This window comes from Rattus norvegicus, chromosome 17, assembly GCF_021556685.1.
Source record: "Rattus norvegicus strain SHRSP/BbbUtx chromosome 17, alternate assembly SHRSP_T2T, whole genome shotgun sequence".
Lineage (NCBI taxonomy): Eukaryota > Metazoa > Chordata > Mammalia > Rodentia > Muridae > Rattus > Rattus norvegicus.
Genome location: NC_141550.1, coordinates 40,157,138 through 40,379,907, shown reverse-complemented (window position 1 = coordinate 40,379,907; position 222,770 = coordinate 40,157,138). Strand labels below are relative to the sequence as shown.

The 222,770-nt window shown below is 43.9% G+C and overlaps 6 protein-coding genes, 1 long non-coding RNA gene and 2 pseudogenes across 70 annotated transcripts; 5 read left to right on the top strand and 4 right to left on the bottom strand.

Moving 5' to 3' along the window:
• Positions 1-1,865: 1,865 nt before the first annotated feature.
• Acot13 (acyl-CoA thioesterase 13) lies at positions 1,866-14,334 on the bottom strand. Its single transcript, NM_001106111.1, is given in 3 exon segments — positions 1,866-2,110; positions 4,257-4,441; positions 14,020-14,334. Coding segments are annotated over 3 exon segments (423 nt in total). The 5' UTR covers positions 14,101-14,334; the 3' UTR covers positions 1,866-1,953.
• Positions 14,335-14,435: 101 nt separating this feature from the next.
• Tdp2 (tyrosyl-DNA phosphodiesterase 2) lies at positions 14,436-25,773 on the top strand. Of its 11 annotated transcripts, XR_015640932.1 has the most exons (9): positions 14,436-14,704; positions 14,784-14,869; positions 19,206-19,376; positions 20,055-20,146; positions 21,111-21,229; positions 22,540-22,603; positions 23,274-23,356; positions 23,546-23,716; positions 24,744-25,773. XR_015640932.1 is itself a non-coding variant. In XM_087591327.1 (8 exons), the coding sequence occupies exons 4-8, from the start codon at positions 19,325-19,327 to the stop codon at positions 25,017-25,019; spliced, it is 690 nt and encodes a 229-aa protein (XP_087447453.1). In that variant the 5' UTR covers positions 14,436-14,704; positions 14,784-14,869; positions 15,267-15,397; positions 19,206-19,324; the 3' UTR covers positions 25,020-25,773.
• Positions 25,774-29,058: 3,285 nt separating this feature from the next.
• On the top strand, positions 29,059-92,246 carry Kiaa0319 (KIAA0319 homolog). Of its 3 annotated transcripts, none has more exon segments than NM_001197023.2 (21): positions 29,059-29,210; positions 39,692-39,838; positions 42,038-42,813; positions 43,346-43,535; positions 47,776-47,874; positions 49,398-49,495; positions 50,528-50,615; positions 52,838-52,930; positions 54,916-55,048; positions 55,662-55,890; positions 57,944-58,067; positions 59,740-59,872; positions 61,662-61,810; positions 62,825-62,976; positions 64,581-64,719; positions 66,370-66,529; positions 70,957-71,099; positions 73,035-73,157; positions 74,887-74,977; positions 76,768-76,859; positions 88,894-92,246. In NM_001197023.2, coding segments are annotated over 20 exon segments (3,246 nt in total). In that variant the 5' UTR covers positions 29,059-29,210; positions 39,692-39,783; the 3' UTR covers positions 89,073-92,246.
• On the bottom strand, positions 86,903-87,267 carry Rpl37-ps1 (ribosomal protein L37, pseudogene 1; annotated as a pseudogene).
• A 1,879-nt stretch (positions 92,247-94,125) lies between the features above and the next one.
• On the top strand, positions 94,126-95,649 carry LOC148000139 (uncharacterized). Its single transcript, XR_015641651.1, has 2 exons — positions 94,126-94,268; positions 94,430-95,649. It is a non-coding gene; the product is annotated as an uncharacterized LOC148000139 (long non-coding RNA).
• A 433-nt stretch (positions 95,650-96,082) lies between these two features.
• On the bottom strand, positions 96,083-122,446 carry Aldh5a1 (aldehyde dehydrogenase 5 family, member A1). Its single transcript, NM_022851.1, is given in 10 exon segments — positions 96,083-100,135; positions 100,943-101,001; positions 102,244-102,413; positions 103,668-103,826; positions 106,199-106,342; positions 107,347-107,490; positions 111,547-111,663; positions 113,068-113,238; positions 114,592-114,675; positions 122,113-122,446. Coding segments are annotated over 10 exon segments (1,572 nt in total). The 5' UTR covers positions 122,431-122,446; the 3' UTR covers positions 96,083-99,929.
• Gpld1 (glycosylphosphatidylinositol specific phospholipase D1) lies at positions 122,120-170,223 on the top strand. 48 transcript variants are annotated; one of them, XM_087590107.1, is made up of 30 exons: positions 122,120-122,465; positions 122,747-122,947; positions 124,232-124,370; positions 124,882-125,038; positions 127,192-127,243; positions 127,638-127,964; positions 132,233-132,288; positions 137,125-137,203; positions 139,504-139,601; positions 140,024-140,134; positions 141,233-141,281; positions 142,412-142,466; positions 146,130-146,237; positions 146,435-146,462; positions 146,546-146,685; positions 150,238-150,303; positions 151,897-152,017; positions 153,560-153,699; positions 157,523-157,709; positions 158,514-158,624; positions 158,942-159,016; positions 159,108-159,264; positions 160,595-160,736; positions 162,161-162,269; positions 162,345-162,438; positions 163,718-163,897; positions 164,396-164,556; positions 166,704-166,730; positions 166,816-166,866; positions 169,492-170,223. In XM_087590107.1, exons 6-30 carry the CDS (start codon positions 127,868-127,870, stop codon positions 169,576-169,578), a joined length of 2,529 nt encoding a protein of 842 aa, XP_087446233.1. In that variant the 5' UTR covers positions 122,120-122,465; positions 122,747-122,947; positions 124,232-124,370; positions 124,882-125,038; positions 127,192-127,243; positions 127,638-127,867; the 3' UTR covers positions 169,579-170,223.
• Mrs2 (magnesium transporter MRS2) lies at positions 167,766-190,792 on the bottom strand. Of its 5 annotated transcripts, none has more exons than XR_015640991.1 (11): positions 190,538-190,792; positions 188,778-188,851; positions 186,873-186,909; positions 185,339-185,451; positions 181,839-182,012; positions 179,536-179,683; positions 177,415-177,531; positions 175,703-175,855; positions 175,124-175,241; positions 174,061-174,174; positions 167,766-173,600 (listed from the first exon to the last, which is right to left on the bottom strand). XR_015640991.1 is itself a non-coding variant. In NM_024001.1 (11 exons), the coding sequence occupies exons 1-11, from the start codon at positions 190,698-190,700 to the stop codon at positions 173,490-173,492; spliced, it is 1,305 nt and encodes a 434-aa protein (NP_076491.1). In that variant the 5' UTR covers positions 190,701-190,774; the 3' UTR covers positions 172,920-173,489. The 5 variants fall into 5 exon arrangements, 2 of the variants coding, with proteins under 2 accessions (NP_076491.1, XP_087447693.1); XR_015640992.1 differs by having other exon boundaries at positions 172,920-173,600; positions 175,703-175,890; XR_015640990.1 differs by having other exon boundaries at positions 172,920-173,600; positions 175,703-175,890; positions 179,536-179,666.
• Positions 190,699-219,909, top strand: LOC148000138 (large ribosomal subunit protein eL32 pseudogene; annotated as a pseudogene).
• Positions 219,910-222,770: the final 2,861 nt, after the last annotated feature.

The window sequence follows — 222,770 nt, the reverse complement described above, 5'->3', positions numbered from 1 at the left end:
TAGTTGATAATCCTGTCTCTTATAAAAGTGGGAAATAATGGCACAGTATTTTATAGCTGAGAAAGACCTAAAATTTCACTAAGGATCGATTATTGCTATGTTGGATGCCTGTGTCTTCTAAACTCTTAGGCCCCAGGTAATGGTTTTTGGAGGTGGAGTCTTCTCTGCTAACTCCCCCTTCCACCACGTGAAGAAGGCTACTATCTGAACCAAGTGGCTCCTCCAAAAAGTATGCTGGGAGCTAACAACCTTTACACCTGCAAGGCATTTCTGAGGTGTGACATCTAGCAGTTTATCTAGTTCAATACCAGACTCGGTTTTAGAGTATCCTCCTAGCTTCTTTACCCGTTCTAAAAACACTGAACACCCCATTCCTCACCACCTCAGGCAGTCAGGAAAGCTGCACACTGGTCATGAGCTTGGGAGCGCTATCCCTGCCTCTCAGAGCTGCAGCACCTTGCCTGGACAGCACAGCAAACCCAACACTGGTTGCAGGGGAGTGGAGGACAAGTGAACCACCCTGAGGGCAAAAGAGGTAGCTGGCCCAGCCACTCATCTGCCATGATGTGACATGTGTAGTGTTGATGCCTTCCCTTTCCCCTCACCTGCAGCAATCCTGGGGTCCTGAAAGTGGGTGAGCTGGCCCTGCTCTTTGCTGCCTGTAGTGCAAGCCTTGCATTTTGTCTGGGCAGCATGGTAGAGCTGTGGGGTGGGGTGGGGGGTGAGCTGTAGTGAGGTTGGGTGAGTGGCCCTAGGGTCATGAGACCTATCCCTGCCCCATTACTGGCTGTAGCACTGGGAGAGCAGGCCCTGCACCTCAACTGGGCAACATAATGGAGCTGGTCCTGATGACAGAGGCTCTGGTGGGCCAGCCCCTCACAGTCTGCAGCATTTGGGTTAGTGGGCCCCACCTCTTGACTGAGCAGCACAGTAGAGCTGGTTCTGGAGGTATGGGTGCAGGTGAGCAGGCCCTGTCTCCTGTAGATGGCGCCATTGAGTGGCCTAGCTGTACTAGATAGAGAGTTTGTGCTGGTGAGAGCTGACCAGCTAAGCCACTGCCTAGGCCCAGATCCAGGACTGAATTGACCCACCCCAAAATTTATACCATCTTCAAATGGTTAGGATGTGTGAAAGGGACAGTCTTGTTGATCCAAAGCTGCAGGATCCCATGACACACTAACAACAGGAGAACTGGGAGGAGTCCAGATGAGGATCCAATATTGATGGTGTCACAGAAGCCAGAGACCTCAAACCAGACCAAGTGATGTGTGGACAGTGGGACACACTGACATACTACAGCTTCCATGTTTTCTATGCTTTGTTGGTTTGTGTGTGTGTTATTTTGGGTGGGAGGCTGCAAGGGTGAAGAGGGGGAGAGCAGGACTGGGGTGTATGATATGGAACTGGAAACGAATAAAAAGTTAAAAACCAAAAAAAGTCTCACTGGACCCAAAACAAACTAGCTAGGCACAAAGGTGGTCCCTACCTATAATCCTAGCACTCAGGAGGCTGAAGCAGAAGACTGAGCTCAAGACCATCCTGGTGCTACAAAGCCAGACTCAAACCACCAAAACCAAAAACACTGAGCCAAGAACTTTATCCAATTATCAGGCACCTCACCTAAACAAGATGCTTTAAAAGAAAAAGATGCACCCACCTCGGTGGTGTAGTGCACCCTTTTAGTTCCAGGACTCAGAGACAGGAAAGCAGAGCTCTGAGTTACAGGCCAGCCTGGTCTTCATAATTCCAGGACAGTCTGAGACTCTGTTTTCAGAAGAAATAAAAGCCCCTCCCAACTTTCATACTGGTTTCATTTTGGTTTCTTAGGGCTCCCCCCCCCCCAAAAAAAAGAAAATACTTCCTTTGCTACTTCTGGTTTTGATCATTTATTTCAGAAAATTGAAATATACTATACTCGGCATTGTTGGGCGTCTTCAGGTCATCCCGATGTTCTCAGTTTCCCAGATGCTTTGTGTGTCTGCCTTGTGCTATTAATTTTCCTGTGGCCTTGTTGGTCAGATCCACTGAGGCAAATGCCAGCGTTCTTCCTTGCTTCAGAATATGTGCTGTGATCACTATTTCTTCTCCGATCTTAGCAGGTGACATGTACCTTGAAAGAAAACAGGTTTAAATACAGTTAATGGCAAGGAACTGTTGAAAGACTGTGACAAACTCCTAGCAGCTTTCCTGTGTAACCTACGAGTAATTTTGGTACCAAATCCAAATGGCTGGGCTGCATGAGATTCTACCTGATCCATCCTTCATTTATCCATGTGGTTTTTTTTTTTTCACATAAAAATGGTATTTCTATGCCTTTAAAAAAGTTTTCTATTTTATATTTATTTGAAACCATTGAACAATACCTCTAGCTTTCATTTAGTCTGCTTAGTTTCCTAAGTGAAGTATCTGGGTGTCTATAGCTCACTGGCATACTTTATTCAACTGCAAAATGACAGTATAAGAGCTACAAGGAGTGGGCTAGAGAGATGGCCCAGCAGTGAAAGGACTGGCTGCTCTAGAAGATCCATGTTCAATTCCCAGCACCCACAGTGGCAGCCCCCAACTCTCTGTAACTCTAGTTCCAGGGGATCTGCTGGACGATTCTTCCAACCTCTGGCTCCTGTATGTATGTGGTATACATGCATGTACTCTGATACATACACATCAAATATGAAGTTTCTAGCCATCAGAAATGGCATATACAGCTGTCCTGTATTCATGAGGATGCTATAGCAAATCTACAAATGCTCAGGCCCCTTATCTAAAACATGCAGGTCAAGATCTACTTCACAAGCAATTGCTATTTTAATTATTACATTTGCATTTATTTTGTGTGTGTTTGTACACATCATGGTGTTTGAGTAAAGGTCAGCATGAAACTTGACGTCAGTTTTCTCCTTCTATGTGAGTTCCGGGGTTCGACCTCATGTTATCAGGTTTGGCTCTTACCCACTAAATCAGCTCTCTGGCCTCACAAGTTGTTTATGATCTTATCCACCAGCTCGTCTTATCTTAATTATGCGTCTACCTGTGTGGATGTGTGCATATAATTGTCCAAGGAGGCCAGAGGTGTCAGTCAGTCTGCTTGATGTGGGTGCTAGGAACCAAATTCAGGTCCTGTACAAGAACGTTAAGCTCTTAACCACTGAACTATCTCTCCACCGCTTCCACCCATTTAAGAGTCCTCAAGCAAACATATCTCCGATTGGGCTCGTTCACTACACAAGGTGAAGTAAGGCGCACTGAACGTGGCTCAGCACAGGCCCTTTGCTGTCCATCTTGTCTTCTATACGCTGTCCTGTGATTTCCTTACTGAACTCTCAGTTTACTCCCAGGCTTAAGAGAAACTGATATGGTTTGAGGTTTTTTTGAAACTGGATCTTGTTTTGTAGCCTAGGCTAACCTTGAACTGAAGGTTCTCTTGCTTCAACCTCCCAAGTGCTGGGATTACAGACATGAGCTGCCAGCCTAGCTTTAGAACTCAAATTTTCCATTTTGGAATAATGGCTTCTACACTATTTCCAATAGTGACAGGCTGAGGTCTAGAGCACACACTACAGTGTCATTTAAACAGTAGTCACAGGAGATATTCAGGATCCCTTCTTGGCACCTGTGCTCACCTTGTTGCAAGACTTTGGTGATACATGGAAACTGGCAAAAACCTTCCTCCAGGTGCCATTCACACTTTTCTTGGGGCTGGGTGTGGATAGGAGTGGGGAACACCGGGTTTCACATAGCGGAGGGATGGCTTTGACCTCCTCTGATCCTCTGTCTCTACCAAGTGTTGGGATTAAAGCACCACATCTTGCTAATTAGTGATACTTCTTTTTCAGTTTCGATGCTTTTAAACCAATCGGCCTGGATAGAACTCAGAGGTTCACCTGTCTCTGCCTCCCAAGTGCTGGCATAAGTGATAGCCTTTTGATTTGTTTTGTTTTTGAGAAAGGATTTCTCTGTGTAGCTTTGGCTCTCCTGGAACTCATTTTGTAGACAAAACTGTCCTTGAACCCAGAGATCTGCCTGTTTCTGCTGGGACCAAAGGAATGTGCTTACAAGTGATACTTTTAAGGACTCTATCAAAGTTATAAATCATGAGTTTAAACAACTGTGGAGAAAACAGTTGACAAAAAGGGACACCTGTCCCCAAAAATGTACAGATTTTTGTCATTATCCTTTAAACAATACAGTGTAAGTTATCTGAAATGAGTATCAGGGTTTTTTTTTTAACTCCTCTGGGATGGCATCTGGGTACATACGTTATGTTCATGTCAATACTGACTCCGGGTGCCCCTCTTTCTGTGCACATTAGAGCCATGGTGGATATGCTGTCCACAAGGGTTGCCGTCAAGCCGCCGTGGAGAGTACCAAACTTATTAGTGTGCTGCTCCTCCACTTTCATTTCACAGATTAGCTTTTCAGGAGCAGCAGAGACAAGTGTCACCTAAGTTATAAATGTAAAAAGAAAAAAAATCGAACATTAATCCTGTTGTATTAGAATAGCTCAAATACAAAGTGCATGGCAAGAATGATCTTGAAGCAGGAAGCTTGGTACAGAGGCACACACCTGCGACTCTAGCATGCATGCCAAGGGAGGAGGACTTGCTGAATCAAGGTGAGGGGGGCTACAACAGTGAGTTCTTTAAAAATAGGTATTTTATTTAAAATTATGCTTCTATGTGTGGGTCTGCAAGCATATGCATATGCATGTAGGTTCCGAGCCCAGAACAGGGTGTCAGACAGTCTGGAGATGGAGTTACAGTTGTAAGCCATACCCAACCTTGGTGCTGGGAACCAAAGTCAGGTCTTCAGCAAGAGTAGCATGTGGTTTAAGCCACAGAGCTGTCTCTCCAGCTCCTTGGTCTTTAACTAAAGTGCGTGTGTGTGTGTGTGTGTGTGTGTGTGTGTGTGTGTGTGTGTGTGTGTATTTTGTTTGCGTGTATGTCCAGCTCTAAGATATTGTCTTTAAAAAGTCATTTGCAGAAACAGAATCTGCCTAAAAAGGTGGGCTCCAAAATCCACTTAACTTGCCAGTTAATGGTAGAAATTAGCATTTGTATAAATAGCTTTTATTTTTGTTTACTTAATTCTTTGGATTAGAACAGCTTATTTTCTAGCTCAACCTCTGACAGAGTCCAACTTTCAGAGTGACCTGTGACAGGAGTGTCACAGATCCCTCACCCTCAGATTCCTGCCTGCTGAGAACTGGACCACTGATTCTGGGTCTGTATGCCAGGAACACAAGTTGGTTTTAGAGAGAAAACCAACGAACAAACAAACCCAAACCAATGTTTTGTTTGTTTGTTTTGAGTTTTTCTTTTTGCTCCTCCTCACTTTGCAGAGTTCAGATCAGTGGGCTGAGAGATAGCCCAGCAGGTAAGAACATTTGATATTCTTGCGGAGGGCCCAAGTTTCATTCTTAGTGCCCACAGAGCAGCTCACGACCGCCTGCGACTGCAGCTTCAGAAGATTCTTCTGGTCTCCACAGGTACCTCCATAGGAAAATGTACACATAAAATAAATATTAAAAAAATCAGTGTTGTGCATACCAGGACCTCCTAATGTATTTTTCAATACTTAAATTTACTATTTTTGTAATTGAATGTCTTGTGTGAGTCTGCATTACGAGTATGCCTGCTGCCCATTTAGTCAGAAAATCCCCAGGTTATAGATGGTGGTGAGTCACTATGTGGGGATGGGAAATGGGAACCATACCCAGGTCCTTTGCAAGAGTGACAAGTGCTCATAACAGCTAAGCCATCCCCCCAACCCCTCCTGATGACTTCTGAATATTTATTTAATATTAATATTGAGACAGAGTCTATGTAGTCCTGGTTAGCTTTAAACTCAATGTCCTCTTGCCCTAGCCTCCTGAATCATGGCATCACAGGCCTGGCTCTTTGAACCTTTTCTATCAACTGACTCCCAGAATCTGTCATCTTATAATTACCCATAAAAAGGTTTAAATTTTTATATAAGCAGGGTAGTTTTCTGCATAAATCAATGAATAGTTGAAAACAACTTAAACACGTTTAGTCATTCATCAGGTTATGAGTGTTAGTAAGCTTAAATCAGAATCCCATTTAAACAGAATGCAGAAGTGAAACAATAGAATTCGGCCAAGTGAAATTCTGCTTGAATTCCGATTTCCAAGGTAGAATGGAGAACACTGTACAAAAGATACAAACATGGAAAGGCAGTGTTCCCTCTGAAGTCCTTTCAGAGGTCTGTCTATGGTGGCAGGCATGGTTTGTTTCCCTCCTCCAGCACCTGCTTCAGAAACTGCAGGTATGTGCCACCATGAACCGGCTTGTTCTCTCCCTCTTCCTTTCCCCACATCACAGATTTGCTTGCAAGCAGGTCATACACTGGGAACATTCCTCTATCAAAATCTTTCGCTATCAAGACCACATTTTTGTTTTTCCCAGACAAATGTATAATGACCTCTAACTTCTTTCTGAGCTTGCCTCTACCTTCTGAGTGCTCGGATTACAGCTGGGCCCACCATGCCCAGTTGCCCGGAGTATACAGTACTGGGGACTAAACCCAGGGTTTTGTGCAGGCCAGGCAGTCTACCACTTGAGCTATAATTCCTCAGTACCCTCATTTTTCTCTTTTTAAGGATTTGCTGAGAGCAGAAAATTTTTCAATCGCTTTACTGTGAATTTTCTTAGAGGTTTTTTTCTACAGTTTTCTTCTTTTATTTCTTCATTTATGTATTCACTGGACTGCAGGACATTTTCGCCTCTAATATCCTGGGACCTCTGTAGTACATGTGGCTTGACAAAAATGTTGACTATGTGATATATAGTTGTTAAACACTATGCGGATAACTTCTATTTTGCTGATATACTCAGTAGTCCATTTCAGGGTCACTTCATATGTGAGATCTGAGATTTGTTCCAGGTATGTCACCTCCACATACCTCCTGTCTTAGGGTTTTACTGCTGTGAACAGACACCATGACCATGGCAAGTCTTATAAAAGACAACTTTAATTGGGGCTGGCTTACAGGTTCAGAGGTTCAGTCCATTATCATCAAGATAGGAGCATGGCGGGGCTGGGGATTTAGCTCAGTGGTAGAGCCCTTACCTAGGAAGCGCAAGGCTCTGGGTTCGGTCCCCAGCTCCGAAAAAAAGAACCAAAAAAAAAAAAAAAAAAAAAAAAAAGATAGGAGCATGGCAGCATCCAGGCAGGCATGGTGCAGGCAGAGCTGAGCATTCTACATCTTCATCTGAACACTGTTGGTGGAAGACTGGCTTCCAGGCAACTATGATGAGGGTCTTAAGCCCATGCCCACAGTGACACACCTACTCCAACAAGGGCACAAATCCTAATAGTGCCATTCCCTGTGCTGAGGATACACACGCCATCACACCTCCTGTCATTAATATTTTAATTTTTGAGACAGTCCAGTCTGACTCTATCTCTCAGAAACCTTTCCCCACACACCCCAGCCTCCACCCTGTGTTGGGCTTATAGGCACACTCTACAATTCCTGAATTCCAATCAATGACTTAAAAATTAAAGGCTACGTAGCTTCTACTAGTTTTTATTCTACAAAGACCATAAAGGGGGGGGGGGAGCCTGAAACAATATAAGCCACCTCAAACAATGCTGTGTTTTATACAACTGGTAATTAAAAAGGAAAAAACTCAGGGTTGCTTGTTTATATTATAGTAAAGGGCCCAGTCACAGGATGTTCTCACAAACCAATACTACATAGCAGGGAGGCCCAGAATGTAGCTCAGGGCCTTATTATATATGCTGACCAGGTATTCTGTCAGTGAGCTATACTCAACACTGAATCTTTAAGTAAAGGATTGGCAGGGCCAAAGGAATGAGTTTCGTTTTTGTTTGGAGATTAAGTCTCAAGGAGTCAGAGATGAGGATGACCTTGAGCTCCTGATCCTCTTGTCTACCTTCCAGATGTGCCACCAGCCCCAACTACGTGATTGAGATTTTGGAGAGCCTGCTTTTGGAGAGCTCAGTCTTAAAGTCAGGCATGTAAAGTCAGCAGTGGGAAGTTACTGTTGACCACATGAATGGAGGTTTGCTTCCCTGCCTCCTCTCTCTTTTCTTTTAGAGGAGGTCTTACTGTGTTGCTCAGGCTGCCTTCAAACTCAAGATCATCTCTTTCAGCCTCCTGATTGTTGAGATCATAGGTGTGTGCCACCATGACTAGTCTGATACAGATTTCTTGGAAGTAGATACGTTTTAAAGTAAAGGAAGCCTTTATTTCCTTGTTTTAATGTACCTCACTTTCAAAGCTGTGTTCTTATGAGGGATTAGGAAAGGCTTATAGGAAAACGATACCTGAAATTCTTATACAGGCCAGTTATCGAAGACAGGAAAAAGCCAGACAGTCATGAAATCTGAGCAGTTCCTGGAGGTTTGTTCTTTAAACGTTGTATTTTACTCATTGGTTTGTATGCATATGTCAGAGTGCCTGTGGACAGGACAACTTGCAGGTTGCTTTTGTCTTTCTAATACATGCCAGCTCTTTAAAAGCTTAGTCCTTAAAAGTTCCCTTTCACCTTTAACTCCAGCACTTTCGAGGTACAGGCAGACAGGTAAGATCTCTGTGAGTTCCAGGCTAGTCTGGTCTACCCAGTGAGTTCCAGGAGAGCCAGGGCTACATAGAGAAAGTGTCTTGAGAAACAAACAACAAACACATTCTCTTTGAGTCTGGAGCGTTGCTTTGGCTAAGATGACAAGAGCAAAGCTGGTGACAGATTTTTCACTCCAGAACTTCGCTGTGTTCACTTTCAGTCAGTGTCTTGCAGTGTTCTTGTTTGTTTATGTATTTATTTAGTGACAGGTTTTCACCATATAGCTCAGGCTTGAGCTGGGCTGGACTTGGAACAAACCTCCTGCCTCTGCTTGGAGCCCAAGTCTGTTCCATTCCCAAAATGCCAGGAGTTGAATGACTTCTGTAGGTTGGCATGAACTAAGTCAACTCTGACACACTGGACTCTTCAGTTTATTAAAAACATCGTTTCAGCTGGGCTATGTTGTGGATACCATTGATCCCAGGAGGCAGAGGCAGGTGGAACTGTGAGTCCACAGTTAGCCTGGGCTACACAGTAAGACCCCTGCTTCAAAAGAAAAAAGAAGCCTTCCACATGCACATGCACACACAATCTTCTGTTTCTTTCTATGTGGCCTTCAGTGTGAAGTCTCTTGCCAGCACCTTATCTACTCATGGGTTAAATATATAGGACTCATGCTGTTACACCATTTTCAAGCTCCACCCACTTCACCATCTAACCTCAAATGCTATTACAGATAGCCATGTTTGAGTGACAAGCATAGTCCTCTTCCTTCATTTATTTTCCCAGTGATCTGCCTAATAACATCGATGCTTGATTCACTGATTTCCAACATGCTGGGCTCGGTAATTCACCTATAATCCTGGCATTTGGAGATGGAGGCAGGCTGATTTCAAGAGTTAGTTCGAGGTCATCCTCAGCTACAGAGCAAGTGAGTTCAAAGCCAGGATGCATGAGACCCTATCTCAAAAATTTCAAGTACAGGGCTGGAGAGATGGCTCAGCTGTTAAGAATGGGCATTGAAGGGGTTGGGGATTTAGCTCAGTGGTAGAGCGCTTGCCTAGCAAGTGCAAGGCCCTGGGTTTGGTCCCCAGCTCCGGAAAAAAAGAAAAAAAAAAAAAAAAAGAATGGGCATTGTTCTTCCAGAAGTCAAGCGTGCAGTTCCCAATACCCAAGGCGTACTTGCCTATAACTCCAGCTCCAGAGGATCCAATACCTTCTGTGGCCTCCATGGAAACTGCTCTCACAAGCACATATTCATACACAGACATACACAAATCCTCACAAAATAAAAACTTCGGAAACCTAAAGTATTGCTTGCCTTAAGTCTCTGGTGTCACATTTACATGACCAGAGGGTCAACCTTCTTTCATAAAATACTAAGATGGTCCATGGTCCAGGAGTGATATGCCAGCTAACGAAAAATAATATACAGAATCAGTTATTTGTTGGTACTGAGCTGAACCCAGGGCCTCGTGTGTGCACTTCCCACTGTGTAACAGCCCCACGTCCTTAGATAGCAACTGGTAACCTGAGATTTAGGGGAAAGGTACAGTCTCTCACGTGCCAATATATGAGGTGTTAGGGTAAGGACACAGCATATATTTAGAAAAGACAGTTTAGCAATGGAACCAGTTTGGACTCAAGGCAAAGTATTTAATTCAGAACAGCCTAAGTCAAGATTCCTCCACCTTAGCTCTGCTGCCACGTGGACTGGGTAATTCTTTGTGACGGGGGCGCTGAGGTGCAAAGTTGTGCACTGTGGGCTATTGATCACCACTTCTAGTCTCTGCCCATTAGATGTCAGAACAGCTCTGTTTCTTATTCCATTAAAACTGTGATTTAAAAAAAAAAGTCTCTAAAGTACAAGTGTCTTCCCCACAGGACAGAGTCAATGTACTCATGAACTCAGCAGTGGTGGGTGTCAGAGTAAGTCCTTCACAGAATCGAGTTGGTTAGCACTGCAGCGTGGAGGAAAGTGGCTCATGAGTCTCCACCCCAGCTGAGGAGTTCTTGAGAGGTGACTACTTCCGAGGGAGGGTAAACTCCAGTTACACTCCAGCAGATGGCCCCACACTCAGGAGTATATGGACAGCATAAAACTGGACTTAATGGTTTTTTGTTTGTTTGTTTTGTTTTTTTTAAAGCTGGTTATGATGCTGCATGCCTTTAATTTCAGCACTTGGGAGACAGAGACAGAAGGATCTCTGAGTTCAATGTCAAGACTACAGCCTAGACTTCTCAGGGGGCTCCAGGACAGCCTTCACTAAAGTTGCAAAAAATAACAAAAAAGGCTGCCAGGCCCAGTAGCAAAAGCCTTTAATCCTAACTCTCAGGAGGCAGGGGCAGGCAGATCTCTGTGAGTTTGTGGCCAGCCTGATCTACAAAGTTGAGTTCCAGGATACCCAAGGCTGTTACACAGAAAGACCCTGAATTGGTAAAACCAATCCAAAACAAAATAAAACAAAAAAGGAGCATCAAATTGAGAGGCAGCAGGAAGTGGATCTGGGAGGAGTTAGGGGAGAACAAGGGAGTGAGTACGATCAAAATACATTCCTTTTGAAGTTCTCAAAAAATAATCGATGAACAAAAATGTTTCAGAAAACATGCTGCTTTATATAATGAAGTAGTGCTCAATTTTAGAATTGAAAAGGCCAACTAGAATCTATGAATTACTGTAAATGTGTCCTTGGATAGGTCTCCAAAGGAGGCAGCCAGAGAAGGCTGATGAAAATATCCAAGCCTCTGGTTGGAATCTAGAAAGTCTCTTGCTTTATTTGCAGAACCTAAAACGTTATAAGCACTAAAGAGAATTCCAGCACTCTTCATACTCAAATGTCCCTATAAAGAGGGTGTTAGAATAAAGTCCACGTTATCTACAACATGGAATAATCTTTCTAAAAGGAAGGCAAGGTCAAGGACTTCTGTCCTGCATCTGGCTGGAAGCTCTTTTGCAGGCTCTGGTTTGAATGCGTTGTGAAGCCCAGGTTTATTCACCAACATGTGGTAGTATGTCTGATTCTACTAACATGGTGTGTAAACTGTATGCCCTTGTGACTGGATTTCCAAAGCCTCCCACTAATTAGATGATTTGGAAAATTTTGAAAGACTCCATTTTTGGAAGCAAACAAAACTTGCAAGAACGGAGGGAAGACAGCTTCCTGCTAGCCGGGTTGCCTCTGCAAGTATGGCACTTCAGAGACACGGCATTATTAAGTCCCACTCAAGGAGGGGTGGGCTTTTCAGTGATCCACTTGCCTCCGAGTGATCTGGACTCTAAAACACTCACTAGTTCACTATGTTAGCAGGCCCATTGTTGGTACCCTACCTGGGGTGAATAGATATTTGTTCATGTTTCCCCAGGGAAGTTACATGGTAGGAAAACATGTTTTATGTAGACATAATTTCTTTTATATTTCTTCTTTTGAGACAAGGCCTCTTATGTAATTCAGGTTGGCCTTGAACTAGGTATGAAGCTGAGGACAATTTTGAACTTCTGACCTTTCTGTCTCTACTTGCCTGTATGCTCCTGGGATTACATGAGTATCCTATCACATCTGATTTTCTGTGACATTAGAGATGTAATCCAGGGGTTTGTACATGTTAGGCAAGCATTCTACTGGCCGAGACACATGAGGACAAAGAATTGGAAAGGGAAGTGTTAGGTATTTTGTTTTGCTTATGAAATCAAGGCAGTTAGACTTGACCAGGATGCCGAAGTCATTGCAAAATTAGCAAGTATAGCAATCTTTTATGGACCTTTGGTAACAGCACATGAGTAGTACCAGCACACCAGGAGACAGAGGCATGGAAGGTCAATACAAGTTCTAGCCCAGTCAGGATCCTGTCTCAAACAAAACAAAGGAAACCACAAAGCCCACACATATACATATACAAACCACTATACAAAAATATATACTTTAGTCTTAGCTTCTCATCCCACATGACCTTTTATCTGTTGTAAATCAAATTATCAACCATTCAATGACTATTTTATTTTATTTTATCAACCCGTGTGGCTTAACAGCCACTAGCTGCTACCTATAAAGACTTGTGCAGTGTGGCCATTCATACTATAAATGCGAAATTTATGCTGATTTTTTAAAAAATAAGTGTTTAAAAATAGCTTTTTTTAAAAAATAATTTATTTTTTGGTGGGGGTAGTAGGGATTTGTTTATGGAACTAGCTTACACACTGGCCTATATCAGCCTCCCTTATCCTGAGATTACAGGCAGGTACCACCAAGCTGGACTTAGGAATGAGAATTTTAACTAGTTACTCAAAGGCAATCAAACCAATGTCAAAATTATCTCACACAAAACAGTCAATCGTGGTGGCACACACCATTTATCCCAGCACCCAAGAGGCCAATGAACCTCTGTGAGATCATATCCACATATCAAGTTCTGGGACAGTTAAGGTTACACAGAGAGACCCTGTTTAAATAGAAAAAAAAAACAAATATTCCAAATATTATACTACCCACAAGGGTGAGGAAAGCTTAAGGAGAAGTAGCTATGGAACCCTACCAATGAAGGACTCCTGCCTGCAAGCTTGCTATTAACTACATCCCAATTCTCAGAAAGATGGTTTTGTTTTGTTTTTCTAAAAAAAAAGAATTAAAATTCCCTCTTTGGTCAATAAAATTCTTTTTAGGTAATATTATCTTTCCAAAAGTCACTGTCAAATGATGCCCTTGTTTTTTAAAAATATTTCCTATTGGCAAACATTAAATACATTTACCTAAGTGTTATTTCCTACTTTTGATACTTTATGAACATACTTAAACAACCCGAGAAGGGGTGTTCAGGAGAAAGATTTCGAATGCCTGTAGTTGACTAATATTTATATTTCACACCCACATTCTTTTTAAATTTCCAAGTATTCTTTCTTAATCAGAAAAATAGACGTACATGCATTAAAACACTTATTAAAAAGTCTCCAAGTTCCCAGGTTAAGTGTCTTTTCAACAATACCACACGCTTGACTTCTGCTACTGATACTTATTAAGGATTGTTTCCTATAAAACACAATGGCTTTCTATAAAGTCTGGAAAATAATAAAGTATATTAGTTCATGTGGAATGACAGGGTGCAGGCACTGGTCCTGGTTAGCTCTGTAGCATTCTAGATCAGCCTACATGAGTTTTCAGACAACCTGTTACACAGAAAGACCAAGAAACACAACACAGGTACAGGTTGTTCCCTCATTCACTTCTGCACCTCAAACGTACTTGGAGCTTATACCTCACAAGAAATAATTCCCATATACTAGTCCTGCAGACTCCAGTGTCTCGTTAATGGTACATACAGACTTTCCTCGGCGCATTCCAACAGTTTGCTGGTTTGAAAAACCAAACAAGCTTATTTACGTTTCGATGAGAATCTACGCACTTCCCCTGCATTTGACAGGCCACTAAGGTGTTTTATTAGGTTCGTCCCCATCACCAGAAGCTTCGCCTTACAATACCTTTTCCAAAACTCTATCAAAACCGGGAACTTTGAACATAACCTTCATTATTTCCCGTAGATTCTGGGTCATGTTGCTCATCGTGGACGCAAAGCAAGAGTCTGGGCTCTGCGAGAATGAACTTTGGAAGAGACGTTTGTGAAAGTACAAGGACGTGGACCGTCAAGTCTGCAAGCCTGGAGGGTTTCGGGTCGCGCTCCGGAGAAAGGTCGCGTGCTCCGGTTGCCTAAGACCTTGAAGAGCAAGTGTTACCTCCACCCTCTAGTGCCTCAGTGCGCACGCGCAGCATTTAGGCCTTCTCCCCCCCCCCTCGCCCCCGTCCCCGGCCCGCTTCTGCGCCTTGCTTGCGGTGGGCGGGGACCTGAGAGGTGCGGCCTGCCCGCCGGAAGGTTGACGCGGAAACACTCGCTCGCAGCGCGCCTGCGCAGGTCTAGGCCTTTGCGATCGGTCGCGCGGAAAGTGGGGTGAAGAGCGGGTATTTTGAGGAGACCCTGCAGCGATGGCGTCTGGCAGCAGTTCCGATGCGGCGGAGTCGGCAGAGCCGGCGGCGGCGCCCGCAGCAGCAGAGACGGAGGAGGATCAGGTGAAGAGGCGGCGGCTTCAGTCCCTGGGATTTGCGTTGGTGACGAGCTGCGACACTACGGTGGCTTCCACTTTCCTGTCGGAGAACAACTGGCAGACGAAAGTAAGTTCGCGGTTCTCGATTCCGCCGCCCTTCCCAGGTGGGCGAGCGCGCCCTGCATCCTTGTGCTTTTACTTTTCAGAAAGCGTTGAGCGCCTTCTTCGAGCAGCCAGAGAACGACCTAGCGCGGCCTCACCAGCCTCCGACATCCTCCAAGTCCGAGGACTAGTAAGCGACCGGGGCAGCTTGCGGTGGGCGGGGAAGGGTCGCCTGCTGGGATGGAAATGTCTGCCGGAGCCCCCGGACTGGGAATAAATGGGAATGCTTCTGAGGAAACCCGGTCACTTCCCAGCGTGACTTGCCTTTGTTGTTTTGGGACGGGGGTCTCACCATGTGAACCAAGCTTGCAGTCCCACCCTTGATCCCTGTCTGGCCTGAGTTGAGTGTGTAGACCAAGTTGGCTTCAAACACAGATCTACCTGCCTCAGAATAGAAAGAGCTGGATATAAAGTGTCCACCACCACACTTGGATGAAGTTTTTGTTTAATGTTACGGTTATTTGTTCTTTTTTGAGACAGAGGCTTGCAATAATCCTGACCTCCAGCTCTTGAATCCCTTGTTCCAGCCTCCCTTTTGCTACCATTACATCTGGTTCTAGCACTCCCCATCTGAAATGTAACATTGTTTGAGACATACATCCAAGGCTGACTTGGAACTCCTGTGTGGCCTTCCACTTGCCCAGTACTGGGACTAAAGGTTTGTGAAACCCTGGCTACTGAAATACACTTACTGACCTGAATTATTTACAAATGGAGATGAGAAAAAGATTGAGGTAGAAATTTTCTACTGAAGAATGGTAACTTGTGTGTGTCTCCTTGTTTCTACATTGATTACCTGCTCTCTTCTTGCCAAAGAATAGTGTTTTTTTCCCTTTGAGTCGGGATCTCACACTTTTGTCTAGTTTGGCACAGGTTTGTGTGTAGTACAGTCTGGCGTTGAGCTCCTAGCAATCCTGCCTCAGCCTTTGGGAATTAGTCATCAAGCCACGTTCAATATTTGTTTTAAGTGTATGCTATTCCTGTTGTTTTAGTGCCCTACCTCAAATTTTTGTTGTGGTTCTTCTACTGTTTGCAGAATAAAACCAAGGTGCTTTACTAGGCCTTTTAGGAATTGGCCACTGTTATTTCCAGAGTCTCTTACATGGGAATTAATTGTCTGTGTCAGTCAGAAGAGATGGGTAATCATCATAAAACAGTTGTGTTGAAATTACTTGGAAAGTTTTTTAAAAAATGTTGGGGCACCACACTCCACAGATTAATAAATACGGGGTGGAGTCCACTTATCCAGTAGTGACTTTTGATTATCCCCCACCTGTGTGTAGGTTAGAAAACAACTCCCATCACCAGAGCTTCCAGGGACTAAGCCACTACCTAAAGACTATACATGGACTGACCCCTGGACTCTGACCTCATAGGTAGCAATGAATATCCTAGTAAGAGCACCAGTGGAAGGGGAAGCCCTGGGTCCTGCCAAGACTTAACTCCCAGTGAACATGATTGTTGGGGGGAGGGCAATAATGGGGGGGAGGATGGGGAGGAGAACACCCATAAAGAAGGGGAGGGGGGGTTAGGGGGATGTTGGCCCGGAAACCAGGAAAGGGAATAACAATCGAAATGTAAATAAGAAATACTCAAGTTAATAAAAAAAATTAAAAAAGAAAAAAAGAAAAGAAAACAACTCCATCTTGATGAAGGCTGGGTTTCTTAAATGACCTGCCAGGCTGTGTGGCTAACATTTTTACCAACTGAGCCTTATTTGAAGGCTGTGTCCTTTCTGTCTCCGAAAAGATCTAAAGGAGCCCAGAGCAAAAGACTTTGTCTTACAGTTTTATTACTTAGAATGTAGACCTTGAGGCAGCAACATTACACCACTTGGGAGTCTGGTAGTCATGCAGACTTATCAAGCTCCATTCCAAACCCACTGAATGAGAGTCTGCTTTTCGTCAAAATCGCAAGTGGCTTAAAGTTAAGGAGAGTGGAACACAGAGGCCAAGGTTATCACTTTAAGGAGTCAATAAATGATGCTCCCAAGATTGACTAGGTCTTTCAGTTACTTTAAGGTTTTTACTTAGCACCGCATTTAAAGACTTTTTTTTCCTTTCTTTTCTTTTTTCTTTTTTCTTTTTTTTTGAATGAAATTTATCTCTCAGGTTTACAGTTTTCCCTTATATTACAATAAGAACAGACAGCACACACGCATATGTATCTTGAAGAGCAGCTTGTGAAAAAAAATGACAAATAAGGAATCTGATCCTGTTAATGGTTTTGTTTTTAAAAGTATGTACAAGCTTGATCTTTATGCAGGTGTCCATAGAGGCCAGAAGAGGGCATCAGAATCCTTGAAACTGGGATTAAATGGTTATGAGCCATCCATGCTGCGCTTCTAGGACTCGGTCTTCTGCAAGACCCAGTGCTCCTAACACTGAGCCGTCTCTTCTGTCTCAAATGTTTTCAGTTAAAAATGAAGGGCTTAACATCTGACAAGGTTCTGAAATTATGTAGCCTTTCCTCTTCAGTAAGGATGCAGAAAAAGTATATTGAATGTTAGGAAAGGGGGTTGGGGATTTAGCTCAGTGGTAGAGCGCTTGCAAGGCCCTAGGTTCAGTCCTCAGCTCCGAGGGAAAAAAAGACCTTCGGAATGTTAGGAAAGAAAGCTTTCTGAGATGTGTGAGGTTCCCAAAGGAACTTGGCATTAGCATAGGTTTTGGTGCTCTTTAAAATTACTTTTATACATACTGGTGCTTTTTAGTCAGACGTGGTGGCTTATGTTACTTGGGAAGCTGAGGTAGGATTGCCAAGGCCTTGAGGCCAGCTTGGGCTACATATTGAGTCCTAGAGCAGTCTGGACATATACTTGCTAAAGTTCCCACTTTATAAGCTTATAAGTTTGAGGTCACCAAGTATACATTTCGAGACCTTGTTTCAAAGAGCGCGTTGCCACTTTATATTTTGCTCTGGAATTGGCATTAAATTATCCTGCATCAAGACCTTGGCCTCTAATCACTAGAGCAGGTGACAGTGAGATAGAAGATGAACTTAGAATAATCTACAGTGCTATAAAGTAAGGGAGTAGCCAGAGAGCGACAGGAACATTCCAGGAAAACATAGGAACCAATGTAAAATTGGAGACAATGAATATGTGGGTATTTCAGAACAGGTTGACTGTACAATAAAATGAATCCATATTTAGGTAAGTACCAGCTGTTGGTGGGACAAGTGTTGAATGTAGGAGAATTTAAATTGCTAAATTTGTAAGGCTTGAGGAATTAGAAAAATCTTCTGAGAACTACTAGAGGATGTTTCAGATAAGGACAGTCAATGGACAGTAAAACCAGGATGAAAGTTGAGTCATAAACAAGACGCTTCCATGTTAAAACCCACAAAATACTAAGTAGAAAGGGAAAGAACAGTACTTTTCAGTGCAGATATTTGGTTAATTCCTTAACCATGCATTGTTAATGCTGTCATCCCTGCTCCAAAGTGCATAACTAGAGTTGTAAGAACATATCAAGCTTAATTGAAGATTGTATAAATCTTCAAAAAATGCCTTGTGAGAAAGACTAAATGTGAGTGTGTGAGTGAATGGAGTTCATGGTTTAGGTCGTATAGTATGTATGTAAGCAAGTCTTTGGAAAAGGGTAGAAGTAAGTGGTTTGGAAAGAGACTAAGGTAGGTAAGTAATTGTTAATTAAATAAGATGTTAGTATTTGGAAGTTTTGGGTACATCGTTGGTTAGGTATTTACTATTTTCGTGTTTTGACAGTAATTGTAAGAATCAAAAGTTACCAAAATGCCTGAAGCTGACTGCTTCAAAGAAAACCATTATTTGTGGGCATGTGGTAGTTATATGGTTAGTGTGCAGGAGGATCACCTTGTAAAACAAGGAGGCAGAGTTTTTGAAGCAAATCTAGGAGAAAAGTGTTCCCTTTAAGGGCAGACACACATGCCAGTATGTGGAGACAGGACAGTGTGCAGCTCTCTTTACCATATGGGCTCTGGAGATAGAACTCAGGCCATCAGGTTTGGCAGCAAGCCCCTTGACGCACCAAGCTCTCTCCAGCCCAGCCTCTTTTCTATAGAGTCTTAGGATTCTTCAAAGAAAGTTATTTATAGGATATGTATCTGTTATCCGAAATGCTTGGAACCAAAATTATTTCAGTTTCATTGACAATTTAGGAGATAAATTTTCTGATGAGGAGCGATTTATTTACATCTTCAAGTTGAGGGCAAACATGTACAGTAATACAGTCTGTACATCTGTTTGGAAACCAGAAGTAGTAGTTCTTGATTTTTCAGACAGTCCCTCACTGGGACCATGCACTCAATGTTTAGGGTAAATCAGGCCTCAGGTGTTTATTGATCTCAGCCTCCCAGTGTTGAGATTACAAGTGTGCCACAGCTTCCAGTGTTTAATGTGGGGTTCTTGCCTCCATAGCCCCCAAATACAACAATTCATAATTTGTTTTTTTTGTTTGTTTGTTTGTTTCTGTTTTTGATCTTGCCAGTGTTGATCTAACCAATGAGGATGCAAATGATACCACCATTTTAGAAACCAGTCCATCTGGAACTCCTCTAGAAGATAGCAGCACTATCTCTTTCATTACCTGGAATATTGATGGATTAGATGGATGCAATCTCCCAGAGAGGGCTCGAGGGGTGTGTTCCTGCCTTGCTTTGTAAGCCTTCTCATTTCCGTGGTAGGAACTCTGATAAGTGTTTTAATGGTTCTACAAAGCAAAAGTTCAAATTGTGTACTTGAAAATTTGACTTTAAGGTCAGCCTTAGAGTAAATATTTAGAGTTGAGGTGTTTTGATCTAGGGAGGGTCTCAGGGTGAATTGGAACACCAACTTATATGAGATGCTTTTGAATTGTAAACTTTACATACGTAGTAAATTTGTTTCTAAGTATTGAAAATTACCTAAAAGATCTGATTCTGGCCTCATGAGAGCTTTGTGACTATGTAAAGCACTGAAGCTCTCTGGAGCTATTATCACTGGACAGCTTTTAAAGAGAACCTGAAAAGATAACACTGAATACATCTCTTTGTGTATATAACCATTGCAGATGCTCAGTGTAGTACATATAGTGTTTTCTGTTATAATGTGTGTGGGTGATGTGGGGGGGTGCTGTTGGGATTGAATTTGGCCTTGTCAGGCAAGTGTTGTCACTGAACTACATACCCAGTCTGTTGGTCATTATGGCATTGTGAGGTAAATAATATATAAAGGTCAGTATAAGCCTTGAGGACTAGGGGTCCAGGAAACAGTTGTTTTAAATGTATATATTGTGAAGTTTTTTCTAGGTAGCTGAAAAAGAATGATCTGCTGATGTTAAATTGCTCTTTTTAATTAGGTACAGTCCGGACGTGGTATTTCTACAGGAAGTGATTCCCTCCTACTGTGCCTACCTAAGGAAGAGAGCACGCACTTACAACATTATTACAGGTAATGCATGCTCCTCTTGCCATCTAAACTACCTTTTTCTTTGAAAAAAGATCAGTGAAAGGGAAAAAATGAGAAGCTGTTACAAAGGGCACAAATGGGTTTAAGGAAACTAAGCAAGACACAGGATACTTAAAGGATTTGCAGTTTAATGTTAATAAATGGAAAAATAATTGAAACAGATATTTCTTTTTAGGAAAACAAAGTTCTAAAATTTCAGATTTGTATATTTTGAGGCACGAGTGCATTTGTTCTTACTTAAGCATCATTCGTATCTCCTGTTAAACTTTGATAAGGGACAGAAACATAGCACTTGTTGACCTACTTCAAAATGGATGCTTAAGGATTTGATCCCACTTACTGCTTTTGCTCTGTGCAATAGTAAGGGAGCTTGTGGTAAAGTACAGATACATGGTAAATCTCCAACCCCAGTAAACCTGTGCAGAGAACATACAACTCCGTTACAGTAATACTACTCTATTCCCCAGCTGTGAAAGTCCTTCCTACTGGGGCTCCTCTAGGCCACGTGGTTTTGCCCCATCTTCTCTCCACCTCCTCTTCCTCCATCTTCCTCTCTCTCCTCCATCTCCTAGTCTCTTCCTTTTTCCTCTCTGAAACCTCTAGCCCCACCTTTCACTCCCACTGCCCAATCACAAGTTCTAACCTTTTTTTGACTAGTTAAAATGGGAAGAGGTTCACATAATTCACCGGAGTATGTGACTCACTCCTCCACTCCTGGTTGGGGCAGAACTTCTTGAAATGGAATTAACATAAATTCACATAGTACCAGGCAATCTACAATATTTCCCCCTTTTTGTCTAATTAAAGGGCTCTTTTCTCTCAGATATAAATTAAGCACAATTATTACAGTTATGTAATTTATAAAGTATGAGATACAGTTAACTCCCAGTCCATTGATTTTGTCAATTGATGTTCTTCCCTAAATTTTTTCCACAAATGTTTGAAGGTAATGAAGAAGGATATTTCACAGCTATATTATTGAAGAAAGGAAGAGTGAAATTTAAAAGTCAAGAAATTATTCCTTTTCCAAATACCAAAATGATGAGAAACCTTCTGTGTGTAAATGTAAGTTTAAGTTTGGGGTGGTTTCTTTCTTTTTCTATTTTTTTTTTTTTTGGTTGACTTTTGAAGGAATTGCCTTTATAGATACATTTATAAAGGCCTCTGTGTGTGTATGTGTGTGTATGAGTGTGTGTCTCTGTGTGTGTGTGTCTGTATCAGTCAGTCAGAACTTTTAGGACTCAGTTCACTTCTTCCATCACAGGTTCTTGGGATCAAACTCAGGTTGTCAGAGGCTCTTACCATATCACTGGGACAATTTTTTAAACCCTATTTGTGTCTGTCTGTATGGGTGTGGAGGTCAGGACAACTTCTAGGAGTCAGTTTTCATTTCCCACTGTGGTTCTGTGTATTGATTTCAGATCGTCAGGCTTGTGGAATAAGTGAGTCATCTCACTGCCCCTTTATGGACATATTTTAAATAGTCTCAGAAAACTTGGATTTCATATAATTTTAGATGCAAACTTTAAAATGTAAAATAAAAATGCAAAAATGCAAAATAAAAATGGTAATGGGGAGGATGGGGAGGGGAACACCCACCTAGAAGGGGAGGGGGAGGGATTAGGGGGATGTTGGCCTGGAAACCGGGAAAGGGAATAACACTTGAAATGTAAATAAGAAATACCCAATTTAATAAAGATGAAAAAAAGTTAAGTAAAAAAAATGCAGAGCTGAATTCTTAACTGATTAGATATTTTCTTAAGAATGTGACAACACATTAGGAGATGTTGGAATAGATGTCACCTTGTTGGAGGAAGTGAATCACTCTGGGGTTGGGCTTTGAGACCCTCTTCCTTACCATGTGGGAAACAGTCTTCTCCTGTTTAACTTTGAACAAGATGTACAACTCTCAGCTTCTCTCGTGCCATGTCTGCTGCCTGGACACTGCCATTCTTCCTGTTACAATGATAATGGACTACACCTCTGAACCTGCAAGTCAGACCCAATTAACTGTTTCCTTCATACGAGTTGCCTTGGTCATGGTGTCTCTTCACAGCAATGAAACTTTAACTAACATAAAGTCTGAACTAAAAAATGTCCTACAGCATATGCTGTTTCAAATAAAATTCTCTAGTTACACGTTAAAAAAAAAGGACAACAGTTGGCTAAAGGAGAACATTTGTCAAGTAATTTGTTCTAGCAATGAGAAAAATAATACAGCACATAGATAGCTCTAAGGAACTTTAGCTCATAGCTGGGGGAAGGCATGGTAGTGGGTGTGAAGCACCTAGGGCTTTTGTAGACCAGGCTGCCCTGGAACTCAGGAATGAGATGGATATGGTGCTCAGCTTTCTCTTTTCTCCTTTTTTATTCAGTGCACGAATAGAACCCTGTGGAAATGGAAACACCCATGACAAACCTTTGCAAGTTGCAGCAAGGGTAAACCTGTGGGTGTGGATGAGCTTATGTCATGTTGGGGTGATCAGCACTGTGTTAGTTATTTTTCCAATTAGTATAACAAAGTGTCTGACAAAGGCAATATTAAAAAGAATTCATTTTGACATATAGTTGTAGGATACTGACATGGTGGTAAGGCAGGAGCAGCTAGTCACATTGTGTCCACAGTTAGAAAGCAAAATAAGGACTTCTGGTGTTCAGCTCGCTTTCCCCCTTTTTTTCAGTTTGGGACCTCATCTCCCACTGGGGCCCCTTATTTAACATTTTAGGGTGGGTCTTTCCATCTTAAGGAAGCTAATCTGAAATTTCCCTCAGACATTCCTAGAAATTTGCTTTCTAGGTGATTCTAGATTCTATCAAGTTGACAGTATTAACCACCATCCCGAGTGTGGAGAGGTAGTGGAGTGTTGACAGGAGATTAAAAAGTAGGCAGGATCCAGATTATAGGTTTGAACTGATTAAAATGACTCTGCAGGCATTGCAATAGGCATTGCAACACATTCCGTGTGTTAGTATCTTAATTGTAAATGATAAATGACTTCATTCAGGTAACTGATTATTTTGAGTGTGGGTTGTCTGTGTATACAAGTAACTCATGGCTTCATGGAACCGGGAAATAGCTGTCCTTTTATCTGTTTGGGACCTTTTATAGCAGTCTGTTTACCTTGGAATTGGATCCTAGAGAGGTGTAAGCCATTGATGGCCTGGAGCTACTGGAGAAGGGGCACAGTTGAGGTATTATATGGATAGTTCTTGTTTCTAAATAGTTACCATGGGTGGGAATGTACCTTCTGCTCTTCATTTAGGAATAGTACTGACTGGTTTCAGATGAGTAAATACATTCCAGTTAGTTAATCTGCGGTTGGAGCCTGTTACTAGCACTAGTGGTCAGTGGCCAGTTCAATTGTAATTATTCTGTTGTAGGTGAGTTTGGGTGGAAATGAATTTTGCCTTATGACATCCCATTTGGAGAGCACAAGAAAACATTCTGCTGAACGAATAAATCAATTAAAAACTGTTTTTCAAAAAATGCAAGAGGCTACAGATTCAACTACTGTTATATTTGCAGGAGATACAAATTTAAGAGATCAAGAAGTAAGTAACAGAATTGATTCAGTGTTTGTGGGGAGAGTATTGCTATTTAATTTGGATTCATTTTATTCAAGGTATTATGGACTTGAAATACAAGGTAGGAAACACTGTTGTATCTTTTGTATAAAATGTGCACAAAAGAGGCCTTTACACTATTAGGGGAAACCCTGCTATATTATATTAGTTAGATAAATGAGTATTAGAATAAGATAAGAATTATAAGAATTTTAATTAAAGTTAAAATAGGGTATTTGTAGCATTCCTACGTATAAGAAGACCTAATCCTCTTATGACTTGAAATCAACTTTTTAAAATACTTTATTGCTGGGTGCTGTGGCCCGTGCCTTTAATCATAGCACTTGGGTGTCAGAGACAGGCAGATCTCTGAATTCAAGGCCAGCCTGATATGCAGAGTGAATTGTAGTACAGCCAGAATTACACAGAAACCCTGTCTTGAAAAACAATAGTCCTGAGAGACACATCCAGAGCATGTCCAATACAGAGGTCAGTGCTAGCAGCAAACCACCGAACTGAGAACAGGACCCCCTTGGGGGGAATTAGAGAAAGGACTGAAAGAGCTAAAGGGGCTTGCAACCCCATAAAAACAACAATGCCAACCAACCAGAGCTTCCAGGGACTAAACCACTACGGAAAGACTATATGTGGACTGACCCAGGGCTCCAACTGCATATGTAGCAGAGAATAGCCTTGTTGGGGCACCAGTGGAAGGGGAAGCCCTTGGTCCTGCCAAGGTTAGACCCCCAGTGCAGGGGATTTGGGGGGGGGGGCAATAAGGGAAATGTATAGGGGAATACCAGTATGGGAGCAGGAGGAGGGAATGGGGACTTATGGACAGGAAACTGGGAAGGGGAATGACATTTGAAATGTAAGTAAAGAAATATATCTAATAAACAATTAAAAAAAAGAAAAACAACAAAAGTTGCACTTACAAGTGATAATATCAAACACCTTTTAAGTTGAGGTGGGGAGTAAATATATAAACCTTACATAATATTTTTTCTCTTGCCAGGTTATCAAATGTGGTGGTTTACCTGACAATGTTTTTGATGCCTGGGAATTTTTGGGCAAACCTAAGCATTGCCGGTATACATGGGATACGAAAGCAAACGATAATCTCAGGATTCCTGCCGCTTGTAAGCATCGTTTTGATCGAATATTCTTCAGAGCAGAAGAGGGACACCTTATTCCCCAAAGTTTAGACCTAATTGGGTTGGAAAGACTGGACTGTGGTAGATTTCCTAGTGATCACTGGGGGCTCCTGTGTACCTTGAATGTAGTATTGTGAAAAGCTTCCCAAATTCCAGCTCTGTTTGCACTAGTTCTGAATTTGTACAGATCTCAACCTTTAGGAAAGCTAGGTCTAATACAGAAGATTTAATAAACTGAATGATTAATTCACCAAAAACAACTGACCTTTTACTTTGTATCTTGTGTCCTCAGAGTTAAGAACCCATGTTTGTAACAGATCAAAGCATGCTTATGATCAGAATGTGTGGGCTTTTGTCTACAGGACATTGCCTCTCTCTTGGCTTGTAACAGACTCATTGTGCCATCAGGACTTCAAGTAATGGCTGATATCTCAGGACTCACTCTTTTTTGAATTTACTAAGAGAAAAAGTAAGCCTTTGCATTCTTGAGACCGCATTGTCTTACATTCTGTAGGTTCGGAAACTTAAGTGAAAAAGCCATGACCATCTGTAGTAAAGGAGAGGACAGCTGTTGTATAGCAGAGTTAATTTGTCAGCTGTAGTATATAGTGACTACATGATGAATTACATTTGCACTTTGAATTCCAGTGCCTGTTCTGATGGGTGTTAGTGATTTGCTGATAACAGATAACGTTCAGCTTGACAATGACTGGATCCAGCTTAGCAACATGAGGTTTTTTTTCTAAGAGGAAAATTCAGAAGAAAAGTAGCTTTCAGTTTAGTTACTGGTAAAATGGAAATACTTTGCAGAGACTGAATAAATAATACTTTTGTAAATGTTCTGTAAAGAAATGTACCATAAATAAAGTGTTTTATTTGTTTGTACACTAAGTATGACTTTTTTTTGTCCGTGGTGGGATTTGTTGCTCTATTGCCATTGGGAAAACAGCCTTGCGTATTACTTTTCAATGGGAATCACCAAATGTGTTTTGTTATATTAAATTCCTGATACTTTGGAGGGTGGGGCAGGAGGATTGTCATTAGTGTTAAGGCTACCCTGGGCTATAGAGTTAGACACTGACAAAAATGGGGAAATTTAGAATGAAGTGTCATTATTTTTACCTGTCATTTCCAAATTAAAACACCTAAAAACAATTTGAACTTATAATAGGATGGTATGCCTTTCATACTGACAAGGACAGGAACTGTCTATTTTAACCATAATTTTAAACATTAAAGCTTGAAGGAGCAGTGTGATGCACATTAGGCAGTAGAGGAGGGTGGAGCTTGAAGGAGCAGTGTGATGCACATTAGGCAGTAGAGGAGGGTGGAGCTTGAAGGAGCTGTGTGATGCACATTAGGCAGTAGAGGAGGGTGGAGCTTGAAGGAGCTGTGTGATGCACATTAGGCAGTAGAGGAGGGTGGAGCTTGAAGGAGCTGTGTGATGCACATTAGGCAGTAGAGGAGGGTGGAGCTTGAAGGAGCTGTGTGATGCACATTAGGCAGTAGAGGAGGGTGGAGCTTGAAGGAGCAGTGTGATGCTCATTCTTAGGCAGTTAGAGGAGGGTGCTGCTTACTCATTTGGTAGAGTTAAATTCAAAATACCACAGTATGTAACATTGCAGAAGCATTGAAATGGGTTAATACCACAATATGAAATATGTACATTATTAGGCCATCAATTATAAAAAAAAAGTAAAATTTGATTTATGTATGTACATGAAATACTTTCCTTGTTTAACTCTTATGACAAAAAAATGCAACATAAGCCACTGTAGTCTTTAATGGGCAAACTGAAAGATTTGAGAACCTAGTAATTTGTAATTTTTTTAAGATTTACTTACTTTGTGTATATGAGCACACTATAGCTGTCTTCAGATATAACAGAAGAGAGCATCGGATCTAGATGGCTGCGAGCCACTGTGGTTGCTGAGAATTGAACTCTAGACCTCTGGTAGAGCAGTTAGTGTTCTTAACCACTGAGCCATCTCTTCAGTCTAATTGTAATATCTCGAGCGATTTTCTTCATTTTGTTTTTGAACAGAAAAATCTCTCCCTTGGTGAAATTCCTACTCTTGATAGCAGACAAGTAGTCTGCCATTGAACTATATAATGAGGCCAAACATTGAGCGTCCCTATCAAACTTCACTTTGTCCCTCCTTCAGAAAGTGTGCCAAGTTGTTATTGCTCAGAATTTCTTAGAAAACAGAAGTGAGCAATCAGGAAAAAAAAAATCTACAAATGCTTGAATCATTTCTTTTTAAACCTGCCTGGTAAATAGCGAGGAGGGGGGTCCTCAGTGAATGTCCACTGAATATAGGATATGTAGTTTCACATTAATCCAGTCGGCATTTCATTCAGCACACTGATGATGGACAAATGAAAGAAAAGCTGCTTTTATTTTTTGTGGTAAGCAGTTTGGTTGTTTTGGAGGGGTAGAAGTTGGAAGTAGGTCTCGTTTCTTAGTCTATGGGGATGTGTAGTTATCTCCATTAGTATCTCTAGTGACTTTGGTTTGCTCCTAAATTTGTCATGGTGAGGACTGGGAGCGGTGTACACTGTAACTATTTTCATCTTTGTCAACAACTCAGTGCCTCCTGGATTTTTTCACTGCATTTTTTCATTTCTCTAGCCATCATTAAATATGTACCATGATTGGAGAGAGGAGGAAATGTCTTCCTTCAGTGAGGTTTGGTGTTGGCCCTCTAAGCCCGTTTAGTGACTGAATTAATGATTTTTCCCCTTTTTAGTCCATGCTTATTTTTACTCTTCTTAGTCTTCGTTTTTGGCTTTTCCAGGCAGGGTTTCTCTGCATAGCCTTGGCTATCCTGGAACTCCCTCTGTAAACCATGTTGGCTTTGAGATGTGGCTGCCTCTGCAACTGGAGGGCTAGGACAAAGGCTTAGGCCCTTTCTCAGTTTTTTTTTTTAAAGATTTATTCATTTACTATTTATAAGTACACTGTAGCTGTCAGAAGAGGGCATCAGATCTCATTACAGATGGTTGTGAACCACCATGTGGTTGCTGGGATTTGAACTCAGGTCCTCTGGAAGAGCAGTCAGCGCTCTTCACCACTGAGCCATCTCTCCAGCCCCCCTTTCTCAGTTTTATAGCTCACTCTTCACCTCCTTAGTATCTCCATTAGTTAACACGTTCATATTATAAGGTGTTTTTAAATGTATGATGTTGTGGAAGCCAGAGGGCAGTTTGTGGAGTCATTACCAATTTTATGTGTGTCTTCAGGGATCTAACTTAGGTTATCAGACTTTAAAGTAAGTCCCTTTACTGGCTATCTCACTGCCTTCCCCTTAAAAGAAAAGTCTCATTGGGCTGGGCTGGAACTTGCTAGATAGGCACTTGGATGGCTTCAAACTGATCATCCTGACTTGCCTAACTGTATCTGGCTTTTTAATTTATGGTTTGAAAGTGTTATGTAGCCATTCTCCTGCTTCAGCCTCATGAGTCCTAGGGTGTACTACTGATCTTGTGTCATCTCTGTTTTCTAACAGGAGACGTTTAGGTTTGTAACTTGTCTGATGTGTCTCCACAAAGATGACAGTGCAGGCTTATTCTGGTGTGTAGCTCAGTCATTAAGCCATGATGATGGAATGAGTAAGGAATATTCTGCCCACCCTTTTGCCCCTTAATACCAGTTTGTAGACACTTTCTTATCCTTATTATACTAAAAATGCAAGGAATAGTGTTCCACCAACTTAGAATTTCCTGACTCAAGATTCCCACTACAAGTCACAAGTGGTGAAATGCACTCAGCACCCATTTAAGCTGCAAAGTAGAGTTGGTCTGTGTCGACATAGGCTCAGTTTACCGTCCTTGATTTGAAAGCAGCACTTATAATCAAGTAGATAAATTATGAGGGTGGAAGGGGTGTCATGCAAAAGGCTTGGCTGAAAACAAGACTTGAATAGTCAGGTGACTTGACTGAGTAGTCTGAGGCAAGCAGTGCTTGCTATCGGGTGGAGCATTTTTCTAGGAGACCTGTCCATCCTTTCACCAGTTTAGAACCATGGCAGGAAAGAGGTGGGCCAGGGACCAGAGCAAGGAAACAAATGGAGGCCCCTCTGTTTAGTGGGGCAGTGCGGGCTGCGGCACAGGCCATCCCTAGGGGCGTGTATGCGCGTGCGTATGCGTCGCCCTGGTAACCCGGGAGGCAGAAAGGCGCTGAATCACCAGCACCCGCTGGCAGCATCTGTGCAGCCTCAGGGGTGGGCAGGTGTCGCCTGCAGGTGTGCCTCGCAGGTGGCCCGACCGGACCTCAGCTACTGGGCAGTCTGGAGCAGCACGGAGCCTGGAGATCGCTGGGAATGGAGGTAAGAGCCGCACTCAGCTGCATGCGTTCTTGTTTGGATCGATGGGTTCTCAGCAGGGTGGAGTCAGGGAGACTTGGGCAGCTAACCTTAAACTAAGAGTAGGTTTCTTTAAAGTTAATTCAGTGCTGGCATTTGCTAAATGCGTTCTGTATCTGTTCTGTGAAGTACTCAGAGGCTTTTAATCTGGACTCTAGGTCCCCGGATTTCTAGCTAGGGTGTAGTTGGGGTTCCTCCTTTCCTCTGCTTAGAGATATAGGGTATGAATGTGTTTATGAGGGGTGGGTGTTGAATGAAGCTTCAGTGAGCTAGCTGTGCCTAGCTTCAGTGTCCCGAGCAGCCACCCCTCTCCCAATCCATCAGGCCAACTGTCAGCAATGAAGACAACAAGCAGGTAGGCGGTGCCAGTGGGGGGAAAAAAGCCAAGAGGGGGATTTCTAAGGATTCCTCTGGACACCTAGGAAAAGCAACCTGGGATAGTTGCATGATTTGATGGTTTTCCTGTTTCGAGGAGGCGGGAGATTTGGGGATCTTTCCAACCTCTCAAATTGCATGCCTTAGACAGAAGAATTGTTACCTTTAAATTTCCTTTAGTGTTGTTGACATCCTTGTTACTGTTTACCAAAAACACCGTCCCCAGAAGCTTAATGCTGTTTAAAGGCTTTCTTTCCTGCTCTTTGAATTCCCTCCAAGGAATGGCACAGATTTATCGGGATGATAAAGCTGGAATCACTAGTCATCATTCTCAACACCTTTTGTTCTCCTAATTGTATGAAGGGAGAAAGCAAGCGCGATCATATTCATGCTCATCTTTGCTGCTGGCTTTATTGAACATTTGCAGGTTAGATGTTGATATTTTTTCCAAGTGCTTGAACAGAAAAGTTGAGTGGTATTTTTGTTAATAATGGAAAAAAATATAGATCACATTTCCTAAAAAAAACACAAAAATGTTCAAGGTGAATGTGTGTGTTCATTTATTCGTGGAATGCACAGTGCCTGGGAAAATGCCTCAGTGAGACAACTGTGAAGTTATGTCACGTGCAAATTTTTATTTTGTGCTTATGATTTTACTTATTTCTAATGCAGATGGGACAAAGTAGAGATATCAATTCGGTTCTAAGCTTAGAATTTACTGAGAAAGTTGAATTCTCTGCAAACTGAAAAGGAGATATAGTTAAAAGAAAAAACACGTAGCAGGAATTTTTAGAACCACAGGTAACAGGAACGTATATCACATCTTTGCAGTGTAAAATGCCAAGGCAGAGGATGAGTTTCCTTTCAGAAAGATACAAATCACTGACTCACATCCTCACAGTTAAGAAAGCCGAAGGACGGCTTCAGTGAGTTATAAAAGAATGCGTATGTTTAAGGTTTGTTCTTGGTTTAAGTCCCCCGACGCCCAACAAAGAATCTTGTAAAACGGATCTGAAGAAATAAGGATATCTGTTTGGGGCAGGGGTTGGTGTGTGTGTGTGTGTGTGTGTGTGTGTGTGTGTGTGTGTGTGTGTGTGTTTGTGTAGGGTTGGATGACAGATTGGTAGCCTAATGACAAAGATGGCCTGCTTAGGGTTATGGTTCAGCTGTTAGTGGCAACCTCACATTAAAGAAACTATAACCTCTAAGCCCTGGTTTTCTCATCTGTAAAATAGAGAAAATAGTAAGGCCTACTCAGTGGAATTTCTATAAGAATTAAAATAAGAACAATAGAATTCCTACATCTGAGCTGTAAGGGTTGTTCAAACCCTAGTGTTGGATTCCAGCTTTGGAAATACAGAAGGATGCTATTGTTTTTGTTTTTAATAAACATTTTTATTTTTGATTTGTGTGTGGGATGTATGTATGCCGCATATGGAATTTAAATTCCTAGAGCTAGGGTTCCAGGCACTTATGAGCTTCAGATCTAGGTGCTAGGATCCAAACTTAAGAGGCCCATTTAGAAAATGATTAAAATAAAATAATATTACACAAATGCTTTAAAAAAAACATGGTTTCTCTGTATAGCTTTGCTGTTAAGGAACTATGTAGACCATGGTGGCCTCAAATTCAGGGATCCTCCTGCCTCTGCCTCCTGAGTGCTAGGATTAAAGGCATGTGCCACCACAGCCAGTTTAATTCCTGAATTCAGGCAAGATGATCAAGGTCATCTTTGGCAAATCTATCAAGTTCTAGGTAAGTTTGGTTTTTTGGTGATCTTGTCTCAAAAAGAAACAACAAAACTTTAAGTACAAGTTACATTTTAAAAAAAGATTTCAAAACTATTTATGTAGCTGCCTGTGTGGCACATGTTGTCTGGGTACCCACAGAAACCAGAAGAGAGTGCTAGATCCTTGGGAGGTGGAGTTACAGATGGTTATAAGCTGCCCACTTGAGTTCACTAGAAAAGCAGCAAGTGCTCTTAGCCACAGAGCCAATTCAATGAAAGTTATTTTTGAGATAAAAATGTTCAGGAAAAGAAATTTATGTTTTCAAAATAACATGTCACTAAAAGTAGAATTACTTTAATATGGCCAAAACTTTTATTGATGTATAAAGTCAAGTTTCATTAGAAACATCAGAATGGAAACATCTTTCCTTGTAACATCTTTATAAAAACAATAAATATAACAGATATGATCAAAAGCATGTCAATTTAATACCCAGTTAACTATATTTAATACTCTGAAAGAAGATTTGCTTTCTTGTAAATATAAAATATAAAAACATGAAATAACTGGTAGATTATTGTTCTATTTCCTTTAAAAATCTATTTTATAGGCTAGCCAAAACTACATAGACCTGTAGATTGCTGCCCACACATGGGTGAGGGCAGGTGAAATCTAAGACTGGAGTCTGTGATTGGGCAGTGAAAAAAGGTGGGCTGAGAGTTTTAGAGACAGGACTGAGGCAGAGAGGACAGACCGACAGAGAAGATGGAGGAAGAAGAGGACAAACCTGATCCATGTGGCTTTAAATAGCCACAGGTAGCTATGAATGTCATAGAAGGGATAGAATAATATAGGACAATTTGTCCAATCTAGGTGGGCAGCTCATATCAGTATCAGTTGGCTCTGAGTTCATTGCACATTTTGTGCGTTGAAAACTTACTGTTATAAATCTGGCTGATAAATTACTAGCCTCTAGAGTTTTGATTCTACTGGGTTACAGGGATTTGTGACAGCTAGCTGTAGGGGGTAGATGACTGGGAATGTGAGCATTCTAAGGCAAGTTCCTGTTGGGCTGTTGCCACATGGGGACCACTGGGGCCGGAGACCACATTACTAGAGCACAGCCAGCAATAGTGTGGGTTGTTTTTTTTAAATTATTACACGCAACATAGACCCTGTCTCAAAAAACCACACAATATAAATCCTATCCTTTAGAGCTCTGGCCTTGTTACATTTCATAAATGTTAAGTTCCAAATGCATTTTGGAAGGATTCAAACTGTCACTCTAGCACCTGCTCAGAATGTCAAAGTGGGGGATTTTTATTTTCTATCAATTTCTATCAATTCTGGGAAGTTTCTGCCCCTTGTATTACTTTTTTTTTCCTCATCAGCTTTGTTGAAGTGCGGTTGAGTAATAAAAACTGAGCCGAGCATGGTTGATTTGTGTCTGTCATTCTAGCACTTGGAAGAGGGAGGCAGAAGGATCTGGAATTCAAAGTCATCTTTGGCTGTATAGTAAATTTGAAATTAATCTGGGTTGCATGATTCCCTGCCCCCACTCCCCAAAAAATCCACAAACCCAAAAGCAACAGCAATAAAACCCTACTGCCAGGGCCATCAGTGTGGCTTAGTAGGTAAAGGTACCTCCTACCAGTATAGCTGTTCTGACGTCAGTAGTTCTGGGTCTTCAAATGCACGGTGCTGACCCAGAGGCTTCCAAGTCCAAGCCCTAAGAGCAGAGCAGGAGCCCTACTGTACCTGACTTTAGAAGCCAGAGACTTAGGCTATGACTGGGCTATGACTGGGCTCTTCCACCTGCAGCCCTAGCATGTGGCAGTACCAGGCTGTGCCTGTTCAAGTTACAACATCTGGGAAAACCTAGGGAATTGGGACCTTGAGGTCTTAGGGTTTCTACTGAGACAATTCTCGGGTCTACATAGGATCTTTGGACAGCAGCCGTAGTTATAGTTCTTGGGAGTTAAATAGCACAGATTTTCACCCCTTCCTTGGCAGCTCCCTGGGACTGTTACAGAGACTGGGCCATGTTTTTTTAACCATTGACTCTTCTGCTCCCAATGTTTCTGCCCCTTGCAGCTGCCTGGAACACTCCAGCTGCCTTCTTGCCGCTACTACTGCTGCTGCTGCTACCACTGCCAGCTCCTGATGTGGCAGCTGCTGCCTTTGCCATTGTATAATCCCATTGATGTTATCTTCCATTTCCAGCCCAACCTGTTCTACTGATGAGGAAGCTTACAGGTTGACAAGAGGGACTGGAACAATGGCTCAGCAGTTAAGAGTGCATACTGCTCTTGCCAAAGACTCTTCCCAGCACTCACATCAGATGGCTCACAACTCCAGCTCCAGAGGGCTCAATGCCTTCTTCTGGCCTCCATGTATACCACACACATGCACATACCACATACAGATATACCCTGTGCTGGTCAGGCTTTTAATTTTTTTAATATTCATTTTTATTCACTTTACATCCTGATTACAGCCCTCTAGGTTTTTAATTTTTTTTTTAAAGATTTATTTATTTATTATATATAAGTACACTGTAGCTGTCTTCAGATACACCAGAAGAGGGCATCAGATCTCTTTACAGATGGTTGTGAGCCACCATGTGGTTGCTGGGAATTGAACTCATGACCTCTGGAAGAGCAGTCGGGTGCTCTTAACCGCTGAGCCATCTCTCCAGCCCAGGTTTTTAATTTTTAAATAAATTTTTTTTAATTTATTACCAGTTTACTTGAAAAAACTCAGACTAAAGCTTGCAAAGAAGTTACTTAATTAAAATCAAAATAGATTGCAATCATCTCTTGGTTAATATTTGAATAATTTTATGGAAAAAATTTGAGAACACAAGTTGGAAGAGGGAAAACTGAATATGAAGAAAATACATACACACACACACACACACACACACACACACACACACACACACACGGTTGTTTGAATAAGAATGGCCCTGATAAGTTCATATATTCCAACACCTTGTCGTCAGGGAATGGCACTTTTTAGGAAGGATTATTGGGATCAGGAGGTGTGGCCTTGTTGTAGTAGGTGGTAACCTTGGAGGAAACCCACACAAGGCCCACCATCTCTTGTCTGTGGATCAGGATTTAGCTCCAGCACCATGAATGCCACTATGCTTCTGCCACAATAGGATAACCCTCTGAAAGTGTAACCAAGCCTACAGTTACATCATTTTTTTTTAATTAAAGTTGCCTTGGTCATGACGTCTCTTCACAGCAATAGGACAGTGAGTAGGACAGAAGGAGGTACCAGGGAGTTTCGTATGCTAGCCATGCTACTGTTGGAAGACTTTGGGATTTTCAGTACCTAAGAGAAGTTTTTAAATGATCCTAACATTGCAACACCAGGGATAGTACAGGATGGTCCTTCCTGGCTGCCCTACAAATTCAGCCAAACACCTTGCTCATAATAGAAGGGAGTATGGCAACGGTTTTTGTAGCAATTATAGCATAGTCCTTTAATGGACATGAAGGATTGTGTTTGCACCTAGTGTCATAGGTCTTCTGCTGGGCCACCAAGAGACCTATGTCCTATGTTCTCATCCTGTGTGAAATGGTTTATCTAGGCTTATGATAACAAAAAGGCTCCTGGAATCATGGCTGAAATATTTCCTTTGGAGTCAGAGTTCAGCTTCAGCAATAAACAGCTCTAGTTGCTTTTGCAGCTTCCTCAAGGTGTCCGCCAAGTCTTCAGAGCAGTGGGTAGTCTGAAAGCCAGTACTAAAGCTGATACAACTCTTCAAGGCCACCACAAACTACATATGAAATAGCAACTTGTTGTTGTGTTTTGTTGTTGTTTTGCTCTTGTTTTTGGACAGTGTCTTTCTATTGTATAATTCTGGCTGTCTTGGAACTTGCTATGTGGACCAGAAGGCTGACCTCAGACTCACAGAGATCCAGCAGCCTCTGCCTCCACAGTGCTGGAATCAAAGGTGTACTTCACCACGCCTGGTTAAATATCAGGGTCTTAATAGTCTCGCTCACATAAATCATTAAAAGTGTATTTGCACTTAAGTATTTGATCCATCTTTAATCCCACCTCCCAGGAGGCAGAGGCCCCGTGAGTCTGAGGACATCCTGGTGGTATACATTAGCAAATCAGAGGTAAATTGTAAAACCCTGTTCAAAAAAAAAGTTGTATGTTTACTCTGAAGCTAAGGACAACTATTCTAATCACAGTGAGCCAAAGATAAAGTCCTTAACAGGGCTTGCTCCTGCTCCAGCGTCCTAGAACTGAGGCCTTTCAGTCGCTCAACCTCATAACTTTTATCTTCATTTATTGCCTCTTCCAGATTCGTGTAAATTCTATCAGGAAATGTATATTGAGCTGTTTGTTACCTCATGGCTCTTTTTTCCAGTTTTTTTTTTATTTCTTTGAGTTGAATTTTGGGTTATGGTTGTATTATCCCAGCATTTTGGCTCAGATCAAGTGTAAAATACATTTCTATTCTAAAAGTCAATAGCTGGGCTGAGTGCATATTTTTATTGAAACTTTTATCATTTAAATTTCTTTAAATTTTTACATGACTTGGTATTTCTATTTTTTAAAAATATTATTTATTTAATGTAATCAAGTAGCTGTCTTCAGACACACCAGAATAGGGCATCAGATCCCATTACAGATGGTTGTGAGCCGTCATGTGGTTGCTGGGAATTGAACTCAGGACCTTTAGAAGAGTGCAGTCAGAGTTCTTAACCACGAATTCATCTCTCCAGTCCTCATTTAAAGGTTTTTAAAGATTTAGTGTGTGTGTGCGTGTGTGTGTGCATGTGTGTATGTGTGTGCATGTGTGTATGTGTGTGTGTGTATGTGCGTGTGTGCGTGCATGTGTGTATGTGTGTGTGGGCATGTGTGTGTGTGTATGTGTGTATGTGCGTGTGTGTGTGCATGTGTGTGTGTGTGTGTGTGTGTGTGTGTGTGTGTGTGTGTGTGTGTGTATGCACGCATGCGCCTATAGAGGCCAGAGAACATTAGATCCCCTGGAGCTGTAGCTACACGTGGTTGTGAGCTGCACAGTGTAGATGCTTGGAACCAAACTTGAGTCTTCTACAAGAGCTGCAAGTGCTCTTAACTCTTAGACTATTTCTACAGCCCCATAAAAATGCTTGCTCTATACACCTATGCCACAGTCAGTGTGAGACTACTAAATCAGTTCTTTACTGAGTTCTAGTAATGGACATACCTTGGCAATCCTTCTACTTGTTTTCAATCTTGCAGTTTATGGCTCTGTGTTTTTCTAGTCCCTAGTAATAGGACTCACTATCCCTTCTTAGCCTACAGGGTTGCATAATATTTTACAACGTCAAAGTCTGCCACACTTGCCTGCTGTATTAGTTTGATGTTGCTGTAGAATAATTACAAAAATAGTGACTTAAAACATCATACATTTTTAGAATTTATAAGGGACTGAAATCAAGACTCAGATGAAGTTTCCATTGAGGTGTGCTGGTGGCTTTTCCTGGAAAAATAGAGAGGGCAACAGTACTCCAAAAATGCAAGTCTATTCAGCTGAATGGACCAATGAGTTCATTGACATTACTTACAGGAGCAACTTCATCACCAAAAAGCTCACCCAGCATGGCTAAACATTCAGAAAACTACAACACCGGACTTTCCTGAGGCAGTTGCCGGCATCTATACCACTGAAGAGTCTTCTTAACCTCATAACTTTTCATAACCCAAGGGAGGAGCCTTATGACCCTTTAAGTTTCATGGGCTTGAAGAACCTTTCTGCCTCCTCCAGTGGGGGAATGTTTCAATCTGGACCAAACAGCTACTTAACAGCTTGCATTCTTATCCCGAAGAGCTGGGGAAGAATCTGCATGCAAGCTTTTTTTTTTTTTTTTTTCTTTTTTTTTTTCCGGAGCTGGGGACTGAACCCAGGGCCTTGTGCTTGCTCGCTAGGCAAGCGCTCTACCTCTGAGCTAAATCCCCAACCCCTGCATGCAAGCTCTTATTGGTGGCTATACAATTCAGTTCTTTAAAGTTGTATGATTTATGTCTGCATGGACTAAAGGCATTAGTAATATACTCCAAGTTACCAATACTAAAGAACTTACCCTTGATGTCATTTAAGGGAGCCATTGAATCCTCTACTTTAGGGCTCCCCTTGTCTGCCTTCTGTCTGTTGCATGAGTGTGTATTTGTGCCTGACTGAGGCTGTCTTGTGAATCTGTGTCCGTGTATGACTTCGCAAAGGGCTTTGGTATTTATTTATTTATTTATTTGCTTGTTTGTTTGTTTGTTTTGAGACATGGTCTCTCTATTATGTAGCTCTGGCTGTCCTGAAACTTGCTATGTAGACCGTGCTGCCCTGGAACTCACAGAGAGCCAATTTCCTCTGCCTCCCAAGCACTGCCAAGTCTGTCCCTGGACAGAGACACAGAACTAAATTTCTCTCTGTCCTTTCACCCAGGCCTCAGAGGAAGTCTTGGGTTGAGGTGGCTGTCCACAATGTCCTGCATAACAGCTCCCACACATTTCTCTTCAACTGTTTCCCACTCTGTGTAATGGCACTTGTTCTTGTGTTTGCTGACTCCCCTGGGTTTTGTCCTTAGCTCCACCTTCCATTCTACCCATCAGCAGGTCCTGCTGATCCCCTGAGCCACCTCTCCAGCCATAAGGATGTTTTGTCTCTCTTGAAGCAGAGTTTCATGTAGCCCAAGCTGGTCTTGAACTTGTGATCATCTTGTTTCTGCCTCCTGAGAGCTGGGATTAACATTTTATTCCCTAAGGGAGAATATGGTAGTGATCAAATGGATGATGTCAGGATCCAGACTGTGTTTGCCTCTTAAAAAAATTAATCAGTAGATGGCCAAAGGGTTTTGGTTTTAATGGATTTTAAGGTTCAGTAAAACAGCTCTTATTTTCTTTATGTCTACCATGACTTTATGCAAACCTAAACACTTTACAACCCATAAACAAACAGCAGCAACAACATAGCTCCTTTACCACTTGGCCATCTGTAATTCTAAGAGATCCTGGTAAGTAAAGAACATGTTGTGTTAGAAGTGAAAGAACAGGGCATATGAGCTCCGAGACACTGAAGATATGAATGCTAGTAGCTGGACGTATATAAAAGCAGAACTCTGACCCGCAAATCACAAAAACCTGCCCAGGAACCTAAGCCTTTATCTATAACAAACAGTCCAGGAAGCCAGCCTGCCAAAAGACTTCTGGGAAGTGGATTGCCATCTCCATTACTTCATGAGGCTACATAATGCCTCCTACATCAGTTAGCTCAAAGTATGCAGGACCCACGAATTGATCACTTCCTTAATTTTTAAACCCCCTTTCCTAGCTTGGAACTAACCAGACAAAGCAAATACACTCCTGCCTTGGTTAGGGTTTCTATTGCTGCCATGAAACACCATGACCTAAAATCAAGTTGGAGAGGAAAGGTCTTGTTTGTCTTACACTTCCATATCATTGTTCATCATCAAAGGAAGTCAGAACAGGAACTTAAACAGGACAGAAACCTGGAGGCAACAGCTGAGGCAGAGACCACAGAAGGGTGCTGCTTACAGGCTTGCTCGCCATGGCTTGCTCAGACCATTATTTTTATAGAACCCAAGACCACTAGTCCAGGGATGGCCCCACCTACACCAGTTACTAATTAAGAAAATGCCCCACAGGGCTTGCCTACAGTCCTATCTTATGGAGGCATTTTCTTAATTGAGGCTCCCTCCTTTCGGATGTACAGTTCTTCATACTAATCACTGGATGCTCTACTTCTAGCTAGCCAGGACTGTCTCCCATAGTAGCAGCCTCCTCTCCCAACACGCCCAAAGCCTCCCCTTTATCCACTAAATAGCATTTCCTCTCTTCTGCCTTTGCCTCTCCTCTGCTAAACACAATTGACAGTGGTTAACTCCTTTGCCATAAGACACTGTGATAGAGCCTTGCTTTTCTCAATTGATTGGACTTTGTTTTCTGTTTGTAGAGTGAGCTGTCATAAAACTTTTTGCTTTTTGTTTTGTTTTGTGAGGCATTATTTAGCTCTGGCTGTTCTGGAACTTACTATGTAGACCAGGCTGGCCTCAAATTCATGGAGATCTACCTGCCTCTGCCTTCAGAGTTCTGGATTAAAGGCGTGTGCTGCTGTGCTCAGCTTGTTTTGGGTCTTCTGAGGAATCAACTGTCCTGGGCATTTTAACACACTTCTCTGGAGAGATGGCTGCTTGGGATATGACTCTATCTGTAAACAGGACAGCTCTCCACTAACATGAATACATGATAGGGCCATGTGTTTCATTCCACATTTACCTAATCCTTTCTTCTTTTTTGTCTCTGTTTTCTTTGAAGTTCTAGAAGGCTACATCTGACTGGCTCATCAACCATCAAAGAGAGTCTTTCTAAATCCACTGCCTTGGAAGCCTCATCCTGTGTGAGGCAGAATGGTGTCCCCACCAGGAGTACTGTCTTCCTTGCTGCTGCTGGCAGCCATGGCAGGTAGGAAGTCATTAGGTAACCATCGTCATTTCCTGAGCGACCTGTAAAGGTTGGCTTCCGTGGTTTATGGTTTCCAGGCCAGCCATTAAACATGCTTTTGCTGTGATTCACTTGCTGCAGGACAGGACACATGTCTTTAAGGGAATGAAAGCACATCAGACCATCTGGGTCAGGAAGAAACTTCTGGCTTGGTCTACGTATAGGTCAAGTAGAGATGTCATAAAAAGGCAATGTTTTGGAGAGGTAGGGGTTCCTTACCTGTGCTCTCCATCCTCTCTTGCTCTTCCTAGGAGGTGTGGCTTTTGTGGTGTTCAGCTCTAGTAAATTAGTCTTTCCTCTATATCCTGGATCTAGCTCTTCTCAGAAAAATGATAGACCAAAACTACTTGTATGATTTACAAACTAGATTTGTATTTGAGACATCAGCTTCACCTGTTCCTTTTTTTTTTTTTTAAATTGGAAAAGGAATATGTGTAGCAGTTCTAAATTCTCTTACATTGGATGAAATAGTCTTTCCATAGATCTGATATTTGGCATTGTGTTGCATTTGCTCATTTAATGTATGTGTGTGTGTGTGTGTGTGTGTGTGTGTGTGTGTGTGTGTGTGTGTGTGTGTGTGTTGTGTGTGGTGGAGGTCAGCTCATGGAATTCAATTCTCTAATTCTCTTCTCCTCTCTTCTCCTACCGTATGGATTCAGGCCATCAGTCTTGGAAGCATGCATCTTTACCCTCTGAGCAATCTTCCTGGCTCTGGCCCTGTGTTATGATACTGCTAATCTACCTACCATGCTAACGAGACACCTGCCACTGTGCTACTAAAAATCTGTCTATTACAGTGATCTATGTACGGGTTACACAAAAGGTGGTTCCAACGCACCATGCAGCCATTTTCATGTGTTTTCTGTTAGAAACTGTCTGTGACTAAAGCAACAGTTATCAAAAACAACTGTGAACAATCATCCCTTACTAGGAAGGGACTCCCATGCTATTGAGGTCTGCTTCTGTTGTTTTGTCACAGAAACCAAGAAGCCACACTCCATGCAGTATATGCCAGTGCCCACTGTAGTGACTCTGTAGAAAGATGAATATTTTATTATTGAGAATCTGAGTAAAACCAAAGGGAATGTAAAACAAGTCACAGTGCTGCACACCTTTAATGCCAGCACTTGGGAAACAGAGGCAGATGGGTCCCTGTGAATTCCAGGTTAGCTAGGACTACGAAGTGAGGCCCATCTCGAAAACCAAACAAACAAAAATTTGATTAGACATATGTACTGAGGACAAGTTTTTTTTATCTTGGACATTTTCATTTCATATGATCTATCATCAGCCTGTGAGATTAAAAAAATCTATTAACAACATCAATAAAACAAAGATACTTTTCTGTTACTTCTGTAACTAATTTTTACACAAGGGTTGTTGTAAATTACATAAAAGGGGAAACAGTAGGAAGAATGTAATTCTATGAGGAGATAGAATGTGTAGGCAAAAAGGTGCATGCTAGTTGGAAAACCATATGTGGAGAGAAAGAATAGAGGGGTGGAGAGAGAAAAGGAAGAATAGAGGGTAGGTGGACAAGGCAGTGGGTGGATGGATGAGTGAGTGAGTGAACTATGGATGAATTGGTGGAAAGACAGGTGATATCTGGATGGAAGCAACATGCAGCGGACCCTTCTGTAGGGAGTGTTGATGGCTGACTGAATAGCCAGGGATGGAGGAGCCTCTGGTTTTCTGAGTGGCTTCCCTGGGATATGAATGTATGTGTGTATGTATATTACATTCTGAATATGAGAGAAAGCATGGTGGTCTGTCAGCCTTTCCTGCCATTATCCTTTTCCTCCCTCTCCTTTCAAAACCTTCCTCTTCCAGTACTCCCAAGTCATATGTGTATATGCATATATGTGCATAAAAGTCCCACATCTTTAAATCTAGATTCTGCATATGAACTTGGGTTTGATGTTTTCTTGAGACCAGGTCCCATGTAACCCACCCACGTGGGCCTCCAGCTCTCAAGGATGACCTTGAACTCCTGATCCTCCTGCCTCCACTTCCAAAGTGCTGGGATTATATTCCAGGCGTATGATGCAGCTCGGATATTTATGGGTCATTTGTGTTTCCTCTTTTGAGATCTGAGCAGTTCTTTTGTCTGCTTACCAATCTGACTTTTTGTACTGAGTCATGTACCACTCTGGTCTTCAGGTGGCAGCTCTCAGCAGTGCTCTGAGGGCAGGACTTACTCCGACGCCATCATTTCACCTAACCTGGAAAGCATTAGAATCATGCGGGTGTCTCACACCTTCTCTGTGGGAGACTGTACAGCAGCTTGCTGTGACTTGCCCAGCTGTGACCTGGCCTGGTGGTTTGAGGGCAGCTGCTATCTGGTGAACTGCATGCGCCCGGAGAACTGCGAGCCCAGGACCACAGGCCCCATCCGATCTTACCTCACTTTCGTGCGCAGACCTGTCCAGAGGTCTGGGCAGCTGCTGGACTATGGAGACATGATGCTAGGCAGGGGCTCCCCTTCAGGAGCTTGGGGAGACTCCCTTGAGGACCTCAGGAAGGACTTGCCCTTTCTAGGCAAAGATGGGGGGCCAGAGGAGACTGCTGAGTACTCGGATGATTACAAGGAACTGGAGCGGGGCCTCCTGCAACCCTCCAACCAACAAGACCCCAGAGGCAGCGCAGAGTACCCCGACTGGAGCCTGCTGCCCAGCAGTGATGGAGATTTCAATGCTTCAGCTACGGGAGACAACTCAGCTGCTTCCACAGAGAAGCTGCAGGACCTCACGCCCTACCCACTGGACCAGGAGCAGCTGCAGTCCCTGAATGAGTCAACTTGGTCCCCTACACCCAGACACTCTGAAATGAGCAGTATGTGGCCTTCCTCTGTGACTGCATCACCTACAGAAGAGGGACTGGAGGGAGAAGAGACTTTACAGCTCCAAGAGCAACCAAACAATAGTTCTGGAAAAAAGGTGGGTGTGCTTGAGATATGCTGGGATAGGCAAGGCAAGGAACACAGGGCTAAGCTCTGCCAGACTCTTTTCAGGCTAGAGGAACCCAAGGAGGTTTCTCCAAAGGGTGTTAGCTACCTCAGGCCTATGCCAGAGGATGAATGTCTGTCAGAGCCTCACTGGAAAACAGAACAGCATTCTTTTGCTGTGTTTCCTTCTCTAAGCTGACAGTTTGGAAAGAAGCCAGAGCTTCCTCTTCCTAGGTCATCTACCTACGAGTACCTGTTGAGTACACTAACTAGGAGCCTGTGCCACCAACCAGCTCTGTCTTCTTGTAATGAAGGCACTGGTTCTGTTATGAGTGTTCTCACCCCAGTGACCTGACTACCTACTCTACCTCCCCTCACCTGAAAACCATCCCAGGGGCGTCAGGGTTTAAGTGTATGAATTTGGAGAGGGTGGGCACAAACAATCCACTGCTCAGCTTTCTTATTGTTCAACCCAAATAGACAATTTTTTCATAACAAGATACCCTTTTTAATTTATCCTACAGGTTCCAATGCCTTCCCATAATCCTTCCCCTGCCAGCCTGGAGTCTAGCCCAACCACGGTGGAAAAGAGCTCCATTTTTACAGTCACTCCATGGAGCAGAGATCCTGGCACCCCAACATTTCCTGCCAGTACAGTCCTCCCTGGGCTGATCTCACCTTCGTGGCCCTTGTCACCTACCACTTCCAGGACAGGTAACTTTTGAAAAATATAATTAGAAGACATTTAAAGGATCTACCAGTGACAATGTTTATGGTTTAGTCCTCCCTTTGGCCCCAGCCTTGAGACATAACTGCCACAGTGCTATTATAACCAGAGGAAGAGATGAATCACATGCTGAGTCACATGCTGCCTTTTCCCTCTGTGGCTCTACAGAGCAAGAGGAGGTAGATGGGTGGCTCTGATACTCAATCCTCAACCCTGTTAGAGGATGCTATGGCAGCACAGGAAGGTTACCTGACCTCCCAGGAGTGCCAGGAAACCTTCTGTAGGAGGGACGGGGGGGGGGGTTAGGGTGAACCAGCTCACATGGGGCTAGCCTGTTCTATATAGTGAAGCAATACATATTCTAAAAGGACTGAGTGTTGTATGTATTTCTGGTTAATGAGCTTTTAGCAAGAACAAAAGGCAGCTGTATTTCTATTTGGGGTGATCTCAATGGGGAGATGAGGAAACTGCAAAAAGCCTGTCCTGATGCTGGAAGCAGAAGAAACATGGCAGGTCAGAAGTGCCTGCAGTGTTCTCTAGTTTCCAATGCTCCTCTCCATGGGAAAGCACTCGTCTTGAGAGTGTTGACTTCTGAATCTCAGCACCATGAGTGATCTCTTCTATCATGTGTGGAAGAGAGGTCAAGACTTAACAACATTTTGGAAGAACCAGAAGGAGATTGTTTGGCTAGAGCTGGTTTGGCGAGTGAAGAGGGCAAGGTAGGAGCCTAGAATAGGAAGGATTATCTAGATTAGTGCCAGGAGCCATTAAGGAGAAGCTAAAAACTAGCAGGCGATCTTCCTGAGATGCTTCTGCCATGGACTGTACAGTTAATGATGGATTTGCTTCTACAGACAAGACCAAGGAGACTTCATTTTAGGAAAGATTCCTGCTATTTTATGCTTTTCCTGTTTATATATATATATATATATATTTTGCAATCACTAGCATTAGGCTACCCTTTTGAGCAGATTTCTGCAGAACAACAAAATTGTACTGTCTTGTAGTTATGCTATATAGACAGATAGACAATTTCTTAATTCTTAATGATGATATTGTAGGAATTCCTAAAATTATATTGGTAATTATTAAGCTCTTTTATAATAGGATTGCTATTAACTCCTTTTTGATGTCAAAACTGCAAAGAGAACTCTGCTAGTCTTCAAGTGTCATGAGTTAATTGCTTGTGTGATAGCAAGCAGGCATCTGCAATTTAGAGCACATTCCAAGAGGTTGTAAAACTATTAACCAAAGGTCATAAAAAAGGAACTAATCATTTACTATAGGTACAAGGACAGAAGATAAAATATTGACTGGGTTTATCTATATAAAACTTTACTAATAACTTAGTCATAGAAGTTATGATTTTTAACTCTCTATGAACCTGTAGAGCTGGTGACAGATGATGAATGTTTGGCCAGATACTTGCTCCTAATGGATATGCATGTAAACATTCTCTGTGTAAACTTCTTACTCAATTTATGTTTGAACTTCTAGTGAACTTTTGTTAAAAAAAAAAAAAAGAAGGTGGATGCTTGGGAAAACCATGTGATCTTTTCTCCTAGAAAAGGTACAAAAAGACTAGAAAAGACAACATTGGAGGTTATAACATTGGAGAGATAGCATTTGGGAACATGGCATTTGAGAGTAAGAGCATTGTTACATCAGAGCGGGAGGAGAGAGCAAAATTAGAAGGAGAATGCAAAGTGGAATAACTTAGAAATTATGAAGCAACTTAAAATATTAAGAGAGCAATATGCAGAATGCAGAGTGAAAGAAAAAAGAAGCTGAGGAGAAAACAGAAGGAATAGGCAGCTTTCTCCTTACCATGGGACAGAACAGGTTTTAATAGCAAGGAAGGTTTCCTCTTATTAAAGAGGACAAAACTTTCTTCTTACAGACTTGGATTTAATTCATTTAGCAATAAAAGAGTAGAAACCTTTTCTTTCCCTATGCAGTAAAGATTAGAGCTCATTTTTCATCCAGAATACTTTTTGTTCTGGCACTTGGTCTTTTGCTCCATGTATTTACATGTATATTCATGTAAATATGAGTGTGTGTGTATGTGTGCATGTATGTGTGTGTGTGTGTGTAAGTATGTAATTATGAGATAGCATGTAAGCTTGGTTCAGCTGGTTTGAATGGAGATTTATGAATGTATATACATGAATCTTTATATGAATTTATGTGGGTTTAATCCATATTTGCTTGTGTAGAAGTTTTTCTTTCTGTGTGACTCTCTTCTCTTGGTTCAATAGAAGTTTATTGATCCAAACTTCCCTTAGCCTGACAGGTGAGAGGCATCTAGACAAGAGGGAAAAGGCTCTAGCAATTAATCCTTTGCTTAATTCCCTCATCCACTTTTCTTAGAGAACTTCCATAGTAAACATTTTAGAGAGAACATAGAAATAAAGCTGAAATCACTTTTCAGTGTGTCCCTTTTTCTTCCTGGAACTTCAACTAACAGGCAGGGAGTTAGAGCCATGCAGTTCCTGAAGAGACAGAACAAAGGCTACTTTACTCAATCCCTTGGTGTTTTATGATGAGGTGCTAAATGCCAGAGACTGCAGTTTTTGGCCTCAGTGGAACTCAGGTAGGTCAGTTACTGACTCAAACTGACTTAGACTTAAGACAGGTATACAGTCACCCTAAATACCTTGTAAGACCAAGTCTTACCTCTGCTGACGCATTCCCTCTGTGCTGCCTCAAGAGGATCCAAAAAGAATGAAGAACAGCCAAGGCTGCCCCTCCCCTTTCTACATGCCCCCCCCCCCCCCCAGCAGATTAGGTTCAATGAGGTGGGTCAGACTGAACCGCATAAAAAAGGAAGAAAGTGAGCTGAGCCTCAGCATTCATCTTTCCTGGCTGTGGACACAGTGTGATCAGCTGCCTCACACTCCTGCTGCTTTGCATTCCCTGCCTTGATGGACTGTGTACCTGTGTATGCTGTGAGCCAAAATAAACCCTTCCTTCCTCAAGTTGCTTCTGCCAGGTATTTTACTACAGTGACAAGAAAATTAAATAAAAACCAAAATAAGACCCATTGTCCAGAAGGTCAGTGGGGATTAATGCATCCAACATCAACTCGAGTATGAGGATGGTTATAGCTACAGCTCAATTCAAAGGGTGACTGTGAAGGTGCAAGTCTATCATCCAGCACTCGGGAAATGGAGGCAGGAGGGCCAGGAGTTCAAGATCATTCCTGACTACATACAGAATAAAAGACAGTCTGGGCTGTATACAATTCTGTCTCAAATAATAGTAATTCCACCACCATAAAGGCTCAGCTACATTTGAGACCTGACTGGTATCCCAGGGGCACCCTAAACTGGTCCTACTCAGTTCTGTTTCTCTGCTGTTCCTTAACCTCCACTTTATTGACTTTGATCCTGAACTTAGTAAGGAGAGGATTGTGGTGAAAGAGAAGCTGTGTGGGGAAGAGAAGCTGGGATTGGGATCCCTGGCTGCTAATGGTAATATCAGAATATTGGGGTATCTTTGAGAATGACACAGCTCTTAATAAGCTTGGATGGTGGCAGGGGCGTGGGGTGGCTAGAGTCCCAGAAAACTCAATCCAAATAGTTTATTCTGAACCAAATCATGAATGACAGTGAAGCTAATGCCAATTGAGGCAAACCTACAGCGCCATAGCAGGACTGTAGCAATGCCATTCAGGTTGTACAGTAAATGAGCTTTGCTGCATTAGTAGGGAACTGCTTTTGATGAAAGTTAATGCCCTTGCTGCTGGAGTTAAAGTACCTTTCAGGTCCTGAGCGTGCCTGGATTTCCTGTTGGAAAAGCTCCAAGAGCAAGGCCATTAGCAGTCATTTATGAGGAGTTCCTGGCTCTGAGCCCGGCTAATGACACTGAGACACTTATGAGCACTCTTGGCCTTGGTGTAAGTAAGGACGGCTCACCAGGGAGTCAGGAAAAAGCTGGTTGCAACAGAGAAAACACAATCGCTGGTCCTTCACCTACTGGTAAAACTGCCACCCAACACATTGGCTCATTCAGAATGAGTATTTTCTTCACAATGCCAACTCATGTAGGAAGTTTTAAACTTACCAGGCCTATCTTGCAATATAACAGAGCACACTGGCCCAAGGTGGGGTGCCTTAGGTAAAATTATATGAGGCATGATCATTCTCAGAACAGGTATATTTACGGAGACATAGTTAATCTCATTGTATTGGATAATGACATGCACTGTTTCTAATTAACTTTTAGTAAAGGCTCTTGCTGTGTCTGCTGGAGATAACTTAGTACTAACCTTACCCAATGGAGAAGCAGAACTGAAGGCCTCTGTTGAGCCAGCGCCCCCTGCAGGTGAGAGTCTGGTATTCTTGGTGACTCAGACTGGTAGAGCTCGGGCATTCTCTCAATATTCCACGGTGGGTGATGGTCAAGTTTTGCTGAGGTAGGGTAAATGCAGTAGTTGTCTAAAGAAGTTAAATGTCATTCATAATCTTTAACTGGTCAGGTTGGAAGGTCACAGTATTATATCAGAGAGGAGGGGTTGCCGCATGCAAGACCTTGATCTGTCTGTGACAACCCACAGAGGCCAGGAAGATCCACTGTGAGGAGAGGGGCTGACGTGCAGTGGGAGGCTTGCTTGCAGATGCTGTGGTTTTTAACAACACAGTTGAGAGACTCTCAAAAATACTCCAGCCCAGCTGCTCAAAAGTGTCAGGGCTTGTGAGGGACTGTGGACAAAGTGTAAGCCTGAGAATCTGTGTTCAGATCCCCAGATGCTAGCACGAATCATAATTCCAGCACTCTGGTGGCACAATGGGAGGGAGAGAGAGGCTAAGACCTGGCCTGGCCTATCTCTTGCTCTTGCACAGATGAATGCCAAGTGATCCCATCTCAAACAAGTTGGAAGTAGATGACTAACACCTGAGTCTGTCTTCTGACTACGCCACACATGTACACTTACACTCACATACACTCCACACACATATATCATACACATATGTACATACACACAAACACCCATAAAATACCCACACACAGACATTTAAGTACAGGGCCAAGGTGTAAGTGCTTGCCTTCCCTTCACCCAGCAACCCACTATTCTGAGCTTCGGAACCATCCCTACAACCTGTCAGTGCAATTTGATCCTCAGTCAGGTCACATGGGTCAGTCACTTCATACACAGAGACAGTGGACAGTCATGCCTGTCAGTTGCATCTCAGTCCTTGAGATGAGCTGAGACACCACCCTCCTATCAAAAAGCTTCAGACAGCTTTCATCAAGGTAGAGGTGCTTAGGTAACTTTGTGTGTTTAAATAAACCCCTATAAAAACAAATGAGTCGAACTCTATTTGCCTTTTACCAAAAGGAGGAAAACTACAGTGGATTATACAGTTTAAATGTGTGTAGAGTTGGGTGTGGCTCTCGGCACCTTTGCTCTCAGCACACAGGAGGCTGAGGCATTCAGATCTCAGTGAGGTTGAAGACACTTTGATCTACTATATAGTGAGTTCCAGGTCAGCCAGAAGTCATAGTGAGAGCCTGTCTCAAAATAACACAAGAGGGAATTATAAGGATAATCAGGGGTTGACAACAGCCCAGAAGGAAGGTTTTCAAATGCTGACAGTGAGGTTGGGGAGGTTTAATTTTTAATCTCTATTTTCTATCATTTATGTGCTTTTGGGATCAGTTTGTTTTTGGGATTGTTTCTCTTTATTCGCAAAGACACAGAGACCCTGTGATTCCTCACTGGGATGAGGGCTGGAAGCAGAGCTCTATGTATCTAAGGCAGTTGATGCTGTTGGTTTAAGGCAATCACTGTTGTAAGGTGACCTCTCAGATCTGATAAGCATTCCTGCTTCTGATTTTCCCCTCAGACACAGCTTACACCTATGAATGGAGTTTAATGAGCCATCCTGTAGACTTCCAAGGTAAAATCAAACAAGAAAACAAGCCGACTCTTCACCTTTCTCAGGTAAGTAACAAGGCAGGTTGCATGGCTCAGTTAGCAAAGTCCCTGTTAGGATTAAGAGAGACTGAAGAAGGCAGGCATGATGGCATGTGCCTGCAGTTTTATCTACTTGGGAAAGTGAGGCAAGAAGATTGCTTGAGTCTAGAAGTTCAAGGTCAGCTTTGGAGACATAATCAGATTTCCCAACTCAAAAAAGATCAGAAATTTACAATTAAAGCTCAATCAGGCAGATGGATGATTAAATGAGGAGACATCCAGTAGCTTTTCTTCATTCAAATTGCTCAAAATAACAGCTCTGGAGAAAGAGGCTGGGGTGGAGAGACATGTTGTGTGGTGAGTTCAAAGCCTGAGTCTAATTCTTTCAGTCTTTACAGTGTTCAAGATATCTCGTGTCCACCAGGTATGTTCGATGAGTTTCCAGCAGTTCCATTCTAGTTCCCAAGGTGCTTAGATTGCCAAATACTGCTCCATGCACAAGAAGACACAAACCACTTCCTTGGCAGCAAGAGGAAGCTTGGGATCTGGTTTCCTATGAGGTTAATGTCTTCCTATTCAAGGCTGTACCAATCCCAGTGCCTTACCAACTCACACCATTGCTGTGTGACTGAGCTATTTCTGTATTACCATGCTAGTATGTGGCACTGAGACCTCTGCCAGTAACAATGTTAGAAATATGTGATTCCAGACTCTCTCGCTGATCAATATAGAGTCCCTGTTGAGTATATGTGAGGCCCTTGGCTCTCTTGTAGCACTGACCCACCCCCACTTCACAAAAACCAAAGTACAGCAGGATTCCATACATGCCCAGGTGAGAGCTGCTGTCCTTGGCTGATTTAAAGCCTGTGACATCTGTAGCTAAGCAAAAGGCCTTCGTAGGTGACTTGGTATTCTAGAGTGCAACTCTCAAATGGGTAGCGGTTCTAGACAGACTGAAATGAAACTTCCTCCCAAGTCTTTGAGACACTGCATCCTTCTCTAGGAGGCAGATGCCCATGTCTTTAGGTGCTCACCTGTGTGTTTGTTTTCACCCTGCAGTTGTCTGTGGGTCTCTATGCCTTCAGAGTGGCTGTTTCTGGTGAGAATGCATTTGGAGAAGGATATGTCAATGTCACAGTTATGCCAGGTGAGTCTGTTAGGAGAATGGCATCTTGGCTTTGCTAGTCTCAAGTTCTGGCACCTGGATGACGTGGTGGTATAAACTGACAACATGACTGCTCAATGGTATGGTGGAGGGGAAAGTTTTTAGTGTAGATACTGAGGGAGCCTAGAAGCCAGCATGGGCTTTGATAATGCTGATAGGCACCACAGGGTAACTATATGCTCCTTCTGCCTTTTAGATAGAGAGGAACTGACTTCACAAGTTCCTGAGGAATGCTGTCCTTTACAGAAATCTTACAGCTCAGGTTGAGCTAATTTCTAGATATTTGGACTGCCTTTTGAAGTTTGGGCCAGACAATGTTTAATACATACTCTTTTATTTTTGTTTATACAAGTTAGACTTGTATAGTCGTGAAGAGACACTATGACCAACTCTTTTAAGGCAACCTTTATAAAGAAGGCATTTACTTAAGGGCTTCTTACAGGTTCAGAGGCTTAGGTCATTGTCATTGTGGCAGGGAGCATGGCAGCATGCAGGCAGTCATGGTACGGTGCTGGAGGAGTAGCTGGACACTCTGCATCCTGATCCACAGGCAGCAGGTAGGCAGGTGGGTGTGGGAAGAGGGAAGAGACTGAGCCTGGGGTAGGCATCAGAAACCTCAAAGCCACCCCCAGTGACATGATTCCTCTAGCAAGGCCACGCCCACTCCAACAAGGCCACACCTCCTAATCCTTCTCAACAGTTCCTCTCCCTGGTGACTAAGCATTCAATGTGCTCGTGGGAGCTATTCCCCTTACACCACCACAGGTACCATTGTAGAGAAAATGCACAGGATTCGGTTTGGTCTTTTTGTTTTCTTTTGCCTTTTATATAACTCTAGCATTCTTGTGACATGGCTACTCAAGCATACCAGGTAACTGCTTGCTCTTCTTAAATGAAGACGAACTGTACCTTGGCCCTCCCTGTGCAACACTTACTCTATCCACTTTCTTTCCTTATGATTTAGCTCTCATGTAGGAGCATGGATATTTCAAATGCATCCATCTATATATGTAAAGAATAAGGGGCACATGCATGTCATGGGCCGATTAGCAAGCCCATCTCTGGGTCATAATAAAGTGTATTCACGTGGATTAGAGCAGGTGACCTTCAGTCCCGGTGGGTACACCTGCTCTATGTCCTGGCTTCCAGTTTCCACTTACCCATCAGTTCAGATGAGCCATTGGCCTGCGTCAGCATGTTAGCAGAAACTCCACCTCCTGCCCATTTCTCCAGTGGCCAGCATCTCTACCTTCTCCATGGTCTCCTTAATACAGCTGAAGTCTAGTGGTGGCGCCAAGTACCTTCAATCAAAGATTTGGGATCCTGTTCATTGTCTGAGGATGTAGTTTGTAGAGTGCTTACCCAGCACTGAATACACTTGTATTCATTCACCTGGTAATTCTAGCATTTGGGAGGCACAGATAGGGAGATCAGGACTTTAATATCATCCATAGTGAATTGGAGGCTACCTCAGTGTCTTAGTTGGGGTTTCCATTGCTGTGAAGAGACACCATGACCAAAGGACCTCTTATACACCAGACATTTAATTGGTGATTTAATATGAAAATTAGTTTCAGAGGTTTTGTTCATGATCATCATGGCATGAAACATGGTAGTTTGTAGGCAGACATGGTGTGGGAGGAGGCAAGAGTTTTACATCTTGATCTGCAGACATCAGGGAGAGACTGTTCAGCAGGCAGCCAGAGGAGGCTCTTACTCCACACTGGGCAAAGCTTGAGCATAGAAGACCTCAAAGCCTGCCTATGCCGAGATGTACTTCCTCCAACAAGGCCACACCTCCTAGTAGTGCCACTCCCTATGGCCTGCCTGGCATTAAAACACAGGAGTCTATGGGGGTAAAACTTTTTCAAACCACTACTCCTAGGATAAATAAGGCCCTACAATCTAGTCTTCTTTTCTGTAACCACAGCACACATTTCATGACTTATCCCTTGAGTCTGGGATTACCTAGAGAATTGTAAACAGACAGACAAGCTCAAAATCCACAAGAAGGGTTTGACACTTTGGGGAGATTTCCACAGTTGAGACCCAGGGAGGTGTGTGGGGAGGAGAGGGGCAGCAGTATGTGTATGAAGACCTCTACAGGGTGTTTAGAGTAAGCATTTAGAAATAGGGTGCCTTTGCTTGTGTCTGACTGGTGTGTGCAGTATAGGCTTAGTTGCTGTCTTTTTTTTGTTCCACAGCTGCAAGAATCAATCAGCCACCTGTAGCTATTGTTTCTCCCCAGATACAAGAGCTCAGTTTGCCTTTGACCTCAGCCCTGATTGACGGCAGCCGTGCGTACCCTCCATGTTCTGTGGTTTCTGTTTGTACTGTCAGATTGAGTGCTTTGTGTCAAGACCAGGAAGACTTACAGTTACACCATGATAAACTGTCCTAGGCTCTTCAGCTTCCAGTTGGCAGTGATAGCATACCTGCCATTTGGGTGGCAAAGGCAGGAGGGTCGGGAATTCAAGGTCATCTTCAGTGACTTAGGGAGTTTCAGGACATCCTGAGATAAGTGAGACACCATCTAAAACAAACTACACACAAACAAATACAATGTCCATTAAGGTGGGATATTTGATTTGTAATTCAAATAATTACTAAGGATTCTTTTCTGAATCATGTAGCAGTTGCAATATTAGCCATTGGACAGAGCCTTTAAATATGAAATGGGGTTGGCCTCAGTGACAGTGGGCAGTATCTCGCTTTACTAATTTATTCAGAGCTTATTGTTTAAGTAGAGGATGAGGGTGGTGTGACCTCGATGTCCAGACAAATGAGAATATACTGTGAACACATCCAGTGTTCGGTTTGGTTTAACAATGTGAAGTGCTCTGCAGCTGCGTTTGTGTTCATCCAGTCCAGTCACAAGGTTAACCCCACGTCCTGCTGAGAGGGAAAAGGCGTGCTCACACCCGATGCTCCCGAGTGTTGCTCTGTCTACTAGTGTGCAGGTGTGGATGTGACAGCGATGGGACTGCTGAAGGCTATTGGGTGTCATGTCCACATCCCCCCCCCCACCATGAACATACAGCACCTTTGCTCGTTTGTTTGCTTGCTTGCTTTCTTATGTGGCTTTTACCACACGTGCTACGTATTTAAGGTTGACCTTGACCACCTGATGATCTTTTGACCCCTTGCTGAGGACTGGAATTATAGGCTCATGTACCTTCATGCCTGGATGACAAAGGACACTTTAAATGGAGATGATTGTATGAGAAAAGACCTCACAGCTTTTTAAATCTTCTGATTCAGATTAGCTTAGTTACAAAAACCATACAAGATAATTAGTTGGCCACATAAACTTATTTCCCTAAATGAATTTGATGAAAAGCCAGTTTCCTTCTAGGTCTATGTTTGCTTATGGCACATTGCTGGTCTCTTTTACTATTTGTTCATTTTTGAGATATGGAGACTGACCCCACCATACCTTTGAAGATGTTAGGCAAACATTCTGTCACTTAACTGTATCCCCAGTGACAAGGTCTTACCATGTAGCCCAGTCTGGCCTTGAACTCATGGAGATACTCCTGCCTTAGTTTCCTCAGTGTTAGTGAACTACCATGCCAAGCCACAGCCCCCTTCTCCACTACTAGGGATCAAACCCAGGGCTTCACATGCATGGTAGTTAAGCACTGTATCACTGAGCTGCAGTTCCAGCCTTTGTGTGTGTGTGGGTGTGTGTGTGTGTGTGTGTGTGTGTGTGTGTGTGTGTGTGTGTGTGTGTGTGTGTAGTGTGCATACCAGGACACACATGAAGAGTTCAGAGGACAACTTTTGGTACATAATTCTCTTCTTCCACCTTGAGGGTCCCAGCAATTGAGCTCAGGTCTTCAACATGACTTAGACCCTCCCTGGTTTGATCTTTTAAGTGGGGAAATTTCATGCAAGACACAGTCGTCTCTGGACTTACATTTAATCATTAATATAGTAACTTTATAGTAGAAACTTTAGTTCAGATATGAAGCTATTGGTAGCATGTCGCCAAGGTGAGTAGGAGCAGAATTTTAAGGGACTGCATTCTGTGCTACAGCACCCACCACTTTGCTTCCTAAATATTCAACACCTCAGAATAGCTCCACTCAACCCTATGCAAATCTAGAAAAATAGTGATGACAATTTAGGGGCTGGGAGACAGCTGTGGTTCATAATGTATATGGTCAACATCTGTGTGAATGTTACTTATACTAGATGCATTTAAACGTTCAGTGTGTTATAAAGCTTTCATCTTATTCCCCATAAATCACTTTGGATTTTGTTTTCTTCGTCTTTGTAGAAAGTACAGATGATGCTGAAATTGTGAGTTACCACTGGGAAGAAGTCGACGGGCCCTTCCTAGGAGAGGCCTTTCTGGACGATTCCCCACTCTTACGATTGTCGAATCTAGATCCTGGTAACTACACTTTTAGGCAAGTGGGTTCCACCTTTATTGTGTTTACCCAGTTTACTCTCTTTTAACTCTTTCTTAATACCGACACTTTCTATAAAAATAAAAGCAGTATCTCTAAGCAGAAGGAAATAAAATCTTTCCCCTACGTCCTTGGCCTCAAAATGAGCACTCTGAACAGTGTGCTATTCAAGTGCCTCTTCTTCTCATGTGCTCTTTTAAGCCTTTTTTTTTTTTTCCTAACTTGGATTGAAGTTCTTATAGGGGAGATTCCAGGGGTTTGGTTCATGGTTTGAGAGTTATGCTTGTTAACATCTTAGAATGAATTGAGTGGTCTAGAGAAGCTTCTGGGTTGCCTGGAGGGGAAGCAATTCCTACTCAGCATCTCAGAGACTAGTAAATTCATAAAGGCTAAACCATAATGTGAGAACATTTTATGACTCAAAGATAAGATGAACCTATGGCAACAGAAGCAAAGAAAACTATTCTCCTGCCTCCTTTGCTTTTCTTCACCTAGTTTTCAAGTTTCCATCTTCACCTCTTCTGGGAATGGTTAGTCTGACCAGGCTAAGGTGACCACTTACTTCCAAGTGTGGCATAGTCTTGGATGTACGAGCTTCCTTTTGTCTTTATAGGTTGACCATCACAGACTCAGATGGCGCTACTAACTCCACCACTGCAGCCCTCATCATCCGTGGTTCTTTGGACTACCCACCTGTTGCCAATGCAGGACCAAATCAGACCATCACTTTGCCCCAAAACACCATCATACTGAACGGGAACCAGAGCAGTGATGATCACCAGATTGTCCTCTATGAGTGGTTCCCAGACCCTGGTGGTGAGAGCAAGGAGATGGTCATGCAGGCAAGTCCTCTATCCTGCCTGCAGTCTTTTATTCTGTCTGTCTGTCGATCATCTATCACCCATTCATCTATTCTTGGTTTAAGGAGGTTGTTAAATCAGAAATTGTATTTTATAAATCTCTTAAACCACTAAATGGTTGGAAGAGCATCTGATCTTACAAATCTGCCCCAAGTTTACTTCCTTTGCTCACACATATCCAGGTTAGCACAATTTGGCAAACAAGCAGTCAATCCTATTGTTTCAACTAGATCTTGAGGTCAGCTGGAAAAAAAAGAAAAGTAGTTATTTTGTTTGCCCCATTTACTGAAACCTGCACTATCTTGTCTACTTCTAGCATCTAGTCCTTTCTTTTTTGAAGAATGTCTTTGTGATTTGGGGTTGTGTGTGTGGTGGGTGCTAAGGATCAAACCTGAGACTACAGCTCCTGCCCAGTCTGTTCAAACTTTTAAGTACATTTGTCTAAAGACACAATGACTTTGAAACCTTTGCTCTGGGTAAACTGTCTCTCTACTCAGTCAAGGTCACTGGGCCTTCCATTACCTAATTAATGGCCCAGGTGGATTACTGGACTTGTCTTTGTCTCTTTTCTATGACCCAAGAAAGATAACTTAAGAAAGGAAGTGCTTATCTGGATTCAGTTTGAGGTGCAGTCCATCATGGTGGTAGACATTTGGAGCACTCAATCACAGTGCACCCAGTTAGGAAGGAGAGGGTATGATGCTGGTACACAGGCCACTTTGTTCTCTTTCTGCAGTCCAGGGCCTCCGCCCGTGGAAGGGCATTGACCAGTATTAGGGTGTTGCTTCCCACTTCAATTAACCTGATGTAGAAAAACCTTCCTGAGGTGGGCTGTCCTGCTGCTGTTTGTATTTTGATGTTAATTTCATTTCCTCTAGAGGAGTCCCCCCCAATCAGTTTATCACATATGTATTCAGGTGATCTCTTGTGAACCTTCTCCCCATTTTAACTGGCTGATTAAGGCTAGAGCTGTGATTGGGCAGTGGAGGGGAAAGGTGGGACTAGAGGTTTGAGAGGGGAAGGCAATAGAGAAGAGAAGATGAAACAGGAAGAAGAGAGGACAGAAGAAAAAGAGGAAGCCATGATAGAGCAGAACCACATGTACAGGAGAAACTGCAAGTAACAAAGGGTCTCATAGCTGGGGAATAAGTTAGTATAGTGTTATTTCTGCCCAATCTAGGCTTATAGCTAATAATTATAATAATTTTTATATGGGCTTATTGAGGTCAGAAATTCCAACAACACCCTCCCAGATGCTTGAGGAGGCTTGTCTAATCACCACTAAGAGGTGGCCTGAAGCTCACTATGTAGACAAGGATTATCTTAAATTTCTGATTCTCCTGCCTCTACCTCTGGAGAGCTAGAAAAATACGTGTAAGCTACTACAGTTTTATGAACCCAAGGCTTTGTGCATACCAAGCAAACACTCTATCCACTGAGCTACATCCTCAGTTCCGTGAATTGCTTCCTATTGAATTTTGATAAAGTAAAAATGTACTTTTAGTTGGGTCTACTGTTGGAAACATTTTATCCCAGTTACTTGAGAGGCTGAGACAGGAGAATTTCAATTACCCAGGGTCAGCCCGGGTGAGTGAGAGCCTGACTCAACAACAACAACAACAACAACAACAACAACAGCAACAACAACAACAACCTCGTTTAGCCTGCTTTCTCACACAACCTAGAACCACCTGCCTAGGTGTGACACCACCCATACTGGGCTAGGTTCTCTAAAATCTGTCATTAGTCAGGAAAATGCACTCGTGGACTTGCCTACAGGCTGATCTGATAAGAGGCATTTTCCCAACTGCAGTGCCCTCTTCCCAGATGACCCAGATAGTGTGAATCAAGTTGGAAAAACACACCCTAACTAGGACACCAAGTAGCTGGTGTGTTAGGCCTAAACCATTACCTCTGGCTTGTTTTCAAGCAGTATGTTTGCATTAAGTAAAACCAGCCACAACTGTCATGGTACACTGTTTCCTTGTGCTTCTTTAATGATCGTCTTTTCGTTGTCATTTTTGCTGTTGTGTAGGGAGCACAGACCCCATACCTCCACTTGTCTGAGCTGCAGGAAGGAGAGTACACGTTCCAACTGATGGTGACGGATTCCTCAGGACAGCAATCCACTGCTTTGGTCACTCTGACTGTCCAGGCTGGTAGGTGAGATGCAAATGAGGTCTGACCCCTGACCCCAGAGATGAGAGCAGGAATACTTAACGGGACTCTGGCCTTCAGCTGTGTCTAAGAATGCTGTTGGTGGTAGTGTCTTGAGGTTCCTGAGCTGGCAGGGAACTCAGGGACATGAGAGCTGATGTGCCACAGAACCAATTTTCTGAATCTCATCATGTCTCTCAACCACAGTACAAAAGATAGAATGAGAGTCGTCATCAATTCCACACGAGTCTCTGATTTGTTGCCTGCCAAACCTGCCTTGGGAGCATTCCAGGGCATCTTGAGGAGACTGTGTGGCCTGACGCTCAGATGCAGTCAGAAACAGGCAGGGGATCACTTTAGGCTCCACTCAGGGCTCTGCTACCCCAGCCTTCAGGAGATGCACAGGTAGGCAGCCCCGCCTTACCTACGATGGTCTTGGTTCAGAACTTCTCTATAGAAGGCTTGCTGTTTCCATAGCCATCGCCAGGTATGCTGTTGATGGACACAGTATCAACTGAAAGACAGCTAATTAGTTTTGTCATCAACTGATTCAGCTAAGATGTTAAAGGTACTCTGAGCCAGACCTAGGCTTGTGGAATTAAAGATGGACCTGACCTGTACCCTTCTGGGGCTGTGGCAAGTGCATGTGTAGTGACATGAAACTATTCAGATGCCTTCCTCAGTAAGAGAGGACACCCACGTAAAGAGCACCCACAGAACCCCTGGGTCCACAGACAGCTTTGCCTAGAGCCCCAGTGGCCACACTCATGGCAGATGGTCAGGAGGAGAAGGATGGGAAGTAGAAGGCAAGAAGAAAGGTGTTCAGAAAGAGGCGACCAGATTCCCAGGGGCCACAGGATGAAAGGGCTGGGTATGTTGAGCTGGAAATAAAAGGAAACAAAACAGTATGGCTGGAGAAAAAGCTAGAACTAGACCTGTGGGGGTCAGGGTTGGGTTGAGGTGGCTCAGAGAGGGACAGGGATCTCACTAAGGGCTTTGTAGATGCTTGCCCTCCTGAATTTTCCTCACTGCACAGTGAAAAGAGCAGTGAGGGAAAGATAGGACATCCCAGTGCTAATGGCTGTGGCCTGTGATGTGGCTTTTTTTTTTTTTTTTTTGGAAGCACAGATGTAGCTATTTATAAAGTAATACCACGGGTGATATTTATTTCTTTTCCTTTCTTCCAACATTCAACTGAAATATTTTCCTTTAAAATATTTTTTTATGTGCATAGCTTGCATGAATGTCTGTGAAGGCCAGAAGGAGGCATCAGAACTGAAGTCATAGACGGTTGTGAGCCGCCATGTGGGTACAGGAAATTAAACCCAGGTCCTCTGGAAGAGCAGCCCTGCTCTTATGCACTGAGTCATCTCTCCAGCCCCAAACTGAAATATTGTCAACATTTGCTATTTAGCAGGTGCTGTGCTAAGCAGTGGGGCTACAGAGGCAAGAGAGAGCAAGTCTATGCACACTGATTTCTGTTCCTCTTTTCTCTCCTTTTTTCTTTCTTCTCCCTTTTCTTTCTTCCTTTATCCTTATTTTCTCTTCCCCTCTCACCTTCCCTCCTTTCTTCCTTTCTTCTTCCCTTCCTCCTTTCCCTCACTCTTCTCTTCCCCCCTCCTTCCTGCTTTACTTCCCCCTTCTCATCTTTCTCTTGAATGTCTACCACTCTAGAAAACAACCAGGCTCCGGTGGCTGTGGCAGGCCCTGATAAGGAGCTGGTTTTCCCAGTGCAGAGTGCTATGCTGGATGGGAGCAGGAGCAGTGATGATCACGGCATTGTCTGCTACCGCTGGGAGCACATCAGGTAGTGTGTCTGTCCAGCTCCGAGGCTGTGTCAGTGATGACAGCAGCCCTTCCCTGGAGGGCTGCATTAAACAGCAGCTTGAGTGTGTTGAGTCAAGATTTAAGCAGAGTGGCTGTGCCTTATCGATAAAAATATCTATTATAGGCATGGTGGTCCACGCTCATAGTCCTTGCACTTGGGCATGAAACTCTTGAATTCAAGGCTAGCCTAAGCGACATAGTGAGCCCCATGTCTTAGTCAGGGTTTCTACTCCTGCACAAAACATAATGACCAAGAAGCAAATTGGGGAAGAAAGGGTTTATTCAGCTTACATTTCCACATTACTGCTCATCACCAAAGAAAGTCAGAACTGGAACTCAAGCAGGTCAGGAAGCAGGAGCTGATGCAGAGGCCATGGAAGGATGTTACTTACTGGCCTGCTTCCCCTGGCTTGATCAGCTTGCTTTCTTATAGAATCCAAGACGACCAGCCCAGGGATGGCACCACCCACAATGGGCTGGGTCCTCCTAGTTGAGAAAATGCCTTACCGCTGGATCTGATGGAGGCATTTCCTCAACTGAGGCTCCTTTTTCTGTGATAACTCCAGCTTGTGTCAAGTTGACATACAGAACCAGCCAGTACACACCCCCACCCCCCCACCCCCGCCAACTGCCCAATTCAAACAAACAAGCAAACGAAAGAGGGTGGTTTTGGAAAGATGGACGTGGGAAGGCAATGGAGGAAGTGGAGCCCAAAATAGGTGGACGGGGCTGGCTTGGTGTGAGGTGAACTTCCTGGTATAAGAGATGTAGGGGGGCTGGAGAGATGGCTCAGCCGTTAAAGGCTAGGCTCACAACCAAATATATAAGAGATGTAGGGAAAGCTACACCGAACCAGCCTGTAACAGATGTACAGAGTTCAAGGTGACATTCATATTACAACATTTCCTGAGCTTTTACCTAGTGGGTCTATACTCCATGGCTTCCGAAGAGGCAACTGGATCATTCTTATTGTGGGTTTATTTTGAGACAGAATTTTACTGTGTAATCTGGAACTCTTATATAGACCAGGCTGGCCTTCTGCTCACAGAGCTCCACCTGCCTTTTGACTGTCCTCTACTTCCCAAGTGCTGGGATTAAAGGCGTGTGTCGCCACAATGGGCTGGGTCGTCCCCATTTTAAAGTTGAAAAAAATCAAGCTGGAAGAAACCAGGGAGGCCGAATAGTTAAGGCTACCTAGACAGGCGGAGGCTTTATAGAGACACAAACCTGCATCTGTCCAATGACCAAGTCTAGGGACTTACTGACTAGGCATAATGGCAGATCACCTGGCTCATGCCTTCCTCTTCTATTCATGCCTTGAGGGAAGATGAGAAATTAACCAAGTTTCGTTCAAAGAAGAAATGGATGTTGGGTATGGTGGTGCGCATATGTAGTCTCAGCACTTAGGAAGCTGAAGCAGAAAGCTCATCGTGAGTTCAAGGCTAGCCTGGGCTACAATGGTGAGACCCTATCTAAAAAAGAAAAAAAGAAAACAAAATGAACAGTTTCTAAGGTTTTATTTTCTAAAGAGCAATCTTTTCCGTGGCATCTCAATTCAAAAAGGAAAAAGAATGAAAAAAACCTTTCCCTAGAACCCAGCACATTGTGTTTGACACAGGCATTAGCGTTCACCCTCATGCCAAGCTAGAGAGCATGTGTCATATAAAGTAATCTGAATTCTGTAGATCTCACGCCCCACCTTCTGTCTACATGTCCCCACCTTCTGTCTACATGTCCCCACCTTCTGTCTACATGTCCCCATTTTGCAGAGGCCCCAGTGCAGTGGAGATGGAGAATGTGGACAAAGCCATAGCCACTGTCACCGGGCTTCAGGTGGGTACCTACCACTTCCGGCTAACTGTGAGAGACCAGCAGGGTCTGAGCAGCACATCCACCCTCACTGTGGCTGTGAAGAAGGGTGAGTGGACACAGTGACATGACTTGAGCCTGCTGTGCCTTCTAGCCTCCCAGGCCCCCAAGCCAGTCAGTGATAACCCAGCGATTTTGGTGTTAATGTTGGTGTTTGAACCTGACTGAGCTCTGTCCAGAGGGGCCAACACTTCCCCCTAACATGACTTCAGCTAATTCCTGCCTGGCTTGAGGGAGTGTGTAGAGGAAGAAGCCATTCCCCGCAGGGAAACAGTGTTGCCTTCTGTTTGCCAAGCAGTTTGTTCTGCTGTGACCCCGTCACAGAAGATCCAGTTCTGTGCAGTGCTCTGCTTTCTCAGAAGGCCAGGGGCAGAAGTGTGTTCAAGTTGTTTTTTTTTTTAAAGTTGAAGTTTAAAAACTTTTTATTGTATTTTTTTTATTTATTGTGCATGTATATGTGTGGGAAGAGAGTGTGATTGCCGTGTGTGTGTGTGTGTGTGTGTGTGTGTGTGTGTGTGTGTGTGTGTGTGTGTGTGTGCGTGTCTGAGGACAACTTTCAGGAATCACTTCCCTCTGATTACCATGTGGGTCCTTTAGCTTTGGTGACAAGAACCTTTACCCACTAAGCCGTTTAGTTGACACACATATATCCCCTACCCCCCCCCCTTTAAAGACAAGCTTTGAACCTCTGACCCTCTTGCCCCATGGGATTATAAGCATGCAGCATCACACTTGGTTTTTTTCCATGGTGGGGGCTGGACTGAGGGCTGCAGGTATGCTGGGCAAGTACTCCATCACTGTCTGACCCCAGCCCTCTGCAGTAGTTTTTATTGTCCAACTTTCAGTAAAGTTACTTGCTTTTGTCTCTCTTCCCATTGGACTGAGAACTGCTCACTGTCTATCTCCACATCTTATCTTACAGGTATTTGGGGCAGAAAACAATGCTTTGGGGTATCTAACACAACCTTGGCTGCAGGATGAACAGTCGTGCGTGTTTTAGCCATGCCCTTGCTAGTGTTTGAAATCAATTTCTTTGCTTTTGTTTTTGCTATGTCTGACTTAGAAAATAATAGTCCTCCCAGAGCCCAGGCTGGTGGCAGACATGTTCTTATGCTTCCCAATAATTCCATTACTTTGGACGGTTCAAGGTCTACTGATGACCGAGGAATTGTGTCCTATCTATGGATCCGGGATGGCCAGAGTCCAGCTGCTGGAGTGAGTATTTGAAGGGTGGTGCCCCTCAGCTATAGACACTGCATCCAGATTAGTCAGTGTGGTCTGCTGTGACAAAGATCATGGGGTGGGGGTTAAACTACAGAAAATTATGTTCTAGTAATTCTGAAGCCTGGAAAACCAGGACGAAGGTGCCAGCCAATTTAACTTTGGTAAGGGATCTCTTTCTGGATCCTGGATGCCACCTGCTTATTATATCTTCCTGAGGCAGGGGTGAGAAAGGAGGGAACAGACAGGGCTGCTCTCAAAGGACACCAATCCAGTGGATTGGGGTCCACTCCTGTAACTGCATTAACTTTAATTACTCCTTCTAAGTTCTAACTTTAGAGCTCATCGCCCATTAGAGCTTGAGTGTGTGATTTCTGTCTCACTGTTTCAACTCCCAGATAAGATGCGTAGGCCTCTTGGGTTTGAATATTCTGAGGGCGGGAGACACCAGGCTGCTGTTAGGTTTAAGCAAGGCTAAAGACCATTTCCTGATCTGACTTTGGGTAGGAGAGCAAACCATGCAGATGTGTCCACTTGTGGCACTCAAGCCTCTTGTCCCAGAATAGCTGTGAATGCAGCCCAACTCATTTGTAGATGATGCCATGATGTCACAACGGTAAGGTTGGGACCACAAGGGACACAGAGGTCAAGCTTTCCAGGGGGCCCTTTTACTCTTCAGCTTCCCACTTCAGTTTTCTTCCTCCATATATCGGGCGTGTCAGATGCATGGGGATTCCTGCTTCCATGTCGTAGGGGCAGAGAGTGAAATAGAGAGGTGGAAGTGACTTAGCCAAGGCAGAAGAGCTCAGTCTTAAACCAAACAAACCAGACTTTTAGCTTTTGGAAGCCATTGGATCACACTACCTCTTAGGTTGTAAGTTTCTGTGCATCTCCCTTTCTTTCCATTGCTAAGGACTTGAGATCTACAGAGGCACTCGTAGATATACCAAAGGCAAGCTTACAGGGAAGGGACTGAAAATGCCTTGTACATTCTAAAGTATTCCTAGACTGAATTCTGTTCAGCTAGATGGTAGGTTAGCTTTTAAACGAAATAGCAGGGTGTCTCTGTTCAGATTCATTTTTTCAGAACTTTTTGATGCCATCCATTCTGGACAGTAAGTACAGACAAAAATGCCCAAAAGACTTGTCTCTCACTCTCTGGAGCTATGGGGCCTTAGGATGAATGTGTAGTCTACCAAGGCTCTGGGATTACTTGGGAAGATGAATATGCTATGCTATGGGAGGACCTGAGGTGAGAGCATTAGAAAACTATATGAGACAATGAGTCTATAAAACTCCATGCTTTGCCCTGGAGGTTTCAACTCAAGCCCACCAATCTCCCTTCCTTGATTAGTCATTTGGTAATTCCTGGAAAGTTCAGTTTACTGTGTTTTGTCTGGGGCCTTGCACCCCTGGTGTTCCACATAAGGAGGAGCTGAAGATTCAAAACCTCAGCCCCATTCCCTCCTCCTCCTCTCCTCCCAGCCATGTAAGTCATACACACCTGAAAGCAAGGAACTCAGAGCTTTGAGCTCCACAGAGGCCCAGAAACTGGGTACAAGACTGACAGCTGCCATGTGGATCCCTTCACTTCCCAGGATGTCATTGGAAGCTCTGACAACGGGGCGGCTCTGCAGCTCACCAATCTGGTGGAAGGAGTCTACACTTTTCACTTGCTGGTCACTGACAGTCAGGGGGCCTCCGACTCAGACACTGCCATTGTGGAGGTGCTGCCAGGTGTGTACTGAGCTGATGTCACCGGGATGGGAGCCATCCGTGCCTAGCTTCTGCTCTTGGCCAATGTCACTCTAGTTGTTTTTTCCTTTTAGTTAAAAAAACAAAACAGTGTGTGTGTGTGTGTGTGTGTGTGTGTGGTTTCATACACATGAATGTAGTGTTCTTGGCGGCCAGAAGATGGGGTGAGACCTTCTAGACTTCTAGATTTGGAGTTACAGGCAGTTATGAACCACTAGATGTGGAGTGCTAGGAACTGAACCTAGGTTCTCTAGAAGAGCAGTAAGGGCTCTTATTTTTTCTTCTTATTATTACTTTTAATTCATTAGCTGATGAGTGTGTGTGTGTTCACGTGTGGGTGTGTACATGCATGCACAGGCATACATGGGACACTTGCCCATGGGGCTATATGAAGATCAGCAAGCTCCCAAGACCCTCCTGTCTCCCCGTGCACTGGGTCACGGGGCTCCTTGTTGTGCCCAGACTTCTTTCTTTTTTTAAAAAGGTGTTTTGAGACAGTCCAACTCTGTAGTCCATACTGGCCTCAGACTTGCAGAGTCCTTTTGCCTCAGGGTTCTAGGTTTGAAGCTTCTGCCCAGAAGAACTCATCTTGAGTGTAGTACATATAGCAAACTGAATATATGTTACTTAAGATATGGCACAGCATTTGGGAGACAGTATGGGCTCCTAACCACAGAGTCATCTTTCTAGCACACCACTAAGCAGATCCCGACTTGTACCTCATCAATAAGAATTATATCTAGCAGGAAACTTTTGCTTTCCTGATTTAACATGATGTGAACGTGGTTAGACTGAGGGAGCACAGCCTCAATGAGGCGGACATGGGGATTCGGAGTGTAAACTGGCCTAGGTAGCACCCAGAAGCAGGAGGGCAATGTTCTCGGGAACTGTGGAAGTCTGTGAGGTGCCAGGATTCCAAAGAATCCAAAAGGCTGGTTATATTGAGATAACCAAGTAGAATAAAATTGGAAAAAATACTCCAGAGTGGCTTCTGTGGTGTTCCCCTCCCCCCTCCTTATCTTTCTTTCTTTTTTTTTTTTTCATTTTCAGATAGGGTCTCATGGGGCCCAGATTGGCCTTGAACTCATTGTGCTGCAGCAAGGATGACTTTAAGTTTCTGATCCTCCTGTCCTCACAGCCCCAAGTACTGCTATTTCAGGAGTGTGTTAGCACACCCACTTCTTTGCTATTAAAATGATCTGAGTCCTAAAAGCTAAATATACAAGATACACAAGAGTTCTTTTAAACTTTTTTTTATAAATTTATTTATTTATTATGTATACATCATACAGCTTTCTTCTTGCATGTATGCAACTACAGGCCAGAAGAGGGCACCAGACCTTATTATAGGTGGTTGTGCACCATATGGTTGCTGGGAATTGAACTTAGGACCTCTGGAAGAGCAGACAGTGCTCTTAACCTCTGAGCCATCTCTCCAGCCCCCTTTTAAACTTTTATTTGCTTATTTTGACCTCACTTTTGCTGTGCTGGGCATAGATCCTCAGTACGGTGGGTACTGGGCCAACACCGTTTTCTGAGCCACATGCCCAGGCTGGCTTCGAATCCTTCCACAGACCCAGACTTTATTAAGCCTGTGATCTCCCATAAAAATCCTGTGTTCTCTCTCCTCAGACCCCAAGAAGGATGGCATGGTGGAGTTGATCCTGCAGGTTGGTGTTGAGCAGCTGACAGAGCAGCAGAAGGAAACTCTAGTGAGGCAACTGGCTGTGCTTCTGAATGTGCTAGACTCAGACGTGAAAGTGTTGAAGATCCAGGCTCACACGGATGTCAGGTATGACACCTACCCAGCACACGGTGGCACTCAGGTGTCACATATGAGTAAAGAGCCCATGCTGGGTTTCCCTCACATGTTAAGTTTGCTGCAGGCCTCCTCTGCTCTCTCCCCGGCCATCCTTCTTGCTGTCTTTCTTGTTCACATTTTATCACATCCATATTCCTCTGCCATTTTCCTTAAAGAGAACACACCAGTCTAGGCCCTTCCCTCAGGTCCCAGAAAGGGTTTGTTGGCAAAGGAGAATGTTCTGAATGAAAGAGTTAGGGCACATCAAAGGGAGAAGAGATTTTAGTTCTGCCAGCTTCTGAGGGCATGCCAATGGCCTGGGACTTGGGAAGAAGTTGTGCTATGCAGATACTTCTCTGTGTGAAGAGTTTGCTCAGTACCATTCGCTGTCTTTAAAGAGTATGCTCAGCCCTTCATTCTCACAAGATTTTTATATTTAATGGTTTCATTTTTAAAGCCCACCAACCCAACACCAGCATAAGGCAGGAGAACAGAAAGAATGGCCGGATTAAAACCCACCATTGCTAGGAGGTACACTTTATAGGGATTGTTGGCTTTTCTGTCTGGGTTGGCTTTCCAGAGGACTGAAATTTACTTAGAAAAATGACTAATGAAAACATATTCTAATTTACTAATTATGGTGCGACAGATGGAAGCCAGGGCCTTATGCATGCAAAATAAGCATCCTACCATTGAAACTGCTCAGCAATTAAGAATATATGCTACCCTTCCAGAGGACCAGTGCTTCCCAGTGTCCATATTGGGCAGCCTACAGCCTCTTATAACTTCAGATCTAGGACAGCCAAAGGCCTCTTCTGGACCCCATGGGAAGGTGTGCATGTGTGCATATACATACGCACAAACACACATACACACACATGCACATATACATACCCCACACATATGCACATAATTAAAAATAAAAATAAAAATCTTAAAAATAAAAGATCCACATAGTTATGCAAGACACTATAGTAAAAGATTTTGACAAAGTCCAGCATCACTTCATGATGAAAACACTTTGGGGCTTAGACAGATAAGGAGAACTCATCCCTCTCTGGGGCATTGAGCAAGTGTTAAATGCTGTTAAAACCCTGATTAGTGTTAATGATAAATTCTTAAGTCCTTGCTGTAAGCACTCCTCCTGGTGCTCAACTTTCTGTAAATAAAAATGCCACGGGTAGAACCATCTGACTTGCTAATTGGAAACTTTTGGAGTCTTGACTACTTTGGACTAAAGGGCTATCAGTCAAACAATTGTCTGGACTATACTTACAGGACACTAGCCATCTTAAATACTCCATGGATGCCTTGAGGTAGCTATACAAAGGTAATATTGGATTTCTCTGGCTTCTGTAGGCATAGCCTTAGCCTTAGGGTTGTTGGAAACAGTTTGTACCAGACATTGGGCTACTATAAGCTATGGTGCTTTGAATATGATTGGTCCTCATAAATTCATGTGTTTGAATGCTTGATCCATAGGGAGTAGCACTAATAGGAGGTGTGGCCTTGTTAGAATGTGATTTTGTTGGAAGAAGTGTGTCTCTGTAGGGGTGGGCTTTGAGGTCTCATATGCTCAATTCAAGTCCAGTGTGGCATTGTCTCTTCCTGCTGCCTGTGGACCCAGACATAGAGCTTCCAGCACCACGTCTGCCTGCATATTGCCTTGCTTCTGGCCATGATGATAATGTACTAAACCTCTGAACTGTATGCCAGCCCCAATTAAATGTTTTCCTTTATAAGAGTTGCCATGGTCATGGTGTCTCTTTACAGCAATATACCCTTAACTAAGATACAAGATGAGATTGCTAATCTCAGTTGTCAACTTGATCTAAAACAATCAGCTAGGAGATGACCTTCTGGATATATCTGGGTGTTTGTTGTTTTTGGTGTTTGTTTTTTTTAATTTATTTATTTTATTTTTATGTATATACTGTAGCTGTCTTTAGATACACCAGAAGAGGGCATCTGATCCTATTACAGATGTTTGTGAACTACCATGTGGTTGCTAGGAACTGAACTCAGGACCTTTAGAAGAGTAGTCAGTGCTCTTAACTGCTAAGCCATCTCTTCAGCTCCTGGATATATCTGTTGAATAATTGTTTTGATTAGGTTTATTGAGATGGGAAGACCTATGCACTGTGGGTATAGGCATTCCCTAGGCAGAGGATCCTGGTCTGTATAAAAAGGAGAAAGTGAACTGAACATAGGTGTTCATTATTTTCTTCTTTTGAACTGTGCATGAGCAGATGCCCCAAGCTCCTCCTACCAGGACTTCCTCAAACCATAAGTCCAAAGGATTCCATTTTGCTTAAGATTCTTTTGCCATGACAATAGGAAAAGAACCTAGGCAGAATATCAGTACCAGGAGTAGGGCCAATGCGGTGATAAGTGTGACCATGTGGTTCATAGACTTTTGGAATGTTTGTGGAAAGAATATGTAAGAATTTGGAACTTTGGGGTAGAAAAGCTCTATGACACTATAAGCAAAGCTTAGGGGACAAGAATGTTGAAAGACATCTGGATGGTGAACAGATGCCCAGCTCATGAGGTTTCAGAAGAACTCTATCAGGACTCAGGATAGGGTCCATTCATGTGATATTTTTCTAAGAATTTAGTTTAATTCTGTCCATGTCCTACAAACTTAGATGGGATTGAATTTAAAGCTAACAGATAAATATTTTAGGCAGAGGAAATTTCAGGCCAAGAGAGTATTCAAGCTGGTGCTGAAAAGACCTCTGGTCTCAACATGCATGTACATACCTGCACATGCAACACACACACACACACACACACACACACACACACACACACACACACACACCTTTTAATACCTGTTTATTGATTGCCTATAAAATGGCAACAATCTAAAGGTTATACCATAGCAACTGTTCAGAGCACCTTGTGTTGCTGGCACAGATGTAAAATGAACAGACACTATGAAAAAACTTAGTTATAGAATTAGTTACCTATGCAATTATTGAGGGGAATAAAAAGAAACCTTACATCTATGTTAAAAAGTATCTGTGGACAGTTGCAACATATATTCATTACAGAGAGTAAGCAACCTAAATGTCCATCCATGGATAAAAGTGGTATATGTGGTATATGGGATCTGGGGAGATAGGACAGTTGGTAAGGTATTTTACCATGCAGGCATGAAGACCCGAGTTTGATCCAGAACTCAGGTAAAAATCTGGACAAAGGGCCAGCAAAGAAAAATGGCTCAGCAAGTAAAGACACAGGCTACTGGGCCTGATGACCCACGTGGTAGAAAGAGAGAACTGTCTTCTGACTTCCACTCATGGACTGTGGTATGTGTGCACGCCCTCCACCCCCCACAACACACATTCAAATAAATGTAAGAAAATGGTGGTGGTTGTAGCTTTTCTGTTGTGATGAAACACCATGGCCAAAAGAGCCATTTATGGAAGAGAGAGTCTATCTCAGGCTTACCGTTCCAGAGGGTATCATGTTAGAGGCGTGGCAGCAAGCAGCAGGCATGATGGCAGGAGCAGGAAGCTGAGAAATCACAGCTTCAACCACAGACATAAAGCAGGAGTGACCTGAGGTGGAGTCGGCTATGACTCTCACAGCCTGCTCGCAGTAACATGCTTGCTCCAGCAAGCCTGAACCACACAAACCCCTACACAGCACTACCAGCTGGGACCATTGTGCTCAAATATGTGAGGCCATGGGGAGCATTCTTAGGTCAACCTACAATGGTGGCTGGAGGGCGGGGACTGGTTAGGGAAGGATCCTTGGGGCTCACTGGTCATCCAGCCTAGCCTAATTGGTGAGCCCCAGGCCTCCAATGAGAGACTTTGTCTCAGGGTCTGTCAAGATGGCGCAGGAATTAAGAGCACTAATTGCCTTTCAGAGAATCTGGGCTTGCTCCCCAGCATACGCATGGCAGCTCACAACTTGCTGTAACTCCAGCCCTAGGGAATCTGATGCCCTCTTCAGGCCTCTGTAGGCACCAGGCACACGAGTGGCACACAGATTGTTAAGTGGATGACCACATACATAAAATAAATGCATAAGTAAATAAGTAAATATCCCCCATCCCCCTCTTTAAAGAAAGATCCTGTTTTATAAAACAAGTTGGATGTCTTCTGAGGAATGACACCCAAAGTTGACCTTGGACATCTACATGTACACCTCCAACAAGCAGACAAATTATACAAATTACTATTTACAGACACACACACACACACACACACACACACACACACACACACCACACCACACCATACCACACCACACCACACCAGAATATTATTTGGCAATAAAATGAGCCTATCATAGAGTTGTAGTGGTCTCATTTCTCAACTGTGCAGGTCCAATAGGTGGCTGAGGTGAAACGTCTGGCTGACCGCTGTCTAATGATGTGACCGTCCTCTTTGTCTCTTCTACAGCACTGTGATTGTATTTTATGTACAGAGTGGGTCACCTTTCAAGGTTCTCAGAGCTGCTGACGTGGCCAGGAATCTGCACAAGCGGCTTTCCAAGGAGAAGGGGGCTTTCCTGCTTTTCAAGGTCTTGAGGATAGACACAGCAGGTACCTCTCCCACAGAAGCATTATAATAAAGCAGTCAGACGGGCTCTTCATGGATGAGTTTTATAGGCACAACATGGGCATGGTTGTAGTTCGAATGTAAAATGTTCCCTACAGTCTTTCAACACTTGAATCCCAGCTGGTGGCACTGTTTAGAAGATTCTGGAACTTTTAGGAGGTGGAGCCCTGGCAGCAGGTCTTCATCTCACAAGTAAATGCTAATGAAGATAGTCATCTTAGAGTTTTCAGAATATGACATAATGTTTACACAAATTTAATTTGTTTCAGACATGTGTTAGTTTACACTTAACACTCTCACTAATAACGTGGAGTAACTTGGTAACTTGATCTTTCTCAAAGTAGAGTCATTTGTTTTTCTTTTCTTTTTTTTTTCTTTCTTTTTTTCTGAGCTGGGGACCGAACCCAGGGCCTTGTGCTTGCTAGGCAAGCGCTCTACCACTGAGCTAAATCCCCAACCCCCATTTGTTTTTCTAAAGCCCAAAGCAGTGATTTATTATAGAAAATTTGAGAGCTGGGTATGGTGCCCATGCCTTTAATCCCAGCACTCAGGAAGCAGAGGCAGGCAGACCTCTGTGTTTGTGGGCAGCCTGGTCTACAGAGTGAGTTCCAGGGAAACTAGAACTACACAGAGAAACCCTGTTCTGAATTATTTTTGTTGTTTGAATCTGAAAGAGACAAAGAAGAAAACAATCTTCTAGTTTGTAGATTTTAGAATTTCCATCTTCCAAACATAACTTTTGATACTATTTTGATGTATTTCGTTCAAGTTTCTCCATCTTTAGGAAAAATAATATGATTAGGACGATTTGATATGTTTTGTGTGTGTGTGTGTGTGTGTGTGTGTGTGTGTGTGTGTGTGTGTGTGTTGCTGGGGATTCAACCTCATGTCTTACACATGCTAGGCTCTACCACTGAGTTTCATCACAGCTCTTGCAATGTCTTTGGACTTTACATCATGCCACAACTATTTCCCCAAATCCCTTAGAATTCCTTTTCCATGAGACACTCACGGCTGCCTGGTCTTCCTCCCTGGATGTGTTCTGTAATCACACACCTACTCTGTGGCATGTAGGAATGACTATGAATAGTGTTCCAGTGAAGACCAAGCGCTGTGCACACCCAGTTGGTTTCAGTGCACGTGTTCCTAGAGGTTATGTATTACACTGGTAAAGGCCCAGGCCCGTTCTATGATATGGATGGGCTTTTCCCTACGTTTGCTTCCTGATGAGTTGGTAGATGATGAGAGTTTATGGTTCTGTTTTAGTGGTGGTGGTAAGGGTGAGACAGGCCTTATTATGTAGACCTGGTACTTTCTGTGTAGCCAAGGTTAGCCTCGAACCTGCAGTAATCTCCCTGCTTCAGTGTCTTGAGTGCTAGGATTTTAGGTATCTTTTATCATGCTTGTCATAAGAGAGTTTTTGTTTTGTTTTCTTTTTTTTTCCAAGACAAGACTTCTCTGTATAGCCCTGGTTGTCCTAGAACTCACTTTGTAGACCAGGTTGGCCTCTAAACTCAAGAGATCTGCCTGCATCTGCCTCCTGAGTGCTGAGATTAAGGGTTAAGGGCACATATTACTATTCCTTGGCAGCTACTTCTTCTTCTCCTTCTCCTTTTTAAAGATTTATTTATTTTATTTATATGAGTATACTGTAGTTGTTTTCAGACACACACCATAGGAGGGCATTGGATCCCATTACAGATGATCGTGAGCCACCATGTGATTGCTGGAAATTGAACTCAGGACCTCTGGAAGAGCAGTCAGTGCTCTTAACAGCTGAGCCATCTCTCCAGTCCTTTTGGCTGGCTTCTTAAGATATTTTTAATTCACCCATTTGTTTTGGGCCTCTACTATGGAAATGGAAAAGCAGGAATCTTCTTTTGGCTGTGGTAACCTCATCTCTGCACCACCTTTTACAGGATGCCTTCTCAAGTGTTCAGGTCATGGTCACTGTGACCCCATCACAAAGCGTTGCATTTGCTCCCATCTGTGGATGGAGAACCTCCTACAGCGGTACATGTGGGATGGCGAGAGCAACTGTGGTGAGTGGAGTGGTGTGTGTGGTGGTGGCTTCTGGTATGCTTCTTGAAGATAGTCATTTCTTCCTGACTCAGTACCCAGAACCATCCAATAGCATTCTTTCCTGAAGCCCAGTAGACCCACTCTCTTAGTTGTACATTAAAACCTTGTCTCACTCTGTCACTGGGGACTCCTGTAAAACCTGGAAGATAGATTTGGCAGGGCTGCTCTAAGAAACAACTGCCTTCCGACTTTCCCCCTCAGATTGTGCCTGCTGTGACTTAGGATGTTAGGACTTTATAAGGACATACCTCTTATGTATTCTGTTAAGATAATACAAAATGGGAAATGTACCCCACACTGCTAGGGGTGAGCCCACGCAGGTACCAGCCATAGGAACACAGTCTTGCCCCATAGCCCATGCTGGTACCCTTCTTCAGTTCCTTTAGAGAGAAACCCCACCCCACCTTAATCCTTCCTAAATATCAGAAATGAAACCAGCTTCAGGTCAGTATTCTAGGGAGATGGCATGATAGTTAATCAGGTTAAGCATAAGAATTTGTTCCATTGGTGTCTTGGTTTGTTTATTTTTGTTTTTGAGACAGCATCTCTCTATGCTGTCCTTGTTGTCCTGAAATTTTTTCTGTAGACTAGGCTGGCTTTGAACTCACAGAGATCTGCCTGTCTCTAACTTCCAAGAGATGGGCTCAAAAGCATGTGCCAGTGTCTTAGGCACCCATTGGTATTTTTGCCCCTAAGTTATTACTGCAAAGCGTAGGATATAGAAGGAATGAAGAATAGTTCCTAAATTGACCTCTGGCCCTGTGTCTTCATGACACAGGCAACCAAAACCCTTGGCTTGCTTTATGGAGACCATGCTGTAGGTCTGAGGATATAGCCTAGTAGTTAGAGTGCTTGCCTGGTATAGCCAAAGCCTTGCACTCAGTCTTTCATAGATAGAGTCTCACATAAAACCATGTGTAGGGGGTTGAGGATTTAGCTCAGTGATAGAGCGATTGCCTAGCAAGTGCAAGGCCCTGGGTTCGGTCCCCAGCTCCGAAAACAAAACCAAACCAAACAAAAAAAAAACAAAAACAAAAACAAAACAAAACAAAACAAAACAAAACAAAACCATGTGTAGGGCACACACCCATAATCCCAGTACTGGGCATGTAGAATAGGAGGATCAGATGTTCAAGATCATCCTTGGTTATGTAATGAATTCAAAACCAGCCTGGATTACATAGACAAGAGCCTATCTCAAAAAGGAGAAAATGAGGAGAAAGAGAAAAAAGAGGAAGAGGAGGAAGAGGAGGAAGAAGAGGAAGATGGGGGAGGGCAGGAGGATGAAGAGGAGAAGAAAAAGTACCATGGAGATCTTTTTAGGGGAAAGGTTATTATGATTCTCGGGATCTGGAATGAACATCTTAATATTTCATACATTTGTATGTAGGAGGCATAGCTGCTTCGCTGATTCTTTTCAGTTATTTTGTATTTCCAGTTCTCAAGTCAGCCTGAACTATGTGCCTGAGGTCCCTGAGTTATGTGCCTCATGAGGTCCCTCAACCAATCCACCAGACAAAGCCACCAGTCTGCTGTTCTGATTGGCACCTAGCTTTTCTGTCTGTCCCCACAGTGATCTCCGCACCACAGCTAGCTGCAGCTCAGATGGACTCTTTGGAGTCATCAGAACAAAGCTGCTTAGCAAACGGTTTATCATTCATTGTGCACTCTGGCCTTTTCCTTTTGTAGAGTGGAGTGTATTCTACGTGGCAGCTCTGGCGTTGACCCTAACAGTGCTAACTGGAGCTGTGACTTGGGTGTGCATCTGCTGTTGCAGGAGGTACCTAATACGCTTGCTCATTGTGTGCAAAGATGCTTCACTGGGGCGATCATAGCTTCGGGCTTTTTTGCTTGGGTCTGTCTCGCTGCTTAACTGGTTGATTAACTGACAATCAGGTTTTAAAACAAACTGGACTTCATGAGCATAGTGATGCCCTTTACAGATCTAGGCATGTGTGTCTCAGTAAATGGATCAATACTGGGGCGGCTTTTTCTCATTGAAGTTTTCACCTTCTAGCAGGGCCTACCATTCCATATGAAACCTACTATATAAAAATACATATTATATAGTATATGCAGATAAAATTATATATTACATGGTATTTACAGATAAAACTATGTGTGTGCATATGTGTTAGGAATTGAACCTAATATCTTGTATGTGCAAGGGAAGCACTCTACCGCTGAGCTATATCTCTACCCCCCATACACACACCTAATAATAACTCTGTCTTACATGTCACCAGAGCTGTGCACGGGTGGCCTTCCATGTCTCAGCAGAGAAAGACATTGTAGAAATGTGTGGGTTTAATTTGTAGACGTGGTTATATGAAGTGACAATTGGATCAGTCTGAATCCTTTAGTCCATCTAAACCATGAAGAGAGACGATGGCATACCCAAGCGACCCTTTAGGGTTTTCTTATTTTTCTTCTGAGAATGAAGGTGACATCTGAGAAGCCCATAGGCTGTCATTGTCAGAATCTCCCAGAACACCATGCTCAGCCATCATGAGGAGTTTGGAAAGGAAAGATACCACTAGACCTCAGAAGAGAGTGGTAGGCTCATCTTCCTATAGGGAGACACTGTATTGTCTAAAGCTGTACTTTTAAAAAGGCATACTGAAACGAATAGCTGTTTTCAGAAATGCTATTTACTTTGAGATCCACTTGTGATTGCACTCTCAGCAATAGGGGTGAGCTTAAGAAGAGGCCCAAATCCCAGAACCATGTGGGACAGGCTCCCTTACTGGGTGTGACTGTGAATGTTCTACATCTCAGGATTGCATCTAGCAATTAAATGGTGCTGACTTTGAACATCTACTGAGCATTTGCATTTCTGAGCCATAATGATGGACTCTAATTATACTGCTGTGTTTGGCCCTCCCAGCAACCACAGGAGAAAGGGACTCTTCTGGAGGCGAGGGCATGGGACACAGATGTCTTATATAGTATTCTCAAAGTCTCCAGCCAGCAAGCGCTAAACTGAGACGGGGAAGCCCTTGCTCTTAATGACACATGATCAGAGCAGTTATTGCCTGACAGATGCACACCTTAGTATAGTAGTCATTTGTCTGTTCGCTTGTTTTGTAACTGTGTTTTCACTATTTAGCCCTGGGTTCTGGACTTGACTTGCTAGGTAGAGCAGGCTGGCCGAGAACTCAGAGAGCTGCTTGCCTCTGCTTCCTGAGTTTAGTGTAGTTTTAATGAGTGTTTTCAAGTGATCCTTTGCAGCTTATTGTGAGGCACAAAGGATCAACCTAGTTTTGATGTCTTGTAGGAAAAATGAAAGACAGAGTTATTTCTAAGATAGGTGTGGGGCTTCAGTGTCTTATCCCTTCTGTGTTCCCTCCCTCTGGGACAGTCCTGTGTCTCTGAACATTCTTAGTGAGCAGAGATTTGGAGGAATCTTGCTCACCCAGGGCTTTCTGAGGTGCCTGGACCGTATATAGATGTTAAGCATTGCTTGACTGGACTCCAGCACCTCGGTTTCAGGGAAACCCTTTTTTTAGGTGGAAAAGATCCCAAGTGCCACTCTGAGCATTCAATCTAGCATTTCATTGTTTCTTCCAGACGAAAAAGGACTAAGATAAGGAAGAAAACAAAGTACACCATCCTAGACAACATGGATGAACAGGAAAGAATGGAACTGAGGCCCAAATACGGTAAGACTCTTTCCTTTGAACACCTTACTTAGGCATTGGCCAGAGAGTTAGGCTGGGTGAGAGGGAGACTAACGTGGAATCAATACTTAGGACAGAAGAGCAAACCTGGGAGACAACATCAATCCCCTGGGCAGGATGCCTGAGATACCGTTACCAGGATGCTCATGGTAACTGTATTAGAAAGAACACCTCCCGTCCACTTCACTTAACCTTTGGATTTTTTTTTAATTTTTTTTATTTATTTATTTTTTATTAACTTGAGTATTTTTTATATACATTTCGAGTGTTTTTCCCTTTCCCGGTATCCGGGCAAACATCCCCCTCCCTCCTCCCCTTCCTTATGGGTGTTCCCCTCCCAACCCTCCCCCCATTGCCGCCCTCCCCCCACCAGTCTAGTTCACTGGGGGTTCAGTCTTAGCAGGACCCAGGGCTTCCCCTTCCACTGGTGCTCTTACTAGGATATGCATTGCTACCTATGAGGTCAGAGTCCAGGGACAGTCCATGTATAGTCTTTGGGTAGGGGCTTAGTCCCTGGAAGCTCTGGTTGCTTGGCATTGTTGTACATATGGGGTCTCGAGCCCCTTCAAGCTCTTCCAGTCCTTTCTCTGATTCCTTCAACAGGGGTCCTATTCTCAGTTCAGTGGTTTGCTGCTGGCATTCGCCTCTGTATTTGCTGTATTCTGGCTGTGTCTCTCAGGAGCGATCTACATCCGGCTCCTGTCGGTCTGCACTTCTTTGCTTCATCCATCTTGTCTAATTGGGTGGCTATATATGTATGGGCCACATGTAGGGCAGACTCTGAATGGGTGTTCCTTCAGTCTCTGTTTTAATCTTTGCCTCTCTCTTCCTTGCCAAGGGTATTCTTGTTCCCCTTTTAAAGAAGGAGTGAAGCATTCACATTTTGATCATCCATCTTGAGTTTCATTTGTTCTAGGCATCTAGGGTAATTCAAGCATTTGGGCTAATAGCCACTTATCATGGAGTGCATACCATGTATGTCTTTCTGTGATTGGGTTAGCTCACTCAGGATGATGTTTTCCAGTTCCAACCATTTGCCTACGAATTTCATAAACTCGTTGTTTTTGATAGCTGAGTAATATTCCATTGTGTAGATGTACCACATTTTCTGTATCCATTCCTCTGTTGAAGAGCATCTGGGTTCTTTCCAGCTTCTGGCTATTATAAATAAGGCTGCAATGAACATAGTGGAGCACGTGTCTTTTTTATATGTTGGGGCATCTTTTGGGTATATGCCCAAGAGAGGTATAGCTGGATCCTCAGGCAGTTCAATGTCCAATTTTCTGAGGATTCTCCAGACTGATTTCCAGAATGGTTGTACCAGTTTGCAATCCCACCAACAATGGAGGAGTGTTCCTCTTCCTCCACATCCTCGCCAGCATCTGTTGTCCCCTGAGTTTTTGATCTTAGCCATTCTCACTGGTGTGAGGTGAAATCTCAGGGTTGTTTTGATTTGCATTTCCCTTATGACTAAAGATGTTGAACATTTCTTTAGGTGTTTCTCAGCCATTCGGCATTCCTCAGCTGTGAATTCTTTGTTTAGCTCTGAACCCCATTTTTTAATAGGGTTATTTGTTTCCCTGCGGTCTAACTTTTTGAGTTCTTTGTATATTTTGGATATAAGGCCTCTATCTGTTGTAGGATTGGTAAAGATCTTTTCCCAATCTGTTGGTTGCCGTTTTGTCCTAACCACAGTGTCCTTTGCCTTACAGAAGCTTTGCAGTTTTATGAGATCCCATTTGTCGATTCTTGATCTTAGAGCGTAAGCCATTGGTGTTTGTTTAGGAAATTTTTTCCAGTGCCCATGTGTTCCAGATGCTTCCCTAGTTTTTCTTCTATTAGTTTGAGTGTGTCTGGTTTGATGTGGAGATCCTTGATCCACTTGGACTTAAGCTTTGTACAGGGTGATAAGCATGGATCGATCTGCATTCTTCTACATGTTGCCCTCCAGTTGAACCAGCACCATTTGCTGAAAATGCTATCTTTTTTCCATTGGATAGTTTTGGCTCCTTTGTCAAAAATCAAGTGACCATAGGTGTGTGGGTTCATTTCTGGGTCTTCAATTCTATTCCATTGGTCTATCTGTCTGTCTCTGTACCAATACCATGCAGTTTTTATCACTATTGCTCTGTAATACTGCTTGAGTTCAGGGATAGTGATTCCCCCTGAAGTCCTTTTATTGTTGAGGATAGCTTTAGCTATCCTGGGTTTTTTGTTATTCCAGATGAATTTGCAAATTGTTCTGTCTAACTCTTTGAAGAATTGGATTGGTATTTTGATGGGGATTGCATTGAATCTGTAGATTGCTTTTGGTAAAATGGCCATTTTTACTATATTAATCCTGCCAATCCATGAGCATGGGAGATCTTTCCATCTTCTGAGGTCTTCTTCAATTTCCTTCTTCAGTGTCTTGAAGTTCTTATTGTACAGATCTTTTACTTGCTTGGTTAAAGTCACACCGAGGTACTTTATATTATTTGGGTCTATTATGAAGGGTATCGTTTCCCTAATTTCTTTCTCGGCTTGTTTCTCTTTTGTGTAGAGGAAGGCTACTGATTTATTTGAGTTAATTTTATACCCAGCCACTTTGCTGAAGTTGTTTATCAGCTTTAGTAGTTCTCTGGTGGAACTTTTGGGATCACTTAAATATACTATCATATCAACTGCAAACAGTGATATTTTGACTTCTTCTTTTCCGATCTGTATCCCCTTGACCTCCTTTTGTTGTCTGATTGCTCTGGCTAGAACTTCAAGAACTATATTGAATAAGTAGGGAGAGAGTGGGCAGCCTTGTCTAGTCCCTGATTTTAGTGGGATTGCTTCGAGTTTCTCTCCATTTAGTTTAATGTTAGCAACTGGTTTGCTGTATATGGCTTTTACTATGTTCAGGTATGGGCCTTGAATTCCTATTCTTTCCAGGACTTTTATCATGAAGGGGTGTTGAATTTTGTCAAATGCTTTCTCAGCGTCTAATGAAATGATCATGTGGTTTTGTTCTTTCAGTTTGTTTATATAATGGATCACGTTGATGGTTTTCCGTATATTAAACCATCCCTGCATGCCTGGGATGAAGCCTACTTGGTCATGGTGGATGATTGTTTTGATGTGCTCTTGGATTCGGTTTGCCAGAATTTTGTTGAGTATTTTTGCGTCGATATTCATAAGGGAAATTGGTCTGAAGTTCTGTTTCTTTGTTGTGTCTTTGTGTGGTTTAGGTATAAGAGTAATTGTGGCTTCGTAGAAGGTATTCGGTAGTGATCCATCTGTTTCAATTTTGTGGAATAGTTTGGATAATATTGGTATGAGGTCTTCTCTGAAGGTTTGGTAGAATTCTGCACTAAACCCGTCTGGACCTGGGCTCTTTTTGGTTGGGAGACCTTTAATGACTGCTTCTATTTCCTTAGGAGTTATGGGGTTGTTTAACTGGTTTATCTGTTCCTGATTTAACTTTGGTACCTGGTATCTGTCTAGGAAATTGTCCATTTCCTGAAGATTTTCAAGTTTTGTTGAATATAGGTTTTTATAGTAAGATCTGATGATTTTTTGAATTTCCTCTGAATCTGTAGTTATGTCTCCCTTTTCATTTCTGATTTTGTTAATTTGGACACCCTCTCTGTGTCCTCTTGTTAGTCTGGCTAAGGGTTTATCTATCTTGTTGATTTTCTCAAAGAACCAAAAGTTGGTTCTGTTGATTCTTTCTATGGTCCTTTTTGTTTCTACTTGGTTGATTTCAGCTCTGAGTTTGATTATTTCCTGCCTTCTACTCCTCCTGGGTGTATTTGTTTCTTTTTCTTCTAGAGCTTTTAGGTGTGCTGTCAAGCTGCTGACATATGCTCTTTCCTGTTTCTTTCTGCAGGCACTCAGCGCTATGAGTTTTCCTCTTAGCACAGCTTTCATTGTGTCCCATAAGTTTGGGTATGTTGTATCTTCATTTTCATTAAATTCTAAAAAGTTTTTAATTTCTTTCTTTATTTCTTCCTTGACCAGGTTATCATTGAGTAGAGCATTGTTCAATTTCCACGTATATGTGGGCATTCTTCCCTTATTGTTATTGAAGACCAGTTTTAGGCCGTGGTGGTCCGATAGCACGCATGGGATTATTTCTATCTTTCTGTACCTGTTGAGGCCCGTTTTTTGACCAATTATATGGTCAATTTTGGAGAAAGTACCATGAGGAGCTGAGAAGAAGGTATATCCTTTTGCTTTAGGATAGAATGTTCTATAAATATCCGTTAAGTCCATTTGGCTCATGACTTCTCTTAGTCTGTCGACATCACTGTTTAATTTGTTTCCATGATCTGTCCATTGATGAGAGTGGGGTGTTGAAATCTCCCACTATTATTGTGTGAGGTGCAATGTGTGTTTTGAGCTTTAGTAAGGTTTCTTTTACGTATGTAGGTGCCCTTGTATTTGGGGCATAGATATTTAGGATTGAGAGTTCATCTTGGTGGATTTTTCCTTTGATGAATATGAAGTGTCCTTCCTTATCTTTTTTGATGACTTTTAGTTGGAAATTGATTTTATTTGATATTAGAATGGCTACTCCAGCTTGCTTCTTCTGACCATTTGCTTGGAAAGTTGTTTTCCAGCCTTTCACTCTGAGGTAGTGTCTGTCTTTGTCTCTGAGGTGTGTTTCCTGTAGGCAGCAGAATGCAGGGTCCTCGTTGCGTATCCAGTTTGTTAATCTATGTCTTTTTATTGGGGAGTTGAGGCCATTGGTGTTGAGAGATATTAAGGAATAGTGATTATTGCTTCCCGTTATATTCATATTTGGATGTGAGGTTATGTTTGTGTGCTTTCATTCTCTTTGTTTTGTTGCCAAGACGATTAGTTTCTTGCTTCTTCTAGGTTATAGCTTGCCTCCTTATGTTGGGCTTTACCATTTATTATCCTTTGTAGTGCTGGATTTGTAGAAAGACATTGTGTAAATTTGGTTTTGTCATGGAATATCTTGGTTTCTCCATCTATGTTAATTGAGAGTCTTGCAGGATACAGTATCCTGGGCTGGCATTTGTGTTCTCTTAGGGTCTGTATGACATCAGTCCAGGATCTTCTGGCCTTCATAGTTTCTGGCGAGAAGTCTGGTGTGATTCTGATAGGTCTGCCTTTATATGTTACTTGACCTTTTTCCCTTACTGCTTTTAATATTCTTTCTTTATTTTGTGCGTTTGGTGTTTTGACTATTATGTGACGGGAGGTGTTTCTTTTCTGGTCCAATCTATTTGGAGTTCTGTAGGCTTCTTGTATGCCTATGGGTATCTCTTTTTTTAGATTAGGGAAGTTTTCTTCTATGATTTTGTCGAAGATATTTACTGGTCCTTTGAGCTGGGAGTCTTCACGCTCTTCTATACCTAATATCCTTAGGTTTGATCTTCTCATTGAGTCCTGGATTTCCTGTATGTTTTGGACCAGTAGCTTTTTCCACTTTACATTATCTTTGACAGTTGAGTCAATGATTTCTATGGAATCTTCTGCTCCTGAGATTCTCTCTTCCATCTCTTGTATTCTGTTGGTGAAGCTTGTATCTACAGCTCCTTGTCTCTTCTTTTGGTTTTCTATATCCAGGGTTGTTTCCATGTGTTCTTTCTTGATTGCTTCTATTTCCATTTTTCATTCCTTCAACTGTTTGATTGTGTTTTCCTGGAATTCTTTCAGGGATTTTTGCGATTCCTCTCTGTAGGCTTCTACTTGTTTATTAATGTTTTCCTGTGTTTCCCTAAGGGAGTTCTTCACGTCTTTCTTGAAGTCCTCCAGCATCATGATCAAATATGATTTTGAAACTAGATCTTGCTTTTCTGGTGTGTTTGGATATTCCATGTTTGTTTTGGTGGGAGAATTGGGCTCCGATGATTCCAAGTAGTCTTGGTTTCTGTTGCTTGGGTTCCTGCGCTTGCCTCTCGGCATCAGATTATGTCTAGTGTTACTTTGTTCTGCTATTTCTGACAGTGGCTAGACTGTCCTATAAGCCTGTGTGTCAGGAGTGCTGTAGACCTGTTTTCCTCTCTTTCAGTCAGTTATGGGGACAGAGTGTTCTGCTGTCGGGCGTGTAGTTTTTCCTCTCTACAGGTCTTCAGCTGTTCCTGTGGGCCTGTGTCTTGAGTTCTCCAGGCAGCTTTCTTGCAGCAGAAAAGTTGTTCTTACCTGTGGTCCCGAGGCTCAAGTTCGCTCGTGGGGTGCTGCCCACGGGCTCTCTGCGGCGGCAGCAACCAGGAATACCTGTGCTGCCCCTTCCGGGAGCTTCAGTGCACCAGGGTTCCAGATGGCCTTTGGTGTTTTCCTCTGGCGTCCGAGATGTATGTACAGAGAGCAGTCTCTTCTGGTTTCCCAGGCTTGTCTGCCTCTCTGAAGGTTTAGCTCTCCCTCCCACGGGATTTGGGTGCAGAGAACTGTTTATCCGGTCTGTTTCCTTCAGGTTCCAGCGGTGTCTCAGGCAGGGGTCCTGCCGCTCCTGGGCCCTCCCACAAGGGAGCCCAGAGGCCTTATACAGTTTCCTCTTGGGCCAGGGATGTGGGCAGGGGTGAGCAGTGTTGGTGGTCTCTTCCGCTCTGCAGCCTCAGGAGTGCCCACCTGACCAGGCGGTTGGGTCTCTCTCTCACAGGGTCTGGGAGCAGAGAGCTCAAACCTTTAGATTCTTACCTATAGCTATCACTTATGTAATGCGCCTCTGAGGCTGCTCAATGCTGATTCTGTGAGTTTTCCATATGTCTGGGTTTATAGGTAGCTTAATTCTCTTAGAGAGGTGGAGTCACTTTCAAAGTCGACAACCCAAAATGTTGTCAACAGGGCTGAAGTCTATAGTACAAACAATTTAATCTTATCCCTAACTAACTTACAAGTGAATGAGACTCAGACTACAGTTATTTTGTGGCTTTGACAATTACTGGGGGGTCACCCTTAATCTACTTTTCTAACTGCTGGCCTGACTACTTCCCTAGTGATGTACCCAAACACTTGCTGTTTCTTCTGGCCACATGCACCTTCTCCTCACTTCTCCTTGTTCTTTGCTTCTCCCCTTCCCCAATTAGGTAAAAACCTACCTACCTCTAATCCCCCCAGTAATTGGCTGTAGCCATTTTTATTTAATCAATAGTTTTAAATTGAAGGATAAAGTTCATACAACAAAAGCTGGCAAACGTGAGAATTCACTTGTAGACCTAAACATTCAGTACAGAATTTAGCATTTTAGTACATAGCAACAGACCAACCCCCCCAAAAAATATGAGGAAGCAATCTTGGTCATGAAGAACAAGGTTAACACCTTCTAGTAGGTGGTGTGGTGTGGTGTGGTGTGGTGTGGTGTGGTGTGTGTGTGTGTGTGTGTGTGTGTGTGTGTGTGTTGGTTTGAATAGGAAGGGTCCCTGTAGACTCATGCGTTTGGATGCTTGGTCCATAGGGAATGGAACTGTTAGGAGGTATGGAGGTCGCCATGATCATGGCATCTCTTCTCAGTAATAGAAACCCTAACTCAGACAGGTGAGGAAGGGTGTTGGGGGAGGGATGAGAGGGTGCAAAATTCATGACCATGTGTAGAAAGTGTGGTTAAGTTGTGACCAAATACCCGACAAGCAGCAATGTAAGAGAGGAAGTGAGTTGGGCCAATAGGTCATTCTTTAGTGACAGGATGCTAACAGAGATGACCAGAGGATAAGATAAAGAAGACAGGAAAGCTGGGGTCAGGGGATCTCACACAAGCTCTGTCAGTTTCCAAGCAGGTTTGTTAGGAAGTACAGCATCTCACCTACATCTTACCTACAGTCTTCCTGAAGGAGAAAACTGTGATAGTGCCACCAAAAGCTATCATGCAAAGGGGCAAAGTCAGCAGGGAGCTGCTCACGCAGTGTTGCACAAAGGAAACACAGGTATCTCAAATGTGCCACAGACCTAGCACACAGTGGTCTTTGGACTGACAAACATAGCCTCTTAGGGTGAGAAGAGTCTTCTCAGCATGAAGACACACACAGCTCCCTCAAGGCCCTGGGCTCAGGCCATTTCTGGCCATGCCAAGCATATTTTTAGTTTTAGACAAGGAACTACTTATACCCCAGGGAAAAAACCTTGGCTTGGCCTAACCCTAAACGTGGAATAAGTGTTTGAGCATACAGTCCATCTCGGTAGGGAAGGCCTGGCTGCAGGAGCAGTTCTTGGCTATAGCAATGGTACTTGAGGCCACTTGCTCATATCTGTGTGGGTCTAGGGATGCCAGCACATAACTGTTTTCTCATTCAACCTAAGACCACAGACCACACAGTGGCACAGCCGACACTCAGGGCAGATTGTCCCTAGTCAGTTAACCATCTTTGGAAGAGTTCTTAAAGTCATACAGAGAGATGTACATCACTAATGCATTAAGCGGTGTCTGTCAAGTTGACAATGGAAAATAAGCAATTCTTAGAGGCCCTGCAGAAGTTCCTCACAGGGAACACCAACAGCAGCTGTCATCTGCTGAGAGCTCACCAGTTGTGTCGCAGGAGTTAATGCAAAGGTGTTATAAAAGTGCTTTATTCCCAAGAGGTTGAGGTGCTTGGGGCTGGTTAGCTCACCAACCTTCTGCTTGATTCATGCCCACCTTCTCACAAACCCCTTTTTAGTCACGGAAGCCCATTGTTCTTACAGTGGTGCGTAGCTTCTCTCGGTTCCACTTTCCTGCCATCCCATACTGCCTAGTGTCTTTCCATACGTCCCACCATTATTTTTGGTACCCTTTCTCAGATATTTATAATCCCACCTCTAAACTCACAGTTGTAAGTCTCCTTGTCAGCACAGGTACTTTTACTACACTTTGCCCATCTGATCCTAAACCCTGTGAGCCAGATACTATGATTAGTCTTCATTATAGGAGAAGGTGCTAACAAAGATGGAGGAAAGTTTAGTGGATGGTCCAGGAAGCCTGGCTGGGCAGGCTGTCAGCCTCTGTTCCTCAGTGTGCCCTACCCCTGTGTAAGTCTATTCTGGCTACTATAACAACATAAAAGAGAGCGGGGACTTTTAAAACCACACATGTTTATTTGTCGGGGATCTAGAGTTGGATATTCAAGGCCAAGGTAGCAGATTCAATCTGATGAGGGCTACTTCCTTCCTGGTTAGTACTTTCTCCTTGTATCCCTCCCCCCCCCTTGGGATAGAACTGAAGGTCTTGCAGCATATGCTACACAGCTGTTCCACCATGGTATGATGCCCTAGCCTTTTCTTGTGCCTTCTTCCTAAGGGCACTTGAAGCAGTGGCTCTCTTAATCTGCTCTAAACTCCCAGGTAGGTGCATGTGCACTCCTCACTACCTGCCCAAAGGCTTTGGACTCATGAATATATGCAACCTTAATTTTAATATGCCCTAAGCAGCTCAACAGCTGGGCTGCCCCCAAACTTCTGCATTACTAATGCCTCCCTTCCAATATTCCTGAATTATTATTTAATAATATTTTGTATTTCATCTCTGCTACCCCAGACCCAATCAGGGGTGTGGTGCCTGGGGCTGCTCTTCCCAGATTCTTACATGGTTGAATGCTTTCTCTCCTGCCGCTCTCAGGCCTGGTCTTTGTGCTTTCCTGTCATGGCGGTTCTAAAAACCCTCCCTCTCTCCTGGTTTCCTTGGCCGAGAAACCTAAGGCTCTCTGTCTCCCTGCCCAGCAACTGGCTGCTGGCAACTTTATTTACCAATTAGAGCCAACTGGAGGCAGGGACTCTCAGCATCTTACAAGCAGACGTGCAGGTTCCGGTGTGACTTGGGGAGCCAGATTAACACAAATAACATCAGAACCAATCCGAAACAGGTATTAGTTTTCTCCATAGGCCCTCGGCTCAGTAACAGCCTCGGGATAGGTCTCAGTGTAAGAATTTGGGGGACACCATGGTCAGATCACAGGATCCTCTAAGTCTGTAAGTCTTCCCTGTACTTCCTTTGTTTTTGTATACTGTGGTTTCCAATGGGCATGGGTTAAAATCCACCTTTCCAGCTGTCTGAGTTAGGGTTTCATTGCTGTGAAGAGACACCATGACCATGGCAACTCTTTTTTTTTTTTTTTTTTTTTTTTGAAACCAGAACATTTATTTTATGACCGATTGAAATCTTCAAGATGAACTGGATGCTGCAACAGCTGCCCTCTTGGGTTTAGGTGTTGTTCCTTCACAGAATCCATGTCTGAATCTTCGGTAGACAATCTTTAGGTGCCTCATCCGACCAGTCCCGGTAGTGTTTCGCCTCTTAGCCTTGGCACTCCAGTTATACTTTCTCTTGCGCTTGGCAGGGTAGGCACATTTGCCACAGGTCGACTTCTGAAGGTGATAGGCCTTAGAGCCACAGCAGCGGCACAGCGTGTGTGTCTTATGGCGACGCTTTCCAAAGGATGACGTTCCTTTTGTCATCTTGCTTCTACCAGTGAGGCCAAAGAGACCGCCATGGCAAGTCTTATAAAAAGAAAGCATTTAATTGGGGCTGGCTTACAGTTGGGAGGTTTAGTCCATTGTTATCATGGCAGGAGGCAAGGCACACAGGCAGATACAGTGCTGGAGAAGGAGCTGAGGGTTCTGCATCTGGATCAGCAGACAGTGGGAAAAGATTGCCAAACTGGGCATGGCTTGAGCATCTGAAACCTCAGAGCCCACCCCCCCAATCCCCCAGTGACTACTTCCTCCAACACCTACTCCAACAAGGCCACACCTCTAGTAGTGCCACTCTGTGTGGATACAGTGGCCATTTTCATTCAAACCCTACAGTGCTGTTCCCGTCTTGTGCTTCTCTGTGAGCTTCAGCCTCTCTGGCCTCATTCCTTGTTTCCCACTTGTCATTTGCTCCACACTGTTTTTTGTTTGTTTGTTTTCCTATAAGTTCTTCTGGATGCTTCTAAATGTTCTTTCTATGCCCTCTTTCTGTCCTCCTACCTCATCATCCCTCTGTGTTCAAATCCATCCTATTTGAACCATCACAGAACTAATCCCAGATACCAGGGAATGTTTCTATCCTCTTGATTCATGTAAGAGTTTTATTTCTTATTTTTTAGATGTTTTGAGTCATGTCATAGATCTGTTTTAACTCTGTAGTTAAGACACTATAAGTTCTTTTCCAAAAACTTTAGACATTAGTGTTGGTGAGATGGCTCAGTGGATAAAGGTGCTTGTCTCCAAGCCTGACAACGTAAGTTCTATGCCTGGTGGTGTTTGGAGAAAACTGACTTCTACTGTTGTCTGTCCTCTGGCTTCGACACATATGCCATGGTCCTGCACCCCCAGTAATCTTTATATTCTCCTGTTAGACACTATGAGTTAGTTGATATTGGGAATCATATCTTTTTTTAAGATTTATTTATTATGTATAAGTACACTGTAGCTGTCTTCAGACACAGGAGAAGAGAGCCTTGGATTCCATTACAGATGGTTGTAAGTCACCATGTGGTTGCTGGGATTTGAACTCAGGACCTCTGGAAGAGCAGTCAGTGCTCTTAACCACTGAGCCATCTCTCCAGCCCGGGAATTATATCTTTTTTTTTTTCAGAGCTGGGGACCAAACCCAGGGCTTTGGGCTTGCTAGGCAAGTGCTCTACCACTGAGCTAAATCCCCAACCCCCCCCTTCCCGGGAATCATATCTTAATCCTCTGTTTTGAACCCCTAGAATTCAAGTCATCTATCAAAATATTTAAACTTGGAAGTCATAGCAGCATTTATGTGTTGAAGCTCACTTTGCACTAAAAGCTGGCTTCACAGTGAAGGGCTTTACAGTGTAGTTTCATTCAATGCTCACTACAAACCCATGGGTAGGGGCTTTGTCTCCTTCCAGCAGATGAGAAGAGGTTAGGTGTCTTGTCCAGGATTGTGGAGCTGGTGTTATAGCTGGAACACAAATTCAAGATTGACTGACACTGGAAGACTCTGTCATGCCAACCCATCCGCCATGTAGGTGACTGCTTTAAAGGCCAATGAGCGGGCAATCCACAGTCCTCCCTGGAATGCTTAGGAGTAGACAGACAAAAGGACAGCTAAGAGGAAAGTGCTGCCTGTCTTCACACTCTTCCTGCTTCTCCCCAGGTATCAAGCACAGGAGCACCGAGCACAACTCCAGTCTGATGGTGTCGGAGTCTGAGTTTGAAAGCGACCAGGACACACTATTCAGCCAAGAAAGGATGGAGAGAGGAGTTCTGAAGGGTTCCCTGAATGGCTCTGCTAGAAGTGGAGTTTCCTTTGGTTATTACTCAAAGGACAGATAACAGGATGTTGTGGAAGGACCTCACGAGCTTGTGACTCAGTACCGGATGCTGGGAGTTATCACAAAGCTGACTCCTGCTTGGCACAGTGCATTGGCACCTCTCTCCAGGGGCCTTGCTCTGTGCTCCACAGAGTGATTAAAAGACCCAGGTTTTTGGAACTTTCAAGACACAAAACAAAATCCTGCTTATTCAACTGATGCTCATCAATAGAGAAAAGGGGTGCATAAAACCTCTGCGGAGTCGACTGAAAAGTTTTGTGTCTCCGTAGCGAACACTTTATTATAGTTATTGTCCATGATGAAATTAGGCTAACACCCGTTTCTATTTCTAGCCCACAGGAAAGACAAGTTAAGAAGGGTTGATTCTCTATAGAAGCTGTGACTGCCTTTAAGAACCTTCCAGAAGCAGCTTCTCAGAGGCCCTGCAGGATCAATGTGTAGTTCATCTGCGAGGGAACCATCTGTGTGTAGCTTCCTGTCTGTGATGCAGCTAGGTGTGGCTAGCTAGAAGGTCAGGAACTAAGGAAGCAGCAGAATCTAAGGACAGCAGGCAATAGAGATGGGGAGGGGCGAATGACCTGCAGGTTAAGTGTTGAAGGTAGCCTTTAACATTTTTCTCATTCACTTTCTCTAAGAAAAAGAAACCACGACTGCTTATTATTGTAACTTTTATTGAGAACACTGTGTAGCACTTCCATGGAAAGCAGGGAGGACTGGGTGATCACAGACATATTCCCAAACTTTAAAATATACTCCTAATGAGGGGACTGTGGTCACCATGTTCTGAGCCCCTACAAAGACTTCCTAGTGAAATAACTGGACAGAACATTCACCATTTATGCTTAAAAACTTATTTAAGGGACTGGAGAAATGGCTATATATAAGACCTCATGGCTCTTGCAGAAGACCTTGGTTCAGTCACCCTTACAATTGTCCAGAACTCCACTTTCTGGTCTCTGGCAGCAGCAGCAGCATGAGGAATGTGCAGAGTTCATGCATGTAGTTCATACATGAGCATTAAAAAAATCTTAAAAACATGTTTAAAAATCAAAGAACTAAATTTTATATTAGTTCTTTACACAAAAAAGATTTATACAATGTCCCCCGAAAAAGCTCCCGCTCTCCCCCCTCAGCCATGAACTGGAGATGATTACAGCCTGAGATGTTGATCAGGTTATAGTAGTTGCCCATGGCCCCGAGACTGCTGGCCTTGGCAATGCCCTTGGCGTTTAGAGAGTGGAAGAGCAGTACGTACGGTAGTCTGAGCTTAGAGAAAGAGAGTAGAGTGTAGCAGGAATTCAGTGCTAGCCTTGGCCATACAACAGGTTTGAGGGCAACCTGGACTATATGAGATCCTATGTTAAAAAATGAAAAAAGGAAAAGGTAAAAGAATTAGAATCACAATTTAAATTTTAGTAATAGAATTTTCTATTTCTGAGCTGAAAACTCAAAAAACCAAAAATTCAGAGGCCCCAGTGTATTATACTTTACTGGCGAATTGATCAAATAAAAACGTGTAGGAATATACTTTTATTTTAAAAGTAATATCTTTATGTCTATATATCATAGTTCAATATTATCTATAATGTTAGAGGAACAGTGATTTTTTTTTATTTTAGCACTAGTATTTAGCTTCATAAGCAGAATCTTCCCTATCCAATGACCAGACTGAGGCTAGTTTAGTGGGTAACCGGACGTTTCTGGCACAGAGAATCCAATAAAGCATCAAGCTGAAGCCTGTGAACCCTGCTGCTTTATGTGCACGAGTGTGCATCACTCATAGTTGACCTTCCCAAGTAATCCTGAAAGAAAACATTCCTCTGTGTTAGGCACCCACCGCAGGTCCAGGGAGCATAAGTGATTTCCACAGGGATGGAGTCAGTAGATCTGGGAATCGAGTGCTAAGGCCTACTTTACAGTGCATGAAGAAGTCCAGACATGTTGGAGGGCAAGTCTTGGAGAACCTTCTAGACCCCTGAAAGTTCTGTTGCTGGGATGAAGAGGAAAGCTTTGAGTGTGCCTGAGAGCAAAAGACAAGTAGGGGACCATGGACCTGGTGTCTCCCACAGGATCCAGCACACTCTAAGCCACCCATCCTCTAGGTTTGTAGTGGGCTTGCTGGTTCTGTCCCTGGCTGTCTCAGCCTGGTCTCTCTGATCTATTCATCACAAAAGAACCTTGAGTCTATAGTGAATCAGAAATAAACATCACAGTGGTTACTGGAAAATGGATCCTGTCTTGTGACCCACTTGTTCTCGGGGACTGAAAAGGGGGTAAGCCCTCAGCATCCATCTGGTGCTATCTTGAGACCTGAAGACTCTAAGCTGTTGACAAAAAGAGAAAAACATGTCTCTAGAGCAGCGATTCTGCGACCCTTTAATACAGCTCCTCATGTTGTGATCCACACTGCAAATTATTGCTTCCTCATAACTGTAATTTTGCTACTGTTTTGAATCGTATTGCAAATACCTGCTCTCTGACTCCTCTGGAGGTTGCAGCCCATGGGCTGAGAAACTGCCGTGGAGGGTGGGAGAACATTTATAGGGTTCAGAGGCTGAGAGCACAGCTACTTTCTGATTTAGACAAAGATCAAATGCCAGCATTCCCCAACCGAGTATGTTTAAAACACCTTAAAGACACACATTGAGGAAAGCCGTCACTTGTGATTCTAGCACTTGAAAGGTGGCAGGAGGAAGATCAGGGGTTTAAGAGCACCGTGCACAGCTACATACTGTATTCAAGGCCAGCCCAGGATACAGTCTCAAGCAAGCAAACAACCATCTAGTGAAATAAGAAAATGGTGACATAAATCAGCAGGGAAAGACCCCTGCTGCCAAACTTGGGTTTGATTCCTAGGACCCACATGGTAGAGGGAAAGAACCAATGCCCAAAAGTTGCCTTCTGGCCTTCACACAAAATATTTGGCAGTGTATGCTTACACATGCAAGTGTGTACACACACATACAATCATAATTTAAAAATATGTATTCCTCCATACTTCCTTCACATGGCGAGGAGGACCTTTGTTGTTTTTTTTTTTTTTTCCTTAATGTGACCAAGATATCTTGGATTTTGAGTCTTGATTTTATTCTTTTAAGTGTATTATTTTCCACATGTTTTGAATAACAAGGTATTGATTCTTGTATAAGATTATTAAATACATATGCTGACCTAAGGAAAAGTCTCATTTTCTCTAGAATGTCTTTGAAGGAGAAATAAACTTTCCTTAGGCTAACGTAGCTAAATCTGGGACTACAGTTAAGGAGCACTGGCCTGAATTGACACACGTCACCTGCACAACTGCCATGACAAACTTTTCAGGCAGAGGACAGAACACTCTCCAACACTGAGAGATAAGCCTGCTGAGAACAGTCAATTCTGCCAGGCACCTGGGAGGACCAGTTAGTTCTCTGGGCAAGCACTCACCACGGAGTTAGATCTCCATCCATGGGTTTTAGGATTTATATGGTTGAAAAAAAAAATGGAAACATTTCGATCACATAGCCAGTATGAATTTCAAATTTGTGTGTGTAAATAGTTTTTGGAGCAAGATCACCCGTGTGTTTATGTGTGAATGCCCCCATGACTGCTCTAATCTTATGAAAAGGATTTAGAAAAACTGTAATAGGGTTGTCTGCAAAGACAAAAACATTTAGCCAGGTATGGTGGCACACTCCTTTGATCGTAGTACTGAGCAGGCACAGGCAGACAGATTTCCGTGAGCTCAAGGCTAACCTGGTCTACACAGTAAGTTCTAGGACAGCCAGGCTCCATAGAAAGAGTCTGTCTCAAACGAAACCAAATCAAACCAAACCAAAAACAAAACCACACTACCCCAAAATGGACAGAGACTAAAACTAATATTATCTGTCTCTATACTGGGAAAGCAAACACAATTTCTGAAGCTCAGAGGACCAGAGGAGCAAATGGTTCTCTCTGAAACCAGCTTGAATAAACCAGTCTGAGCTCAGTGGCTTTCTCATAAAGGACATTCTGTTCCCTGATGGAAACTTTTTGTTTTTCTTTCTTTTCTTCCTTCCTTCCTTCTTTCCCTCCCTTCCTCCTCTTCCTCTTCCTCTTCTTCTTCCTCCTCCTCCTCTTCCTCTCCCTCTCCCTCTCCCTCCTCCTCCTCTTCTCCTTCTTCTTCTCCTTCTTCTCCCTCTTCTTCTTCTTCTTCTTCTTCTTCTTCTTCTTCTTCTTCTTCTTCTTCTTCTTCTTCTTCTTCTTCTTCTTCTTCTTCTTCTTCTTCTTCTTTTCTTTTCTTCTTCTTCCCCCCACGCCCTCTCTCTCTATCAGACAGCATAGTCCTGGCTGGCCTGGAGTTTATAGAGCTCTTCCAAGTGTGCTAGGATGAAAGGCCTATGCCACCAGGAACAGCCCTGACAGTATTTATAAAAAATAAAGCCAATTCACAACTGGGAATACAGCCCAGAGTGCTTACCTATGTGTGTGAGAACCTAAATTCAGTTCACAGCACTGTGGGAAAAGTCATTTTAAGAAGAGTACATTGAGGTATAATTCACTTAGAGTAAACTGCACACACTAAGTATAATTTGATAGATTTTGATGGCCATGCCCTGGAGCTATCTCTGTAACCAAGCTAAGGAGATTTTCACCCTAAAAGATTCTGTGCAACCCTTCATAGACAAACCTTCCCTTAAACCTCATTGCCAGATGTCCTTGAAATTTCTAGTTTTGTAGAATTAATGCTGGATATATTCATTTTTGGACCTCTTCTGCCAAGAAGTTGTCTCCATTGGTCTATTAGCAATTTTGTTGGGGTAAGTTGTGGAGGTCCCGTTTTGAGACTTGGGTGCTACTCATTAGGTCTATGAATTAAAAGTTTCCTTGATCATCACCTTCTTGCAAGAGTTCTATATTTTACTGAGTTTTCGAAAAATAAATGAACCAAATACATAATGTCTCAATGACGATGACCTTCGGCCACTGTTTGGATCTAAAATATCCCTGAAAGGCCAATGTGTGGGAAGACGATCCCCAAACCCTGCCAGGGCTGGAATGTACTGGAAACTTTAAGAAGTGGAGTCGGGTGGAAGGAAGTGACCTCACTGGGTGCGTGCCTTCCTCGCTCTGCTTCTCCACCCGCCGTGGGAGCCGTTTTCCTCAGCCTAGCACTGTTGATGCTCATTCTGGCCCCGGTCCCAAAGTAAGCTGCTCAAAGCGGCGGACTAGACTGGTGAGTCAGAATAGATGCTTCCTTCTAGTAAATTCATCAGATCTCATTCATGTATTGTGACCAGTGACAGAAAGTTGATTAACACATTTTTTCCTTATGAAAAACAAAAACTTACGTTTCTCAAAGGAATAACTATGTATGTGCCCTTTTTTCTCTTCTAGGTCAGCTTCCTCCCTTGCCCCAGAACACACTTCGTTTTTTCTTAGAGGAAGAGGCTTCCAGCTCTCCTGCGTTCTGCTTTCCCATGGCTGAAGTGACTCCCCGGAGAGCAGAGGTCTGTGGACCACCCAACATGTGAAGGAAATTGCCCCTGGTATGGACATGCCAATGTCTGGCTGTGTCTCCGCTTCCTTGGGATTTGGCTCGGCTTCTGTCCACGGGACTAATGTAACCCTCATCAACTGAATCTTTCTGAACTCATCAGCAAGCCAGGGGTTGGAGGAGGCCCTCTGAGCAGCCCTGGCAGATCACTCAGGGTCCTCTTTGTTGTGGCGCCCTGGGAAGAAAGCCCCACTAGGAGCTTAGTAGTCACATAGCAGAGTAAGGGGGCTGTCTGTGCCTCTGCCAGTTGCCACTCAGGGGCGGCTCCCTGTGCACTCTGCGGGGTAAGACATCGCCTGAGCTAAGGCTGCAGGCTTCTATTGAGGTAGTGCACGAAGCCCACAGCCAACCCTTTCTGTCTTGATTTGTAAAGCAGTACCACCCTCCTGCCTTCATCATGTCCAGCTGGGACCTGAGGGGAACTCTGAGCCTTGAGGCCTGGGAGTTCGCCCTCATCTTGGTCTCTGCTCAACCCTGGTCAAGGCTCTGCCTGGAGTTCCCACTGCTGCTGTTGCTCCTTAAATGGACTCACTGGGCGTTGGGGATGGGGACGGAAAGCTCACGTCAACATTCCAAGTCCCAACTTGAGGACAGTTTCCTGGGCACAGGGGACCCTGGGGGAAAATTTGTACGTTGAACTCCTAACCCCCAAATTCTAGAATGTAGGAAGAGATGAGCCCTTTAAGAGTGGCTCAAAATGAAGTCATCAGGGTGGGTCCTAATCCAATTTTAGTGGTGTCATAAGGTGACTAGGCCCCACAGAAGGTTCCTGGAGCACATAGTGGGGAACTCATAGAGGAACGGGCCACCTGTAGGCCCAGGAGGCGGGGTCATATAGGACCTTTCTAGAGCTGCCTAAGGCTTTGCCTTCACAGATGCAACCACCCACGAGTTCAATGGATTAATGCAGCGCCTTAGGGGTGAGTCTATTGTAGAGGCCAGTTTGGCTAGATCTTTTGCATATTATGCACTACACCGCTTAGAAATTCTGCTAGCAAGGCCATTGCCAAGTCTTGACCTTTTACCGGAGCCATGGGCCAAAATAATACAACTTAACTCATGTCGTGGAGTTGTGTTATAAGTTTACAGAAAATACACTCAGACAAGTGTTAAAATTCGTATTCCAGGATCGTGTCTGGATACCAGGGGCTCAAAAAATGCCTTTCTCATTATTCTCTGTAAAATAAAAGACTGGGAAAAGTGACTGTGAAGTGTATAGACTGGAGAGAGCTAGGATAAACCCTTAGGCAGCTGCACACCCCAGACAAGCAAATACACAGTTCTGGACCACAGTGGTGTTGCTGAAGGGTGAGAGCTAATATCTTAGCTCCCAGCACGAGGTTCTCACTGATCTGGGGACTCATTGGTGAGGAAGTACAATTTTACATCCACATTGATCTAACACTATCCAGTTAAAACTCAAACGATTTTTTAAAAAAAAGGCCATCATCAATGATCTGTAGAAAAAGGTTAAAAGCAACACAGCTACTCACTTTCACACAGGAATAAGAAATCCTGTTAAACATTTATTGAGATTCAACTCTGTTGATCACACAATGTCAAACACTAGAAAAACGAAGCAATACATGTTGATAGAGCAAAATATATTTCTCAACAACTCATGAAATTTGTCTCACAAAGTATGGCATAGAACAGTCACAGTATTAAGTATTCAAGTAAAGTTGTGTGTTAAAATAGGTGCACAGGGGTAATAAACACTGGGATCTGGCCTTCAGAGAGGACAACCCATGGGACCCCATTTGAAGGTTGTTACATCACAGAATAGGCTTGCTTACATTGTGCGTCTGATCTTTATTCTCCTACACCCCTCCCCCCCAGTCCTGAAGAACAAAGATAGAGAAAGAAGAATCACTTGCTACGAGGCCCTGCTTCAAGGTCCCTCAGATGGAAAAACAGACGAACTCTGGTACTTCAGTGAGCCCCACTACCTGGGAGACATGACTATCAGGCTTATGTCATTTGAGTTGATAATTACTGCCAAGAAGTCCTGCTAACCAATGCCCAGAAAATGTGCAGTTTTCACAGAGGGTGTTTAATAGGATAAAATGATGACTCATAAACACGGGGGTGGGGTGGGGTGGGGGCCGGGAGAAGGCCAGTGTCTCCGGCTTGATCTAGGTGAGGGGCTGTAAACCTTTTTTTTAGCAGCTTTGCAGTTAATCCTTTAGGCTCTGCAGGCCATACTGTCACACCACAGCCACTCAGGCACAGGGCACTGTGGCTGTGGTCATCCACAGGTTTCATGAAATAACAGTTGTCACCCACCCCAATCCATTTGAATAGATTAAAAAAAAAACAAACTAAAGTCCCAAGTTAGACAAAATCAGGTGGCAGGTCAGATCTGACTCACAGGTTGTGGGTCATTAGCCCTTGTCCTTGCATGCCTGTATAGACAGCTTCAAAACTCCCATCTGTCACATATCTTAAGGAACAGCAACAGAGATTCACCAGCAAACACTCCTTAGTTAGGTGTGGTAGTTCCAGTACAGGAAGTAGGGGCAGGAGAGTTCCAAGGTGAGCCCCAACTACATGAGACCCAGACTCAAAAACCCCTAAAAATAATAAATCTACTTAGTTGACTTGGTGACAACATGCCTATAGTTATAGATATTTGGCGAACTAAGGATCATTTGAGCCCAGAATTTAAGGCCAACAGGAGATCGTGTTTAAAAACAATATAAAATCCCAATGTTCACTCTTTGGTGATGATTAATTCCATGGTCTCCAGTGTGCTAAGTATATACTTCACCACCAATAGCCCCCCACCTTGTTTTAATTACAGAAATTGATTACACTTATTGTAACAAATGTATGGGCCGGCGATCTACCCAGTGAATCAAACATGCACACACAAAAAGTACAAACTTGCCACACAGTCCGGGAACCCACTGGTTGACACAGTTTAAAGTATATTTGAAAGGAATTCACATCTCAGTGGGTGTATTCATTTTCTACAAAATAACCAGCAGAACATTTTGTATTTTTAATTTAAAAAAAAAGATGGCACAATTATTAAGAAATTAGAAATGTCGGGCTGTCAAGAAGGCTCATTTTCAGAAAAATGCTTATTTTCAGAAAAATGCTTATTTTCAGAAAAATGCTTATTTTCAGAGGGCCAGGGGTCGATTCCCAGAACCCACAAGGCGGCTTACAATCATCTGTAACTCTATTTCTAGGTGTTCTGATGCCCCTTTCTGGCCTCTTGAGGGCACCAGCATACATGTGGTGCACAGATATACATGTAGGCAAAACACCCACGTCCATAAAAAAATTAAAATTTAAATTAGAAAATGTAATAGAAACCGACTATACACACTATACAAAAGAATGGCATAAACAGACTATGAGCATCCTGAGTTGTGACCCTTGCCACTTGGGCGGGGTCCCTAGGAGGCAGATTTCTACTTTCTTCTTGTGCACAGAGATTTTAAGAATCATGACTTCCTCATTCAACATTCCCAGTGGCATGGGGCTTAGTGTTTAGGAACCACTGCAGCTAGTGCTACTGTCATTCCCGTTGATGTGTTACAGAGCATCCACAGAGTGTGCCAGTGGGCTCTCTGCACAGAGAGGGGGAGGGAGCAGGGAGCTTCATCGTTGCCTGTTGGGAATAAATAGCTTCTAGGTAGATGGGAGGCATGCCTACAAGAACATAGGCTCTCCCTCACTTAAACTGTTTCAAAGCAAGACCAACACCAGTTGCAGGGAATTTTGGGGTGTGTGTGTGTGTGGTGAATGCTCTGATGCATTTGTGGAGGTCAGAGGTCAACACTGTCATGTTGGTTCTCTGTCTTTCTGTAGGTTCCAGGGATAGAACTCAGGTCTCAGGTCACCAGGCTTGTCCAGCAAAGCCTTACCCAAGTTATCTTGCAGGTCCCTGTGTGGTGCTTTGTTTTTGAATCATGAACCATAAACGCTTTACTTAGGGCAAAGGTGCCTGAGATTCATGGCTTCAGCTCTCTTCCACAGCAGACTGGCCATGGTGGGAATAACTTTTTTCATAGCAGTAAAGTGTATTTGCTCTTCTGCAAGTTTAGCAGCAGCCACACCCAGATACAGAAAACCTGGGTCAGACTTAGGCAGGTGAGCAACTAGGTGCCTGGTTTCTTTCCTCCACGAAGTCACCTCCTGAGCTCAAGGAGGGGCAGGGTGGTCATCGAAAATGGTTCCTGTACTTGAGCTGCATTTCCACCATTTTGTAAAGCAATTTTTTCTTCCAGGCCCACACTGTCCTTTAAGCCAAGCATGAATCTCTGTAAGTGGGACCATGGTGCCCTAAAGAGCATGCCCAAGACAGCAGGCGGCAGTTGAGACTCTCCACTGGCCTGGCCAGCAATGCAGGCCTGTCTCCCCAGCTACGTAGGCTACTGAGACCAAGCAGCTCAAGGCCAGCCAGTGCAACTTATCAAGACTCTGTCTCAAAAATTAAAAGGAAAGAAAGAAAAAAAGCTAGGGATAGTTCGGTGGTAGAACACATGCTGGTATGACAAGGCCATGGATCCAACACCAAGCACTGGAAAAGACACAAAAGCCATGTTGTCTGTCCTACCAACCCGACTCTGCTGATTTTTGCCCCCAGTTTGGGTTGATTTTCTAAGAGGAACAAAATTAAACATGAGCTGTAAGTTTAGGGCAATAGAGACTTCCTTTACCCAGCTGTAGGAGAGCATGCCTGTGACCCTAACCCTTCGGAGGCTGAAACAGGAGACCTGTGAGTCTGAAGCCAGGTAGGCTACTTAGCAAGACCCTGTCGGATAAAGTCAAACCAAACCAGGATGAACCAAAGAAAGCAAAAACAAAACAAAAAACCCAAAATAACCCTGCTCCCAGTAATAAACAGCAGCCCAGAAACAAGGAGAAACACCCCTTCATTCCATATAGTGCAGGCAATCTGTGAGGTTTAGAAAGAAGTCTTAGGAAACCAAAGCCTTTGCCAACCAACGCCCCCACCTCCATCCCCACCCCAACCCCCGGACAGGCAGCCAGCTGTTCCTCAAAGCTGACAGGCCTGGGCGGACCCACTGCCCACACAGTGACTACACTTCGTGAGGTGCCAGAGGGCATGTGAACACTCACACTGTACTTTGTCTGGAGGCAGTGGGGTTGTGCTGGGGTCTCAGCACTGGCTGGGACCCACAGCCACAGGTATATGGTGTCCATTGGTCCCTAGTTAGATAAGGGAAGGGTTAGGGTGTACATCTAAGACAGGACCGGCTGAATTTTTAAAAATTCATAACTCTGATAACCTACTTGTTCATTGTAAAAAAATGGATGGAATGTCCCTATGGATCTAGGTAATTTATTAAAGAAGTGAGAACCCTACAAGCCTCCATAACACACATATTTGACCTCTAGATATTCGTCAATGCCATACTTGGACCCTTCTCGCCCAAGGCCCGACTGTTTCACCCCACCAAAAGGGCACTCCACTGAAGAGATCAGTCCTTCGTTCACGCCAACCATGCCCACCTCCAGCTGCTCCGCCACTCTCCAGATCTGGGCTGGGTCTTGAGAGTAAAAGTAACCTAGCAGGGGGACAAAGGGACACAGGCAGCTTGAGGAATTCTCCTGAGAGTCACATGTGCCTCCTCTGAGGATGCCTGGTCACATGGGCCTGGGGTTCTCCTGCTTTCGGGTAAAACCCCAGGTTGATTTTAACCACATTTTCGTCCTAAGAACCTTGGGCATTGTGTTGGGCTTCTGTTTCTCTCTTGCTGGGGTTCTCCCCATCCCACTGGGACTTTTTTTTCTTTTTTTCGGAGCTGGGGACCGAACCCAGGGCCTTGCGCTTCCTAGGCAAGGGCTCTACCACTGAGCTAAATCCCCAACCCCCCACTGGGACTTTGTAAGCATGAGCTTCAGTGCTCACTTCCTGCTCTGCAATCCATCCTCCTGTAGAGGACGAGATGCTTCTTTAAACCTTGCAGTAAGTTCTAGTTGTCTATAAAATAAGCCTACATTTCTCCGTGGGCCATCAGTCCTGCCCCAGTGTGGCTAAGTCAGCATTTTTCAGCTTACTCCCTACTGTAATTCATAGCCATTCTCTTTAAACCAAGTGTTCACATTACTTAAGTTTGCACCTCAAAAAACTCAAGTTTGTTAGGTAAGGTGGTGCAGGCCCTTAATTCCAATACTTTGAAGACAGATGCAGGTAGATCTTTTGTGAATTCAAGGCCAGTTTGGTCTATAGAGAGAGTTTCGGGTAACCAGAGTTACATAGAGGCCATGTCTCGAAAACAAAAGGAAACTAAAACTTAAGAGTAACGCTTAAAGGGCGGAGCCTGGCATTTACTTGCGTCATGACTGTGGTGGCCACCAGTCAGAAAACCTACCTGCCAATCCAACATCAGCTGCATTTGCGATGGCGACAGCCTCTTCCTCTTTATCGAACCTGCCAGAGGTACAGTAAGTCATAAGCAAGATCTATGAGGTGACGGCTAGAGAAAACCAGCTTTATTTTCTCCTGATTCATTTCCTAAATAACGAGAAGAAGGGAATCAGAGCTGCAAAGTGACCCAGGGGGAGAATAGAGGAGTGGAGTAAGTGCAGACGGTGACTCAGCCTTCCCCAAGACCTGGTAAATCAACGTGCCCACCTTTGCTAAGAGAAAGGGGAAAGTGGACCAACCTGGCAGAGTCACTGTCAAACAAAGTCCTTTAAGAATAGAATGCTGGGTGCTGGAGTGCGGCATCATTGGGTAAGAGCACTTGTTGCTCTTGCAGAGAGGACTTGGTTTGACTCCTAGTGACCACATGGTGGCTCACAACTCTTAACTCCAGTCCCAGCAGAACTGACAATCCTTGTCTGAGCCCTTCCAGGTTCTGGATCCAAGTAGAAAATGCAATGTTTTTCAGATCACCGATCTAAGAATTGTAAGGCAAATGACTATTTTGTTAAGGTGGGATAAAAGATTATACAAGGTTGCCGTTCATTTCCTATAGACTGCTAGGATAGAGCCCTTGAGGGTATTAGAAAAATATTCTTAGAAAATGGTGGGGAAAAGTAACTTTAGAAGCATCAAGAAATCTAAATGAGGGAGTTTGATGAATTTTGTGCTTGATTTTTGGTATGGTGTATGCCTATGGGGGGTGGGGCTAAAGCGAGTAAGCTGAAAGTTCAAAGCCAGCCTGGATTACAGAGGGAGACCTTGTTTCAGACAGACACACACTCACCCAAACCTAAAAACAACAGTAGCCACCCTCCATGGCACCCAACAAAGACAAAACAGAAACACCAACTGGAGCTAGGGCTGGGGAGATCTGGCTCTGTCGGTAAAGGCTGAGTTCCATTCCCCGGAACCCGTGTGAAAACTCAGTTGTGGTGGCATGTGCTTGTGACCCCACGTCTAACCAGTCTACTCTTCCCCGGGGATCCGTGGGTTTCAGTGAGAGACCTTGTCTCAAAGTTTAAGGTGGACAGCTCCCAAGTAATAACACCCGGGGCTGACCCATCTGTGCATCTGAACACACAAAATCAAGCCCCAAATGTCACAAACTCACTCTGGTATGCAAATCTAAATCTGACAGCAGCTGCTCAGCCTTCCTACCCAGCCTTTGAAACGACACAGGAACTTCTCTTAGGCTAGCTTTTCCTTTCCAATCTTCTCTGTCCTTCCACTGCTGGAGGAACGTACTTGATGACTGGCGCCAGCGGCCCAAAGGTCTCCTCGGTGATGCAGAGCATGTCCCTGGTGACGTTGCTGAGCAGGGTGGGTTCGAAGAAATTCCCTCCGCTCTGGTGTCGCTTCCCGCCTGTCACAACCGTGGCCCCTTTGGCAACTGCGTCATTCACATGCTTCTCTACCTGAGAGATGAGAAGAAAGTCTCTAGGGAAAGCTGGATAGGGGCATTTCCCAAATTGTACAATCTCCTAAAATGTTAAACAGCAAAAAACAGTCAAAATTCAATTCCTGGGACCCACATGGTGGAAGGGAGAGGACCGACTCAGGCAGCCTTCGTTTCTCTGCTCACCCATGGCAGGTGATCTGCCTCAGAAACATGTTCTTAGCTTATTTCATTACTGAATAAACATCATACAGTATTTGATACAAACCGAGATGGCCCAGCAGGCTGCATCCCTTGCCTATATGGTGTGTGTGTGTGTGTGTGTGTGTGTGTGTGTGTGTGTGTGTGTGTGTAGTCTACATATGGTATAGCCTAGTGCTCCAAGGGCAACAATGAATAAAACAACCCGGGATCGAATGGTGCTTAAGAGAAAGCTAACAATCCAAAGGCATTATGGGAAATCTGAGGTGATGGCTCGGTGGTAAGAGCACCGAGTGTTCTTGCAGAGGACTCGAGTTTTGGTTCCCAGCACCCATGTTGAGCAGCTTATACCTGCTTGTCTGTCACTCTAGCAAAACCTCTGAGAACTCTTAACCTCTGAGTCACCCTGTCGGTCCCCTCACTTACTGACTCTTAAAAAGAGTTTTTAAAAAAATTAAAACAAAACATGGAACCTGTGCGATACAAAAGCGGAGTGGGGGTGACTTGGGAGGGAAAAGGGATCCACCAGCAGAGAGTAGTCAGGGAGTAAGGACGAAATCTGACGGAATACATGCATGGAAGCACCATGACAGAATGCTTGATTTCAACGAAAAATTAAAACCAGAGCTAGTGAGATGGCCAGCGGGGAGGCGTGCTTGCTGCCGATGCAGAGAACCTGAGTCCTGAGTTCTGTCCCTGTGCTGTGGCACACGTGTCCTCCTCCCCATACCCACACTCAGATACACTAAGTAAACAAACGGAGTTAAAAATCACAGCTAAGGCCAGACACTAGTGTGACGGGGAGAAATCCCACCCTGCCAGTACTCGACTGTGATGCTCGACAAACAATTCCTTTCTAAAAGTAGCTTCCCTCAGCCACCCCTAACCTGTGATTAGGAAGCCTGCAACACTATGTGCATCTTCTGGGTGCCTTGGTTAGAATTCTTCTGGAAGAACGCCACGAAAAAAAGAGCTATCATCACTAGAAACAGAAAACACAGGGAGGCAGGAAACCTAAGGAGCTCAGTCTCGGGTTCTCAGGTGGAGCATGCAGATAATAAACCCAGCTCACCTTTTCTACAGCTTTCTCATTAATTAATGGCCCTTGAGTTGTTCCTTCCTCAAATCCGTTACCTACACGCAGGCTTTTCTTCATCGCTTCTGCAAACTTCGTTACAAAGGAATCGTGGATACCCCGTTGTACCAAGAATCTGTTTGAGCAAACGCAAGTCTAGACAGACAACAAAACAAACCCACAGTTAGTTTTCCAGAAGTGGCTGATCTAGGAGATGTAAGACAGCCCTTCCCGAGGTGGTTCTCATCCCTTCCATGTTCTTCCAGGTGGGCTTGGGCCTCAGGGATAAAAGCACTGAGTGCTCATAGCGCTCCAGCTCTTCCCTTACTGCACAGCATAATAGCTGTGTGGAAAAAACAAAACCAAACAACTACAAAACCAGAAATCCAACATGCTATTACAAAGCAGAGGTGGTAGAAGAGCAGAGGTGGTAGCGCTCCTGAGGAGTAGGGGTGCAGCTGAAGCAGCAGCAGAGAGTAGAGCTCGGAGGAATGAGGTCAAAAAATAACGCACAGCCTCCATCCCAGTTCAAGGTTGAACCTGTAATTGCAAAAGTGCCCACGTTCACAACTGCCTGGAACTCCAGGTCTAGAGGACCCAATGCCCTCTTTTGGACACACTTATGCATATAATTAACAATAAAAATAAGGACTAGAAATAGAATTCTGTGGTAGATCGTTTGTCGGGCATATATGGGCCATGGGTCGTCTTCCCAATTCTGGCAAAAAACAAAAAACCCCAATTAGGAAGGCGTCCGGAAAGATGGCTCAGAGGTTAAGAGTATTTGCAGGGAACCAGGCTCAGTACTTGGCACTCTCATGGAAGCTCATAACAGTTCCAGAGGCTCAGATGGCCCCTTTCAGCCTCTGAGGGCATTGGGCACACATTGTGTACATACGAGTATGCAGGAAAATACTCACACTTTTAAAACAAAAAATATTTTTTGAAAGCTCAAGACCATCTTCCACGTCAGGTTAAATTACTGAGACTCTTGCTTATTTTATATCCAGTTAAAGCTTACATTTTAAAATGATAAAATATAACCCTACCATAGAAAATGTAGTTATTATTGATAATTTTTCTTACTGTTTTCCTCGTAGAAATAAGCATATGTATAATTGTGCCCTATGAGGTTTTAGTGGCTTAACAGTTCAAAGCCATAGTTTTGTAGTAGAACTCTGCTGATATTTTGTGTTTGCTTAAAAATTTTTTAGTTCTGCAACCAAAAAAACAACAGGCCACTTAGGTTTTATGAAAAGGTAAAACTGACAACCGAAAGTCAAAACAAAGAAGCAAAGTAATATAGAATAGCATCACCACTTCCCTTTCTTGTATGATGTTTTGAGGGTGTTTATCTCGGGCAACATTTAAGAAGCTCACTGGGCTGCACATGCAGCATAACTTCTAGCTCCAGGAGGGATGAGTTTCCCCTACCAGTCTGTGCTACATAGCAAATTCAGTGCCAGGCTGGGCTACAAGGGGAGCTCCTGTCTTCAAAAACAAAGCCAATGATTTTCTGTTTGTAGATTGTACTCTTAAGACATAGGTCATAAGAATACACCTTAAGCAGTAGCAGTGGCTTGGGCAACAGCAGGAAAATAGGGTCCAAAGGACCCTTGACTCATAGTACCAGGTCACTAAATCTTTTTGCTCTCAGTTCCTAGGTTTATATCAGAAGTCTTGAAGTTGCTGTCAGATCTGACATCTAGGGTTTCTAGGAAAGTGTCAGCTCATTCTGTCCCTCAGGACAATTGCACATGCTGCTTTGTGTTCCCTGCATCTGTGTCAGCTTTGGTTTTTCCAAGGTTTTCCTGCCTTCTTTCCTAGACAGTGGGGGACCTCAGGCTTTAGCTGTTGACCATGTGTTTTCTAACTGATGACTGCATTGGATCAGTAAGGACCAGGAAGGAAAAAACATGAGAAGATGATTCAAGAGGTGGGAGAAAGAAGTGAGGAAGGATTATTTCATTAGAAGACAAGGAGCTGGAGAGATGGCTCAGTGGGTAAAAAAGGTACTATGTAACATTTAAACTTGAGTTCATATCCTTGGTACCTACATACAAAGCCAGGTGTGGCTGCTCTTGCTTTAAGTCCCAGCACAGGTGGGAATAGAAAGATAAGAGTATCACCAGGGCTTGCTGGCCTATCTTGATCCGGGTTCTGTGGGAGACTCTGTCTCAGGGGAGTAAGGTAGAGAGTGACAGAGGACACCAGGCATCCTCCTCTGGCTTCTGCACATACTGGAAAGGGTCATGGGCCTACATGCATATGCATTGACACACATACACCACACATATACATAAATAAAGACATCTGCAATTCTGGAAACTCTTTAAAGCAACAGAACTCTTACTTCTCTTTGGACTATTCAAGCCTAACTCGCGCCTGAGAGAAAGTACTCAGTAAACACTTGCTACGAAACAAGTGAGTGGATAAACAAAGGAACCAGGGAGAGAAGAAAACTGTGGTTCTTGTAAAACACGTACACATACCCTCACTCCAGTACTAAAACATTCTGCATGGCTCACCTGCCCAGCATTCCTAAATTTAGATGCCATTGCTCCTGCGACAGCCTGGTCCACGTTGGCACTGTCAAAGACAATGAATGGGGCGAGGCCACCCAGCTCCATGGAGACACGCTTCACAGAATTTGCTGCATGATGCAGCAGGATCTGCAGGGGGTGGGGCAGGCAGTAGGAGGAAAACAGTGTAAGCATCCAAATCAATGGCCACAGTGTTACTGATTGCGTAGAAAGTGCCTTCCTCCAATGGCTGAGATGTCCAAAGACTGGTGACAAGTTCTAGCTGAGTGTGGGCATTCATTAGGTGGTGGGGTCTAGCTCAGCAAGGAGGTCATAGGGAAATGTGTTTGCAGGATGTGTCTGATCCTGGACTTTTTCCCTGTCTCTCTCTGTTTCCTGGCCACCGGTGTCTCCCACCATGATACTTCTGCCTTGTTACAGGAATAAAGCAAGGCAGCCAAGTGACTGTGGATGGGAACTTCCTATACCAGGGGCCAAAGCCTCCTCAAACATCCCTTCCTCTTTAAGTTATTTTTCTCATGTATTTTGCAACAGTAGAAAACTAATATATAAGGCAGCTAAACCTCTGTTTTACAAAATTACCCAAGGTACACACAGGGTCACCTTACTTTAGATATCATTTTGTATAAGAAAAAGGAGACATGAGAATATATTGTTTTTAATATATTTATATTTATTCTCTGAGAAGTTCGTACATGTCTACAATGCATTCTGGATAATACAGATTCTTATTTTGTTAGCTTTGATTTAAAAAAAGAAAAAACCCACTAGGAAGGTAGTAGGGAAGTAAAAGCAGTTGTGTACAGAAGGGGAGGAAGGACTCAGTGACATTGTGAGCTGGGGCAATGTCTAAGATGAATAATGTCACACTGTCTTGAGTTTGAAACTATACCATCAACTCAACAATCACATGACAGGCCAGGCGTGATGGTATATTTCTTTAATCCCAGCACTTGGGAGGCAGAGACAAGTGGATCTTTGTGAGTTCAAGACCAGTCTGGTCTACATAGCAAGTTCCTGGTCAGGCTATGTAGACTTTGTCTCCAATGAACTTAAAACCATAAAATAGAAACTTCACACCCGATCGATAGAAAGCACTAGCATAACGCCTGTTTGCCTCTGACATCACATACCTTTCCCGTTGCCGTTGAGCCAGTAAAGGAGATTTTGGACACGAGGGGATCAGTACACAGCACCTCTCCCACTTCCTTGGCCTTGGTTCTAGAGCAGGGAATGACATTATAGACACCTGGAGGGATTCCTGCCTGGTTTGCAAGCTTTAAAGAGAAATAGAAAACACACTGTCACAAGGCAGAGCCTGAAGTAAACATGTGTAATGCAGGGCACACTGTGAAGCCTAAGGTTGCCTTGGGCCACCATAAAAACATACAGAAGAGAACCGGACCTGGTAGTGCATCCTGTAACTCCAACTCTTACGAGATACAGGCAGGACGATTGCAAGCTCAAGGTCACCTTCGATGACATAGTGAGTTCAAGGCAGCCTGGGCTATAGGAGACCCTATGCCTCCCAAATATATATTATGAGCTGAATAAACAGCTCAGTGCCTATAAGCATGTATGACTCTTTCAGAGAACCCGAGTTTAGTTCCCACCACCCATAGCTTACTACTCTTCAGCTCCAGGATATCCTATATTCTTTTCTGGTTTGGGTTTGGTCATGGGTGGAGACACGTATGCAATCACGCAAGCATGCACGCATGTGCATGCGCCACATTTAAAAAATATATTAATATCAGCACCATTAAAAAACCATATATATATGCATGTATATGTGTGACTATGTGTGTATACATCTATACATACACATAAGTGCTAAAGATTAAACCCACAGTCTCACTTTGCTAAGCACACACTCTATGATTGAGCTACACTCCTACGCCCTAAATAAATACACCCACAAATAGTGTCTTAGGTAAGAGTTTTAGCGCCACCTTCTGTTCAGTCCACCAACAGACCTGGGTTCTTCAAGAAGATTGTGAGGCAAATCTCCAGCGTGGTTTGGGGAAATGATGTTTAGGAAAAAACTCACAAAGCTGCTCACTAGTTCCTGTGGGTCAGAGTTGAGGAAAGGGAGGCATAGACAGGAGGAACTCAGCAGAAGTGAGGATCTATGGGAGGGAAGAGCCATTGACCCCAGCCACCTGACCTGGGGACCAGGCCTTTCCATGGCAGAGTTCTGGGTCAGGTCTGTCCTGAATTTGTTGTATTTCTGACCCAGATATCGATTTGCAGCCCTCATTAGCCTCAAACTTGTGGCCATCCTCCTGCTTCAGCCTCCCCAGTACTGATATTCCTGGAGTAGTTAGTAAGGTTTTTACTCACTAACCCAAGTCAGCAATGCGAATCCAAATGTCAGGACATTATTTATGAGAAGATCAAGTTTCTCCACAGCCACAAACTATGAGTGGATGGAAGCCTGTGGGATAAGACCTGTGTGAGGAGGGAGACCAAAGGACGGTACTGGAAAGACCCAAGGGAAGCCACCTGGTACTCATAGGACCTGGGACACAGGCAGGCCACCTTTAAAAATGCAGATGCAACCTGTCAGAATAATTAGAGAGAATACAACAAAAAATTGAGAGAAAAAAATCAGAAATGACAACTAAGCTACAAGAACATGAGAGAGAAAAAGTCCCACATAAAACTTTGTGTTGGTTGCTTTCTGTCAGATGTTACCACCGGAAGTAGAGAGGGTGGGAGCCAATGGGAGTCAGGGTCTGGCAGGAGGCCTTCTGCTGGTTTGTTTAGTTTGTGATAGGATCTTCCTGGGTAGCCAGGCTGACACAGATCCTTCTGCCTCAGCCTCCCAAGAGAAGGCTTCAAGCGTGGTGGCTTAGCCCCTGTCTTTAGATCATTAGACTTGTTCCCTGTGATGATTAATCACATTGCTGATGTACAGGATAGCCTAGGAGACATGCGACTGAACACAGAAAACACTGTGGGCTGGAGTCAGCAGACCAATAAAAAGAAGAAAAGGAGGAGGAAGCCTGCTGAGACCTGGCATTCACTTTATTTTGCCTCCTGACTGAAGACCTAATTCAACTGTCATCTCAGGCTCCCGTCGACATGACTCCTGGGCCTCAGTGAACTGCATCGCCTAAAATCACAAGCCTCCTTCCTTGCTTCTGTCAGGCATTTGTCACAGCAAGAAGAAGAGTAGTTCAGAGGCCTCCAAAGGGCATTGTAGAACCAAGCGTCTCCTCGTTCTTTTGCTTCCCGGCTGTGAGGTGGACAGTTAGCCTTGCCTTGCCACACTTCTCTTACTGTGATGCTTTACCATAGGCACAAAGGTGCAGGATCATAGCCTGGGACTTCCAAAACCTATGAATAGAGTAGACCCTTTCTCTTCATAAGCTATTAAGTCAGGCACTTCACTATAGTCACAGGAAGCTGGTCAACACAAAGGTTCAAGAACAAAACACATCAGCCAAGGACTAGTAGTGTGCAAAGCACAGCTCCTTACAGAACTACGTCTGGACAAGGAGGGAGTTAAAGAGAATAGAGCAGGCACATATTGGTTGTAGCCCTGGGCATATAGACCTGGAACTATTTTCTTACCATCATTAGAAATTGTTTCTGTGGGGCTAGGAATTGAATCCAGGACCTCACGCATACTAAGCAAAAACTCTCCCACTGGGTTATCTCTCCAGCTCTAGGTTTTACTTATTGTTTTGAGATATGGCCACTACCAGTTGTTTTCCTCATTGTGATTAAATCTCAACAAGAAGCAGTTTGAGGAAGACAGATTTATCTTGGCTACAGGTTAAGCTGGGATGCAGTCCGTCATGTCACAGAATCAAGCGGGTCAGAGGGTAACACTGTGTCCACAGAAACAGAGCAGCAGACAAGAAGTGGGGCCATGCTAGAAAACCCCGAGGAAACCCCACATCCCCTGACACATTTTCTCCAGAGAGTCCTACTGCCTAAAGGCCCCACAACCTTCTAAAGGGGAACTCTTTACATTCAAATAACCACAGAGTCACTCTCAGTTGCCTAGGTGGGCCTTGAACTTTGAGATATCTTACTTCAGCCTCCTTAATGGCTGGGGTACAAGGCTTGCCAGCCTTGGTAGTGTGCAAACCACAGCTCCTTACATAACTACATCTGGACAAGTAATTTCATGGACAAGACACGAAGAGGGCTGGCAAGGCACTCAGTGGGTAAAGCACCTGCTATGCAAGCCTGGAGTTCTGAGTCAGAGCCCACATAAAGGTGGAAGGAGAGGACTGACTCCCTCCATGAAGTTATCCTGTCACCTCCACAGGAGTGCTGTCGGACACATGTCATTCCTGCTCAATGTGTACACACACAACAATAATTAATAGTTTAAAAAGACATGAAGAGGGCTGGGGATTTAGCTCAGTGGTAGAGCGCTTACCTAGGAAGCGCAAGGCCCTGGGTTCGGTCCCCAGCTCCGAAAAAAAAAAAAAGACATGAAGAAGCAAGTCGTGAACATGACTGGGGGAGAATGTTCCAGAAGAAAATGTTTGCCTAATATCTGAGTTGAGGGTGAGGTTAGAAGGTATAAGGGGTGGCAGGGGCCAGAGTGGATCAAACAGAAGAATGAGGTTCCTGAAGACAAGTCAGAGGATGCTGGAGTATGGGAAGTGGTGTAGACCCTTGAAGGCTACTGCAGTAATGTGTTTTACTGAGTGACACATGAAGCCATCTGAGAGCTTTAAGCAGAAAACTAAAACGATCTGACTGACTATAGATTGAACCAGGATCAGACATAGTGAATAAGAAAGCTTGGGGCGGGAGAGATGACTCAGTGATTCAGTGCGCTGGCCGCTTTTCCTGAGCATCCATTTCAGATGGCTCATGACCACCTGTAACTCCAGCTCCACGGGAGCTGACACCATCTTTGGGACTCTGCAGGTCCTGGAGGAACATAGCATACACTTACACAGAACACAGAACATAAACAAAAACACATCTGATAAAGTTTGAGAGAGAGCTCTTACATGTGAGAAACACCCACACTTTTCATGCAATGGACAATGATGATGCGTCAACAGCACTTTTAGGGTCACTTCAAAATGTGACCAACGGTACCTGAAAATCTCCCCTCCTTTTTTTCTACCAAATCTATCTGTCTGTCTGTCTGTCTATCTATCTATCTATCTATCTATCTATCTATCTATCTATCTATCTATCTATCTATCTATCTATCGGAAAGCTGCTGGTGGACTGAGACAGATGCTCTGTGCACAGCAGGAGACACATGCAGAGAAGGAAATTCCAAAAATGTTTCTTCCTGCCCTGAGAAGCATCCACTTGGGCATCTGGTTGGTTTTGTTTGGAGAACTCACCTGAGCCAGGGCCAGGGCAGAATAGGGTGTATCTTCAGCAGGTTTTACCACCACAGTGCAGCCAGCTGCCAGGGCAGCCCCCACTTTCCGGGTGATCATGGCACTGGGAAAATTCCACTGGAGGAACAAAGAAAGGATGTGAGCGTGGGGAGTGCCTCAGGATCCAAGACAAGGCAGGGCAGAGAGCCAGTCACCATTCCATTGCCCAACTGACTGGCAAACCTGTTTGCTCATATGCAGGCGAGTTCTCAGATCACCTGACCCTGACCAGCTTGAGGGACTCAGGAGGTCAAAGTTCACAGAAGCAGGCCACAGTCTGACACAGTACAAAACTGTCTAGACCAATGTGTTCTTTGAGAGCCATATTTTGTAGGATGCACAGTTTTTGTTACAATTCTGCACCTCTATAGTTGCCTCATGACGACTACCTCATACATAGACCCCTAATAAAACTTTATTGATAAACACATGGACTGAGCTGGATTTGGCCCGAGGCTCTTAAGTAAAATAGGTGATGTATGTGGCTTTGAAAATGGCTGATTTACTTACTTTTACACACATATTTATAGGGAACAGACACCTACAAATCTGTAATAATTTCATTTATTTATATGTATGTGTGTAAGAACACACACACACACACACACACACACACACACACACACACACCTGCAGTTACTCTGAGTCATCTGATATACATACTGGAGACCAAACTTGGATCCTGTGGAAGAGCAGCCAGTGCTGTTAACCGCTGAGCCATCTCTCTAGCCCCACTGTAAATTTTATGTTAACGAAATTCATATAGTGCATATTCTGCCTCGTTTATTGTTCTAAACCCTTTGGAATTCCAATGAACTAAGCCCTATGATATCCCAATGAGCTCACTGTTAGTATCGTGTCCACTTACATATTTGGGAAAACTGAGATATCACAGGTAAATCACATGCTCAAAAAGAGTGAGCTCTAGGTGAGCTTCACCGGTCCAGGTCTCTAGATGGCACCAAGCTCCTCCAGGAAGGGCTGGTAAGAGGAGCCTGATGCCCACCAGGATACTGCAAACCCATCTGGGCCCAGATGGCGTCTTAATTCATTGCCCTTGGACCTCTAGAACCCAGCCCTGCACCTACCCTCAGAGGCACAAAGGTTCTGCTATCGATGATAATCACAAAGGAAACACAATTCTTTAATAATGGTACAAATAAAAAAAGTAAATGTCCCCTTTGAAGTCTATTAAAAAATGACAAAATTTCAAAGGTGTTTTCAGAGGAGCTAGGTCATGCCAGGTCAGAAAAGTCTCTGCAGCTCACCCTGTCTTTGAAGGCATCAGAAAACATGTTCTTCCACTTATGTCCCTACACCCGATGCTGTCACAAAGAATGTGGAAACACAGCTCTACATCCAGGAAAGAAATCAGGAAACCAAGGGCATGTGACAAAGCTGACAGGATGGACACACCTGTTCACCAGGAAAAAGACTGCTTTCTGATCCCACCCCGGGGATCGTGCTGGCCTCGCTACATACCGGTGTGATGATGGACGCCACACCAACGGGCTGCTTGAGGACCAGTCCTCGCTTATCTTTGGCAGAGGTATAGATGATGTCTCCATAAACACGGCGAGCTTCCTCTGAGAACCACTCCAGGAAAAACGCTGAATACAGGATCTCTCCCTGGGCCTCTTTCAGTGGCTTTCCCTAAACCAAATCAGAAAATGTAATGCCATTAACAGTGTGGTCTGTGTTTCTGAGTCATTCAAAGCTGTGAGAAGAAGAGAGAATGCTCCCAGCTGCAAAGCACAGGGGTGGCTGAAAAATGACTAACTTTGGTGCGAGTCTTAGCGGTTGGAATGATGGAACCACCAGAACGTGCTCACAGCTTAGGGGCAGAGTCTAAGGCTTCCCGAATATTAAGTCATGGTGTGAAATCTATTATTCTGCGAATGAACTAATGGTACAAATTTAAAAATAATGAGAGAATAAAAACAGGCTAATAGAAGAAAATAGTTACTTGTGCTGACGTTAACTGCACAAGAGCAAGCCAGTCCAAGTTCCAGCACCAGGGAACACAGCTCCCATGGCTAGCTGAGAAGATGTAAGCAGTTGATGGCTGCTGGTGTGTGTGTGTGTGTGTGTGTGTGTGTGTGTGTGTGTGTGTGTGTGTGTCTGTGTGTGTTTAACTTTTATATGAAGGGGTGACCACTGCACGTTGTCCACGCGGTAGTGGGAGGCCTCACCCCCATGACTAACATTAGCTGGACTAAGGCCATTAAAATGAAGAGGACATGGAGTTAGGAGGGGACATCCTGAAGAGGTTCAAGGGGAGTTGGACTCAAGGAGGAGACTAAATAGACTACATATATGATATTCTCCACAAATAAATAAGAAATATTATAGCTTGAAAAAGAAAAAAGCTGCCTCAGTGGTTAAGAGCACTGGCTACTCTTCCTGAGTTTGATTCCCAGCACCCGTATGGTGGCTCACAACCATCTATAACTCTACATCAATGCCCTTTTCTGGCCTCCACTGGCATTGTGCTCACATATGTATATACATACATAATATATATGTACATGTGAATAAATTATAGCATAAATACTTTTTAAAAACTAGAATGATTTTTAAAAACATCAGTCTTCATGTAGTGCCAAACAAACCTATTGCCCAAATCCTTGTTCTTGTTATTTCATGTGTCTCTGTGGGGCTACTGACGTCAGAGGCATTGGGCTCCCCAGAGCTGGAGTTATAGGTAGTTTTGGGGAACTGAACTTGGGTCCTCTGCAAGAGTAGTGTATGATCTCAACTGCTGAGCCATGTCTCCAGCCCCCCAAATCTATTTTTTGCAAATTAGTATCAAATGTACTAGAGCACAGAAATTTTGTTTTAGCAAGTGTGTTTTCTGAGCACCATGATGACTTGGTCCCTCATCATCAAAGGACCACATGTTAAGCCACAGGACACCAGTTGAGGGAAGCCAGGTGCTTTCCCACGCTCTGGTCTAGCCACTCCAGGACCCATCCTCCTGGCAGCAAGCCAGGATCTTGAACTTACACTCTCAGCTGTTATGATCTTGGCAAGCTCGTCCTTGTTTTGTATCATTAAGTCGTACCATTTACGGAGCAATGAGCTCCTCTCCTGGAAAAGAAATGAGGCAGAGAAGCAATGAACTGGAAAGGGCAGGAAAGATGGCCCGGCACCCTTTCCCTACTAAGCACCAGCTGTGTGTCTAGTCTCATACTTGGAGGAAGAATAGTTCACCTCAAGTATCAACTTCACCAGGCTGGGGAATGACCTAGTAGCTAGTAAACATTTTCGGTTGGTCTGTGGGTGATTTCCCCAGAAGAGCAGCATCTGTCAGAGTCAGATACTGAGGAAAGGGGATAAATTGGAGCAGGGTATAATAATACATATTTTGAAGAAGCCACCATGAAGCCAAGGGGAAGCTGAGGCAGGAGGATTGCCTTAGCCCAGAAGTTTGAGGCAAGCCTGTATCAATTCAGTGGTAGATATATTCCTGAATTTCTGATTGTCCTGTGCTGGGGTTATTGCTGTGTGCCATGAGCCCAGTTTGTGGGGAGCTGAGGATTGAACCCAGGGATTCATACATGCTTGACAAACTCTCTACCAAGAAAGCCACATTCCTAGTTCAAGAAGAATCGACTTATGCTCATCTGCCTGAGCAGCCATGCAATGGAATAGCAAAGCTAGCAGTATTGCATTCCTCCCAAGAGTCTTTACGTTCATTATTCCACTTGTGAACAGAGAGCTGGTGGGCACACACTGGAGAACGTCCCTTTTCTAACAAGCTGCATCTTCTCACATCTCAAATATTTTGCCGAGGATAAATCTTCAGGAACAGATAGGTGTCAACACTGCCTTGAAAGTACGTACGTTACTATCCCGCGGGATTTTACCTGTTCTCGTTCCATAAAGCACCAAGTGTTCTTCCACCCAGATGAGAGAGAGAACATATTAAAATCCAGGAGGCCTGGCTCTGAGAGGTGAATGTGAATCTGCAGTGAGGCCTGGAGATGTGGTTCAGTTGGTAAACTGCTTCCCTGGCACATGTGAAGGCCTGGGTCCCATCCTTAACTCAGCATCCGTCTAGCATGGTGGAACATGACTAACCCCAGGACCTGAGAGGTGTAGGCAGGAAGATCAGAAGTTCAAGGGCATCATGGACTCCATACCGAGTTTGATGCCAGCCTGGGCTACATATGATCCTGTCTTAGGGCAAAGGTGACAATGGCCTGCTATGTGCTGTGAACAGGGTACCAAGTTTAGTCAGAAAAAAAATTGAGAGGATGTAAAATAGCAGAACTATAGAAATAAAAGGAGTCTGGGCTGGATTAATAGTTCAACGAATAAAAGCAAATATTGTCCTTGAAAAGGACCCAAGCTCGGTTTCCAGCTACCTTATCAGGTAGCTCACGACTGCTTGCAATTCTATCTGAGGCCTCTGTGGGCACTGGCACTCACACACAGGCACGCCTACATGCATGCAAACAAGCACATACACACAGACACACTACATATAACTAAAAATAAACTTTTTAAAAGTAAGATTCTGTCTTTAGGTAGAAAGTTCAATACCCAGGTTGGATTTGCATAAGCCAAGGGAAGACATGGATAGTCCTCATATGCAAAGCCTGTGGCATGACAGAGGATAGAGGATAGAGGATAGAGGACGGTGTCTACCTCAAACAGGTAACCCCCAGGCTCTTTGAGTGCTGCCTTATTTGGGGACAGGGTTTGATAGAAGCAGCAAAATAAAATGAGGTCATTAAGGTTCATCCTCATCTAATATTAACGGTTCATTCTAAAAACAAGATGTGACCGAATGTAGCTCCGTGTCTTTAATTCCAGCACTTGAGTGGTAGAGGCAGGTGGATCTCTGTGAGTCTGAAGTCAGCTGATCTACATGGTGTGTTCCAGGACAGTTAGGAATACATAATGGGGGGGGGGGTAAGAGGTGTGTGTGTGTGTGTGTGTGTGTGTGTGTGTGTGTGTGTATTTGGGTACAGATATCAAAACACATCCAGAAACAAGACAAGACAAAACAAACAAACAAAACAACACCCAAAGAGATACAGGGAAAGAGCCATCTATAAACTATGTAGAAAGGTCTGGAATAAACCCTGCTCTCAGTCTTCAGAAGAAGCTGCTGCTGGAATACTTTGATTTTAGACATTAGACTTTAAACTCCAAGAGAGGACATTTCTGTTTGTTAAGCTCCCTGTTGGCAGCATCTTGTTATAGCAGTTTGTACAGACAAATACCTCTGTTTATGATGAAATTCTATCATAATTTCCCATTGGTAGTCAACAATAGCCTAAAGTAAAAGTTCTCCTAATATGAGTAATGGCCGGAAAAGCCGAGCTCAGCAACACGGTAGAAAGTCAAGAACTTCTCACAGCGTGGGACTCTTGTTGCTGTGGCCCAGCATCAAGAGGGAGACCCCACTGCACATGGTTAGTCCAAGAAAGGGTCAAAAGTCTCAATTCCAGGAATACCTCCCGTTGAATATGCACTGTGTTCAAGCCACCATAAAGTGGGAAAACCCTAACTTGGCTAACTTGAAGGTATCCTGTCCCCTTAACTATGGGGCTGTGTGGACGTGCAAAACTCAAACAGGGTCTCAGAAAGGAAGAAGAGTGGACAGTAACATGTGGCTCCCATCCCAACTCCTATGCTAGAGCATCCCCCATCTCTGTCTCTTCATCTACAGCGTGATTCACATGTATGCCTCGTAGGATCTTCAAAAGACTAAACAGGTCCCTTAGGAAAGCACCAGGAATAGTACTTAGCCTTCAGTTATCCACAGCCTTATTCTCTGACCTTGTGACTGCTACTTAGATGCCAAAAGGGGCTTTGCTAATATGTTCATTGATTGAGAAGCAAAGACTATTCTGTATTTCCAAGTGGGCCCAATGCAATCACGAGAGTGACTGTAACAGGACAGAGTCAGATCTGATACAACCAGAAAACCAAGAGTCAGAGGGACGAAAGCCCTGGAAAAGACAGCAAACAAATTAACCCCTAGAACTTCTGGGAGGAACAAAACTTTGGAAACTCAAGCTGTGCGTGGTAGCTCATGCCTTGGATCCCAGCACTTGGGAAGAAGAGGCAGGCTGAACAGTATGAGTTCAAGGCCAGGCTCGTCTACATAGTGAGTTCCAGTTTAGGCAGGATTACACAGAGAAACCCTGTCTTGAAAAAAAAAGTTGCACTTATAGGTGACACTATCAATATCAAACACCTTTTAAATTGGGGGTGGGGAGTAAATTTATAAATGTTACATAATATTTTTTCTCTTGCCTACTTATCAAATGTGGTGGTTTACCTGAAAATGTTCTTGATGCCTGGGAATTTGTGGGCAAACCTGAACATTGCCAGTATACATGATTTATGAAAGTAAATAATAATCTCAGGTTACTGCCTGGGCCTATTTCTGGTTCTGCTCTCTGTTTCCTGGTCTAGTCAGCCACACATCACCATGCCTTTTCCACCATAATAACCCAAACCCCCCTGGTGAGCTGGACTCAAATCTTCCCCCCGTAAGTTGCTTTTGTCAGGTATTTGTCTAACTAACATGCATCCTGTAGCTTGTAAGGTGGGAAAAGGTCATAAATACATGAAAGGCAAGCTGTAAGGCTGGTGAAGAGGTGTATGAACCAGTTCTGCTACTTCAGAGAAAGGGGAGTAATGGGAGGTTGAGTGACTGAAGTTAGACATGAGCTACACATAGACTGGCGGTGGGAGGTGAGCGGGCTTAGGGAAGGGAAGGGAGTTTATACTCAGGGAGAGAGACAGGCAGTACAGACTCAGAGGGAAAAGGAAGGTGAGCCTTTGTGCCCCACTGTTTCCTTCAGGGAATCAATGGCACTTCTCCCTCAGTAATGTTCCGGCACCCAGGGAAGGAAGATCCCCTAAGAAGCCCCAGGCCTTTATAATCTTGGAGCCGAAACATGTTCCTGTATTAGTGTGGAGGCCATGGCTGCATGACAGAATCATGTTGCCAAGTTCAGAGAGGCCCCACAGGTAGTTGGTTGCCAAACTACCAACATGTCTAGAGAAGTTCCCTGAACGCCTGCACTGCTCTCTGTTTCCTGGTCAGTGTTGCTGGTTCCTTTTCAATCACCACTAATTTCTCAGCTCCTGCTGACCAGGACTAATTGTCTCAGCAAAGCAAGTTTCACTTCAGTAGCTCTTAATTCAAAATACCACAGGAATGGCTTTGGTAGAGTCTTTAAGGGACTTTTAAACTTCCCTCTGGAATTTCACAGCCTCCATCATCTGCATTGCTCTTAACATTAGCTTCCAACCTCCTCTAGGACAGCACTCTGAGCTCGAGCATTCAACAGCTTTTCCTGTCGAGAGTCCTCCCCAAAACACACAGGCAGGTCTGTCACAGCGATGCCTGTATCTGGTACCAATTTCTGTCTTAGGGTTTCTATTGCTGTGCTAAAACACCATGACCAAAAGCTACTTGGGGAAGAAAAGTATTTTCTTTTATCCTATACTTCTGCATCATAGTCAGTCATCAGTGGAAATTAAGACAAGAACTGGAGGCAGGAACCTGGAGGCAGGAACTGATGCAGGGGCCACGGGGGAGAGCTGCTGACTAGCTTGCTCCTCATGGCTTGCTCAGCCTGCTCTCTTATATACCCAAGGGCTACCTGCTCAGGGGTGGCATCACCCACAATGGGCTGGAGCATTTCATATCAGTCAAGATAATCTCCTACAGGTCTTCCTATAGGCCAATCATTTTATTAGGATTCTTCTCAGGTGACCGTACTTGTGTGAAGTTGACAAAACAATCCGGCCAGCACACATGCCCGGCACTGTCCAGCACTATGAGAGCTATGGAAGTGAAGCTTCTAGATCAGTACCAGCTTGGTGCCTCTTTGTCCCATCACTCAAACATTCGGTATCCTCAGCAGTAGCATCTTAGCATCAAGTTCTGAGGTAACTAATAGCACTGGCATTAGCCTTTAATAGCACTACAGACCTCTTCTTCTTCTTCTTTTAAAGTCACATGGAAACTTACCTTCTACTATACAAGCTTCCATAGATAGATAGGTTTAAAATAAGTTACTCTCTAACAGGATAGTAATGCCTTACTAAGCACCACAGGCTAACAAATAAAGAACCGGGTGACAGCAATGGGTAACGTCTTTTGGAGTTGCTAGCCACGGAGGTCCCATAGACCTCCAAACTGTATAGGCTAATATTGATCGTGGATTCCCACCAGCTAAATCCACAGGAAGAACAAAATTATTTTCTTTATAAAGTTAGCATGCCTCAAGAATTTCCTTAACTAACAAAAACAAAGAAGCAGCAATAACAAAAACAAGCACAGGCTGGTTCTTTGGCCACAGCCCTCTTACAGCCCCTTTTAGAATTCCTATTACCATTATCAAAATATACTGAGAAGTTCCTGGATGGCCCACAGGTCCTGAATGAAGCAGCCCCTTCCTCCCCATGACAGCTCTCTGCATCTCTTCCTAGTTCTTGGCCCACTCTGGACCACAAGGGCCTCCTTTCTGTTCTGGAAGCTGAGTAGTCATGTTCCTGAGTTGCTTAGGATCTCCCCTTACCTCTCTTCATCCTTATACCTTATATCCTCAGAAAGGCCAACCCCGATGTTTTATAGGAGAAAATGTGTCCCCTGCTAGAGTGAGATGTTGAAGTCTTGACCCACCCCATCAGAGCCTCAGAATGAGATAGTCTTTAAAGAAGTGATTAAGTGCAGCTAGGCCTTCAGTCAACAGCTGTCCCTAGAAGAAGGTGATGGTGACAGAACCACACAGACCATCTAGAGAAAAAGAGTAATGTCTACAAGTTCAGGAGAAAGGCCTCAGAAGAAACCAGGCCTGCCACCATCTTGGTCTCTGCAGTAGGGTTTCTACTGCTTCAACAAAACACCAAGGTCAAAAAGCAAGTTGGTGAAGAAAGAGTTTATTTGGCTTACACGTCCCCAACACTGTTTATCATGGAAGGAAGCCAACACAGGAACGTAAGCAGGGCAGAAACCTGGAGGCAAGAGCCGATGCAGAGGGCATGAAGTGGTGCTTACTGGCTTGCTACCCAATGGCTTGCTCAGCCTGCTTTATTATAGAACCCAGGGCAACTGAATAAGGTGGTGCCACCCACAATGGTCTGGGCCCTTCTCCACTGATAACTAATTAAGAAAATGTCTTATAGCATCCCTGTAGTCCAATTTTTTTTGGTTCTTTTTTTTTTCGGAGCTGGGGACCGAACCCAGGGCCTTGTGCTTCCTAGGTAAGCGCTCTACCACTGAGCTAAATCCCCAGCCCCTCCCTGTAGTCCAATCTTATGGAGGCTCCCTCCTTTCTGATGACTTTAGCCTACCTCAAGTTCACATAGGACTTAGCCAGAACAGCCTCTGACTTCTGGCCTGGGGAGTTGCAGGAAGACACAATTCTATCACTTTAAGCAGCTCAAATGGCCATCTTGCCCTTTCCTCTCACCTCTGACCTCTGGGCCTGCATCTGTCTTTTGCCCCCACATCATTCATCAGCTCCAGCACTCTGCCTTGCTGTTTACTGCTTGTAGTTCAGATCTCCAAAACAACACATGAGCTCTACAAGGAGCTGGAATTTTCTTAAAATTCATTTATTTTTATTTCACGCTTATGAACGTTTGCCTGCATGTATGTCTGTGCACCTTCGGCAATCCCCTGGAACTGGAGTTACAGACTCTTGGGAGTTGCTTCAAGAGAGCTGAAAACTGAACCCAGAAACTATGCAAGAGCGGCAAGTACATCTTAAAGACCGAGCCATTCTCCAGCCTCCCCAACCTTTTTCCTGCACTCTGTACTTCATCACGCAGGGTGGATCGAGGTTAAGACTCTGGGGCTTGTACCCACATCACAAAGCAGCAGCTATCTTCTGAGGGTTATGAAAGATAAAGAAGCTATGATTTCACGGGGTTGGTTGCAGGGGTACTATCATAAATAAAGGGGAAGAATTTTCATAAAATAATTTTCTGTCCTTACCATCTATCCTCGATTGCCCAGCCATCTCTGTTACCCATACAGACCTAAAATCAGAGAATGCCCCTCGACTTTTCCCTCCTCTCAACAAAGCTCACATGCCCTTTCTCAGTGTCCTTGACACAACTACACATACAGCCCCAACATGCAACCCATATGTACAGACATAGCCCCTATATACAGCCAGCTTTCACATATAGCTCTCTTTCTTTTCCTCCTTCTACACAGTGCGCGCGGGCACGGGCTCTCTCTCTCTCTCTCTCTCTCTCTGTCTCTCTCTCTCTCTCTCTCTCTCTCTCTCTCTCTCTCTCTTTCTCTCTCTCTCTCTCTCTGACAGGATGGTTGACAGCTCACTTTATGTACCCCTGAGAAAGCAGGGGATCTGATACTGTGCTGGGTCCCATGCTACAAACTTATTTATATCTTTTTTGTTGTTTGCTCTGTCTTTCGGTATTGTGTACCCTGAGGAACTGGGATGGCGGTGGCACGGGTTAGTTTCACTATGTGGATCTCTGCCTCCCCCTAGGCCTGGATCCTGCACCTGACGCGCTCACCTTGACCGAGATCTCTTTCCAGCTGCTGAAGGCATCGTAGGCGGCGCGCACAGCAGCGCGGGCCTCCGGTACCCCGCAGTCGGCCACGGTGCCCAGCTTGGCGCCGCTGGCCGGGTCATACACAGGGAAGGTGGCAGGGGTTGGAAGCCAGCGGCCGCCCACAAAGCTGTCCCCGCGGAGCAGGTCGGCGTGGAGGTCAGCCGGGCCGCCGACGTAGCTGCGCCGCTGGGCCCCTGCGGGCTCCCGGAGGAGTCGGCCCGGAGGCCGCAGCGCGGGACGCGCGGCGCAGAAGTTCCGCAGCAGAAAGCAGGTCGCCATGGCCCGGCAGCAGCGGCGACACTGGCAAGGGACAGGCAAGCGAGCTGCGGGATCACAGGGGTCGCAGGAAGCGGGAGCGCAGCGGCGGGGACGCGCGGGGCGTCGGGGACGTGCAGGGAGGCGGAGACACTGAGAGCGCCCTCTCTCTGAACTCGTGAAGTGGTCTGTGCTTCCCGTGAGCCCTTCTCCAGGGCCTGCGAATGGAAAGATTCCCAGAAAGATGAATTTGTGCACACAAGTCACCTTTCTCAATGTTGGATGCTCACCTGTCATTTCTTAGACCTTAACTGTGACAGGAGCACTTTCTGTTCCCCAGTTCCCCAGCCCTGGCAATCTGCACTCGTTCTGGAGATGGCACCAGGACCAAAATCAGATGCTGCAGCTACTGAGCATTGGGATTGGGAGTCACTGTTCAGTGAGGAGCGAAGTGTGGCTCAGTAATCTGTTTCTTGCATGCTTTTCTGCGTATTCTCTTCATGAATTTGGAGCACAGCGTTCCTGAGCACTGGGATTTGGGGTAACCGTTCAATGGGGTCAAAGTGAGGCTCAGGGATTCCTCTTGCATGCTTTCAGTGTGTTTCCTCTGTTGGTCCTGAGCAGGGTGCTTCCAAAACACTGGCCTTTGCTTCATGACCTAACTGCTGAACATCAAGCAACTAACAAAGCAGAAGTCTGGCCAATTGGTAACTGGAAACAATCAAAATAGAAGTAATAAGGCCAGTGTTGCGGTCCATGCCTTTAATAGCAGCACTTGGAAGTCAGAGGTAGGAGGCTCTCTGTGAGTTCAAGGCCAACCAAAGGTATATACTGAAACCTTGTTTTAAAGAAGTCAACAGGGGTGTGAGGATTGAACAAAGCACCGTTGTTACGTTCTCCATCCTCCTGTTACATCTGGGCCCCAAACTCTGCAGCAGAAAGAAACCCCGAGTTTTTATTTGAATAAAAGAAATAGCAGGTTTGTGCTCAGAATATGTGGAGTCAAATGCTGCTGCTGCTGCTGCTGCTGCTGCTGCTGCTGCTACTACTACTACTACTACTACTACTACTACTACTACTACTACTACTATTGTTATTATTGAGGAAATATGTTACTATGTAGTTTAGGATGACCTACATCTCCCAGTCTTCCTTCCTAGAGTTCTGGGATTACAGGCAAGCACTACGTGCCCCAGTTAGAATATTGTATTTGCAAAATGCCTCTGATGCACTTTTAATTGTTGGTTTTGTATTCCGCTGAGTCAGAGCCTCCCAGTTTTGTGCCAGTCACATCTGGCGAAGAAGTCTCAGCAGCAGGATTTAATTGTATGTGCGGTTTGGTGTGCGCACGTGTGTGCTGCGTGTGTTTACTGCTTTGTCCTGTATTTTATTGAGGGAATTAGAGAAGGGGTCAAGATACTAAGGGCCTCCGGTGGCTTTCCTGGCTCTCGCAAGCTGGCCTTGATGCCTGCTGCCTGTAGGGGGCGCTCTGCTGACAGACCATTCTATCTTCTCTGGGCATTCCTTCAGGTCATGTCTTAGTCGCTGTAGACCACAAACTTGAAATCAGCTGTGTATTCAGAATACAATCTAGAATTCATCGTCTCTTTCCCTCTCCCTTTTCCTCCTTCCTCTCTTTTTATTTTATTTCTGTCTTTTTTAAGTTGGGAGATTCAACTTAAAAAAAAAAAAACCAACAGGAATAAAAGAAAAACAGAAGCCAATATCAAATGCACTGTGGTGTGTAGCCCAGGCTGTCCTTGAACTCAGTGTGTCCACGGTGTAGATCAGAAGTAAAAATAATTTATTTACTTACTTGTTGAAGGAAGGAGCTCACCAAGGCACCCGTCCCTATAGTCTGAGAAGTTCATTAAGTGGCACTTGAAACGTCCTACACTGACTCTTTCTTCCCAGCAAGCCCTCCAGCCTCTTTACTTCTCCGACGACTCCCAGACCTTGGATGGGTATGCTCACTGGGACCCATAGGAGAAATGCACGGGGAGACTGGAGCTTTTTCTTTTCTCCTTGTGTTCCTGGGTACCATTAGTTTCCAGTTCCTGGCTCCTAAAACGAATTTATTTATGCGAAGAAGGGGAAGGTTGCCAGAATTGATTTTTTTCCCTTCTACCAGTGGGTCCCTGGGATTGGCCTTAAGTCATCAGGCTTGGTAGCAAGTGCCTTTACCTGGTGAGCTATTATTCTCCCTGAAGCCCCACTCTCTGGATTCATACACCCTCTTCCCCAGCTGTTGTCATGTCCTATAAGACAGTGACAGAGAAAACCAGAGAAATGAGTTGCTTTATTTTGAACACTAAAATTATACTTAAAGCTGTGCTTGGGGGGGCTCAGGCCTGCATTCCCAGAACAGAGATGTAGAGACATAGAGATAGAGAATTCAAGGTAAGGGCTGGGAAGATGGCCCAGTGGGTGAGAGTGCTTGCCTTACCAGCCTAATGACCTGAGTTCAATCTGCAGAACCCATGTAAAAAGGTGGATGCAGTGGCCATACCTATAATTCTGCCACTCCTATGGCAAGGTAGGAGGTGAAGATGGACGGATCGCCCCGAAGCACCAGTTAACCTGGAGTACTCTGAGGAGCAGAAACATGAGGAGAGACCCTGCCCTCAAGAAGGTCCTCTCTCTCTCTCTCTCTCTCTCTCTCTCTCTCTCTCTCTCTCTGTGCGTCCTGAAACTTGTCCTCTCACCTCCACCCTCCACATGTGTGTCTGCATTCACACACACACACACACACACACACACACACACACACACACGAATAAATCAAGGCATAAATCAGCTACATAGGTGGTGTGAGGACATGCGACTTTATACAAAACTATTGTATTTCATCATTTTTCTGCATATGGAGACTTGTTTTCATTTCAATGGCTTCATCCAGGTTTTGCTTTATATCCATATCTAGATTTTTAGAAATAATCTTATACCGGCTAACCTGAAAGCAAAATCATTTTACTAAAAGGAAATAGCTCCATAAATGGGTTTGGGATATATAACTCAGTATTAGAACAGTTGTCTAAAATTAACGAAGCCCTGGATCCAATCCCCTGTGCCACAAAACCCAGACTAAACGAAAACCAACAAGGGAGATAATAGAAGTTCATGGTGAATCTTTTGGGTGGGGAGTTTTCTTCTGAATGATCGTTGTGACGGTGTATTGTACTGATGCTATACTAATCTCCATTTAAAGTGCATTGTATGTTGACTCATGTGATATCCACAATGACCCAGAAGGTGGAAACTATTATTACCTCTGAATCACAGAGAAGCAGCAGTGTGTTTTACTAACCTACACAAGGTCTCTGAGACTGAGGCTATGCAAATGAAGTACACATTCTCACCGGCTCCTGGGATGCCTGCATACCTGCTTTTCAGAAAGTCTCCAGATGATGGAATCACACTTTCTTTATAACAAAGGCCTGCATTATCGAGGGGGCATCAGTAGGAAAGAATATTGTCATAGGCAGGTAGGCACACACATATGTAGAGGTCAGGATCTTTCTCAATAGCTTTCCTCCATCTTGTTTCCAGGATGGTCTTTCATCAAACCTGGAGCTCACTGATTTGGTTAGGCTGGCTGGCCAATGAACTCCAGGAACTGCTTGCCTGGTTCTCCCCAGCCCTGGAGTTACAGGTGCATGCTATTGTGCCTGGCTTTTAAATGTTGGCAAGGATGGGAACTCGGTTTGCATGCTTGTGATTTAACAAGTAAGGCATCTCACACAATTTCCTGTTATTGACTGGCTACTCTTGGGTGCTCTTAGGTTTACCAATGTCCTTCCTAATTTATCACCACTATCATCTTATTGCAGACTTTAGGCAGCTCAGAGTGAGAGGTGGGCCACAGACTGTGTGAGTGGCTAGGGCAAGAGGACACAGAGGAGAGCATATTCCTCCAAGGGACAGCTGGCTCCCCACTTCAGTTGAGTGTCATGTCACAGGAGGATGTAGGGTCAGGAAGTCAGTTCTTTGGAGGTTCTTTTTTGCTCTGTATAGGGAGCTAAAATTCAAGATTTATATGTGAATTTCCTCACTTAGAAAAAGTTAGTCTGGTCAAGTATGCTGGGTTCACACCTACAGTCCCAACACTGTGAGGTGCAAGCAGGAGAATTTGGAATTTAAGGGTATCCTTGGCTCTACAATACGGTCAGAGCTTTTCTGGCACACATGAGATCCCATTGACAAAAACCCAAAAGCAAGCAAAGTAATGTAAGTTTATAAATGCCCAGCTATCTAATTAAATAACCAAAAAACCAACCAACCACCACCACCACCACCACCACCACCACCACCACCACCACCACCACCACCACCACCAACAACAACAACAACAACAAAAACTTGTAGCCTGTGGCTTAAAGGCAGTTAGAGGCAGTCAGGACCAGTGTCCCTAGGTGAGAGAACTCCAGAAACCATGTCTTCGGGTTTGAATGGGGCTGAGTGAAGATTACATAACCAACTGCTGCCTGGCAGACAGCCGGCTCAAATTATCCCGTCTTTTGTTCATTCATCCCTTCCCCTTGCCTAGCCCAAGGATGAATACTGTTTCTTCACAGTCTTGTGGGAGCACCCTGCTGCTTTGAGCACTGACAGTGCATCATTTGGGTGTTAAGATCACCGTCATTTATGTCCACGAATGACCTGGATTGTCTTCCTTGGACTGCCTGTTTCTGATTGGCTACCTCATGATGAGTCTATTCTGAGCCCGGGTATTTTCCAGACCCTTGTCTCTTCGCCTTAAATCTGCTTCCTGCCTCCACCTTTCAGGTGCAGTCTGTATCTTTGGGCTGCAGGAATCCTTCCTTGCAACACATCTCGGGTAAGTCCTGTTGGAAGAGCCGGAGTAGAAGACCAGGAGTGGCTGGGCTTGTGTAACATGCTGACCTGTCAGTATCTGTTGCCAAATAACGAAAAGAGAAGCCGGTTCTAGGTGATCACCATAAAGGCTTTCCCAGCATGCACTTGGGGCTTGGGAGGATGAGGAAACTCTGATAAAAGTGTGAGGAAAGTATATCGGAGATGCTGCTCGTGGACAGGGAGGTAGAATCAGAGTGACTGTCAGCTGGCACAGGTGAGTGCCTCGTTTGGAAAGCAAGTTGAAGGCAATTGCCAAGCCAATTGCCTGTTAGCGGGAAATCTGGGTGGGTGGGTAATAAAGTGCCTCCAGCCAAAGACTTGTAGATTCCAGCAGATTGCTTTCTCGCCCTTCCCAGGTGGACAGTTTGTTTGCTGTTCTGGAAAAGCTAAACAGTGGGTGATCCGTTGACTTCATTGACTTCATAGGAAAACAGCATTATTTTGAAACGAGACTGGGCTTGGTTTCCTGTGTCAGTGACCTGTGTAGAGGGAACACACCGAGTCTCTGCCTGGATTTTGGAGTCATAGTCTGGCTACAGCTTACGCTGACCCCACATTAGCAGAGCAGCTGAGGAGGAATGACAACATGTCTGTAGGCAGGCTGTGGTCTGGCCTGCTGCTCCTGCTGCTTTTTTTCTGCTCTAGAAGTTCATCTTGTGGTCTCTCAACACATGTAGAAATAGGTAAGTACTGGGCTCTGTGTGTGTGTGTGTGTGTGTGTGTGTGTGTGTGTGTCTGTGTGTGTGTCTGTGTGTGTGTCTCTGTGTGTGTCTCTGTGTGTGTGTCTGTCTGTCTGTTTACATACAGGATCTCCTGATATAATTCTGGATGCCTTGGAGGTCACTGTGTAGAATGGACTGGCCTCAAAGTTGAGGTGATCTTTCAACCTCTCTCTCCTGAGTGCTGAGATTATGTAAGTTTGGCACCCATTCCTGGCCCTTCGTGTGTTAGTTTTTAAAGATTATTGTTGTTGTTATTATTATTATTACTATTTGGTGTGTGTGTAAGTGTATGCACATGAGTGCAGGTGCCCTTGAAAGTCAGAGGCATCAGATGCCCCCGGAGCTAAAGTTACAGGCGAGTATGAGCGACCCAATGTGGGTACTTATGATCAAATTATGTCTCTGTCAAGAGCACTATGTGCCCTTAATCGCTGAGCCATCTCGCCATCCCTCTTTGTGTTATTAAAAGAACAAGAATCCATCAATAAGCTTAAGAAAGAGATTGAAAGTCTATCCCACATGTCGGCACGATTCCTCCTCCTTTGGGAAGTGGCCTGACAGTGGAGAGGAGAGAGGAAGATTAGAAATGTCCAGGGCTAGGAAATGGTAGGTGGGCTCCATGGGGGGATAGGTTGGTAAGAGGGCTGAGGCCCTTATGTTCTTTTATGTGAGGCCATTGGGTGTTCCTCACAGGGGATAGTGAGGAATGGAAGAAAATCCCAGAACTAAGAGAAGGAAGGTGGATGCCTGCGGCAGGAGTGTGAGATTGGTCTTGTTGCTTTTATACTTCCAAGGATAGACATTTCTAGGTAGATGTAAAAGGCCATGTGCGGCCATGGGAGTGAGTCCCTGAGTGGATGTTAGTGGCTCTTATGGGTATGACACATCATTTGAGCTTTAAGATCACCTTAATTTCCATCACTGACCTAAATTGTTTCCCACGGGTTAAGTGGTACCTATTGGCCTTAGGATGCTTGGCTTCGGGGAGGTAAGTCTGAGTGGTTGTTACGATTACAGGAATCCATCTTAGCATCATGGGCGTTCTGAGGAGGCCACACACTCCAATATGTCTGACCTTGAGGGCAGTGGCAGAGTTATCTTGATTGTGCTGGTTAGTTTTTGTCCAGTAGACAAATCTGGGAAGAGGGAATCTCAACTGAGGAAGCGGCTCCATCAGCTGAGCCTGTAGACAAGTCTGTGGGGGCATTTCCTTAACTTCTGATGGATGGAGAGTTCAGTCCACTGTGAGCAGGAGATGTCTGGATGCATAAGAAAGCAGGCTGAGCAAGCACGAGTGAGCCAGCCAGTAAGCAGTGCTCCTCCATGGCCTCTGCCTCAGTTCCTGCCTCCAGGTTCCTGCTTTGAGTTTCTGCCTTGACTTCCCTCAATGAGGGACTGAGATTGGGATGTGTAAGCCAATAAAATCTTTCCTTCCTAAGTTGCTTTTGGTCATGGTTTTTAATCAAACCAGGACATAGTGGATATAGATATGTGGAGGGGGGGGGAAGACTTTTTAAATTTACTTTTTCTAGTTAAGGTCTAACTGACAAAAATAAACTGTAAAAATTAAGGTCTGTGATGTGATATGTTGATAAGCTAATTAAAGTACTTATTACTTTTCATAGTTACCATCTTAAGCATACATGGTAGGTTTCTTCTAACAAAGGGATTTGGTTCTTATGAAATATATTTGTGATTATTTTTATGTGTGAAGAATGTAAAGCAGTTCCTAATACAATCAAAATAAGAGCACATTCTTCAGTGATTTTAAGATTAATTTTGGGTATATTTAATATTCTTGGTTTTCTTTTATTTCAATAAAGACGATACTGTTTTATAGCTAAGCCACCTCTATGGGTTACAGAGAGGGACACGGTTACAGACACAATAGGAAACGTTACCAGCGTAAAGTAGAGTAGACTCTGAGCCCTGGCAGGCAGGGGTCCTAAGATCACAGTTTCCAGTGTAAAAAGATACAAAGGGCCTTGGTTCTGGCCCAGGTCTTCCAGTCTGCAGAGGAGGAATGAATCCACTGCTTAAGGCTCCCTGGTGGGTGGTCTGGCCCAGAATGCTGTGTCCTGACAGTGAGTCAAACATTTACTACTGAAAGAGAGTCAGGGAACAAAGGGAAAGGGACACAGACCTCGACTGTTGCCCTGCTGTAAACGAGACGAGACGTGTAGTTCTGAGGAACCCATGGCACCTGTGTGCTCCACTAAGCTGGAGGGAGGGCAGTGTGATGAATTCTTCAGGATCTTCTAACTCTAAGCTAAAATGACAGAAGCCCAACGAGAACACATGAAAATGAAAATATTTTTTTTTCTTTTTTTTTAAATCCTGGGAGTAGGGGCTGGGGATTTAGCTCAGTGGTAGAGCGCTTACCTAGGAAGCACAAGGCCCTGGGTTCGGTCCCCAGCTCCGAAAAAAAGAACCAAAAAAAAAAAAAAAAAATCCTGGGAGTAGAACAAAAATTCTTAGAGTTTCTGTGTTAGATCCTGATGGATAGTAAGTCCTAATGGACATTTTCAAATCTCTAATCAGGGTGTGACTTATACGAATTGTCCCAGCAATGGGAAGACAGAAAGAAGCAGGAGGAGAACTGTGAGTTCCAGGCCAGCTTAGGTGACAGAGTGAAACCTTTTTTTTTGTTTTTTTTTTTTTTTTGTTTTGTTTTTTAAACCTATGTTTATATACATGAAATAGAATCTGCACAAATTCTAAGATTTTCATATGAAAGGCAACTGAAATTCCACCTTCTATTCACTAATAACTTAGATGACATCGCTCCTTTGTTTTTTGATTTCTTATGTGAGGCCTGAGTGGAAGATTGGTACTTAGGTCAAACCATTTTTAGAATTGTTTTCGTTCAGTGGTTTGTGTTAGGAAAACAGTGGGACCCCAAATCTGGATGATTTGTAAGTTTCGTGACTATATTATTAGGGCATCAATGTATACAGTAGAGGAGTGGCTTTTTTGATTTAAAAAATACTGTGACTCAAGGCTAGAGAGATGTTTTAGAAGTTAAGAGAACCAATTGCTCTCCCGGAGGATCTGGGTTTGATTCTGAGCACATGACAGCTGGTTACTGTCTCTGAAGCTACTCTTCTGGCCTCTGAAGACACTGAATGCATGGGCTTCATAGACATGTATGTAGGCAGAACCCCCATACACTTTAAATCAAATCTTATAAAAAGGAACCTGGTTCACAATAGAAATAGGTGTTGCTGCTCAGTGTGAGTTCCAAGGAGTGTCAACCCTCCCACTTATGCTGAGATTGTGTGGGGGTGGAGTACACAGCTTTCTGAGATAATCCTTCCAAAGTATTTCAATGATGAAACACACTTGGGGACCATTGGTCAGCCGTGCTTTTGGGCCTTTTTTTTTGTATGTGCTTAGGTTTATCTACCCAGCTGTGAGGCAGATACCATGACAGTTTCTGTTTCCCAAGTTCCCCACATGACTGACTGCCCATGTGTCCTCGCTCAGTATTTGCTTTCTGAAGTTCTTTCAGCCAACCTGTAAGGTAGCATTTTGCTTTCATTTCACAGAGGAGGGAAACTGAGGTCTACAGTGTTAGGTAACTTGCCCAAGGTCATGGTTAGTTAAGCAGAAAATTTAAATCGCCATACAAATTTGATTTGTATTCTAATAACATAAATATTTAAAATCATGCCTAAGCTGGACATGATGAAATATGTCTTTATATCCTAATACTTGAGAGGAGGCAGGAGGATCTCTGGGAGTTCAAGACCAGCCTGGTCTACAAACATCCATGCCTGCCAGGGCTACACAGAGAGACCCTGTGCCACACACACACACACACACACCACAAAACCTCAAGTGAGTGTAATCTTACTTTTTATCTTGTTCTCTCCATAGTTTGAAACTAAAAAAAAAGTTGGGTTTTTTGTTTATTTTATTTTATTTTATTTTTTAAAAAGATCTCTACAGGGTAGAGAGATGGTTCAGCAGGTAAAAAGGCTTCATGTTCTCACAGAGGAACCAAGTTCATTTCTAAGCACTTATGTTGGGTGGCTCACAACTGTGCATAACTCCAGTTCCCAAGAATCCTCTGGTCTCGTCTGGCCTCTACGGATTAACTGCAAACACACATATACCCGTACATATACACAGACACATACATACATGTTAAACAGAAGTCTTTTAAAACATGGTCTCTGGTAAATTCTGGAGTTGTACTTAGCTCATATGGAATCCATTTCTTTCAGGACACAGGGCTCTGCAGTTCCTTCAGCTTCAAGATGGACGCATTAACTACAAAGAGGTAGGCAGCTGGATTTCTTGATTGTATTTACATTTTCCTCTGTGGGTGTCAAACAAAAGTCTAGACAGATCCTTAAGTTAATCCTAAGAGTTGTACTTATATCTTTATAAACCTAATGTTGTGGTTATACATGCATGTGTCCAGTGCGACTCAGACATTATATGTGTATGTATACAAATATACATCTGTCCATGTAAATTTAAAATATTTTAGAACTCAAATATTTAAATAATATAATTTATAATTTGAAAACTTGTTCTTTCTTTGCTTTTTGTGATATTTGTAGAACCCAGGGCATTGTGCATTTTCTAGGCAATAACTTTACCAGTGAGCTGCATCTCTGGCCTTTGAAATATTTTGTAACTGATATTTTTGTTGTTGTTCTTATAAAGAGAGGTTGTGCTCAAGAGAAATCACTTATTTTCTAGTATTTTATAGCTCTTTGTTGTACACACCTTTGTCATCAGGAGGAGCAGGGATTCTCTCTCTCTCTCTGTGTGTGTGTGTGTGTGTGTGTGTGTGTGTGTGTGTGTGTGTATGTGTGTAGTATATTGTTGGAAACTGAAGCTAGTGCTATGCATGTAGTAGATTAGAGTTCTAGCCTCAGCTTGAACTTAGGAACTTTATGAGGAATGTGCTGTTTCTGTGTCTCCTCCCCACTGTAGGACTATATGATGGGCCACCTGATCATCCTTACATCACTTTAACCCATTATGTTCTTATGCATTGTTTCTAGTAGTATATGTCTACTGCTGCTGTTGCTGCTACTAATACTATTCTACTAATATTTATCTGATATATAACGTTGTGTGGTATTGATGAGTCTTAAAAACTGACATTGGTAGCAGTAGTTGGCAGTCTTTTGTGACGTCAGAACTGACTCAGCCCATTGGTTTGATGGTAAAGATACTTGCTGCTGAGCCTACCAACCTGAGTCATCCCTGGAACCCAGACAGTAGAAGGGAAAAAACCTACTTCTAAATGTTGCCCTCTGACCTTTGCACAGGGACCATGGTACACATGCACTATTACTGCTGGGCACATAGACACATTAGTATACACCTATCCTTGTGTACTGCAGAGTCAACAGACTTAACACAGTCTCACTTTGGAAAATGCAAATAGCTAAATGTAAAAGGAAGGGCAGATGACAGACAGGCATTAAGCAAGTTCTGGAAAGGTTGTGAGCACAAGCATTTCCTCCTCATTGAATTGGGCTCCGGGTTCCTCAATGGGCTCCTTAAATAATTTATTTTTAACATTGCATTTATTTATCTGTCTTTGGGAGATGTATGTCATCTCTCTGACGCAGGTGAGTTGTTTGCAGCTTCCTGGTGCCCAGCTGTCCCTAACCGGTAGCTTTGTCCTCTGGAATTCTATGGCGCGTCATTATGTGATTTAAAATTCCTGGCCTGGGTGGGGAAGCCCAGTGAGAGATGGTTGCTCAACTGTCCTTCCCTATCAGACAAAGGTAAAGCAAGCATTCCTGACTCGGGACAAAATGGTCCCTCCTCTGAAGTTAGATTTCTGGGACCTGCCTGGAGCAGGGCTGTGCCAGGGCTTGCCTTCCACTTTTGGGGGCAGATGTGAGCCAGGAGGACAGGGACAAAGCCCATATTCATGCATGTGTGTTTCACAGTGCACAAAAGGCAAATAGCTTAATTACTCTTGTATTTTACTGAAAAAATCTTGATAAATATTCAGATTTGATAGTTTTTGCTTTCATAGTTTGCTTCATATTCCTTTTCACCCTTGCCAGTTTTGTAGATAAGCACATTTGGGCCGAGGCAGAAGGATCAGATAAAGGTCTTTTTTTTTTTTTTTTTTTTTTTTGCCTTTTTTTTTCCCCGGAGCTGGGGACCGAACCCAGGACCTTGTGCTTGCTAGGCAAGCGCTCTACCACTGAGCTAAATCCCCAACCCCCTGGTCTTTCTTTACTATATGCTAATCTCTTATATTTTTGGTTGTGAGCCTAGCCTTTAACGGCTGAGCCATCTCTCCAGCCTGTATGCTAGTCTCAAAACCAATTTAAACTATGAAAAACCCTGTCTCACAAAAGGGTGATTTTCTCTAGGCTTAAGTTGGCCTTTTATTATTAATTTATTAATAAGGTACAATATATTTCAAGAGGGTAAAAACATTTCTATTACCTCATCTGTTAATTGCCTACATCTAATAATGTTTTATTATAATAATCCCCTTTCTCTTGATATGAAAGAAAGGCTTAACATACATCCAGTTCCTAAAATGGAGGTTGCTAAGGGTTATTTACTTATTTTTTTAGTGTGTGTGTGTGTGTGTGTGTGTGTGTGTGTGTGTGTGTGTGTACCATGCAGGAGCATGTGGCTGTGGAGGCCATAGAGGGTGTCAGATCTCCTGGAGTTGGAGTTATAGGCTATTCTGAACTCCCTCATGTGGGTTGGGAATTGAGCTCTGGTTCTTTAGAATAGCAACAAGTGCTCTTGACCACTGAACTGCCTCAAGCTTGATATTGATGATTTTTTAAGTGACAGAAGTCCAACTCGCTGGCTGGCGATATGTCTCAGTGAGTAAAGACCCTCTCTACCAAGGCTGAGAACCCGAGTTCAAGCTGCAGAACCCATAAGGATAGAGGGAATGGCTCCTGAAAGCTTCCCTCTGCCCCCAGCATGTGCTGTAGCACACATTTACCCACAGAGTATACACACATATTGCACATCACACATGGATAATAATAATAGTACATATTTTTTTAAAAAAGAAAAGAATTGCACCACCAAACTTGACTGTGGACTGTATCCATCGCTGTCTTTCTGCAGATCACAGAAGCTGTTGGATAAATTATTTAATCTCAGCCAGGGTTTCTACCCTGCCTTCATTCATTCAGTTCCAGGATAAAAGATGTACAACTTTTATTACTATAATGAGCCTTAATCAGCACTAGAGCTGGGCAGATTTCTACCCTCTAAGCTATTAGAATTTGTTTTCCCATCATTAACCCCAAATTATAATTGGCTATGTTCCATCAGGGCTGCTCTTAACTTCAATTGACCAGCCCTTGTGGCCATACTTTCATGGCTCACCTAACCTATGGTGTCTTCCTTCTCTTCATCTTCTCTTTCCCCTCATAGTTCTCCTCAGACCCCAAGCCCGGAAACCCCCAAACCCCTCCTATCTCAATACTGCCCGATATAGACATCTTTATTCACCAATCAGGGATAACTTGGGGAGCAAGGTCACATAGCATCATTTGGGTCTATGTGCAGATTTTCTTGTCCTTGGGGGCAACCAGGCCTTGGGGGCCAGTATTTAGTATTACAATACATAGCAAAAGACCAAATCTCAACAGAAGCCCTGGAGCTAGCTTATGCAGAGGAACTAATGGCCAGAAGCTAGAGAAGTGGTTGTCACACTAAGAGCCCAAGGAGGAGTTCCAGCTGTATCTAGAAATGTCTAGAAAGGCTTCCAGGAACATCACTCACAACAGTACTGAAAACTTCACGTCTGCGTGCCTGTTGTCACAGCCACTGCCATGGTGGCTAGCTAGCTGCAGATTCAACAGACTTAATGCAGTCTTGCTCTGGAAAAAAACAAATCCATCTTGACTACCAGTTCCAGCCCTTATAACCTCAGCCCTGCTCCCAGTGAACTTGATGTTCATGCTCTGCCTGCAGCAGATGTTTGCTGGTGCCCCACCAGGAGCCCCACATCCTGCTGCAGAGAACTCTCAGGCTCCCAAGCTAGTAGGAGAAGCAGAAGGGCTCTGTGGCAGAGGTAGGGTGGTGTCAAGTGCTCTAGAGACTCAGTTTCTGTTTCCCAGCCTGTGGTCTGAGCTAGACACACACATTTGGGTCAACAAAGAACAGAGTCAGCAAGTTCAGCAGAGACCATTCTAGAGAAAAAGCCTGTTATCCACTGTCAAATCCTTGTCAAAGGGAAAGGACATTTTTGTAACCCTCTGAAGCACAAGGGAAAAATGAAAGAGGGGTAGGTAAAGCCCAAGGAATATAACCTTGCACGTGAACACAGCACTTGTTGTTGCTACGTATACATTTGTATTAAAGTGTGTGTGTGTGAGGGGGGCGGTTTCTAGACAAGATTTCTCTGTACCCCTGGGTGTCCTTGCTCTGAAGACCAGGCTGGCCTCAAACTCACAGAAATCTACTTGCTTGCCTCTGCCTCCCAAGTGCTGGGATTAAAGGCATGCACATCAACTGCCCAGCATGTGTGTGGTGTGTGTGTGTGTGTGTGTGTGTGTGTGTGTGTGTGTGTGTACATGTATGTATCTATATATTTCTCATTTCACTGTAGATCATTGAAAATCTTGTCATAGGCCAATTTTGGATCAGCTGACTAACTTTAGAGAAGGCCAGGCATGGTGTTTTGTCCAAGCCTGTAACTCTGGCACTCCAATGATGGAGTAGGGTGGATCAGGAACTCGAGGTCCTCTTAGGCTACATAGCAACTTCAGGACAGTTGGGCTACAGGAGATCTTGTGTCAGAAAACAAAAACACATAAAGAAGAAAAAAAATTTAAAATAGACTTAGTAGAATTCTACTCCATTGGAGAAACACAAATAGAAAATGAAAGATAGTAAAATTTAAACAGGTGGGTTTTTGCTACCTTTCAAATTTGCCCTTTACACAGGAAAGATCCTGAAGTTGCTGTATATGATACATAGTGTATGCTGGTGAAATATGCATGTTTATTTTTAACATTAAGTTACTCCTGCCTGCCATTCCCTTCATCTCTTTATGTCTGGTGTAGTTCTAGTCTTTCCTAGTGGGAGACACATGGGTCTGACTCTCCCAGCCTGCCGACTCTGCTCCTCTAATTTCTGCATTCTCTTGTTTCAGCTGCTCTTAGAACACCAGGATGCATATCAGGCAGGGACGGTGTTTCCTGATGCCTTTTACCCTAGCATCTGCAAACAAGGTAAGGGGGTGTTTTCAGAGGGAGTGATGTCAGATTTGCTGGTTAACAGGAGTTTAAAATTGTATATTTCAGAAGCGGGGTTGGGGGGGAGCGCTCGGTGGTTAAAAGTGTATTCTGCTCTTGTAGAAAATGAGGTTTTGTTTCCCTGCACCCATGTTGGGTGACTCATAACCACCTGTAACTTGGGCTCCAGGGCATCTGACACCTTTTTCTGGCCTCTGTAGGCACCTGCACTGGCATGCACATCCTACACAGACAAACACATACACATAATTAAAAATAAATACAAGTTTATATATAAGCATATATGTGTAAAAGTGTTCACCACTGACTTTAACTGCTTGGCAATAGACATCCTGGGAATTTTGCTTTGTGGTGATATCTGGTCTGTATGTCTCTGCTTGCCTTACCACTTCGTGGGAACCCAGCTTGTGACTCTCAAAACTCTCAAAAGGTTACCTACAGTCTCAGTTCTGTGTCTGCGCTCGCTACAGCAACCTCCTCTCTGGGTTGTTGTTGATATTAATGAAACTACTACCCAGTGCTATGAAGCTCTAAGCTAGCTGAATACTTTGAGGGGAATTTAGTAAGAGCACCATTCCTAAAGGTCACCACAGACGATGCAGGGGAATGATTACTTCATTGTGTTGGGGCACCTTCATGGAGGGGCCACTTGACAGGAATTTGTAGCTAAAGGGTTAAAGCCTTCCATCCTACAGCAGAGGAACTGCGAAAATAAATCCTTAGACCTCTCATCTCCTCCTTTTCTCTTCTCTCATTACGGATTCTGTCAATTGGCCAATCCCAACCCCAACCAAAGCCAGGGCACAAAGAAGCCAGCAGAAACGCCTGAGTGCTGGTATTGAAGGTGTGCACCGCCATCACTTAACAATCTAGTTTAACAACGGTGAAACCCTGAGGCGCTCCTACCTCCTGTACTCAGGAGTCCAAGCACCTGCCCTCACATGCACACCTTACATAGTCGAACACATAAGTCTTTAAGCTAAACTTGGCATTTTTTGTGTTTATAAATACTTCTTTCTGTTTTCCTCTCTGTTTGTCACTTTTCAGTACTATTGTTGCCTGTGGGTCATAGCTCTTATCTCTAACCTACTATTTCTCACTTGGCATATCCTAAGCACCATTCAGAGAGGCCTTCTGTCCTTTGATCCTCTGACAGTCCCTTGAAACACTAGCAAAAACATGAAAAAAAAAGAAATATTTTGATCATTAAATTTAAGAAGCACTGTTCAATGTGTGCCTTCAAAATAGATAAACCACAACACCCTACACTAAGAAGTGCAGATATCTATCTATCTATCTATCTATCTATCTATCTATCTATCTATCTATCTATCTCATCTATCTTTCTCATCTATCTATCATCTACCTATCATCAATCTTTCCCTCCCTCCCTCCTTCCTTCCCTACTTCTCTTTCCCCACTTTCTTTTGATAGAGTCTTGTGTAGGCCAGGTCTGGCCTCAAACTCACCATGTAGCTGTGGATGACCTTGAACTGCTGATCCTCCTGCCTCTGCTTCCAGCTTTTAAAAAAAGATTTACTTATTTACTATATATATGTACACTGTAGCTGTCTTCAGACGCACCAGAAGAGGCCATCAGATCCATTACAGATGGTTGTGAGCCACCAGGTGGTTGCTGGGATTTGAACTCAGGACCTCTGGAAGAGCAGGCAGTGCTCTAACCACCGAGCCATCTCTTCCACCTTCTGAGTGTTGGGAGTGCAAATGTGTGCCACCATGCTTGGCTTCCCACAGTTTCAAAAGCCAGCTTATACTCTCCTATTCACTATAAAGAGCAGAGCCAGAATACGACAGAGAAAAGTTACTTACAATGAGTAACAGGGAGGGTGTGTGTGAGAGACAGCTCAGTGAGCGAGCGTCCTTGCTTCCAGGTCTAATGATCTGAGTTCAACCCCTCATAGTGAGTTCAATTCCACATAGTGGAAGGAGAAAATGGATTCCTGCAAGTTTTTTGATGTATATGCAAACAGACATAGCACGAACAAGTGTAATAACCACAATCATAAAGATAAATGAAAGGAGAGCGACATGGGATACGATATCAGATGTAGCACATCCTTGTTGAAGGGTTGTTTGAGTGACTCTTCTATTATACCTGGTCCTTATGCTCCTGATATGTCCTTGGAGCAAGAACAGAGGGAGTAGGGATTGGAGGGAAAGTGAAGGGAGCCAGCAACATAGTGGGTGGTCATGGGAGATTTGAGGAGACTCTCAACATTTTACGCTCCACAGCCAACCTTTTTTTGTTTTATCAGGAAAATTCCATGAAGTGTCTGAGAGTACTCACTGGACTCCATTTCTTAATGCCAGCATTCATTATATTCGGGAGAACTACCCTCTGCCCTGGGAGAAGGTAGGCATGCCCTCTGACCTCCATCGAGTCACCGCTGCACTGCCAAGTACTGCTGGGTTCACCCCATTTGGAATCTCTGCTCCCCAGGATAGGATAGCTGACTGCCACTTGGCCTGCAGTGCTGTGCACAGGGACGTAGCAGAGGCCTGGTCAATACTTAAAAAGTTATCTGAGAAAAGCTTGGGAATTTTTACTTGGCCATTTAGCTCCATTGCTAATAAATCTGAAAACCTTCTGAGACACTGCGCAGTATTCCAGAAAGTCTTATGTACTTTCCAAAATCAGAAGCCGAGTGATCTGCCTGCTTCTAGTTCTTTGTGAAGTCTCAGTAATGGAAATTAATTTGTGTTTGTTAAAGCCTTTCAGGGAATCATCATAAAATAATACAACACGTAAGACTTGAATTTTCTCTTTTGACCCAGGACACAGAGAAGTTGGTGGCTTTCTTGTTTGGAGTCACCTCCCACATGGTCGCTGATGTCAGCTGGCACAGCCTGGGTATTGAACAAGGGTTCCTCAGGACAATGGGAGCTGTGAGTACATATCGCCATGAGGGTGCCACTGCCACACCCTGATCAAAACCGGGTAGGGTGAGGAGTACCTCAGAGATAGAGCGCTTGCTTAACATGAAAAGCCCTGGACTTGATCCCCAAATCTACAAACAAGACTGGATTATTTTTAAAGAAAAGGAAAACTTTAGATTGTTCTCACATCTTGTGGAAATAAGCCAAAGTGGCTTCTGGTTAGAGTTTTGTCTTTTGAAAAAAGTTGTTATTGTTAATTCCTTTCATTGTTACCGACCTTAAAGACACATCCACAAGAATGAAATGGACTAAGGTGATGGAAACAGGAACAGATGTGTCTCTGCAGCGTCTTTGAGGCTGTGTGTCTGAATAAGGAAAGAATTGTCACTTGGTTCTGTTCAAAAGAGTTAGCTCTCTAACAGAAGATTGCAGTCTCTCCTAATATCTAAGCCGAAAGACCCTACTGACTGTTAGTTGCTTTATTTGACTTTTGCCACTTTAAATTAAGATTTCAATCTTAATTTTTATTTTACGTGTATGGATATTTTGTCTGCATGTATGTCTATGCAACATGCGTAGACAACGCTTGCAGAGGTCAGGATAGGGCATTGGATCTCTCTGGGGTTGTGGTTACAGTTGTAGGGCTGAGGATCAAACTCAGGTCCTCCAGGAGCGTGACCAGAGCTCTTAACTACTGAACCATCTCTCCATAGCATATAAGATAATGGGTTTCATCATGATGGTTTGTATACATACATGTCAGTTCACCTTGCGCCTTGCTCATCTTTATGCCTCTTAGAAGCCTCCACCCACGTTAGTTGCTATTGACTCCATTCTATTGGACCTGTAATCGTGGACTCCAGTGGAAAAATTGTCCACCCCAGGGAGACAAAACTGTCTGCAGCAGTCATGATGCAGCTCAATGGAGAACACAGACAAGAGGGAGAATGCTAGTGTGAAGACCAAACACCAAGATACACTTCTGCAGTGCCCTGGGAGAGGCTGTCCCCTCCCCTCGGCTTGTCTGATTTGGGGTGACATTCTGGGTCTGCGACTCATGGGACTGTGGTCCATGGCATTCACCACATACTTCTGTTTGTTCCTCAGATTGATTTTTACGACTCTTATTCTGAGGCTCATTCGGCTGGTGATTTTGGTACTGTTTATTCATTTCTTTCATATATCAATTACTTTTTTTTTTGTTAGTGTGCATGCGAGTGTGTGTGTGTGTGTGTGTGTGTGTGTGTGTGTGTGTGTGTGTGCGTGCATCTGTGTTGTCATGTGCATGATGTGTCTGTATGTGTCCTGTGAGCCACAATGTACAGGTGTGAAGGTAAAGGGCCGCTTTATGGAGTGAGTGGTTCCTTCCACCTTTCTGTGGGCTCTGGGAATTGAACTCAGGTTGCCAGCCTTACATAGCAAGAACTTTTACCTATTGAACCACCCTGCCAACCTTATATGTTAAATAATTTTCTAATTTTAATGGAAAAGTTTATTTAGAACATAATATAGCACATTCAACATGGAGATACTTTTCTTTTTTTCCTTTTCTTTTCTGTTCTCTTCTTTTCTTTTTTTGAGACAGGGTGTCTGTGTTGTCCTAGCTGTTCTAGAACTCTAGCTTTGAACTCACAGAGATCCTCCTGCCTCTGCCTCCAAGTGCTGGGTTTAAAGGCGTGTACAACCATGCCAAACTAAGGGCCAGAGTTTTAAGTGGGTATATTAATGTATTTTTGTTTAAAAATGTGTATTTTGTTGTTGACATGATTTTATGAGAAATGTTTACGTTTATGTTGGATCCAATGACTAGATCAGTCTTAGTCACCTGTATTTCAGCTTTCAATTGTGGAATGCTTTTTTCCTGTAGCAATTTTCTTTAAATATAATTATTTGCAAAGACTTGTGTAGTCTACCTTAAAATAAAATAAAATAAACTCAAAGCTAGGCGTGGTGGCACACACCTGTAATCCCAGCAGTTGGGGAGCTGAGACAGGAGGATTACTGTAAATTGAAAGGCAGCATTAAGCAGAGTGAACACAGGCCAGCCAAGGCTACACAGAGAGATCCTGTTAAAACAAGTGAAAAATAGCTAACAGAATTATTTCACTACTCATTCTTAATTCATTCATGTCACTAGCTAAGATTTTTAAAAGAGAGCCTTTTCTTCAAGAAAGACCTGAAACAGAATGAGAAGCCGTGGGAATGGTCTGCTTTGTGGGAACGTGTGCTGGAAGAAGCTGTCTTGTTACTAACCCACAGATTGTAAATATTTTTCTTTTGCTGTAGGAGGAGATGTGTTGAGCCAGTTTGAATTTAATTTTAATTACCTCTCACGGCGCTGGTAAGACCAACATTCTTTGAAACATGTGGTGCCAAAATGGCATTTATGACTTGCTCCATTTGTTTTTTAGTTTATAGCTTATTTTCCCACTGGCGTGTGTGTGTGTGTGTGTGTGTGTGTGTGTGTGTGTGTGTGTGTGTGTGTGTATGCGCGTGCATAATTTCATCTTTGTTACTAGGTAATGAACCTAGGGCCTTCTGGATGCTAGGCAACTACTTTATTACTTTGCTAAGTCCCTAGCTGTTGCTGCTGCTGCTGCTGCTTCCCCTCTTCCTCCTCCTCTTCTTCCTTCCTCCCTTCTCTTCTTCTTCTTCCTCCTCTTCTTCCTTCTTTTACAATGTTTAAATATTTGAGACAGGGTCTAACCAAGTGTCTCAGGTTAGCCTTGAACTAACTATAAGGAGGCAGGCTTTGACCTTGGGGCCTCTCTTGTTTCAGCCTCTTAAGCAGCCTGGGTTACCACTTCTAGTTTTGTTAGTGTTTTTGAATAGTGTTCTAGATACACAGCTTCTAATCTCTCACCATTTTGTCAAGTTACTTCTTAAATTATCTCTGTGCACTTTGTAGTGTGTATTAGCACTTAGGGTGTGTTTTATTCATTACTGGGGTTTTTTGTTGTTGTTTTTGTTTTGTTTTGTTTTTCAGTTTTACAAGACAAGGTTTCTCTGTGTAGCCCTGGCTGTCCTGGAAGTCACCCTGCAGGTCAGGCTGGCCTCAAAGCCAGAGATCCTGCCTTTCTTTGCCTCCTAAGTGCTGGGATTAATCCATTGTAGTTATCTACATTTGTTCTCCTTGGTTATGTGTGCTTCTGCTGTCTTTTAAAAGAAATAGTCTACCTTTAAGGCATTCTGTGTAGTCTCCTCTGTGTAGTCTCCTAACACTTATATGGTTTTAAAAAATATTTACTCTTATTTGTGTGTGTGTGTGTGTGTGTGTGTGTGTGTGTGTGTGTGTAACACATGCAGTTGTTTGTTAAGGCTGTATGTGAGCTGGATCCCCTTAAACTGCAGTTATAGGTGGTTGTGAGTTATCTGATGTTGGGAAATAAACCTGGGTCTTCTGGGAGATCAGAAAGACTTTTCTTTTTACATTTAATTTATCTGGGATTTTTTTTTTTTGTAAACTGAAGTATAAATCTAGTTTTATTTTTCCATAGAGGTGGCTGAGTGTTCTAAAACTAGCTTCTCATTTATCTACTCTTGCCTCCCTGGTCTGGAGCAAGCCTGTGTGCTTTCCTTTCTCTCCTCTTGACCAGAGTTACTGTCCCTTAGGAACACCGCTTCTTTCTGTCCCTGTGACTTTACTGTAGGTCAACTTCTAAAAGGGCAGAGTTTCCTATTGGTCTTCCGACTTAGTGACCATTAAATTGTGAAACGACACCATGACAAAGGTAACTGAAAAAAGAAAGTATTTAATTAGGGACTTGCTTATAGTGTCAGAGTCCATGGCTGTCATAATGGGGAGTGTGGTGGCAGAGAGAGAGAGAGAGAGAGAGAGAGAGAGACAGACAGACAGACAGACAGACAGACAGAGACAGAGAGACAGACAGAGACAGAGAGACAAACAGAGACAGACAGAGAGACACATACACACACACACACAGAGAGAGAGAGAGAGAGAGAGAGAGAGAGAGAGAGAGAGAGAGAGAGAGAGAGAGAGAGCGCCAGCCACAGAGAGACAGAACCATAGAGAGATAGAAGCAGACAGGCAGACAGACACTGGACCTGGACTAGAACCAAACATTTAAATATGTGAGCCTATGGAGTCCATTTTTATTCAAATTATCTCCCTTCTTCAAAAGTACATTTTATCTTTGTTCTTTTTGATGGAATTTAGGATAAGGCTAATGTGTTTCAGGAAAAACTTGTTGGAATTTTGATGAAAGTTTATTGACTATAGCACAGCTCTGCTTCAGCAGAGAGACATCTTTGAGTAGTGGATGAAGGTTAACACAAACACTCACAGTTGCTCGAAGGGTCGAGAGTGAGTGCTGTGAAGCGACTGAGACACCTGTATCACTCAAACCCAAGACTCAGGGACCTTCTCCGAAGAGGGAGTGGAAAGACTGTGAGAGCCAGGGGCCGGGGAGGACTCTCTAGGGTGAATGCTTGCACAAGAGCAAGCCAGTCAGCATTCCAGTCCAGCATGGAGAACAGGGGTGGGGAAGGTTGCAGTGCGGGGGGGGGGTGGGGGGTGGGGGGTGGGGGGTGACTGTCACTCACTGCAGAGGAGGCACTGACAGTTCATGGCTACTAGGGGAGTTTTCCTTGGGGACACAGCTGACCACACTCAGGTAGATGGCCTTGTGTCCACACTCATCTGTCTGCTCCCTACCATCAAAGCCCTGTAGCTTCTGAGGTTCAGCAGACGCCAACCAGAGTCAGGCTGGCTCTTGTCTTTGCTTGCCTTCCAAAGATTCTACTTTCTGTTTGGGACTGGACTTTGGAATTATTATTTTATTTTATTACTTTCTTGCTTGCTTAGTGATTCATTAAAACAAATATTTTTGTTACTTCTTTTTGCCTGTTAAGCCATTTTTTTTGAAAAGGTGCTCTTATAAGCTAAAAATGGCTGTCTTAATTCCTTCTTGTTAATACACACAAATCAATTTTAATCTTTTTTTGTTTTTTTTCTTCTATTTTATTATGGGTTATTATTAGATTTTATTTGTTATATTCTTGTTTAGTCTGAGGATTTTGAGGTTGAAATAAAAATGGCTCTATAAATCTGATTTTAAAATACTGCTCTCCTTCCAGCTAAATAGTTAATGTCTATGAGCCAAAAACTGGGCCCAGAGTTCTTTCTCTGGCTTTCTTCTGTGCATCTAAATGAACACATCTGAGAGGGGAGACATATCTGGTGTTCATACCTGTAAGTCCAACACTCAGGGGGCTGAGGCAGGAAGACTGCTGCAAATTCGAAGACAGCCTGGGATACACAGAGAGTTCTAGTCCATACTTGGTTACAGAGTAAGACACTATTTAAAAGAACCAAACACTATTTAAAAGAACCACACATATCCAAGTACAACTCTATACCCCACACACCAGACACAGGCACCAGACAAACATACACACACAGACACGCACACACAGACACACAAACACACTCACAGACACACACACAAACACACAGCACATACACACACATACACACACATACACACACAGACATACACACAGACATACACACAGACATACACACACACATGCATGCACACGAACACTCACGCGGGCACACATACAGGTTCATGAAGACATACACATTAAGAATTCATAAGACTAATTTTCATGAACTCTGAATTCACAAAATTGAACACTTTTTTACACTTGATGATTTCTAATATTTAAATATCTTTTCATAAATAGTTGACTAAGGCACCTGTTTTTTGTTGTTGTTGTTGTTGTTGTTGTTGTTTGCATCATTGAGAAAATTACTGTCCCTGTGAGACTCAGTCTCCTTTTATGTAAAATGGGAATATAATGGTACCAATCCCTAAGTGTCACTGGCAAAGTTAAATGACCAATGCTGGTGCTGGTGAAGACTGTTGAGTATGTGACACACAGAGTCAGTCATGGGGCACTGGGAGCTCGTGGAGCTCCTGCAGTTGTTCCTGTTGTCTTCAGTGACAGAACCCAAACCCTCTCTTTCATCTTAACTCAGGTACGTGCCCATCCAAGATCTTCTGAGAATTTATGATAATCTCTACGGTCGGAAAGTCATCACCAAGAATGTCATTGTTGATTGCACATACCTTCAGTTCCTGGAAATGTAAGTGTGAACCAGAAGGGAGCTTGCAGCTGACTCACGGGACCTTTCCATAGTTTGGTTCCAGGAGTGCATTTGAAATTTATAGATTTCTCGTCTGTAAGGCAGGTGAATGATAGAAGCACGTGGCTGTCTCTTTGCTACTTGATTCATTTTTCTATAGAAATTGCAGCTCATGAAGATTCCTATTTGTATTATAGGCACGGGGAGATGCTAGCTGTTTCCAAGGTAAAGACATGCGTTTTCTGAATCTTGCCTGAAGGATTGTATGTAGCCAGTGCAATGCCTTACTCCCTCTGCTCCTGCTGCAGCTCTATTCCACATACTCTACGAAGTCCCCATTTCTGGTGGAACAGTTCCAAGACTATTTCCTCGGAGGTCTAGATGACATGGCCTTCTGGTCCACGAACATTTACCGTTTGACCAGCTTTATGCTGGAGAACGGGACCAGGTGAGTTCTGCCTTACTAGGTTCCCCACACAAAGCTCAGAGTTTCCCGTTGATGAAACAAAAATCAAAGGAAGACAATCTCAGAAGTGTTGTCTGAAGTCATTTGGGGGGAAACAATGGAGATTATGAACTCTCTAAAACCTGACTGGGGGGCAACTTGGTAAATGCCTTTCAAGTTTTAGGGACAGAGGGACAGAGGAGCAGACATGGCAGAACTGAGAAGAAGCTCACACACACCTCCCCCGTGCTCCAAAACCAAACCAATGGTGGGTGGTTTGTAGAGTACAGGTTCTGCAGGAGACAGATGGAGGGCATAGGTGGGGTTGCTGCTTAGCTTGTCCTGGGAGAGCATCACCTTTGTTTTGTCATCTTCCAGACCAGAGCTACTCAGAGACCAGACACAGTTAGATCTTTAGGAAGAACTGCCCCTAGGTCCCGGGAAGCCACTGTTGATCAGAGAAACTGCACATCACATCACTGGCATTGGGCATATATCTCCCCCCAGCTGAGCTGCAGGGATGCTGGGAGTAAGAAGGGTAGGAGATTTGATGAAGCCCCTGCTACAGGGAAGAGGTGGCACTTGGAGCGTGGCTGGGCCTGCAGATCCAGCAGTGCAGATGCTGGATCCCTTTGCACAAGAGCTATTCCCCAGAGCTGGTTCCAGGTCAGGAACTCGGAGTGTGGGTGTTGATAAATTGATAATAATATGTGACGTGTTCTTGAAGACCTTTGCAATACTCACACATTATCAATCAAATTTGCACATTGTTGATTCAAAATGAAATTCTCTATAGTGCTAAGATTGACTTCTGCCTAATCCATGCAAATTTACTTGAAAGACTCAAGAATCGGGATGGTTTGGTAGGGATTAGCAATCTAATATACATCCTATTTAATTTAACCTATTTTGTTAGGCGCTGTGCATCCATGTGTATAGGCGTGTTTGCATGTGTGTGCATGTGCATGCATGAGGAGATCTGAGGTTGATGTGAGTGTCTTCCTCAGTTCCCTCTTACCTTATACCTTGTAACATGGTCCCTGGCTGAACTCTGAGCTCTCTTATTACAGATAATCTGACTAACTATCTCATTTGGAGATCTCATGTCTCCATCCTCTGAGCACTGACATTTCAGGTTAGCTCACCTTTCATTTATGTGAGTTCTGGAGATCCAAACCCTGGTCCTCACATTTAGACAGCAAGTGTTTCACCCTCTGATGATCTCCCTAGCTTCAAAGTCTTATTTAAATAATGAGCAAAATCTCAAGTCAAACCTCTAATCCCTTGCAGTGGAATTTAGTGTGTGTGTGTGTGTGTGTGTGTGTGTGTGTGTGTGTGTGTGTGTGTGTGTGTGTGTACATATTCAGAAGCCAATGCTCTCCTTTGAGTTTTGACTCAGGGTCTGTTATTATCTGGCAGCTAGGCAGACTGCCCATGGAGCTCCAGGGGTCTGCTTGACTCTTCAAACCCCCATGGCAGGCCATGTGTGCTAGGAATCACACACAGGTCCTCATATCTACAACAGCTGACTGACTCATCTTTCTGGCCTGGCTGAGAGTGTTTAGGAGCCGGCAGCCTGGATGCAAAGAGGGTGGGGTTTGGAATTGGAGACTCTTCCTTCCCACTGAGGTTTATGTTGCTAAACCTCCTAAGCTTTGATTTCCTGTTAAATGGGGATGCTCACCGTTCCACCTTAACAAGGCTGTGAGGAGTCTGTGTGAACCTCATGCAGAGCGGAGGGTTGAGCAAGCAAGTGCTTATTAAGTGCTGGCTCTATGATCACGGTTGCTAATAGGCAGAAGTTAAGGTTCTATTGGTCGAACCCCAGTGATAGTAGAGTAACTTTTTTTTTTCATCCTCCCTTCCTCCCTTCTTCCCTCTCCCCCTCCCTTCCTCCCTCACTTCTTTTCTTCCTCTGTCCTTCCCTCAGCCACATGCAACAGTCCTCAAGCCCAGCCCCATTTCTGGGTGACTTTGGACTGTTTCTGTACTTAGCTAAGGAAAGACAGGAAGAAACAGCAGAGGAGTACAGTTCCTACCTCTGTTCTAACTTACCAACACATGAAACTTCTCAAACTGATTGAACACACACACACACACACACACACAGAGAGAGAGAGAGAGAGAGAGAGAGAGAGAGAGAGAGAGAGAGAGAGAGAGAGAGAGAGAGATCAGAATTTATGGGAAATTTAAAGAAGGTTCTAGAAACAAAAAAAAATCACAAAAGAAGAAATGTATTTGCTTTTATTTACCAGCATCATCCCAGCTTACCAAGAGTACTTACCCTTTAAAATGCATTTTAAAGTGCACTTGTGTTATTTGAAGTATACAGTAGGCTTGCCCGAAGAAACAGTGAAAGTGGTGGTTATGCCCCAGCTGGAATTTGCCACATCGCCTTCTGACTCCAGCGGTGGTGTAAGAGGACTCACAGAGAAAGCCTTTTCCTCTGCTCAGAGTTGGCATGATGGGTTTGGAAAATGTGTGTGCACATACACACAATGAGCTTTAGTCAGCAGGAGAAATGGACTCACAACATCTGTAGGAAAATGGAGCTGAAGATGATCGTATTAGCTCAAATGAACCAGACTCAAAATATCGAGGTTTCTCTCATGTGTAGAACCTAGAAAACACAAACCATGCAATGTAAGGAGGAAGAGGGAGATGAGGGGGAGGAGGAGGAGGAGGAGGAAGAGGATGAAGATGAGGAGGAGGAAGGGGAGGAGGAGGAGAAAGAGGAGCAGGGTTTGTGAGAGGGGAGACGGAAGTGGATGGTGATTATGGTCCCAGTATATGATCTATATGAATTGAAGTGTCATCATGAGACCAGTCACTTTACATAATGAACAAATCCTCCAAAAAAGGGAAGGAGCTGGGCTGTAGCTTGCTTGGTGGAATGGATACAGGTCCAGCCTCAGAGCTGTCACAGACAGTGAGGTCTCAGTCTACCCAGCCCCCTTTCCATCCCTGGCTTTCCCTTGCTGTAAAGCCCTCATGCTTCTCCTAGTCTCCAGTGGCCTCCACAGATTCACAGTTCTGTTCCTTCCATAGCGTCCACACGCCTCCCATAAAGTCTCCTTTTGAATGAGGTCATCCCTTACATTTTCCAATGCCTTCTCACTTATAAAAGAGATACCTGCTTGATTTCCTGCTTAATTGGCAAATCTGTAGAACTTTGTAAGAGAGTGAAATTGAGCGCTGGAGATCTTTTCGGTGTACATCTGTCAGAGTTGGGCAAACATGCTGTAGCTGGGACCCAGTTTGTGTCACATTCTCAGACACTGGGCATTTCATGTTTGCCTGACAGCTTGGCAGAGAAGCCAGGAGGGCGGAGGAAAGTTTGGTTGCAGAGACTTGGGGTTTCCATCCAAATGGTCAGGCAATGAACTCTTTGAGCCTATGGGAGTGGTTTAAAGGTGACTCCATTGGCACAATGTATAGCACGTTGGACTCATAGTGACAAGAGTGGTTTAAAGTGCATCACTGATTGCCTGCCCATTAAAATCACACTTGGAGGGAAAGAAGAAAAGCACCTAACTCCTTCCACTGTTTTCCCAGTGACTGCAACCTGCCTGAGAACCCTCTGTTCATCTCCTGTGATGGTAGGAAGAACCACACCCTCAGGTAAGGGGGACCAGAAGAGTGCCTCTCTGGATGGGCTGCTGTGGAGAGGGTGCAGTATGTGAATCTAGTCTAGCCGAGCCATTTACAGCCAGATGACTTTGAAACACATTGGCAAATGTTTTTGAGCTACAACTTTTCTTTCTGATAGTGAAGAAAGATATCAACAGTCCTGAAACACTGCCATGGACTACAGATGGTAGCGGGCATAAGGCAGGTGCAGGCAATGAGTTGCTACCAACTTCCAAATCATGATGCCTTAATAAAAAGGAACACAATTTGTTATCAATAAAATAAAACAATAACATAAATAATAATAATATTGCTTAGAGATAGTCATTATACCAGGAACTCAGAGCACATGGCCTGAGAGATGTCATTGTAAATATGGCTGAGCATTGGAGAGCAAAGGGCCGACTGCTCTGAGAATTTACCACGGTGGCCCAACCAGGGCCCAGTGGAGTTTCCTTGAATAATCAATGTGATGTTTAAGAGCAAAATTCCTAAATAATCTAAATAGTAAAGTGAGGGCTTTCCCATGAAAGATCCTAAGGAGAGTTGGTGTGTTGTAAGAATTAAAAGGTGAAGGAAAGGCTCTGCCAAGGACCTACTGTTTACTTCATTTAAAGTAAGTCCAGTTATTGATGAAAAATATATTGTTTGTTGTTTATATATATTCTTTATGATTGTTGTCGATATATCTATATCTATATCTATATTTATATCTATATCTATCTACAGGTTAAGCTTACCTGTCTGTGGCTGTTGAAGTCCCTCCTCCCCTGGTGTCCCCCTAGGCCTTATTGTTCCCTTACTTTTAAGCATTCTGAAGCATTGGTGGCTCTTCTAGGCACCTGTGATGTAGGGTGTCTAAGATATGTGATTTTTTTAAAAGACAGCTTCTCATGTAGTCCAGGCTGGCCTTGAACTCACTGAGTAGCTCAGGCTGGCCTTGAACTCCTGATTTTCCTATCTCTACCTCCTCCTTCCTAAGTGCTAGAGTTATAGGCAGGTACCATTGTACTCAGTTCAAGATCTCTGAACTAGAAATTTTACTTTTTTTATTTTTTAACAGGATTTCTTTCTATAGTTTGGCTGTCCTGGAACTCATTATGTAGACCAGGCTGGACTTGACTCAAGAAAGCTCTGCCTGCCTCTGCCTCCTGAGTGCTGGGATTAAAGGTGTATACCACAATCAGGCTAGAAAATATATTTTAGTGACATAACTGATTATAGCTCATGTCTTTATGGATGAGTCAGTTTGCCTACATGCTGCCATCCTCAGGAGGTTGAGAGCTGTCTTGACCTCTTCAGTGAAACATGCAACACGTTTATGGTGTGGTATTCTACAAGTACTTTTACTCCTACTGTGAGCTCCAAGACCACAGAAATCATATGTTATTTTTGTTGTTATTTTTGTTGTTGTTCTTCTTGTTTCTCCTCTTCCTTCTTTCTCCCTTTCTTCCCCCTCTTTTTCCCTCTTCCCCTTCCCTCCTCCTTCCTCCTTCTTCTCTTTCTTCTTTCTGATGCTGGGTGTTGAACCCAAAGCCCATGTACATCCCGAACACACAGTAATACTATCTCTCTTTCCAGCAGCTCAAAAGTGCAGAAAAATGATTTTCACAGGAATTTGACCATGTTTATAAGTAAAGACATCAGGAAAAACCTCAACTACACAGAAAGAGGCGTGTTCTACAGCACAGGCTCCTGGGCCCCGGTGAGAACTTCCTGTTATCAGTGAAGGAGGGTGGACCACTTCTCTCAACAGCTTGCTTGTAGAGCCCTTGGGTACTGCTGTTCACACAAGTATCTGGGCTTGTGACAGGCACAGTGTCCTTGGCCTCTAAATGTGGTATATTCCAGAGATGCCCTAAGACATGAAAGTGGTCCAGTCACAGAGGCTCTGGACATCTAGGCTGGTCCTGCTTTGACCCTAGGCAAGTGCTTACTGCTTAAAGACTTCCTACATAGTCCCATGCTGTCAGACACCATTGCATGTGAAATGTATTCATAGAATCATTTCTCCCCTCAGACAAAAATTATACCTCATAATTAAGGCTGGCCTCAAACTCCTGGCATTCTTGGTCCTCCTGTCTCAGCTTTCTGGGTGCTGGGATTCTAGGCATGTGCCACCATGTCTCTACCACATAGGATCTTTGAGGTCACTTTGCTGTGGGGATGAAAATGAAAGCGAAATAGAAAGAGATTTGGTCTTTGGGAAATGTCAGCCTAATAGGAGCAACAAAAGCAGAAACATTCTTATGTGATAAAAGCTGTGATATGTTGGAGGACCTCAGAGGTCATGGGGGAAGACACCCCAACCTTAACGGTGGCTACCATTGCATTGGTGACTAGCATTTCATCGGCAGAAGAATGCATTTCTGGTGGTGAGCTGGGGAGATTTCAGGATGTTTGGAGAGTTGAGTAGTTTTCTTTGCCTGGAACCTAGGACACGATTCCAAGACTTGAAAATAGGTAGGCCCTGGGTTGTGGTTGTTCTCAAGACCAGGAGAGTTTAGACAGCAATGTAAATGTCACACACCGTGAGTGGGGCAAGGATTTGGGGAGGACCAGCTTCCTGAAGGTCAATCTGTACAGTCATATGGGATGGTCTTCTGCTGAGGGGGCAGAAGTCTACTGCAGTGAGGAAACATGACTGCTATGGCAGTGGGAGTGTGGGGCTGCTTGTTCACATTGTCACAGGCCGACAGGAACACAGAGGGCAGGGATGCTGGGGCTCAGTTCACTCCCTCCTTTTTAGTGAAATAAATGGGTCCTCAGTGGAGGATAGTGCTGCCCACATCCAGAGTAGGTCTTCCCTCCCCAGTTAAACTTCTCTGGAAATGGCCTCACAGACATGCCCAGAGGTGGATCTCCTAGGTGATTCTAGAGCAGTGGGGATTAACATCACAGAGAGCTGCTATTCCCAGTGTCTGTCCTGAGGGTTGATCGCTTACAATAGATGATACAATGTTTTCTGCATGAATGAATGCATAAGCCAGAACTGGGCATTAGACTAAGCAGTTTGGTACAGCCTGCTGGCAGGATGATAGTTGGGAGGACAGAGCTCATTGCTTGTCTGCAGGTTTTTACACCAGTGCTTGCCCTGAACCTGGCTGGCTAGCCTGCCTTCCTGTTCTTGGATATATCTCATCTGGTTTGAGCTAGCACATTGATATGAAGGTCTGTCTTCTTTGTCAATACTTCTTTTCCATGACTCCTGTTGATGCCACACGTCTAAAACAACCCTTCCTTTCAGGAATCCGTAACCTTTATGTACCAGACTCTGGAGAGGAACCTGAGGATGATGTTTACTGGCAACTCTCAGACAGCTCTGAAGCATGTCTCCAGTCCCTCTGCCTCCTACACCCTGTCTGTCCCCTATGCCAGGCTCGGCTGGTAAGAACGAGCTCATTAGATCGGGAATGTTGAATCCCATTCAGTCCTTCATAAGCTTTGGGATGGTATCATTAAGCAGGCACACAGGTTTGTAAATCTTAATTTCCCTGTATTGTCGAAGAAATTAGGAAGCAGAACATGGATTTATTTCAAGTTTGGGTGAACTGGAAGACAGAAAGAAATCTAATTCACTTCTGTCTTAGTTGGGGTTGACTGCTGTGAGCACACACCACGAACAAGGTAACTCTTCTGAGGACATTTAGTTGGGGCTGGCTTACAGGTTCAGAGATTCAGCCCATTATCATCAAGGCGGGGACAGGGCAGTGTCCAGGCTGGCATGGTGCAGGAGGAGCTGAGTTCTACATCTTCATCTGAAAGCCACTAGGAGAAGACTGACTCCCGCGTGGTTAGGAGGAGGGTCTCACTGCCCACCCCCTCAGTGACATACTTTCCTCCAACAAGGCCACACCTACTTCAACAAGGCCATATCTAATAGTGCATTCAAACCACTTACACTTACAGAAGGCTGGGGGACGAAGATGGAGACAAAAATTGATTTAGTTATAAGACATCTTCCTTGCTCCTTTCCTGGGCCTCAAGTTGCCCCCATTTTGTTAGAGAGTTTCTGCGAAAATTCAGACTAAGGAAAAATAGGGTCTGCCGTGGCTTCTGTTCTACCACTGTGATAAAACACCAGAATCAAAAGCAACTTGGGGGCGAAAGTGTTTGTCTGCATTATATGTCCAGATACAGTCCATCTTCAGGAAAAACCAAGGCCAGAACTCAAACAGGGTAGGAACCTGGAGGTAGCAACTGAGGAGAGAGCTGCTTACTAGCTTTGCCTTCATGGCTTGCTCAGCCGGATGTCTTATACAACCCAGTACCACCTATTGAGGGATGTCATTGCCCAAAGTGGGCTGGACCACTCCACATCCATCATTAATCAAGAAAATGCCTCAGACACTTACCTATAGGCCAGGCTAATGGATCAGTTTTCTCAACTGAAGATCCCTCTTTCCAGATGAAGCTGGCTTATATCAAGCTGCAAAAAAACAAAAACAAAACAAAACAAAAAAAACCAGCACAGGGTTATTTAAAAAATGTTTTTTAGATTAAAAAAATATATGTATTTGAGTATTTTGTCTGAATGTATGTTATGTGCACCATGTGTGTTTTTGGTGCCTCTGAGGGCATCACATTTCCCGGATCTATAGTTACAGACAATTATGAGCCACCTTGTGGGTGCCCAGTGCAAATGTTCTTAATTACTGAGCCATCTCTCCAGTCCCAGAAACTTGGTTTGTAAATACTGCCAATTTGAAAAGAGTTATGTTTGGTGCTGTGAAGTGTGAGGTCCCCAGGCTAGCAGAGGTCTTTGTCTGGAGTCCCATTCTTTACAGAGGTATAGAGTTGGAAGCCTTTTTCTGTTATTTTTTGGAAGTAACTCATTTCCTGAATGCCTGTTAAACACACTAATATTGCAACTGAAAAGGGGGTGAGCTGGACAGCCAAAGAGAGAGGCATAAGGTGTCTGTCCAGGATGTCTCTTTGATAGGGCTCCTGATTGAGTTAGAACCCATGTTTTTCTATAATATAGATACTCAACCTGGTCTACATAGTGAGTTCCCAGACCCCTCGGGCCTGTCTCAAACAAATAAAGAAACCAACACAAAACAAACAAACAAAAATGAACCCAAACGTGATTTTCTAATTAGTTCATCATCATAAAATCGCTAATTTCATGGCTAAGCTATTTAGGTTTCAATAGGTCTTTACAGTTGGGCAAATATATGTAAGCAACAAGTGTCATTTTGTAGAATATCTTCAAGGCCCCAGTGTTCTTGGGGACTTATTATCATGGACTTTCCTAAGTAGTATATTGATGCTCCAAGAATGCAAGCAGAGAGGCAGGATTGTTTGAATACTGTTGCTTCTGGTACACTTTATAGAGGGAGTGGGGGGAGGCTTCTTTTGATTTTGAACGTAGCCAGGTGAGGAACGTGATAATCTGGATGGCTTGGCAACAATGCTATGTCTTCTCAGAGCGGTTTCTGTAGTAATAGTATTTTAAAAAATCCTGGCATGGGGATTTCTACTCACCGTAGACTCTTTATGTTCCCAGATGAAACACACATGACCCTATGGTGGCTCGCTCTCTTCCTCCTGAAATTCTTCTTCCACGGCAGCTCCTTTCTCCTCTCTCCCCTTCTCGTGATCTCCTCTTTCTAATAAACCTTTCCTGTCTCTCTTACCCAACTATTAGCTGCCAGCATCTTTATTCACCAATCAGAATTAACTTGGGGAGGGTCCCAGAGGCCAGAGCTCGGAGGCCAGCACTTAGCATTATAATAAGGTGTAAAAGACAAAAACCTCCACAGGATTCTGATGGCCCTTTAATTGGGGGAGGGGGTACACTGATACCTGCAGCAAGCACAAGGGACTGGGAGGTGAATTCTACCTCTGGTGTCATTCACCTGTGAGTGAAGGCTCTTCCTTACCACGCCCCCAGCATTTAGCCACGCCCCCAGCAGAGCCAAAGGCAGGAGTGGCAGCTGCAGCCACCGGAAGCAGGACCCTTCCCACTGGCTAGTTTTAGACCCAGGGGCTGTGCCCTGCCCTTTGCCTTTCTGCCGGCATCTTAGAAACAGCTTTGTCTTCCCCCCTACGCCATGTTACTTGTTCATTCCATGGCCATGTGAACTAGAATAAGCAAAACTTATGTTCTTTTCAGCCCCGGGGTCACATGTGAACCATTGACTGTCATCTCTGCAGCCAGTCAGTCACAAGTGCCACTTAGAAATATTATTTAACTTGATACAAAAACACAGTTCTCATCTCAAAGATAGAGTATATTCTAGAGCCAACTATGAGTGACCATGGTGGTCTAGGAGCAAATGCTGTGTTCCTATCCAATGTGGTAGCAATTTCATTAAGTTTTTATAGTAACATAACACAGAAAGTTATAAATCAAGATACTTTAAAAAACATATTGGTAGGGCCAGGTATGGTGGTATATTGCTTTAGTCCTAACACTTGGGAGGTAGAGGCAGGAGGATCTCTATGAGTTCTGGACCAGCCTGGTCTACATAGTGAGTTTCAGGTTGGCTACATATAGAAACTGTCTCAAAACAAACAAACAATCACAAACTGTACTGGTGGGAACACCAAGCAGGCTGGTTAGATTATAATGAATGCTACAGACGTCACATGGTATCCCTAACATTCTTAGCTTTGGGCTTGCCCTGCTAATACAGCCTGGAAGGATTTCCCTGATCATCTCAAGGATGTGAGGTCAGACGGGCAAGCAATGAATGGCCACCGAGATGCCAAAGATAATTTGGCTCCAGATCTGCAGCACTTCAGCTCTCTGCAGTCAGGAACTTCCCATCAATCCTGTAGAATCTTTGATACGGGGTTGGTGCTCCCCTACCCTTGGGAATATCAATTCATCACTAAAGATGCTGGCTACCTAATTTAATGCCATAAAAACTGGGCTGTGCTGGTAGCATAGAAGTAAACCATGTATTTGATTAGGAAACAATGAATCTCAATGGCTGCTTGTAGGACAGCTCTATGAGGCTGTTCCTCACCTACTCTGGTTCTGTGGTCCAGAAAGACCAGGGGCCTTTAGCTGTCCATTTTGTTTTGTTCACCTGTGTAGAGTGACTCTGAATCCCACAAATGATACAGCTTCCCACCCCCACATGAATGTTCTCAGAAGTTGTGCAGACTGTAGACTCAGCTGGGATAGCTAACCAGATTGTGGTTCTACAGAGGACAGCAAGTGGTGTGACTGTAGCCCTCTGTCCTCTCCTTCTCTAAGGGTCATGGCCTCAGCTGACCTCAACCAGGATGGGCACGGCGACCTCATGGTGGGTGCACCAGGCTACAGCCACCCTGGCCGCTTCCAGATCGGGCGGGTGTACATCATCTATGGCAATGATTTGGGCCTGCCCCCCATCGACCTGGACTTAGACAAGGAGGCTCATGGGGTCCTGGAGGGCTTCCAGGTGAGATGCCCTATCACATCTTTCCTCTCTTAGGGGCGAGTGAGCCACTGCTGACATTTTCAAATGCTTTCATTGTTTTTGTTTTTCTGGTACTGGGGATTAAATCCAAGACGTCACACATGACAGACAAGTGCTCTATCCACCAGGGTTTAGCCCCGTCCCTCACTCAGGCTACTAGACAAGCACTGTGCTAAGCCCTACCCACAGCTTCTCGCTGAGGGTACTTATAAGGCAAGCATTCTACATCTGAGCGCCCTCATCCCTCACTGAGGGGCACTGTAAAGCAAACACTCTTCTGTTGAACCCTCCCAGATATTCGATGGGGATTCTAGGGGAGTCCTCTGCCACTGAGCGTCCCCTCTTCCCCCACTGGAGGATTCTGGGTCAGCATTCTACCCAATAAACTCAGTATATACTCTCAGCCCTTCTCTTGGGGAGTCTAGTGCTCTATCACTGAGCCATGCTTAACCCTCGCACTGAGGAATCCTAGGTAGGTCTTATATCACTGAATAACCCCTCAAAATATTGCTGGAAGATTCTAGGCCATCACTAGACTTTGGAAGCCTGTGCCCAGTCCTGTGTCATCATGAGCCTCCCTGTGTCCTTGGCTACCTTGGAGGATTAGGCTTGCTGTTTCAAAGCTACTCTGCGCTTTGCTGTGAATGAGTGGCTGAATCTCAAGAGAGCCTCAGCACAGCTCCTGGAGATGACTCAGCCCATCGGTAGAGGCCCAGGGTTAGCTCCTACTGGTCCCCAGCCCTAGCATCCATACGTAGGCCAGAGAAGTAACTTGTGTTTCCTCAGCCTTCAGGTCGCTTTGGCTCAGCTTTGGCAGTGCTGGACTTCAACAAGGATGGGCTGCCTGATCTGGCTGTGGGTGCTCCCTCCGTGGGCTCAGGGCAGCTCACCTACAATGTAAGGCCGGGAGGGAGGCAGAGGTGGAGAGGGGCCTAGGGTATGGAGCAGTGTGCCTGGCAAGAAGGTAACAGGAGCGGAGAGGGAACATGTTCTGGGGAGGAGTCATGGCTGCAGACTGGGGACAAGGATTAAAAATGGCCTTTATTCTCCCCCTGCTTTGGAATAAATACACAGCCAAACCTTGTGTTGAACAAACAGCAGTATCTGCCAGGTTTCAGATCTCTGGGACTAGTGGGTACTCTCTGTTTTGCTGTGCTTAGGGTTTAGGGTTCTCGATACCATGAAAGCGTTATGGTTTGTTGCTGTTTGTCTAGGGCTCTGTGTATGTCTACTATGGTTCCCAGCAAGGGAGGTTGTCTTCTTCCCCTAACATCACCATCTCCTGCAAGGTATGTTTCTGCCTTGTGTCTGGGCCTTACTCAGCTGCTGTGCCATGGCCTCTGGGACTGATGGATTGTGCTTTCCTGTCTTCCTCCTAAGGACACCTACTGTAATTTGGGCTGGGCTCTCTTGGCAGCAGACGCAGATGGAGATGGCCAGCATGATCTGGTGATCAGTTCACCTTTTGCACCAGGTGGAGGGAAGCAGAGAGGAATTGTGGCTGCCTTTTATTCACACCCCAGACGGAACGACAAAGGTAGACATTGATGGGGGAGTGGCAGAGTTAGGGGCTTAACTGTGGCTGCCATGACACCTCTTGCATTTGGGCCTGTGTGCTAAATGTCAACAGAAAGGCTCTCATGCTGATAGAGGTCATGGCAAAAGATGAGGAGAGAAATGCCAATGAGGGCAGGTGAGGTGGCTCAGTGGATAAGTGCTATGGCTGACAACCTGAGTTCAGTCTCCAGAGTACATATGGTAGAGGGAGAGAACTGACTTCTGAAATGTTGTTCTTTGACCTCCACATGTATGTCATGGCATGTGGGTACTCAAACATATGCGTGTGCGCACACACACACACACACACACACACACACACACACACACACACACACACCATAAATAAATGTTTAATAAATGGTAATCACTGAGTATACAAAGGTTACCTGGTTTCTTGATACCCGTACAAAGGGACAAGAGGTTATTCTCACAGCTTCAAAGAGTGAAACAGAAAGGCTGTGAAGGCTGAGGGCCAAAGCCTCACACTTGCTCCAACTCCCTGAGAAGACTTTTCTAAATAGTATCCTTACCCTTTGGAAAGGAGCTCCCGAAACATACTTCTTGTCTGAAGTGTGACATCTACTAATAATGCTGGGGTCCTGGAATCCATATTTAACAACAAGCTCTGCAGAATCTCAGAAGGGGCCTGGTTCTCACATGCTCATAGACAGGGCCTGGTTCTCACATGCTCATACACAAGACCTGGTTCTCACATGCTCATAGACAGGGCCTGGTTCTCACATGCTCATAGACAGGGCCTGGTTCTCACATGCTCATAGACAGGACCTGGTTCTCACATGCTCATAGACAGGGCCTGGTTCTCACATGCTCATAGACAGGGCCTGGTTCTCACATGCTCATAGACAGGGCCTGGTTCTCACATGCTCATACACAGGACCTGGTTCTCACATGCTCATACACAAGACCTGGTTCTTACATGCTCATACACAAGACCTGGTTCTCACATGTTCATAGACAGGACCTGGTCCTCATATGCTCATAAACAGAACCCATCCTTCTATCCCAGGTCCTCCCTCACAAGGAATAGGTACCACTCACTAGGTCAAACAGAAGGTTGTTTTCAAGACAGGGCCTCACAGTACCAGGCTAGCCTCAAACTGTGTATAGCCAAGGATGACCTTGAACCCTTGATTCTTCTGCCTCCACATCCTAGGTTCTGGGATTACAGATTCGTGCCACCATGCCTGTAACACACCTTTCTTTGAGTGTTTCATGTTCATTTACTGGGACTGGGTTTTGTTGGCTGATGATTGATTGGTTGACTGATGGGGACTGGTGTTCTTTAGAGTCACTGACTTTGGACGAAGCTGACTGGAAGGTGAACGGGGAGGAGGACTTCTCATGGTTTGGATACTCCCTTCATGGGGTCACAGTGGCAAACAGAAGCCTGCTGCTGATTGGGAGCCCGACCTGGAAGAATATCAGCAGGTCAGTGTTGACATCAGGATCTGGAAACAACCATAGGGGCAGGTGCCAGCTGTTGGGGACCTCATTAAGTGTGGGGTATGAAGGAGAGGGTAAATGGTGTTGCCCTTAGAAGGAACTTCTCTGGAGGGAGGCCACAGACTTTTCATCTGAGAAGCTATATTGGCTTGCAAGAACCACCACAATGAATTCCTCAGCCAAGGAGTTTAAAATCAGAAATATTTCATTCTACAGTTCTGGAAGTTGGAAATCCCAGATCAAACTGTGGGCAAGGTTCTACCTCTGTTTGGCTTATATATGGCCATCTTTGTTATAGTCATTCCTGCAAGCCACAGCACTCTTCAAAGGAAATAAAAAAATAGCTTATTCTTAAAAAAAGAAGTTTGTTTAAAGGACCCTCAGAGGCCAGAAGGCGGTGTTGGAGTCCCCTGGAACTGGAGTTACAGCCAGTCGTGAGGCACCATGTAGGTGCTGGGAATCGAACCCCAATCCTGAAGAAGAGCAACCAGTGCTCTTAACTGCTGAGTTGTCTCTCCAGCCCCAGAAATAGGTTACTCTTGAGCCAAATATGACTGACTGGGACACCGGGACACAAATTTAAGTTGTTCAAATAGCACATTCAAATGCAGAAACGGTTTCATGAAATTCCATTAGTTACAGAACAAAAGAAAGTAAGAAACGACAACATCCTTTCCAAATAAGTTGGTGGAAGCAACAGGTAGGTTACAGAAGTTCAAGGACTCTCCGCTAGCTTCAGAGGCTTTCTGAAGATGTTTAGCCTGTGAGATGGTGGGAGGTAGTTGTCTATGGCTTTCAAAGGGTTTTAACTAAGAGTCACAGAGATGATAGGTCAGGTACAAAGATGGGCAGTGAGTAGCAGCTATTAAAGCCTGAGGCCACTTAGCTCTGGATCTGCCCCATTACAACAATCAGGAAGCAAGCCAATCATTTGACCATGTAGAGACTAACTGGAGTTCACCCTGACCTTCACCCTGGGAATGTCACACACTCTGGTTTGTCAGGGTGCTACTGTTCACGTGAGTCCTATTTGACTATGGCTGTCCCCAGTGCTCTGCTTTTCACCCAGTGATCCTTTTAAAGACATTACCTCCAACACAGTCTGATTCTGAAGTCCTGGCAGTCAGGACTTCCACCTAGGACACCAGCAGTGGTGTGGGCCGTGAGTATAATCCAACCACTGGTAGCAGGCGTTTTTGCTTTTGCCGCAGAGAGGAGGTAGAGGGTTGATGTGAGACCCGGGAGCCTCCGTGTTAGTGAGATTAACTTCATAGGAGCCGATGTTGCAGTTCAGGACCACAGGACAGAGCCGAAGGGTCTACATAGTGGGGTGAGGCTCCTTTCCTGGACACTGAACCCCTTGGGGACAAGCATCCTGCATTTGCCACTAACCATTGTGTTCTCCCCAGGATGGCACGCTCAAGCCACCAAAAGAACCAAGAGAAAAAGAGCCTGGGAAGGGTGTATGGCTACTTCCCCCCAAACCGGCAGAGGGAAATCACTATCTCGGGAGATAAGGTACCACAGCCTCTCTTTCTAGGGCAGTTTGCTGCAGTGAGCTTGCTTGGGGTAACAACCGATTGTTCTTTACAGGCAATGGGAAAGCTGGGTACATCCCTGTCCAGTGGTTATGTGAGGGTGAATGGCACCCTAACCCAAGTCCTGCTGGTTGGAGCCCCTACTCATGGTAGGTCACCTACACTCTGTGAGGCTCTCTGACCATGTTGCCTTGACAGAAAAGTCATGGGAACTTTGCCAGGCACAAGTGGACTTAAGTGCTTCCTGTTTGAAAGTCATGAATAGCAAGTTGTGTAACCTCTCTGAACTTGTATATCGTCATCTACAAAATGGCTATAGTATCGATATTTCAAAAGTTGTTGAAATGATGCATGAAAGTGTGTCGAAAGCTTCCGCACTACTGACCCCAGAGCTAGAGAAGAGCTGTTTTGTTTTGTTTCTGGTTTTGTTATTGAGACACTAACCCAGGCTTGCCTGAAACTTGGGATTGACACTGCTGGCCCCCACTCTTGCAGACCAAGCAGAGGCAGGAAGATCAGAGGGGTTCAAGGCCAGCCTCTGCTACGTAGTGAGTTTGAGGGTACCCTGGGCTACATGAGATTGTCTCAACAAACACACCCAAAGTTTACAGGATAGACAGACGACTCAGTTCTACCACCTATGTCACGCAGCTCACAATTGCCTGTAACTCCAGCTCCAGGGGATCGAGTACCACCCTCTGGCTCTTGTGGGCACTTGCTCATGCACATAACACACGGACACAGAATAAATATTTAAAAAGCTCAACTCATATTTTTAAAAAAATAAATTTTATTATTTTTTAAAATTTTAGTTTTTGAGTAGTCAAGTCTTTAATAATGTTGGCCACTTGAAGCGTGTGGTGGTTGGGAAGGTGGGATAGAAGACCTATCAGCAAATTCCTCATATACTTTTCTTTCTTTACTAGAAAATGTGTATCTTATCGTAAGCATGTTCTGTGTTAAATATTCTTAAAAAACACGGTTGTTCTTATATATACTGTGTTTTTCTCACTTGCTCCTGGCACTAATCTTTGAGGGAAACACTCCGGAGGGAAATGCCTTGACATTCTTCTGGAGGAGGGGCTGAGCTGTAGGAACGGAACCCAGACCTGGGAAAATTACGGGCTAATTTTCTGATACGATGGGTACTTCAGGGAGACTCCCAGACTAGAGGAGCCAGTGTTCCCTGACACCCTCCCTGCATAGAGCCAAACTGTTTCCCAGAATGATTGCTTCCTGTAAGCAGGGAAGAGACTTCAATAGTGAGCCTGTATCTGGCAAAGGTCTGGCTGTGTGGTCACCGCACAGGTGGGGACGGATGTGAGAACCTTGCTGCACTTAAGTGCATGTGCCTGGGGCATAAATGGGATGCTGGTGGGGTCCTGTCTTCACTTGTACGATGCCAGGTGGCCCTGTGGCTTGTTTCAGATGACGTGTCTAAAATGGCATTCCTAACCATGACCCTGCACCAGGGTGGAGCCACTCGGATGTACGAGCTAGCCCCTGAGAAGACACAGCCTGCTCTGCTCAGCACCTTCAGCGGAGACCGACGCTTTTCTCGATTTGGTAGTGTTCTACACCTGACAGACCTGGATGACGATGGCTTAGGTAAGGCCGGGAATAGTGACTTTAGCTAAAGCGAACCCCCTTCATATTCAATGGACCTGTGTCCTAGTTACATGGATCGGCTTCTGCCTCTCACTGACAGTCCAGCGGGCCAAGAGACATGTTTTGTTTTGTTCTTAAAGGCACTACCTCACTTACTTCAGGTTCGCTTCTAACTCCTATGCAGCCAAGGCTGATTTTTCAACTGTTGATCCTCTTGCCTTTATCTACATGTGTATGCCACACCTGGCTCCAAGGGCTTCTAGACCTGAGCTTAGATGCACACGGACAAACTGCATTTCCTGAAGACTTAGTGGGAGGATCACCGGGTCCGTTATTGATGGCTGACAAAGTGGGAAACAAAGGCCTTTAGCTGACTTTGGAGGCAGCTATGGCAGACAGAAGCACATACTGATTACATGGGAAGCAGGCTCAGGATCCTGAGGTGGAGGAGGGAAGGCTGACAGGAGCCTAATGCTTCTCTCCACTTTGTGTTAACAGATGAAATCATCATGGCTGCCCCACTGAGGATAACAGATGTCACTTCTGGACTGCTTGGGGGAGAAGATGGGCGAGTGTACATTTATAATGGCATGCATACCACCTTAGGTGATGTGACAGGCAAATGCAAGTCCTGGATGACTCCATGTCCAGAGGAGAAGGTAAGGGAGGCCTTTGGAGTCCATGATGGGGAAGGCCTAGTGCCTAGTCATCTGTCAGGGATGTGCTTACAACCATGCTGGTTGCCTCTAGAGCTGGAACCTTGTTCACAGTTGGCCATGCCCTGAGGTGCCCAGGGTAGGGGGCTAAAGCAGGCTCTGCCCACATTGGAATTTCACCAAACACTGCAGTCCTTTGTGTTTTGAGTATTGCTTCTTTACTTTCTCTGATGGTTCCTTATGTTTCCAAGCATTTAGCTTGGTTATTATCACTCGTTATTATTATTATCGTTCTTAAATTTGGAAATTAAGGTAGTGCACATGCCTTTGACCCCAGCACCCAGGAAAGGCATTGAGGTCTGTGAGTTTGGAGCCAGCCTGGTCTACCTAGTGAGTTCTCTGCCACAGCCACAAAGTGGGACCTTGTCTCAAAAACAAACAAAAAGGATTTTTTTAAAACGGCAAAATGAAAGTTTAATGTAAAAAATGTAGGAAATACAGGAACACAAAGAGGAGCATTAAAATTAACCTCCTTTGAATCCTGCAGAGCTTTCCCATTAGCCAGAGTGCATAGTCTTCTAGTATTTTCTACCATTTGAAATGTTAGGATTGTGGGGGTTGTGGGGAGGAGGCAGGGTCTTGTAGGCAGTCCTGTTTGGCCTGGAGCTTGTGTTAGTCTCCCTGCGTTTGCCTAACTGGTGCAGGGATCCCAGGCGAGCAGTGCCATGTCCTACTTAGTGCGCACACAATAAAGCACTGTGTAGCTGAATCCGCACCAAAGCCATGAAGATGCCAGTGACAGACAAAGAGCCTGAAGGACAGAGGGCTTCTGTTCAAGGCACACTGCAGACGGCAGCCAAGGACCTGCACTAAGACCGGTTTCTTTTTCTTTCTCCTTTTTTGTACACTATATTTTGTAATACTTCTGAAATGTGTAAGGGATATTATTTTTGAAAGCAGAGAAAAATGATATGTTTGACATATAGTCCAGACACAAAAGTAACATAAGAAAAATATAGAAAATCAGCAATCACCTAAGACCTGTTTCTAACACTTAACCAGTAAGATCACAACATGCATATTTTGTTCAAAAACTAACTTGTTTTTTTAAAGGTATAGTCCAGGCTGGCCTCAAACTTCCCACTTCTAACCTCCCAAGCGCTTAGTTTTAATCAAACGGTATGCAAGCTGAGCATCCCCAGTCTAAAATCTGAAATGCTGCAAAAACAAAGACTTCTCAAGATCTGATATGAAATTGCAAGTGGAAATTCTACAGTAGGGGACTGGTCTCATGTACAAAGCCATCAGCGTACGGGACAGAACGGTCAGGCTGTGGTCCTCACAAATATATCTCCTGGTGGTCTCAGGCCCATCCTCTGGAGATCTCACTGTGTATCTGTAGATACTCCACAACTGGAGAGACCCCAGGCCTTCTGGATAAGGCTTATTCACCTCGTATTGGGTAGTGAGGTGGCTCAGGGTCTAAGGAACTTGCTGCCAAGCCTGGGGGCCTAGGATCCACATGGTAGGAGGACCTACTCTCAAGTTGCCCTCTGACCTCCACATGCATGCCTTGGCACATATGCATGCACAGCAACCCAATAAACAGCAGAATATGCAAAGAGCAAACACAGAAAAGATGCAGCCCAGATCCTAGATTTTATGGGAAAGTATACATTGTTCTATACGGATGTAGATATGGTGGTGACAACTGTAACTCTAGTACTCCAAAGGCAGAAGAGGGAGGACTAGGAATTCAAGGATGGCCTTGGCTATATAGTGAATTTGTGGCCAGCCTGGATTACATGAGATCCTGCTAAGGGGTGGGGAGGGGGGTTCTGTTATCTGCCAACTCTTTTATCTTGGAATAAAACCACTTAACTGACTTTCCTGAAGTGGTGATCACTAGTCATTGTGGCCAATTCCATTATAAATTGTAGGGTCAACATTTCCATGTAAATGATTTCTTACAACAGATAAGGCGTTAGGATCTAGGGTTCTACAAATGGAATTTCTGGGGTTAAAGGGCATACTTGAACGAATCCGGAAACACTGAACTATGAGCACGAAGCTGTCAGACGGGCTCAAAGCTCTGTGTGAGTAGGAATTACATACCATGCTGAAGGTCTCCCTGCTGCTCTTTCTTCCAGGCCCAGTATGTGCTAATTTCTCCAGAGGTAAGTATCCCGAAGGCCTGACACCCCACCCCAGCACCTTGTGCTTACACCGACTGCTAAACAAACCATGATGTGTGTTTTACAGGCAAGTTCAAGGTTTGGGAGCTCACTGGTGTCTGTGCGGTCTAAGGAAAGGGTGAGTACCGGACCTGTGCTTTGACACCAGATCTGATAGTCTCTTTTTAGTTTAGAAAAGAAGGAACATGTGAACTTAATCCCACTACTTTTTAAGTATGGACCCCCACACCCCTCTGCCACTCTGCAGCCAGGCTTAGCAGGGGATTGCTTGTGGGCCAACTATATCTGACTTTAAAAAAAATGGCCATCGTATTCTAAATAGTTGAAGTATTATTCCTGACATGAAGTTTTATGAATTTTGAATGTCGCAGTCCATGACTTAAGGGCGTTTGATGTGTGCCGAGGATCTGCTCTCATTCCTGACCTGTCTATGGCTGTACACACTGCACTGCGGCTTCTGAGAGGAGTTCTCACATAGCCTCAGATGTCACCTGCCCTTTATGACATCTGCAGACCACTGCAGTAACAATGTCCAGACTGCTGATTTTTTCAATAATGTTTGTGTGGGCTACAAGCTCATGTGCCACAGTACACTTGTGGTGCTCAGAGGACTGGGGAGAACTTTGCTTCTCTCTTCCCACCATGCCTGGCTCCCAGAGACTGAACTCAGTCTGTCAGGCTGGGCAGCACCCTGATGGGTGACATCCTGAGTGCCTGATCAGTCTTTAAACAAGTTTAGACCAATGACTCTCAATCTTGCAAATCCTTTAATACAATTCTCATGTTGTGGTGACCCCTCAACCATAAAATTATGTTTGTTGCTACTTCATAACTGCAATTTTGCTACTGTTATGAATTGTAAACATCTGTTTTTTCTGGTGGTCTTAGGCGACCCCTGTGAAAGGGTCATTCCATCCCCCAAGAGATCACAAGCCACAGGTTGAGAACTGCTGGTCTAGACATGCATGCCACGGCTGTACCTTTATTCCTCTCAAATAAGTATAAAGAACCACTTGATACTTCCCACAGTTATACAATACTTTATTTTTGGATGTTCCATGATTCAGTTAATTACATTCTCATATTTATGTTATTTCCATTTTTTTTTACTATTGCAGATTGTACTGTAGTGAATATTACTGTACCTGTATTTTTATATAATTATGCAAATATCCTTGTAGGCAAGAAACAGCAGTGGGACTCCTAAAGGATCCATTCATTAAGATTACATTTTAATATAGATTTAAGAAACTTACCTTAATATATACTACTAAAGAGGCAGGTGTGGCGACTCATGCCTGTAATCCCAGCACTTGGAATCTGAGGTAGGAATTTGAGGCCAGCCTGGGACTTAAGAGTTCCAAGTTAGCTTGAGTTAGAGTGAGACCCTGTGTCAAAACAAAGGAAACTACACTAACCCACTACAGTGTTTGTTCACCTCAGGACTGGTATTGTAGAACTGTGCTAGGCTATTAAACAAAGACAGGATGGTGACTGCTCCTGAAGACACATGTAGGTCTATGAGACCAGCATAGGACAACTGCCGTGGAGCAATGTGAGCAGGAGTCCTTAGTGAGGGAAGCCCTGTTGGTGAAGACAGCAATCTGTAAAGGCTTGGGAAGTGCTTGGCAGACCCAGAGTGAAGCTGCCCTCTGGTGGCCAGCAGTCCTCACTGACACAGACAACCCTGATAGAAGCTCAGGGTTAGCTACAAGAACCAGCAGTTATTAAGCTTGTGGAAGGATTCTCTAAGGATACACCTGACTTTTACTTACAATTTTATGCACTTTCAAAAAATCAGACATTGTCAAGAACACTGAGCAAGGGTAGTTGTGGTCAAGGTCATCTGGAAGTACTTTACAGTCAACTCTGGAGTGCACAACCCCACAAGTTAGCTTTCCTAATTGCAGTTCACTCGAGCCAGTATTAACACCCTCACTTTCCCAGCTCACAATTGAGACAGCATTAAAGCTCGGTGGCCTTTCCCTGAGACCTGAGGTAGGACCCTCAAGGCAGGCTTCTGTCCTGGGATGTGAGTCTGGTAGAAGTGGCAGCCTGGAGACTTTCGTGAGGAAGCCTGCCCATGTCAGCTGGTGAGCCTCGGCAGTACATTAACTGAGGTACCTCAGTGGACAGTGGAGAAGACAGAACAGTGACACGGCCGGTCTCCTGCTTACAGCTCAGATGGAAGGATAGAATGCAGCTAAGACCTTTGACATCAGCGTGCAGTGACCCAGGGATACAGACAGTGGCTGTCCATGCAGGACTTATGGTTCTTGAAATAGCCCCTGCGATGGTTAGACCAGGGAGATGGCAAGCAGCCAGGAAGGTTAACTTTAGGGGAGGAGCATGATTTGGCCAGGAAATGGAAAGAAGACTTAGAATATAGCCAAAGTAAAAGCACATTTAGTGACTAGTAATTACATAAATAAGGGAGGAGAAGAAATTACCACTTCGTCAATTGAAAAGATTAATTTTCTCTTGTTGACTGACCTTGGGGTATTAGGAGGTGCCACTTGATGTGGTCACATGCACTGCAGTGAGGTTCTGGGGTCAACTTGCACAACAGTGGTTTTGGAACTTATCAGATCTGACAAAGTGGTGTCTGAACAAAGGGGGAGAGACTCAAGTTGTGGTTGTGGGGTGTGGCTGGCATTGCTCTTCTGTGCACTTCAGAGCACAGTATGATGTCTGCCTCATGGAGGGAATATCACTAGTGCTGTCTGTCTTGTGTCCTCCACAGAACCAAGTGGTCGTTGCTGCTGGAAGGAGTTCTTGGGGAGCCCGGCTCTCTGGGGCACTTCACGTCTACAGCTTCAGCTCAGATTGAAGATGTCATCTCCTAATCAGCCCGTCTCTTCAGCAAGTCATCTCCATGATGGCCAAAGTAGTTCTCCAGAGGAGCTCTGGTGAAACCTGACAGAGGTGGGGCTCCTGGACAGCCAGGCTACCCGGAAATGCGGTCAGCTCTGTGTGGACACTGGATGAGAGGGAGCAGCAGGCTTTGAGGGCAAGTCCCTCTAAAGTGCTTTTGAATCCTCTGAGCTTGCTGCCTGTGCGTGGGACTTTATCAACCCACCCCCTTTTCTGCGGCATTACCTGCCTCTCTAGTGTAGAAAGGGTGTAGTTAGCTCTTAACATTCTCCATATAATTGCTCCTATAAAATCCTTCTTCGTGGTGGCTGGTCCTATTTGGATCTTAAATGTACCCCAAATCTATGTTGAAGGCTTGGCCCTTAGCTTAAAGAAGGTAGGAACTGAAGTGGGTCTTTGTCGGAGGAAGTTATGTTACTGGGGTGTATCAGGACCCCAGGTCCTTCCTTGCCTCTCCACTGCCAGTTGCTGTGAAATGAGCAGCTCTCCTCCGCCATGACATAGTGCTTCTTTCCCAGCCCCAAAGCAAAGGGCCAAGCACCCTGGAGCTGACTTGGCTGAAACTGAGCCAAAATAAACATTTCCTCTTTTTAGGCTGTTATCTTGGGTATTTTGTCATATATTTTGTAGGGAAGGTTGCACACTGGTCCCTCCTCACTTGGATGTCTGTGCTCACATTTTATACAGTGAAGGATAACTACAGAAACTAGGGTTTGGGGGTTGGGGATTTAGCTCAGTGGTAGAGCGCTTGCCTAGGAAGCGCAAGGCCGTGGGTTCGGTCCCCAGCTCCAGAAAAAAAAAAAAAAAAAAAAAAAAAGAAACTAGGGTTTGATGATCGGTCTCACTCACAAATCTGTGAAGCTACCATTTTGACAGGCGGTCAATCTCACCACTGTGGTTTTGAGTCTTACAGAGTGGTGGCAGGGCTTTGCTGTGCTAGGCTGCAAGCTGCATCAACAGAGCGGAAAGGAGTGGTGTGGCCTGAGCCCAGGGTGACCATAAGGGACCAGCAAAGGGTCAGTGGGAAGTAGGCTTTGGCGTCACTTATTCTTGGGTAGCTTCTGTATACCAGCCCTACATTGTGACTTCAGGAGAAATTTGCCAGCACATAAACCTGCAAACAGTGACCAGCTGGTTCTCTGTCAGCCAAGGGAGATAATATTCCCTCTGATCCTAGGAACAATACAAATGGTAAGGGAAATGGTGACAGTGACAGGTCCCACTCAGAGACTCTGCAGAGAGAATGAGGAAGAGGCCAAGGAGAATCAACTCCACTGAAATGGCTCACAAGGGAGGAGAAAGAGGGGCAGGACAGACACAAATACCCCAGAAGACACAGCCTCTCTGCTCATCGTCACACAGACGGACATGCTCCAGACTAGCTGAAGCACTGTACAGCCCCATAAGGCACAGCAGGAAGCACAAAGGGACATTTGGTTTAATTAGTGGTCCAACCTATCTGAAGAACACAGGCAGCAGAAGGGGCAAATGGCAAGGCTAACCCCAGGGCCTCCTGCACATCGGGAAGGAGCTCCCCCAACCCCTGCAGATGCTCTCACTAGCCACAATGTGCCAGTGACTTTGCTCTGTAATAGATGGATGAGGGCCTGTCTATACATGGCTGCCTTGGCCACAGGATTTGTCTTTCACTCAATGTCTGAGCATAGCACGTAACAGGCATCAGGTAAAGGAAGCTTAAAGCTTACAGAAATCCAAACATAACTTCAGGTAAGCAGGATCCTTCATATATTGACTCCTCTGTGAGAAATTAAAGCCCACCCCCCTTTAAAGGCCAACCTAAAGAACATAGAAAAACCTGATACAGAGAAAATATAAGCAGTCTGCACATCGTCCTCAACAGGTGGATTAACATCTCCTCCTCCAAGCACTGACTGGTTCTAAGAATCAGCTCTACAATGCTTAAGTGACTCAGCTAAACAGCCTGGCGATAATCTTTGTGATCTTTACCTCAAGACACCAACAGACATTTATATATTGGTTTTCCATCTTTATGCATTTATATATCTTTATACAAAAACTCAGTATTTGATATTCTATATTTCCTTTAAGAAACAGTATCACTCAAACCCTACCTGACCTAACCGCCTTTAAAAACTTTACAAACTGCCAGTTCCGTCCTTTTATCTAAGGCGAAGTAATTACATTTTGTCCCTCTGCTAAGAGGGACACGACTAATCAAAACTTTATTTGAGCTCATAAACTAACACTACAAGGAAAAATGAGATTCAGCCCTGTCTGACCTGGGATCAAGTGGACTTCAATTTTTCATGGATCTTAGCTGAGCAAAGCCTAAGACATCACAGTGTAAGACCGGTCACAGCAGTGGGGTGCTCTCGGGTGTGCTGAAGAGGGATGTGAAATCTGGGCATCATCAGAGACGATCCTGGATGCTGTCAAAGGGTTCAGCTGTCACAGTTTTCACAGTCACATTCCAGCATCTCACTCAGAGCCATGAAAGAGTCTTTCATGGCTGGGACACCAGGCCAGTTCAGTGCTAGACCAGCTTTCCACAGCCCCACACAGGAGGGGAGCTCACTTGTAACCTGTTTTCTGCTGGAGTAACATTTTTACTTCCATCACTTAAGTGCCCAGTAATCCTGTGGGACACCCACAGTCTGGGGTGGGCACACTTCTTCGTTATTCCTACACTGTAGGCTAAGAGTTGCTCTGGCCTTACTACAGTCTTACAAGCGCACTACTTTGGGAAGCACACTTTTTGGTTATTGTAATGTTTTAGCACACAACTGTATGAATCCTGAAAACACACAAAGGCAGGCTGAATGGTATCAGCAATTTGACTCTTCACCATGCAGTTAGAGGGCTGATCCCACAGCTTTGTTCATGCTGGGCAAGCAAGCAAGCGAGCGGCACTCGAAGCCCCACTTCCTCTGGTGTTTTATAGTCCAGGTGGGCTGGACCTCACTCTGCAACAGTCACTGGCCTAGAACATACTCTGTAGCCCAGGCTGGCCTCAAACTCTTCCTAACCTTCCTGCTGCAGCCTCTCAAGGACTAGAAGTACAGGTGGGGGACCAACCATGTCCTGCCTTGCCATTTATTTTAAACGAGAGCTTCTGATTGGGAAGGCAGCGTTTCCACCATTCTTACATTAGCTATGTTCTTGTTTGACAAACACATGTGTTAACCTTTGAGAGGAAGGCAAACACATTAGCTGGCTGTATACATTTTCTCTTGGGGAGGGGGTAGCATGACAATCTCTTAAATCAGGCAATGATCAAAACATCTATAAAATTGTAAGAGAATAAACACTTTAAACTTAACTTTCCATAGTTCTATTTATAATTAATCAAAAAATAGTAACAATATTGCTTAATTGGAATCCAAGTATGCTGACATTAAATTATACCTCTTTTTTATTCATCATATATAAAAGAAAGCAAATACCTGGAAGTAAAGTTCCACCAAGGACTGACATTGCAGAATTTGTCAAAAGGCTAAGTGATCCACCAGCCTTCCTCCCTGAGCGAGACTGACGGGACTGTGAGTCTCTGTGCGGGGCCACGGGCTCTGCTGAGTCCCTGAGCAGTCAGCACAAAGCTACACTCCTCCATATGTATAGTGGCACTGATCTAGATAAGTCTACTCACAGTACATAAATCGATACTTTAAAATGCCCATAAACAGTATTCAAAGTTGGTAGGACATAGGGTTTGGGCCTTTTACAAAGAAAGCACTGTCTCAAAGAATTCTGAAGATGCGATCAAGTTTAGTACTGTGAATGCCACAGTATTTTTAGTCATTCATAATTTAAACACCAGTTGTCGTTTTCCCCCAGAAAGTGATAATAGCTTCAGAAGAATAAAAATCCTTGTCTGCCAGGCTGCTGCTATCGGCTTGCGAGGATAGTCCTGCCTGCTCCAAGTCCTTCCGGCCTGAGGCTGTTTTTCACATCCATCCTTCTATCTGCCAGAAGGGTCTTTTTAGGCAAGGAGGCCATCTAAATAAAGCAGGAAAAGAGTTTCAGTGTGTGTCTTTCTTAGAAGCCACTAACCAGATGGTAAGTGGGTACCATGCAGGTCAGTGCCTGTGCACTTCCTCCAGCAGCGCTGACTCCACAGACAAGGGAGGGAAGGAGGGGTGGCTCCCACGCTCATGAGAGCACACAGCGCAGCATTTCAGCACAGCTACGGCAAAGCCCTGCAGAGTGACGAGCATCTGTCTCAACATATGATTCCTGCCAGTGTTTACAGAAACCAACTGATTCACTGTGAGCATCTCACCTCACTTAACTGTCTACATCATTTAAAGCACACAGTGCAGACTGGATTAGCAGAAGGGAAAGGAAGGAGAACTTGCACAGGGTCACAAAGCCTATGGCCACTGAAACCCAGGCTGCCTGACTCTATGCCCAGGATTAAGAGAGCCCAGCAGTGTTGCTGTGAGCCCCAAGTCCATACCACAGGGGGCAAAGGAGCTTCCAGCTGTCTTCCAAGGAACGAAAGCAACCTCCTCCAGATGAGGCCACTTCCCATAAACATAATTCCTGTAATCAGCCAAAACACACGATGATCCTGAAAGAAATAGTTTACTCCAGTCACAAAAGGTCAAGCTCCTCACAGACAAATTCCCTGTGTCATTGGAAGACCTCTCTATAGAAAGCAGCTAGGGTCAAGGCCTGCAGCCAAGCCCAAAGACTGCGGCCAAGATGGGGCTACTCCTCTGTCCCCTCACAACTGGGTTCTTCTGTACCTACATGATGCCCCTATCAGAAAATGCTGTAAAGGCAAGGCTTGGCTTTGCAGCCCAGGCTGGCCCTGAATTTTTGGGCTCTGGAGGTCCTGCTGCCATACCCTACCAAAGACTTGGGTCTGCAGGTAGGAATCTGAAAGGAATCATCCTTGGGTTGAAATCTTGTTTTCTGGATCTGCAACTTAAGTTTCCTGAGGCTCTATTTTCTCATCTACAAAATAGGAGGTATATGTCTATTTTATAGAGTTGTGATAACTACATCAAACAAGACCTATACATGTTAACTCCCAGGCTCAGAGCCAGACACACAGAACTAAAACAAAATCCCTTATTACCTCTCCTCACAGTGTGGCTGTGTTAGTTAGCTTCTCCCGTGCACTTACATGGTGTAGGAAATAAAGCACGAGGACAACAGTAACTGCTTGACTTCTAAGTGAGTTACAGCCTGTGTTCCAGTGACACCATCACTGTCAGTCTGACTAGATTGGGAGTCACTCAGGAGTTGGATTCTGGGAGGGCATTTCCACAGGGAGAGTCGCCTGCTTCCTGAGTATGGACCATGTGACCAGACGCCTTCGGCCCTGCTACCCTGTCTTCCCTGCAGTGACGGATGGTGACTCCTTTAAACTGGGAGCCAGGATGAACCTTCTGCTCCTTATGTTGCCTTTGCCAGGTGTTCTGTCACAGCAATGAGAAAGGGAACACATATGCTTCCAAAAAAGCTGATCATTCAAACATTATAAAATAAAATCCTTGGAGTTGCATTCTTACCTCTTCAAGGGAAGATTCCAAATTCATGCCAAAAGCAACTCCCATCAGTCCAAAGAGTGAAAGCGAGAAGGTACCCATGGTCAGCTGGAGGTTTAACCTCATCATCACATTGCGATGGCTGGAGAGAAAACAACCCACTCAGAACAGCACGCACCCAAATCCAGCAAAACCGAGCGAAGGCCTATGGGGTCACTCTTCACCCTCGAAAGGAACTCCTGTGATGGGTAACAGTGAAACTTGACAAGGTTTGCAATCACCATAGAAGGTGGGGGACCCACCATTTCCATAGGTGGCACCAGTCCCTGGCTGGGGACCTGGACAGCAAACAGTGGAAGGTGAGCTGACAGCACTCACCTCACTGGGTCCTGACTAGGACACATGACCAGCTACTTCAGGTTTCCCTCAAACTGCGAGTCCAAATAAACCATGCATTCCCTCAGTGCTTTAGCCAGGCCGTAGGTCAGTCATAAAGCCCACTATGAGGTAGTCACAGATGTGATGGTGTGACTTCTTCTAAACAAGATTACTAAAAAGCGCTTCCTTCCTAACTGCAGTGTTTACCACCTCTGTGGCCCTTACCTATCTAGATTGATGAAGATAATGCTCTGTGAATCATCAATCAGGACCCGAAGCTCCCGAGCCTCATTGGAGAGGTCGTCAGCCAGTCGGTAGTAGTTTTCCAGCAGCAGCTCCATCTCCTCTGCGTGGTCAATCCCAGTGCTGCTCTGCTCACTTCAATTCACAGTCAACAGTCAACAAACCCGACACTGTGCAACACATACCGGCCCCCAGCTTCAGTCACCAGGGAGAGAGCTAGCCTCATCTCACCTGTTCTGACTGCATCCCATTTGCAAGAAGCTTTGTCAACTGATCCTAAGCATGATGCACTCAGCCCTACTCAGCTGAGTTCAAACCACTGTGCCCAGGCCCTCAATCCAAAAGACTCGTGTAAACACGCATCATTAGTGACTGGAAATACAAATGTGAATACCGATGAGAAAGTGCAAGCCTAGGCCACTGTGGAGCACAAGACAACCCAGATTAAGTTGGAAAGAACACTTCCTGGGCCTGGAAGATTGTCTCAGTGGGTAAAGGTTAAGGCTCTTCTTTTAGATGACTGCGGTTGGATTTCTAGCACCCACATGATAGCTCACAACCATCTGTAACTCCAGTTCTCAGAGATCTGCCCACTTCTGGCCTCTGTAGGCATGACACAAACAGGTGGTACATAGACATACATATAGGCAAAACGCCTACACATTAAAAAAAGCATCTCCCTTTTAATACAGTCATAACAGCAGTAGCTGGTTTGTTTCATCCTTCCTAGAGGAGTGAACAGAGGACCTAACTGTGATGTCTGCTTCCCTGAGCACATCCTATTAACACTGTCTAGTTCTAGCCTGTCTGGAGACCACAGCCCTGACTGTGATCCACTGAAAGGTATCGCCTTTCCCGAAGGAGAGATTTGGTAAAAGTGAGTTGCATCGTGCCTCTACTATGGCATGTTCGTATGACTTAAGTGTTGGGTAGAAAGAGTTGTTTGTTATGTCTTCAGGGAACTAAAAACAGTGTACTTGTTACTGTTTGGTGTGTGTGAGTGATGTGGGAGTAGGACACCGTGCGGCTGGCGCCCTCCTTTCACGTTTACATGGACTCCAGGGATCCAACTCAGGTGGATGTGCTTGCACAGGCACTGTCCCCTGCAGAGCCACCTCAGCAGCCCCTTCCTTGCCTGTTGGCTAATGAAGAGCATGGGCACTTACAACTGTGCCACCAATAAGACAGTGCATTTCTCTACAGGCTTTGGCCCCTACTGGAGAAGTAGACTCAGGTCTCCGGTGACTTTAATGCATCACTAGTATAGATCAGACAGTGAGTTTCATACTCTGTGTTTGGACCTGCTTTCAGCAGTTTTTAAAAACATAAATGATTTCTAGGTTCAAAAATCAGAAAAAAATGTGTAAGCTATGTTTATAATAGACAAGGCTTATGGACTCCAATCCCACTGCCTAGCTCGCCCCCTTCTCCTTACCACGCGACTATTGCCCTTTGCTTCTTAGGGAACTTAGTTCACTGTGCATGTGTTGCTTAGTGATCCATTCCCCAGGGGAACTGTGATATATTTATGTTCTCTTCAGCCCAGCAGCTAGAATGCAATGTGCATTCAATGCAGCCTCACTGAGCTGGGACATGTGCAAGACACAGTGTCTAGAAATGAAAAGTACTTATTCTCTCTATCTAGAAAAATACAGGCTCGCCTGAAGGAAGAAACAACACAAGGCTCCACTTACAAGACATGCGGGTCACTCCACTTGGTTAAACAGAGTTCTTCCAGCATCTCCTCCTCATCCAAGAGCTCCAAAATTGACTCTTTGAAGATTTTAATGTCTGTTTCTAACTCAGAGAGACTGTAAGAATAGTTACACAGCAGAGATCAGCAGCATAAATGTGCATCATTTCACTCTAAGTGTGTAGGGCAACTGATAAGTGATCCACCTATCAGTGTATACTGGTGAGAAACATTTCACTAATAGTGCAAATTAACCATTCCCAAACCCAAGCAAATCAGTAAAATTATCCAGTGACACAACTCTATATATAACGTTGGTAGCTTTCAAGGTTAGATGTCTGTTCTAGAGACTTAAGGCTAAGGTAAAACCTGTGGGCATTTACTCTTAGCTAAGGACTCCACAATGAATCAGTCAGAGGATGGCTGAAGAGGTGCACCAAGAGGTTTATAGGAGGTAGGTTACAGGTAAGAAAAAGAGGCCAGAGAAGTCAAAGGAATCTATGATGTGCAGGTCAGGAAGAAGTTACAATGATGCTCTTAATCATGCTTGTGAGATACGTACAGGAAGGGGATGGACAAGTCATTCAGTTCTTATGTGTAGTTCTGAAGCACCCTTCATGCTTTGCCTCGTTCACGACAGGCAAAGGCTCCTTCAGATTACTTACACCTCTGACCTTACCCCTTTTTGAGAGAGGACATAACTCTGTAGCCTAGGCTAGCCTCCAACTTGAGGCAATCCTCCTGCTTTAGACTGCTGAGTGCTGGGATTACATGTGAGATTCCATATCTAGCTTTGCACATTCTTTTTAAAAAGTACTTATATTTATGTGTCTGTGTGTGTGCCTATGCCACATGTCCTATTGTGTGCCTACTGAGGCTTCTTGGAGCTGGAGTTACAGGTGGTTGTGGGCCACCAGATATGGTGTTGGGAATGGAACTCAGGTCTTCTGAAAGAGCATCTTATTTCTACTGAACCGTCTCTCCACTCTGGAGCTTAACTGATAAAACCATTCCAACACTGCATCAACAACACAAACAACAGTGCCTTTTAAAGTTTTAACTGAGGATGGAGGCTTAAGGGATGGATGGCTGAGCATTCTGATCACTGGCTGTTCTTGCAGAGGATCCAAGTTTGGGCCCTAGCACCATATGGTGGCTTATGATCATCTGTAGTCAACTCCAGAGGATCTGATGTCTCCTGAACGTCTCAGGCACCAGACACACACATGGTGCACATTTAAGTATATGTAGGCAAAACAACCATACATATAAAATAAACAAATATTAATTTTTAGTTTTAAACTAGGGCCAGTAAGAAGGGTCAAAAAGGTTAAGGTGCCTATTGGAAAACCTGATGACCTATGTTCAATCCATTGGATTTACATGGTAGAAAGAAGAAATTAATTCCAACAAGCTTTCCTGACTTCCACACATATACATATATCCTCCCTGCCCCCAATAAAATTTTAATTAAAAAATATATATATCAGTCACAGCCCTTAGGTGTTAAATTTTCAGTCACAGTTGGGGAGTACAATTCTCAGAGTATTTTTATTTAAATTATGACACAAATTAATTGAGGCAAAATTTAAATCCTTGGCTGAGTTATGATTTTAGAAAATGAACATGGAGTGGGGACATGTGACTCTGGATTTAGATCAGTGAATCTGCTATAAAGATAGCATTAACAACTGAATGGGATGACAGATGGGCTGTAACAATGTTTTGTGCAGTATCTTTCTGAACAACATTAGACTGTGTTCTTTTTACTTCAATCTCCCACCTGTACCACTTAAAAAAAACAAACATACATTTTCATATAAAAACTAAATCCCAGCACTGAGGGGGCTAAGGCAGGAGACTGCAGCAAGTCCAAATTTCACTCAGGTCAACGTCAGACTGGCATATGGAATAAAGTAGGCTCATCCTCCTTGGAGCCCCTCCCCCAAAAGAAAGTAAAGTATGGGGACGCTGACACCCTGAGCACAGCAGGGGAAGTTGTCACCATTCATAAACAAGAAGCACACTAGTCTCACATGTGCGTGTACGGCAGCCATCACTGTGGACATCGAGAGACAAGCTGAAAGTCTCTGTCTCTAACCCCTGGTTTGCCCAGATTTACCTTTTGCCGTTTTGGAGTAGGACATGCAGTTTGCTTCTGTCAACAGAAGAGTGCTTGGGGTCCACTAATGCATCCAGGGTCTCCAGGATCAGTGGCTGCAGGATGCTTAGTTTCCCCTGAAGGGTGTTGATCTAGATAACAACATGGCCTTTCATAAGAATTAAAACAACCTTTTTAGAACTTAGGATCAGTGAAGCCTCTGATTAAACACAGACAATTGTACTAGCTAAAAAACCTGACAGCATTTCAGAACATGGCCCCTGCTGGAACACCTATCTATATAGAGATGAATCAAAAGCCAATCTTCTGGGTTAGAAGAACAACATGTAATGCTGCCACTGGCTCTGGATTAACTCTCACAACAGTCTTCCTCTAGACAGCTGCTACGAAAGGACTAGGGGATGATTTGTTAAAACAAAAATCTGATATCCTTGGGACTGTAGAGATAGCTCAGGGGTCAAGAGCACTTTCTGCTCTGCCTGAAGACCAGAATTAGATTCCAATAGCTCATGCCTGGCAGCTCACGACTGTGTGCAACTCCGACTCCAGGAGATCCAATGCCCCTGACCTCTACTGGCACCTACACACATGTGCACACACATAGCTACACAAACATACACAATAAATAAAAATCTGAAATCCCATGTTGAAGCACGCATTTCACATTGGTTATAGCTATGTTTTATGTAAACAGAGCACAGTTCAAAATTGCTATGGACGGTGGCATCTTAACAACTGAGACTTGGTTTGGAGCTGCAGGTCAGGTGGCAGAGAGCTTGCCTAACATGCATGAAGTCTTGGGTCAGACCCACAGCACTGAATAAACTGGATATGTTGTCATGTGCCTCTAATTCCAGGCCTTGGAAGTGGGAGGAGAGATGGTGTCACTTGGACTTTAAAAAGAGACATTAAATCACTGTAGAGTCCAAAGTATGCTTTTCTTAAGCTAACACAAGCACAGCTGTTAATCCACAGGAACTAACGGATGACAGGATATGGCTAAGATCAAGATACCTCCACACAAACTGACAAATGACACAAGACTAACAGAATTAAGTAGCAGAATTAAGACTATAAATGTGACTCATCCCATGATATGGTTCCTGAAAGTGCAGACCGTGTGCCATACACCTGTAAGCCCAGCACTAGAGAGGGTGAAGCAGGTGGACCTCCTTAGCCTGGTATACAGCAGGATCCCAATCCAACAAACAAAAACGTAAAAAATCACAGAAGTGTATAAAAGGGAGCCGATTTGAAATGTACGTCCTCAGTTTCCTCTTAAGCGTCTTTCGTTCGACTGGCTCATTCATTGGGAAAATGAAGTTCCAAGTCCTTGGAGGAGCCTTACAGGTGACTCGAATGTGGCTGTGGAAATCGGCTTTGAAATAATCAATACTAACTCACTTTTGAAGGGACTCTGGCCATGCTCTGGTGAGCAAGGCTTGGCAGGCCTTGCCATTCTCTTCCACTCCCCCTGCCTTGCTAAAACTGTTGGATTACAGTCCTAAAGCCGGCCACCAAGGTCCATTCCCTTACTTGGCCACTACCAAGGATATTGAAGTCCAGTAGACTAAAGCCCCCTTTGGCTCACCTAATTAACATGCCCAGTTAAAATTGAATACCTCATCTGTACTGCCTGGTTTTGTGTGTCAACTTGACACAAGCTGGAGTTACCACAGAGAAAGGAGCCTCCCTTGAGGAAATGCCTCCATGAGACCCAGCTGTAAGGCATTTTCTCAATTAGTGATCAAGTGGGGAGGGCCCATGGTGGGTGGTGCCATCCCTGGGCTGGTGGTCCTGGGTTCTATAAGAGAGCAAGCTGAGTAAGCCAGGGGAAGCAGGCCAGTAAGTAACATCCCTCCATGGCCTCTGCATCAGCTCCTGCCTCCTAATCTGCTTGAGCTCCAGTCCTGACCTCCTTTGGTGATGAACAGCAATGTGGAAGTGTAAGCTGAATTAACCCTTTCCTCCCCAACGTGCTTCTAGGTCATATGTTTGTGCAGGAATAGAAACTCTGACTGAGACATCATCTTAAAACGGGGTTTCCCCTTTTACCTTTATAAACACTGTGATTGTTCTGTGTGCCTCATCTGTCTCCTCTCTATCCAGAGGCAGGCCTTTGTCTTCCTCCTGGACAAATAAATACTCCTCTTCTCTCTCCCTTGCCTCTATCTCTCGTCTTAGTCTCAGATTCCCTGTCTTCTGAACCTCTGGGGCAAATAAATCTCCTTTGTGCTGAGATTTGGTCTTGGAGGCTTCTGAGACCAGCCCGAGCTCCAGACACTGCATGACATCAGGCTTACCCAGTACTGCAGGAGTGCTTCAATAGCTCTGAACTCAAACGGTAACGGGTACGTAACGAGCTGACCTTCTCCAGCCAGCTGTGATGGCAGTTCCCGGAACAGCCAGTGCTCCAAGTTTAAATTCCGATAATCTAGTATCAGAAGATACTCTGGAGTTATCACAGCCTTCAAGTACTGGAAAAGCAAGAGAAAGAATGTATGTGTACACACATATACACACACTCATAGAGATGCAAGTTATCAAGCTGAAGGAAAGAGGAAATTCACAAAACTGAGTTCATTTTACTAATTTTGGACTAAAACTAAACCAAATCAATGCTCATTTGGTTTTCTAAAAATAAATAATAATAAAATTAAGGAATATTTTTCTACAGGAAGAAAATTCAAATGTATGTATATCTCAGTAATTCTAAGCTGCTCTCAGAAGACCTGGGATCACACAGGTGTGGCAGATGTAGCCCCACAATTCCATTCCAGCAGCTGGAAGGTGGAAGAAAACAGATGTTCAAAGACATGCTCAGCTACAGAGCAAGTTCACAGCCAGTCTGCTGTACATGAAACTGTCTCAAAAAATCCACCTCCAAAGCAAGACATCTGCCAGGACTCTATGAGAAACTAAGGAAAGAGTGAAAGATAAAGCTCCCTAAAACGATCTCGCAGGCAGTTTAGCACGGGAGAGGCCAGCTTGCATGCCAGTACTTGGGAGCTGAGGTGTGAAGACTGCTATCTGAAGAGAATAAAACCAACCTGCAGATCCCATTACTAGGCCTGCGGCTTAGAAGAGCTCTGACTCAACAACATAGCTTTCCTTCCCACGTCTGTATTTCATGTGCATACCAGCCCACACCACACGAGGCCTGTTTACTCCTGCTCTGGACATCCTCACTGCGCTCTTTCTAACCCTCCTACCCAGCCCTACATGCAGCTGCTCTGCCAACAGCTCCGGCTGTCCTGCCTGCTTTCCTGGGCCCCAACTCAAAAGGCAAAATAAACTCTTTCTTGAAATTAGACTTAATCATTTTATTTTACTTGTGCTTTGTCTGAGTGTACATATATGTACCACCTGTGTGCTTGGTGCCTGTGTTAAGTCAGAAGAGGGCATCAGATCTCCTAGAACTTGAATTATGGATGGTCATTAACCACTCTGTGGGGTCTGGAAATCAGATCCTGGTTCTATGCAGGAGCAACAAGTGCTCTAATCACTGAACCATTTCTCAACATGTGCATTCCCTTTCCTTCTGACATCTGCTCTGCTGTTTCCCCCTCCTAAATGCCAGTAAAATGGTTCTTGAACTTTGAAATTTAAATTTTGGTAGACTTTTAGAAGTGATTTAGTTTAATTGTAGTAGTTTGGCCCAAACGGAAATAGTTCCTTTTGAAAATAGCACCAATTTATTGAGTTAATTTGAAATTATGGACAAGCCTCAGTGCTTCAAACTACAACAGCATGAAATGAGAAACATTTCTAACAAGGTGTGAATAGCCAGGGTTACATATAAAGGAAGACTCAGTACTTAGGAGAAGTGGCTGTTCTTCTAGGAGACACAGGTTTGATTCCCGGCACCCACATTGTGGTCCACAACCAGTTTGGGCCTCTGAGGGCCCTTTATGTGGTACACAGATATATATGCACGGAAAACACCTTTACATATAAAATGAAAATTAAAAGTTACAATAAGGGCTGGAAAGAGGGCTCAGATGTTAAGAGCACTGACTGTTCTTCCAGAGATCCTGAGTTCAATCAATTCCCAGCAACCACAAGGTGGCTCACAACCATCTGTGATGGAATCTGATGCCCTCTTCTGGTGTGTCTAAAGACAGTGACAGTGTACTCACATATATAAAGTAAATAAATCTTAAAAAAAAAAAGTTATAATAAATTAAAAAAAAAAACCTAAAAAAAAAAAATAAGATTTGATAGTTTGTGACTACTTTATTCATAACACAGATATTTGGACTCATCTTTTTTATAACTACCTTCTAACATTTAACTATGAAAATATTCATTCAAAAAGTTGAGAGGTTATATAGTGTTACCTAGATATCTACCTATCTATCTACCTACATATTTATCTGTGTAGTATAGTCTATCTACTTATCTATCTACCTACATATCTATACATCCATCCATCCATCCATCCATCCATCCGTGTAGTATAGTCAGTCAGTCTGTTTGTCCATCTGTCTGTCCGTCCATCCATGTATCCATCCTTCTGTGTAGTATAACATTTCCACAGTTTAACATCCTGTTTAACTTACTGCATCTCACATGCACTTATCTATTCAAAGAGATCCTGTTTAGAAGTGTTCTTGATAACAAGAGCAAGGAATATTTTCTAGAGAAAAAAATCATTTGGGAGCAGATTGCTTCTGTTGTGGTCATTTTGATTAAACTAGATTAGAGGACAAAAAATCTGATCTAAGACAAATTTAAAAAGCAAGTACATGGGGCTGGAGAGATGTCTCAGTGGTTAAGAGCACCCGACTGCTCTTCCAGAGGTCCTGAGTTCAATTCCCAGCAACCACATGGTGGCTCACAACAATCTGTAATGAGATCTGGTGCCCTCTTCTGGTGTATCTGAAGACAGCTACAGTGTACTTATATATAATAAATAAAATAAATCTAAAAAAAAAAAAAAGCAAGTACATGCACACTTTAGGGCTCATCACCACTGATGGTCTGTCGTTTATTTCAGGACTACATGCTCTCACAGGTTTGAACACTGAGGTTCATGTTAACTAGAGAAATTCAATACACTCAGTGTCTTCTGAGTATGCAAGTGAAGTGTGATGATTTTTAGAAAGTGTTAGATACAAATGTAAACCAAGGTTTTAAGAGTCAACAGACACTTCTAGTATACTTAAAAAAAGCAGATGCTTCTTGGTGCTAAGGCCATACTATAATTGTTCCTTACAGGACACAAACAGCACCATCTCTGTCAGCCACCATCTCTGTTAGCTGCTGGGCAGCCCGCACCTGTGACCCCATCACTGGAAGAGGCAAAGGCAGCATGATCAGGGGATCAGCCTCCTTCCCAGTGACACAGCAAGCTTACAGTAGCCTTGGCCACACGACATCTTTATGAATAAATAAATATCAAGCTTGTGTAATTTCAGAAACTACAGATGAATTTCAAGGGCCAGTGAAGACCACAGTGAAAACTTTCCCAACACAAAAGAGAGCAACATTATGCCGGATGAACGTATAACACAGTTCATGCAAAGAGTTCTCCCCTTACAATGCATTCAGTAACAAAAATCTCACTGCCTTCTAAAGTTTGTCTGTCTGTCTTTCTTCTCTTGAAACAGGGTTTCTTTACACAGCCCTAGCTGTCCTGGAACTTTTTATGTAGACCAAGCTGGCCTTGAACTCAGAGATCCGCCTGCCTCTGTGTGGGGGGATTAAAGGGAAGCGCACTACCCCAGCTCTGCAGTGTCTTTAACCCACATACTGAGGATGATGGCCAGGACTCTGCTGAGCACAGCAGCACGGCCCTTACCTCCATCCTCATGATGATCCTGTTGTTTCTGGTAGTGATGCTCATTACGTGCTGAAACCTCAAGTCTCTGGCCTGGAGTGCTAACTCATGGTATAGTTCAGTTTTCTTCCTCTCTGTAAGAGAAACAGTGGGTAAAACTAAGCACCTGAGGAGCACGGCTCCAACACTGTCCCCAGCCTCATCAGTGCACTTTCTACTGCTATCACACACAGGTTTAGGAGCGACTTTAATACCCATCCTAACCTTAAAGCCGATTCATGTGAACTCAAGTTCTCCCCTCTCTTTTGTAATATTTCACTGTGCTCAACAGTCCACTGGGAACCAATATCAAAACCATAACCAAGCAGGAGAAGAACCTACAGCAGCAATTTTCATCTCTGGACATAGTCTTCTTCTCTGACAGGATGTCACATATCCCAGGCTGGCCTTGAGCTACTTAAATATCCTTAAGAACTGAAGAATGACCTCAAACTCACACAGTTAACGCTGGAGACTGAATCTAGGTACTCCTGTATTTTTGGCAAGCCTCTACTAACTGAGCTACATCTCCAGCCCATAGCCATTTCTTCTTGAACACACATTTTTATCAACTAGTTTTGTAGATTTATTTCTATATATTAGTGTTTACCTATATATATAGCCATGTATCACATGTTGATGCCTGTGGAGGCCAGAATGCCACACTGGATCCCCTGGAACTAACGTCACTGATGGTTGTGAACTACTGTGTGGATGCTAAAATTGAACCTGGGTTCTTCTCAAGAGCAACACGTGCTTTTAAATGCTGAGACATTTCTCTAGCCCTTACATTTTCTATTTTTACCACTATAGAGTCATATTCAGGGTTTTGAATCTGTGAATAAAATGAGTTTGGAGATTTATTATTGGACAAATAAAAACCAAGAAAAGTCAATACTCACAGCAGATCTTTCCATCTGAAAACCAAATTTATTAGCTAAGAATATAGTAGACCAGAGAAACTTGTGATAGGCTGGGGACAGTAGTAGTTTGTTTCTGTGTCAAATCATACCTCCAACAGAGCTGTAAGCCGAAAAGCTAAAGGACATAAGCAACGATGAACAGGACCACAGGGCTAGGGGAGAGGTGAAACTCAAGCCACTCAGGAAAGTAACACCTAGCTCTGTTTTTAGGAGCAGCTGGTCAGAGGCAGACTACCAGTGCAGACTACCACTTCCTTCTCTCCACTGCAGTGATGGGGTGGGGATGGAGGGCTATGTAATTCTGCTTGGAGAGTTGTGTAGGGGAGACTTACAGAAGAAACAGAGGGGAAGACAACAGAGCTCCACAGTCAGCTCTCCAAACACTCTTCAAGTATCCTGGGAGTCCAAGTGGCTCCCGCCAGAAGGAAGTAAAACAGGAGAACTGCGCACAGGGGCTGACAGTCCCATGAGCGCTGATGAACAAACGCTGAGGAGAAACCTTCAACACAGTGGCAATCACAAAGAACACTGTACAAACACTACAATTTCCAATTTTTCACCAAATTCACTAATCCATTGGTAAAGATACTCACCAAAAGAGGTAACGTTTCCTTCTTTGTCAAACTTTGTCTAAAGACAGATCACAAAAACAAGTATTAATTTAATCTCAACTTAGTGTACTTATATGCTGAGAAATAGCCTTAAAATATTGAAATGCAATCATAAATCATATCTGCAAAAGTCAAAAGAAAAATCCCTGTTTTTGATTCCCTTGCTAATATAAACTTGATAGACTAACTTTTTATCTTGGGTCCTTAAGAAATCCACTTATGGGGGCTGGGGATTTAGCACAGTGGTAGAGCGCTTACCTAGGAAGCGCAAGGCCCTGGGTTCGGTCCCCAGCTCCGAAAAAAAGAACCAAAAAAAAAAAAAAAAAAAAAAAAAAAAAAGAAATCCACTTATGGGGTTGGAGAGATGGCTCAGTGGTTAAGAGCACTGACTGCTCTTCCAGAGGTCCCGAGCTCAATTCCCAGCAATCCACTAATATCTCTAAGAACATTAACTAAACCCAGATTGTCTGTAAAGAATAACACACACTGGATGGTCACTGTGTCTGAGGCACCATTTTCAGAGTTTTGCCAATTTTCATTTTCAGTAAAAAGTAGGTGATTTAACTTTTTTGTTTTTATTTTTATGAACATGTCTGTGTGTGTTCATATATGTTCTGGGGCACAGGAGGAGGTGTCAGACCCCAGGAATTTATGCTAATGCAGTTGTGAGCCACCAGGTGTGGGTGCTGAGAGTGAAAGTCCTGTCCCCTGGAAGAGCGGCAGGTGCTTAGCCATCTCTTCAGCCCGACAGCATGTCTGCCTGTAGCCCAGCCCGACAGCATGTCTGCTTGTAGCTCACAACTGAGTCTGGTAATTTATTATTGGACAAATAAAAACTAAGAAAAGTCAATATTCACAGCAGATCTTCCCATGAAAACTAAATTTATTAGCTAAGAATATAGTAGATGAGAGAAACTTATTAACACACAATGATACTCTAATCCTCATAATTACCTAAGGCAACAAACAATTCCTAGCTATTAATGAGAAAGTGAGGTACAAGATGTCACAATAACTTGTCTAAGTCCCCCTACAGAAAGAGAGCACACTGAGATTTAAACTTAGGAAGTCTGGCTCAGATTTAAAACTTTTTTGGAAACCATAAAAGCTTACAAAATGAGCTGCAAAAGAAATTTATAATTTAGGTTACTTATGGCTAACATTTTGTCATCAAGGGCCTAATTTCATAAATGTACACACAGACCACAGGAGATGTGTTACTAATTTACTCAGTCCCCCTGAATCATTTCAGAGTTTTAGAGATAATGGCCACCCTTCCCAGCATGCACTCAAACACTGCCCTCAGCTGCCTGCCCAGCATCTCCCCAGCCTCTCAACGGCTTCTAAGGGATCTAAACAGACTGACATAAAGTCTGGTGCCCACAAAGGAAACGTTGTGGTTGGGGATGTGGCTCAGTCGGCAGAGTGCTTGCCTGGCATACAAAAAGCCTGGGTTTAATAACCAGGTGCATAAAGTGCTGTGGTGCTGCATTAAAACAGTGCGGCGAAGCACATCTGTAATGCTACAACTGAGACGGCAGAGCCAGGAGGACAAGTTCAAGATCACCCTAGACCACATAGCAAGTCTGAAGTTAGGCTAGGTTACATGAGACTTGTTCTCCTCCCAACCCTCCCTCCTCAAAAGAAAAGAAATGTTGCTGGTGGAAGCCCTTAACATGTACCAGACAAACTTAATTTTATTGAAAAGGAAAAAATCTTTGAGCTGTCATTCGAACAGCCTGTTCTGTATAGCAAGAGCCTCAGTCATTAGTAAAGCTTCAAGAGTACCTCTAGACCAATCTCTCAGGCACTTGGGTCACAGAGACAAATGCCTTCTCCCACAGTCTAACCCTGAGAACTGGCAAGTACTGGATGCTGTGTACTTACCACAGCAAACACCTGGGCCACGCTGGCTAAAGTAGCTTGAGAGGCATCAGAGGTTCTAAACCGGTACACATCACCTAAGAACAAATGAGAGAATGAATGCCCCGGGCTAACCCAATTTCCTGGAAGGTCAACTGCAACTCTCACAGTACACGGAGCCTTCAGAACAACTCATGTTTTGAAACTTTTTCCTACTGCAAAAAGAAAACACTTGTTCTGTTAGGATTCCAGCTAATCCTACCCACCACGTCCATGTACTAAATTCACACAGCTGAGGCCTGTTCTTTCTCTGTACTTAGAAAGATCAGTTGGAGCTGGGGCAATCAGCGCCTGTCTAAAATGCACAAGGCCCTCAGCTTTGTCCTAAGCCCTGCACAAAAGTAATAAAATGAAACCTACATTTGTCTATTGGGTGTGTTTGAGTACTGTGGAGGTCAGAAGTCTACTTTTCCTTCCACCATGTAAGCTCTAAGGACTGAACAAGTGTCCAAATTTGAGTTCCTGTGTTTTAGAGACCACTTAGTTCCCAAGCATTACCAAGGGAGGAAAAAATAAAAGCATGTAACAAAAAGACCAGGTATGGGGGAGGGGGTGTTGACTGACAGCAGCTCATTATGAAAAAAATTTAAGTACAATTTGAAAAAAAAAAGGGGGGGGCCCCAAACTATTTCTGTTAGGTCTGTTTCTGGGCAATCACATTTGCAGAAACACTGTCTTCAGGTTTCTTTTCTCTTTTAAAAAGAGATTTACTTATTTATTTTAAGTGAGTAGTATACATTACAGATGGTTGAGCCACCATGTGGTTGCTGGGAATTGAACTCAGGACTCTGGAAGAGCAGTCAGTGCTCTTAACGGCTGAGCCATCTCTCCAGCCCATCTTCAGGTTTCCCCACTGGTTGACAAAAGCATCAGCAAAGACTCCTGTCTTTACCCAGCGTTTTTGCTCCCTTGACTGTCTGCTTGTATAGTTTAAAGCAAGGATTAATGCTCACGCCTGGCTTCAGATTCAACCTTAGTTCTAGGAATTCCCTACCTTATTCCAGGGCAACTATGTAATTGTATAAATGTGCGCAGAGGAGAAATCAACATAATAAACAGAATTAATAACATCCCAATCATGCTAATCGTAGCTCCTGCCACCCAGCATCGACTTTGGTTTGGGCTTTACTGCGGGTTTCAAGCCAGCTAGGGCTAGAGTGAGACCATGTCTTAAAACAAATGAAAGCTCCACTTTATAGAATTCTGAGACACAAAAGTAGAAGGGGGCATGAGGAAGTAAAAGGGCCAGTAGGATGAGGGGTGTCAGGGAAAAGTATGTATTAAAGTACTGTAATGAAACCCATTACTTTGGGCTGAGCAGATGGCTAGGCTAGCAAAATGCATGCCATGCTGTCAAGCCTTGAGTTAGACAACTGACTCAAGCAAGCTGTCATCTTACCTCCACATGCAAACTCAGAGAAAGGCACTTAAACGCTAAATTTAAAACAACAACAAAACAAACAAAAGTAGCCGAACGAGGCGGTTAACGCTTCTAACCGCTTCATTCAGAAGGATGAGACAGGACTGCTTGCTGTCAGTTGGCTGTCAGCCTGGGCCATACACGGAGACCCTGTCTCAATAAACAAGAAACCGCAATCAAGTCCTCATAGTGCTGGCCTGAGAACTAAGGGCAGGGTGAGCCTGGCGAGGCCAAGCAGCGGTGAGGACAGCGGGGCCAAGGGCAGGCGGGGCAGAGGCCGCGGGGCCCCGCGGGACGCGCGTACCTGCAGTGCGGGGTGTGCTCGGCGCCTTCTGGCTCCCGGAGGTCAGCGGGGTCGCGCGGCCACAGCAGGCAGCGAGGCTCAGGCGCACCGCCGCCATACACAGAGCGCTCCGGGACTGCGCGGCGCGGGGCAGTAGCCTGGGCAGGTAGCGCAGGCACTCCATGGCGCGCGGGCAATCGGGAAGCCGCAATAAGACGCCGGCCCGGCATGCCGGGAACTCGGGTAGATCAGTACACCGCGACAACCGCGCACCGCGCCTGCGCAAGCAGTTCCGCGCCTGCGCGCTGTTTTCCACGCATGCTCCGCTGTGGTGTCCGGTGACCCACGACCGGGTCTGTGTCCTTAACCCAGACAGAACGTGCAAGTGTGAATGCACCAGAGTAGCTCAGCTCCGAAAGTGTCCATGGAGAAGCATGCCTTTAATCCCAGCTCTTGGGAGGCAGGGACACGATAATCTCTATGAGTTCGAGGCCAGTCTGGTCTATGGAGCCAGTTCCAGGCCAACCAGGACTATGCTGAGTGAGGCTTCCCAAAAGAGAGTCACAGTTAAGTATTGTTTCAGGAGCTGTTTTTGCAACCTTTTATAGAGAAAGCAGGACAGTCAGAATCCTGGGCCATCTTCAGCTACACAATGAGTGTCAAGCCTAGCACAGATACACCAGACTGTCTTAGACAAAAATAAAACCATAGCTGATATTCAACATTGGTGGCTTTTGGAGTTGCAGAGCCCAAAAGGTTTAAAAGATTAAGTGAAAAGACTTCAGTCTGTGTCTTTAGAAGCTTTTCCTCAGGGAATGGGATCACAACGTGGTGTAAGCTTGGTCGTGGTGTAAGCAAGCTTGGTCGATAGACAGGGCAGGTGAGGGCAAAGGTCAAAAGGTTAAGGAAGTCTTGACACCAGTCAAGGGGAGGTCAAAGCATGTTTGACGACAAACAAGGTTGTAATCCTGTTTCTGAGATTTCCTTAATTTCCAGATGACGGAGTTCCTCTTCAACACCAGGACCCCTTAGTTACTGCTCCCTTTCATCTCAGCTTTAGTTTCTGCCCCTAGAACTCTAATTCCTCAAGGACCAATGAAGGAAGAAGTTCCATTCGCTGAGGTTTCTTATGGCTGACCAGGGGTATAGATCCTGCCGGATCGAGGATTGGAAGTCTCAACCTGCCAAATCTTGGGTCTGAGTGTGGGGCTCAGAGGATTATCATTCTTTGGTAATCTGGAGAAAGGATGTTGTTACTCAGGACTCAAAATGGTATGAACAGTCAAGCACCCATTAGATCACTATACCCAGTCCTAGAATTAGCACCAAATCTAGAAGCTTTCTCCACCATGAAGTTGTCGAAAGAAAAGATAATGACAGAGTCACTGCAAATTAAGGAAGGAAAGAGACAAATAGTATTATCAGGTTCTCTGCACCAAAACAAAACAAAACAAAACAACAACAAAAAACCCAACCAAACAAAAAAGCGATTGTATTCTATCAAAAAAAAAAAAAATCAAACCACTGGTGAGCCGGGTGTGGTGGTGAATGGCTATAACCTAAGCCCATGGGAAATGGAGGCTAGCAACTGGAGTCAAAGCCAGCCTCAGCTACATAGTGAGGGCAATGCTAGCCTTATCTGAAAAAAAAATCAATTTGGTTCACAGTTGCTGCCTTGTAGAGGGATCTGTCTTGTTCTATATCCTATCTAGTCTCCTCTACACTGCTGAACTTGTAGCCATTGGCTTCCAGAGTTAGGACTTTATATCCTATCCAGCACCTCCTGTAAGCTGCTTAGCTCAGAGATGCCATCCTCTCTAGTCCTTTGTTCTTTAGGTTGCCTGGCAAAAACTTATTCAAGATTTAGGGAATTTGGTTTGGGACCTTCTGAGTCAACACCAGTTTTCTATACAACTTTATTTCAAAAGGGGTCATGAGCTACTGACTATGTCAGAGGACAAGGCTTCCAGGTCAAATAAAAGTAACATTTTACATGCCATGTTAAGAATTTCCCGGTGTTCTTTCATCTTTCCTTTGAGGGGTCCTCTACCAGGAAGCCCTTTGGGCTTTCATCATCTAGGGCAGCCATCATTGGAACTGAGGGCTCCTTTGAGAGGGTTAGATGTTCTCCCATACAGTGTTTCCCTCTTTTCAGAGATGGACAATCCCTGGCTTCTAGGGACCTGTGAGGCAGCTGTGTTTCCCTTTCACCTGTTTCTGCAGTGGTGGGAACTATTAGCCCTTTTAGCAAGCTCGTCTGCTCCGGGGTTCTGTTGTGTGTAATAAAAATGAGAACTTGAACTTAGTAACAATTATAAAGATTTCTACCAAGTGAGAGTATGGCTATACAATCAATTCTACCTATCCTTCCTGTGAAATTATAGCCATTTCTAACTTCCCCAAAAAGACAACCTTAGAATAACCCCTCTAGCCCTCCAAACTCAGGGAACTGGGATGACAACTCTTCATAACTTCTTCCTCCTGAATATGGGCCTTGAGATATCTTTGAAGGGGCAGGGTTGGTAGGGAAAATGAGGGGGTTGGTTAGGCCTTAACAAGGCCAAGTCAGCAATTGTTCTTCACCTCTAGTGTCTGGTTCTGACTGAATCCCTCTGAAAACCCATGACAAAAGGGAACCCAATCCGAGGCCTGAATATTGTGACCCGTCTTTCAGGACAGCACTCTCCCGGAGCAGATGGCTCCGATCTTTGAAGGAGGCAGGAGTTAGGATCCATAACGTGATAAAGCCCACTCAAACTATGGGAAAGAGCAATTAAGTATTCTCAGGCTGTGCAATTCTGCCTCCCTATCTGAACAAATGCTATCGGGTTTGAAGGATGGCACTCCCTTTTCCCCTACCCAATCAAGTAACACCAGGGGTGAAGAGACCAGTTTATGCATCGGGATCGCTCTCCTAATCTGTGCAGTGGGAAGGACAGCGAACCGGCCCAGGCTCGTATAATAAATTGCATATTACTTCGGTGTCAAAATTTCTGGCAGTCTCCTGGGGTTCTTGCGAAGTGGGCATAACACTTTCTGCGTGGGCTCCACGGGAATTGTGGGTTTATACCCTGGCATGATAGATTAGAAAAAGGCCTGAGAATATGCTCATACAGTATTTGTTTAGTTTACATCATTTGTTTGGAATTGTTTTAATTATCAAAATGGGTGTGATTTTGAATTTTGTGGTTGTTTTACTATTCCTCTAGGAGAGAGGTCATTGAACCATCTCTCTAGGCCCCTGAAATGCGTTTCAACTTGTGCATGCTATTTGTGTCTGTTATCTGAAAATTTAAAGTTCAGCTTTTTGAGTCATTTTTCTGTTAAAATTAAACATTTACAGCAATCTGGTTTCTCTGGGGCTCTGAAGTTTTAAGATCAGGCTCCCCATGTTGGAAGAGATTGGCCACGAGGGGGCGCACTGTTCCTTGTCGTGTTCATTTGTTAAACAAAAATTTAAAATCATTTTTACTGTTGTCTTATTTGTGTGCTGTGTGCATGTGTCCATGTGGAAGTAAGAAGACACCTTTTGGGAGTTGGTTTTATCCCTCTGTCCTGTTCTGGCACGGTCTTTCTTGGTTTTCTCTGCCTTGCTGCCTACCCTAGTCTAACTGGCTTTGGCTTTAAGCAATTCTACTTCACTCTCATCTTACTGTGGGAGTGCTGAAATTAGACATGTGCACGGTCGCTTTTGTTCTTTTAAGATGGGTTCCAGGGATCAAATTCAGTCCTGAGGCTTGTCTGTCAAGTGTCTTTATCTTGTAGGCTTTCATGAGTACTCTTTAAATTCATTTTTTAGGGGTTATTTTTGTTTTGGGTTTGTCTTTTACCTTAAAAAAAAGATGGGGGTCTCATGTAGCTCAAACCAGTCTAAAAATGTCTTTGTAGCTAGGAGTAACCTTGAACTTCTGGTAGTTCTGTCTCCGATTCTGAAGGTTGGGCTTATTTACAGGCATGCACCATCACACCAGGGTTTACTCAGTGCAGTGGATGGAGGAAACTCGGGGCTTACTGCGTACTCAGCAAGCACTGAGGGTCAGCCTTCAAAATTCAGCTTGAAAGTGAAATCACCAATGAATGCAAGAGTGCATTCAATTAGGAGGGAAATTTTAACAGTGTATAACACATTAGGTAAACTATGACTACAGCAATTGTTAATTTCAAAAACAAACAGGGATTTCAGTGCCCCCCACATGAAGACATGCTCAGTGCCGAGACAATGCGTACACCAGTTACTCGGACCTAATGGACCTTGCATCTCGTGTAGACAAATTACCTATACCACTGTACCCCCATAGATGTGTACACTTGTTAAGTGCCAGCTAATGACGTTCTAAATCATTCAGAGTCTGTATATGTGGTAGCAGGGCTGGGGATGTAGCTTAGCGGTAAATTGCCTACCCAGCCTGTAGAAGGCCCTGCTTCCATTCCCAGCATCACACACACATATGAAAACCCATATGTATTACCGAGCACGTTCATATCCAGGCGATGTGGTGATAGTTTGGACAGGGGACCAAACTCTGGTTTGCATATACAATATAACCACATATGCACATATGCATATGTATGTAATGCATCACGGTCATTGCTTTGCCAAGGCAGTTGGCAAGCTAATGGGTAAGGTTCCTGTGCACGACTCATCCTGACTTTACACTTAATGTTGTGCTAAAAATGTGCATGATTTGTTTCTTCCTTCTTCTCTTTCTGCCTTGAGACAATTCCTGGTATTAACTTGATTTGTCCTTTTTCTCTTACAAAATTGACTCAAACATTCTTTAAAACCTTTACATTTGGGGGTGGGGATTTAGCTCAGTGGTAGAGTGCTTGCCTAGCAAGCACAAGGTCCTGGGTTCAGTCCCCAGCTCCGGAAAAAAAAAAAAGAAAAAAGAAAATTAGAAAAAGAGTCTTAAAAAAACCTTTACATTTACTAACAGAGATGCTGTAAGACATGATTTTTTTTTCTTCCTGTGGTAATGAGGTTTTGTACAAGAGCCCTACCATCTGAAGTATCCCCGATTAAACATATGGCTTCTGAATCTAGTCCAATGGGTGCTATTCTTTTGAAAAGTCATTGAAGTATCTAGTGGATTTTAAGGTCAATGAGTTGAACAGCACCATATTTTATAGTCATAGAATCTGCTATCGTTTACCATTAAGCATCGACACATGCAAATAGATACCTGGCCTTTGTAATGCCTCTTCACATGCTAGTCTGCTGCTGCTGGAGAATTCCCAGGCTCTGAATGGCACAGTGCAACATAGCTTTTGAAGGCCATCCTTCCCATTAATGCTAGAAGTTGGACTCAGTTAACCAATAACTTCTGTATCAGTGATAATCATTGGCTGCAGAATTGTTATCTTGTAATGGTTAACTTCTCTCCCCACTGTTCCCGGCAGGAGGTAGTTTTTAAAATCAGTCTTGTCTTTATTAAAATTCACCATGACCTAAGTCATTTGGCCCTAAAGCAAAAAAAAAAAAAAAAAAAACAAATCTTTTATGTACAGAGTAAAAATAAGCATTTTACCTCAGCACGTGTTACTCAACTGGGAAAAACTTTGATAGCCATGGATGAAACACTGCTAGTCAAACACAGATATCTGAAAAAAGAAAAGAACATGGTTTTGGTTTAGTTACTGAGAAAAATGTCTGCAGCCCTGGCTAGCCTTGAACTCATGATCTTCTGTTACAGCCTGTTGAGTACTGAGATTGTAGGCCTGAGTCTCTGTACCCACAGCAATATCCTTCTGACAGTGGAGAAAGACATAAGCATTTAACTATACTTGATGTTGGTTGTTTTTTAAAAAAATTACTTTTATGTGTGTGAGTGTTTTTGCTGCTTTGTATGTTTGATATATTTATCTGTCTATCTATCTGTATGTCTGCCTGTCGATCTATCTATCTATCTATCTATCTATCTATCTATCTATCTATCTATCTATCTATCTATCTAATATCCATGGAGGCCAGAAGAGGGCATTACATTCTCCTGGGACTGGAATTACAGATAGTTTTGTCATGTGGATGCTGGAAACTCAACCTAGGTCCTCTACAAAGAATAGCAAGTGCTTTTTTTTCTCCCATCTTTATTAAATTGAGTATTTCTTATTTACATTTCAATTGTTATTACCTTTCCCAGTTTCCAGGCAAACATCCCCCTAACTCCTTCCCCTCTCCTTCTATATGGGTGCTTCCCTCTCCATCCTCCTCCCATTACCACCCTCCCCCAGCAATCCCGTTCACTGGGTGTTCAGTCTTGGCAGGACCAAGGGCTTCCCCTTCCACTGGTGCCCTTACTAGGATATTCATTGCTACCCATGCAGTTAGAGCCCAGGGTCAGTCCGTGTATAGTCTTTGGGTAGAGGCTTAGTCCCTGGAAGCTCTGGTTGGTTGGCATTGTTGTTCATATGGGGTCTCAAGCCCCTTCAAGCTCTTTCAGTCCTTTCTCTGATTCCTTCAACGGGGATCCTGTTCTCAGTTCAGTGGTTTGCTGCTGGCATTCGCCTATGTATTTGCCATATTCTGGCTGTGTCTCTCAGGAGAGATCTACATCCGGTTCCTGTCAGTGGTTCCTGTCAGCCTGCACTTCTTTGCTTCATCCATCTTGTCTAATTGGGGGCCACATGTGGGGCAGGCTCTGAATGGGTGTTCCTTCAGCCTCTGTTCTAAACTTTGCCTCCCTATTCCCTCCCAAGGGTATTCTTGTTCCCCTTTTAAAGAAGGAGTGAAGCATTCACATTTTGATCATCCGTCTTGAGTTTCATGTGTTCTGTGCATCTAGGGTAATTCGAGCATTTGGGCTAATACCCACTTATCAATGAGTGCATACCATGTGTGTTTTTCTGTGATTGGGTTACCTCACTCAGGATGATATTTTCCAGTTCCATCCATTTGCCTATGAATTTCATAAAGTCATTGCTTTTGATAGCTGAGTAATATTTCATTGTGTAGATGTACCACATTTTCTATATCCATTCCTCTGTTGAAGGGCGTCTGGGTTCTTTCCAGCTTCTGGCTATTATAAATAAGGCTGCTATGAACATAGTGGAGCATGTGTCTTTGTTATATGTTGGGGCATCTTTTGGGTATATGCCCAAGAGAGGTATAGCTGGGTCCTCAGGTAGTTCAATGTCCAATTTTCTGAGGAACCTCCAGACTGATTTCCAGAATGGTTGTACCAGTCTGCAATCCCACCAACAATGGAGGAGTGTTCCTCTTTCTCCACATCCTCGCCAGCATTTGCTGTCACCTGAGTTTTTGATCTTAGCCATTCTGACTAGTGTGAGGTGGAATCTCAGGGTTGTTTTGATTTGCATTCCCCTTATGACTAAAGATGTTGAACATTTCTTTAGGTGCTTCTCAGCCATACGGCATTCCTCAGCTGTGAATTCTTTGTTTAGCTCTGAACCCCATTTTTAATAGGGTTATTTGTCTCCCTGCTGTCTAACTTTGTGAGTTCTTTGTACATTTTGGATATAAGCCCTTTATCTTTTGTAGGATTGGTAAAGATCTTTTCCCAATCTGTTGGTTGCCATTTTGTCCTAACCACTGTGTCCTTTGCCTTACAGAAGCTTTGCAGTTTTATGAGATCCCATTTGTCAATTCTTGATCTTAGAGCATAAATCATTGGTGTTTTGTTCAGGAAATTTTCTCCAGTGCCCATGTGTTTGAGACTGTTCCCCACTTTTTCTTCTATTAGTTTGAATGTATCTGGTTTGATGTGGAGGTCCTTGATCCACTTGGACCTAAGCTTTGTACAGGGTGATAAGCATGGATCGATCTGCATTCTTCTACATACAGCAAGTGCTTTTAACCACTGAGCCATCTCTCCAGACTCTGATGTTTCTTCATTTGTTCTGTTTATCTGTTTGTTTGTTTGTTTGTTTGTTTGTCTATTTAGAGGCAGGGCCTCACATAGTTCAGGCTAGCCTTGAATTTGCTATGTAGACAAGGATGACTGTGAACTCCTAATTCTCCTGTCTCTGCCTCTTTAGTGCTGGGATCACAGGTGTGTTGCTACCACATCCAGTTTGGCTGTCACTCAAGAGTAGTGAGAATCTCAAAATTAAAAAGACACTGTCTCCCACACACATGGTTTGCTTTCTATTGGTACAATCAACATTGTAATCAGAAGCTGCCTGGGTTGGAAGGTGTTTATTTCCCTGAAGACCTTGTTGTCCTTCACCCAGGAAAGTCAGGGCAGGAACTGAAGGTGGTCATGGAGGATTGACGCTTGCTGGCTTGTTTTACAGACTCACATTCTGCTACCTTTCTTATACTTTTCAAGATAGTTTGCTCTGTGATGGCATTGCCCATAGTGGGGCTGGGTCCTTCCACATCAATCAGGAAACAAGAAAATGTCCCATAAATTTGCCTACAGGCCAATCTGATGGAGGCATTTTCTCAGTTGGGCACTCCCCACGCTGCCCAAGGTTGTGTAGTATTGTAGTCATTCTGAGAACAAGAAGAAACCTTAGAATGGTGGAGAGAAAGGATCTGGGTAATGTATCAACAATAGCAACAAGTCATGAATCTCGGCCTGCACCCTTTCTTTTCTCTTTGGTGAAACCTGGTGATAGGCATCAAGCCTGTCTCAGCCCACCTTGAGTCCTTAAGCAGGCAGGGGGATGACTGCTTCATGTGATTCAGCTAAACTGTTTTAAGTTTAGCTGAAGCACATGAAGCAGTCATTTTTGAACACAGTTCATAACATCTGTAGATGGTGAATGGTCCAGTAAGGGCTGGAACTCAGACAAGCTTGCCCAGCCCAGCTTCATCTTGACTCCTGACATTAAAATTAGGCTTCAAAATGAAGCTGCCTCAGAGGCAAGGAGCTGGACTTCCCTTCTTTGCATGGGTAAGTCACTGAGGAGGAGGCTGTCGGTAGCTGTGGGGTGGGGGCAGGGAATTAGGTGCCCTCTCTGCTCTCTGCTAGCTTAGAGGACACTGCTTCATTGGTAGGGGAGAAGCACTGCGGGTGTGAGGAGGGACACACAGGCCTGAGGGAAAGGAGGCGTGGAGCGGAGCACAAGCCATGTGTTCATCTTAGGCTGGGAGGCAACTGGCTTCAGACAAAATCTAAGGCAGGGTGAGTTTACGCCACTTTCTTGCACTGTACGGGACAGGCAGTTTCTTATATGTAATCCTTAGAATCTATCACACTCAACTGGTCAATGAAGTGGCAAGATTTATCTTGAAAAAAATAGATGTTGGCCATGATGGGGCTTGCTGATATCTTGGGAGGTGGAGGCAGGAGGATGAGGAGTTAAAATTTCAGCTATATAGCAAGGGCGAGGCCTGTCTGGACTACTTGAGACCCTGTTTCTAAAAAGCAAAGGCAACCGCCCAATAAAAGCTATTAGTTTGGCACACGAAGATGCTCCTCCAAACGCAATACATGTTATTTCTTTTTATCTAAAATGGGTAGGTTTTTTTCCTGCCTATTTTATTGAAGAAAACAAGGCTTAGTAATAAGGTAGCTGAGAAACATTCTTATGATCCATATAGTGAGGAAATGCAGCCCAGATCAAAATTTGGGAAGAAGAATCATATGCAGCACTGAAAACACAAGCAATCTTGTTGGAAGTATAATGGCGTTTTCAGGAAAGCCACTTAAAGTCATCCTTAAGAGAGAGTATGCCGAGAGAGGCAGACAAGCCTGGGAAACCAGAAGAGACTGCTCTCTGCACACACATCTCGGACGCCAGAGGAAAAAGCCAAAGACCATCTGGAACCCTGGTGCACTGAAGCTCCCGGAAACGGCGGCACAGGACTTCCTGGTTGCTGCCGCTGCAGAGAGCCCGTGGGCAGCACCCCACGAGCGAACTTGAGCCCCGGGACCACAGGTAAGACCAACTTTTCTGCTGCAAGAAAGCTGCCTGGTGAGCTTGGGACACACGGAAGCAGAATTCCTCTAGGACCGGGCACGTTCTGTGTTTACCGGAAGTCCCACACCCCCGGATCCCGGCCCGCAGCAGCTCTCTGCCCCCAGACCCTGTGAGAGAGAGAGACCCAACCGCCTGGTCAGGTGGGCACTCCTGAGGCTGCAGAGCGGAAGAGACCACCAACACTGCTCACCCCTGCCCACATCCCTGGCCCAAGAGGAAACTGTATAAGGCCTCTGGGCTCCCGTGGGGGAGGGCCCAGGAGCAGCAGGACCCCTGTGCCTGAGACACCACCAGAACCTGAAGGAAACAGACCGGATAAACAGTTCTCTGCACCCAAATCCCGTGGGAGGGAGAGCTGAACCTTCAGAGAGGCAGACAAGCCTGGGAAACCAGAAGAGACTGCTCTCTGCACACACATCTCGGACGCCAGAGGAAAAAGCCAAAGACCATCTGGAACCCTGGTGCACTGAAGCTCCCGGAAACGGCAGCACAAGTCTTCCTGGTTGCTGCCGCTGCAGAGAGCCCGTGGGCAGCACCCCACGAGCGAACTTGAGCCTCGGGACCACAGGTAAGACCAAGTTTTCTGCTGCAAGAAAAGTGCCTGGTGAACTCAAGACACAGGCCCACAGGAACAGCTGAAGACCTGTAGAGAGGAAAAACTACACGCCGGAAAGCAGAACACTCTGTCCCCATAACTGACTGAAAGAGAGGAAAACAGGTCTACAGCACTCCTGACACACAGGCTTATAGGACAGTCTAGCCACTGTCAGAAATAGCAGAACAAAGTAACACTAGAGATAATCTGATGGCGAGAGGCAAGCGCAGGAACCCAAGCAACAGAAACCAAGACTACATGGCACCATCGGAGCCCAATTCTCCCATCAAAACAAACATGGAATATCCAAACACACCAGAAAAGCAAGATCTAGTTTCAAAATCATTTTTGATCATGATGCTGGAGGACTTCAAGAAAGACGTGAAGAACTCCCTTAAAGAACAAGTAGAAGCCTACAGAGAGGAATCGCAAAAATGCCTGAAAGAATCGCAAAAATCCCTGAAAGAATTCCAGGAAAACATAAATAAACAAGTAGAAGCCCATAGAGAGGAGACACAAAAATCCCTGAAAGAATTCCAGGAAAACATAAATGAACAAGTAGAAGCCCATAGAGAGGAGTCACAAAAATCCCTGAAAGAATTCCAGGAAAACACAATCAAACAGTTGAAGGAATTAAAAATGGAAATAGAAGCAATCAAGAAAGAACACATGGAAACAACCCTGGATATAGAAAACCAAAAGAAGAGACAAGGAGCTGTAGATACAAGCTTCACCAACAGAATACAAGAGATGGAAGAGAGAATCTCAGGAGCAGAAGATTCCATAGAAATCATTGACTCAACTGTCAAAGATAATGTAAAGCGGAAAAAGCTACTGGTCCAAAACATACAGGAAATCCAGGACTCAATGAGAAGATCAAACCTAAGGATAATAGGTATAGAAGAGAGTGAAGACTCCCAGCTCAAAGGACCAGTAAATATCTTCAACAAAATCATAGAAGAAAACTTCCCTAACCTAAAAAAAGAGATACCCATAGACATACAAGAAGCCTACAGAACTCCAAGTAGATTGGACCAGAAAAGAAACACATCCCGTCACATAATTGTCAAAACACCAAACGCACAAAATAAAGAAAGAATATTAAAAGCAGTAAGGGAAAAAGGTCAAGTAACATATAAAGGGAGACCTATCAGAATCACACCAGACTTCTCGCCAGAAACTATGAAGGCCAGAAGATCCTGGACTGATGTCATACAGACCCTAAGAGAACACAAATGCCAGCCCAGGTTACTGTATCCAGCAAAACTCTCAATTAACATTGATGGAGAAACCAAGATATTCCATGACAAAACCAAATTTACACAATATCTTTCTACAAATCCAGCACTACAAAGGATAATAAATGGTAAAGCCCAACATAAGAAGGCAAGCTATACCCTAGAAGAAGCAAGAAACTAATCGTCTTGGCAACAAAACAAAGAGAATGAAAGCACACAAACATAACCTCACATCCAAATATGAATATAACGGGAAGCAATAATCACTATTCCTTAATATCTCTCAATATCAATGGCCTCAACTCCCCAATAAAAAGACATAGATTAACAAACTGGATACGCAACGAGGACCCTGCATTCTGCTGCCTACAGGAAACACACCTCAGAGACAAAGACAGACACTACCTCAGAGTGAAAGGCTGGAAAACAACTTTCCAAGCAAATGGTCAGAAGAAGCAAGCTGGAGTAGCCATTCTAATATCAAATAAAATCAATTTCCAACTAAAAGTCATCAAAAAAGATAAGGAAGGACACTTCATATTCATCAAAGGAAAAATCCACCAAGATGAACTCTCAATCCTAAATATCTATGCCCCAAATACAAGGGCACCTACATACGTAAAAGAAACCTTACTAAAGCTCAAAACACACATTGCACCTCACACAATAATAGTGGGAGATTTCAACACCCCACTCTCATCAATGGACAGATCATGGAAACAGAAATTAAACAGTGATGTCGACAGACTAAGAGAAGTCATGAGCCAAATGGACTTAACGGATATTTATAGAACATTCTATCCTAAAGCAAAAGGATATATCTTCTTCTCAGCTCCTCATGGTACTTTCTCCAAAATTGACCATATAATTGGTCAAAAAACGGGCCTCAAGAGGTACAGAAAGATAGAAATAATCCCATGCATGCTATCGGACCACCATGGCCTAAAACTGGTCTTCAATAACAATAAGGGAAGAATGCCCACATATACGTGGAAATTGAACAATGCTCTACTCAATGATAACCTGGTCAAGGAAGAAATAAAGAAAGAAATTAAAAACTTTTTAGAATTTAATGAAAATGAAGATACAACATACCCAAACTTATGGGACACAATGAAAGCTGTGCTAAGAGGAAAACTCATAGCGCTGAGTGCCTGCAGAAAGAAACCGGAAAGAGCATATGTCAGCAGCTTGACAGCACACCTAAAAGCTCTAGAACAAAAAGAAGCAAATACACCCAGGAGGAGTAGAAGGCAGGAAATAATCAAACTCAGAGCTGAAATCAACCAAGTAGAAACAAAAAGGACCATAGAAAGAATCAACAGAACCAAAAGTTGGTTCTTTGAGAAAATCAACAAGATAGATAAACCCTTAGCCAGACTAACGAGAGGACACAGAGAGTGCGTCCAAATTAACAAAATCAGAAATGAAAAGGGAGACATAACTACAGATTCAGAGGAAATTCAAAAAATCATCAGATCTTACTATAAAAACCTATATTCAACAAAACTTGAAAATCTTCAGGAAATGGACAATTTCCTAGACAGATACCAGGTATCGAAGTTAAATCAGGAACAGATAAACCAGTTAAACAACCCCATAACTCCTAAGGAAATAGAAGCAGTCATTAAAGGTCTCCCAACCAAAAAGAGCCCAGGTCCAGACGGGTTTAGTGCAGAATTCTATCAGACCTTCATAGAAGACCTCATACCAATATTATCCAAACTATTCCACAAAATTGAAACAGATGGAGCACTACCGAATTCCTTCTACGAAGCCACAATTACTCTTATACCTAAACCACACAAAGACACAACAAAGAAAGAGAACTTCAGACCAATTTCCCTTATGAATATCGACGCAAAAATACTCAATAAAATTCTGGCAAACCGAATTCAAGAGCACATCAAAACAATCATCCACCATGATCAAGTAGGCTTCATCCCAGGCATGCAGGGATGGTTTAATATACGGAAAACCATCAACGTGATCCATTATATAAACAAACTGAAAGAACAAAACCACATGATCATTTCATTAGATGCTGAGAAAGCATTTGACAAAATTCAACACCCCTTCATGATAAAAGTCCTGGAAAGAATAGGAATTCAAGGCCCATACCTAAACATAATAAAAGCCATATACAGCAAACCAGTTGCTAACATTAAACTAAATGGAGAGAAACTTGAAGCAATCCCACTAAAATCAGGGACTAGACAAGGCTGCCCACTCTCTCCCTACTTATTCAATATAGTTCTTGAAGTTCTAGCCAGAGCAATCAGACAACAAAAGGAGGTCAAGGGGATACAGATCGGAAAAGAAGAGGTCAAAATATCACTATTTGCAGATGACATGATAGTATATTTAAGTGATCCCAAAAGTTCCACCAGAGAACTACTAAAGCTGATAAACAACTTCAGCAAAGTGGCTGGGTATAAAATTAACTCAAATAAATCAGTTGCCTTCCTCTATACAAAAGAGAAACAAGCCGAGAAAGAAATTAGGGAAACGACACCCTTCATAATAGACCCAAATAATATAAAGTACCTCGGTGTGACTTTAACCAAGCAAGTAAAAGATCTGTACAATAAGAACTTCAAGACACTGAGGAAAGAAATTGAAGAAGACCTCAGAAGATGGAAAGATCTCCCATGCTCATGGATTGGCAGGATTAATATAGTAAAAATGGCCATTTTACCAAAAGCAATCTACAGATTCAATGCAATCCCCATCAAAATACCAATCCAATTCTTCAAAGAGTTAGACAGAACAATTTGCAAATTCATCTGGAATAACAAAAAACCCAGGATAGCTAAAGCTATCCTCAACAATAAAAGGACTTCAGGGGGAATCACTATCCCTGAACTCAAGCAGTATTACAGAGCAATAGTGATAAAAACTGCATGGTATTGGTACAGAGACAGACAGATAGACCAATGGAATAGAATTGAAGACCCAGAAATGAACCCACACACCTATGGTCACTTGATTTTTGACAAAGGAGCCAAAACTATCCAATGGAAAAAAGATAGCATTTTCAGCAAATGGTGCTGGTTCAACTGGAGGGCAACATGTAGAAGAATGCAGATCGATCCATGCTTATCACCCTGTACAAAGCTTAAGTCCAAGTGGATCAAGGACCTCCACATCAAACCAGACACACTCAAACTAATAGAAGAAAAACTAGGGAAGCATCTGGAACACATAGGCACTGGAAAAAATTTCCTGAACAAAACACCAATGGCTTATGCTCTAAGATCAAGAATCGACAAATGGGATCTCCTAAAACTGCAAAGCTTCTGTAAGGCAAAGGACACTGTGGTTAGGACAAAACGGCAACCAACAGATTGGGAAAAGATCTTTACCAATCCTACAACAGATAGAGGCCTTATATCCAAAATATACAAAGAACTCAAGAAGTTAGACCGAAGGGAGACAAATAACCCTATTAAAAAATGGGGTTCAGAGCTAAACAAAGAATTCACAGCTGAGGAATGCCGAATGGCTGAGAAGCACCTAAAGAAATGTTCAACATCTTTAGTCATAAGGGGAATGCAAATCAAAACAACCCTGAGATTTCACCTCACACCAGTGAGAATGGCTAAGATCAAAAACTCAGGTGACAGCAGATGCTGGCGAGGATGTGGAGAAAGAGGAACACTCCTCCATTGTTGGTGGGATTGCAGACTGGTAAAACCATTCTGGAAATCAGTCTGGAGGTTCCTCAGAAAATTGGACATTGAACTGCCTGAGGATCCAGCTATACCTCTCTTGGGCATATACCCAAAAGATGCCTCAACATATAAAAGAGACACGTGCTCCACTATGTTCACCGCAGCCTTATTTATAATAGCCAGAAAATGGAAAGAACCCAGATGCCCTTCAACAGAGGAATGGATACAGAAAATGTGGTACATCTACACAATGGAATATTACTCAGCTATCAAAAACAATGAGTTTATGAAATTCGTAGGCAAATGGTTGGAACTGGAAAATATCATCCTGAGTGAGCTAACCCAATCACAGAAAGACATACATGGTATGCACTCATTGATAAGTGGCTATTAGCCCAAATGCTTGAATTACCCTAGATCCCTAGAACAAACGAAACTCAAGACGGATGATCAAAATGTGAATGCTTCACTCCTTCTTTAAATGAGGAAAAAGAATACCCTTGGCAGGGAAGGGAGAGGCAAAGATTAAAACAGAGACTGAAGGAACACCCATTCAGAGCCTGCCCCACATGTGGCCTATACATATACAGCCTTCCAATTAGACAAGATGGATGAAGCAAAGAAGTGCAGACCGACAGGAGCCGGATGTAGATCTCTCCTGAGAGACACAGCCAGAATACAGCAAATACAGAGGCGAATGCCAGCAGCAAACCACTGAACTGAGAATAGGTCCCCTGTTGAAGGAATCAGAGAAAGAACTGGAAGAGCTTGAAGGGGCTCGAGACCCCAAAAGTACAACAATGCCAAGCAACCAGAGCTTCCAGGGACTAAGCCACTACCTAAAGACTATACATGGACTGACCCTGGACTCTGACCCCATAGGTAGCAATGAATATCCTAGTAAGAGCACCAGTGGAAGGGGAAGCCCTGGGTCCTGCTAAGACTGAACCCCCAGTGAACTAGACTATGGGGGGAGGGCGGCAATGGGGGGAGGGTTGGGAGGGGAACACCCATAAGGAAGGGGAGGGGGGAGGGGGATGTTTGCCCGGAAACCGGGAAAGGGAATAACACTTGAAACGTATATAAGAAATACTCAAGGTAATAAAAAAATATATATATCATGCAATGTATATACTATAGATACTATATATTAGCCTAAATACACTGCTTTAATCATTTATTTTTCTGAATGCAATGAAAATTTCTATATGAACCAAAAATCACATATTAACCATATATAGGATTGCACAGTTGAGATTATATTAATTAGAATGTTCTGAAATATTTACATATACAATTTTTTTCCTTCATGTAATTTGTGAAAAATGACTATGCAATGGATATGGGTTAGAGAAAGACATTTTTGACTCTTATTTGTATATTCTATCTTATTTAATTGTACTCAGCAGATAAAAGAAAAAGCTCTATTGTGTTTTATTGTCTCTCAATTACAGATTCTATTAATGCAGAAAAAATGACCAAATTATGTTGAGAAGGAAAGATTTCATTTCATCAAACACTTTCCCATCACAGTGACTTACTGAAGGAAGTCAGTATATAAATTTCAGGAACCTGAAAGGAGAAAATGATGGAAGTTTCAGTCATGAAAATGGTATTTCGCCATTATCTTCACCCTTTCACCCACCCCTGCTTTGTCTCCTATACTTCTCATATTTGTTGTCTTTTCTTTTGAAATTATCACAAAAATTAACTTGCTGAGTTCATCTGCTATTGCTTGAACGTGTATGTGTTCTGGTAACCTAATGAGACTCACTTATAAAAGGACAACACTCGTTGATTACTTTAATGTGATGGAGGAAAATGGCATTGCCCTACCCCTAGAGGAGAAGCAACAGGCAGGTCCTGTCTACTAATCAAGAAAGAATTAGTTTTCTCCAGAAATGAGTGCCCTGATAATGTATCAAGCTCTAATAGTTTTGAATGTTTTTTTGAAAAAGAAGTACATATGATAAAATATAATAATAATTATAAAAGGTAGTGCTAGTTATGGGCTTGGATTAAAGTGAGAAACAAAATAGAAATAGAACTACATGGTAACAGTACCCTAATGTGTCAAGGGTACATGTTACATTTCTCAAAAACGATGTGTATAGATTGCCAGATTTTCTAGAAATGTGGAATTTTGAATAGATTAAATCAGTCTGAAAGAAATCATATAATCCTGATAAATTGAACATTGTTTCTAGATCCTATTCCACACAAATATAGTATATAATATATTATATCCATACATATACACATAAATGTATATATATTATATATATTATATATTTATAAAGATTTCTATCGCAATAGAGAGTCACTATGAAGCTTCAACTGTTCATAAGCACAGCGACAGGTCACCTTCATATAGAACATTGGTATGCTCTATGCTTCCTTTCCATGTCATAGTGACCAATGAGTCTAAATTCATATGTTTCTTTTATGAAAGGATGGGTATAAATATTAACAACTGTGAATAGATAATACATTCAATTCCAAATAATCTGCTCTTTGTAATCTGATTGCTATTTTAAAAAATAAAATGCTTCCAAACCCTAAAAAAAAAAAAGAGAGAGTATGCCAGGCAATGGAAGCTGATATTCACCAGTGGTTTGACAGTATGTGTGCATGGTTGTTATCAGTAAATACCGGACAGGTCAGCTTCAGAGTTGGGATTCGGAGAAATGCTCTACATCTAGAGTAGATGACTGACACACTGTCTGGTGTAATGGGGGAGCAGTTCCACTACCTTTCTCCTCCCTTTAATGCCATCTTTCTCATTATGCATATGTCTGCACACATTTGTATGCGTGCACATCACCGTCAGTGCTGGATGGCTTTCTCAATTGCTTTTCACCTCATTCATTCCTATTTCTATCTGTCTGTCTATGTATTTATTTTTTTTTCTTTTTGCAGTCCTGGCTGTCCTGGAACTTGCTCTGTAGACCAGGCTGACCTCCACCTTATTTCTTGAGACAAAGGCTCTTTCTGAACCTGGAGCTCAGCAATTTGTCTAGACTGGCTACAACCCAGGGATTCTCTGTCTCTCCCTCCCCAGCACTGGAATTATAGGCATGTACATCTTACCCTGCTTAATTTCTTTAAATTTCTTTTATTTGCTTGCCCACATGTGTATGTGCATGGGTGCGTGCGTGCGTGCGTGCGTGCGTGCGTGCGTGTGTTTGTGTGATCCCTGGGAGGATCTTATATTAATGAGGAGGTGTTGAATCTCCTGGAACTAGAGTTTTGAGCCTCCATGTGAGTTGTGGGAACTGAACCTGGGTCCTTTGCAAGAGCATCCAGTGATTTTAAGCTCTGAGTCATCTCTCCAGCTACCTCCTGCACAACCTTTTTTTTTTTTTTTTTTTTTTTTTTTGTTCTTTTTTTCGGAGCTGGGGACCGAACCCAGGGCCTTGCGCTTCCTAGGCAAGCGCTCTGCCACTGAGCCAAATCCTCAACCCCCCTGCACAACCTTTTAATGTGATTATTAGGGATTTAATTCAGGTCTTCATGCTTGCATTGCAAGACTTTGCAAACTGAACTATCCTAACCTTTCTTTCCTTCTTCCTTCCCTGTCTCTCTTCATCTCTCTTTTCTTCCTTTTCTCTCCAGAATAGTCTACGCTGGCCTTGATCTTTCAGCAATCCTCCTGCCTCAGTCTCCTGAGTGCTTGGACTATAGGCATAACCCACATGGCTGGGAAGCTTTCCTTCTTCACCGGCCTGTGGCTGCATAGCTCATCTGATGCATTTATTGACTGGTGGATTTGACTGTGGGTGAAACTTTGGGCAATCATTTCTTGCTTACTGTGGAGTAATTGTCTAGAGATAGGAGAATTCTCCAGGTGGCTAGTTAAATGCCTCCAGAAAGCCTGGGGGCACTGATGACTCCCTCCAAGGAGTTCTGTAGTTTACAAGTGACCTGTCAGTCAAAGGCCCTCATTAAGTAGATGCCGCAGAAGGGAATCTCCCAGAGGCTCTTAGTGAAGAAGGGCATGGTAAGGCAGGGGTGATTCTGCCTCTTGAAGTTGGGTTGAGTTTTGCTTCTTTAAGACCTCAGATGGCTAAGATCATTTCTAATATGTCTTCTTAGTTATTATTTCAAGCCATTAATTTGTATATATCTTTAAAATTTTTGTTGTATATATTGTGTATGTATGTATGTATGCATGTTTGTATGCATGCATACATGCATGCATGTATGTATATGTCCACATGCATGTGTGTGCCTAAGGAGGCTAGAGGATGACATTTTTTTTTTTCTTTTTTTTTTTCCGGAGCTGGGGACCGAACCCAGGGCCTTGCGCTTGCTAGGCAAATGCTCTACCACTGAGCTAAATCCCCAACCCCAGAGGATGACATTTGAAGTCTTATTTTTTGAGACAGGCTTTCTCCCTGGCTTGGAGCTTATTATAGAGGCTAGACTGGTTAGTTAGCAAACCCTAGAGAGCCTCCTGTCCCACTTGTGTGCATCAGGCTCCCACATTTTTAGGTCTTGGGTAAAATAAGTCAAAATGAACAAGCATATTTCACCCAGCTCTTGTTCACATGCATCCCATGAGCATTTTCCAAGGCCCCCTGATTGTTGTTTAGTTTCCACAGCTTTGCATGCCCCTCATTCTCTGCTCTGCTGCCTTTGAGCAATCTACTGCTTGTGAAACTAAGGTACCAATACGTGGATATTGTTATCTTGGGAGTGATGCTGTCTCCTGTCTGGTGCCTTGTCAGTCTTCAGGGACCAGAGCACGGTGCCAAGGTGACTCAGTTCCCTGCCATAGAAGGCTCCCAAGGTCCTGCTCCCATTTCTACATTATATTCTACACAAGTACTACGGAATAGCTTTGTCCATGCACTGGAGAATTTGTACTGAATATTTAATTCCAGCTTTGCTCATAGCATTCAAATCTCCGTGAGGTCATAGAGTTTGGAAACTTATGCAGAGGTGCCCTTCTCCCCTGACCAGGCTTATAACTCTTACCTACTCTTACTTCAGATGTGGAGCTGTTTCTTCAGATGCCCAAGTTTTCCATTAAAGCTCACTCTCCATCAAGGTGGGGCACAAGCCTTTAATCTCAGCATTCTAGAGTCAGGACAGGCAGATCTCTGTGAGTATTAGGGTCAGCCTGGTCTACATAGAGAGGCCTAAGCCAGCTATCTCAAACACAATAACACCCCAAAATACCACTGTCCTGTTTACCTAACAGTCTTTGACACACGCTTAGATCTGTGTGGATTTCTGGAGTAGTCACAGCCCTCCCTTCCTCCTCTCCTCTGTATTTTTCCTCCCTCACTTCCTTTTTCCTCGTCGTCAACTCCTTTGATGTATACATTCATTCATTTGCTGCACACATTGCCCCATCGCTGTGCCTCAGTCTCTTCCTGTACGGTGGACTGACAAGTTATGAGAACGCTATAAAATGTCTTCCTGAGGGACAGTTCCTGGCATTGCTGTGCCGGTTCCTTCTCTCAGCATAGGATTCCTTGGGAAAGTCCCACTTCTTTGGGGCCCACTGTGTCAACAGTCTGACAGATTAAGGGACGGAAGTGTCTCTCGATTATTTTCATCCAGGTCTTACAGTACAAACATTGTTTTCTGTGTGTACCAGGCTATAAAGCCAGGCTTCTGTTTAACTAGAGCTGAGCCCTTGTTTACCTCATAAGAAAGGCCTTCCTCACTGCCCCATGTAAACTTAGCCTTCTATTTAACTTTCAGCTTCACTCAGGACCCGAAGATGGACTAGGTTCTGGGTGTCACTGGGTCTGTTTGTCCTTCTGTCCAGGGTGGTCACAGTGAGTAAATATCCCCTTTCACCTTTCACTAGTCATTTGGCCCTTTTACTTAGCTTTGAGGACTAATGCTTGAATCTGGTTTGGGCCTGGTTATACTCCCAAATTGGGTAACAATATTGTGTATCCTAATCTACCTCTGGGAGATTCCTTTGCTCCCAGTAACATAAGAAACAATGTTTCATATTCAACCCAGCTCTATTGGCTTGCTCGACTCATCCAGATGTTGCACCGGAGCCCACCTTGAGTTGTACTCCCCCATGAGTGACTGTCTCCTGTGATTTCATCTATGGGGCTTCTCCATGGATTGCACTTGAGGCACAGTCACATCTCCAGGTCACCAAATACTCTAATGGGGCCTCTGGGCATATGGTTCACAGTATTTCTAAACCTATTCCTTTGGGAAGCAAGCTTCAGGGAAATCCCAGCCCAGCAAAAGCACGGGGAAGAGTGCCATGGGAAGCCCCAGTCTCCCATTCCCAGTAACTCCAGAATACAGGAAGTTAGCTCTAGCAGAGAAGTAAGAGCACATTTATGTTGCCAAGGGGCAGCTCTAATAGAGCAGGAATGTTTCCCCAAGATGGCCAGGCAACCGAGGGACTCTGGAACCCCGTGGGGTTTGGGATTCCCTTTCCTCAGAGGGGTGGTTGATTACCCTGAACTGGGGTGCCTCTCTCAACAGCCTCAGATACTTTCTTGGTTTTCAAGGTCCTTGCTGATAGGGTTCTGCCACCTGAGTCCTGTTTGCTTCCGTCAAGGTTCGTTCCTCAGCCTCAGGCCTCCGTCTCTAGGCCAGACCTGGGTTGCAGACAGTGTGCCTTTCAATTCTCCCATCTTCTTTCACTGGCTCTTAACTGATAATCACTTCTTCACTTCATCACATCAAGTCTAATCCTTTTAGATTTATTTTACTTTATGTGTTTGAGTGGTTTGCATTCAAATGCCTTCCTGATGCCCACAGAAGTCAGAAAGGGCTTCACGTCCCCACAGAGACATTACTGATAGTTGCAAGGTATCATGGGTATTATGAGAACCGAAACCAGATACTCTGAAAGACCAACAAGTGGTTTTAGATGCTGAGCTGTCTCTTCAGCCTCGAGTCCAGTCAAGTCTTAAGGCACAGCGTGATGGCTGGCTGAGATTGTCAATTCGACTGGATTAAGAAGAAACTAAAGTGATGGGGTGGCTTGTGGGTCTGTCCGTGAGGATGTTTCTAGATAATAGGCTGAAGACATTCCCTGAATGTGAATGTACCATGCCATGGGCTGGGGTCCCAGACTAAATAAAAATGCACAAAGAAGGAAGCTTCTGAGCTGGGAGGTTCCCTTTCTCTGTTTGTGGTCCTTGTTGGCACCATGAACTAGGCTGCTCCTTGGCATGCCTTGCTCACCATGATGTATTGCATTCTTCTCAATTATGAGCCAAGATGAAAGCTTTTCTTCTTTTTTTCTCCATCTTCATTAAATTGGGTATTTCTTATTTACATTTCAATTGTTATTCCCTTTCCCAGTTTCCAGGCCAACATCACCGTAACCCCTCTCCCTCCCCTTATATTTGGGTAGTCCCCTCCCCATCCTCCTCCCATTGCCGCCCTCCCCGCAACAATCACGTTCACTGGGGGTTCAGTCTTGGCAGGACCAAGGGCTTCCCCTTCCACTGGTGCTCTTACTAGGCTATTCATTGCTACCTATGAGGTTGGAGCCCAGGGTCAGTCCATGTATAGTCTTTGGGTAGTGGCTTAGTCCCTGAAAGCTCTGGTTGGTTGGCATTGTTGTTCATATGGGGTCTTGAGCTCATTCAAGCTCTTTCAGTTCTTTCTCTGATTCCTTCAACGGGGGTCCTATTCTCAGTTCAGTGGTTTGCTGCTGGCATTCGCCTCTGTATTTGCTGTATTCTGGCTGTGTCTCTCAGGAGAGATCTACATCCGGCTCCTGTCGGTCTGCACTTCTTTGCTTCATCCATCTTGTCTAATTGGGTGGCTGTATATGTATGGGCCACATGTGGGGCAGGCTCTGAATGGGTGTTCCTTCTGTCTCTGTTTTAATCTTTGCCTCTCTCTTCCCTGCCAAGGGTATTCTTGTTCCCCTTTTAAAGAAGGAGTGAAGCATTGGCATTTGGTCATCTTTCTTGAGTTTCATGTGTTCTGTGCATCTAGGGTAATTTGAGCATTTGGGCTAATACCCACTTATCAATGAGTGCATACCATGTGTGTTTTTCTGTGATTGGGTTACCTCACTCAGGATGATATTTTCCAGTTCCATCCATTTGCCTATGAATTTCATAAAGTCATTGTTTTTGATAGCAGAGTAGTATTCCATCAGCTGTTTGGTCACATAGCTAAGTGGTGAATATCTTCAGTATAAGGCTCATTTCTCCAGACTCTCTTGGATTTCCAATACACTTTCAGGCTTTTCCACAGTTCGTTTCTTTTTCTTTGATTTACAGCACTGACTAGGGACTACAGCACACTTTTCAACAACATGGCATACAGGCAGCTTCATCTTGCTCCCAGTCTCACAGAGGCTGGCTACAATGTTCCACTGTTAGCTGTGAGATCTGTAGTAGCTTCACTTTGATGGATGTACTTTGTTATGCTGCCACAATTATGTTGTATTTCCTTGATCTGAGGCTGGAATCCAGGTATCCTGTTCCGGGATGTTAGGCAAGTACTCTATTATGGAGGTACATCCTCAGTAATAGTTTTGCTCCAAATTTTCTAAGTTTTTATCCTAACTGAATACTGAATCTGATCTACAAGTTTTGAAACAATTATATGATTTTTCTCTTTTATCAATAACATAGGCAATTCAATTATTTTTTCTAATGTCAAAATAACTTTGCTTTCATGGCATAAATATAAATTAATTATGTTGTATAATCTTGGCTTTTGCTTAATATTTAGATTAGAATATTTATATTTACATACCATTTTATTTGTTCTTGCCAGATTTTGATATAAAGGCTATGCTAGATTCAGAAAGAGTATTAGATTGAAATTATACTTTATAATTTATAGTATATAAATGTTTGGCAGAACTCGTCAGTCAAACAGTTGAATCTTGTTTTTGTTTTATTTAGATTCTAGAGTTTCTGTGTTTTAAGGAACACACTCATCTTTTCAAGTTTATTGACGTAGGCATTCCGTAGTGTAATTTTTAATCCTAAAGTCTGAGGCAGCTATAATATGTTGTTGCATCTTTCCCGTTCTCACCATTGTTCTTAATATCATTTTTTAAAAACTTTTGTTTTTTAAGATATGATCTTACTCTGTAGTTCATTCTAACCTTGTACTTGCGGCAACACTGCTGCCTCAGCCTTCTGAATGCTGGGATTACTGCTTTGAGCCATCACGCCTGACATTCCTTTACATTTAATTAATTTTAATATGGATCTTATGTAGCAAACATTCCAAGAGAAAGTTTCAATTTTGCTGATTATATCCATGTGATAGCTTTCTCGTTTTCATTTTATTATTATTATTGTTGTTATTATTGTTATTATTATTGTTCTTATTATCATGTGCCAAAGATATGGCTCAGTGGGTAAGAGCTTGCCACACAAGTCTGGAGTCCCCCAGATCCCACTGTGGAGGCAGAGAACAGCTCCCAAAAGTCTCTTTTGACCCCCATATGTACACTGTGGCGTGTGCACAGTGGTGCTTACATACAGATCATACAACAGTAGAGTACAAATGACAGTAATAAAGTAACATTTGAAATTATTTGTATGTGTGTATGCGTATGGTGTCAAAGTGTGGGCTTTTAAGGGATTTTGGACATGAGAAGTCAGAGACCAACTCTTGGGAATTAGTTCTGTTTTCCTATTGGGGACAGACCCAGGTTTTCAGGCGTGTTTGGCAAGCGCTTTACCCAATGGGCTGTCTCTGCAGTCACAATTTATGCCCTTTACTTTTTAGAGCTCAGAGGTACAGAATGAGGTTCTAGAGCTCAGAGGTACAGATAAGGAGGTCCCATAGTTCTGGGTTTGATCGCCGTGACTGTGAACCATCAGCAGTTCTGTAATCTCTTTGACCCATGCCTGCCCTTCCCCTGATGTTAAAGGAGCCATATCCTTCCTGTTCAGGTTCTGTGAAGATGGCACCATTTTTTGTTCTCCATTTTATTTATCTGAACCTCCCCATCCCCTTAGGGGCCTCCCAGGCTCTCTATTGGGGGTGGCTTAGACTTTCCTCAGTGCCTGCTTCTCTCTGTAGCCATCTGAACATCAGTCCCTGGCTCCAGGGCAGGGGCTGGAGCACAGCATTAACCCTGACTTCAGGCATGCTGGCCTCCTACAATTTCTGCTTCCATGTGCTTTTTAGCTTTTCTGAATTCTTTCAGTTTTTCCCAAATTGACACCACATTTGATCAATGCATAAAAAAACCCAACATTTTTGATAATGTAAGAAAGATAATGAGTCAGGGAAAGTGCCTCGTTATGGTAACCCTAGCACTTGGGAGACTGAGGCAGGGGGATTGCTAGGTGTCTGAGATGAGCTACACAGTGAGTTCAAATCCAACCTGAGATATATAGTGAGGCCCTAGTTCAAAAACAACCCCACCAAATAACAAGATAAATAAATAAATAATAAGCAAACAATGCCCTTGAACACTGTTGGAATACTTATCTACTAGCATTTTCCTTAAGGGACCAATAAAAGCAGAGATCATAAATTCCACTGTGTCATCAAACACAGTGTTTGGGTGCAGCATGGTAAATGTTCAGTTCCTCAGAGCGTGTGCACCACAGTTGGCTGTCAGGGGTGTTTACTCAACACCGGCACCTACTGCCCCACTCAGTGCTGTTTTCTCCAATACAGAGAAGACAGCAGCTGTCTGTACTCCTTCTCCCACTTCCTTCCCCTGTCTCTAGACTCACCATGAAAGATGCATTCACAGGTCACATGCAGGCCTTCACATGCTGGTCCCTCAACATGGAACTATGCATCTCACGGAAAATAGTAACTTACAGAAGCATGACTTTGCGTAACATAGGATTTGCAGATAAATACCTAAGGGTTTCTTTGGGGTTCACTTCAGTATCCATGTATGACTTTACACAAAAAGACAAGCTTTCTTCTTGTTAGAGATTGTGACTGCTCATCAAAAATGGAGATAAATCAACTCAAGTATTATTAGTGACTTTTGTTTTTTAGAAAGGGTCTCAAGGACCTCATGTATGACCACCTTGAAGTAGTAGCCATTGGATAATTTTGTACTTTTGGTCCTTCTACCTGAGTTCTAGGATTGCAGGAGTGTACCATAATGCCTGGTTTACGTAGTGCTGGGAAAGTCAAAACCAAGAGCTCAGCCATGCTAAACAAGCACCCTACCGATGGATCCACTTTCTCAGCCACTAAATTACTATTTATCTTTATGTAGTGTTTTACAGAATGTAAGTATGTGTACTGTATGCCTTCCTGGCATCTTGTGCCTGGTGCCCAGAGGCTCGAAGAAGGCATTGGAGGCCCTGGAACTAGAGATACAGTCAGCCATGAGCTGCCACGTGGGTGCAGGCCACAGAACCTGATGCTCTTAACTGTTGAGTCATCTCTCCAGCTCCAAGATGGTGCTCAATCCCCAGCACCCACATGGTGGCTCACAACTGCCTTAAGTCCAGTCCCAGGAGCTCTGACACCCTCTTCTGGCCTCCCTGGACACTGTGTGCACATAATATACAGACATATAGGAAGACAGAACACCCATATGCATAAAACAAAGTGAAAAAAACAAAAAAACCCTTAATTCATTAATTTTATGATCATCATATGATCAAGCATTTTTCACTTAACTCTAAACTGATGTAAGGACCTAGAGAGGGAAAGAAGAAGCTGTAAGTTTACAGACAGTCTACATTATTTGGCTGTATAGAAGGAATGAGGACACTATTTCTTAGAGCCAGCTACTGTGGTCCAGCCTAGGGCTTCATGCAAACTGTGTTAACTGAGCTATACCCCTATCCTATTAGGCACCTGCATTTCCAAGGTGGCTGACTGGGGTAGGTGGTCTAGCACATCAAGGAAGAGCTTAGTTATTACCAGAATGGGTAAGAAGCATCAGGGCCCATCAGAAATGGGAGCCACTACCCACACCAAGATCTGAGAGAATTGAGCTGGAGCTATAATTCACTTGGTAGAATGCTTGCTTCCTGTGAGTGAGGCCCTGGGGTTTGGTTTGGGACTGGAGAGATGGCTCAGCTGTAAGACAGCCTGCTGCTCTTCAGAGGACCAGGGCTTGGACCTTGGGCATCGTGTCAGGTGGCCTACAACAGCCTGTAACTGTAGCTCCAAAACAAAAGCTCCTGCTCTAGCTCCTTTAGTGACTGAGATGTGGAAAGCAGCTGTAATGAGTGATCTGGAAGGACAAGCAAGGACTGAAATTGGTTTCACATTTCAGTCATGTCTCTATTGTCTTGTATAAACACAAATCCTAGCTCAGTGGCTGTGTGTGTGTGTGTGTGTGTGTGTGTGTGTGTGTGTGTGTGTGTGTGTGTGTGTGTAGTCCTGGGCAGGAGAGCTTATTTTGTGTGGTTGGCACCAATTTCACACAGTGAGACATTTTCTATCTGAAGCCAAACTACTAATTTAACATAAACAAAACGAACAAACAGAAACCCAGTACTAGTAAAACCTTGTCTCAAAACCAAAAACAACTCCCCAAACCTCCCAAATCCCCCCAAAATTCTTTATTCAATGCTTATTTGCCTGAAACTAATTTGTGGCATAAGAACATTTTCCAGTTTTTAACAGCTCATTTTCTTAATTTTTAGAATATATTTTCTTTTCTTTCTTTCTTTCTTTCTTTCTTTCTTTCTTTCTTTCTTTCTTTCTTTCTTTCTTTTTAAAGATTTTTTTATTTATGAGTACACTGTTGCTGTCCTCAGACACACCAGAAGAGGCCATCGGATCCCATTACAGATGGTTGTGAGCCACCATGTGGTTGCTGGGATTTGAACTCAGGACCTCTGGAAGAGCAGTCAGTGCTCTTAACCTCTGAGCCATCTCTCCAGAGCCATCTCTCCAGCTCTAGAATACATTTTCTATTCACTCACAAAATAATTACTTTTGCTTACTGTGCTAGGCACAGGAAAGAGGATGAATAAAACAGGAACAATCTTTTCCCTCAGGAAATTTACACACATAGCTTTACATATGGGTTCATAATTAACATACATTATACATACAAAGACACAGGTACAGTTGGTAAAACAACGGAGGGACATATATAATACTTGGGGGTATTCATCCCGATCTGGGGAGTGATACAGAAATTATTTCCGGGGGCGATGATATCTAAGTAGAGGCTCGACACATTGGTTGGATGGAGACAGATAAATGGAGATGGAGATGTTAAAGGAAGTGGAGATTCAAGCTTTGGGTTGCAGAGGCGTAGGGCAGGCCAGTGGAGGGGCGAGAGGGAGGGGAAGCAGGATGGCATTCCAAGCTGATGATTCCTGATTTCACTCCAGGGAAAGAAAAAAGCACCTTCCGAGTGCAGATCAGGGCCTCAAACTCACAGAAATTCACTGCCTCAGCCTCCTAAGTGCCAGGGTTAAAGGGATGTGCCACCATGAGCAGCAGCAGCAGCAGCAGCAGCAGCAGCAGCAGCAGCAGCAGCAGCAGCAGCAACAGCAGCAGAATTTTAAGCTAGAAGGGGTAAGGAACACTTTGTTTTGCAGCAGTCTTTCAGGCTGGCTGGTTGAAAAGAATGGAAAATAGTGTCATGGTGGGGAGCCAGCATGCAAGCAGACAGATGCTGGAGAAGAGGCTGAGAATTATACATCCAGATCAACAGGCAGAAGGAAGAGAGTGCTACACTGGACCTATTTTGCGGTATCACTTGCCCTCAGGCCTCTGGTGAAGCCCAAGATCGTCAACAAGAGGTCCAAGAAGTTCATTAGGCACCAGTCAGACCGATATGTGAAAATTAAGGGAAACAGGTGAAAACCCAGAGGCAGGGTACCGAGAAGATTCAAGGGCCAGATCCTGATGCCTATCATTGGTTACCGGAGCAACAAGAAAACCAAGCACATGCTCTGCCTATCTGCTTAGCGGCTTCCGGAAGTTTCTGGTCCACAATGTCAAAGAGCTGGAAGTGCTGCTGATGTGCAACAAATCTTACGGTGCTGAGATTGCTCACAATGTGTCCTCTAAGAACTGAAAAGCCATCGTAGAAAGAGCAGCAAAGCTGGCCATCAGAGTCACCAATCCCAACGCCGGGCTACACAGTGAAAAAAGTGAACAGATGATTTGTGTGCATGTTTGTGTTTAAATGAAACCACAAAAACTGCCAACAAAAAAGAAAGAAAGAAAGAAAGAAGAGAAAAAAGAAAGAAAAGAAAGGAGGAAGGAAGGAAGAAAGAAAGGAAGAAAGAAAGAAAGAAAATGCTACATTGGTCAGACTTGAGCTTCTGAGACCTCAAAGGCCACCCACTAGTGACACACTTTCTCCAAAAAAGCCACATCTACTCAATCAAGGCTACACCTTCTAACAGTGCCACTCCTTGTGTGCCTTTGGGATCCCTTTAGTCAAACCTCCACAGGGAACAAAGAAAAAGAGAATATTTTAAGAAAATGTGTGGTGCTTTCTCATTTCTTTGTCCCAGTACCTGATAAATGACTTAATGGAGGAGGGCAACACATGGTGGCAGGTGACAGGAACTGTAGCAGCAGCCCCTGACCCCACAACTCACAAAGCAGGACATGGAAGAAAGGAAGAAGCTGGTACTCAGTGGTTTTCTCTTGTTACCCTTTTTACTCAATACAGGGAGGCCAAAATGGAGGTAAGCTTTTATCTTAAGACTCCATGATCAAGAGTGGAGTCAGGAATAAATCTGGCTGAGACATCATCATAAAAGGCATGAAATACAGATGTGGGTGGCTTCACAGACTGGTGACTAGGGACCCACACCCAGAAAGACTGTGACCTCCATGTACTGCTCTCTTCCTGCCTTGGGAAGCAGTTTGTGCAGTTTCATTCTGGGTGGGGCTGTCGTGGGTAGCAGGGAGCTTCACACTGTTGGAGGTCTGAGAGCTCAACTGACTTCACATCTTCTTTCCCCACTGACCTTCCACCTGTGTGTCCCCAGATCCTGAAGTTCCCCTCTTACTCTCTCCGTGCTATTCAGTTTTCTTGGACCCTTTGAAAACTATCAATGCTCAAGGTGCCACTATAGTTTACAACTTTAACTAAGACATTTCTGTGGCCGCTGATGTGGTTCAGTTGGTAGAGTGCTTGCCTAGCGTGCATGAAGTCCCGGGGTTTGATCCCCAGCAGTGCATGCAGAAGCAGAGCACACCTACAATTCCAGTCATCAGGAGGCAGAGGCAGGAGGACCAGAGGCTCACATGATCCTCTGCTGTAGAGCAAGTTTGAAGCTAGCCTGAGTTGTATAAGTCCTTTCCGAGGTGTGTGTGTGTGTTGGGGGGGGGGGGACTGCAATTGTTCTGTTCCATATTATAATCCTGTCATGTTGGTTCATATTTCTTTTTTCTCATTTTTTCTTTTATTGTATAATTTCTTTACATTTTAAAAATGTTATCCCCTTTCCCTGTTTCCCCTCCAGAAAACCGCTATCCATTCCACCTCTTCCTGCTTCTATGAGGGTGCCTCTTACCCACCCAACTCCCTCCCACCTCTCCACCTTGACATTCCCCTACATTGGGGCATTGATCCTTGACAGGACCAAGGGCTTCTCCTCCCATTGATACTCAACAGGGCCATTCTCTGCTACATATGCGGCTGGAGCCATGGGTCCACCCCTGTGTTCTCTTGGAATGGTGGTTTAGTCCCTGGGAGCTCTGGGGGTTCTGGTTGGTTGATATTGTTGTTGTTCTTCTTTTTTTTTTTTTTTGGTTCTTTTTTTTGGAGCTGGGGACCGAACCCAGGGCCTTGTGCTTCCAAGGTAAGCGCTCTACCACTGAGCTAAATCCCCAGCCCTATTGTTGTTCTTCTTATGGGGTTGCAAACCCCTGGTAGGTGTTTCATATTGTTATGTCAGCATGGGTAAGGGAGTTCTGTAAGGGGGCAGATGGAGTTTGAAGCCTTGTGTATAACTTACTAAAGGTAAATTTCCTGCTTCTCTGAACCCTTTTTTACATCTGAGGATTACTGTGAGCATTACATTAGATGATGTGTTTAGAGTGCCTTACATAATGCTTGGTACATTGCTAAATGGTTAATGAACAGTTTTAAAAATTTATTTTTTTTCTCAAATACAATGAATTAGGAACACCTGCTGTTGTTACTGCCTGTTGTTTGTTGCTATTTTCTCATCTATGTGACCAAACACCTCACAAGAAACAGTGAAGTAAGGAGAGATCTATTTTGGCTCACCGTCTGAGGGCTTGCACACAGTTCATCATGCTAGGGAACACAGCGGCATGCGGTCCCATGGCAGCGGCAGGAGCTGATGGTGGCTGCTTGTTCACCGCTATGTGAATCAGGAAACAGACTGGACAGAACGTCTGTAAACCTCAAGACCTGCCTCTTAAGGGATTCCACACACCCCAAATACTCCACTGACTGGGGACCAAGTCTTCAATTACATGAGCCTGTGGGAGCATTGCCCGTTCAAAAAGCAATGCCTGCTTAAAAAAATGTACAAAAGACTTAGTAGGAGTAAGGGGGAACAGTGGTTTGCCTCATTTCAGCGAACTATATCTATGTTTTTATTTGCACCCTAAACTGGACAGGACAAAGTGGCTGTATTGAAGTTTATTGTTGTTGTTGTTGTTATTATTATTATTATTATTATTATTATTATTATCTCTCTGAGACAGGGTTTCACTATTTAGCCCCATTGGCTGCCTTGAACTCGGAGAACCGCCAGCTTCTACTTTTAGTTCTGGGAGTAAAGGTATGTCAGCACTCCTGGCCCTTCTGAGGTTCTTGTTGTTTGCTTGCTTGCCTTTTTGAGCAGGGGAGGAAAGGGTTGTTGGTGGCGGGGTAGGTAGGATCATACTCTGTTCCAGGCTGGTTTTGAACTTGTGGCTAATCCTCCAGCCTTCTGTCCTCCCAGTGCTGAGATTACAAGCGTGTTCCACCATCTGCAGCTTTACCGAAGTTTTTG

Coding starts and splice junctions, on each gene's coding strand:
- Tdp2 (XM_087591327.1), top strand. CDS start 19,325: ATGGATGCAATCTCCCAGAGAGGGCTCGAGGG. Junction 19,357..20,054: donor TCCCAGAGAGGGCTCGAGGG/GTGTGTTCCTGC, acceptor CTTTTTAATTAG/GTACAGTCCGGACGTGGTAT. Junction 23,717..24,743: donor CAAATTTAAGAGATCAAGAA/GTAAGTAACAGA, acceptor TTCTCTTGCCAG/GTTATCAAATGTGGTGGTTT.
- Kiaa0319 (XM_087591041.1), top strand. CDS start 39,784: ATGGTGTCCCCACCAGGAGTACTGTCTTCCTTGCTGCTGCTGGCAGCC. Junction 39,839..42,037: donor GCTGCTGGCAGCCATGGCAG/GTAGGAAGTCAT, acceptor TCTGGTCTTCAG/GTGGCAGCTCTCAGCAGTGC. Junction 55,049..55,661: donor CCTGGTAACTACACTTTTAG/GCAAGTGGGTTC, acceptor TTGTCTTTATAG/GTTGACCATCACAGACTCAG.
- Gpld1 (XM_087590085.1), top strand. CDS start 127,868: ATGTCTGTAGGCAGGCTGTGGTCTGGCCTGCTGCTCCTGCTGCTTTTT. Junction 152,018..153,559: donor GCACAGGCTCCTGGGCCCCG/GTGAGAACTTCC, acceptor CCTTCCTTTCAG/GAATCCGTAACCTTTATGTA. Junction 157,710..158,513: donor GGGTCCTGGAGGGCTTCCAG/GTGAGATGCCCT, acceptor GTGTTTCCTCAG/CCTTCAGGTCGCTTTGGCTC.
- Mrs2 (XM_087591567.1), bottom strand. CDS start 190,700: ATGGAGTGCCTGCGCTACCTGCCCAGGCTACTGCCCCGCGCCGCGCAG. Junction 186,910..188,777: donor TGGCCCAGGTGTTTGCTGTG/GTAAGTACACAG, acceptor ATCTGTCTTTAG/ACAAAGTTTGACAAAGAAGG. Junction 175,856..177,414: donor TGGAGTGACCCGCATGTCTT/GTAAGTGGAGCC, acceptor TGTGAATTGAAG/TGAGCAGAGCAGCACTGGGA.